The following is a 288,358-nucleotide window of genomic DNA, read 5'->3' on the forward strand; positions in this document are numbered from 1 at the left end:
AAAGAGTGACAATGATAAAGATAGAGAAACAGAGATTGGGAGAGACATAAAGAGACAAGATAGAGAAAGTCAGAGGAGGGTATAGAAGATAAGATTAGCTATGGCTAATAGACCACTTTTGGGAGAATGGAGTTTGAAGGGATGCAGTAGAAAATAAGGCTGAAAAGATAGTTTGGAGCCCCATAAATTCTTGGCTAAGAAACTGACATTTTATTGTGTGGCAGGCAGCTCTGAAGGGACCCAAGCGGCTTACCCCTGAAGAGTATGGAAACAGGCAAGATCCATTCATAGGCTCAGGGACAGAAGACAGTTTCTCGGCTTGTCCACCCAACCCCAAAGACTGCAGGAGCCAGCCTAGGACAATAGCAGGTGGGTCTGAAACTAACCTCACTGCCAGGAGAGATACCCTGAATAGAAATCTGACCTACAGTTGTGTGCTGGGAGAGTGTGAGCACCCAACCCACCAGGGGCGTTAGCAGCAGGAGAGGAATGAACAACCCCTAGGAGGATGCAGGTGAACATCGAGGAGATGACACCTCTTCCCAAATTCTCCAAGTTCTATTCATTATGTTTTGGTCCATGAATGTCCTGACATGCTACTGAACTCTGAGAGGAGGGGAGCTCACCAGAAGGATACAGTTTCTATTGCTTTCTCTGTGTTCGTGTCTCTAGTATATCGTTTTTTGTTTGTTTTCCTAGGCTCACTGTTTACAAGGAAGATGGGCTGTTTGAGAGATGACATAATTTCTAACGTCATCCGAGGGTTTATAACCTAATTGGATGCTAAGCCATAGAGATATTGAGAGAACCTCCCAAGACTGATCCTTGAACCATGGGTTATAATAATACAGGTTATTGGGAGCTACTGAAAACCTCTGAATTCTGACAAAGTTTAATCTGGAGAGAAATGAGACATGGCTGACCTTAACTTGAGAAAAGAGAGAGTGCTAACAAGTAAGGGGAGCAGGTAAGGCTTCTCAGATAAGGTAGCATCTGAGCTAAGCCCTGAAATCAAGGTGAGTCAATAATCACTTATTAAGCAATGGCTCTGTACCAGGCCCTCTGTTAAATACCTCCTTGTCTTTTTTAATGAGGTTCAGATAGAAATAATACTAAAATAAGCTGCTACCTTGTTATGATTCTTTTCCAGTCAGTCAAATCAACAGGCGTCTATTAAGCACCTACTGTGTTCTAGGCACTGTGCTAAGCACTGGGGCTTTAAACAAAGGGAAAAACTGTCCCTGCCCTCAAAGAGCTCGTAGTCTAATGGGGAAAACAATATTCAGACAATGAAGTACACATAAGATACATACAGGATATGATGTTAAGTTTATATCCAAATACTCTTATCCAACTTCAGAAAACAATTGTTTTATCCATCTTTGCCACAATCTATATCCTGTCTATATTGTGCTTATACAGAGCTGTTTGCACGTCATCTCCTCTGTTAGACTGTAAGCTCCTCAAGGGCAAGGATTATCTTTTTGCCATTCTTTGGATCTTTAGCACAGTGCCTGGTTAACTGAATGATCGACTGGAACATCATACAGAAAAGAATAATAGCAGGATAGTGACATATTCCAGCATTATTTCTTTTGAACCCCATCATAAAAGGTGAGAAGGCAATAATATTAATACTAAGAACAACAGTAAAAGACCTACAGACAACTAGGTGGCACAGGGTGATGGAGCACAGGACCTGTAGTCAGGAAGACCTCAGTTCAAATCCTGCCTCTGATCCTTACTAGCTGTTGACCCGGCAAAGTCCCTAAGCCTCTCTGTACCTTGGATTCTTTATTAGTAAGATGGGGATAATAATAACACCTACCCCCTTGGGTTTTGGAAGGATCAAAGGAGCTAACATGTCAAGTGTTTTGCAAACCTTGAAGCTATTATTAGGATAATTTTATAACTATCATCATCATCATCATCATCTAGGGATGATGTCCAGGCCATCCATGCTCTCATTCCTCTACAGACCTTCTCAGACATGCTCCCCTGCCCCACCCCCACTTTTCAGTTTCCTTTTATGGATTTATGTCTCCCCCATTAGAATGTAAACTCCTTGAGGGCAGGAGCTATCTATATTTTTTTCTTGTATTGTTTACCACTGCTTAAGGCAGTGCCTGGTACATAGTAAGCTCTTAAAATAAAAAAAAAACAACTTGCTGACTTGATTTGAGGACCATCTCTATCTGAACTCCATTGAACAAGATAAGAATGTTGGGTTTTTTCTAATAAATAATAGTAACTTGTTCCAACCATTCTGGAAGATAATTTGGAATTATGCCCAAAGGGCTATAAAACTGCACACCCTTTGACCCAGCAATACCACTTGTAGGTCCATATCCCAAAGAGATCAAAGAAAAGGGAAGAGGGGTTTTTTTGCACAAAAGTATTTACAGTAGCTCTTTTTGTGGTGGCAAAGAATTGGAAATTGAAGGGATGCCCATCAACTGGGGAAAGGCTGAACAAGTTAGGGCACATGATTGTGATAAAATACTATTGTGCTATAAGAAATGAAGAGCAGGATGGTTTCAGAAAAACCTGGGGAGACTTACATGAGCTATGCAAAGTGAAATGAGCAGAACCAGGAGAACACTATACACAGTAACAGCAATATTATAAGGATGATCAATTGTGAAAGACTTAGCTACTCTAACTAAGATAATGATCCAAGAAAATTCCAAAGGACCCATGATGAAACACGCTATCCACCTCCAGAGAGAAATCTGATGAAATCTGAATGCAGACAGAAGCATTCAGTTTTTACTTTCTTTCTTTTATATTTTTTGCAACATGGCTAACATGGAAACACATTTAGCATGATTTCACGTCTATAATTGATATCATATTGCTTGCCTTCTCAATGGACAGGGGAGAGGCAAAAAGGAAGGAGAGAATTTAGAACTCAAAATTTTTAAAAAGTGAATGTTAAAAACAAATTTTTCTAAGAGAAGAAAAATTACAATAGTAACTGATATTTATAAACTACCTTAATTTTTACCAAGCACTCTACATAAATTATCATGTTTGAGCCTCATAACAACTCTATACGGTAGGTACTGACATATCCATTTGACAGAAGAGATAACTAAGGTCCAAAGAATTAGGGAACTCTATTCCCCTTTGTCATATTCATAAAATGAGGAGTCAAAACTACAAACAGAAAGAGGATCTAAAAACAGCACATAGCTGCCCCCAGAAACTGAGGGAGAGCCTGAGCCTACAGAAGTTGGATCAGTCCTCATCCAGTGCTTAGAATTTTACATCTGTAGTCCATTATCAACACTGAGCCCACTGATGGCCCAGAGGAATCTTTACAATTTAAAGGGAGCCTCACATGGAACCTCTCAGTGCAGGCTCAGCCCCCAGCCTCCAGCCAGAGGAAACCTTTACCAAACGGGGGATTGCAGAGCAGAGGGTGCCAAATCCTTTGAAACATGAGAAGGAAAGTAGTGGCTGGGTTCGGAGAGGAGACAATGGGAAAACATTTCAAAACTAAGGATTCTAAGAGGTAGAAGTGAAGTGTGGATAAGTTTAAAGAATGGAGGACGTATTGTACAAGGACACAGAGACAGGAGAGAGAGTAGTAAGTTTGTAAAAGAGCAAATTTGGCTTGAAGGTAGGAGTATTCAGAGGGCATTATTGGGAAGCTGGTCAGCAGAGGTGGGCTGGGAACAGATTATACTTCTCCCATGATTGAGGACCAGGTACCTGAGGACTGCATGAGGCTGCTCGGAGATTGGGCTATGAAGCAGAGAGGACAAGCATTGCTTTCTCCATTTTACAGATGAGGAAAATTAAGGTCAAAAATGCCCAAGGGCACATGACTAGGTCATAACTGGAACTCAAACCTAGTGCAGAGTTACAAATTCTCAGTTTGGAAGAACCTCAGAGGCCATCTCATCCACCCACTGTATCTGTGGAGGAATGTCTGCTACCATATCCTTTAAAAGCAGTATATACGCTATACTCTCTCACTCGGTGGCTCATCAACTCTCATGGGTCCATTGCCATTCCTTTAGACATGATTCCCAGATCTATCTATGGAGCCTTAGACTCTCTCCTGAGCTCCAAAACCACATCAGTCAGTCAATTTATAATTATCTATTAGTGCGTACTATGTGCCAGGCACTATGCTAAGCATTGTAGATAGAATGCAAATAAAAGCAAATGTAGAATCAGCTAGGTAACACTGGATAGAGCACCAGCCCTGGAGTTAGGAGGACCTGAGTTCAAATCTGGCCTCAGACACTTAATAGCTCTGTGACCCTGCACAAGTCACTTAACGCTGATAGCCTCCAGATAGATAAATAAATAGATGAATGAATAAATGAATAGATAAATGGATAAATACATAAGTGAATAAATAAATGCACGAATAAGTAAGTAGATAGATAGATAGATAGATAGATAGATAGATAGACAGACAGACAGACAGACAGACAGACAGACAGACAGATAGATAGATAGATAGATAGACAGACAGACAGACAGACAGATAGATAGATAGATAGATAGATAGATAGATAGATAGATGGATGCAGTCCTTACCCTCAAGGAGCTTATAATCTAATAGGCTTATATTATAAACTGCCAGGTGGACCTCTGAAAATGGATGTCTCAAAAGCATTTCAAACTCAACATATCCAAAATAAAATTTATTAACTTTCAAAAAAAACAACAAACCACTCCCCTTTTCTGACCTTCCATATTACCTTCAAGGGTACCACCATCCTTTTAAAATATTCATGTCTGAAACATCAGTTTCATGTTTAACTCCTCTCTCTGGACTCACCTCTAACATCTAATCATATACCCAATCTTATAATTTATTCCTTACCTCTCTTATGCATGTCTCATTTCCATCACACAGCAAACACCACACATCACTCATCACTTTTGTCCTGGAATGTTGCATTAGCCTTCTAATTGGTCCCCTACCTCAAGCCTCTCCCCGTTCTAATCCATCTTCACTGTGGCCAAAGTGATTTTCCATATCACCATGATATTCAGTAAGTTCTAGTGATTCCCCATTACTTCCAGGATCAGATATAAGGTCCTGTGTTTAGCATTTAAAGTTTTTACAACCAGATTCCTTCCTACCTTTCCAGACCTCTTACATTCTATCTCTTACACACATCCAGCCATACTGGTCTACTTGCTGTTCCTCATATGTGACTCTCTATCTCCCATATATTTGCCTTTGCACACTGCCTGTCCTTCGTGTCTGGAATTCTCTTCTTCCAAATATCTGATGATTAGAATCCTGGGCTTCCTTTGAGACTCAGCTCAAACAACACCTCCTCCAGGAGGAGCCAACTAAGTGGCACAGTGGACAGAGCTCTGGGCTTGAAATCAGGAAGATTGAGTTCAAATGCAGCTTCAGGCACTTACTAACTATGCCACCCTGAGCTAGTCACTTCACCTTTGCCTTGGTTTGCTCAACTGTAAAATGAGAATTATAATAGCATCTACCTCCCAGGATTGGTATGAGAATCAAATAAAGCACTTAGCACATAGTAGGTGCTTAATAAAAATTTATTTCCTTCTTCCAGGAAATCTTCCCTGCCTCCCCCCTCCCCTGCCCCATCCAGCTGCTAGCTCCATCCCCTCTAAGGTGACCTTCCATCTATTCTATCATATCTGCTCTGATTTATACATGCTATTCCTCCCACTAGAACGGAAGCTCTTTGAGGGCAAACATTGATTTTGTCTTTCTTCATATCCCCAATATTTAACACAATACCCAGCACATACTAAGGCCTTAATAAATGTTTGTTGATTGGTTGAAGACCTCCAATGAAGAAGAGCCCACAACCACCAAAAATAGCCTAGTCCACTTTCAAACAACCCTAATAGTGAGGAAGTTATTGAGCATATATCCAGCTCTCTAATTTCTACCTATTACCCTGCCCTCACGGACCAAGCAGAAAAAATCTAATCCCCTTACCCCATGGTTGACCCAGTTTGCTTCTCTTTGCAAGATACCACACTGCCTCTACCCATAATGCACACTGCAAAGCATCTTTAAGAAAAATAACGACAATGCGTGACTTTTACATGGTGCCTTAGAGTTTGCAGAACATTTCCTATACATTATCTCCTTTGACGCAGGTAGGCATTTTGTTTCCATTTTACTTGTGAGCAAACTGAAGCTCAGGAAAAAGGAAGTGAGGAAAAGCAAGCTTCAGAACCAAGGCTCCAACTGGAGCTGCCTGATTTTAAACTCAATGCAGTCCCCCACAAGCTTGAGCCCAGCCACAAACTCAGAAGCATATTCCCTAGTGACTTGTGTAGGAAGCAACAAATTCTGAAGAGTCGGTAAGTTAATTCGAATGCAAACTCAGTCCATGTTTTAAATAAAAGGAATTGTTTAAGTCAAAAAAGAAATTCTGATTCACAGCATAGCTGATTATATTGGCCTGCTGAATCTATACAAAATCCCATTTTCCTAAATCGCTTTGGATGACTTTCAAGCAAGAAAACACCACCAATCTCAGAGTTGTTTTGGTGTTGTTTTGCCCTGGGTTGTTTTCAGGAAATGAAACTACCTCCTACCAGACAGAGTTAGACCCCTACTAGAAAACTGCTATTTCCGGAGAGGAAAAAAAATCCTTCAGGGTGCATTACTAGCAAAGGTGATGGAGTTTGATAGGACTAGAAATGTCCAAACTATTAAATTTGATATGTGCGGAGGCCATCAGACAACAAGAGTTACTTCAGGCCAGGAGTTTTTAGAACAAAGTAGTGTATTGAAAGCTAGCATGGATTTGGAATCACAGGACTTGCATCGAAACAGTGGCTGGGTTAACTGAAGGCTGTGCGACTTCAGACAGGGCATTTAACCTTTCGAGGGCTTGGTTTCCTTGCCTATAAAATGCAGGGGTTCATACAGGATGCTCTCTAAGGCTTTTAGAACTTTAAATTCTATGTCACTCTACTAAACTATGGCCCTATTACTCAAATAGGAATAGTTGATCGTTAAGAGCGCATTAGGGTTTTTTATGCTGAGAATGCACAGAAAAATTTTGCAGAAAGGTAGGGGTAGAAGGGACGTAAGGGCCACTGTGGGGCGATGGATAGCACAGCAGACTTAAGAGGATCAGAAGACCTCGATGCAATTTGGACAAAGTGAAGGTGGGGGCAAAAATTTAGGCAAATATTTTACTCCTCTGTGCTTCATTTTCCTCATGAGTGAAATGGGGCTATTTATATTGCCTAACTCACAGGGCTCTTATGAGGAAGGTGCTTTCCAAGCCTTCAGGTGCTATAGAATAGAGACACAATACAATCTACTATCCTGTAATGTACTTCCCTGCTGTCTTTACCTCTTGCTATCCTACCCATTCTTTTTTATCTAATTCCCAATGATACCTCCTCCACAAAGACTTCCTTGATTCCCCCTAGTTAGAAGTGACCTCTCCATTCCTAAATATCTCATCGCACTGTATATGTGCTTCTCCTATACACCTTTGTTATTGTTCAGTCACTTTTTTTCAGTTGCATCTGACTCTTCGTGACCCCAGTTTGGGGTTTTCTTGGCAAAGATACTGGAGTGGTTTGCCATTTCCTTCTCCAGCTCACTACACTGATGAGGAAAGGGAGGCAAATGGGTTTAAGTGAATGCTCAGGGGTCACATAGTTAGCAAGTGTCTGAGGCTGGATTTGAACTCAGGAAGATGAGTCTTTCTGACTCCAGGCCCAGCGCTCCATCCACTGCACCACCTCCTGCCCTACCATCTTTTATGTTGTACCATAGGCCCTCATGTAGCTATCTTCTGGCCATACTTAACTAGACTGCAAGTTCCATGAGGACAAGGATTGCCTTTAATGACCTCATACCTCCCTCTCGACGCTGAACAAGGAGCTTTGGACAAAATAGACGATTAATCAATACTTATTGCATTAAATTCAATTGTCCAGGAATGTACAACAGGTATTGGAATTCAGTCCTCCTGCTGCCATGTCCTGCATGTTCTTTCCACCATAGAAGTTAAGCACATTGTCAGGGGAAAACAAAATAAAAAACAGAAAATCAGAACAGTGGCCTAGCAGCCCTCCTGCAATGCAGGCCAAGGCAAGGAAAGCACTCTAAATATTATTTATGTAGCTATCAGAGAGGGTAAGGGAAGTCAGGGGAGGGGGACAAGATGCTAACATCGGATGGCACACTATGAATAGTAACTGGGTCTTGGCTCCACTGTACTTAACTTCAGGGATTATCTATTTTGAGACAGGGAAAGCTAACAGAAGCAGCTTCTCCCTAATCCACATTCCTGCAAGGCCTGCAAGCATTAAAATAATCACACCAGTGGTGCCCGGGCCAATTTATACTTTCACATAGACTACTGGAGGGAAGCTTGTTACAAATGTCTCAATAAACGGATGATATAATACATTTCTAGAGGTTTCATTTTAAAATTCCCATTAAAAACATACACACACCAAAACACACACACACACACACACATACACACATACAACCATATCATGGGCCCAATAAGTAACTGGTAATGAGAAGAAATCACAGTGGTCATAGATCCAAGGAAGCTTAGAATATATGACATTAGAACACAGAATGAAGACTATTCAAGCATAGAACACTGGAACTATTTCAGCCATCGTTATTTAGGGTCCATTCCTACTGAGCATACAGAGAGCACTCAGATGATACAATCAGAGCATGCATAGGCATCCCATAACTGGTTCTGGGGCTGTTAACTACAGGTTGGAGAAGAGCCTCATTTTTGTTTTATATTGCCTAACTTAGTACCTGGCACACAACAGGCACTTGAAAAATATTTGGTGATTGGTGGATTGTAGGGTAATAAGACAGGTACACAAATGTTCAGAATAAAAATTAGAATATAATTCATAGGAAAAATACAAAGCACCATTTGTTTCCTTACTCCAACTAATGGAATGGGCAAAGGGAAAATATCCATAATGGGTGTATTTCCGTTGGATTAGTTAAGATTGATTTCAGCATGGAGCCAAAGGATCAGGGCTCATATGGGACAGGACAGTCTACAGTAGGAGTGCATTAAGGGCCAAAATCAAAAGTGGTTCATATAAGTAATAATTTGAGGAGAATGACAGAGGTGGCCACAAGACTAGGAAAGGACAAATGTTACAATTTTTGAAATAGAAAGAAGACAGGGTCTTCAAACTACTGGTCAGTGGGCTTGACATTGATTGCTGAAAAAATTCTTGAACATACTATTAAGATGATGGTTTATGAAAAATTAGAAAGAAGAGTGGTCATTACTAAAAACTAGCACAGATTCATCAAGAAAAGGTCATGCTGGACTAACCTCATTTTCAGACAGGTTCACTCAACTAAATGGAATGCTGTAGACTCAGTAGCTTTGGATTTCAGTAAAACATTTGACAAGAGTTCTCATGTTATTCTTTTGAACAAGATGGAGAGATGCATGTTAGACAAAGTGAGTAAAATCACAAAAGGCTGAATGACCAAGCCCAAAGAGATTAATCACTAAGGGTTTGGTGCCAAGCTGGAGAGACTCTCTAGTAGAATGTTCCGGTGATCTATAAACTCCTATTGTTCTTGTTGTTCAGTCATTTTCCAACTGTGTCAAGCTCTTCATGACCCCATTTGAGGTTTTCTTGGCAAAGATACTGGAGGGGTTTGTCATTTCCTTCTCCAGCTCATGTTACAGTTGAGGAAACTAAGACAAACAGGCTTGAGTGACTTTCCCAGGATCACACAGCTAGTAAGTATCTGAGGACAGATTTGAACTCAGGAAGAGGGGTCTTCCTGACTTCAGGCCCAGCACTCTCTCCTCTGCACCACCTAGCTGCCCCTACATATTATGTTTTAAAAATCAACTCCACCAACATAGAATGGAGAGAGAAGTCATGGCTAGAAAATAATGTCTCCAAAAAGTATCTGGGGCTCTTAGTAGACTCTAAAGTCAACATGAGTCAACTCAACATGGTGGCAAAATAAAGTTAATTTGAACATAAAGGCTGGATTAATAGCGGTATGGTGTACAAAATCAGGAAGGTGATAATCCCACTATGCTGTCCTAGGCAAGCTATGTTTAGACTATTATGTTCATTTCTCAACACTATATTTGTTGAAGGACATGAAGGAAATGGAGCATGACAAAGTGGAATGACCAAAATGGTGAGAGGGTTGAATATCATGCTTGCTATATGAATATTGGCTGAAGGAATTGGGAAGATTTAGACCGGAAAATAGGACACTTGGTAGGAAGTAGATGGAGAGAACACAATAGTCATCTCTAAATATTTAAAGGTCTATCATGGAGAAGAACGACTAGGCTTCTTCTGTTTGGCCCAGCTCCATAAAGAGAAACCAGAACAAATGAGTGGAAGGTCATAAGATCATGGAATTCAGAGCCAGAAGGGACTTCAGAGGATTTCTTTTCCTACCCGCCTTATTTCACAGATGAAAAAACCAAGGTCCAGAGAGTTTGCGACTTTTCCAAGATCACGAAGCATCAGAGGACAGGATTCAAATCCAAAGTCCTCTGCCACTAGAGCCAGTGCTTTTTGTGCTGTCGCCTTTAATTGCAGGCATAGATTTGGGTTCTATATAACAAATATGTAGAATTGTCAAATTGCAAATTGCAAATCCTAGCTCTACTCTTAGTGCTGTGTGACCTTAGATAAATCATTTAACCTCTCTGGCTCTCTGGGGGGGGAGAGGGGGGAGAGGCAGAGAGACAGAGAGAGAGAGAGAGTTTGGACTATGTAACCTCTTAAAGTCCCTCCTAGCTCTAAATTTTTCAATCCTGTAAGATAAATGAACATTTTGCAATGATGAGAGATTCAGGGGTGAAAGAATTCACTTTTTTCTGAAAAGATCAATGAAAGCTTCTTTGATGAGGCAGTATTTTAATGGCAGCATTTGATGAGGCAGTATTTGAATGAGACCTTGAAGAAGGAGTAGGATTCACAGATGAAGATTAGGGTCTAGGGGAGGCATGGTGGTTACTAGGTATGATATAGAATTTGAGAAAAGGTATGAAGTCAGGAAAACACCAGACTTATTAAGGAACAGGAAGTAGCGAAGTTTGACTGAAGCATAAAATGCATGATGTGAGAAACAGTGGGAAATGAACCTGGAGGAATAAGTTGGAGTTTTTATCAAGCCTCCTAGGAGTTCCTCTTGTTCCTTTTCTAATGACTAGCACTTTCCAAACTTTAAAAAAATAGCACAGTGCTCCCCCCATAAATTGTACAAATCGAAGGATTCACAGCCCTGAGTCCATTGCAAGAACGATCATAAAACTGACCAAGCTCTCAGTGGCATGCAGCTGCCAGGTATTTTAAAGATGTCACATAAAGAAGCCTGCCTGTCCATCAGTACAATGATGGCATTGGGAGATGTTCCCAGGCTAAACAAGTGGATTGTGACCCAGAGACTTAGTCCAAAAAGAGTACACATGCTCAGAAATGCAGAAAATAACATGGAACTGAAGAGTCTGGATGTGGATTTTCTTATCGTTGGGCATATCCAGTTCAACAAAGCTCTCCAAGTAAGTGGGCATTGCCAGAGGGGTCATGGCCAAATTAGCCCATGTCTAAGTTCCCTTTGTCATATTCAAATGATACTTCCTGAAAAGGAACAAAATGTTATGAAGCCAGAAAAGGAGGCATTGAAAAGAAAAGGCTATCTAAAAAGAAATCAAAGTTGCAAGAACTTATGGTAGAGTAGACCTTTCCTTAAAAGGCAAATAAAAGTGAATTATTTATAAAGAAGGAAAGAAAAAAGTGAAAGGAAGGAAGGGTGCAAGGAAGGAAGGATGGAAGGAAGGAATGATGAAAAGAAGGGAGGGAGGGAGGAAGAGATGGAAGGAAGAAAAACAAAGAAAGAAAAAAGGAAAGAAAGAAAAAAGAAAGAAGCAAGGAAGAAAGGAAGGAAGGAAGGAAGGAAAGGAAGGAAGAAGAAAGAAAGAAAGAAAGAAAGAAAGAAAGAAAGAAAGAAAGAAAGAAAGAAAGGAAGAGAAAAGGAGGGAGGGAGGGAGGAAGGAAGGAAGGAAGGAAAGAATAAAGAATTTGAGGTCAGATTGAGGCAGCCCTTGGAATCCCCTCTAGAATCTTTTTCATTTCCCAGTGAAAGAGGCCCTACTCTGAATCAAGAGTTTCAATGTTATTCAATAGGCACCAGGGAGAATCCAGACCCCTTGACTCCAGGCCCGTTTTTTCACCTCTGAGAAATTCTTTTCAATAAAAGCAGTCCTACCTCTTTCCCCTCCTGTTCGCCAAGCCCTCTGATATAACCTTGTGGTAAAAAGCAACGGCAGCCGGAGTCGTTGGCTGTTGGGACAGCCATTGTTGCTTGTTTCTGGTCTTCCCCAGGGGACCACGTGGAAATTCTTCCCCTAATAAAATCAAGATGTGTAGAAACACAAACAGAGCCACCATGAGCCTTTTTGATTCCTTTCAAAATAACCATGACAAGAAAAGGAAAGAAAAAAACAACAGAGAAAGGAAAAATGATGCTGTCATCTACTATAGCTAAAGTCTGAACTACTGTTAATTAATGGAGAATCTCCCATATAAAAGGACAATAGGATTATAGACTTAAAGGTGGAAGGGGCCTGAGAGGAGATCTATTTTGGCCCTTTCATTTTACAGATGAGACTCTGAGGTTAAGTGAGTTGCTCACTAGCATACTGTTAGCAAATAGAAGTCATTTGACCCCAGGTCCTTTGAGTCCAAACCAGCACCTCCTCCTCTACCATGCTACCTCTCAAATGGCTTTCCCTGACCTGAAAGTGAACTCTGGTCATAGTGGTAAGACCCCACTAGACCACTGGGAAAGGGGTCAATAGAAACCTTAACCTGGGTTGGAGGTTTCGGGGCAATTTCATTATTGTCTCCTGGCAGGCAAACTTTCTACTACCTGGCCATATGTGACAATTTGTGTGACAATTTAGAGTCTCAGAGAGTTGCCTGGGGCACTGAGATGTTAAGTGATTGAGCCCGTGGTCATGCAGCCAGGATGTTCTAAAATAAGACCTGTACCATACTGTTTATTTAAGTGAGTTTAACTTAACCACCTAAATCAGAGTTCCCAACTAAATTTTTTAAATCCAAGTTTAGAAAGGTTGTCATTTATTATTTCCCAGTGACATAATACCTGCCTGGCTTCCTTCAAGGTCTACCCTTAGACCCACTGCCTTAGACCCAGACTATTCCACTTACTAGTTATTATTAATCTACTGCACCAGAAATTACTCCATAGGTACTTTGTACCTATTTATCAATGTGTGTATAAATTTCCTCTAATAGACTGTTTAGCTTTTTGTCATAGCACAGAACCTGGAATCAAGGCATTTAATAAATGCTTATGAGAAGAAAGAAAGGAAGAAAGGAAGAAAGAAAGAAAAAAGAAAGAAAGAAGGAAGGAAGGAAAGAAAGAAAGGAAGGAAGGAAGGAAGGAAGGAAGGAAGGAAGGAAGGAAGGAAGGAAGGAAGGAAGGAAGGAAGGAAGGAAAGAAAGGAAGGAGGGAAGAAGGAAGGAAGAAAGGAAAAAAGGAAGGAAGAAAGATGGGAAGAAAGAAGAAAAGAATGGATGAATGAAATAAGGCACTGTAGGGGTCCTAAGAGTGGTATGGGATGTCCTCTCTACTTTCAAAGAGCTTGCAATCTAATTGAAGAAATGAGGTACACTCATATGAAAATTCAACAATAATACAAAATCGATGATTAAGGGCCAAACTGAGTGGTCCAGAACTCCACTGGCATTGAGAAAAGGGAGACAGACGTGTGGGGAAGTAATTCCAAGAAGGCTTCATGATAGAGGTGAGATTTCAGCTAGGTCTTTTGTACAAGGAGCCATCCATCCAACTATTTTCAGAGGGAATCAGCCAAGTTTGACTGTCAACAAGTCTCTCCCCACTCTCCATTATCCTCCACTCAGCTAACAAAGAGATCCTCCTAAAGTACTGGTCTGACTGTTACTCCCCTGCTCAATAAACTCCGGTGGCTCCTGATTACTTCCTCAATCAAATGTAAAAATCTTTTATTTGGCTTTTAATGCTCTTCACAACATGACACCTTCCTAGACTTCCAGTCTTCTTCCAACAGCCTCCTTGCTGTTCCTCACACAAGACATTCCATCCATCTCCCAACTCGGTGCCTTCTCACTGGCTGTCCTCCATGACTTGAATGTTCTTCCTTCTCATCTATGTTTCCTGGCTTCCCTGACTGCTTTCAAGGCTCAGCTCAGATCCTACGTTCTTCAATGATCCTTTCCTTGTTTTCCTCACTGCTAATACCTTACCTCTGAGATAGGTCCCATTCACACTGCATCTATCTTGCATGTACATAACCATTTGCATGTTGCCTTCTCCCATTCAAACGTGAACCCCTTGAAGACAACGATTGTATTTGCCTTTCTTTGAATCCCCACAGAACATGGCACATAATAGGTGCTTAATAGATATTTTTTTTTGCTTTCTTTTTATGTTTATTTAATATTTTAGTTTTCACCAATTACATGTAAAAAAGTTTTTAACATTCTTTTTTAATTTTTTTTATTTTAGACTTGAATACTGAAATTTAAATACATAATAAGAAAAAGAAACATTATAAATTTAAATATTAAAACAAATATAAAATAAGAAAAGAAAAGATATGCCATGTTCACAGCAGAATGTAAGAGAGGATTCAAAATACATAGCAATAAATTTCCATTTCAAGAAAGCCTGTATATTAAATGCTACACATTGTTTTGAAAGCTGTCCATCTTTTCTGTGCTTCCTCGTAGGTTTTCTTTTATTCTCTACTGTACATTTTTACTTTGTTCTTTTTCCCCTTTCCTCCCCCCTCTCCCCTAGGCTACAATTAAGCATGGATATATTTATATATAGACATCAATATATACATACATATGTACACATACATGCATACACACACACATATATATATATATAAACATATACTTTCCCTAAGAGATGCTACTCCTCATCTTTGTTTTTACATTTGTGTATATCTCTTATTTCCTATCCCTCCTGACTCCTCTACTTTACTTCTACCTGATGCCTTGCCTTCCTATTACTTAACCTACCCCCTCTCCAATGATCCCTTCCTTATCTTCCCATTCCCATTAATCTAAACACCCTCCTATATTCCCCTTTAACCTATTCCCTCACCCTCTTCTCTAAAGATCCCTCCTTTATCATCTCCCCCCTCCCTACTACTTTAACATTTTCTTTCTAAATTTAGAAGACTTTTGTGCTCTTCTAGATGTATATGCGTTTTTCCCTCTTGAACCCATTCCCAACGAAAGTAGGCTCCAGAGCCCTCCTCTCCCATCTAATTCCTCTGTATTGGTTCTTCCTCTTGCACCTCATTTGAATAAGATAATTACTCTTTTTGGTTGTTACTGAATGGTTTTACTTTTTGAAGTCATATCATTCTCAGGTCTACCCCACTCTTTCTTTTGAGCTACCCAATTACTGGTAACAATTTTAAACATATGTTTTACATTTTACATACCTAAAAGGTAAACGATCTGTCCTCATTGAATCCCTTGTAATTAATTGATCCTTGGTATGTACTTTACATTTCTCTTGGCTCTTGTATGTTAAACCTTCTATTGAGTTCAGGTTTTGTTTTGTTTTATCTTTTAAACAAAGTCCTGAAAGTCTGACAATTGATTAAATATACATTTTTTTCCATTCAGGATTATGTTTAGTTTTCCTGGGTATGATATTTTCAGTAGTATTCCAAGACCTGCGGTCTTTTAGTGTTGCCACTGCTAGGTCTTAAGTGATTCTAACTGTGGCATCGCCATATGTAAATTTTTTTTTCTTGTTGCTCCTAATATTTTATCTTTGAGCTGGGGGTTTCAGAATTTGACTTTAATATTCCTGTGGGTGTTCCTTGTGGGATCTTTTTCAGGTGGTAATCAGTGGATTTTTTCAAGTTCTAATGCTTCAGGACAATTTTCTTTAATTATTTCCTGTTTTATTGTATCAAGATTATTTTTTTTATCATAGCTTTAGGTAATGTGATTATGCTTATGTTTTCTTTTCTTGATCTTTTCTCCAAATCAGTTATTTTTCTTATGAGATGTTTCACGTTCTTTTCTATTTTTCATTCTTTATATTTTGTTTTATTATTTCTTGTTCTCTAATAACTTTGCTGGCTTTTCCTTGGCCAATTCTGATTTTCAAGGAGTTATTTTCTTCCTTAAGATTCTGGATCTCCTTTTCTAATTAGCTGACTTTCTTTTCCTAATATTGTTTTTCTTGAATTGTTCTTATTTTTTAAGTTTTTCCTCAATCTCTCTCATTAGATTTTTAAAGTCTTCTTAAAGTTCTTCTATGAATTCGTTTTGGGCAGGTGACCATTTGACATTACTCTTTGGGGTAGAAGAGGATTTCTTTGCTTCACTATCCTCCTCTGAAGACAAACCCCAGTCTTCTCTATTCCCATAGTAACTCTCTATGGTTAGATTCTTTCTCCTTTGCCTGTGCATTTTTTTTATAATTGCTTAATTTTTATAATCTCCTCTAGTCCTAGGGTATGGGGGGTGGTGCCTCTGGCCTCAGATGCTCCTTCAGTTCTCCTCTCTGACCCTGAACCCAAACCAAGACCTCTAGCCTCCTGTAACTGCCCACAGGCAGCAGTATCCCCACCCCACTGCTTCTGTACTCACTGGGCATGTGCTGGTTCCTTTCACCCCAGCTGCATTTCTGCAGCACAGCTGGGTCTGGGGTTACTTGTCAGCAGAGGTTCCCTCAATTTTCCCAGGTTCAGATGCCCAACTCCCCTCCCTGTCCTGGGGGTAAAAGTTACTGCAGCTAGGGCTGGGGCAGCCTCCCAACACTGCTAACCCCAGGGTTTGAGGTTTGCTGTTTAAGCAGTCCCTAGCCTGGAAATGTTTACTCTTCACAGGAACCAAACCCCTTCCAGGGATTTTTCTTCAGACCTTCTCTGGTTGTCCCAAGAGGTTCCCCATTCTGCCTCTTCTCTTTATTTTTACCACTCTATGTTTGCCCTGAGGTGCTGCTTTATCTCTTTTGTGGAAAAACATCTTGAGGGCTTGGGATTTTCTGACCTACTCTACCATCTTCCCCTTCATAGATGTTTATTGATAGATGGAACAGAAGATATGGATGCAGAACACCTGCTCTGATGGGGTCACTTTTAGTGACCAAAGTAACCTTATAAGTATGACTGTGATGGTATACACTGAGTATAGTGCTTCTTTCCTTAATGGTGGGAGAAAAAAAAAGTTTGTTATGAAAATCTCTGCAGAGTTTTTTTTTTCCCATTTTCTCCTACTTGTTGACCTTCTAATCTTCAATCTCCAGTGCATGGAGTATGACTTTGTTGAGTTGGGTCTCTTGCCAAACTCTCTTTAAATTGGTGCCACAAGAAACCCAGTCCCAGGAGCACATACAACAGGCTCTGTCTACTGCTAACCTGTTTAGAGGCTTGGTGAGCCTGTTTCTGAGATGACATGTTCAGAGAACAAGCAAGTAATCTGTAACTGTTTCTTATATACTTTACCACATGATGAAAAGGGGAAAAAAGCCTTCTGACTGAAACTGAGTGTGACTACACAAAAATTACTAAACAGCTATATCAAGCTGTCTCTTTGTTAGTGATAGCTAAGGGGAGACATACTGTAAACTTCCAAGCCGTGTCCATATCTCCCCATATGAACCACTACATGGCCCCTAATCGTGTAATAACTATCTTCATTGTGCTTATTTTTTCTGCTCTTAAGGGAATTCATGTTGGAGATGATTACATCTCCAGGTTATGATCTTATGAACTTTGAAAAGTCCAAAGAGACCTCGAGTCCAGTAACTGCAACCCATACTAGTCAGTGGGTACCCAAACTCAGGAATCAGAGCAACCCTGAGGACTGACCTGAAGAATCCAGACCAGCAGTGGATTGTGGCTTCTGCAAAGATGTCATGCCCTGCAAGCAAGGGGAAAACTTGTCAAATGGCTATGTCCTATCCAGAAGTGAAATCAGTAGGGGAAACGTTGGTAGCAACCACTTTAAGTATGAGTTCACTCTCCACAGGGACTGAGGGAGCAGAAGAGATAGGGTGCTCTGGTTTAGGGATGTAGTTCACTTTGTAAGCACTAATTAATTTATGTTGTTTATCAATGATATCAAGGATTTAATGGTACTGAGATATGAATTAATGAATTAAATGGTACTGAGATAGTTACCATTGAGCTTAGCACCGTGCCTAGTACCTAATAGGTGCTTAATAAATATTGATTGATTGGTTGATGGATATTGGAGTGAACACATGGAATAAAAGCTTAATCAGAGAGAATGAGAAGAACTTTAATCTTTCTTGATTTCTGGAGCAGGGTCTTAGCATGTGTGTTCATTTATATGAATATGTTTTTATGTGTGTGTATAATACACATATGTGTGTGTATACATTTACATATATACATGTATGTATATGTGTATATACACATATACACACATATACCGTGGGGTTGGCATAAAAAATTAAATGAGCATTTTAGGGGGAGTTTTGCAGAAGCCACAGACAACACATAAAGGCCAGCAAATGGTACAAAAAAGTTTAGAAACTCAAAAATTCATAAAAATATATATATGGTGTTGTATAATGTTAACATATTTTCTTTTAATACCATAATAATTCAGGCTTCTTTGTTGGTACAAAGAGAAACTAAAAAATATTTACATGGATTTTCTAGATTGTGGGGGTACCACATCCCTAACCCCTGTGATGTGGATAGGTTAACTGTACATATATGCATATATATACATAGATACCTATGCTTATACATATTCAAGCAACATTGGCTCATTTTTATAGGGCAAATTTATAAAATATGATCTAAATTAATATTCATTTGCCACTTGGAAGCACAGTTCTAAAGTGACTCATGTTTATGCCTCCTGTTAGAGAGCAAAACTTTCTAATAATGGGCTGGTCAGCCCAAAACTAGGAAATGTCTCTCTCTTTTGTATGTCTCCTATTGACCATCATGCCTCAAACAAAGGGAGCCCAGACAACTTATAGGATCAATCACAGGTGTTTATGACAAATAATACTAAATCTAGTCAATGCATTCCTTAAGAGAATTTTTTAAATGAACAATTAAGCACAAATGAAACTGGAGTGGGGTAGGAATGGCCCATCCTTCTTGGCTGGTTTCTTTCACTCAGTGATCCTACTACAAGCCTGTGATAAAACAGTCACAGGCCTCCCAGTCTGCCCATTTAGAAGTCATCTCTCACGGTTTTGAAGAAGGGAACTGTAAGTGTGGCAGATGCCAACTGCAGCCATGGTCACGCTGCTCTCTGTAGCAACAACCACACTCGCACACCCATGATGTCAGCTAGTACAGGTTATTTTATCTACTCTACTAGGAAAGACTGCTCAAAAAGGTGCCAATCTTCTTTTAATTACATTCACTAGCTCAGGGGATGGGTCAGCACCTTGAACATCAGAGAAAATACAGAGAACAGAAATTAGCATAAAGACCAACAGAAAGGGCTCTTAACTGCCTGAACCAAAGCAATATTGCTATATATTTTACATACACCACTGGATAGAGAGAGCCTTTACCTCTAAGCAGTCAGGGAGCTCTGAACATGTGGCTACTCCAAGACCAGGGAATCACAAGGTCCTTCTCATAAGCAAGCCCCCAAAGCAAAAGCTCACCTCTCAGAATATATGCTCTATTGGCTAATAGGCTCAGAGCCAGAAGGCATCACAGGCCCTGTGACTCAGTGCCTAATTAGCTTAGTACCAAAAGGTGTAGAAGCCTTCCTACAAGCAAACTTCACCTAAGAAAGCTTCCCTTAATGGGCTCCACATGAAGCCTATTAATGGGCAGGGAAGATCTTATGCCCCATTAACCTTATACTGTCATGAGCTGATTTCCACCTCACCCTTCTCTCCTGATTCTTCTCCAGAGTCCTATAAAACTTCTTCTGCTTGAGCATGAAAATTTCAACCCCCACCCCTCACCTGAGGACTGATCTCTCATCTCAAACTCAGAAGAACCACAAATCCCTTGCCAGAGGTTGTTAAACATACATACATACATAAATATGTACATACATATACATATGCATATACAGTGGTCGATTAATCCGCTAAGTCACTAATAAACATATTAATCCCTCTAAATGCTAATGCCCCACATCTTTGTGTATGAGAGACAGTATGTATTATGGATGGTGAGCCAGTCTTGAAGCTAAGAAAACCTGGATTCAAATCCTATCTCTGACACAAGCCTTTTCCAACCCTGCTTAATGAAGGCTGAGAAAAGTTCATTGAATTTGGCAGGTAAGAGTTTTCTGGTAACTTCGAGAGAGCAATTTCAGCCTAATGGTGGAGTGATAAGTCTAGTTTGTAAAGCTTTAAGAAATAAATAGAGAATAGGACTCTGGGGGAAGAAGTTTGTGACCAGTGATACAGATGCAAGAAAAAAACAAAGAAAACTAAAAGAAATAAAGAGCTTTGATATAACGTTAACACTAGAGAGAGCAGAAAAAAAAATTAGAATGGGATACAAACACACAGGGCAGTTTGTTACTATAGTGCTAAATTTATATGTATATAATATACTTTGAAAATAGAAATTCACATTTTCTTATAAAAATCTTTTAGTTTGGGTATATGTAGAAGGGTTCATTTTGTTGCTATTTCTTAAATTCAGATTAAAAACATCAAAAATAAGAAATGAGTGGGAAGTGAGGAATTGGAAGGCAATGACAGATTTTTCTAGAAATTTGGCAGTAAAATGATGCTTAAAGAGATGGCAGGGTCAAGTGAGGGATTTTTAAGGATGGGAGAGATCTGGACAAGTTTAAGGAGTCAATAGAAGGGAAGGAGTCAATAGAAAAGGAGAAATAGAAGATAAGGAGGAGAGGAAATGATACCCTGGGAAGTTCCTGGGGGAAATGGAAGCTGGTGGGATTAAGGATTGACCTCAACAAGGACCAGGACAACCTCTACTTTAAAGGCTGGAACAAAGAAAGGGAAGACAGAGTTGTTGAAGTCTTTTCAGGTACAGAATCCAGGAAATGAGAGAGTAAGAGTGACCTTGATTTTTGCAATAAAGTGGGAGGGGAAGTCATCTCCTAAAGGAGAAGAAGGTAGAGACGGCATGGGGTTTAGCAGAAAAGAAGGAGACTAGAAACAGCAAATGTGGAGAGGTTAATAAGAGAGATAATCAAAGAAGGATAAAAGGCTTTTGGCTTTAAGGGCCCAGTTGGGATTGGATATACTTGTAGTGGACCAGTCAACAGGGCTGAATGATTGGAAGTCATCTAGTCCAGAGGCAAAATCTTAGGCAGCAAAATTTCCCAATGGGGCCAAATCAGATTAAAATATAATTGGGAAATGTTTAACAAAACAAAACAAAAAACACAATGCAATATAGATGATGTTTTCTAAATCAATATGTGGCCCACAAGGAGACATTCCTGTCCGAATTTGACAATTCTGATCTAGTACAATATAATGATTTCAGGAATGCAGAATCTTAGACCTAGGAAGGAAATATAGTACAGCTATTAGAAGGGACAGGATTAGAAACCAGGTCTCCTGACTCCCAATCCAATCCAGTGTCCTTTCTACTACCTTATCATATGGATTCTGCCATTAGCTCAGTGACTTTGAAAATGTCACTTAAATCCTCATCTCAGCTTCTTCATTTATCAATCAACAATTAAGTGTTTTGTCTATCTTATCTATGTCTCTATTACCTCTATCATCTCTCTGTTTACCTCTATTTTACCATCATCACTATCATCTATCTATCTTTCTATCATCACTATCATTCATCTATCATCTATAAATCTATCTGTTACTACCTCAGGTACAGAGGCCACAAAGACAGTAACTGCCTTCAAAAGGTTACATTCTATAGGGAGAGACAGTGAATTTTTGTATAAAAGAGGGTGTGTGTGTGTGTGTGTGTGTGTGTGTGTGTGTGGTGTGTGTGTGTGTTTTACTGGATCTGGGATTTTGTTAATGTAGGGAATTCTAGATGAAGAATGTCCTCTACCAACATAAACTGGCAAATTCTCTGCAATTTATAGTCTTAGAAAATTATCTGGGGCACTAAGAAACTAAGTGAAATGTTAATTAATCATGAAAAGACATTGAACTAGAAGTTAGAATCCTAAAATCCCCTAAATTTGTTATAGCCTCTGTCTTAAGTCCTGGAGTAACCTTCTTCCTCCCAAGGTCTACTGCAACTGCTTCTTTTGGGGGGCGTCGGGGTGGGGAGTTACAGAGATTGCCAAAGAAGGAAACTGACCAATCATGCTAAAAGCAAACTTTTATTACTGACACATTTTACTTCACACTAGGGAAAGCATTTAACATTTTGTGTGTGTAGGAGATAAAAAATAAGGAGGAATAAGGGGATAAATGATTCAGTCAGCCAGGTACTAGTAGAGACAGGATAAAAGTAGATGTTCAGTAAGGACAGGATACATAAGTCCCAGTCTTAGGTGCAAAAATCTTTAAGCACTGAAGGAGGAGGAAAGGGATTTACGATTCAGGTGATGGGTAATAATAGCTAGCATTTACATGGCACCTACTATATGTCAGGCACTGTGCTAAGTGCTAGGCACCCAATCCCTTCCCCGATACTTTGGTGAGCGATACCTGGGTCACACACCTGGCCCAAGCAGTGATCTAGAAGAGCACCAAGCGTTTTAATGGGAAGTGGAAAGTATCATCTAATCAGTTTAGAAAGAGACTTGACCATCAGCAAGATTGTATGGAAACTGGAAGTTTCCTTGCAGGAAGGTATCAGGCAAGTTTGAAGCAAGAGTGCCAGGTATCACTGGGCAGAGACAGCCTACTAGATGAAAAGCTAGGCTTAAGAAGCTACAAGTTTTTTATTTGTTTGTTTTTCTGAGCCTTCAGGATAACCATCTCTTAAAAGGTCATAGATTTGGCCACTGACATGGAAAACAATACTCAGAACTCTCTGACTGAAAGGATATCTCTAAACCATGGAGAATGTCTTGTGCATAAAAACAAACCTATATTCATCAACCAACTGGCAAGTTAAGATGAATCTGTCAAGGTCCACACTCTGGTTACTTATAATCTGAGCCCCACCTGAGTTCACCCGCAGGACCTGTTCTTGATTTCTAGTCTCAATCTTACTTTCTCATTGTAACATTGCCTTGTGCATATGGGCCTCTGAGCTATGGAACTCTCTGCAAAGACCCTTGCTTATTCACACTATGATTCTGACTACCCTTGGCACATCCAAGGTTCATGTTCTTGCCCCAGGCCCCCAAAATGGGGAAGATTCAAGCAATGTCATTGGATGTATCCATTTGCATCCCTTTTTACTAACTAGCATGGTTAATGAGAAATCTTGAACAATTGTCCTAGTTCAAGATGACAGGAAAGCATCATAATATTCAAAGAAAATAGACTATAACCTGTCAGCCAAACAATGAATTTTTTATTGTATATATTTATTAAAAGACTAGGTCACTCTATTTTATCCAAGTAGCAAGAATAGGGGCTATTCATAGATCATTTCCCACTGTGATCAGTGTGGAAACCCTGACCTATTCCACCTCTGACCCTGATCAGTCTGTTCCTCCCTACCAATCTGGTTCTAACTCACACCCACCTCCATTCCTTGCTCCCAAAAGCTGGCCATATTAATGATCAATTATCAGTGGATGCCCAATCAGCATAGCTCACTGTAGCTTAGAACTCCCAAGGTCAAGAAATTCACCAACCACCAGCCATCAGCCTTAAGTTCCCTGTTAGCTGAGACCACAGGCATGTACCACCACATCCATCTCAACAAGCCTTCATTAAGAGTCAACTATGTACCAAGCATTGTTCTAAATGCTAGTAATGGCAGAGAAAGGCACAGTCTCTGCCTTTAAAGAGTTCATATTCTAAGGTGGAGAGTACATGTAGAAAATTGTACATATATAATATATGGAGCAAAAGTAGAAGGTCATCTCAGAGGAAGGTGCCTGAGCTTCAGAGAACAATAGAGGAAGAACATAATTGTCCTGTAAAATCTAGAATGGAAAAGAGGATCCCCATTGGGAAGTCTTTACCATCTCCTTTTATCTATCTCCCAGCACTAGCTACAACTGTCTGTATTTCACCTTAGGAGAGAAGAAGGGAGAGAGAAGTAGGAAGAGAGAACTGCCCAGGTCAACTCTTGCCATTTCTATTTATTTCCTTGGAAGGGGTGTTCAATTTGTTTTTTGCATTTTTAATATAGGCATAGCTTACCTAACATTATTAATTGACTTTATGAAAATTCAACTCTAAATGAAATAAACATTAAAAGGGCAAACTTGCCTCAGTTTCTTATGGTTAAAATGCAATAAACTAGATGAATTAAGGTCCTCCTAGCTCTAAATCTATGAACTAGGATGAAAAGGAAGACACAGGGTGTCAGAAGTTACTGAAAAGATGCACAGTTTAATCTCTCCTTCCTTGTTCTTACAATAGTCTTTTCTCTAATGCTTCCTCAGGAGCCCGCAGACTTCCTGCACTGCCACATTTTCCATCTCTCTTCCCCTAAAGAATAATCTCATGTATTGGCCAAGCTGTCTCTTAGGGTTTGCTTCTTATTTACATAGTATTCAAAGTGCTCATGTAGAAGCATGAAAGTCAAGATTACATTCAGATGACGGGGCAATTTCTTATAGCATAATAACACAGTAATATTTACAAGTATTTTTGTAAAGTTACCTCTTTTCCTTCCATATTTGGACTTTCAAACTTCCATTATTTTTGGTTTATGAAACAAGCCTAGTTTTATTTTGCCTTTGAAATTGCTAAGGCAGATAAGACTGAGCTGTGTCTTTAGGCAATTTGTGGGAACATTTCTTAATCCCTCCAGGGACTCTATAATAGGGTCAGACATTTTAAGATAGAGGGTAGAAGTAGAAAGACAGAAAGAGAAAAAAAAGAAAGACAGAAAGAGGTGATTGATGGATAGATGATTAGGTTTGCCAATTAAAATCACTGATAACTTTGGAGAGAGTATGATAGATTGATGATAGATAGACAGATAGATAGATAGATAGATAGATAGATAGATAGATAGATAGATAGGTCATTAAGGGTTTACTATATGCCAGGTACTGACTTAAAGGTAGGGCTACAAGAAAAAGAAAAAAAAGACAATCTTTAATCTCGTGGAGTTCCCATTCTAATGGAGGAGTATACATTCTAATAATCTTTATGATTCCATAAATTCTCATGGGAATTAAATCTTCTATTTATCCTCAAATAACTTGAGGACACTTGATACTGACCTTTTACATCCTCATCTCTCACAGTCTCAGGACACCATGAAATTACAGTAGGCTAAATCTCAAAAAAGTTGTAGAACATAAAATGTCATAGCCAGAAGGATCCTTAGAACACAGGCTGCTAGAGTGTAGACTGTGGTAACACAGAACATTGAGGACTTTGGAATAGAAAATGTTAGAGCTGTAGGAGGCTTATCTAATCCTGCCCTCTCAGTTTATACACCAGAGTACCCAGAGAGTGACTTGTGCAAGTTCATGCAGTGAATCACAGTCCAAAACAAAAACTAGACCTCATATATTTAGTAATCTTTTCACTATATCTCCTTGCCATCTACATCAAAGTCTATCCTATTTTCTCCTGCAGATTGACCTCTCTAGAATCTCCATTTTCTCACTAATCTTTACTCTTTCCCTGTTTACTGACTGAAACCGTACTATCTACAAAAATGCCCATGTCTCTTTTATCCTTCAAAAAGCACTTGATCAGTACATCCACACTAACTATCACCCTGTATCTCTCTTCCCTTTCATGGCTGAACTCCTTGAGAAGGTCATCTATAACCAACACCTCCACTTCCTCTCCTCTCACTTTCCTTTTAACCCTCTTTATTCTGGCTTCCAGTCTCATCATTCAACTGAAACTGCTCTCTCCAAAACTACGAGTGATTTTAATTGTCAAATCTAACAGCCTTTTCTCAATATTGATCCTTCTGGAGCTCTTGGCAAGCTTTCACAGTGCTGTTCACCTTCCTTTCCTTGATCATCTTCATTTTCTCAGGACATTTCTTTGTCCTGATTCTCCTACTTGCCAGACAACTCCTTCTTTGTCTCCTTTGTAGGATCTTCATCCAGGTCATACCTATTAACCATGGACAATATACCAAATACACTAATGTTTACATAAACATAATTTCACAACATTCTTTAAAGGAGGGAAAGGAGAGAGGAAGGAACATAAGGAAAGAGGGAGTGAGAGAGAAAAAGAGAGAGGAAGGAAGGAAGGAAGGAGGGAGGGAGGAAGGGAGAAAGAGAAAGGGAAAGAGAGAGAGAGGGAGAGAAAGAGAAACAAAGAAAGTTGCAGAAGTACCCATTGTTCATGACTAGATCATGCTAATATAATAAATAATTATGACCTTATCTAAATTCATTTATAAACTTAATATTATGCCATGTCCTCCCACATTCTCTAATTCCTAGGTGTTACGTTATAAAGTTAAGCAAAATAATGAAAAATTCTTTTAGAGCAGGAGTTGCTAACTTGGAGCCCACTTAAGGGTTCATGGATATATTTCAAGTGAAGTGAACTATGATTTTTTGTAATGTAATGTAATGTAATGTAAATGTAATCCTATTTATTTTATTTTATGCATTTAAAAACTCTGAGAAAGAGTCCATTGGCTTTATCAGACTGCCAAAATGGGTCCCTCCCCCAACACACACATACACACGCGCACGCGTGGGCTGTACACAAACATGCTAAGAATCCCTGCTTTAGAGGAACAAAAAGTCTAGAATCTTATAGGAAATAACAGAAAGGAGGAATACAGGGGGAATCACACTTCCAGACTTCAAATGTTATTATAACATGGTAGTTGTCAATCAATCAGAAGAGCATTTATTAAGCATCTATTATTTGGTATTTGTTTAAGAAATGGAAAGTATATCAATGGACCAGAATAGATAAGCAAGAATTAGAAACAGCTGAACACAATAGCTTAGTATTTGATAAAGCCAAGGACATAACTACTTGGAGAAGGGCTCCCTATTTGACAAGAGAACTAGAAAAAACTGAAAAGTGACTTGGAAAAAAATCAATCAGCATCTTCAATTACCATGTACATTAACGAGTTCCAAAAGAACAAGGACTTAAATATATAAAGTAACAACATCCATTTTCAATGGATAAACATAGACAGAGATATCTTTCACAGTTATCAGTTGTGAGTGGGAAGAATCTTTACCAAACAACGACAATAACTAGAATTTATACAGCACTTTGAAGTTTGTAAAGTGGGTTAATTTGTCTTGCCCAGGGTCCCACGGCTAGTAAGTATCTGAGACCATATTTGAACTCAGAAAAATGAGTCTTCCTGACTCCAGATTTGATATTCTAACCACTGCACCACCTAGCTGCCCCCACAAGGTCTTTACTGATCCCAGTATTAGGACCTTTTTCCTTCCTCCAATTCCGATCTTCACCCCCCATCCCCAGCAAAATTACTTTGTAGTTACTTCATACGTATTTTGCATTTTCTTACTTGTGTCCATGTTATTTACCCGAACCCCAGACGGTCTCTCCATAGAGCTAAAGATCAGAGAATTTTTTCATTATTGTCTGTGTAAGGGCAACCTATAGGAAGACTAGTCTCCTTGAGCTCAAATTTAGCCTCAGACGTTTACTACGTGTGGGACCCTGGGCAAGTCACTTAACCCTGTTTGCCCCTGTTTCCTCATCCATAAAATGAGCTGGAGAAGGAAATGGCAAGCCACCCCAGTATCTCTGCCAACAAAACCCTAAATAGGGTCACAGAGAGTGGGACATGACTGAACAACAACAAACCACCTAGCACCTGGAACACAGCAGATGCTTAGTAGAGCGTTGTCCAAATGAATTGAATTGAACTGAAATGAATTGATTCTAAACTGAGTTAAGTCGAATTCAGTGACAAACAAATCCCTCCTTGTCCTAAACAGAAGTGAATTTTCTGGCATTATTTTTTAAAATCAAACTTAAAAGTGTTCCTCTTGTGCCCCACTGCATGGAGCACCCCAAGAGATTGACTCTCTTACCAACCTGTAGTCCAGAGGCAGAACCTGAAGCCCTTGTCAGCTAACTGTCCAGAGGGGCTAAGACAATAACTAGCCCAGAGCAAGGATCATGCCTTTGGCGAGGGTGCTGAGAGCAATGCCAATAAAGGCAGGACAAAAATTGCTACTTGGAGAGAAAAAACATCACTGACCTCACAAAGGGGTCAAGGGTAGACCATGGGGAATGGAGCTGGAAAGTCTGGGGGGATCCTAGGCTCTACGAATTGGAAAGGACTTGAGAAAACATCTACTGTAGTCCTGAATGTAAACTATCATGACAAATGAGGAAATGGACCCAGAAAGATGGAAATGACTCACCTAAGGTTATATAAGTAGTCATGGAACTAGTGCTAATCACTTAATAATGGGAAATCATAGAGTTTTAAGATTTACAAAGTGATTTCCTTATAATACTCCTATAAAGTAAATAGTGTACAAGTGTTATTTTTCGGATTTTATGAATGAGGAACTTGAGGTTCAGGTATTTTAAATGGTTTGACCAGAGTCTAATGGTTAGTATTAGAACAAATATCAGAGTTCAGGTTTTCCCTGTGTTCAGTTTCCATGTTCTATGTAGTCTGCCACTATATTTCCCCCATTCATCCTGGGTCTTTCTGGTATGTATTCATGTTGATCTGTTATTCCTTATCCCTTGGATAAAAATCCCTCAAATACTTGGTTAGCTTGCCTTAGAATCGCCCATGTTTGTTCCTCTCTCTTCCTCTTAAGGCCTATACAGCGCTGTCTCTCAAATCTCACTTAGAGCTATGGGTGTTAGGGGTTCAGGGGAGGGGGTAGATTGCCGTGTATTATGATAATTAATTCTTATTTTACAATTTTACAAATTTACAATTTATAGTAATTTACAATTATTTCTCATTTTACAAATTTTACCAATCAACAAATAACTTACAAAAGAAAAAAAATTCTCTTGGCTAAAAATCAGATATATAGCATGCGATCTGGAGTGACGTATTTATTATTTGAGATATAGAAGGGAGTCACAGTCGTTTCCATGATCAAGGAAATGTGTAACATACAACAGCAGACTCCATAAATGTTTTGTTGTCATCATTCAATCATTTCAGTCATGTCTGACCCTTTATAACCTCATTTGGGGTTTTCTTGGCAGATGCTAGAGTGATTTGCCATTTGCTTCTCCAGCTCATTTTACAGATGAGAAAACTGAGGCAAACAGGGTTAAGCGACTTACCCAGAGTCCCACAGCTAGTGTCTGAGGCCAGATTTGAACTCAGGAAGATGAGCCTTTCCGACTTCAGGCCAATCACTCTATCTACTAGCTACCCAGCTAAAAGTAGGAGGAGATCTCAGTCAACACTATATGCCACCCCCAGGAAGAATTAGAAGAAATTCATGGGAAGGACAACTAGGTGAGGGGCTGCCATCTGCTCAATTAAAGTCATGAATCTAGAGCTGTAAGGGACATCAGAAGAAAACCTCCCTCATTTCACAGGTGAGGTTAAGTAGCATGTTCAAGGTCACTTAGGTAAATGTCATAGGCAGGTTTTTGATACAGTTCTGCTAGCTCAGGAGCTGGTTTTCTTCTCCCTATGTCATCTTCCATGAAAGGGCTGTCCACACAGATAAGCTATACCCAGGTGGTTTAATATGTGTATTTTGTGAAACTATCTTGTTTTCTTTTACTCATATATTTAGGGTAATTTGTTTTCAGTGACCTTGGAGCCATATATACCATTACCTTCATCCATGCAATGAGAAAAAAAAGTGGGGGACTCTTTTTCTCCATGTCCCTCCCCTGTTTCTAACAGATAGGATAGATGTCTATGACCTTCAGGTCTCTACCTTATCTATAGAAGCACCAATTTCTTTTGGCCAATTGTCCACTTCCATTTCAGGGGAATTAGCCGTCCCTGACTAAATGATTTCTAAGGTCTCTCACAGTTTTAACATTTTATGATTCTATTAATTATCCTTAGGGCATGATAATGCCCTGTACCACTCAGAGAATTTTAATATGAAAAACCCTCCCCACTCTCAAGACAAAGCATAGAATATTTGAGTAGGAAAAGAACTTAGAGATCATTGAATCCAAGGCCCTCATTTCAGAGAGGAAGACACTGAGGCCTAAAGTGAAATGTCTTGTTCTAAGTCATCAGATGCCCCAAATCCTGCCATCAATAATCCTTCACATTTCTACAAAGCTTCATTGTCTACAAAGCCTATTCAGATTCCTTGCATCCATTAATCCTCACATGCCTTATTTCAATTACTCCTTAATAGCTGCCCTCTGTGGTTGTCATGGCAGATATGGATATCTCAGTCCCCAGGTAATAAAGCTGTTAGTGTGGGCATTTTACTCAAAATAACACTGAGATTCCCACTTTATAGATGAAGAATAGGAGACTAGGAGAGTTGACTGGCCCCAAGGTCACACTACAAGTAGGTGGCACAATGGAGACTTGAATCTGGGTCTCCAAGGCCACCAGGCTAGTGTTCTTTCAACTGGGACATGCTGCCATCGAGGTACCCATCCATATCTGTATTGTAGTAGCAGTCAATGGAACATATGTCTCTCAATTAAATATCAAACTCAAAGTAGTTATGAACAAAGAAGGATTAGTGCCAGGTAGAGCCTTTTCTAGCTGTGATCAGAGATGAAAGGCTCTCCAAAAAAAGGCTTTTAAAAAAGGAAGTTGGTTCCTGGGACTTCACTTCGTGATTCTAAACTGATTGGGATTCCCAATGAAACTGGCAATCTCAAGATTTTTTTTTTACTTCTGTTCAGTGTCCATAGCATGAAGTGTATCATTTAATCTCTCCTCTTTTCATTTTTTTTTCTGAGAGAAAGCTTATATTTTCCCGGATCTTTGGAATCATCTGGTCTAACAAAGAATATAGAATGTTAGCTGGGGGGAGCCTCAGAACATAGAATGTTAAAGCTGGAAGGAACATTGAAAGGAAGGAAGGAAGGAAGGAAGAAAGGAGGGAAGGAGGGAGGAGGGAGGGAGGAAGGAAAGAAGATTTGATTTATTAAACCTGAGTGAAGTGGCTGAAAGTACTTCACTGCTACCTATTTCTTTCCTTTTACTACAATTTTTTATCAAGGAATGGTGGTTGTGGAGAAAGGGGGCAAGGGACCCCATGATGGAGAAAACCAGTTTGGTGATATATCTATCTACCCAGGAAGCTTTGGAGTTTCAGTGATGAAATTCCAGCACTCAGCATGATTCCTGACACAGAGTAGACACAGTAAAAGCTGGTTGATTGATTGACTAGGATCTGATCTACTGACTGGGGACCCCTGCCTTTGCCCAAAGAAGTGTGTTGCCATGTCCCAGAGGCAGCTACCTCAAGATTCCAGAATGAGTACTCACTGTGAACTGAGAAGATCATGGTCCTAGTCCATCCTCCACAGCTTTCAGAACTTAATCATGTGACCTTGGGAAATCACTCTTCTGAACATCAGTGTGTTCCTATCTAAAATGAGGGTGATAACATGTGCCCCACCCTCTTTCACTATGTTAGTATGAATATGTATGAAGTATGGAAAAGTACTCATTAAGCTATTATAATATCCCCCTCTAGAATCAGTGGCCCCACTCACATAGGCAATTGGGGTCCCCAGAGCTATGGCTGCTACTTCTTTCACACTTAGGGGTAACCCTAAGGGAAATAATTTTCCTCATGCTAACTCAATAGTCCCTGGAGTGTGCTTTTCCTTTAACAATGGGCAAACAGATTCATTTCTTTGGCAGAGGCATTTACCTAAAAGGTATGACAAGGACAACAGTCACTAAGCATTTCACCCAGTACTAGGGGTGTGCTCTCCCACAAATACATTCAGAGTTTTTGTATGTGTTGGATTGGGGGTGGGGTGGAGTGGGCACAAACTTAAAGTATAAAAAGGTTGGATGATGGAACATATGCAGCCAAGGTAACTTACTAGAGTCAGGGGTGGAGAACCTGCAACCTTGAGGTCACATGTAGCCTTCTAGGTCCTTGGGTGCAGCCTCTTGATTGAGTCCAAGTTTTACAGAACAAATCCTTTTATTAAGAGTATTTGTTCTGTTAAGTTAGGATTCAGTCAAAGGTCTGCACCTGAGGACCTGGAGGGCCACATGTGGCCTCAAGGCTACAGGTTCCCCACCCCTGGACTAGATGTCCCCCCCCCCCGCCTCCCTCTCTCTCTCTCTCTCTCTCCCTCTCTCTCTCTCTCTCTCTCTCTCTCTCTCTCTCTCTCTCTCCATTCATTGAAACATGTGGCATCAGCTGGAATGGCTCCTCCAAGGATATGCTGTAGACCAGCTGGATGGGATGGGCTAATTTATCGCTGGGATGAATCAAACAGGTCACTCAGTGTACTGGCTCCCTGTCAGGGTGGACTACTGCTGGACTGGGACAGATGAACTGCTTTGCCACCATGAAAAACCCCCTGATCTTCAGACAAGAAGTCATAAAACCTGTTGGGTCCTCAATAAAGGGGTGGAATTAAATGATCTCTAAGATGATAGATAGTTATCCCATATTTACGCGGTTGGCTGTCGACCTTTGATCTGTTGGCTTTCACTGTTTGAAAATAGCCAGTGTTGGCAAGGCAAGAGAATCAATGCTGGAGATAAAGGTGCAAAGTCAGCTTCTCTATTCCAAATCATGTTTGGCCTCAGAGACCAAGTAGTCCAAATCCTTCCTTCTACATGTGAGGAAACTGAGGTTCAGGGGGGGTTGTTAATAGCCTAAGGGCAGACATGAAATCGAAGTGGAATTTGGACCTAAGATCTTCAAGACCAAAGTCAGTGTGCTTTCCAGTGTACCGAGATGGAACAGGATGAATAGATCTTATTCTCTTACAAGCAGGATTTGGAGTAAAACAATAAACTTAGTATCTTTGTGTCCAATATCTATACTCTGCAATACTATCTATCTACATCATATATATATATATATGTATATACACTTATGTGTGAATATATGTATATATGCATGTGTACATATGTGTGTGTGTATAGTATGAAGAACCAGTATTGTAAGAGTCCAGAGAAGTATATTGTGGTTAGATAAGATTTCATGGAGGAGGTGAGTATTGAATGGGATCTTCAGAGATTCATTGATTATAGCTTGCAATTATATACCATTTGAGAGGATACAACACACAACAGTTTCCCTGTTTAATAGAATCAGATCTACTCAGCCACTTCTATCTGCATAGAGAGGATAGAACACTGGCTCTGAAACCAAAGAAGGTAGGTTCAAATCCCATCTCTGATACATGCTATTAGTGTGACCTTGAGTAAGTTACTTAACTGCCACGGGCTTTTGCTTCTTCATCTTTAAAAGGAATGAATTGGACTACATAGCCTCTGAGGTTCCTTCCAATCCTAAATCTGTTCATGGAAAACATGATTTGAAATAGAGAAGCAGACTTTGGACCTTTATCTCCAGTACTGGACCCTGAGAGCCATTCTAGCTTATGAACTGAGTGATCTTATGACATGTGACATGTGACAGCCGAGGTCAGGGACAACCAACTTCAGATGATGGCTGTGGGGGCCAGGACAGGTGGAGAGAGGATGATCTTTATTCCAGAATAGACCGCATGAGTTGCAGCAGTTTTTAGGCCCACAGAAACATCTAATCTGCTTATTCTGAATAATAGAAAGGCTGCTGTTAATTATTCCCAATTTATTCTGTATATAGAGCTTGTTTGTACACAGTTGTTTACATGCTGCTTCCTCTTTTGGACTGTGAGCTAACTGAGAGCTGGCACTGTCTTTTACTTTCTTTTTTATCCCCAGGCACTTAGTACAATGCCTGGCACATTTTTGTTGTTGTCCAGTTGTTTCAGTTGTATCTGACTCTCCATGGCCCCATTTGGGGTTTTCTTGGCAAAGATACAAGAGCAGTTTGCCATTTCCTTCTCCAGCTCATTTTACAGATGGGGAAACTGAGGCTAATGGATTAAGTGACTTGACCAGCATCACGGAACTAGTAAGTGTCTGAGGCCAGATTTGAACCCAGGAAGATGAGTCATTGGGGCTCCATTTCTGGCACTCTATCCACCTAGCTGCCATATGCCTAGCATATAATAGACACTCAATATTCATTGACTGACCTCTCCACCTCATGTCACCATAGAATGTCTTCACATTTCCTCCTTTCTTACAGGCTGCAACCTTTAGCTTACAAGCTAAAAATTATATCCTTTCCTTTCTTCCATTATCCAGACTCCCTCCCACCATGTTCCCAATAACTCTACAGCCTTGGCAGCTCTCCAGGTTATGACCTAGTCTAAGGCAGATGTAGCATGAAACCTGGAAAGGGTAGACCAAGCACCCCTTAAACAGCCCTACCCAACCCTATTGGCTCTTTCCCAGAGACCAACTGAAAAGCCAACGTAGCCAACTACCTACTCCTAGTTCAAATAATATGTTTGCTTTGGTAAGTTCCAAGGACTCTACAACTCCCTGAGAACAAATAATAACAAACAAGACCCATTTACCTAACCCATCTAAGTTAGGTGAGAATACCTTTCTTTGGAACACAATTATAGCTCCCATTTATATAACATCTTCTAGTTTACCAAGTTCTTTCCTCCCAACCCTCAGAGGAGACAACAAGGCACATACCACTGACTCCATTTTACAAATAAGGAAATAGAGACTTATATAGGTTAACTTCTTGCTCACGCTCACACAGAAAGGAAATGGTGCCCTGCAAAGTTGAACCCAGGTCTTCTGACTATGTGTTTCCACAGTCTAATGATCTTTCCTCTATGCCTTGTTGCCTTTCCTATAATCATAGCTATTTCAGGTTTAGAAAGCAATTTCATACGTTATCTCATTTGATCCTCACTATAACCCTATGAGTTAAGTACCAAAAGTATAATTGTTCCCACTTTACATATAAAGAAGCTGATTCCCAGAAAATTTAAATGATCTCCAGTTCAAAAGTTCATAGGATTTAGAGCTGGACAGGACCTTGGAGATTATCTAGTCCAACTCCATCATCATCTCCACCATCATCATCATCATCATCATCATCATTATTGTTATTATAAAGATTCTGAATGAACTCCAGAGAGGGGCAGTGACGTATCTAACATCAGACAACTAGAAAGATGCAGAAAGAAGGACTGAACCTAAATCTTCTGGCTCCCTAGTCCAGTGTTCATTAGTGAAGAAGACGATGATAATGATAACTAGTATTTATATAGGTCTTTAAGGTTTGCAAAGCATCTTACACATGTCGGCTCATTAGATACACATGACAATCCTGTCAAGTAAGTGCTATTGCTATCCTCATTTTGAAAATGAAGAAACTGAGACAGACAGTGGCGAGGTAACTTGCCCAGGGTCACACAGCTATCGAGTGTCCAAATTATCTGTTCAGCCTACTGAAAGCGAAAGTAAATTGCTCCCAGGACTCTGGTGTATGTGTGGAAAAGGCAAAAGGCAATGGAGGGAAATTAAGAAGAGTTTAAACAAGGAATCTCTAGGTGAATATCTCTGCTTTCTCTCCTGACAGAAGCTTATCCTATCTAAGCAGCAATCACAAAGCAGGGGAGTCCATGTTTTATTTATTTGGCCTGGGAGGGGGAAAAAGGTGAGAGAATATATTCTGAATCATTCTTTTGAAGATTTGACCCTTTAGCCACAACATTGGGTCTGAAAAGATCTCCAATCAGAGACAACAGTCATGTTTCTCAAAATAAGCAGTATAAGTATCCAGAGAAAAGGGCCAGGAGAATGATTGATCTGGTCAGATGCAACAATTGAGGAATAGAAAGTTTTAATGACGATCACATGACCAGCTCATATGAATGAACAACCAGTTCTGCATCAGTGGGTCATGATGTTCAATGACTTAACTTGAGACGGCAGAGATCTAATTATAACAGTCAAAATATTTACTCAGTGCCTACTATGTGCCAGGGGCATGTGGGGTATTTAGGAGGGACTAGCACCTCTGGCAGGAAGGCCCTTTTCAGGGCTGCTCATCTGCTTTTAGTGTCCACCTAACACCCAACTCTCATATGTGACTTTAAGAAGGTGTAGCATGCACAGAGGCCACACCCTGGCAAAACTATCTTGGTAGCAGGGCTAACACACATTGAGGGTAACTGACAGGCCTCAAACCCATTGGTGAGTTAGAGAGATATCTACCCCAAGCACATGAAGACTTCTGGTAGAATGAGCAGATGAGAACAATTTCTTCCAATGTCCATGAAAGTGGCTGAATCAGGTTCTATGGAGGCCTTAGAGCTTGGTCAGACTTTGAAGAACCAAAAGCCATCCACTGCATTCTGGGCCATGAACAGTCATTCTGACTTTTGTCCCGCCGCTGGACTCAGATGACTCTGGAAGAGAGAGTGAGGCTGATAACTTTGCACAACTCTGCTTCACTTAAATCCAGTTCATAAGCAAGTTAAGACCTCACCCATCATGCACTCTTTTATCTCAAAATTGTGATGTCACTGCTCCTCTTTGAAAATGAAGAATGAACAACAATATGTGTCAAGCACTATAGGGAGGAATCAAATTATCTTAGACTTTTGATAGACATGAGGTGTCAAGAGATGGGATGTAAGGGACAGAGAGTAGGAGATGATGCATTCTTATCAAGTCACTGGTGAACAGAGAAAGCATAAAAATTGAGAAAACAGCATAAAAGCAATAGACGGAAGGGACTAGAATGAGGGAGAGGAACAAAGGGGGTGAGGTGTCTTAACTCAGGATAGGAAAGAGCTATTAAAGAAAATTCCCATGGCAGAGGAGATATATGTTTGCAGAAAGACACAAGGATCTTATAATGGATTGTTTAATGGGGGGAGGGGAAGGAAAGAGGATGTATATTTTAGGAGTCTATCTTCTCTGAGGACATCAAGGAAGGAGGGAGGAAAGGAAGGAAGGAAGGGAAGGAGGGAGAGAGGAAGGAAGGGAAGGAGGAAAAAATACTAATAATTTACATAAATTCAAAGAATTTAGGATTGGGCAAACAAGAGGGATTAGGAGGGGGGGAAGTCTATGGGAGTAGACTAGCAACAAAATAGAATAAACAAAATAATTAACAAGGACAAAGTACTGACTGAAAACAAGAAAAATATAAAAATAAATAAAAAATAAATAAATAGAAATACAACCCTGACACACAAATTAAATGGGAATGGCTTAAACAATCCAATGCAAGTGATCATAAAGATATGGAAACAAAACCCAACTATTCATTACATACAAGAAATATATCTTAAAAATTATGAAGTATGAATTTTTTAATGTTGAATGTATCAGGGCTTAGAGCATTCCATTAGAGGCAACCTTTAGTCAAGATCACTGACTGTCAGATAAATAATTTTAAATTCTAAAGAGTAGAGAATGGGAGTAGAGGGAAATTGGATCCCAGACCACCACTCCACCAAATCTCAAATAACCAGTATCTTCAACTATGTTTCTTTATTCCCTTTCTACCACTCCATTTCTTCTTCCTTTTGGCAGTAAAATGAAATTCCAATTCAAGAAACTTGATTTTAAGCCATATAATCCTATTCAGCTTGGACCATGATTTCTTCCAATAACCTCTTTCTTCCTGGGCATCAAGCCAAGAAGGTACAGGGTGAGGGATTGATGTTAGCCATTAATACAAGTGCACTTAAAATAAAAATGTGACTACTTCTGCATACTTCCAATAAGCAATCTTCAGTGGACCTCGTAACTCACTGCTGAAGCTGAAAGTATGCGACTGATTGGATTAGCCACATCAAGGAGGGCTGGCCTCGGGTAAAATTATGAGTTATTAAAATTGGTCTTTGATATTCTGTTCTACCTTCTTTCTATATCTTTTGTCTACCCTTTTAGTCTGGCCTAGACTATTTTCCCATATTCTTAGTGATCTCTTTTAGCCCCAAGCTCTCAGAATTGCAAAACATCAGTTAAGAAAGGACTTTGTAGACCAGCTAGTCCAGTACTCCAACTCTAGCTCCTAAAATTCTCCCTTCCCCTATTTCACAAATGCAGAAATGAACTTCAGAAGGATGGGCTCATACAAGGCATTCTGAGCCAGTGTCTCAATGCCTCTTGTGATGGGACTGAGGTGGGGTGGGGGTGAGGGTGTGGAGAGAGATATAGTTAATTGAATTGTCTTTGGTCCTATAGACCAAAACTAAATAATCCAACAGCGAATTCCTGATTGTTCATTATCCTTGGTCTGACAGGAAAGTCTATTTAATCTTCATAAAATAAAAACAAAACAGCCTTAATTGCTCCTGAATGGTACCCAAAGAATAGCTTAATTCAGTGGAGGGTAGAGTCAGGGAACAACTTAGCTGGGAATTTAGCATCTTATAGAACCCCTAAAGTAATATTAATACTCTCCCCTCCAAAAAGAACCAAGAATATATATATATATATATATATATATATATATATATATATATATATATAATTTCCAAATTTGACAGGGAAATAAAGAGAAAGCATTGTTTACAAATGTGTCGACTTGAATTGCTGACTTTCCCTCTCTGGGCCTCAAAGGAAGAATATAAAATGAAGGAGTTGAGTTCAATTGTTTCTAAGGGTCTATCCAGACCTAATAATTTGTGTTCCTTGAAATAGTTCCAATGCCCTAGGCTCCCTTTGTCTCTGTACCAAGGTAACTCCAGGCTGTTAAAATTTTTTTACCCAACCAGTTTCCTATTTATCATTCAGGGTAGGGGATAACCAGTACTGGAGAGTATATTTCCACAGATATCTACTTAAAGATAGCAGCTTTTAAAATGGTGGGGCTAGAAAGAACTTTAGAGACCATATGTTCTAAACCTTTCCTTTTCCAAAGAAGGAATCTGAAGACCAGAGAGAAGATTCACTTGCCTGCCTTTGGGAGAATACAAGGAGTTGGACTGTTTATTTAAGAATTGCATATGTCTTTGTCTTGGTAAGTTAACTCCTAGATATTTAATGCACTGGGATATGTTATCTTAAATGGAATTTCTCTTCCCATCTCTTCTCTTGAGTTTTGTTGGGAAAAGAAAGAAAGGCTGATAGTCTTCATGTATTTATGTTGTATCATGCTAGTTTACTAAAACTATTAATTGTTGCCATTAATTTTTTAATTGAGTCTCTGGGCTCCTCTAAGTAAACCATTATATTACTTGCAAATGGAAATAATCTTGCCTCTTCTCTACTTAGCTAATTCCTCAATTTTTTTTCTTGTCTCACTAGTATAGCTAGAATTTTTAATATTATTAAATAATTGTGAAGACAGTATATGTCTTTACCTTGAAACTAATGTTATTGGGAGAATTTCTAGCATTTCTCAATTGCAAATAATAGTAGGTTTTGCTTTTAAATAGATATTTTTAAACGTGTTTTTATTAAAGATATTATGGAACTTCTTTAGAACTAACTAAACACACCTAGGACCTATCTAGATTAAAATTAGTTTATTTCAGTATATAAATACTGATATAAATATAAATATATATAAATATATAAAGTAGTCAAGATTTTTTTCATCATTCCCTCTAATCCAAGGTTTTTAAGTTGAGGTCCTTGGACTTGTCTGTTTGAGGTGTTGTTATCTTTTTAACTATTTTGAAAACTGTATTTCAATGTAATTAGTTTCTTTCGTAATCCTATGTATTTTATGTTATGTATTCTGAACAATGTTCTGGGAAAGGGTCAAAGGGCCCCATTAAACCCCATTAAACTGCCAATGAGTCTGTGAAACAAAAAAGATTAGAAACCCTTGCTCTAAGTCCTTATAAAAGTTTTAAACAGACACATTTGCTCAAATTTAAGAAGCATCCTTTTTTAACGTATTTAATATAAATAAGTGCTGTATTTTATCAAGTGCTTTTAATATGTGTATTAATATAATCGTGGGATTTAAATTTATTTTATGACTAATGAATTCATGAAGTTCTACTCCAATGTCTCAACATGGTGTGAAGGTAACCATAGGTTCCCAGAGGGCATGCCAGAAGATTTTGGAAAGGCTTAGCGCATGGACCCAACCCAGATGCAGACTATAGTTTTCCAAGACCCAGCTTCACTAACGACAGAAAAGCTGGTCTCTTGACCAGAAGGCTGGTCACTTGGTGATGGATTTTTTTGACCATGGCAACCAATGTAACAGAGAAAAATACAGTCCTGAGCAGCCCATTTCTGCTTCTGATGGTGACAGTGATAAGAAGAGAATGGTGGGGACAGAAGGCTCTAAGAATCACACAGTTTTTAGACCATCTACAGATATTCATTTAACTATTGATAATATAAATGTGAGTTCCCAGTTCAGTGCCCAAGAAGTACACATACTAGCAGAGAAAATAAATCATATGAATCATGACATTCTCACTATAAATTAAACCAGAAGACAAAATTAATTTCCTTCTAAATGGAAGGATATCTCACAGGTTCTTGGAGATGCAAATGAAGGAGATGATAGAGTTGGTTTCATCATGAGTCCAAAGGCAACAAGAAATACTGTTTCATTAGACACTTGGCCATCTTGTCTTACAGTGCCCATGAAGAGCCCACAAATAGAAATGGAGTGACATAGTGTAGGAACGAATGGGCTGAAATACATTACCAACAAAAAAATGGCATAGTAGTGCTTGTAGCATCAAAGACATCATCAGAGAAGAAATGGCATGGTGGATAAGAGTGTGGGCCTGAAGTCAGAAAGATTCATCTTCCTAAGTTCGTTCTGGCTTCAGACACTTACTAGCTATGTGACCCTGAACAGTTCATTTAATCCTATTTGCCTCCTTTCTTCATCTGTAAAATGAACTGGAGAAGGAAATAACAAAACACTCTAACATCTTTGCCAAGAAAACTCCAAATGAGGTCACAAAGAGTCAGACACAACTGAACAACAACAAAATTAAATTTAGAATAGACAAGAAACTTCAAATTTAAGCATAAAAAAGAACCGCAGAATTGGAAGTAGAGGTCATCTTTTCTAAGTGATATCTGAATAAGATTTCCTTCTCAAACATCCCCCATCAATGCTCATCTAGTCTCCATTTGAAGACTTTCAGTGAAAGGAAACTCGTTGAAATCTATTATGGAGTCAGAGAGAAGGGCCTCTAATTGTTGGGAAGTTTTTCCTTACTTTGACTCTAAATCTGACTCCCCAACTTCTACCCACTTCTTCCCATGTCCAGTCAGAACAAGCCCAATCTATGTTCACCACCACAATCCTTCGCTTAGGGACAGTTATCATGTGTCTCTGTTCTGCCCCCATCCCTTCTCTTTTCTAGACTAATAATTCCCAGTTCCTTCATCCAATACTTATATGGCATGAGTGCCAATTCCCTCAGCTTTCTGGTCGTCCTTTTCAGGACATACTCCGCCTTGTCCTTTCTAAACAGCGATACCCATTACTGAGCATAATTCTCCAGATGTGTCACATTTGTCTGACCTATCTCATAGAGATTCTGTGGAGATCAAATGAAATAAGGCATTGGAAAGTGTTTTGAAATCTATAAAGACCTACAAAAATGTAGAGTATCGATTACTATTTGAACCTGATTTTAACATGATTCATGTTTGAGCATAAGAAAAGAGAAAGTTTGGTCTGTCCTATGTTTTCCCGTATTAGGTGATCACCCAGGACATTAATGCCTGAGGCAAAGAGTGTCTCACATCCTTTATTAATGGTGAGTTTCCCTGCTTACTTCAAGTCCCAGTTAAAATTCCACTTTCCACAAGAAGCTTTTCCCAATCACCCCCCCCCAATGCTGGTGCCTTCCTTATGTTAATTATTTCCAATTCATCATGTTTCTATCTTGTTTGTACATAGTTGCTTGCATGTGGTCTCTCCTATTAATAATAATAATAATAACAATACCTGGCATTTATATAGCACTTACCATGTGCCGAGTGCTTTACAGATTATCTCATTTGACCTCCACTTTGCATCTCCTTTCCTGCCTGGTTTCAAATCAATGGACCAAGATGTCCTTCCTAGAATAAGCTGATCAGTTCTAAACTCACCACCTGCAGCTAATTCAAGCCTTGATTGGCACCACCTCCCTCAGCCTCCTCTCCCCTCCAATTGGAGGGCTGAAGGGCAGAATACCAAATTTCTCCCATTGCCTTCCTTTATAGAGGACACAAACCAGACTCCAGATCACTCCACTTTTCATCTGCTGCCTTGTGTGCTTTCAACTCCACAGAACAAGATGCCCATGGCAGGTACCCCTGGTGTCCTGGCCCACCCCCAGATTTCAGGCCTCCTTTTGTGTATTGTCCACCTTTTTAGAATATAAGCTCCTTGAGGACAGGGACTGTCTTTCTATGAGTTGCATATCCAGGGCTTAGCACAATGCAGACACTTAATAAGTGTTCATTGGATTGGTCCTCACAACAACGCTGGGAAGTGGGGGCTATTATTGTCTCCATTTTACATATGAGGAAGCTGAGGCAAATGGAACTTAAATGACTTTCCCAGGGTCGCGTAACTAGTACATTTCTAAGGCAGCATTTCTGACTCCAGGCTGGATCCTCTATCCACTCATTCAGTCAACTGCCAGTATTAAACTGTAAGCTCATTTAAAACAGGAACTGATTTTTTGTTCTGTTTTTTGTTTTGTTTTTGTTTTGCTTATTTGTTTGTTTTCCATTTTTGTACCCCCACAGCTTAGCACAGTGCCGGGCACATAACGGTCACTTAATAAATGGCTTGCACATTTGACTTGACCTAAGCATATTATTCATGCTGCTGATGATGATGATAGGAGGGAAAAGGGAAGAGTTGCTTCAAGTCTCTCTCTACTCCAGTTCATCCTCCACTCAGATGTCAAACTGATCATCCTAAATCACAGGTCTGAACATTCCACACTCCTATTTTTAAAACGGCAATGGATCCCTATTACCTCTAGGATCAAACATAAAATTCTCTCTTTGGCTTTTAAAGTCCTTCATTACCTGACCTCTTCATACCTTTCTAATCTTCCATTTTATGCCCCTCCATGTCATACTCAGTGATCCAGTGACATTGGATTCCTTGCTGCTCCTCAAATATAGCACCCCATTTCCCAGCTTCAGGCATTTTCACTGGCTATCCTCCTTTTCCGGAATTCTCTCTCTCCCTTGATCTCCACTTCCTGGCTTCTCTGGATGTTTTCAAGTAAGTTCTAACTAAAATCTCACTGTCTACAGGAAGACTTTCCCAACCCCCTTAAGCCTTCTCTCTGTGATTATCTCCAATTGACTCTGTCTATATCTTGTTTGTGCAGAGTCTTTTGAATGTTTTCTCTCCTGTTAGACTGTGAGCTCCTTGAGAGCAGAAACTGTTTTGTTTGTTTGTTTGCTTGTTTGCTTTTCATTTCCAGCACTTATCACAGGGTCTGGCTCAGAGTAGGTGCTAAATAAATGCTTGATTTACTGAGTTGACTTACCCATTATCTGCTCATTGACTTTGCTAATGATAATGATAACTATATTCATTGACAACTAAAGCGTGTTCCTCCACTGATGGGACAATTTCTCATATAATGCCTTTGAACTTGGTCAGGATAGAGCTCATGTCCAGAGTTCCTATTTTCCTGAACAACTGACATCAGTTCAAACATGACTCCCATACTAAAGGGATGTCAAGACACTTCCTTTCATGTCAATTTTAAACGTTCATTTTAAACATTCAGTTAGATAACTCTCATGGAATGGTGATAAAACCACTGTAAGATGCCCATGAGAAAACGGAATGCACTTAATGTTTGTAAATGTCACCCATTTGCTTGGCTAATGAGATGGTTTTTTGACTTCTAACTCTGAAAATTACATAGCCCAAGTGGCTGGGTTTACAAAAGCCTGGAAGGGAGGGAAAGGACATGGGGGAACCTACAAGCTTAATGCGAGTCAATACTGTGATATAGCAGTCAAAAGAGCTAAGAATCTCTGGCAGTATTAAGAAAAACAGAATCTGGTATGGAGACATTTGTAGTCCTGGTTGTTCTCTGGACTGATCAGAACACATCCGGAGTATCATGTTAATTTGGGGTTGTTATGTAGCAAACATTTCAATTCAACAAACATTTATTAAAGATCTATCATGACCAGGAGAAGGCAGTGGCAAACCACTCTAGCATTTTTGCCAAGAAAACTCCAAATGGGGCCAGGAAGAGTCAGACACAACTAAAATGACTAAACAACAAAGGTTAGAATAGATGATCTTTGAGCCAGATTCTGTGATGTGAACAAATGATAAAGTGTTTTTTTAAAAGTATATTTAATTAAGATGTAGGGTTTTTTTTAATTGCTGAACTTAGAAGTATTCAGATCTATACTCGAGCCCCAATTTTAGTACCAACTATTTGTGTGACCTACGGACCTCGCTCCCTGTGAAAAGTGAGAAGAATATGCAAATAGCATCACAAACCTTAAAGTGCTATTCAAATTCAGCATGAGAACTATAATGAGGAATTTTGGTGCTTTGAGTCATCAGCAAACATGTATTTAAATCAACTTTGTAATTTATATTGTGAAAATAACACAAAAAATAAATAAGAAAAATTCACCTGAGCAGGAAGGGGAACCCATAATTGTATTGGCCTGCTGCACATTTTTGTGCTCTTGAGGTTTTAGTGCCCTGGGACAAAACCCCAGTCACTAAGTCCTAATTACAGCACTCACCTGAATTGCTTACAGTGTTCTCAGAAAAATATTCTGTGAACTCCAATGTTCCATTCAACTGTGATCTATTTTGATGGTTAATGCAAAACTCTACAGATTTCTTCTCTCTCTAAGATTAGCAACTCTTTCAGCTAAGATTTAAATCTGCTCAAGTGTGTCTGAACAAATGCATTGTAATTAAATGATCCTGAAGTTGTTAGTTTATAAAGAAATCTGTTCTGAAAAACTCCTAGGGAAGCTCCAAAATAAATCTTCAACACAGAAAAAAAAAACCAACCCTGAATCATCTCTCCAAATACACTACCCAACAGAGTCTCCCCACTCCAAGCCCTAACCATAATAAACCAAAAATCTACAAATATTTACTGAGGACTGGCTTTGTTCAGGACATTAATTTTGAAGACTGACACTTCACATTATTTACAGGAAGTTTTGAGGTTTCCATTTATAAAGGGAGGAGGGGTGCAATAAAGAGTACTTGTTATTTTCCCAGCCAAAAGAGGAAGTGTAGCTTCAGTAACATCCCTTTAAAATAGACAATAGAATGTTGGAACGTGGAATGTCATAACTGAAAAAGACTTTCAGAATACCATAGTTCACATTGATATGCCACCGGACAATTTACAAAATAGTTTCCTCACAATACCTCTATGAGGTAGATACTGTAAATACCATTGCTTCCATTTTACAGATGAGGATAACAGACATCCAGGGAAGTTAAATGATTTTCTGAAGTGACACAGACAATCAGTAGCAGGGCCAAGATTTTACCTCAGGCCTTTTTAATTCAAATGTAGCACTTTTTAAAAATTTTGCCATGCTAGGACCAGACTGACACCTATCAAACTCTCTTCCAGATGTAAAATTCTTACATTCAGTGCTTGAAAAATGTTTGTTTAAGGCATCTCTTTTAATTGAATTTGTATACATTCTGAAATTGATAATTAATTTGTTTTTGGTTTTCAAAATTCACTTCCACAAGATTTTGAGTTCCAAATTTTCTCCCAATCTCTCCCCTCCCAACACCCCAAGATGTAAACATTCTGATTGCCCCTTCCCCCAATCTGCCTTTGCTTGTATCATCACCCCCTCTTCTTCTATTTTCTGGTAGAACAAGATAGATTTCTATACCCTATTACCTGTGTATCTCATTTTCCAGTTGCATGTAAAAACAATTTTTAACATTTGTTTTTAAAACTTTGAGTTCCAAATTCTCTCCCTTCCTCACTCCCCACCCACCCTCATTGAGGAGGCAAGCATTTCAATATAGGTTATACATATGTAATAATACAAAACACTTCCATAATAGTCATGTTGTGAAAGACTAAATATTTTTCCCTCTATTCTATCCCACTCCCCATTTATTATATTCTCTCCTTTGACCCTGACCCTGCTCAGTAGTGTTTGCTACTGATTACCCTTCCCCCTAACTGCCCTCCCTTCCTTCATTCCCCCTTCTGACCCCCCATTTTCCTATAAGGTAAGATAGATTTCCACACCTAATTGAAGGTGTATGTTATTCCCTCCTTAAGCCAATCTGATGAGAGCAAGGTTCACTCATTCCCTCTCACTGCCCCCCTCTTCCCCTCCACTGTAAAAGCTTTATCTTGCATCTTTTATGTGAGATAATTTACCCCATTCTACCTCTCCCTTTCTCCTTCTCCCAATACGTTTCCTCTCACCCCTTAATTTTTTTATATCATCCCTTCATATTCAATTCACCCTGTGCCTTCTGTCTATATATTCCCTCCAACTACTCTAATAATGAGAAAGGTCTCATGGGTTACAAATATCATCTTTCCATGTAGCAATGTAAACAGTTTAACTCTAATAAGTCCCTTATGATTTCTCTTTCCTGTTTACCTTTTCATGATTCTCTTGATTCTTGTATTTGAAAGTCAAATTTTCTATTCAGCTCTGGTCTTTTCTTCAAGAATGCTTGAAAGTCCTCTATTTCATTGAATATCCATTTTCCCCTGAAGGATTACATTCAGTTTTTCTGGGCAGGTGATTCTTCAATCCTAACTCCTTTGACCTCTGGAATATCATATTCCAAGTCCTCTGATCCCCTAACGTAGAAACTGCTAAGTATGGTGTTATCCTAATTGTTTCCACAATACTTGAATTATTTCTTTCTAGCTGCTTGCAATATTTTCTTCTTGACCAGGGAACTCTGGAATTTGGCTACAATATTCCTTGGGAGTTTGCTTTTGGGAATCTCTTTCAGGAGGTAATCAGTGAATTCTTTCAATTTCAATTTTACTCTCTGGTTCTAGACTATCAGGGCAGTTTTCCTTGATAATTTCTTGAAAGATGATGTCTAGGCTCTTTTTCTAATTATGGCTTTCAGGTAGTCCAATAATTTTAAAGTTATCTCTCCTGGATCTAGTTTCCAGGCTAGTTTTTTTCCAATAAGATATTTCACATTGTCTTCTATTTTTTTTTCATTCTTTTGGTTTTATTTTATAATTTTTTGACTTCTCATAGAATCATCCCTTTGTTCCATTCTAATTTTTAAGAAATTATTTTCTTCAATGAGCTTTTGGACCTCCTTTTCCATTTGGCCAATTCTGCTTTTTATGGCATTCTTCTCCTCATTGGTTTTTTGGATATCTTTTGCCATTTGGGTTAGCCTATTTTTTTCAGTGTATTTATCATGTATTAGGATATATGTTTCTCCCCTACCCCTGAGATAAAATATCATGATATAATGTTCACTGCATGGTCCTCCATGATGCCTTTGCAGCTGAGCTGGTGCCTTCAAGTCAGTCCCCTAAAAACAATCTCTCAGCATCTGTATATCCATCTTCCCATGTCCATTTCACAAATATGGTTCATCCTTTGACAATTCCCACTTTTTCATGGGGGGTCCTGGTATCGCTGGCTTTTTCCCAGATGTTGTCATAGTCTCAACTGAGCTCTTACCAAGAAGACTAGTCTCCAAAACTTTCACAGTGGTCATTACGATTGAAGGAGGAGAAGCTTGCCGACGTCCATCATGAGTACAATAGTAATTGTTTGAAAACTTATGGCTAGGGCCCACTGGCAGCTTAGGAGGTGGCTGAGTTCTTTTAGGGATCTCCTGGTAATGTAACTGCAACTTAGCTTGGAGATTACGCCCGGAGGCTGAATTCCGGAGCCACTGGATGAAGCCGGTGGCCGACGCCATCTTGAGTCCGGGCTGAAGGACAACTGCAGACGCCTGGGTTAGTCTATTTTTAAGGTGTTATTTTCTTCATTATTTTGGGGGCTCTCTTTCAGCAAGCTGTTGACTCACTTTTCATGATTTTCTTGCATCATTCCCATTTCTTTTTCCAATTTTTCCTCTACTTCTCTTACTTGATTTTCCAAATCCTTTTTGAGCTCTTCCATGGCCTGTGACCAATTTGTATTTTTCTTGGAGGCTTTGGATGTAGGAGCTTTGACTTTGTTGTCTTCTGATTGTATCTTTTGATACAAAGCAAGATTCTATAGTCTGAGTTTTTCCCCTCTGTTTGCTCATTTGCCCAGCCAATTACTTGACTTTTTAACTCTTTGTTAAGGTAGGGCTCTGCTTCTACTTTGGAGAGCATACTGTCCTAAGTTTCAGGGATTTTGTGCAGCTGTTTACAGAGACACTTCCAGGAACCTGTAAATTTTCAGTTCTTCCAAGGTGGTATGATCACCCTATGCAGGCTTCTACACAATCAGCATAACACCAGATTTAGCAGCATCTACATTATATCCTATGCCAAAGGTCCTTTAACATGGCCTGTGCTCTGGTCTGTGAGTGATCATAAGCACTCTTTTCTGCCTTAGAACTGTGAGGAGGATTGTCTCTCCACTGTAGTCACAAGCTCTGCCATGCCAGTGCTCCTCTTCACCCCAGGACCACAAACCAGGATTGCCACCCAGATTCAATCATGGGCAAAGCAAGAGAATCCTGCCTCAGTGCCAGCAAAGAGATCTCTGCAATCTCTCTCTAATCAGCCACTTGATTCTCCCACCATCTGTGGGGCTGAGAGCTCAGGAAGCAGCCATTGCCTCTGGCCACAACCCTGGGGCTGGGCACACATCATGCTCCTCTCTTACTCAGGTCTGACAGACCTTTCCCACTGACCTTCTAAGTTGCTTTTTGACTTTTGTGTGTTGAGAGGTCTGGAAACAACCACAGCTGCCAGCCATTCAGTCCCCTGAGGCCTGTTCCAGGTTTGCTGGGGCCCCATCAGTGCTGGCACATTTTGCACTGGACTGCACTCCTCTCTCAAATTGGTGGAACAGACCTTTCCTGTTAACCTTCTGGGTTGTCTTAGATTGGAAATTTTTTTCACTCTGCCATTTCATGGGTTCTGCTACTCTAGAATTTGTTTAGAGCTATTTTTAGAGGTATTTGGAGGCATTTGGGGGAGAGCTCAAGCAAGTCCCTGCTTTTACTCTGCCATCTTAACTCTGCCCCCCATTCTGAAATTAAACACCAAATAAAAGGGGCACTTCCACAAAATAGAACAAAAAAGAAGATTGCAGAGGAAATTGAATTTTTATGCTGTACAGCTTGCTGTTTTTAAAAGTATATAATAAATTCAACATGGAACTTTCAAAACTGTCCCGCTTATTAATGATTCCATGTGTGCATTAAAAATATTTTTTCAGTGGGCAGAGCCAAGATGGTGGCTGGAAAGCAGGGACTCGCTTAAGCTCTCCCCCAAATCCCTCCAAACATCTGTAAAAACTGGCTCTGAACAAATTCTAAAGCTATAGAACCCACAAAATAACAGAGGGAAGCAGCTCCAGTGTCAGCTGCTTCCAGAGTCCCTGGTCCACATGGTGGGAGGAATCAAGCAGCGGATCAGAGCAGAGTACAGGGAGTGCTTGGCTGGTGCAGAAGCAGGGTTCTCTCTCTTGCTTTGCCCTGCTTGGATCTGGGACATGATCTTGATTGGCGGTTCTTGGGGGAGGAAGAGCACTGGCGTGACAGAGATTGCAGTGATGGTGGAGTAGAAGTAGCTCTGAAAACAAGAGCATTGCCCCTAATGCTTGGGGCAAAGTACTCTCTGCTCTACAAGCAGTCATACCCTGATGAAAAACTCAAGGGTCAAGTAGTTGGCTGGGAACATGAACAGGCAGCGAAAAAGGACTCAGACTCAGACCGTAGAATCTTTTTTTGATAACAAAGAAGATCAAAACATACAGTCAGAAGAAGTCAACAAAGTCATAAAGCCTACATCAAAAGCCTCCAAGAAAAATACTAATTGGTCTCAGGATATGGAAGATCTCAAAAAGGATTTGGAAAAGCAAGTAAGAGAAGTAGAGGAAAAATTGGAAAGAGAAATGAGAGTGATGCGAGAAAAGCATGAAAAACAAGTCAACAATTTGCAAAATAACACCTTAAAAATAGACTAACACAAATGGAAAAAGAGCTCCAAAAAGGCAATGAGGAAAAGAATGCCTTGAAAGGTAGAATTAGCCAAATGGAAATGGAGGTCCAAAAGACCACTGAAGAAAATACCACCTTAAAAATTAGACTGGAGCAAGTGGAGGCTAGTGACTTTATGAGAAATCCAGAAATCATAAAATGGAACCAAAGGAATGAAAAAATGGAAGACAATGTGAAATATCTCATTGGAAAAGCCACTGTCCTGGATAATAGATACAGGAGAGATAATCTAAAAATTATTGGACTACCTAAAAGCCATGATCAAAAAAAGAACCTACATCTTTCAAGATATTATCAAAGAAAACTGCTCTGATATTCTAGAACCAGTGTATAAGATAGAAATTGAAAGAATCCACTGATCACATCTTGAAAAAGATCCCAAAAAGAAAACTCCTAGGAATATTGTTGCCAAATTCCAGAGTTCCCAGGTCAAGGAGAAAATACTGCAAGGAGCCAGAAAGAAACAATTTGAGTATTGTGGAAACACAATCAGAATAACACAAGATCTAGCAGCTTCTACATTAATGGATCAAAGGGCTTGGAATATGATATTCCAGAGGTCAAAGGAGCTAGCATTAAAACCAAGAATCACCTACCCAGCAAAACTGAGTATCATGCTCCAATGCAAAATAATGACTTTCAATAAAATAGAGGACTTTTAAGCTTTCTCAATGAAAAGACCAGAGCTTAATAGAAAATTTGACTTTCAAACACAAGAATCAAGAGAAGCATGAAAAGGTAAACAAGAAAGAGAAATCATAAGGGACTTGCTAAAGTGGAACTGTTTTGTTTACATGGAAAGATGATATTTGTAATTCATGAGACCTTTCTCAGTAGTAGGGTAGTTGAAGGGAATATACATACATACATACATACATACATACATACATACATACATATATACATATATATAATATATCCATATATATATATATACACACATATATATATAGAAAGAGAGAGAGAGAGAGAGAGAGAGAGAGGGCAAAGGGTGATTTGAATATGAAGGCATGATATCTAAAAAATAAAATCAAATTAAGGGATGAGAGAGGAATATATTGAGAGAGGGAGAAAGGGAGAGATCGAATGGGGTAAATTATCTCACATAAAAAGGGCAAGAGAAAGCTGTTCTGTTGGGAGGGAAGGGGGGGCAGGTGAGGGGGGAATGAGTGAATCTTGCTCTCATCGGATTTGACTTGAGGAGGGAATAACATACACACTCAATTGGGTATCTTACCCCACAGGAAAGTAGGGGGAAGGGATAAGAAAAGGGGGATAATAGAAAGAAGGGCAGATAGGGGGAGGAGGTAATCAAAAGCAAACACTTTTGAAAAGGGACAGGGTGAAGGGAGAAAATTGAATAAAGGGGCACGGGATAGGGTGGAGGGAAATATAGTTAGTCTTTTACAACATGATCATTGTGGAAATGTTTTATACATTGATACATGTGTGGCCTATGTTGAATTGCTTGTCTTCTTAGGGAGGGTGGGTGGGGAGGGAAGAGAGGAGAGAATTTGGAACTCAAAGTTGTAAAAGCAGATGCTCAAAAAAAGGTTGTTTTGCATGCAACTGGGAAATAAGACATACAGGTAATGGGGTATAGAAATCTCTCTTGCCCTACAAGAAAGTAAGGGGAAAGGGGATGGGAGGGGAGTGGGGTAACAGAAGGGATGGCTGACTGGAGAATGGGGCAACAAGAATATACACCATCTTGGAGTGGGTGGGAGGGTAGAAATGGGGAGAAAATTCATAATTCAAACTCTTGTGAAGATCAATGCTGAAAACTAAATATATTAAATAATAAGATATGAAAAAAAGAAAAATATTTTTTTTCAAAGTCCCTACTTTCTTTTCTGGAGGGTGAAATGGGTGGGAGTGAGGGGTCAATCTTATCCCTTAACCCCTTCTCCCTCCCACTCCACTCCCACTGAAAGAAGGAAAAACAAAACTCTTGTAACATACATATGTAGACAAGCAAAACAATTGGCTACTGTTTAAAAGTCCATGTCTTATTCTGCATCTTGAATCTTTCACTCCTCTGTAAAGGAATGGCTAGCATGCTTCATAGTCAATCTTCTGAAATTTTGGTTAGTCCTTGCATTAATCAAGATTTTTGGTGACATCCTAATATCAAATTATTCTTTTCTGATGTGTTGTGTTTCTCACACAAAAAGAAGACAAAAGATTTCCTACATGTATTTCCAGTTTGTTATCATAAACAGGGTCAGAAAAAGCCATGTTAAAGGACCTTTGGCATGGGACATTGTACTAGAATCAGAGATTCCCAAAGTGGGTGATACTGCCCTTTGGGGGGCACTAGAATTGCCCATGGAGATCGTAGTAGCCTCGGGTGCAACTGGGGGTCATTGAACAAAAATAATGGGGCAGCGGAAGCATAAGGAAAGAAGAGAAGAAAAGAATTTTAAAAAACCATTCATACATGTTTCATCTGTCGTGTAACAGAGTTAAAGTCATAGTGATTACATTATTTTCCAAATAAACATACAAAATACAAGTTATAACTGATCAATAGTCAAGTCCACTGACAGGTCTTAACAAGTAAGTGTTGGCAGGCAAGCATGTTGCGTATTGTCAGAAAGTCCAGCATGCATTGGCAGGAAGGAATATATGCACGGTCTGACTTGTTTACAATACTACACTATACAGTTATGTGACACAATATTGTGTCATCAAAATTTCATTGTAGGAAAAAACCCACAAATTTACAATGAATTATTAAATTTAAGAGGTATTTTTAATAAAAACATTTCATATTCTTTTGAAATGATATAAATTTCAAAAAAAAAGTTAAAGAAAATAGATTTCCAATGTGGCACTGAGTAATTTTTTTTTAAAGGGTGCAGTAGGAAAAATAAGTTTGGGAACCTCTGTACTAGATAAAAACAATAAGTTATAAGTTATGATATTAAAATATATGATATATATTTGTATATTTATGATATAAAAACAATAAGTTATAAGTTATGGTATAAAGCACATAGAGCTAAGAGTCAAGAACCCTAACTAGCAATATGATGTCAGATAAGTCATCTCAGCTCAGTCCTAAAAGTAGGGGATTTTACTCAATGATTTTTAAGGAATCTTCCAGCTCTGATACTCTAAGGTCCTATGATTCCATAAGGATGCTTTCTTTCCAGGATTCGTTGAAAAAAATGAATTTGTGTTTCTATGATTTTTGTGCCCTGCTAATAAACCCAGGGATTTGAGTCTTGTCTTTGGCCAGTATTAGTCCATGGAATAGACTCCTGCCTGCTTGAAAATGCTTGTTTTGTTCCATAAATTTAAAAACAATAATATTTTTTAAAAAAGAAGAACATAGAAGAACTTGAATTCTAGTCAAGACCTTGGAGATCACCTAGTCTACCTCCCTCTCTTTACAAGTGATAAAAAACTAAGACTAAAACAGAATGATTAATCATTTAAGGTCATAGAATGAGTGAGTAGTAGAGTCATACCTTTCTGGTCCTATGCTTTTTCCGTTGTGCTACATTTGTTGGATGGTTTAAATAAAAAACAGTGCCTCCATATCTTAGAATTATACTCCATTAAAGATGGAAAAGATGATAGAGATACTCCTTAATCATATCTTAATTTGTTTTCTTATTTATTATTTTATTATTCATCAATAATCAATTAATTAACCAATGTTATTTTATTAACCAATCAATAACTTAATTGTTAACAATTAAGTTAATAAATTAAGCACCCACAATGTGCCAGGCACTGCCTGAGCACCCCAAATCCTGTTCTTCACCATCACTGTGACCTCCAGGCCCTCCACTTCTCCATTCTTTCCCAGGCTGTCATGCTCGCACTGCCTTTCCTATCTCAACCCTTTGGTGAACCAGTTCAACTCTAGACTATCCTCTACACCTGAGTCCCTTGCTCCCTTATTTCTGATCATACCTTAATAAACCCAAACTTTGGATTTCTCCCACCATCCTGTTTTCACTCGTATCCACGTTCTACTAAATAGAGCTGGAGAAGGTAGCAGAACCATATTGACTGATGCACTACAAGTTTATGTTGTATAATCTAAAACGGGTCTTCTCTCTTTTTCTACCTCCCTGATTCACTATTCCACTTTATACAGTAGCTTTTCCAAACCTTTTCATTTGCCCTCAAACCTCCCATGGTTCTCCCTACTCCTACACTGTCATATAAGAATCTTGCCTCATACTTCACTGAAAAAAAAAATGAGGCCAATCACTGAGAGCTTCTACTTTTCCTCTCCTCCTCCTCTAACATTATTTAGATGTCCATCTCCTCATTCACCCCTGTTTCACATGAAGCAGTGGCCCTTCTCCATGTCAACCCCTCCACATAGGCAATGCTGTCTTCTCCAGCAGATTGCCCCCTCCATTACAAATTCAGGATTACATCCCATAATAATGAATCATCATCATGAAACTTAATAACCTTGACAAAGAATTTCATCACAGCAACCTTGTGACATAGGTAGTGGAGGCGTTATTGTCTTCACTTTTAAAGAAGACAACTGAGGGATATTGTAGGAAAGTGGGTGACTACTTACGTTGTAGCTCAGTGTTCTATATAAGGACATGTAACGTGCTTTGAAAGAAAAATCCGATGAGTTAGAATTTTCTCGTTGGTGATTTCTTCTGAATCAAATGTTAATTCTGGTATTTGTTTGAATGCTAGGTATATATTTCCACATGTTTACTACAATTCTGTCCATAAATTCCTGGTGGTTACATGCTTTTTCTTTTTTTAAAATAATACATTATTTGTAGGTTGAGAGCAAAAGCCATTTATATTTTATTGAAGAAATAATTGTATAAAATGAACAAGTCAGAAACCATATTGTCAAAAGTGATTTCTCTTATTGCTTTCATATAAAAATAGTTTCAAACACAGTACCTCCACCCCACCCAAGTTTGTTTGGGAGAGGGCATGTGAGTTAGGTGAGCTGGCAGACATCTAGAAGTTAGTACAGAGTTAATTCATTCACAACTGTATCTTCCTAGACTTGCCTGGGCATCAGTTTACCAAAACGTGTATCTTCCATCAGCCAAATCTAACATAATGTTCTTAATGTTCTTCATTTTATTTGGACATGGAAACACTATCTCCAGACAATGGCATATACATACATATATACAACCTGTTTTATCCTGATGCCCCAGTCTCCATAGGCCACGGCATCTTTCAATTTGGATGTTCTTTTAAATGAACTGGTTAATAATAAGATTCCTATTTGTTCAAGGTTTTAGTAGAAAACTGGAGAGAGAGAGAGAGCAAGAGGGAGAGAGAGCAAGAGAAAGAGAGAGAGACTGAGAGAGAAATGCTTGTGGGAAATATATAACTTGTCTTCTTGAACTGGAATGATTAGGGGCAGGGGAGATTTTCTGCTAAATTGAATTTTCTGGTTTGGTTTCAGTCCTTGTTGAAAAGGTTTTTTTTTAAATGTGTGTTTGGAGAGAGTCCATTGTTCTGCCTCAGTAAATAGAGTGTAGTGAACTCAAATGAATCTTTCATTGATGATTTAGAATCTTGAAGCGCCTCAGCGTCATCATTGTGAACAGGAACTCTCCTTGTCCAGGAGAGAAAATGGAGTCATAAGACCTGTAGAAGAGTGGGCTGAGGACAGGACATCCGGAGGAGTTTCTTCTTTTGAGCAAATAACTGCCCTAAGCTTATTCTGATTGTTTTTATCTCTTGCTCCTAAAAGTGGAAAGTAGCCCTTTACATTTCAATTTTTGGAGAACTTTGGTCTGTATGTGTGAGGTGGGGTGTAGAGAAAATAAACTAGTCAGTGAATCATTTCAACTGGATAAATAAGGTCAGAAGTTTCATCCACCAGCTGAGGTCATCTAGATAACTGTCACCCTCCCTACATCCCCCAAAACACATACACACACACACACACACACACACACATACACACACTTACCCACACTTACACACCCTGTATGGAGGGTAGAGAGGACAGGGGCAAAACAGTGCCTCTTTTCAAACATTATATATCTATACGGGTCTGAGGCTATCTTTATACAATATACACAAGTGTAGAAAGCATGACTATAAAGCAATTCTGCTCACTTTTTACCAAACATATTGAAACCTGTATATCCAAATGAGATTTGTTTTCATCATTCTCCCCTTGAAAGGCTAAACATTCATTCCAGTGAAGCAGCCTTTCCACAGAACATTTTGAGAAATCCTCTTTGGGAACCTCCATCAGAGCCTATAGCATATTCTTTAGAATGTCCGCACTACTGACATAGCTTACTTTGTGAGTGGAGTTGATTTTTTTTAAAACAATCAAGAATCATTTAGGCAACCTGAGAGTTACTGACAGACAGTGTAGTAGGGAAACCCCTCAATATGAGTCGACCAATGTGACCTTGAATCCAGGCTCTGAACCTTACAAACTCTATGACCTTGGGGCAATCACCACATTGCTACAAGACTCCGTTTTCTGTGTTACATCACTGTGCAAATGGGGATGATAATTCTCAAGTTGTCTATTCAGAGGGTTATTGTAACAAAAAAATGCTTTTCAAACTTTGAAAATTTATGTAAATGTGAATTATAGCAGTGGAATCAGGCTCAAATAGAAATGTGGTAACTAATCCATACAAAAGGATTCTTGTGGACTACATAAGGACTTAGTTTTAAAATGGGATGTTAAGTATGTTTTATTGTATTTTTATTTATTTTGTTAAATATTTTCTGGTTTCATTTTAATCTGGTTCAGGCAGCACTAGTAAATACTGCAGGCCACAGCCCACTGGTGGCATCTTTGAAATGTCTGAACTATGGCATAACAGACCATGAAATGCAGTTGAATGGACAATTTATTGAGCTCATCCATCAGTATATATATATATAGACACACACACACATATAAACATATATAGACACACCCACCTATGTATATGTGCATAGATACATACACACATATATATACGCACATATATAATGAGCTATAGATAGACAGACAGACAGATAGAGAAAGAGAAAGGGAGAGAGAGAGAGGAAGAGAGAGAGAGAAGAAGAGAGAGAGAGAAAGAGAGAGAGAGAGAGAGAGAGAGAGAGAGAGAGAGAGAGAGAGAGAGAGAGAGAAATAGATAATTGGATGTAGGGCATGGGTATCCACATGTTTGTCAAAATACAGCTCACAAGATTTTGACAGATATCTCAGGAATCTAGCCCATCCCTTCCAAAGAAGACTGATTTCTGCCTCAATGGTAACTGGGGATTAGGACCACAAGGCTGGATATTTTGTTCTCCCCAAAAAAGCAGTACTAGACTAAAATATCTGTATTATATCTATGTTATTGTTGTTGTTCAGTTGTGTCCAACTCTCTGTAACCCCATTTGGGATTTTCTTGCCAAAGATATTGGAGTGGTTTATTATTTCCTTCTTCAGCTCATTTTACAAGCAAGGAACTGAGGCAAACAGGGTTAAGTGATTTGTCCAGGGTCACACAGCCAGTAAGTGTCTGAGGACAGATTTGAACTCAGGAAGATGAGTTTTCCTGACTCCAGGTCTGACACTCTATTCACTGCTCCACCTAGCTGCCCCTATATTATATTTGCATGTATATATCCACATATATGTGTTAGCGTATGTGCACACACTGACTTTGGAAAGCAGACAAATAAGGAATATTTTCACATATTAGACAAACACTTCAAATAAACAATGAGTTGTACCAACAATTGAATAGGAGGAGGAGAGCAGGCTAGATTATATTTTTTGTTTTGTTTTGTTTTGTGGAGGCAATCAGGACTAAGTGACTTTCCTAGGGTCACACAGCTAGTAAGTGTCTGAGGCTGGATTTGAACTGAGGTTCTCTTGACTCCAGGGCTGTAGATTATCTTTTGTAAACTGCAATTTTAATGACTTCAAATTTCTCCCTGAAACAAAGTTCTTTCTTCTTAATATTCCTAGTCTTCTGATGCCATTGTATATTTTGGAGTCATGGAATATTATGGTCTCTGAGGAATTCAAACTAAAGGTCACCTAGAAGGCAACCTGAAGCCATGAAGAGGCTTACAAACAAGGACTTATGAAGGAAGAACTGTATAAAGGATGTCATCAAAGGCACATATGAGTGAAAAAGAAGATAAGCAGATCACATGGGAAGAGCCAAGGACAACCGATGGATGACCCATGCACTCCATTATGTACTCTCACAATGTCATGAGAACTGGACCTGTAGTCAACATATGGTATGACATAGAGGAGTCAAACAGGAAAGGCAGATGTGGATGAATTAGGTTGACAGATAATGCATTAGGCACATACTATATATTCGGCACTGAGAATACAAATAGAAGAGAAAAAAAAGAAAAAAATCCTTGCCCTGAAGGAGCTTACATTCTAATGGAGGAACATAACATAAAATAACACTAGGGAGAAAAAAGGGAGGACAGGGAAGGTACATGCACAGAAGTAAGGTGAAAAAGTATGAAGAGTGATGAATGGAGTCAGGATAGGAGTGGGGATGGCTAGCATGGGCACCTCTTCAAATGAAGATTCCAAATAGGAACTCACCAGCTGCAGGAGAGGGCTGAAGGGTGGAGGCATATTCCAAGGTGAGAGAGAAGCCAATTGCAGTAGAGCTGGGGACCATAGATATGGAGGCATGTTTCAGGGTGAGAAGGCAACTGGGGTTGAAGCAGAGAAGTTGGGAGAGTCAGGAAAAGAGGCAGAAGAGGAATTACTCATTGTGAGCAGGAATTTTCTTCATTCCATGTATTTATATTCCCAAGTACTTAGAAGAGTTCCTGGCAGGCACTTAATCAATATTTGTTGATTATTGGTCAGATCTAAAGAGGGAATACCCACATTGATGACATCATTGATGGATAGCAGATCCATCAGAAGATTAGAGAATAACATTGAGCTCAATTCTTTCATGTTCATCCCTTCACTCAATCCTCTATCTCCGTCAGTATTGGTCTCTTAAAGGTGGTGATCTTTAAATGTCAGAAAACCAAGGTTCAGAGCTTATGAATCCTGAAGAGCCCCCGGTGCAATTTCTTTTCAAGAATGGAAGTACTAACCTTGGTGACTTGGCTGGAGTCCAACTCACGTAATTGAATTCTGCCCACCCTACCTTTACTCAGAAGTGACAGGTCCCTTTCCGTTCCTACCCTAAACATGAGTCTAAAACACAGCTGGGCGCTTATCAATGAGTGACAACCTGCTCCCCCTTAGAGGAAGCTGACTGACTCTCCTGGGTTTGCTTCTTTTTCTGGAAAGGTTTTTTTTTTTTTTCCCTGCAATTTCAGGAGATTAAAGAAATTACCCTAGGAAGGAAGGAAGCGTCCACACTTAGACAAGGTCAGCCCGAGGAGAGCAAAGCATTATCAGATGGGAGGATTTGGGAACTGGAAGGAAGATGAGAGGTCATCCAGTGCAATCATTGTTTAAGTTGGGGGTAAACTGAGACTTGGGGAAGAATGAGACTCACCTATCACAAAGTAGTTAGTGGCAAGTGGCAGCACCAGAATTAGAACTCAATTCTATAGATTCTGTAGAAGGTTCATATCATTGTGCCACAGTGGTCAAGGGCTAGTGACAGCCACAGAAAGAGAGGGAATGGGACTCTAGGGTCTTTGTCACAAGGCCCTTTAGAGAGAAAAGGACAAAGAATACTAGGAGTGTGGATGAGACCGAGGACTTCCCTAGCTTGTGACTGTGCCTCCTTCCTACCTGAGATTGTGTCCTTACATAAACAAAAAGATATTTTACCTTATTTGCATCATATGTATTTGGTTCAGTCAAATCTTTATGTACACCCTAGTTATTGGGGGTGGATTTTATGGATGAAACTGAAATGTTTTCTTTCTCCCAAATCTCCCCAATCACTCTGTTTTCAATGTTCAATATATCCATAAAAATCCATGAAAAATATCCATGAAAATCCATGAATCCATGAAAAAAAATCCATAAAGGATTTTCCTTCCTTTGGGTTGGGATCACAGGCATTTGTAAAAATTTTGTAAAAATACATTCTTAATTCAATTCCTAGATGGTTTGATATGATGGTAAGAACACCAAATTTGGAGACAGGGGTTTGAATCTTAGTTCAGTTCCTTTCCAACTACATCACCATAGGAAATTTCCTTCATCCCCCAGGACCTTAGTTTCCTCATTTGTAAAAAGAGGGGAAAGTTGATCTATGAACCCTTGGATATATTTTTTACACTGGACTTTACATCGGACACACAGCTTTAAAACATGATTGCTTCTTTAAAAAATCGCATAATATCAGCTAGACAAGACCACAGAGATCACCACATCTAATTTCCTTGATTTACAGGTTGGGAAACTGAGATTCATAGAGGGGAAGTAGCTCGAAGTTTCAGGTTCAGGAATTAATAAAAAAAAAACCAGAGCAACAACACACACCTGCTACATGCAGGGTACTTAAGTGTGTAATCATGAAATAGAAAAGTTAGATAAAACCTGGTCCCAGTTCTCCTGTAATTTTACAGTCTGGTGGAGAGACACCCAAGTAAACAAATAACTATAATATTAAGTAAATATAAAAAACACAGTAGGGGGTTACAAACAAAGTTCTTTGTAAGGGAAGGGTCATTTATTACTTTATCAACTAGAGGAAATCAGGGAAGGCTTCATTGAAGAGATGGTATTTCATTAGGACTTTAAGGTATGGGGAGGATGCATCAATTTCCTCAACTATAAAATGAGCTGGAGAAGGAAATGACAACCCACTCCACTATCTTTGCTAAGAAAACCCCAAATGGGGTCACTAAGAGTCAGACATAACTGAACAACAACAACAAACACTACGAAGCTAATAAAAGTAAAAGTCAAGGTTCTGGATGAGTAGTTATGGGACAGGGCAAGTAAGGAGCTCTCTTTTCCATCAACTTCATTTATTGGATAAATGCTCTCTCTCACTATTAAGGCAATCAACACATTTTAAAATTAGGTGATGCTGGTTGTTCAGCTCAGCTACCCTTGGACAAGAGTTTTAGGTCTAAAGAATTCTTCCTTCCTCTCCAAATAGTGGTTCCAATGCAAAAAAAAAAAAGTCCTATGCAACAGAGAGTGGATACAAAGTCACTCTAGAAACACTGTTAAAGTAGTGGACCAGTCATTTCCATTCAAGAGGCAGTTTGGAAGACTGGATGAAGTGTTGGAGTCTATCAAGATGATAAGTCAGGAAGATCTGGGTTCAAATCCTACCTCAGACACTTACTAGCTCTATGACTTTGGGCAAATCACTTGACCTCTCCCTGTGCCTCAATTACCTCATCTTTAAAATAAGAGGTTTGACCTGAAAGCTTCTTTCCAGCTCGAACCCAAATCTTTCACCCTGTCCCCTCCTTCCCAGGACCCATGAGGGTAAAACAACTTTTAAATTTGGTTCAACTCCTCCACCCCCAAATATAAAAGGAAAGGAATACATCTTTTTGTCCACTGGATCCAGATTTCCCTTCCTCACAACTCAGTTTATTTTGTTGGGTCTTCTTTACCCACCTCAAACTCTGAAGCCATTTGGTAAAATCTCATGTGCCACCTGAGCCTAAGCAAAGAAATAAATAAAAGAATGAATGAATGAATGAGTGAATAAATGCACAGCTGAACAAAAGCAAAAAAAATTTGATGGCCATTAGATAATCTCTGGGATCATCTATGATCCCATGAATAAACATTTATGATGTGTATTCTTTCACACATTATGCATTCACTCTGTGTATATGATAGATGGTAGTGATAAAAAAAATCAAACTAAATATTGTCCAGGATGTCAGGTGGCTTACAATCTAGTCGACTATGACATCTTCTGACTGTTGTTCCATGTTTCTCTATTAACTAGTAGAAGAGAATGTTCAATAGAGACCCTGGGTGTACCCAACTGCCACAATGTGGCTATGATTTTCATTAGATCATTGTATCATCTACAATCCATTCTTTTTTTTGTAGTTTAGTTTTTATTTCATAATCAGAAACTTAACTCTGTTGTGTAGCCAGACTTGTGGAAGGAAAAAGGAAATGAAATCCAAAGAGAATTACAGCAAGTGAGAACACAAGGATTACAGGGTACAAGAGCAGATGGAGGTTTGAGAGTGCTCTCTAGTTACAGAGGAATGGTTTGATGGTTAAGACAAAAAACAAAACAAAAAAATCTTACAAGAGTTGTCCATAGTCAGGGACAGTGATCTTCTTGCTGGTCTTGCCATGCTGAGAACCAAAAGGCTCCGTGGCTTCCACAATGTTCTTTCCTTCTTTCACTTGGCCAAAGACCACATGTTTGCAATCCAACCAATCAATCTTAGCAGTACAGATGAAAAACTGAGAGTTATTTGTGTTGGGTCCAGCATTTGCCATGGACAGATGCCAGGACCAGTATGCTTCAAGATGAAGTTCTCTTCAGCAAACTTTCCCCCATAGATGGACTTACCACCAGTGCCATTATGGCGTGTGAAGTCACCACCCTGGCACATGAACCCAGGAATGATTCTGTGGAAGCAGGATCCCTTGTAACCAAATCCCTTCTCTCCAGTACTCAGAGCACAGAAGTTTTCTGCTGTCTTTGGAACCTTGTCTGCAAGGAGCTCAAAAGTAATCCAGCCCAGAGGTTCATTATTGACTGCAATGTCGAAATCCACGCTGGGGTTGGCCATAGCCACAAATGCCTGGGCTCAATGGCAGAAGAAGAGGCTGCAGGGATCGGTATCCAGCGGAGGGAACCAAGGACTCCCAGTGGCAGCGTCTGCAAAGCCTACAATCCATTCTTAAATGTCTACCCTATATTGCGTAGACATAAACGGTCAAAGAGAGGTGGTGTGTCAGCTGGCTTTGGCTCACATAGTCTGTTTTCCTTTTCTTTTAAAAACGTTTTATAAACGAGGGCTCCATGAGTAAGAGAGGGGAATATATGCAAATGAATGTTGTATAAAAGCATGCCATCAATAAAAATAAAAATAAATGTAACAGTCAATTCAATTGTATTAAAGACTTACTGGGGGAGTTCTACACTAAGGCATGTCCATGGTTTCACAGTCTCCCCTGGTGCAGTTTGCATTATGTTCATGCTTTCTTATCCCTCCATGGTTCTTGTTTATAGGTCTTTAAATTCTTCACAGAGATTTCGCCCAACATATTGGTGACCTTACTATGGTTTATTTACTGTTTTGGCTATATGAGTACTGCACTTTATCAACTGTCCTTCACTACTACTCCATGATTGGCTCAGTTACTCCCTGAAATCTTTTCTACCTCTTTTCAAAAACAAACCATTATAGATAATATGAAGGAGATCAGGACAGGTAGAGGACTTGTAATTTCTGTTATAATTTCTCTCAGTTCTAAGATGAAAGAGAACTCCTAGGTGGGTGAGGAATTCACTTCACCAACTCACTCACCCTTTCTCTTCAATTTCTTGTTTTAAGACAGTTGCCTAGAGCAGTAGTGTCAAACAAGACCACTAAACTATATGTAGGATGGGCCATATATTGACTTAGAGAAGCACATATTAACATTATCTATGTTCCATTGTAGTTTTATTTTGTTAAATATTTCCCAATTATATCTTAATCTCATTGGGGAAGCACTTAGGCCAAGTGTTTGACACCTCTGGCCTAAAGGACAGGGAGATTTTATGACTAGTCTGCCTTACACAACATGTAGGGATCAGAAGCAGTATTAGAACTTAGACCTTCCTGGAGATGCAAGAACTAAAAAACTGAACCTTATCTCATTAGGCTTGCCATTTATGATAGGGATCCAATTTATTTACAAAGGACTATGATTACTTTGAAGGCTTGGCAATTTCATTCTTGTGGGCACAATACAACCCCTCACAATCCCAATGATCTTTTCACCTTGTGTAATTTTTGTACATGTATTTGCCTAATTCATGCATACAGGACTTTCTGAGTACATGGGAGGCCTTCTTCTGGTTATTTTAATATCTTAGGGAAGTAACTATAATGCAAAATCCAATGCAAATCCATTTGGAAGGGGTAACCTTAAACTTCAATCAGCTACTGATTAGCCTGGATTCCAAGCAAACTTCTGAAAGGATAATGGGAGTTGAAATCCTAAGTTACAGTGTATTTCTTTTCAGAGTTGGCAAGGAAAAGATACTAAGGTGGTTAATCCTGGTCATCCAGAGAGAAAGCTTGAGGTTACAAGTGATCATGAGAAAAAGAGCTTCAGCAAAAGGGGTAAGAAATGGAGAAGATGGTTGCCATGGTTGAAGTGCTGAACGTGGATTCAGGAAGATATGGGCCTGAATCTTGCCTGACATTTGCCTGGGTAGCCACGTTACCCATGGCTGAATCATCACTGAATCCTGTTTGGTGTTCAAAGTCCTTCCCACCCTTCCAGTCTTCTCACACCTTACCCACCCCCTCACCCCTACACAGGTATTCTTTGATCCAGTGACACTGGACTCCTGGTTGTTCCATGAACAAAACACTCCATCTCTTGGCTAGGGGTATTTTCTCTGACTATCCTCCATGCCTGAAATGTACTCCCTTCTCATCTTCACCTCCTGGTTTCCCTGGATTCCTTCAAGTCTCAGCTAAACTCCCACCTTCTACAGGAAGCTTTCTCAATTTCTCTTAATTCTAGTGCCTTCCCTCTATGGATTATGTTCCAATTCATTCCATATTTAACTTGATGTATATAGTCATTTGCAGGTTGTCTCTCTCTCTCTCTCTCTCTCTCTCTCTCTCTCTCTCTCTCTCTCTCCCTCTCTCTCTCTTTCTCTCTCACACACACACACATTCCCCCCCACCCTCCATCGTGAGCTTCTCCAGGGCAGAGACTGTCTTCCCCTTTGTATCCCTCCTCAGTGTAGAGAACAGTGTCTGGTATATGGGAGGCTCTTTTTTTATTTCCTGTAGCTTGTGGTATTTTTTTCATTTATTTATTTTATTTTTAATTTATGGAATAAAACAAGCATTTCCATAACATAATATAATAAAAGTAAGATTATACCTGAAACTGCATGTGTATTATGTACAATTTGCTCTTCTTTTTAAATATATAATAAAATTATCATGTAAATTTCTTACCTCCTTCTCCACCAGAGATAGCTACCATTAGACACCAGTAGGTAAATATATAATATACATATGTGTGTATGTGTGTGTGTGTGTGTGTGTATAAAATCATTCTGTACAAACTTCTATTTATCAGGTCTCCGTATGCAGATGGTGCCTTTCTTCTTATGTCCCTTATGGTTAATTTGGGTATTTGTAATAGTCAAAATGACTTATTTGCTCATTGTTGTTCTTAAAACAGTATTGCTATTACTATGTACAATGTTCTCTTGGTTCTGCTCATTTTGGTCTTCCTTATTATGTGCAAATCTTCATGTATTTTTTGAAGATCATTGAGCTCACAGGAAGCTCTTAATAAATGCTTATTGACTGATTGAATCTCTCTGAGCTTTGTGCTTCTTCATCTGCAAAATCAGGGTGATAATAGCTGTGGCACCTACCTCACGGGGTTGTGGTGAGGTTTACCTGAAATAATTTACATGAAGTGGTTTTGCACACTCTAAAAAGTGATGCGAATGTCAGCTATTGTTCTTAAGAAGTTCAAAATCAAGGATCCTGACTCATGTCCATTAGGGACAGGGATCAGAGACACCAAAGACACATTCAGTTACAATGTTCTTAGTTGTGATGCCTAAGAAACCAATGTTCTCCCTTGCCTTTCTGCTCTATCAAAAATATGGGATTACAGCCCATTAGGACCTTTCCATTTTTTTAAGTGCCAAGAACTGGGAGCAGGGAGAGGAAAAGGGTGGTATTTGTGATAGGAATGAATTAATTTTTTAAAACTGTTATTACTGAGAGCTTTTCTTATTTCTCTGAACATGTGGGAAAAGTGAATACTTAATCAGTTACAGGACCTTAACAGAACTCTGTGTACAGACACTCCCAGTAATAAGTATTACCAGTTGTTCCCTGGAAGTGTACATTCTGAGGTATGTCCAGAAAGAACTCTATAGTTAGAACCAAACCTATATATAATATATAACATTTTATACATATATCTAATAAACTTGCTGCCTGGAAATGATCCATGTTCTCATTGCATCAGAACTCTTCCTTTCCTGGAATATTACAGACCAATCAGTAAGAAAGAAAAAGGATCACCCGGCAATAGAACGAAAATACCATTTTTATTAGAAATGTACGGGGATAAATATTGGTTATACTAACATACAAAGGAAGTTATATAAATTTAAAGGGAAACACTGCATAAAACTTTAACCACATGCTTAGAAGGTAATGCCAAGGTCAGAAATGTATCACATCCAGGCGCCTGGGATTTAGAGTCCATAGTCCTGGATTCTAATGCTGCCTCTCATACTTTATTACTTCTGTTACCTTGGTAAAGTCATTTAACTTTTTTGGGGTCTCAGTTTCCCTACCCATAAAATAAAAGGTTTGGATTAGATGATCTTTAAGGTTCTATATAGTATTAAGTCCTATGATCCCTAAGACCAGGAGTAAGATCTGGGTTCAAATGCCAGCTCAGCAACCTAACTTCTCGTGATTTACAAGCAAGTCATTTAAAGCTCTTTGATGCTCAGTTTCCTCCACTGAAAGAAGGAGCTATTATCCCCGAAATAGCTGCAATACTCCTACTCCATTGATTTGTTGTGAGAATCAATGAGACAATGGATGTAAAGTGCTATACATACACCTTACTATTTTAGACAAAGCAAATGTTTCCATGTCCTTAATAATAACAGCTAATATGTATATAGCACTTAGTATGTGCTGGGCACACTTTATAAATATTATCTCTCATGTGAACCTCACAACCCTAGGAGGTAGGTGCAATTATTACCCCCATTTTACAGATAGGGAAACTGGGGTAAACAGGAGTTCAGCGATTTGCTCATGGTCACAGAGCTAGTAAGAGTCTGAGGGCTGGATTTTGAACTCACATCTTCCTGAGTTTTGGTCAAGCACTCTATCCACTGCACCAGTCATTTGACGGGACTTCCCCTAAGCCTAAAAAACATCAAATCTTTGACCCCTCTGGAAAGTGAAGTCGCTGAAGGGTAAGCCTAGGAAGTGCAATACAGTCCTTGTTCCTACCAGTCAATCTCCTTAACTCATCACCCACCTACCCCATCCCCCTCTCCAAACACAGGAAGTTCTGGGAAGGGTGAAGTTAGCTTAGTCACAGGAATAAAACCTCTGGTAACTACCCAGGAAGTTTGGAAGGCTGAAAGAGGGGGCTTGACTTTTTATCTAGCCCCGGGCAAAGTAATTTCCTTGTCTCTAGGAGAAAGAATGAATATTCAGGGCGTCTCCAAGGGAGGACCCCTAAAAGCTAAAAAAAATAATAAAAATAAAAAATACTACCACTACCACAACAAAAATTCTCGGAGCTCCGAGGGGAGCTTAGTCATCGCAGTGCCCAGACTATTCCAGGTCTTGGCTGTTCACGGAAAATGCGGTCTTCCTGATTTCGGTTCTCCCCTTGGATCCATGGTTTTCTCTCTCTCTTTTCTCTGTTTCTGATCGTCAGTCCTTCTTATCCTTCTCTATTCCTGCTTGCTGCCCCCCAACCCATAACTGTCTTTACGTCTCTCCACCTTGGTCACCCTCTCGTTTCTCACTTTCTCTCTCTCTCTCTCTCTCTCTCTCTCTCTCTCTCTCTCTCTCTCTCTCTCTCTCTCTTTCTCTCTCTCCCCCCACCACAGAAAGTTTTCTTAATTGATTTACAGAAGCAATTACACTTAGAAGAATTTATTACTAACCCTGCCCTTCCTCCCTCCATGACATTACTCATGCAAGAAGTGAGTGTGATTTGGGAAAATGCGGTAGCCAGCGGATATGAGCTGTACAGTACAGGATTTTTTCTCCCTCTAAATTGTTCATTTTTAATTCACAAAAGGCTCCATAATATCTTGTAAATGAATCCTATTCTTCCCCCGTCCCCCAATACCCACCCCACCAGTCACTTTTAGGGGCATCTCTAGAGCACCCAGGGGTGACCGTGGAAAAGACCTCAGCGACTCAGGGCTGAGACTTGAGCGGCGGCTAGGGCTGGGGGATGGATGCTCCGGCTCGAGACAGCCTTTTAACCTCATCTCTTGGTCCCTCTCTCCCCGCGCTGTGCTCACCCTCAGCCTCTGCGCCTCCTTCTCTGTCTGTCTCACGTAGTGCCGGCCTTACTGCAGGTCTGCTCCCTGTACTTCCAGGAACAACTGTTTGCCTTTCCCGATGTCTCCGTTTTCTTGTCTGTGTTTACGGTCATTCCCTTCCAGATTTGCCTCTTTTTTTTTTTTTTTTTCTCTTTCCTGCTCTGTCTCCTCCGGCGCTCCCTTTTCCCCTTTTCTCTCTGAACTCCTCTCCCTCCACCAGCACCCCACTCGTTCCCCAGCTGGATGTCCCTGATCTGTCTCTTGTCTCCTCTCTCTGTCTCCTCCCGCGGAGGATACTCCTATCGCCACCCACCCTGGGGTGTCCGCACCTCTCCGCTCAGCTCCTGGTTCTCCGGACGCTTCTCGCCGCCTAGTCTTATCACATCAGGCAAACCCCAGACCCAGGACTTCACCTCTCTATCTCTGCAGGGGCCCTTCAGAGGGTGCGTGTGCGCGCGCGCGTGTGTGTATATGTGTGTGTGTGTGCGCGCGCGCGCTCGTCCAGACTCCGGTCCAGATGCGGGTGTCCGCCTGGCCCCTACACCTTGGCTCCTCCCGTGGTGTTGTGTGCGTGTCTGTGTGTGTGTGCACGCGTGTGTGCTTGTGTGTCTGTGAGTGTGTGCCTGCGTCTGCGGCTGAGGAGCCAGATCCGAGGTGTTCAGCTCGCTCCCTCCCATCCACGTGGCTCTGGGAGTGCTATATTAGGTTCGCAGGAAGCCAGCCCAGAGAGAAAGCCGAGCCGGGGTGCGGGAGGGCGGGGGAGAGAAGCCCGGCGGACGCCGAGGCGGGCGGAGGGGAAGAAGGAGGAAGAGGAGGTCTCAGCGTGTCTGCTACACACGAGTGGCGCGCTCTCACTCAGTCTCCCTCAGTCACTCCTCTCCCTCGTAGGGCTCACCACTAGCCGGACCAAGCCGACTCCTCCCCTCCCGGCTCCTCCCTCCCACTACCACCCCCCACCCCCCCCCCGCCCCAAACCACGAAAACCTCCTCCCCTCTCCCACATATAGCCCAGGGAAGGTGTTCCGGAGACCGCTCCCACCCCCTGCCCCAGCCCCGCCCTTGCCTCCGCCCCTAGGCTCCCCAGGCTCCTGCTCGCTCCTACTCCCCCACTATGCCTGACAGTTTCGACACTTGGCAAAGACAAAGAGCGAGAGACCACGGGGAGGAGAAAGAGGAGGGAGCGATGGAAAGGGTTATGTGAAATCCGAGTGCCCAGGACCTCACTCCCCTCTCTCCAGCTCAGAGCTTCCTCAACCCCTGCCCCCCACACCCACACACCCGTTTACCCACCCACCGGACCAGTCCACGAAACTCTCCATGCCTCCGACCACGGTGAGTGTCGGCGCTGGGTTAGCGCTGTCTGCGTCTAGGAGAGGGGCGAACAGGGTTCCACCGCGTAGCTGAGCTGGGGCCGGGGGGGTGCGGCTGCGGGGACTCGAGAGAGAGGGACTGAAGAGAGGAGTCAAGGGACTCCCTCCGCGTGTGCACTTGGAAGCTCCTGATGACCCCCAGTTTTTCCTTCTCTGGGACAAGCTGCTGCTCGCCCCCAAAGCTGGGACACCGGGACGCTGGGGATTCGAGGAAAAGCCAGGGGAAATAGATGGCATGGGTACCGAAGGGCGCAGAGAGGCATGAGGAAGTGGGGGACGGGTCTAGTTAGGACACGCGGCACCGGCTGTGGGAGAAGGGAGAAAGAACCACACTGGATGGGAACTCGCAGCAAACAGAACTGGGGGAGCTGGACAGTGGAGGGGGGACAAGGAAGCTGGGAGTGGGCTGGGGCAGGATCACAGAGAGTGAGCGAACTACCAGATACCACTGTCTTTACTAACACTCTGCCCTCTTCTTGAAATCGATCCTTGAGAGAGCAGAGAAGCAGCGCCTCCTTCTTCCTGGGGTACATGAATGGTAGAGTGAAGGCGGGGGATGGAAAGCCCTCTGTCACCCAGGGCATTGGGATTCTAGATCCCGGGATCTCTGGGACAGGATGCGGTGGCACGGATAGGGGTGTGTGTGACTGGAGGGAGGAAGGCAAAGAAAGCAGGGAAGCCTAGGTTAATTCTACAAAAAAACAGAAACAGAAACAAAAACCTCTTCGAGGAAGCAGAGTGAAAGCTCCCGGCTCCACTTCCATTCCACTTGGGGCAGAAGTGACACAAGTTCGGCGCTGCTGGAGGTGGGGGAGTGGGGCGAACTGGCCAGGGAGGAAGGGGGAAAACGTTCCTGGGACTGCAAGCGGTCGGGTGGCGGAGCGTGGGGTCTGTGTGTGTCCTGACCTTGGAAGGGGAAGGAGGACAGGGAAGATAAGACAGGGGCTTCGCCTAGAGCACAAATTAAGCCTCTCCGGTTCTGCTTAACTCAAAACTCAGCATCGCCTACTCCATCACCGTTAGGTGAAGCGGCTGCTCAGAAAAGCCAGGAAAGCTTAGTAACTTAGCAACTTTCTCCGTCCTTTCTTTTTATCTCTCTTTCCCTTCCTCGCAACCACCTCCTTTTTTACTTTTGCCTCGGAGTTTGATTTCCTCGGGGGCGGGGGGCGCGGGAGTAGGGTTCGCTTACTTCTGTTTGGCTGCCAGTGGAAGCCAGTAGGTGTGACCTAGCAAAAGCTGGGGTTGGGAGCGCCCAAGAGTGGTGCAACTTTTAGAGCCTGACTTCTTTAGTCTGGCAATTTTTTTTTCCCTCCTGTTAGAGATTTGAGGGTTTGAATCTACTCATTCCTTGCTCAGCACAGGTAACGGCCCTGCGGTCTCTCTTTGCCGAACTCCTCCATCTCGATCCCTGAGGAAAGAGTATGTGACTCCTAAACTCTCATTTCATCCTTGCTCTTCCCTGGCACTTTCTTCAAGCAACTAACCAAGGGGACCTCTTTCCCAGCCCTATAAAAAGAAAAAAAGGAAAGAAAGAAAGAAAGAGAGAGAGAGAGAAAGAAAGAGAGAAAGAGAGAGACAGAGAGAAAGAGAGAAAGGGAGAAAGAAAGAAAGAAAGAAAGAAAGAAAGAAAGAAAGAAAAAGAAAGAAAAAGAAAGAAAAAGAAAGAAAAAGAAAGAAAAAGAAAGAAAAAGAAAGAGAGAAAGAGAAAGAAAGCTAATGTCTGTGTTAGGAGAGGGAGCTAACTGGGTGTAGACATCTCCTCTCCCAGCTGTGTTAGCTCCTTGTCTGGTTAGTCTTTTTTAGGAAAACAGAGGGGAATCTCTTAGGGAAAATATATATTAATATTGTGGATGTAGGTTTAAATCAAGTTTATTTGGTCTAGTTCTAGGTTCAAGTCCCAGCTGAGATGACCTTGATCAATCTCTTCTCTCTCAATCTTAGTTTTCTCATCAGTAAAAGAATAGGGTGAGACTGTATGACCTTTGAACTGCCTTCGGGCTCTAAGTCTTTAATCCTTCTGGGCTGCATGACTATGGGCTTAATCTCTCTCTTCCACAGTTTTCTCTTCTGTGAAGTCCTTAGAATGCTATCTAATGCTATTTATCTCCAGGTTTGTTTTGAGGAAAGTGTTTGTTAACATAGTGATTTGCAAATGTGAATTACTCTTATTGGACTTTGGTAGAAATGGAACTTCTTCCATCCTCTCTGTTTCCTGAGAAATGTTTGGTCTCCAGGGCAAAAAGAATTTGGGGCATGGGTTTTGAAAAACAAAGAAACGCTGCCAGAGTTTCTCCAAAGAGGCCAGTAGTAGTCCCAGATGAGAACCCCTCCTTTTGACAGGTGAGAAAAGTGAACCCCAGGAAAGTTACATTTGCATTTATTAGCCTCCTCTAATTTAGGTAATTAAGCTGTGTTGAACAGTTTTCCTAGTGGCTCTTTACTTCTCTGGACTCCAGCTCCCAGATGCCCCTTGCTTCCCTGTCCTAGTCTGATAACCCAAGCCTATTAGCACACTTAAGCTCACTGAGGTCTGGGCTGTTCAAAGGGTGCGTTCATAGGTGTCTTGTTTAATCCAAGGCAGTTCTAGCCTTTAGATTCTGTGGAATTCTCTCCTTTTTCAGATCTATGGGAATATAGGAAAAAGAATACATGATCCTCAAGGTATTCCTGGACTGAGGTGGGGAGAAAAGATGGAAAGTTGAGGAAATGTAGAGATGTCTGGATAGAGGAGAGTGGGAGGGATTTTGTTCTGCACCTGAACCTTGACTAAAGGAATAACTAGAATTATGTATCCTTTGAATCGTACCTCCATCACCAGTACACACGTGCTCAACTTGGACCCTTGGACTCAGTTGGCATCCCCTGAAGTATTGCTCTTGTACCAGGCTAGGGAAGGGAAAAGAGAATGATCTTAGTTTCTCTAAAACCGACTGACCCTCTGGGGTTCTTCTGGGTATTGCCTTCTTTGGAATCTTCCTATGTGTATCGGCTTGAGATAGGGGTGGCATCCCCAAGGTTACAAAGAGCTGGAGCTGGAGTGGCATGAAGCAGGGCAGGCATTCTGGAGTGATTTTGGAGAGAAGCCTGGGACAGTTTCCTAATCTCCTAATCTCTAGGGGTGGTAACTGAAATTATCTAGTTCAATCTCTCTACTAGGTGGGACCACAGCTAACAGATTAGGAGGCATAATGTATTCTGACCTAGCAATTCTGGGGTGGGGGTGGGGGGTGGGGGTACTTTGGCTGGTGTACAACTTTTCTGGAAAAAAACTCAAGCCCAAATCATAGCAAACCCAAAGCATATCTCTTCTCGTATTTACTCTTTTGGTGAATTTCAGACCCTGATCTCCCTTTTTCCTTTGGTCAAGCTGATGACCTTAACCCTCCCTCCTGCAGTTGAGATAAACAGGAAACAACTAAAAGGTAGAGAAAGGAGTTTCTTCAAAGGGGTGCTGTAAATCGGGAGAATACAATATGATCTGTTCTTTGCTGTAGGTCCTCCCCCTCACTTTGGTCTACCAATAGAAATGAAGCTTTTGTTGATAACTGTAGAATTAACAGTGTTAAAACTTGAGACTGGTGCTACTGCTCTTTACTATGAAAGCAAATTGTTCATCCCTCACTCATCTCTTCCTTTAGCCCAGAAGAGTTTCAAAGACTTTACCCAAGATAGTAGCAGTAGTCTGCCCCCTTTTGGGTGTGAAGAGATCTAACAGATTCTTTAGGTCTTGAGAGTTTTAGCCACTATCTGTGGTAAGCTCCAGGTGTTTGGGTCTCCCAATTTTCTGGGTATATATTGTTTCAATCTCACATACACACACACACACACACACACACACACACACACACACACACACACACACCTAAGTCTTCAGGTTAGCCAGGGTTGTTAAACTAAACTAGGTAAATTCCTAGATCCTGTGGAAAAGGCTCTGGATTTAGAATCAGAATACCTGAATTCAGATCCCAATTCTGCTATTTGCCTACATATGGCATCTCAGGCAAACTATTTCAAATCTCTGGGAATCCTTTCTTCAGTAAAATAAAGGGTTTGGAGTATATAAATTCTAAGGTGCTGTCAAGCTCTGGATCTGTGACCCCCTTTTTTTTCTTTTCTCTTTCTTTCTTTCTTTTTCTTTCTTTTTTTACAAAATGCTATAGAGAAACTCACTGAACTGGGACTCCTCCTAGGTCGCCACTGACTAGCCATGAAATGATGAGTTGGGCTAGAATTCAAAGGCTCTTGACCTGGAGTCCATGAACTTTTAAAAATATCTTGATAACTATATTTCAATATAATTGATTTCCTTTTAAATCTTTTGTATTTCATTTGATGTGTTTAAAAACACGATTCTGAGAATGGGGTCCACAGGCTTCACTGGACTTCCCAAGGGGTTCGAGATACAAGAAAGGTTAAGAACCTCTGGGGGAGATGATCTAAGAGTTCTTTCCAGCTGTAACAATCTGTTGATCTACAACAGATTCAACAAGGAATCCAACAAGACAGCTATCAATCTCTCCTTCTGTCCTTGTGTCCAAAATGGGCAAATGCAGACTGTAGGATAATGCACAGCTCTGCTTGACTACAACTAAATTCCAAGAGTTAGGATTAGTAATTGGAGGTGTCTAGTGGAGTGTCCCTATGCTTTATCCTGGCCTCTGTGCTTTTCAACATTTTTTAAAAATCAAGAATATATACATGGAGTCCACTTACTAGCTGTGAAACATTAAGTCTCATTTCAGACACATGTTGGCTGTTCAAGCATGGATAGGTCACTTAACCTCTCAGGGCCTCAGGCAAATTTCTAAGACCATATGTCTAGCTCTAAATGGTTCTGTTCTTCTAGATAACCTCTAAGATCTTCCCCAGTGCTAAAAGTCTGTGATTTTACTTAATAGTTGCCTTTCCTCAAGGGATTTGAGCCTTACCCCACCACTATACCACAAAATTAGTCACCAGGATTATAAAATAATAGAATTAGTCAGGCCCTCAAAACCGTTACATAAGTAATCTTTCCTACCGCATGACTCTCATAGCACATTGTATCTCTCTAATGTGCTTAGGGTGTTTCATTTTATCTTGTGGTTATTTGTTGTACCTTGCTTTGACCCAGTAAGATTCTAATTTCCTTGAGCATATATGGCCCGAGTTATTGATGTTTTATCGCTCTTATTGCACACACGATGGTCCCTTACATAAAGCAGTACTGTTTTTTTCCCTAAGACAATAATTCTATTTTTTTCAAAATTCCATACTTGACAAAGATGAAGAAATAGGAACATTTCCATAACCAAAAAGAAAAATAAGAATAAAGAGGATTACATATGAAACCATGAATCTCTGTTATGTATTGTCTTTTTTTAAGCATATAACAAATTCAACATGTTAGCTCCGAAGCAGTTCTGTTTGTCTTTTTCTTCCTCTGGACTTCATTATGTTCTATTTTATGCATTAAAAAAATGTGTCATTGGTATCCTAATTTCTTTACCCTTTTTTTTGAATCACAGATACTAGCTATCCCTTTTTTCATACCCCCAAACAAAAAGTCCTTCTTTTTAACAAATAAGCATGGTCAAACAAAACAAGTCAACACCTTGGTCATGTCTCTAAATGAATGTCTCAGTCTGTACTCCTCTGTCAAAGAGGTAGAAAGTATGATTCATTCAGCATCAGTCTTCTGAAATTGTGATTGGCCCTTGCTTTGATGAGAGTTCTTAAGCCTTTCAAAGCTGCTTTCCTTTACAATGTCATAGTCACCATATAAATTGTCTGTTGGTTCTGCTCACTTCACTCTGTTTCAGTTCATGTGAGTCTTCCTAGGTTTCTCTGAATTTGGCATTTCCTATGGTAAAACACTACTCCATTACATTCATAAGCCATAGTTCAATGATTTTCTAATTATTGTTCTACTCTCTTAGTTTCTATTTCTTTATTACAACAAAAAGTGCTCCTTAAATGTTTTTGAATACACGGGACCTTTCCATCTTTCTATGCTCTGTTTGGGGATATATGCACAGTAGTGGTAGTATCATCAGGTCAAAGTATATATATACAGTTTAGTGACTTTGGGGGCATAGTTCCAAATTGCTTTCCAGAATGGCTGGATCACTTCCACTAACAATATGTTAATGTGCTGTGACTGTTGTCCCATATCCCCTCCAACAATTGTCATTTTCCCTTTTTGTCATCTTTGCCAATCTGATGGATACAAGGTAGGTCAGTAATAGGTTCTTAATAATGGTGTGTTGAAAGCTGTTGAATCAATAATAGATTTTCCTACTGCCAGTTTGGACCATACCTTCCTTTGTGGGGGCTAGAAATCTTCCCAGTTCCGGGATGAAGATTACAATCTTGTTAAGTTTAGGGAAAGGTCTATACATCCAGTAATCATAGTATTAATCTCATACCCTGGGTGTTCTCTTTTAGAGTTAAGACCCTAGGAAGTCTTTTCAGTCATGTCCTCACTTGGGGTTTTCTTGGCACAGATATTGGAGTGGCTGAAGCTCATTTTACAGATGAAAAACTGAGGCAAACAGGATTAAGTGACTTGCCCAGGGTCACACAGCTAGTAAGTGTGTGAGGCCAGATTTGAACTCAGGAAGATAAAGTCTTCCTCATATCAAGCCAATACTTTATCCACTGTACCACCTAGAGAAGCAGCTAGTAGAATAAAAAGATTGCTGAACCTGAAGCCAAAAGATCTGGGTTCAAATCCAGGGCAAATCACATGACCTTCAATTCCTCATCTGTAAAATGAGATTAATAATCCTTGCACCACTTATATCACAGAACAATTGTAAAGAAAATGATTTTTATATATTCAAGCATTTTTTTGTCCAGTCATTTTTCAGTTATGTCCAACTCTTTGTGACCCCATTTGGGGTTTTCTTGGCAAAGATACTGCAGCGGTTTGCCATTTCCTTCTCCAGTTTACAGATGAGGAACTGAGGCAAACAGAATTAAGTGACTTGTCCAGAGTCACACAGCTAGTGTCTGAGGCTGGATTTGAACTCAAGTCTTCTTGACTACAGGCCCAACACTCTGCTTATATAACACTTACTATGTGCCAGGTACTGTGCTAAGATTTACAAATTTTATCTCATTTAATCCTCACAACCCCAGGAGGTAAGTGCTATTACTATTTCCATTTTATTTTATTTTATTTTTCCTTGTCACTGGAAATTTTCTTTTTTTTTTCTTTTTTTTTTCTTTTTTAAATTTATTTATTTAACATATTTAGTTTTCAGCATTGATTTTCACAAGAGTTTGAATTACAAATTTTCTCCCCATTTCTACCCTCCCCCCGACTCCAAGATGACGTATATTCTGGTTGCCCTGTACTATTTCCATTTTACAGTTGAGAAACTGAGGCAGACAAAAGTTAAGTGACTTGTTTAGGGTCACACAGCTAGTAAGTATCTGAGGCAGGATTTTAACTCAGATCTTCCCGCCTAGAGGCCCAGGGCTCTATCCTCTGTACCACCTGGCCATCCCACCCCAAATGGCCCCTGCCATACAAAGAGTTTACATTCTATCAACGGCTAGAAAATATTAAAAAAAAAATGAAAACATTTAGAAAGTAATGCAAAGTCATTTCAAGAAGGAGAGTCTCAGAAAGAGCCGGGGAGACAGCACCTGAGTTGTACATTGAAGAAAGCAAGGAATTCGAGAGCTTGGAAAGGTATACATTCCAGGCACAGGTAGGAAGGTTGATAGAATATCACCTAGGGAGAACAGTTTGCAATCCAGTTTGACTGGCACCTCAAGGCATGTTGGGAAATAAGACTGGAGAAGTAGGTTCCCTTACTCCATGTCAGCGCTCTTGCTACTATACCAAGATTTCTTGAAATCACCAATATCCACTGGAAAACAAAACTCTTAAAGCATATAATTATTTGTTGTCCAGATTCTGAGAGGTCAGGCAGAAGCCTCAAACCTGGAGGTGCAAAGTTATGCCTATACCAGGGAAATTAACATGGAGACTCTAACTAAATCATGTTAGGAGTCTATTCCCTTTGGGGTGCTCCAACTTGTGTAGAATAAGAACTAAGATTTAAAACTAGAGGGGTTAGAGAAAATCTAGTCAGGACAACGCCCTCATTCTTCAGATGGAGAAACTGAGGTCCAGTGAAGGGGAAGTATGATTAAGAGGGCTTCCGAGTCAGAGGTCCTGGATTTGAATCGCAGCTCTCTCACTCACTACCTGTGTGGTCACATGATCCTACTGGACTTCTGTGTCCTTTGTAAAATAAGGGTGTTAGACATCATTATCAATAATGAAAGTAACATTTGTATAGAGGCTGCTATGTGCCAGGCACTGTGCTAAGCGCTTTACAAATATTACCAGGATCACAACAAACCTGGGAGGTAGGTACTATTTTCATCCGCATTAAGATTCCTTCCAGTTTTAAATCTGTGATTCTGTGATCCTATGAAGTGACCTACTTCCTTGAACTAGATAGCTCACAACTGAGCCTCAAGATTGGAACTCAAATCCTCTTCCTCCAAATATCATCATTTCTCCCTTGTACATCATTGTATAAACCCACTGTTTTTGTTTTTGTTTTTTAATTAAAATCAGAGTGGATGACTTGAATGCTTCCACTGATGAAAATCTCACTACCTCATGAGGATACTTATCAGATTTTCAGACAGCTCGCTCTTATGGTTCTGAACGTGAAATCACACAGCGGCATGACAATGACATTTTATTAAAGCCATTTGTTAAGTCTTTTAGCAAGATGGCACATGGCCTAAGTGCCAGGTCCCATTTGGATTTAATCTAACTCTGTTCTAATCAGTGGAAATATTCAACTTTGCATTTTTCTACAGGGTATTATGGTAGTTTTGCTCAGTGCATAGAGATCTGGCTCCTGAATTAGGAAGGACCTAGCTTCAAATTTCATCTCTGATACATGCTGGCTAGACTTGAGCCAATGCAACCAAAATTAGAAGGAAAGAAGAAAAGGGGGGGTGGTAGATTTTTACAGCAAACTTCTCTGATAAAGGCCTTATTTCTTAACTATATAGGGAAATGAGTCAAATTTATAAGATACTATTCCCCAATTGATATGTGCTCAAAGGATACAAACAGGCAGTTTTCAAAAGAAGAAATCATAGCTATCTATAGTCACATGAAAAAAAGTTTTATGTCACTATTGATTAGAGAAGTGCAAATTAATGCAACTTTAGGTAACACCTCACACCTATCAGAAATGACAAATAGTGGATAGGATGTGGGATATAGGTATATTAATAAACCATTGGTGGAATTGCGAACTGATCCAACCATTCTGAAGATCAACCTGGAACAGTGCCCAAAGGGCTATGAAACTGTACAATACCCTTTGACCCGGCAATACAACAACCAGGTCTGTATCCCAGAGACATCAAAGAAAAAGAAAGATGACCTCTATGCACAAAAATATTTGTAGCAAATATGGTAGCAAAGAATTGGAAATTGAAGGGATGCCCACCAACTAGGGAATGACTGAACAAGTTGCAGTATATGATTGTGATGGAAAACTATTGTGCTATAAGAAATGATAAGGGGAAGGGGGTTGGTTTCAGAAAACCCTGGGAAAATCTTTGTGAATTGATGCAGAGTGAAATGAGCAGAACCAGGAGATCATTGCACACAATAACAGCAATTGTTGCAACAATGATCAACTGTGAAAGACTTAGGTACTCTGATCGATACAATGATCCAAGACAATTCTTACGGACTTGTAGTGAAAAGCTGCTATCAATCTACCTTCAGAGAGAGAACTTGATGAACTCTGAGTGAGGATAAAGAATACTTTTTTCACTTTATTTTTCTTGCTATTTTTGCAATATTGCTAATATAGAAATCTGTTTTGTGTGATGTCCCATGTATAATTGATACATTGCTTGCCTTCTCAATGGGTAGGGAAGAGGCTGGAGGGAGGGAAAGAATTTGGAAATCAAAAAAAAATTTTAATGTTAAAAATAAACAATCAATTTTTAAAAAATCTTTCAGTGCACCAGGCCCCTTTCTAATTCTATCAATTGAAGAAAACAAGAGGTAGAGGGAGTTACTCAATGGGAGCCCCCTAGACAGATGGAATCATCGGTCTGGTCAAATCTATCTATCTGTCTATCACTCCATCTATCTATAAGTATATATGTATAAAGATATATAAACAGATATATAGACTATACATTATTTATGTTTCTCTATTAAATATCTATCTTCTCAGAGTCTCATTAAAAAGGACAGGGTAACGCTTGGGAAAGAGCAATAGTCTCTGAGTCAGAAGACCTGGGTCTCAGTCCTTGTTGTACAAGACTTTGAGCAAATTATTTCCCTACTCTGGACCTCCATTTTCTCATTTGTAAAATGAGGGAGTTAGAGAAGATAATCTCTAAGGTTTCTTCCGACCCAGATCTGCAGTCTATGATTTAAATTCTCAGGAAGGAAGAAAAAGTGGAGATGAACCCCAAGACACCAATTGGGAATTTACTATTTACTACTAGGCTCAATGCTGTTTAAATATAGTCAATTTGAATACGTATTCAACAATAAGACCACAGTTGCCCAAAGTTACTTGCATACTTATTTACTTAGAAGAAAGTCATTCAGTAGGACAAAGAATTCTGACTGCTGATGTACCAGATACAATGGAACGGTGCCAAAGAATCTTTTCTATCTGGAGTGCATGAAACAGCTCTACATTAAAGACCAAGTCTGTCTAATTAGACATTTACCTTCTGGGAAATTCAAACATATTTAAAAACAACAACAAAACAGGTTTCTCTTTATTCAGGAGACTGGACCAAGGGAAAAAAGCCTGCTTTTGAATGTACAACAATAAAGGCATCTCTTCTCTAGATTGTTAATAAATCTGAGCCAGAAGAGACATCCAATATAACTCGGTACAACTAATTTGTTGGATTAATTAACTAATTGGTTCATTCATTCGTTCTTTGAGCATTTATGTGCTAGGGGCTGGCTTTCGAATCACCTCTATGACATCTTCAACAAATGGTTATCTGGCCTCTGTTTGAAGACCTCCAGTGATAGATACTTACCAGCTTTTGAGGCAGCATGTGTGTACATGATTCTCCAATCACTTTGTCTAGCCTTAACTTCTCTGCTGACCCCCAGTCTCACACCTCCAAATGCATACTGGACATCTTGAACTGGATGTTTCATAGGCATCTTAAATTGAATGTATAAAAAACTGAACTTCCTGGAAGACTCATGCTCCTTATATTGGCCTCCTGACTTCCCTGACTTAATTCCTGTTTCAACTAATATACACACATACACACACACACATATATATGTGTGTGTGTGTACATAAACATATGTATGTATGTATGTATATTTTTTTTCCTGCAAGAAGCCTTCGTTAATTGTGGCACCTTCCCTCTGAGACTACCCTCAGTTTACCCTTTCTATGTCTTATTTGTACATAGTTGTTCGCATGTTGTCTTCCCCCTGAGACCATGAGCTCCTTGAGAGCAAGGACTATTTTTCACCTTTCTCAGGGTCCCACTTAGCACAGTGCTTGGCAAAGTACTTGGTAACTTGCTCATTGACCTTCGGTTTCACTTTTAGATGGTTCTACTTCCTAGAGATTTAATAATAAATTTCACAGATGAGAAAACTGAGGCTCAGAGAGTAGGGTTACCTAACCAATGAGTCTTAGAGCCTGGATTCCAATCCATCTTTCTGCTGAATTCAAGTTCACCATACTCTTTATAAGTTCAACTGAGTTACAGGTTTTCGTTGAGTTGATTTGAATTTTGACTCTCAGGGAGGAAGATTTCAGTTCAATGTCAGGACAAAATCACAAAGGGACAAGTTACAGGCTTCCTAAGGAAAGGTTAGCCCTACCTCATACACACACACACACACACACACACACATACACACACACACACACCCCACGATTCTTCTAAAACATCAGCTGACAGGAGCTACTTCCTCCTCCTTCATCTCTTCCCTGAATTAGTCAGTGTCCAGAGACCACAGTAATCTCTACATTCTGATGATGGTTTTAGATCATGGAGACACAAGTGAAGTCAAGGTGGTGTAGTACATTGGTGTGAAACTCAGGATGAGAACAATTTTGTTCCAAAGGCCATGGATGAGGCTGAAGCAGGTGCTGTGGAGGACTTAGAGCTTCATCGGACATAGAAGATGCCAAGGTCATCCACTGCATCCTGGGTTCTCACCAGTCATCCTGATTTTTGTCTTGCCACTGGACTTGGATGACTGGAATAGAGAGTGAGGCTGAGTCTAACTCTGACTCACATCCAATTCAGGAGCAAGTAAAAACATTACCTTCATGATATCATTGTCCTCTTGAAAAATGAACAATTTAGAGGGCTGCATGTTGACATTGAAAACCACAAATTAACATTATCTCTGTTGTATTGCATTTTCATTTATTTTAATCTGGTGGGACTGAGAATTTGACACCTCTGATGAAGTCCGGCGTTCACTGGACTGGACATAAGAGAAGACAGGCTCTAAACTGAACTCTGTTGAAGACAGGAGAAAGACTAGGGAAATCATTTCCCTTCAATGGGCCTTCCTCAGTTTCCTCATTTGTACAATGGAAGTTGTTGGGTTATAACCTACTAAACTAACTTAAATTACTACTAATGTCCAAGTTCTAAAATTACTACCATTCTAATATAATAGCAGTAGCAATAGCAAGCATTTGTATAGCATTTTAAGGTTTGCAAAGTACTTTACAAATATTATCTCATGCGATCCTCACAACTACCCTCAGAGTACTTGCTATCATTATTTGTTTGGTTTTTTTTTTGTTTGTTTTGGTTTTTTTGTTTTTTGGGCAGGGCAATTGGGGTTAAGTGACTTGCCCAAGGTCACACAGCTAGTACATGTATGTGTCAAGTGTCTGAGGTCGCATTTGAACTCAGGTCCTCCTGACTCCAGGGCCGGTGCTCTACTCACTGCGCCACTTAGCTGCCCCTAGTTGCTATCATTATATTCCCATTTTACAAATTAGGACACCAAGGCAAACAAAGGATAAGTGACTTGCCCAGCCAGGGTCACACAACTATTAAGTGTCTCAGGCTATATTTGAACTCAGGTCTTCCTGATTTCAGTTCTGGCTCTCTACTGTGCCACTGAAGATGGTGAATCAACATTTTTATTAAGAGTTCACTGTGTGCACAGAGTAGCAGTCTTGGTCCTGGAAGAGACAAAGCGTAAACAAAAATTGGTCTTTGCTGCTCCATGATTTCTTTTAAAATGCTGTTAATCCTACCACCTGGTGGAGAATTGGATGAATGGGAGCTATTGCTTGAGAAACATTTCAGCAGCAACAATAAGAATAACTTGTCTTTATGGAAAATATTTTTGGTTATTCCTAAAGCATAATTTGATGTTTCAGAATCCAGCCCTTAAGGGAGAAGAAATCTCCATGTGCCAGAAACTCTATATATTTTAATATACTTTTGCTTGCTTTAATTAGACCTCATGTAAGTTACCGTGCAAATTAAACCGAACATATGTGACCTTTGCCAGCGAGAAACTTAGCGTGCTATACATCTGGATGTCAATTAGAAAATTCATCAGGGCCAGCAGGCATGCAGCCTGAAGATTTAGTTGCCTGTGAATGGGAACATTGGGCCTGTTGGCTACAGTTTTCCCCTTCCTCTGGATAATTGCTATTGCATGCTCACAGGCAGTGTCAGAGCCCAGGGGTATCGACTTCATGCAGTGTTCACTCTAATTGGCTGATTGAGGAAAAAGGCATGGCGATATCATCTTTAGAGAGGGTAGGACCAGGAGGAATTGTAGAATCTCAGTCAGAAGGGACCCCTGGAGGAGTCCTAAGAGGCAGAATGGTTCCAAGAAATTATTCTTTAGAGATCCTAATATGTATTAAAATGCTCCACTCTCACCCCCTCCTTCCTTTCCCCTTCCCTACTTCCCCTTCTTCCATTTTCTGCTATTCTCACTTTCCACTTCCTCATCAAAAGATCAGATAATTTGGCCTAGGACATTCAAAATGTTTTTATAAAGAAATGCAGAAACAGAGAAGACTATTCTACTACCAAAGTGCTTTTCAAAAGTATCCTGGTAGTGAAATTTCTCAAGGTTATTGACAAATATCTACTTTTTAAAAAGTTCTACAGTGAATAAGGATACATCTGTGTTAATCCAAATCCCAAATTCCACTGTCTGGGTCTATACTCTCTGCCTCTGTTAAGAGCAGGGAAAATAAAAGAGTACAGAATGATCTCTAAAACCTATTCCCATTCTATCATTCTAGGCTTCGGTGGTTCAAAATGCTAGATTGTACAATAAGCTATGCCATTTTTTCTATTCTAAAAGAAGTGACTGATTTAAAAAAAAAACCACTTCTGCATTGCTAAGAGTCCAATGATACTTAGTAGAGAAAATGATGAGCAAGAGGCAGTAAGATGTTCACAAGTGCCTTCTGAATCATCAAAGAGCTAAAATATATCTAGATTATTTCCAGGATGAGCACATTTTATTGTATTCCAATACAGTAACCTTCTGACAGTAATTTGAATATGGAATAAATGGTAACTTTCTCATGATTAGGATATATGACTAACTGAAATGTGCTGTTTCCCCTGATAATACTCCGTAATAGATAAGTTACTATATCAAGTCAACAAGTGTTTATTAAGCACCTACTGTATTCCAGCATTGTGCTAGGTGCTGGAGATACCAACAAAGGTAAAACAGTCCCTGTTCTGAAGGAACTGTCAGTCCAACGGGTGAGACAACATCCAGACAACTATATACAAACAAGCCATATGCCCTACAGCTCCACCAACCTTGTGGGCCCATGTGTGCACACGTACACACGGACACACTGCAGTCCAGTGACATGAGTCTCATTGCTGTCTCTTGAACAAGACACTGTTTCTCCAGACTCCAGGCATTTCCACTGCCTTCTTCTATTGATTATTTCCAATTTATCCTCTTTATAGCTTGTTTGTACAAAGTTTTCATGTCATCTCCCACATTAGACTGTGGGCTCCTTGGGAGTAAGGCTTGTCTTTTACTTTTCTTCATATACTCAACATTTAGTACAGTGCTTGGCATATAGTAGGAGTTTAATGAATATTTATTGACTGACTCACTGACCAAACTGGAGATAACTTTGGGGCGAAGACACAACATTAAGGGGAATCAGAGGAGGCTTCTTTTAGAAGATGAGGTTTAACTGAAACTTGAAGGAAGCCAGGGATTCCTAGAGGCAGAGAGGAGGAGAAACAAAGTTACAGGAATAAGAAACAGTTGGTGAAAATTCCTATGATTGGGAGATGAAGTGTCTTGTGTGAGGAGCTGTAGGAAGGGCACTGTCACCGGATCAGTATGTGGAGAGGGGTTAATGAAGGTATAAGAAGACTGGAAAGGTAGGAGGGGACCAAGTTGTGGAGGGCTTTCAAAGCCAAACTATCTCTGGATTTATTTAGTGAGAGTTTGTTTTCTAAATCTTGTAAGCTTACGTCAGGCAAACTCAGATTCACCGGATCATAGAACATTAGACATGGAAAGGACTTGAAAACAGAATGTTAGGGCTGGAAGTGACTTACAGATGGGAAACTGAAGCCCAGAAAAGTGAAGTGACTTATAGTCAGAGGCAGAGCCTAGATAAATATCCTGTCTCCTCTAATGCCCTTTCTCATGTACTTTACACCCCACCTCCACCCTACTGCTTTAGAGGGAAGATATGAATAAGGATTGCAAAGTAGAAAAGAACATTAAAATAGAACTTGGGGGATCTAGGTTCTAGTTTTGATTTTCTCTGTGAATTTAGACAAGTGACTTCACCCTTCAAGGTCACAACTCATCTTCTCCCTCTGCAGATTTTGGAGGTTTGGACTATGGTCCAAAGGTTCTTAACCTGGGGTCTGTGAACTTGTTTTTAAAAATATTTTGGTAACTATTTCAATAGAATTGGTTTCCTTCGTAAGCTTATGTATTTTCTACATTTAAAAACATGATTCTGAGCAGTGTTCCCTAGGTTTCACCAGACTTCCAAAAGTGTCCAAAAGACATTAAAAAGGGGAGGGGGTCGTTAAGAATCTCTTAGCTAAAGGCTCCAAAGTTCCACTTGCCTCTAGCAATTTGTGTTCTAATGGTCTAAATTCTAAGGTCCCTACCAGATCCAACATTCTGTGATTAATCAGGACAGGCCTAGCTAATACTGACCTTATCGCAGAAATTCCTTCCCTCCCTGACGTGACCATTCTCTGTTTCATTCCAGTACCAGGCTAAGGCTGATACAGCTGATAAATACATATCTTCTTAGAAAGATCTATGGTTTAGTAGAGGACTCTGGCTCTGAAGTCAGAAGACCTTCATTTCTCAGTTCTGATATTTGCTATCTGTGTGATGCTGGACATCACTTAATGTTCTTCAGCCTCAGTTTCCTCATCTGTAAAATAAAGAAATTTATACTAGATGATGGTCTCTGAGGTCCCTTATGATCCTGTGATCATGACGACCCAATAGAGTAGATCTGTAAGTGATGGGATTTCAGATACATTAACAGCTTAGTGGAGGAAATCTCCTTCTGTCAAGTCCCTTGCTCTTTACCCCTCACTTATACCTGATTCTACTTACATCAAGGATGGAGATGCCCAAAGGCCACAGAAGACTATGCATGATATATCAGCAGAGAATATGCATTTTAGGGAGGCAGATTTTGGATAGGACAAGCTAAAAATTATAGCTATTTGAAATATTATATGTTACAATTGGACTTAGATGTCTAACCAACAAGGTCATATAGTTCAACACCTTCATCTTACAGATGAGACAACTGAGTAATAGATGATCACCCAACTAGTACATAGCAGAGCCTAGATTTGAACTTGGGTCTTCTTATTGCAAATCTGGTCTCTCCATTATATCATGCTAATGGCATTAAGCAATGGCAAGCCACCTGACTTCCTTTCATAAAATGAGTAAATTTTAGAACAAGTGGTCATCTTGGCCATCATGATTCAATATGCATCACATTAACTGTATAATTGCCAAATTCCCACTTTATTTTGCTTTCTAGAGACAGAGGCAGGAAGACTGATGGGAACAAAATGAGATTCTGCCTTCAAAATGCTATAAATAAGGGTGAATATTGGCATTCAGGGTCAAATTCTGGGGAATACACAGTTTTATGATTGCTATTACAGTTTATAGTTCTGCCTTCCTACATCCTGGCTCATGATCTGTGTGCATATCAGAAAGGACACTTTTTTTCTTTTTCCCTTCTCATCCATGTTATCTTTATTTATATATGTATAAATATGTGTGTATGGTGTACATACATGTACATGTATGTAATATTTATATATGCATGTGTGCATGCACATGTATATATTTTGCAATTATTGTTCAGTAGTTTTCAGTCATGGAGTGATTTGCTATTTCCTTCTCCAGGAAGGAGTATGTGTACATACACACATATGTACACAGATACATGTATGCACACATACATATACGCACATTTGTATTATACATATGCATATGTGAGTATACACACACAGATTAATCCAATGCTTGGGCTTTGCTAAAAGGGAAATCTGAGTCCTATTCCAAGCAAAAAATCAGCCAAGTGAACCTAATTGTGAGAAGGTTCTGCAGGAAACAGAAAGGAGCTGAGGACAATTTACATCTGAGATGGAAAGGAGATCTGAATATGGAATGTCTTTCTGTGACATTAAGCTCAGCTTTAAAGGCTGAGGAATTCAAACTTTGAAATATAGTAAATTCTCAGATATCCAATGTATATTGGAAAACAGATCATATGGTCTATTAGTTTGAAAAATACTTAAAATTCAACCCCTTCATTTTACAGTGAAAGAAATTGAGAAGTGAAGAAACAGAAGAGAAGCTACTCTCTCGAGAACACTCAGGTACACATGGAGGGAAGTGGAAATAAGCCTGTCCTTTGTGCCAAGGCACTGTGCTAAATATTTTTTAACTTTTTGTTTGTTTAAAAAAAATTACTTTCTTTGGTCCTCACAACAACCTTATGAGGTCTATAGATGTTGTTACCTTTATTTTACAATTGAGGAAAATGAGGCTGAGAGAAGTGGATTAACATCCCAAGGATCACACAGCTAGGAAGTATCTGAATCCAGATTTGAACTCAGGTCTTCCTGACTGTAGGTCCAGCACTTTATCTATTATATCACCTAGCTGCCTCAGCAGAACCAGAATTCAGATCCAAATCCAACACTTTGCCCAGTATAACTTGCTGCCTTGCTAAGTACAGTAGCATTTTTGTTATGCCAAGCTTTATGTTTTAATTTTTTAATAGATAAGTTATCAGTTTTAGCTTTGAGGGAAAAGGCTATGATTTTCAAAAATTATTTATTTCATTAAATATTTCTCAATTACATGAAAAAAATTTAACAATCTCTTTTTTAAAAATCCTGTGTTCCAAATTCTCTCCCTTTGCTGTTCCTTGTCCTTCTTTGAGAAGGCAAACAATTTTATATTGATTATATATGTGAAGTCATGCAAAACATATTTCCATATTAACCATGTTACAAAAGAAAACACAAGCAAAATAAAATAGTAAAAATAAAGTAAGTTGGTTTTTTTTTAAAGCGTGTTCCAATCAGCGATCAGAGTTCATCAGTTCTCTCTCTGGAGGTGGATAGTATTTTTCATCATGGATCATTTAGAATTGTCTTAGATCATTGTCTTGATCAGAATATCTAAGTCTTTCATAGTTGATAGTTCTTACAATATTGCTATCGCTGTGTACAATGTTCTCCTGGTTCTGATCACATCACCTTGCATCAGTTTATTTAAGTCTTCCCGGGTTTATCTGAAAGCATCCTGCTCATTATTTCTTATAGCACAATACTATTCCATCACAATTATAGATCACAACTTGTTCTGCCACCTCCCAATTGATGGGAATTCTCTCAATTTCCAATTCTTTGCCACCACAAAAAGAGCTACTGCAAATACTTTTTGTACAAATAGATCCGAAAGGTTATGATTCATTGAAGAGCTTATGGAAGCGGAGGCAGAGTTTTGCTTCCTAATTTTTCCCCAAGAGAAAAGCAAATTGAGAGGACACATTCCCTTATTAGACTCATTGTATAACATCACAGAAAGGTGATTCAGATACCATGAGGTAGCAAGACAGATGCATTAATAGCTAAAAAGACCTAGAACGTGATTTATGGAGCTGGAACTCTGAAAATATATAATAAACCAAGATCTGTTCTACTGTAGTTAAAAACACAACAACAATACCTTCTGTGTCTTGAATAATGTTATTGGAAAATGCTTATGCTTACAAGGCTTAAGATAATAAAATTTTAGAGCCAGAAGAGTTCTCAAAGATCATTTGCTGGAGCAGTCTCATTTTCCAGATGATGCAGTTGAGGTGAAGGTGGTTTGCCCATGGTCACGGAGGGGGTGGAAGAGCGAGGATGGCAGTGGAGTGGGGGTGGGCAGTGCTTCTAATACTAAATCTAGTGTTCATTCCACTGAATACTCCATGGTGCTTTTCCCCACCATGTATTAGTAACCAGTATTGTTTTGGTCCTAGATTTCTGTATCTTAATAGTGATGGTAAATCCCTTTGCAGAAGGCTTAGAATCATTGAATGGCAGAGCTCAAAGGACCTTACATGGCATCTAATCCAACTCTGTTATTCAATAAAGGAGGAAGCAGAGGCTTAGTCAGAGATGGGAAGTAATCATCCTGAAGTCACGCACTGAGTTAGAAGTCAAACCTGGACTACTGGATCAAGTTGAGGGGTTAAACAGGGGTGGGTCAGAAAAGGGCAACTGGAACATTTGTGGGACATTGACTTCTTTTTCTTCTCCTCCTTTTTTTTAGATCTATCTCCAGAGGCTAAATTGGATGCTATATTCAAGGGCTTTTTAAAAAAAAAGTCATGGGAAATAGGAGTAGCTAATTAGTCTGTTCCCTGGGATCAGTGATGTAAAGACAGCAATATAATTACTGTTCTGCATACTTAGCTCTCTAGTGCATCGGCAAAGAAACTGAGGCTGTTGTATATAAATAACATTTAAGCTATTCTTTCTCCCAAACCATGGTTACATTTGGGAGACACTCTTTGTGCGAACGTGCTGGAGTGCGATTGCGTGGTTCTCCATAAAACACAATTACCAATTATATCTTCTTAAAAGCCAATTCAAAGCTATTTAACCCAATAATTGAAGTTTGTTCAAAGTTGTAATTTGCTTCTATGATAATAATAATGATGATGATAGCTAACATTTATATAGTGCTTACTATGTGCCAGGCACTGTGCTAAGTGCTTTATAATTATCATCTCATTTGATTCTCACAATAACCCTGGAAAGGAGTTATGAGCATCTTGTTCCTTAACCTAATAGCATTGATTACCTTGTAATTAGAAGTAATAAGAATAATGGCTAGCATTTACATAGCACATTAGGGTTTGCAAAGCACTTTACAGATATCTCATTTGATTCTCACAAAAACCTGGGGAGGTAAGAGCTATTATTAGCCCCACTTTATAGATAAGGAAACTGAGGCAGACAAAGGCAGTGACTTGTCCAGGGTCCTTCAGCTAGTAAGTGTCTGGAGCCAGATTTAAACTTGGGTCTTCCTGCCTTCGGACCCAGCACTCTATCCACTGTGTACCACTTAGTTGTCTCTACTGAAGAAACTTACAATTACTCATTAGTAAGTAGAAGTAAGGCTTTTATTTAAATTAAACTCTGACTCCTTGGTGCCTGGACAGTGGCATTGCTGCATCAAACAGTTTTACTAGGTCAGTGACCAAAAACACTCACCAAAGTCTTCCTTCTTCTGAATCTTCATAGAGGAATGGAGGTGACCCCCAGTTTCCTCGAGACTGTGTTGGATTGAACACAGGCTTTGGCAAATCTGACCAGGCTAGAAAGGCTTTGAAAATGGGCACAGTGACGTATTGGCTTGATGCTTCTCTTCTAAGGTTCAACCTAGGTAAAGCTTAGAGATGCTCATCACCAGGTTGGGTCCAGAGAGATGGATGTGGGAAGCCACAGGAACTCTCAAAGATTATCTAATAAGTCCCAGAGGGAGTCACCACCACGTGAAGCCACGTGCTGGAAGCATGGAAGTGCTGATGTCATAATTAACAATACTCATAGCCAGCATTTATATACCACTTTAAGGTTTCTTAAGTGCTTTACAGGTGTCATCTCATTTGAGCCCCACAAAGACCATGGGAGGGAGGTTCTATTATCATCCCCATTTTATCCCCATTTTATGGGTGAGGAAGCTGAGGCAAACAGAGGTTAAGTGACTTGCCCAGGATCACATGACACCATGGTCCAGCACTCTATGCAATGTACCACTTAGTTGCCTCTAATATATTGACTGGAGAATATAGACAGGAGAGGAGAAAGAGAATGTAATGGGACAAACACTGGGGAGGAAATCAGAAGATCTGGGTTCAAGTTCAGTTTCTTCCCCTAACTTACTATGTGAACTTGGGCAAATCACAAAACAGGGGAACAGTTCCAAGAGTCTCACCCTCAGGTCATGAACCCCACCTTTTCCCCCTTTCCTCCCACCTCCTAGAACAACCCTTGCCTTGGCCAAATATGCAAAACAAAATGCATTGATTAAATGTTTACTGTGTTGCCAGGCACTGACTAAGTGCCTGCCCTCAGAAAGTTTACAGTCTAAGTCCTGAGCAGCCCCCTTCTGCTTCCTAAGTTGAGTTGGTAGAGTGGTCAAAAAAGGTAGCACAGGAGGAAACTCCCCCACCCCACCACCATACACACACACATACACACTATTTTTAGACCATTTACAAATATTAATTTAACAGGTCACATGCATATATTAATATAGGCAATAATTATAAAAGGAATTCATCATCCACGGCAGTGTAACACAACAGGCAGTGAATTTGCAGTCAAATGGACCTGAGTTTGAATACCAGCTTAATAGCTAAATGACTTTAGCCCAACCAGTCTCCCTCTCTGAGACTCAGTTTCCTCATATGTAAAATGAAGTATACTAGATGGTCTCTAGGAAAGACCCTTCCAATTCTAAGTCCTAAGATCCTCTCTTCCCTACCTTCCACCCCCATAATCAATGCTTTTGCAAGAAACCAGCTAGGATATCATCCTTCCAATTAACATTTATTAAGCGCCAACTATCTAACTACTGGGGTTAAATAGTTCCTATCATTAAGGAGCTTACAATCTATTAGGGAAAACAGCATATACAAAAAAAAAATAAAGAAATAAGGATACGTAGTATGACAAACAGAGTTGACTAAGAATGCCCTGTTCTCTGTTCCCAGGCCTAATCAATTGTCTGGGCTATCAAGACTCTGTCACTTCCAACCTCTAATTATTTTGTAGATGTCCCAAACTCTCTCCCCAAAGATTCCCAAACTTTCTTTATGGACTTGTTATGTAAAACAGCTTACCTGGTGAAACTGCGAGATGCCTAACCGCTCCCACCTGCAGCTCGGCCATTCCCCCTGCCTTGGTACCCTAAGAACCCTGTTCCCAGCCCCCTCCTGGGGTACTCCAGCACTTGCTGTGTGGCACCCTGAGCTGCAACTCACTTGCCCTGATTAAAGACCTCCATTTTGTTGCATTGACCATTTTCATTTAAACTTCACATAGATGAGTACATGCACAAAATAAGTAGTTACTTTTGGGGGGAGTCCCCTAGCAGCTTGAAGAACTAGGAAAGGTTTCATGTAGAAGGTGGTGTCTCTTGTAATTTGAAGTAAATAAAAAAGGTAGCTAGAAGGTGGGAGTGCATCCCAGGCCTGGGGGATTTTAGTTGTTCAGTGGTTTCAGTCACATCTTACTCTTCGTGACCCTATTTGGAATTTTCTTGGCAAAAATATTGGAGTGGTTTGCCATGTCCTTCTCCAGCTCATTTTACAGATAAGGATACTGAAGCAGAGTGAAATGACTTGCCCAGGGTCATATAGCTACCAAGTATCTGAGGTCAAATTTGAACTCAGGAAGATGATTGTTCCTGACTCCAAGCCAGGTGGTCTATGCACTATGGCACCCAGTAAACAATGCAAATTCAGGGATACTGGAGATAGATAGCGCTTCGTATATGAAGAACAGCAAAAAAGCCAATTTGTCTGGACCATGACAGAGTAATTTACCATAAAGTTGGAAAGATAGATTGGAAACAGGCTGTGAAAGCCAACTTAGGTATCTTATATTTGAGCCCAGAGGCAATAGGGAGCCAATGAAGTTATTTGAATGATGGCATGATATGAACAGACATATTTTAGGAAAATCACTGTGGCACCTGTATATAGGATGGATCATAGTGGGAAGAGACTCGAGGCAGGAAGGCTAGTTAGGAGCATAATACAATAACCCAGATAAGAGGTTATAAGGGCTGAAATGAGAATTGTGACTGTTTGAGTAGAGAAGGGAGGGGTGGGGGGATGCCAAACTTAGGAGCATAGATTTAAAGCTGAAAGGAATTTCAAAATTTGTCAAATCCCAGTGCCCTAATTTTACAGATGATGAAACTGAAACTCCTAACCAAAACCTCCTAAGCACAAAAGGCTTGGGATGAATCTTTCTCCACTAAAAAGGGTAGGGGGTCTTTTGCCCAGGCTCCCTCTGTCCCCTCAGAAGAGCCTAATTTGGTGCCTTATATCAGGGACAGAAGAAAAGGAACTCACAACCTTGAACAAATATATTGAGATGCTGACTTCATTTTCCTGACATCAGAAACATAGAATTTTCGAGTTGGAGGAACATCTAGTCCAAATCTTAATTAGACAAAGGAGGAAGCTTAAGAACAAAGAGAGATTAAGTGACCTGGAACAGAGTGGGCACTTGATTTCAGATACGCTTCCTTCCTCCTAAACCAGGGGTGGGGAACCTGCTGCCTTGAGGCTACATGTGCCCCCCTAGGTCCTTTGAAAGGGCCGAACTTGAGGACCTAGGGGGCCACATGTGGCCTCAAGGCTGAGATTCCCGACCCCTGTCTTAAACCATGCTGCAAGTTCATGATTCTTACCATTCCAATTACATTTTGCAAGAGCCTGGTGTAAAAGTCCTCGTCTGTTGAGGGATGTAACCCCAGACAGCAACAAGAGAGACAACTCTACCAGGTCAATTCCCAGGCCTTTTGTCAGTATTGCCTATATTAATGTATGTGCGTGTTCTGTTAAATTAATGTTTGTAAATGGTCAAAAATAGTGGGATGTCTCTCTTTACCGGGGAATCACGGGGTAGTAAGATCTCAGATCCCTACACTCTAGAGGTGCTCTGTGCTGGTTTCCAGGAGAGATCTAGGGTTTAGTTGAGACACTGTTCCTGCCCTCGTGGAGCTTATAGTCTAGCAGGAAAGCTTCATTTCTCTCTCTCTTTCTGATTGATGTCTGAGTGTGTGCTTATATGGGCCTCTTCCACCCATTTCATAGTTTGGGAGTGATGTTATGACTTCAAGAGTCATATATCCTAAGTAATTAGCAGCTCCTTTTGGAACTTAAGCATTTCAAGTATTCAAAAACAAAACACAACGCAATTAACTTTAGAACTCAGAATAATAGGGGAGGAAAGCTGGGGAGGTAAGTGATATTAGAATGGTATTTCCTTCTGGCATGATTTCACATAGAAAAAGCAGTCTCTTATCTAGTGAGAACAGTCACCATACACTGGGCAGGGCAGGGCTGGGGAGCCTGCCTAATTAGGGCCAAAGCTGACTCCCCACAAGTTAAAAAAAAAAGATAAAATGTGACCGTTGTTCTTGGTGCCCTGCTGAACTCCCCCCTCCTCCCCATTTCCCCTTCCTTGCACAACCCTGGGAAACCTTCTGTAGGAAGAAAGGTCCTCTCACTCAGAAGATGATAGGAATCATTGCTCTAGCAATCTCAAAGACTTTCAGAAACTAGGCCACAGACCCCCATGAAGAGATTTGGTTCTCACTTTTCCTGTGCCTAAAGTGAGAAGGTGGAATTAGAAAGTTTTTCCCAATTTTTTTTTTTTTTTAGTATAAGAGGACTCTTTTTAAAATCAAAGAATTTAGCCAAAATGCACACATTGATACTTGTACCTATTAGTGGCCATTGATTTAGAAAACATATCAAGAAAAAAGCGTACCATAAATTCAGCAACACTTTTAAAGAATTCTTTAAAAATATCATTGACCATAGCAGCATATTTATGTTAACATGTATATGTGTCATCAAGAGGCTTGTTTCCTTATTTATTATATTGAATCTCGCTTAATCTCTCGTTGGAGCTAAAATGAAGATTAAAAACTGCAATGTTTGGTGTGCTTATGGATTGTTATATGCTTTAAAACCTACAGGAGGCACTGGCCTATAGGTGGAGAATCACCAGATTAGGTAGTAGCTAAGATCGCTTCCAGTTGCAACAGTCTCTATTTTCCAGCTCTGATTCCTATATTCTACTCTTTATAAATCCCCTCATAACTCTAACTTTTTTTTAATATTGTGAGGCTCTACCTGGCTCTAATGTTCTACATTCAAAAATTCTGTCTCTTAAGAGCCTTTCCAGTTCTTAACTTATATGTCCTATATTCTTTAATTCTATATTCCAAGGTGCTATAAAGATCTAACATTCTATATTCTATGTCCTACCAGCCTTATGTTCTAAGGCCCCTTCCTGTCTTAATATTATTTGGTTCTATGATAACTAAAGAAGGATCCCTCCATTACTGAGAGACATTCAAAAGTGCTTTTAAGACATTTGGCTGGTTTGGGGGCAAGGTTTTTGTTGTGTCATCTTCATTTCCCCAGTATGTCCATTCTCCCACCCCCTTCCCACCCCCATCACTCACTCAACAAGCATTTAAGGGCCATCCCTTATAACATTATCTGTAGAAAAATGAAAAAAATCACATTAGCCAATCTAACCAATGGATTAACCAAGTCTGAAATTGATCTGGCATTCCCCACTGGTAATACCTACCTCTCTACCCTCCCCACCCAAAAACATAATAATAAGAGAGGGAGGTACATTTTCATCTCTTCTTTGGGACCAAGTTAGGTCATTATAATAGCAGCCAAGTTTTAATTTTCCAATAAAATAAGTGTTTTTAAGAAAGTCATTGTGTTATATAGCAAGTCTCTCACTGTAGACATTTACCTCTTTAGGATAGTTGAGATGGCTAGAAGCAGGACCATGGAATAAATGCTTCCTTAAGGTCCCTGCTCCTATCCATATGGGATTTAGGAAGAAAACTGAAAAAAAAAAGCTGGGAAAAAAAGAAAAAAATAGAAAACTGGCCCTGGAATCGGGAGACATGAGTTCAGAAGTGAGGTCTGATATTTACCTAGATAGGTGATACCTAGTATTATGATAATGGGATCTGGTGGTATCTAATGGTATCTATTACTGATATTATCCAATAGTAATGCTAAGTCATTTAAGTTGTCTGAGTCATCTATAAAATAATAATTGCATGGTATATCTACCTCACGTGATGTAAAGAAAGTGCTTTTTAAACATTAAAGCTCTATAGAAATATGTTTATAATGGTATCTGACATCATATAGCACTTCACAGATATATTCTCCCAGTAGAATGAGCACTGGGTCTGGAGTTCCAAGACCTTGGTTCGAATCACGCCTCTGTCACTTGCATGAGCAAATCACTTACCCTCTGTCTGCCTCAGTTTCTTCATCTGTAAAATGGGAATCATAATAGCACCTGCCTCCCAGGGTTTCCAAGAGGATCAAAATGAGAATATCATGCTATGACACTTTGTAGGCACTTAATTAATGCTTGTCCCCTTTCTTATGAGTACTGTATCTAGAGTGACTGGCAATCATTAGATAACTGATAAATGACTGCTGAATGAATTGAAAAAATCAAATATTAAGCACCTACCGTGAACAGAACGCTGTGCTAGGCCACTGGGGTAATAAAGGTTTAGATAAGATAGCTGTAGAATAATGCAGTATAAAGAGCCCTGGACCTGGTATCTCAGTTTATTTGATGATGATCCTGGGCAACTCACCTGCCCTCTCCTTGATACACAGCTTCCCCGTCTGTAAAATGGGAATAATAACACAGTGTGAAGCAGTGGGTAGAGAATTGATCTTGAAGCCAGGAAGACCTGGGCTCAAGTCTCACCTCTGACATATGCTGACCCTCGCGTCAGGAGATGTGTACTGGGCAAGAGACTCTGGACAAGTCACTTAAACTTTCAATGCTCTCGGAAATTTCTAAGACTTTAAGTTAGAGAGAAGTTGCTGACCTGCATTGGTAGAGGGACTTTCCTTGCTTGGGGGTTTTCCATATCACCAGTGAATTCACAGATCTCTATCTCTATCCCTAATGCTCTTCCTATCCACCTCACAGGCTTATTGTGAAGAAAGTGCTTTGTCAACCTTAAAATATTGAGTGAATTGTTGTTGTTGTTAGAAAACATAGTCCCTGCTCTCATGAAGCTTATAGTCTAGTAAAGGAATACGTTATTTGCTGGAAATCCAGGGACAGGGAATGATTGAAAAAAACAGGGAAGTGTCAGTGTGTGAAGGAATGGATGGGCAAACAGCCTAGTTTGACAGAAATGGAAAACATCTGAATTGGGGAGTAGATTGATACAAGGCTGGAAAGGTAGGGGACCAGGAGGACTAGTTTATAGGAGACCTTGAAGACCGGGCTAAGGTATTTGATATCATTTGGTAAGAAATAGGGAATTTCTGAAGAGTTTTGGACAAAGTCCCTCTGATTCTGTGTTCCCTTTGCCGAGCATAAGTGAGGGGGCCTGTTGCTGTCCTCATTCCCAGATGTCAAATGTCTCCATTCAGCCTTCTTTTTTGTTCAGTCATTTCTGACTCTTCATGACCCCGTTTGGGGTTTCTTGACAAAGATACTGGAGTGGTTTGCCATTTCTTTCTCCAGCTCATTTTATAGATGAGGAAACTGAGGCAAACAGGGTTAAGTGACTAGCCCAGGGTCACATAGCCAATAAGTGTCCAAAGCCAGATTTGAACTCAGAAAAATGAGTCTTCCTGACTGCAGGCCCAGCACTCTATCCAATGTGCCACCTAGTGCTGCTGAGCTTTTTTGTGCCATGCCTATCTCCTTCCCTGGTCTTCTGTCTTTCTCAGAACCCTGCTATGTGACTGAAGATAATTCAATAAACTAATTCCTAATAAATGTCAGTGGATAATAATCTACCATCAACCAGCAGCATAGTGTGGTGGAAGGAGGACAGACTGGGAGGCAGGAAACCTGGGTTCCAGAGGCAATGTGTTTCAGTATGAAATGTTACTGGAGTCAATGTCAGGACACTTGGGTTAGGGTCCCTGCTCTGTGAGTAAGTTGCTATGTTTCTAAGACAAAATGATTTGCCCTTTCTGCACCTCAATTTGCATAATAATAATGATGATGATGGCATTTATTAGCTTTTTGGAAATTGAAGGGGTGCCCATCAACTGGGAAATGGCTGAACAAATTGTGCTTTTAAGTTTGCAAAACAGCCTAGGTCCATTATATCATTTGAACCTGACAAGAACTTTGTGAGGTATGGACTTCAGGTATCACTCTCTCCATTAGGTTAAGTGATTCCTAAGGCTCCCATCTCATTCTTCCCTCCTGTTTCTTTGGATCTGTAATTCTCTCTTAATGCACCACTCCTTAATGCAGCCTCTCCTAAATGTATCTAAGACTTTTTTGAACAGCTTGTTCCTGTCCTTTCTCCCTCCTCTTTCTCTTCCTTTTCTCTTGAGAAAACACTTTGTAAACTGTGAAACACTTTTAGAAATGCAAGGCTTAATTCGGAGTATTTGGTCTTGAATTTTATTAGGATGCAAATTGGAGGGTGTCCTTTGGGATTCTACAGCTTCCAGGAAGGTTGTATCTTGTAGGCAAAGATGGATGTCTTTGGCCAAAGTCCCGATGCTTCACCCCTTAACTCCGTTCTCAGGAATTGATTGATATGGTTTTTTTCCTACCTCTCCGCATAGAGAGTTATTCAATCTCAGTGAAAGTTGGTTAGACCTAATTATTATCAAAAAGAAGTTTGAATACTCAAAATTATCCTGTAAATGGATGACTTGCCTTGACTCTTATGATGCTAAATTGATTTGTGTAATACAAGAGATAGGCCATGGTGGACCTAATATAAAATTAACATCTTCCCCACAGCTGTCTCATTTTCTGGGCAATCCCTAGAGCTGTCTTTAGAAACCCCTTGGAAGTCTGGAGTTTCATATCACCTTGGAATTCCATAAAACTCTAGTATTGCATAGAAGCCTTGAGGGTACCACAGTGTTCCAAGAACTGTAATTTGGAAACTACTTGCTTGGGCAAGGCATTCACCTCTTTGGGTCTGTTTCTTTTTCTATAAAATTAGGAGATTGGATGAAATTATCTTTAAGGTCCTTTCCAGCTCTAAAATCCCATGATTTTAAGTGATATTCCACAGCACCTTTCAGCCTGAGGATTTCATGATTTGGGGTCTTTCCCTGCCTCCCCCAACAATGTGCCCAAATTTTGCACATGGGCCCAAGATGATAAAATGCTGAGACTGCTCCATTCACCAACCCATCCAACCATAGCTGCCAGAGGAAACATTGTTTTCGTAATCAAACACACCTCCTCTGCACCCCCAGACACACACACACACGCAATCCAATTATTCCTTACAGCACACTTCTGCATAGACTTCAAGGATGCCACTCAGCAACCTTAACTGTCACTGTCGTCCAGCACCCTGAGTCTAAAATATTTACTGATCGCATATAATGGTTTTTTTCTCCTTTTAAACAGTATTTTATTTTTTCCGATTACATGTAAAGACAAGTTGTAACATTTTTTAAAATAAAATTTTGAGTTTCAAATTTTCTCCCTTGCTTTCCTCCCTCCTGTCCTGAGACAGTAAGCAATTTGATATAGGTTATACGTATGCAATCATGTCAAACATATTTCCAACATATAACTTTCTAGCCCCTCTATCTTTCCATATACTATCCATATAAGGATATTCCATACACTTTCCTATACTGTCACCTCTAGCAACATTTTTTTTCACCTTCTCACTTAAGTTTTATCATTTCCCTTGAAAGAGGGAAGAAAGACCGAAAGAAGGGAGAGAAAATACAGAACACGAGACAGAGAGAGAGAAGGATCCAGTAGTCTAGACAGACTATCAGCAGATTGCATTTCCTGTAATGCAGAAAAGATAGTGTTAGAAAGAAAGCAATGTGAAAGAGTTAAGGAAAAAGGTAAAATAAAACCAAATCGTGTACAGAGGCATAGACTGGCATACCGACAGTCTGGGATATCTGCAATGACTTTATGACCCTGTCCAGAGGCTCCTCTGCCCCAATGCCTCATCGGTACTTGAGCTGTCCCTGGCTCATCCCCTCCCTCCATTCTGGGTCCCCTGGCCTTTCAAAAGGAATGTTCTGTGGTGTAAGTGCCAATGGGTAATGCCTGGGTCAAGAAAGACATCTATGTCCTTTTTGAGGGATATATGAAAATGGCAGCCAGCATGGCAGACAGACCTTTGAGGTCTACCTTCCTGGAGTTGAAAAGAGAAAAATAAATAGGAACAAAGCATTTTCTTTTCAGAAACCTACAGTAAGAAGTAAAAAAGAGCACTGGCTTGGGAATAAGGGGACCTGGGTGTCTGTCCCTTACTTGATCACTCTCTTATCTCCCTGTGTGTCTTAACCACTAGCATGACATAGTGGTTAAAAGTGATAGACTTGGTTTCAGTGGAGAACTGTGTTTAAATCTCACCTTTAACATTCACTAGCTCGATGTGGTTTCTCTGAGCCTCAGTGGCATCATCTGTAAATTGTGTGTCATCATACCTGGGTACTTACCTCCTAGGGCAGCTAGGTGGTGCAGTGGATAGAGTGTCAGGCCTGGAGTCAGAAAGATTCATCTTTCTTAGTTCAAATCTGGCCTCAGACATTTAATAGTTGTGTGACCCTGGTGGAGTCACTTCACCCTGTTTGCCTCAGTTTCCTCATCTGTAAAAGGAGCTGGAGAAGGAAATGGCAAGCCACTTTTGCATCTTTGCTAAGAAAACCCCAAATGGGATTAAGAAGAATCGGACACAACTGAAAAATGACTCAGAAACAACCCTTACAGATTGTATCAAGCAAGATAATATGTTAGAACATACTACATAGAACGTTAGAGTTAGAAAGGACCTTAGACTTAGACACAAGACAGAATGTTAGAGCTAAAAAAGAATCTTGGGCCACAGAATGCTAGAATTGTAGAAAGTAAGCACTAGAAAGGAACTTAGAACATAGTATTAAAGCTGGTAGAAATCCTAGAATGTAGAATATTGGAACATAGATTTTATATCACCTTGTTAGGGTCCTTGGCAGATGTTTTGGCAAATATACTAACCACAGAAGTGCGTAGAAAAATGATCAGGGCATGCTATCAGACTCTGATGCTCACCTCTTTCCCAACCAAATCCCTCATCAAACAATAGCAGGCTGAGTTTTGTTTTACTGAATAAAGTTCACTCTCCCGGGGCCTGACCACAGACGCTGGTGGTAGGAGTTGGAAGCCAGGGGGTAAAGTGTATGATTATTTTTGGAGGGGGTTGAGATTTGGGGTAGAAACTGAGAATGAGAAAATATAAGCCACTGGCTGATCCAGGCATGTAAAATAAACAGTAGCATAGCTGATAGGCCAATTTATTCAGCATTTAATAATTCAAGTTATTGTTAAGTCATTTTTTAGCTATCTGACTCTTTGTGACCCTATTTGGGGTTTTCTTGGCAGAGATCCTGGAGTGGTTTGCCATTTCGTTCTCTAGCTCTTTTTACAGATGAGAAAACTGAGGCAAACAGGATGAAGTGATTTGCCCAGGGTCACACAGCTAGTAAGCACCTAAGGCCAGATTTGAACTCGGCAAGATGAGTCTTCCTGATTCCAGGCCCAACACTGTATCCACTGTGCCACCTATGCCCAATTCAAGAGGACACCTTTATTAAGTGCCACTTGTGTATAGAACACTCATTTGGCATGGAGGGGATACATAATTTCGATAAGACACCGTCCTCATTTTCATGGTTCTAGTAATTCTGGTTATCTGAGTGGAATGGTGGAGGCAACCACATTTCATGCCTGGCCATTGCATTTGATATTGACTAGAAAGATGGCCAAAATGACCGGATCCCCTTGATATTCTTCAGTTCAGTTCAACAAACATTTTTTAGGCATCGGCTGTTCAAAGACCATTATGCCAGGTGCTAGGGATAGCAAAGATAACAAAACAACAGGTGCACACCCAGCTCTGGGGCCATTTACAGCATTGCTGTTCAGTTTTGTCCAACTCTCCGTGGCCTCATTTGGGGTTTTCTTGGCAAAGATACTGGTGGGGTTTGCCATTGCCTTCTCCAGCTCTTTTTACAGATGAGAAAACTGAGGCAAACAGAGGGAAGTGACTTGCCCAGGGTCACACAGCTAGTAAGTATCTGAGGCCAGATTTGAACTTAGGAAGATGAGTCTTCCTGACTCCAGGCAAACACTCTATCACTGTGCCACCTAGCAGTCCCATGTAGCCAGGGATTAGAAAAGTACATAAATCCTAACTCCAATAGAAAGAAAAACATGATATATGATAGAAAAAGCTATCTACATCCAAAGAAAGAACTGTGGAGTCTGAATGCAGATTTAGGCAAACTATTTGCTCTCTCTTTTTTTTTTCTCTTCTTTTTTGATTTTGTTTCTTCTCTCTCATGATTCATTCCATTGGTCATAATTCTTCTTTACAACTTGACTACTGTGTAAATAAGTTTAATGCGAAGGTTTATATAGAATCTATATCAAACTACATGCTGTCTTGGTGGGGAGGCAGAAGGGGAGGGAAGGGTAGAAAATTTGAAACTCAAGAACATGTAGAATTGAGTGTTGTAAACTAAAAATAAAAAAGAAAAAAAAAGAAAAGCATGATATGGTTTTTAACTACTCTGGCTCTGGAGATCTGGGTTCCAGTCCTAGTTTTGACTCTTCCTATCTGTGTCACCATGAGGAAGCTGCTTCATCTCCCTACGCCTCAGGTTCCTCATCTGCAACAATTTAATTAATAATTCTTGCATTACCCACCTTGCAAGGTTGTTTTGAGGACAACTCTTTACAGACTTTAAAGCTCCATGTGAATAAGTGGTTTTTATTGCTGGGGATATCATCTCTAAGTCTGTGCAGCCAAATCACGCATCTTCTGAAGGGTCAGCCTATTGTGGTGGAAAACCTAATGGAGTAGAAGTCAAGGCTTCTAGTCTAAGTCATCGTGTGACTTTGGGAAAGAAAGTTATTTTACCTGCCAGGGCATCTGTTTCCTCATCGGTGAAATCTGGTTGAACCAGAAAGAGCTCTCAAGTCCCTTCGACCTTGAACACCCTGTCTTCTTACGTTCTCTATTTGAAGGCCCCTAGGACATTCTGTGTTGTGTATGCAAACATTCAATACTGGAAGGCCCTTTCTGGCTGTAATGTTCTATGAATCTTTCTAACTCTAACATTCTCAGTTCCAGTCCTAACATTCAATCTTCCAAGGTCTCTTGCAGCTTCAGTATTCCATGACCTCTGTGCCTCCTACTGGACTTTTTGCCAGGGCCCATCTGCCAGGTTCTACCTGGTATGGGGCAGAAAATCAGCCTTGTTTATTCTCAAGTTTGTTTCTCTTCCTTGAACCAGGCCAATGATTGCCAGTGATGTGGAAATACTCAAATGCCCCCCGGCTAGATGGACCATCATTAAAATTAACCTTTTGAAAACAATTTAATCTGTGGGATTAAATTTGGGGAAGTCAAAAGGAAGCTGCCACGTAAAAAGTTGGCACCTCTTTCTGATACTAATCTTGGGGCACTCCAAACGTGGCAATAAATAAAACCAGAGTATATGGCTTCCTTCACTCTAGGAAAAGGTGATACCAACTGAAGGCAATCACTGTTTGCCTGTGCCAGGTGTTGGGGGGAGAGGGGGCAGGGGATGTAGGTGGAAGGGAGGTAGAAAAGATTCTTGTATAATAGGGAGTTTTGGAAATGCTACAAACCTGTCACCTTGAGAGCTTCAGTTCCCTCATCTGATAAATGAAGTTTTGAACTATGTAATTTCTCAACTTTCTTACTCTAAGATTCTATGAACCTGTTTTGGTTCTTCCTTTTGGCAGAATCTCAGCATTTGCTCCCTTACTTTTCTTAAAGGGGATGAACAGAAAGGTAGTAACTGCTCCAAAGCCCCGAGAAGGCTTGGGCTTTCGTTATGACTCCACTGCTTATTTGCTTTGTGACCTTGGGAAATCATGGACCTTTGAGAACCTCAGTTCAGAAAGTCTATCTCAGCTTTCTTTCCTCCTTGTCTAAGACAGTCATCCAGCTATTGATCAAATAAAATAAGTGAAGACACTTGATGAATCTGAATCTCTGCTCATGGGCTCAGCTATTAGCACTATCATGGGACATGTATCTAGTTTAAAAGAAAGGATGTATATACCAAAAACAAAACAAAAACCCTAGCACCACAAAGTTATCCCTTCTACATCATGGGAGTTAGGGGCATGGTGCCCCCACAATCTGGAAAATCCATGTAATATTTTTGGCCCTCTCTTTGTATCAGAGAAGGTTTGAATTTTTTTATTTTTCTTTTATGGGGTATTTACAGTACCTTATTGTAAAATTTGGATTAATTACTTGGTCATAGGCTCTGTGTCATCTGTTGACCTTTGCATGTCATCTGTTGTTTCAGCAAACCTCTCCCCAAATTCCCATTTAATTTCTTATGCCAACTGATGATATATCACGATGTGTAAGGGAAAGCATCACTAAATAGTAAGTTGGTAACAGAGGGTATTTTCAGGAGCATCCATAAATACCACTGGATTGGTACTGTGTCCAGCATCTTGAACTAGACATTGCCTGGATGAAGCATGTCCATAGGAGGGAATCCAGAGTGGGCAGAGAACTAGAAACCACGTCATTTGAGGCTTGATGGAAATGGGAATGATTATCTTAAAAGAGAGGGGAAAGCTGGGAGGTGGGGGGAGGTTGGTCTAGGGAGGGACTTAATAGTTATTTTCAAGTATTTGAAAAGCAGTTGTGTGGAAAGGGGATTATTAAACTTGTTCTGCTTGGCCCTGGAGGGAAAAATTAGGAACATTTCTGAAAGCTGCACCAAAGCAGACCGCAGCTCAATGTAACAAAAAACATCTGGACAGGCGTTGCCATATGAAAGAGGAGTGGGCTACCCCAGGAGGTAATGAGCATTCCCATCTTTTGTTGGTGATAGTGGTTGTGGTGGTATTGGCACTGGTGTTGTCGGTATCGTTGATGCTGGTGTTGTTCAGTTGTTTCCGCCTCGTTGTAACACCGTTTGGGGTTTTCTTTCCAAAGACTATTCTTCAAGTATTAAGCTGTAGGACTGTATCTTAAAGTTTTTGATTGCAGAGAAAAGTCAATTTCTGGTTCATTTCAGACTAGTGTATCCTGGCACACGCAGAAAAAGAAATAGGGAAACATTTGCATAGGTTGAATATGAAATAAAGGGAATTTTGGAGTCAATGTTCATAGTTAATAAACATTTATTAAGCACCTACTGTGTGCCAGGCACTGTGCTAAGCACTAGGTATACAAATAGAGGCAAGGAAATATAGACAAATAAGCTATATAAAGGATAACAAGGAATAATAAAAGCGAGAGGGCACTACAATTTAGAGGAGTTGGGAAATACTTCCTGTAGAAGATGGAATTTTCATTGGTAATTGAGGCCAGGGAACCCTATAACTTGTGGTGGGGGGAGGGGTGGGGAGAGAGAGAGAGAGAATATGAATTATTCCTGGCCTGGGAGACAGCCAAATGACCAGAGCCAGAGATGGGTATCTAGTTTGTGGAAGAGATAACAAATTAATTCATTTCATCAGAAACATTCATTTTCCAGGTATCCTGATTCATGGAGATTTCATTGTGTTATTCTTTGAGTGTTTATAATGAGCCAAAGCCTTTAAAAACCAGCTCCACCCAGTGAACAGAACAGGAACACCAAAAGGACAGGCAATTAAGAGAAAGTGGTCCCTGCTGCTGTGATTTGTGCCTTCAAGCAATTAAACAGAAATTAACTTGTTTTTTATACTGGCTTAAAGATCACAAAGGCTTTCACATATATGATCGCTTTGAGTCCTAGTTTCCTCAACTGTCAAATGGGAATAATAACTCAGCCACTATCATTTATTAGGTATATTAGAAATTAAATGCAGTGGTATTTTAGAGTTTAACCTTCATCGACCTATGAGCTCCTTGAGAGCAGAGACTGAGTTTTATTTATCTTAATGAGTCTGCCAAATAATCCCTGCCCTACAAGACTCACACTGTTATTGCTGGGAACAAATGAGTTATTAAATGCAGAAGTGCTTTGAAAATTCCAAGATATTCCAGAATATGAAGGATCTGTGATTTCCTCAGGGTGTGAACACCCTTCATGGGAACTGCTGCCATTTGCAGATTGCTTCCTTTGAATGAGGAGGTAGGTGACACAGTGGATAGGATGCTGGATTTGGAGTTAGACCTAAGTTCAAATTCAGTGACACTAACTAGCTCTATGACCCTGGGCAAGCCAATAAACCTCTGCCTGAATTTCCCCATCTGCAAAATGGGGTCGTTGAGGATCAAATGATAGATTATTTGTTAAATGCTTTGTAAGCATTAAAGTGCATTAAAATGGCTAGCTAGTAGTTGTAATCAGCGTGTACTAGTGAGTTGCTTGAAGTTTAGAAAGGATAGTTGACTTGCCCAGGGTCACACAACTAATGAGCAGGTCCAGGATTTGGACCTACCTAAGTCTTCCTGATGTTAAGTCCAATCTTCTAAATCCTATATCAGTCTCTGCTAAAATGCAAAGTAATATTATTATTAAGGGAAAAGTTGACTTGGGGTTTGAAATTCAAACTCGTCCCACTGCTCAACCTCTTGTTTTCTGCTCCTATAAAATGAAGATAATAATCTATGGCATTCCTCATTTCTCAAGGATACACTTACATGGATAAACGATGTCTTCAGTACTATACACAATGTTCATGGACTCCTTGGGAGAAAATTGCTATGGGAATTTACAAAATGCGAGATATGCCTGGAATGCTCTGAAACTGGAAAAACAAACAAAAAAACCCCAACTTTTACATTATTTTTGAGAGGAAGGTAGAACCAGAGGGAAAAGATTAGGGTTCTCTTTCTCTGCCTGCCACTAACTCACTTGGGCAAGCCCTTTTAACTGTCTTGGCCTCAGTTTCTCTGTCTATAAATTTCAACTCAATAAGCATTTGTTAAGTGCCTATTATATGTTTGTTAGGTTCTGGTTATTAGACTAGATGACCTTTAATTAGGTCCTGCTCAGACCTAGGATTCAATGAGTTTACCATTTTGGTGAATGGCTTTGATAGGTACCCAGATTTACATGTGGTCTGTAATTATGGTTAAAATAAAAAATAGATTTAATAAAAAAATGAATACCCAGATTAATATCAAATTTTTAAATAACAACTTAGAGAAAGAACTAAAGTGGAGGAAGGCAGAATTGCTATCAAAAAATGTTGGTTCTAATCAATGTAAAGTCTTACGCCTGGGCTCAACAATCAACTTTCCACATTCAAAATGGGGAAGGCACAATTCTAAAGCATTTTGTCTGAATGAAATCTGGGGATCTAGGGGGCTGGAGTTCAATATCAACTTAGAAAACAAATCCGCTGATGTGAAATGGGGCTGTATTGATCTAATCCTCCGGCATCTGCCCTGGGCAGTACTCATATGGAGACGAACTGTTCAGTTCTGGGCATCAAATTCATGGAAGCATGGTGATTAGCTGGCTAATGTTCAGAGGGCACAACCAGGGTGGTTGAGTGACTTAAATTCTTGGACTATAAGGATTGGCTGAAGGAACTGCGAATGCTTACTCGAGGCAGGGAAGACTGGAAGAGAGGGGAGAGCTTTGATAGTTTTCTTCATGTATTTAAAAGCTTCTCATATGAAAAAGAGATGAGGCTCTTTCTGTTTGGCCACAGAGGACAAAACCAGGAACAGTGGTTGAAGAAAGTAAAATTTAGGCTTGATGAAGGCAGGAATGACTAACCCAGGATCTACGAACTTTAAAATTTTTTAAACTATTTCAATACAATTGGTTTGTGAGCCTATATATTTTGTTTTATGCATTCAAAAACATTATTTTGAGAAGGAATCTATAGGCTTCATCAGACTGTCCAAGAGGTCCATGACACAAAAAAGAACTGCTGATAAGGAAAAGGTTCCTAAAGATTAGAGCTATCCCAAAATGGAATGGGCTGCCTTGGGAAGTGATGTTCCCCCTTATTAGCAATCTTCAAGCAAAGGCTGGATTGATGACTTCTCAGGCCACTTGTGGTGGTGGGGGGGGTAGGAGGGGTGCAGTATCTTTTTCACAGAGGCATTAGGCTAGATGGTCATTGAGGTCCCTTCCAACTGAAATTCTGTGATTTTGAGTCTATGGAATCCATGTCTATAACCCTACTCCCCCAACTTTCCACGTCTGTATTTGGAAACAGTAACCAAATCAACATTACCATTTCTTTGGCAAAGGGCATGTCAATTGATTTTTCTATGGTACCACCCACTATACCTGTGAATTCTTAGACCAAAACATTCTTCCTCAGCCACCATAGCCCTATATACATTACCTCCTCCTATTAGAATGTAAGCTTCTAGCCCGTAGTAAGCACTTAAATGTTCATTCATTCATTCACCTGAACCCTCAGCCTTCTTCATGTTGAAATAGGAATTTTAACTCAGTAGAGACAGCAGACTTGAACTGTTGTCCAAGCTTTACCATTAACATAGTGTATAACCTTGGACAAGTAGTAGTTTTCTCTATGGGCCTTAATTTCCTCATCAGTAAAAAAACTAGAACGTTGGACTAGGTGAGCTCCATGGTCTTTCTCAGTATAAAAATTCTGTGATTCGGCCTGTTGAGAGTGTTCTTGATCTCTGGAGAGGGAGAATAAGAGTGAGCTGGAGCGTACTAGTGAATTATAAAGAAAATTCAACAGAAACAAGGCTCAGCAGATACATAGGATCACTGATTCATGGAATGTTAGAGGCCTTAGAACATAGAATGTTAGAGCTGGAAGAGACCTTAGAATACAGAATGTGAAGGCTGGAAGGAACGTTAGAATCTAGAATGTTTGAACCTAGAATGTTTTAAGGGACCTTAAAACATAAGACTGTCAGAGCTGGAAGAGGCCTTAATGACCCACTAATTTAATCCTCTCATTTTTATCATCTCATCTTCTATATCACAAAGCAGAATAAGACAGACCAATCGGTATGAGTTGGAGCAAGTAGATTTTATTGAGTGTGTTCAGTTGTGACTTGAGCCAGGCACAGACCTCTTGAGGGTCATAGAATCAAACCTAATAGGCTCTGCTAATGCTCAGTCACTTACCGAATGATATTAACGAGTCCCCAAGTCATGGGCAGGGGACCAAAGCATATCATCCTGCCATCACACTGTGGTAATTCAATACAGCCCAATGGCTTGTGGGTGTCCTGCAATATGCTGTTTTTGTGCAGGGCATTCTCCTGGGAAGAGTTAACAGCTTTCTGATTAGCTAAGCCTCACTGACACTCTCAGAATTACAGAATCACAATATTGCAGAGCTAGACAGGACCTCAAAGGCCATCTAGGCTAACCTGCATCTGGACAGGAATTTCATCTATAAGCAAGTGACTGGCAAGTTGTCATCCATCCTCCGCTGAAGAAAGCAGCCCATTCTTTTGTTGGATGGCCACGATTGTTAAAAGATGCTTCCTCATATCCACCTAAGTCAGTACTGTTGGCAGCCTAATTGGAAAGTCCCTCCTAACTCCCTGGAGATAGATCCCTTTAACATTCTGTGTAAGAAAATAGGTAATAGAGATAGGGTATCACACTTGGCCAAAACAAAGAAACGACTTGAATTCCATCGCTCCTTCTTGAGAAAGAAGTGGGTAGAGAAAGGGATAGACAGACAGACAGACTGATAGAGGAAGATAGACACACAGACATAGAGTATGCCTTTGCTTTCCTGTCCTGTGCATTCAAGAAGGAATGGAATGGTTAGGTGTGGCCGGGATGGGGAAGCACACCCAGAATCCCTGTTATGAGGGGAGGCCGAGGCTGATGTAGCCCTTGAATTTAGGAATTCTGATCTATAGGAGGATTAAAGCTAATTATGTGTGTACTCAGAATCTGGGTGAGGGGATGCCACCAGGTTGCCTAAAGAGAAATGAACTGGAATAAGTTGGAAACGATGCAGGTTAAAACTTAATGCTCATCTATAGGGGGGCAGACCAATGAGTATCCACTGCCCTACCAATCTGGATGAGATAGGAGACCCACTCTCACCAAAAGGGGTGGGGTGGGATGGGGTGGGGTGGGGAACGACAGGCTAGGTCTGGGGTTTTCAAGGTTCAGAATCTCAATTTTTCCAGCAGCTGGAGAGTTTCAGAGAGGTTTCTGTGTTGACCAAAAGCTACTCTATACTTTGTACTTCTCTTTGACATTTAATTGGGTCCCCCAGAACATGCAGCAATTAGTCCCCTGGCCCACTGTGGTTTCCTTTTTTTTTATCCAGACACACGTCTGGAAGGAAAGGAAATAGTGAGCTGAAGCAGCCTATTTGATTAAAGGAGCCAGGAACCTTAATGAGTCCGACCCTTCCCCTCTCCCCCAAGGATTTAGATGTTCCCATTGACTGAGAGAGCCTTAAAATTCTTTATTTGATCAATGCTGCCTCCCTTTGCAGGATTTCTGTAGAGCTGTGTCAGCCAGATCCTTTCACTTCCTATGTAAAATAATACAGATTTGGTTTGGTTTGGTTTTTTAATGAGTCTGACTGCTTGACCAGACTGAAGAGACAGAGAGAGAGACGGAGAGAGAGAGAGAGAGAGAGAGAGAGAGAGAGAGAGAGAGAGAGAGACAGAGACAGAGAGACAGAGTTCCAAGCAGGCAGCATTTCCTCCTACTTACTAAAAATCTCTCTTAAGCCATTTCGACAATTAATAATGTTAAAAAACAAAGACAAAAATCTACATAAAACAAGGGTACACAGTCTAGGTCTGGGTTTATGATTTGCTTAAAGAGGACAATACTAAGTTAAAATGTTAAAATGCACAACCTAAAGAATTGTTTTCTTATCATTCCATCTGATCGAAGGAAGAGAAAAATGTACTGCTCCTAAGTGGATGAATTAAAGGACTTTTCTGCTCTTAATATAGTTATTACTCTAATCAATTTCATGGAATATGAGTTGATCTGGCCTCTCTCTTTCTCTCCTTTATTTTGTTATTTAGTCATTTTTTAATTGTGTGCAACTCTTCATGACCCCATTTGGAATTTTCTTGGCAAAGATACTGGAGTGTTTTGCCATTTCTTTTACCAGTTCTTTTTACAGATGAGGAAACTGAAACAAACAGGGTTAAGTGATTTGCCCAGAGTCACACAGCTAGTAAGTGTCTAAGGCCGGATTTGAATTGAAGTCTTTTTGACTCCAGGCCTGGCACTCTATCTGTTGTGACACTTAGCTGCCCCCTCCCTTTTTAGAAACTAGCAAACATATTTCAAGGGCAGGGGATTGTTTCCTTAGAGTTTAATGAAAACATTGATAAGATTTTTCTATTCAGGTGAGACCAAGGGCTTAAGACCAGTATACTATGCTTTCGTAATACTTTAAAAGAAATAGGATGCCTTAATGGGTATGTTTCCTCACCAGTTTGGCTGGGGTGTAGAGTCTGTGGTTTGGGAGGAATGTGTGATGTCGGGATCGCCTTGAATACCCTGATGAAAAGTTTGCATATTATTTGGTAGGCAACAGGAAAAAAAAGTTTAGACTTTATTTGGCAGGCATCTATGCATAATACATTAATTAGCATGTGTCATAATTCATGCATTTTAAGTAAATATAGGGTATTCCAAAAGTCTTAGTGCAGCTTAAAGCTTCACTAAGAATGTTGAGAAAGTCTGTATTTTAAGTTTAAAACCTCAATAAAACTTTTGGGACACCTTGTATATCTGTGAAAAGTTAAAAACTACCTCACTTATTGACTTCTCATACCTATGCGACCATTTGATGTAGTGGAAAGAATACTAGACAAGGAGATGAGACACTCTGCTAATGATCTGTGCTATTGTATTACTGCCCCAGGCCTCATTTTCCCTCACTGTAAAATTGGGATTGGGGGGAAGGGAGAGGAAGGATGGATGAGACAGGTTCTACCATATCTTCCAGGTCTGATAGCGTATGTTCTAACATTCTTTGTTCTAAGATTTCCTTAGGATCCTTGACATTGTTCTAAGCTCATATCCAGAGGGAACATTGGGAACCATGGTATGTGTGGAATAAATAAAATGTTCTATCCCATTTATGAGACAGTGCAGACTTTGCTAATTGACATGGAAACTTTTAAACTTCATTCAGCCTTTAGAAGAATTTAAGCCAGCAGCTCACCCAGTCTTCAGCCGAACTGTGAATGTGGGAAGGTTGTGTTTTCTCCCAAATTACATTCGTATTCTTTTATTTCCAGTTCTGCCAATTAAGTTTGAAGGCTCAACAACGAATATAAATTTAAACATAGCTTTAAAGCATGTTATCACATAACCAAAAAATGTCAACTTGAATGAACAGCGTTAAGTACTACTCTGTGCTGGGGGAGGAACACAGATTAAACCAGACACAGCCAAGTCCTCAAAACATGCGATAGAATCTGGCATCACACTCTGGCATCACAGACCAGTGCCGGGAAAACCTCAGGGTCATCTCGTCCGGGCTGGACCAAACCAGAGATTCCTTCTGTGCCACGAAGTAACCATTCCATCTCTTCTTCCTTTAGGTTTGCCTTTGCTAAGTCAGTCACTCAGGACCTTCATACGGGCTCCTTGACTGCTCTGAGACCCTCCATGGAAGACTGGGTTCTATTCCCTATCATACCACTAATTAGCTGTGTAACCTTGTTCAAGGCCCTCTAGCTGTCTGAGCCTCAGTTTCCGCATCTGTGAAATGAGGGGACTGAACTAGATGATCTCCAAGGTTCCTATGAGCTATAAAATGGAGTACATGTATTGGGATAAAGAACAGAAAGGAAATTCTGTTCCAAATTCTTCATGATCCTGTATGTGTCATATACATACACACACACACACACACATATATACACATGTATATGTGCATGTATATGTGTGTGTTTGTTTCTGTGTATATACATATATATGTGTGTGTATTTATATGTGTTTATGTGTATATATGTTTGTATTTATATGTATATATAGTATATATTTATGTGTGAATGTATATATATATGTGTGTATGTGTGTGTATATGTATATGTGTGTGTGTGTGTGTGTGTATACATCTCCTTGAGAGCAGGAACTATGTTTTTCCCTCTCTTTGTATCCCCAGTGCTTAGTACAGGGCCTGGCACATAGTAGGCACTTAATATATACTAGTTGACTGCTTTTAAAATGCACTAGTTGTACCTTTAAAGGAAATAATCTGAGATCCTTTCCAGGTCACAGAGCGAGCCCTGAATCGGGATTCGAAAGATAACATAATACATCGAACACTTATTATGCACTTACTGTGTGCAAAAGACAGCATCCTTGGTTCTAACCCCAGTTATACCACCAACTCACTCACTGTATAATCTTTAGCAATTCTTTTCTACTCGTTAAGACTCAATTTCCTTATCTGTAAAATGAATGGGTGGACTAGATGAACTCTGAAGTCACTTCCAGCTCTAACATTCTATGCCCTAAAATTCTCTTACAGTAACACACACACACACACACACACACAGAGTTACTTAAGGTTAAGTGACTTGTCCAAGGTCACACAGGTAGTAAGCAGCGGAACTGGGGTTCCAACTCAGGTCTCATGATCGCAAGTTCAGCCTTCTTTCTGTTGTATCCTGTGGAAAGGGGCTTCAAATTGTTCTGTATGGCTTGGGAGGCCAGAAACATAACTTGGAGAAAAAGAACAGACGTGACAAAGAGGCAAATTTAGGCTTGCTATCTGAGAAAATATCTTAACAAATAGAGCCATCCAAGGGTGGAAATGGGCAGCCTTTCCCCACCATTGGAGGTCTTCCGGCAGAGCCTGGATGGCCACTTGTCGAGTGGGGGGATTCCTATCAATTATAGCCTGGGCTAGATGGCTACTAAGGTCTCTTCCAATTCTAAATTCTGCAATTCTGTCACCCTTCGAGGTAGGTAGTACAGCAATTTTCCCATTTCACAGACAGGAAAACAGTGCCTTTAACGTACAAGGTGCTGAATTGCAGTACAGAGGGCTAAATGCTTAGCCATAGTCACCCAGTGTTTGTACATACCAGAGGATAGGCCTTTTTAACTTAATAGGAAAACCTAGATTTGAACCCTGTTGCAGAAACCAGGTGTGTGGCAAGTTATTTCCTTTCTTTGAGCATGTTCCTTTATCTGCAAAATGTGCATGATAACAGCACCTACCTTGATGGTGGTCCTGAGGACCAAGCACCCTAAGTATTTTACAAACACTAGCATATTCCTTAAATGCGAGCTGTTTTTGTTACTACCACATCACAACCTCTCCTAATCATTGCTCCCGCTGATGGAGAATCTGAAGGTCTAGTGCAGTAGGAGAGGGAGAGAAAATGTTAGAAGGGGCCCAGGGCTGGAGCTGGGGGTCTGCGAGGCAAGGAGTAGGAGAGGCAGCAGGTAGTAATGATTCCTTCCTTTCTGTGGCTTAGGGCTAGAGCTTAATGTTCTCAGCAGCTTCTGCCTCTGGGGGCCAGCCTTGGAAAGTACACGCAGACACTAATGAGTTGAATGCTCCCCAGATCTCAATATTGTGGTCCTACAACAGGCCTGTCAGAGTCAATACCGTGACTAATACACTGCTGGAATCCAATAAATCAAATCCCCCCTGAAGACAGAGAAAGTAGTAGCAGGCCTTCTTTTAGCATCTCTGCATGAATTACCATCAAGTTCCCAGCTCATAGTGCTCTCGATTTTAATTGGGCAAACTTAACTGAACTTTGCTGTCTCCCTGTAAATGAGGTGAGTGTTGACAGATGACTCAGGAAGGGAAGTATCCTCCTTGTCCCTCAGGAACAAAGTGGAGCTCTCTCAAATGGATGGAAGATCTGCCTCCACAGATGTCAAGAGATAACATGGTATTCTGACCTTGGAGTCAGAAGAGGGGTGAAGTCAGAGCCCTTACAGATAGATGTTAGTTTTATGACCCTACTCAAGTACCTTCACTCTTCTGAGACTCAGGTTCTAGTCAGTAAAATGGGAATGATGTTTGTACGGCCTCCGTCACAGATCTATCATTAGCTACCTTAGGTAGCTGTTAAAATGGAAACTGCTGTTACTATTGACTGTCCTTTGCTCAGAAATTGGTTATTTTTGTCTCTCCTTTACTCAGATCCCTCCAGTGTCTTCCCGTTGCCTGCCAAATAAAGTCCCAATTCTTTAACCTGGCATTCAAGGCCACCAGCCTACCTTTTAAGCTGCATTTCACATAACTCCCTAACTTGTACCTTATTCCCGATCAAATAGGGATTATTTGTGGGACATTTCACACTTTGCTACATCTTTGCCTTTGCTAAAGGTTTTCCCTCTACTAGGAATGCCCCAACCCACGCTACCCCCTTTCCTTCTCAATTTCTACCTCTTGAAATGCCTAAGCTTAACACCTGGCTCAAATGTCCCCTCTTCCCTTTCCTGCCTTCTGAACTGGATGTGATCTTTTACTCTTAAGGAAATTACATAGCATTTTGTTTCTCTCTTATGTCATTTTCTGACATATTTCTCTGGGTGCTTAGCTTACCTTTCTTACTAAACTGTAAGCTTATGAGGGAAGGCTCCATATCATTGATTCTTTTTTTTAATTTCATTTTAAATTTATGGAATAAAGCAAGGATTTCTATTACATAGTACTAATTTTAAAAAGACAATTGTACATGAAGCTGCGAATCTCCCGTGCACAACTTACTATTCCTTTCAAATATACAATAAAATTGTCATGTGCATTTTTTTCTTCCCTCCCCTCTCCCCGCCCTAGAGATGGCTACCATTAGACACAAATGTGTGTGTGCGTGTGCATGTGTTTGTGTTGTGTGTGCGTGTAAAACTATTCTATACATACTTGCATATAGCATCTTTCTTCATGTCTTATAGTTAATTTGGGTATTTTATAATAGAAAAATGACTTGTTCAAAGTTGCTCTTAAAACAATATTGCTGTTACTACATACAAGTTCTCTTGGTTCTGCTCATTTTCCTCTTCACTATTTTGTGCAAGTCTTTCCACATTTTTCTAAGATCATTGAGCTCATCATTTCTTATAGCACAGTAGCATTCCATCACAGTCATATACCACAAGCCATTCCCCGATTGATGGGCATCCTTACAATTTCCAGTTTTTTGCCACCACAAAGAGAGCTACTATAAACATTTTAGAACATATAGGTTCTTTTCCTTACATCATTGATTCTTGGACAAACTTAACAACTGTTTATTGAATTGAATAGTTTTTATTTAAATTTTATTCTTTCAGTTAACAAGTATTTTTCTCCTCCTCTCACAATAAAAAGAAACAAAGAAAACAAAACAAAAAATCCCCTCAAATCTACACAGTCAAGTGAAGCAATATTCCCGTATTGATCATATCTGAAAATTTGTGTCTCGTACTATATCTTCATCATTCACCCTCTAGAATCATGGTTGGTCATTGTGTTGATCAGAGTTCTTAAATCTTTAAGAGTTAATCATTTTTACAATGTTAGTATTATACAAATTATTCTCCTGGTTCTACCTGCTTCACTCTGTATTAGTTCCTACAAATCTTCCCCGTGTCTCTCTGAAACCATCTCTTTCATCATTTCTTGCAACACAGTAGTGTTCAGTCACATTCACACACCAATTCATTCAGTCATTCCCCCAAATAATGGACACCAAATATTTTTGTAGCTACCGGTCCTTTTCCTCTTTCTTTGATCTTTTTAGGGGTATAGAACTAGTTCAATTTGAATTGATTAAAATTGAGAGGCCACCGTTACATTCATCTTTAATTACATCTTTCTACAATAATAATTATTATTATCATGACTAATAAAATAGTAACTTGTTTAGACAGTACCTTATAGGAGGCATAGATGTTTCCTATAGCAACCTTGGGACTTAGGTCATATAATAATTATTAATCACCACTTTGCAGATAAGGAAGTTGAAACTCAGGAAAATTAAATGACTGGTGGACAGCCTTACAACTAGTTAAGGGTCAAAGTCAGAATTTCTTGCAGAAAGCTTCAAAATAACTCTGAAAAGCATAATTTTGGACACTAAAAAAAGGAACTGAAAAACCTCGCTTTTTCCTTACTGATCTCCCCTTTACTATCTGTGTGACAACCCTCTGGGTTTCTCCTTCTAGTCTATAACATGGGGCTCTTACTTGACCTGCATTTCTTCCAGAGCTTTGAGACTCAGATAAGAAACCTGATATGAAAGTACTTTGAACATTGAAAGGGGTGGAGGTTGGGGAGGAAGGTCAGAGTGTGAGAGAATTCTGGTTTGTTTGTTTGTTTCGTTTTCTGAAATGGCTATAGGTTGGCCTGATCTGCTTTTTACCAGGGGCAGCAGGTGAAATCCCTGTCACTCCTCTGAACTAACTCATTTTCAAAGGCACTAAAAAGGTTATTTGGACATGTTTCTCTGTTTAAAAAAAAAAGGAAATATAAGTTCGTCCAATGTGTAGCTGTTCTGCAAAGCATGCTGGGAGGAGGGAGACTGTCTTCTCCTACATGAAGTATGTGTGACTGAGAGGGTCAATTAAACATTGACCAGACCATGCATCAGGGATCTGAGCAGCACCTAAAATCCCTCCTCCCCTGAGCATACTGAAATACATATTGGCATGCTCATTCCTGTGTTTGGTCCCGGAAAGACACAAGGTTAAAACAAACAGATGGTTGTTGTCCTTTGTTCTTCAACGAGACCAAAATGACCTTACCATGGTGTAGTCAGAGTGCAGTGTGTCCAACTGTGACTGATCAGAGCAATAGGATCTCTGAAGGCTCTACCACTGCAGGTTGGGTACAAATATCCATAGACAAATATTAGCTGGGAGAAGGAATTAGAGCACATGGGTTTGAGTCCTCTCTCTGTTTCGCTACCTATATGATGATCAAGGAGTAAATTCTTTATCACTCTGTTCCTCCGTTTCGTCATCTATAAAGTGATGAAGTTTGAGGAGGGTTCTCTTCCAGCTCTAAATCTTATGATCCTTTGTAGGACAGGGTACCTATTAACAATTGTCATGCATTAGAAATCATAAGATCATACACCATCAAACACTAGAAGGCTGCTTAGAGAGGTATTCTATTCTCCACGTGTTACATGTGAGAGAATGAGGCAAAGTGAGGAATAATTTTGCCCAGCATTATATTAAGTGTACTGGGATCCTGAGACCTAAACATTTGGGAAACTCTGTGCTAGAGTCTGTTTTGACTTCTTCTGCAGCTCTACTTCCTCCTCATCCCTGTCACCCCCCGCCCAGTTCCTAGTCCCCATTTTCCTATTCTTTCTTCCTTTCTTTTGTATTTATCTCTGGGCCTCAGGAAATGAAATGTGGAAACCTGGGCTCGTGCCATCCACAGTGTCTCTCGTTCAGATGCAGCTAGCAGGAAATTAAAGGGAAAAAAAGGTTCCCCTCCTCAGCACTTTGGACTACTGGGAGGGTTTCTAAATGTGCCCTTCATTACAGGGTTCAGACAATTGCAGGAGGCAGCTGTAAGAGAATGCCGCTTGGCATCACTGCTGGTTTTGGCATTTTAGAGTTAACCATTTTCCCACTGACCAGAAGATCCTAAGCCAAAAAGCAAGTGTTCTTCTCTCAGCCAAGGGGAATGAATATTATTGGATTGTACTGAGACCTTCTGCATTAGGCTGGACGCCATCTGGTGGACATTTTTTCCTTGAACCTTCAAGTAAAATCAGGGCAGGTCAGAGGTGGAAAGGGATCTTTAGAGGTCATCTGGTCCAATGCAAGCAACATTTAGATTGTTCAGCGGATAGAGTGCTGGGCCTGGAGTTAGAAAGACCTGAGTTCAAATGTGGCCTCAGACAATTAACTAGCTGTGTGACCCCAGGCAAATCGCTTCACCCTGTTTGCCTCAATTCTCTCATCTATAAAATGAGCTGGAGAAGGAAATGGCAAACGCCTCCAGTATCTTTGCCAAGAAACATACTTAGTATGTATTTTGAATATACTTATGTATGTACATGCCATTCCCTCCATTATTACACTATAAACTTCTCAAAGGTAGAAGTCACTTCACTTTTGTCATTTTGTCCCCAGGATTTATATGTATTGGAATGCCTACCACCTAGTAGATGCTTAATAAATGCTATTTGATTAAAATAACTATCAGTTATACAGCGCTCCCAAAGTTTGCAGTTTTGTGTATCCATTATCTTATCTAAGTCTCACAACAATCCTGTCAGATAGTCAGCAGAATCAAGATTTGAACTCAGATCTTTTGACCCATGCCAGTGCTGTGTTTACACGACTACAAATTGCTTTTAGTCTCTAGTTGAATGTATTGGGGAGCCATTGACATTACATTAGTATCTGCCTGTCCAGTCTATATTTAAGGTCGCCTTTGTTGGGTGTGTGTTGTCATAAATATATCCAGAACACTTCTCATCACATTTTCATTATTATTGCTAGTAATTTCTTACTCTTATAAAGCCACTGGCTTGCTGTGGGATCTTGGACAAATTACATAACCTCTCTAAAATTTAATTTCCTTATCTGTAAAATAAAAGGGGGAAGACTGGAAAATCTAGAATGTCTCTTCCCTCTTACACATTTTGCGATTCTATCTGGCACTTTATGTTTACAAACCACTTTCATTTACACAATGTCACAGAACTAAACAATCTTTTGGGGCAGGGAGAACAGGTGTTGCTACCCCCATTTTCAACTCAAAGAACTTAAGTGATTGGTCCAAGGACATCGAGTTAATGATTCTGGAAAGCCCTGTGACATGGACTAAGGGGAACTAAAGATGAATAATACAATCCTTGTGGTACAGTCCAGTAGGAAGTTGAGATAATACAGGTGAGCTTTTTGTATCTTATACAAATAACTATAACACAAGGCAAAATGTCCTATGGGAAAAGTAGGAACCAAACATCATGGAAATATAATGGAGTGAAGGACCTCTTATGACTGAAGGGGATGAGGGACGGTTTGATGAGGAGATTGTGTTTGAGTTGGAGGAGTTTGCACAGCCCTCGCTCACTCAAATCAAAATCAACTGCAAGTCGTATCATCACTTCCCTGATGTTGTGGTCCTCTTCAAAAATGAAGGACAAACACAACAACCTGTGTTTGAGCTGGTTCTTGACTGATGAATAAGATTTCCATTAGTGGAAAGGAGGAATTTAGGGGATGAGGGGGGTTCCAGGTATAACCAGCCACATCAGTGGGGTAACCAACCAGCTATAACCGGCCACATCAATTCAGGGGGGGTAACTCAGTTATGAGCTTCACTGCTAGGAACATAGTGTCCAGAACAAGATGTGTGACCATCTGGCTACTTTCTGCCTCACATCATTGCATACAGTTCTAGGTGCCACAATTTAGAAAGGACATTGACAAACTAAGACCCTCATGAAAATCAGTTAAAAGAACTGGGGATATTTAGCCTACAGAAGGGAAGATCTGGTGACCATGACAGCCATCTTCAGAGATTTGAAGGAGTGTCCTATGGAAGATGCATTAGTCTTTTATTTCTTGGCTGCAGAGAATAGAGCAATAGACGGAAGTTATAAGGTCTCAGACTTTGACTTGATATAAAAAATAACTGTCCTGACAAATAAGATTGTGCAAAAATCAAATGGACTGCCTTAGAAATTATAGAGTTCCCTTTCAACATGTGTCACCAAGCAGAGGCTAGACAACTGTTTTGTCAGGAGTGCTTGGGGTGGGGGGGATTACTACACTAGGGGATAGGCTGGAATAGATGACCTCTGAAGTCTCTTCCAGCCAGTGGAGTGCTAAGAAATGTTTAACAACCAGCTCTTTCCAGGGAGCCATACTTTTAAACTTGATCTGCAGTAACATTTTCTTCATTACTTTCTAAAGTCCAGATAATCACCAGAATAATAAATTAGTCCTTGATTTGTAGCATTTGCAGATTTCCAAGTATAAATTCTAAAGTCGAAAATTTAACAATTATCTTGTAGTTGTGGTAAGAGCTGGCTCCAGCACTCTGCTTCTAATTACAAGATTCCATAGGATTCTAAGTCCTCATTAACTTTTATCTTTTTCTCTCCTTTATTTACAGTGGGAAAAGTGCTGAGCTTGGAGTCATGAGATCTGAGTTTGAATCCTGTCTCTATTTGCTACCTTGTGGTCTTAAGTAAGTCATTTTAAATTTCTGAGACACAGTTTTTTTTTCCCCTTGCAAGTGAGGGGACTGGATGAAATGACTTCTGATGCCCTTTTCTAGATTAAAAATCCTAAGTCTCCTTTTTTTAATTTCTTTTGGTTCTCCAAGACTGACAGTTACCTTCATGGACATTCCCCAGATCTGTTTCTCTCTTGTTCAAGTTATTGAATTACTCAAGACAAACCCGACCTCTTCTTATCACTTTCCTTAATGAGGTGCCTGGCAGGGCCTGAGGCAGAACTGATCCATTACCTTTATTAAAGAGGCTTATTTTGAAGGCTGTCATAGCGATAGCCAAGTGGGAGCTACCCTACCATTGGCCAGCCGCATTTCTGGATGGCTGAGCCTGATTCTTCATGGAAAGCAAGCCAAGAGTCACAGTGATCCTCAGCCTCTGCTTCAGTGATAATGTGGTTGTTATTGCTGTTGTAAGATAACCAATCCCAGTGAAAATTTGCTCTTATTATTAGGTGGGACATGTGCAATAAGTGAGTTAAATATCCCCCTTCTGGCATTCAAAATCCCTCTGTAATCTATTCCCTTCCCTTTACCTATCCAATTTTAGCTAGCACAAGGAAATTAAGAAGGGTTGGTTTCAGTAGAAAGGACATTGGACTTGGGAATCTGGACTCTGGAGCAGAAACAAGGGGCAGGGAGTCATAAGACTTTCGAGCCTTAGAAATCATGTACGCCAACCCCTTCATTTTAGAGATGCCGAGTAAAGGAAACAGAACCAACAAGAATAATATATGGAAGCAAAAAGGATCATGCCATGAAACATAACATTGTATATTTAATGACCAGGCTTGGTCCTAGTGAAGAGATGAGCCCCCTTTGTTGGAGAGGTGGGAGAAGAAGGGTGCAAAAATGCTTTGTACTCTTTTAGATATGGTTGATGTGTCTACTGGTTTGTTTGTTTTTTTTTTTTCCTTTGTAAAAAGGAAGGTTTATAGGAGGTTGAGACTGGGCTGGACATGGATAAGGACTTATCTAGAAATGACTATGGTATGAAAGGAAAGAGCATCAATAGAATTCATTAAATGATGAAAATAAAAATTCAGAGTAGGAGAAAGCTTTTATGAGCCCTTACAGAATGAAGAAAGAGGAACCGGGAAAAGGCGGGGAGAATATACAGGATGACTAAAGTACATGAAAACAACACTAAAAGTCAGGTGACTTTAGTTAAATTCAGTGAGCAGTGTTGGCTACTGAGGACAAATGAGGAAGCATACTCCATTTTCTTGGTAGAGGGGTGGGAAACCATAGCTGTGCAATGTCCCATGGGCTGTCATATGTGGCTGCCATTTGGTTGGTTTTACTTAAACTATTTTCCTTTGTGGCAAGAGATCATTTAATGCTTGGAGTGGGGGGGGTGCCTTTAAAAAATCAAGAAGCATTTAAAAATAAATAAAAATACAACAAGGGCCATGGCATTATTTGTTTTCTCTAGTGCCAAAGATCATGAAACCATCATGCTTTAGAATTACAGTTGCTTTTGAGAACTTGCAATCTAATTGAAGGGAGAAAATGTGTAGAAACAGACATGTAATGTGACGAAGAAGATGACAGGTGTATAGGAGCAATGCAGAGAGGGATAAAGAGAGGAAGAGAGGAAGGAAGAAGGAAGGAAGGAAGGAAAGAAGGAAGGAACAGAGGGAGGGAGGAAGAAAGGAAGGAAAAGAGGAGAGAAGAGAGGTAGGAAGAAGGAAGAAAGTAGGGAAGGAAGGAAGAAAGGAAGAAAAAGAGAGAAGAGAAGTAGGAAGAAGGAAGAAAGTAGGGAAGGAAGGAAGAAGAAAAGAAGGAAGAAAGTAGGGAAGGAAAAAAGTAAAAGAAAGAAAATAGTAAGGGAGGAACAGAGGAAAAAGGAAGGAAGGAAAAGAAAGGAGGTAAGGAGGAAGAAATGAAGAAGGAAAGGAAGGAAGGGAGGGAGGGAGGAGGGAAGGGAGGGAGGAAGGAAGGAGGGAAAGAAGGCAGGAAGGAAGGAAAGAAGGAAGGAACAGAGGGAGGGAGGAAGGAAGAAAGGAAGGAAAAGAAGAGAGAAGAGAGGTAGGAAGAAGGAAGAAAGTAGGGAAGGAAGGAAGGAAGAAGAAAAGAAGGAAGAAAGTAGGGAAGGAAAAAAGTAAAAGAAAGAAAAGAGTAAGGGAGGAACAGAGGAAAAAGGAAGGAAGGAAAAGAAAGGAGGTAAGGAGGAAGAAGTGAAGAAGGAAGGAAGGAAGGAAGGAAGGAAGGAAGGAAAGAAAGATGGAGTATTAAGTGCGGGTAAGCCAGGCAAAGTGCTGTATAAATATTACCTCATTTGGTCCTCTTAACAATTCTGGGAGGTAGGTGCTACTATTGCGCACATTTTCACTATTGGGTAACCTTGGTTTACATCGACTTTATAAACAACTGCCTCTAAGCAGATGGTGTCAAACTGAGGCTGAGAGATTAAGTGACTTGGCCAGAGTCGTACAGCTAGTAAATACCCGAGGCCAGATCTGAATTTTGGCCTCCCTGCCTCCAGACCCAGAGCTCACCTGCTGCTCTGCCTCACAGCAGTAGAATAAATCTTAGAAAGTCACAACATCTGAGTCCAAATGCTTCCTCCACTTCTACTTGGTTTAAGTCAGCAAACATTTATTAAATCTATGCCATGCACAAGACACTCTGTTAGGTACTGGAAATGTAAAAACTCAAATGAAAAGATGCATGGCCTTGGATAAGTCATTTATCTTCTCTGTGCCTCAGTTTCATTACCTGTAAGATAGAAACAATATTTGTACCATCTACCCAGAGTAAGTGTGGGGACTATACAAACCTTAAAGTCTATAGAAATGTGAATTGTTATCATGACACGTTGTTGTTTTGCTTAAGCAAAGCTTCGGTTTTCTTAGACTTTGTAAACAACTGCCTCTGAGCAGATGATGCCAGCTAAAATGACTCTAGATTTTTCTATTTACTTCCCTCTCAAAAAAAAAAAACCTACTCTACATCTCAAGGACCCACTTCCTGGCTTCATTTTTTAAAAAACTCTGTTCTTGCTGTTTGGAATGGCTTTCCCCTCTCCAACCCTCATACCCTACCTCTAGGCATTATGTTTCTATCTTTCAAGGTCCAACTCAAATGCCCCCTGCTCCATGAAACCCTTTCTGATTCCCTGGCTGAAAGTGCTCTCTTCCCCTTTTGATTGCTTCATAACTTGGGATTCCTCTTGCCCAGGCATCACGTTCTAATTTATTATGGCTTTGTTTTTACTTTTGTTCCTTCTCTTCTCTGCTGGATTAGAAGCCCCTTGAGGGCACATGCAAAACCTTATTAATTTCTGTATCTCTCCCTAGCACCTTGTAAAAGTGTTCTGCACGCAGTAGGTGTTTTGGGTATATTTTTGTAGAATGTTGAACAAATGAGTGCCTCTAAACCTAAATAACCTTGATACGCTGTGCCCAGGATTTTAAAACGTGTTTGTAGATTTCTGAAAAACCCTTGAGAGAAGTATTTGCTCCCCCAAATCCTGGAATCTATCAAAAGGATTTAATTCAGTTGATGACAATAATATCATAGCTTTGGGGGAAAAAAAGTATTGTTTTCACTTCTTTGCCCTCTATTTTCTGTAGCTGTGAACACTTCTGTTTACTACTTAAAATTCTGTTTGTAAAGGTCACCTATTGTTTACCTGCATCATACAGTTTTAGTCACTTAGGAAAGAAAAAATAAATGAGAAAAGGTCTCTCCTTGCACTCTCATGCCTCTCCCTCTTTCTTACATAAGCAGCCATGATTTCCCTTGGCATTTCTAGTCTGCCTGCAGCTTACATCTGCTATTGAGGACCACAAAAGAAAACCCTGAAGCAGGGAAACCACTGGGTCCAATCCTATTATTCCTTGCCTGTGTAGGATTGGCCTGGGGCAAAAATTGTAAAGTTAGGGAAGCTTGTCTTTAGCACCCTTGGGGGAGTAGAAGGCATGAGGGACCAGGACTTGGGCCTGGCTTCATGGGAGCATAGGTGGAGATCTGGGAGGCACCTTACTGGCTGTCCAGGACAACACTCCCATTTTACAGATGAGGAAACTGAGTCCCAGAGAGAAGAAGTTGTCCAAAGTGACATAGCAAGTAAGTGGCAGAACCAGAACATGAAACTCCAGGCCTAGGGTTCTTCTATTACTCTGTACTGCTACTATCTTGCTGGAAGAACCCTTTTCAGTTCTTACACACACACACACACACACACACACACACACACATGCACGTACCTCTACACACACAGAAAAACATCTCACTTTCTGGGAAAACAAATGTCGATAATGACTCTCATTTCTCACCACACACACTCTGCTATGCCCATTCTCTTACGTATCTTTCTCTGATAAACTGGCCCTTTAGTCCAATAAAAAGGGGAAATTCCAGAGATAATAATGGATAATGATAGTAATAAAAATAATAGCTTAGCTACCCTTCCCAAAGAACACTGTTGCTCTTCTCTTGCTGCAAGAATCCTGTGCAGGTCCCCTCCCCTCACCCCAACATACACATATTACTTGACCTTCTGGAAAACAAATGTTGGTATCTCCCATTCCCACTATACACATTCACACACACACACCGTCCTTTGCATATTCTCTTACACATCTTCCTCTGATAAACTGGAGCTTTAGTCCAGTAAACCAAAGGAAGCAGAGATGTAAGAGACATTAATAATTAATAAGAATAATAATAACTTAATGAGTTACCCTTCCCAAAGAACACTTGAATTTAGTGGGGCCTTCTGATGCTGAAATCCAATGTACCGAGCATTCGGATGATTGAAGGCAGGCTGGAAGGGAAGATTTTGTGTTGGGAGAGGTGGTACTTTAGTAATCCCTCAAACCACACATAATCCACCTCTAAGGAGCTTCTTAGCCTACCTGAGGAAATCTAGCCCCAGATGTGGGAATGAACACAATAGATCATTGGCCTTCAATGTCCTCTACAGAAATGAAGTACAGGGCAGATCTTTCCAGAGACTGAAATCTCAAATCCTGCCTGAGTTCAACCCTAATTACATCCAGCATGCATTTTTTTCCTATGCCTTATTTGATGTGAGATGAAATAGATGGACGATAAAATATTTATTGGTCTTGGATTTGTGTGGCGCCTTCACATTAATGCTGTAAGATACAACACCCAGTCTGAATCCTACACTGAAAAGGCCATTGATGGGGCCTTAATGAGACAGTCTTCAGGATTGGAAAGGCAAAAGTAAGAGTTTAGCCTCCTTTGCCTTTCTCCCTTTCTCCCAAGCCTACCAGCCAGGGCCCCTTGAGAAAATTAACCTTTAAGGGATTGAATAACTGATCTGGAGCACAAGTTTACTTCTTTCTGTGATGTGTTGATGAGATTTTGTGAATTTCAGACTTTTCCTAGCCTATCAATCATATTAATGGCAGGATCATAGAGACATAGGTATTAGATATGGAAAGGACCCTAGAGATCTTACTACCAGAGATTAGGAGTTGGAGGGAAACTTAGAAACTATCTATTAAAACTTCTTCATTTTATAGAGGAGGAACTGAGAGTTAGAGAGGTGAAGGGTCATCCCCAAAGTCACACAGGTAGCATTCAAACCCACCTCCTCTGGCCTCAGAACCAGCACTCTTTCTTCTGCACTAGGATTTCAAATAAAAGGAATGAATTGCTCAAGACCACTTTGTGACTTAGTAGCAGGAACTTGAATTTTGGCCTCCCAATTTCCAAGCTAATATGCTTTTTATGATATTGCAATGCTCAGTTGAAATTGGACCAAAAGAAGTCAGAGATTCACTTTGACCCAGACCATATCCATTCCATTCTGGGTCGTGCTTGGTATAAGAAGCAGGCTAAGTTCAGTGATAGGGTCGGGTCTGAGAGATGTGGCTTCCTGTTTAGTCTAATTTGGCTATGCTACCGTGCAAAATGTCTCCCCTCCCTGTCTGATGGAGAGCCTGAAGTGACTGTCTTTCGAGTCATTCATTTGTAGAGTTATTATGTCTCCAGAAGGTCCCTGCTAAAGATACTTACGTTGGAAAGAGAGAGCAAGTAAGGAAGGGAAAACACTGTCAGTAAAGAAGGCTACCTAAAGTTTTGTCAGATTCTATTTCTTTAGGGCTTGGCCCTGCCCAAAGATACTAAATCCTGCTGTCACCATTCATTGCAGTCTACTCAGTGATATCTCATATGGGCAGGGGGAAGGTCAGACTGACCCCAGAGAAGGAAATGAACCCTTGAAACCTACCTCCTGCTGCAGCTGTGCTTAACGTCACCCCGTGTAATTTGCTACCTTGGGAAAGTTTAGCATCTCTCAGTTATCCAACTGCCGCTTAGGGCTCTCATATTTCCAACATTTTCTTGTGACTAATGGGTACAATCATGGTTTTCAAAAGAATAATTTCCTGGTATAGTGAAAAAGACCTCTGAATACCTATGTTTGGTTGTTAGGGCTGCTTCTTATCGGTGACATGACCCAGGGCAAGTTCATTTATCTATTGATATTATCACATAATATTACATATTAATTTATCTGAGCCTTAGTTTCTTCAGCTGTACATGGAGATAATAGTCTAACTTTTCTTACAGGACTGATGTATATATCTAGTAAAATCATGTTTATAAGGCATCTTTAAAAACCATGAAGCCTATATAGATAGGTATAAGCTATTGTCATTGCTTGAGGCAGGAAAAAAAAGGAAAGAGAATATTCCCTTTCTTCCTCCCCCTCCCCTCATCCCCTTATACAGTGAAGATTAAGGATGTGGAAATTAAAGCAGAGAGGAAACCAAGTCTTCTTCCCTACATGTTAAATTGAATTAAAACTCTCCAAAGTAGAATAACATCACCCCCAGCTCATTCCCTTGCTTTATACTCTCCCATTTCCTGCTCAAAAGGCCAAGTCAACTGAATTCCACTTCATGCCATCTGCCTGCTCAATAATCTTATGTTATTTTGTTAACTTCCACTGCTTTCCAAATAATTCAATTCAACAGACATTTATTAAGTGCCTACTATGTCCAAGGGACTGGGGTTGGCACCAAGAGAGATTTTTTTTTAAAGATGAATAAGCCACTGCCCCTGTTCCCAAAGAGCTGAAAATATAGTAGGGTGGGAGAAATCCCAGCATTTGAGTCCATCCAACTCCTCAATACAGTGCCTTGCACAAAGCAGGCACTTAATAAGTGTTGATTGAACTGAATGTTAACCATTGTTCTACCCTACCATGCTGATAGCGGGAAAACATTCATTGGCATCTCTGCCTTAAATTGTAGAGAGAAATAAAATTCCACAAACATTAATTCAGTAACCAGGCTATACTCAATGATGGAGAAACAGATATGAAAAAAGTCATAATCCCTGCCTTCAAGTAGTTTATAGTCTTCTGTGTATGCGTATAGAGAGGGAGGGTATAAAATATGCAAAGAAACTTGAGTACAAAGGAGAGAGTGATAGAGAGACCAAGATCAAGTTTTCCAGGGAATCTGAGGAGGGAGAGATTAATTTGGGAGAGGGGTGAAGAACGGAAGGACCCAAGAAAGACTATGGTTAAGCTCATCTGAAAGAGTGCTAGGTAACTGCTATTGTCTTTCAAAGTCACCTTGAAAGTTGGCCATTGGCTATTACATAGCCTTACTACTTTGGGGTTGTGGTGGGGGTGAGGAAACAAACATCTGTACAAGAGATTCATGGATTCCCTGAGAATCAAGAACCTAAAATAATAGAACATTGGCATTGCAAGGGAACACAGAGATCATATAGTCCACTCCTCCTCATTTTTAGGTGAAGATGAATTGATTTGGTTGCAACCACACATCCAGACAGTGGCAAGATCTGAATCCATATCTCCTGATCATCAGTCTCATATTGTTTCCTGCTACAGCATGCTAAGAGAGGAGATAGATGTCTGATATCTTACCTTGGCCCAGGGAAGAAGGAAAATGAGCACCAGGCCAAAAGTATGGCTAAGGAATGATTCGATTATGGATTATTTTTCCTCTTAAATTTCTTCTCTTTGCCCACTCATTTTAGTCAAGCACAAGGCGTAAACTGAAGCAGGAATATCTCTTCCAGAATGCATGATGGTGGAGGATCTGAACCCAGCAGCTTGGTTCAGATCTGAGCTCTGATACTGGGCATATCTCTTTTCCTTTCTCTCTGGGCCTCAATTTCTTCATCCATAAAATGAGGGAATTGGACTACCCGATTTGTTCAGTTCTCTTATGGCTCTCAAACTTGTGATTCCTTGTTTTCTGGGCTGTAAATATAATTTATGCTCACCCAAGGCAGAATGTCTATTTATAATTAACAACCCTGGCGGCTGGGTCGTATCAATTATTAATTTTTTAGAAGTGAATACATTCAGGTTGCTCTCCCCCACCCCCAACTCATACAAAGCACAAAGGTGGAAACCCAAAAAGAAAACTCGAAGAAGAGCAGAGAAAGGATCTAAAGGAGGTCTTGACACCATAGCAAAAAAGCTTTCTTTTTTTTTTTCTTCTTAACAGGCCTTTTGGGTGATAAGCCAGAGTATGTCAGGCTGTCCCCCAGGCCCTTTATACTTGGCAGTGGATTCAACAAGCCGATAATCATCTCTCTCTTAGCAACTGAGTCAGTGTTGGTAGCAGCTGTTAGGCACCTCAGTGGTGTGGCTCCAGTTCTCTCAGTCATGCCAAAATGACCGTCTGGGGTTTGGCTTGGCAGGGAGGAAAGCACAAGTAAGAGAGAGCCTCTAGCTGGTTGTGTTTGCCAAGGCATCCTCTGCCCTGGAGTTGAAAGTTTCTGCTGAAGCTGCTTGTAATATCCATGGCTTGTTATGATAATAATAGAATGCAAAACTTCCACTTGCCCCCACATGGCTGGGCAATGATAAGTAAAGGAAGCCTCATTCATTCTTTCATCCTTTAAACAAATATGGCCAGCCCCTACCATGCGCTGGAGGAAGAAACAAGGATAAATAAGAATTCTTCTCCTGTTGGACCAAGTCTGGGAAGAGCCAATCCCTGTCCCCAAAGAGTACAATATGGAAGAGAATATTCTATTTAATCATAGAATTAAGTAGTCATAGACTATCAGGACTGGAAGGGACCATGAAAGCCATCTAGTCCTATCTCTACACAAAGCATGAATCCCTTCTATAGCACCCCCCAACAAGTAGTCAAGCTGATGGAATGGAAGTTACTTGAGGGCAGGGATTGTTTCATTTTCTGTCTTTGTATCCCCAGCAGTTAGAATAGTGCCTGGCACAGAGGAGGTACTTAACCAATGCATGTTTGATGTATGGCATGATCCAATCTCTGCTTGAAATCCTTGAGTGACAGGGAGTTTCACCTAAAGTGGTAAGATAACTGGCTTAATGTTGCAGAGCAAGTTAACAGAAGATTTTACCTAGAATCAGATTTGCCAGTGTTAACTCACTGTTGTCTGTGCTGTACACAAAGAAAGAAGCAAAAACAAAAACATTGGGATTGGAGTCAACAGACCTTATCCTAGGTTGGGGCCCTCTGCAAACAAACTATGTGCTCTTTGGCCAAATACTTTAATTCTTGATGAATTCAATTACATTCAGTAAATAGTTGTTAAAGTACACACTATATGCATGGACAGAGACAGCGTGACACAATAGATAGAAGACTGGCCTTGGAATTAGGAATGCCTGGGCTCAATATCTGTCTTTAATACATATTTGCTTTATGACCACCAATAATTTACTTAATTTATCAGTGCCCTGGGCAACTCTCTAAGACAAACTAGGCACACATGTGCATTATGGAGGGAGTTTCTGCAATGGGAGTTTTCCAATTCTATGAACTTAGAGGTCTGGAACCTCCTAAAAAATATGCAAAGTACTTTGCTTTAGTGGAAACAAGCATATAGACATGAATAATGTGTTAAAGGAGCTTATAATCAAGAGATGTACATAAATACTATAATAAAAGATAATGAAACAGATACAAAGAAAATGCTGTGAGAAATCTGAACAAGAATTGATCGTTTCTGGCTGGGTGGATTAAAGAAGGTTCCAAGGAGGATGTAGCTTTGGAAATGGGCTTGAAGGATATGCAGTTTGTCAATGGGCCAGTACACAGGCTTGAGAGTTCCAGGCATAAACAAACACATGGAGGTGGGCAAAGGGCAGGATGACTTTAAAAAACAGTGGGTGGAGAGGATTCTGGGAAGACGGTGGAGTGGGTCAGAAAATTCCAAGTTCTCCAGATTTCTCCCACAAACAAGACAAAGCAGCATTTCAGGGCAAATGTAGAGTGATAAAAACAAACAAGAATTGGGGCAGAACCATGATCCTGCTGAGACAATCAGAAGAAAAGTCCCGGGTGAAGGTTTGGTCTCTATGGCAGGTAAACATCTCTAGGCTAGTTCCTGCAGAAACAGGAAGCAATGAGCCCTAGATCCGGTTGGGAGGTAACCTGGCCACAGCCACAGGAATTTTCACCTCTCAGACAGTGTGAGGACTTGGGCATCTGGGGGAGGTGGGTGGAAAGATTGAGGGAACCTCTGCTGATAAGGGACACAAGACCCAGCTGAGCTGCCCAGTCATGGCTGTGGGGGAGAAGGAACTAGCACTTGGCCAGTGAGTGCAGAAGCAGTGGGGCAGGGACACCGCTGGCTGTGGGCATTTACAGGAGAGCAGAGTTCTTGGCTTCTGTCCCAGGCCCAAGGGGAAGACAGAAGGAGGATCTGCCAGCAGAGACACCATCCCTTATGCCCCAGGACTAGAGGTGATTGCAATAATAAATTCCTATTTAAAAAAAAATGAGCAGGTAAAGAAGAAAAAAACCCACCGTAGAAAGTTACTAAGACTGGAGTTTTGCTTCGGAGAAGAATAGTCAAGCAAAAAAAGCCTCTCCTACCCCAAAGAGTAACATCAAATGGTCACCTGCCCAAAAGAATGCATAGAAGAACTTTAAAAAAAACCTTTAAAAATCAAATGAGAGAGATTGAGGAAAAACTAAAAATAAAAATAAGAACAATCCAGGAAAAACAAGATTATGAGAAGAAAGTCAACCAATTAGAAAAGGAGATCCAAAATCTTAAGGAAGAAAACAGCTCCTTGAAGATTAGAATTGAGCAAGGGGAAGCCAGCAATGTTATAAAGAGACCAAGAAATAACAAAACAAAATATAAAGAATGAAAAAAATAGAACAGAAAGTGAAACAGCTCATAAGAAAAACAACTGATCTCGAGAGTGGATCAAGAAGAGGAAAAAAGAATAGATGGATGGCCTGAAAGCTACGATCAAAAAAAGAATCTTGATACAATAATACAAGAAATAGTTAAAGAAAATTGTCCTGAAGAGTTAGAACAAGAGGGGAAGGTAGAAAAAGAAAAAATCCATCAATCACTACCTGAAAGAAATCCTTCTAGGAAAACCTATCATAGCTAGATTCCGAAACCAATAGCTCAAGGAGAAAATATTACAAGCAACAACAGCAACAAAAAAAAAAAAATTCAAATATGGCAGAGCCACGGTTCGAATCACACAAGACCTAGTGGTAGCTATACTGAAAGTCTGTGAACATTACACATCAAAAAGCAAAACAACTGAGGTTGTGGCCAAAAATATCATACCCTGCAAAGTTAAGCATGATTGTGAGTGAAAGAAAAAGGAAATTCAATGAATTGTCAGACTTTCAGGATTTTGTTGCAAAAAGACCTGAAATCAATAGAAAATTTGACATACAAGATCTAAGAAAAATATAAAGTAAACATAAAAGACTAATTACAAGGGACTCAATGAGGGATGGACTGTTCACTTTTTATATGAGGAAATGTAAATTGTATGTCTAAGACTGTTGTTAGTAATTGGGTAGTTCGAAAGAAAAATTTGGGTAGAGTTGAATATGATGGGATATTAAAAAGCAAACGGTCTAGGAAAAGATAAAAAGAGTAATCATCTTATACAAATGAGGTGCCAGAGGAAAAAATGACACAGAGCAATTAGATGGGGAAGGAGGGCTGGTAGTTCTGGAACAATACTCTCATCAGGAATGAGTTAAAAAGGGAACAATACATATATATCTAGAAGGGCATAAAAGTCTTCTAAATTCAGAAAGGAATAAAAGGCTAAGGGGGTAGGGAGAGGGGAGAGGATAAGGGAGGGATTTTAGGGTGGGAGGGAGAGGATAAGGAAGGGATCTTTGGTGAGGGGCAGGGAAGTGAAGGGAGGGTAGGTTAAGTAATAGGAGGGCAGGGTAGCCAGTAGAAGAGTTAGGAGGGATAGGAAATAGGAGATACACATGAACACACACAAAAAAGATCAGGAGCAGAAAAAAGAATAGAATAGAAAAAAGCAGTGAGTGGTCAATTAGGGCAATCCCATAGTGAGGAAAAGAGTGGTAAGATAGAGGGCTTGGGTGACTTCTTCAGTCCCTTATGGCGCTAACATGCTGTGATTCAATCTCTAGACCACATTTTTGCATACTCAACCTCAATCTTCAGTGAATCAGAAATCAAGGACACTTTTAACAAAATTATCCTAAACACCCTATATTTATTTGTTGATGAAGAAGTCGCATCAGGCTTTTTCAGGCATCTTTGTCATCTCTTGGAATATCAGCTGTCAGACTCATAAGGATGAGCAAACCCTAATACTTGCTGAGCCACTAACTTTTATCTGAAATTCCTTGGTTTCATGAGAGGCCACTTGGACCTGGCATCAGAAAGAACTGGGTTTCAATCTTAACTATGAAACTCATTAATTGTGTCACCATGAAATCACTCAACCACTTTATGGTCCAGTTTCCTCTTTTATAAAATGGAGATTATATTCTTCCTAGTACTCTTTCCTCACAGAGCTGTTGTGAAATTCAATTGAGATAAGGTATGCTTTACAAGTTTTAAAGCAGTATATAAATGTCAATTGCCTGTCAGTCAACTAGCATTTATTAAGCATTTACCATGTACCAGGCCCCATATTAAGTACTTATTATATTATTGTAATTATATCAATACTTTTTAAAAATGTGATTTCATCAGTGTGGGCTCGCTCTTCACCAACACTGAGCCCACACTCTTAATGCTTGGAGACAGCCTTCCTGAATTATGGGCATACCCCAGATATATAGCAGGCTCAGTTCTAGACCACCACAATAAAACGAATCTCATAATAAAGCATCACACTGGTTTTTTGATTTCCCAGTGCATGTAAAAGTTATGTTTACACTATACTTAATCTATTAAATGTGCAATAGCATTATGTCTAAAACAACGTACAGACCTTAATTTTAAAATGCAAAATTGCTTTTAAAAAATGCTAATGGTCATCTGAGCCTTCAGTGAGTTGTAATCTTTATGCTGGTGGAGGGTCTTTATCGATGTTGATGACTGTTGACTGATCACGTAGTATTACTAAAGGTTGGGGGTGGCTGTGACAATTTCTTAAAATAAGACAGCAATGGTGTTTGCCACAACTATTGACTCTTCCTTTCACTTGAATACCTAGAGGCCACTGTAAGGTTATTAATTACCCTAATTTCAATATTATTGTGTCTCAGGGAATAAGGAAGCCTGAGAAAAGAGAGAGATAGATGGGAACAACTGGTCAGAGCACTCAGAACACACACCATTTTTATCAATTAAGTTTGCCATTTTATGGTTTGTGGCTCCCCAAAACAATCACAACAGCACCATCAATGATCACTGAGCACGGATCACCATAACGACATAATAATAGTGAAAAAGTTTGAAATATTGTGAGAATTACCAAAATGTGACAAAAAGATATAATGTGAGCCCATGTTGCTAGAAAAATGATGCCAATAAGACTTGCTTAACAGAGGGTTACTGTAAACCTTTAATTTACAAAAAATGCCATATCTGTAAAGCACAATAAGTGAAGTGCAATGAAATGAGATATGTCTGTGCATTGGAAAAAACAAAAACAAAAAAACACATCCTTTGGTAAATGTCCCGCTAGTGATGAGCCTCTTCTCCTTCATGGGCAGTCTCTAAATGACAGATGCACACAGTATGTTTCCAGCCCCATACCTGGAGAAGGCTTTATGTTGGTAGGACCTTTCAGAGCTTAGCTTTCCTATTGCAGAAACCTTAAGAATCCAAGGTCACTTCAGGCTACCACAGGGCGTTAGAGGAAGACTTAAGTAGAGGATCTATTTATTCACATTTGATAATAAAAATATATTTGATTTCTACTCATATTTGATAATAATAACAATTTGCCATTGTGTGACTCAATCTCTACAGTGAGAATTTGAAGGAGGAATGTTTAGACTTCCTGAAGAACCCTGTCAGATTTCTCCTCATTTGCTTTCAGTGGCAGTTATAGTGGCTCATTTGCTTAGTTCTGTGAGTAGGAAGACACCAGCAGACTGGGGCAGAAAATTGGGTGAGAGGTGGCATCCAACAGTGAAAGAAACTAATCTCCAATAATATCTACTATGTTCAGGAAAAAAAAAAGTAGACAAGCATTAATGTCTGGCACAGTGAATGAGATCTTTTGTGCTCTCACAAAGCCTACTTGTGGAAAAAAGGTCCACCGCAGGGTGCATGATCCATCCATTTTAGCTTCGTGCACATTGAAGGACAAGTTGCTCAAAGGTCCCAGTCATTTTAAGGTTGCCTTGAAGAGTTAAGAGTGGTAATGATATGAAGATTTTTTTTCACTGTCTCAAAGCTTCTACATCCTACTACAGAGCATCTGACAAAACTTTTTTTCATGCTTCCTGCTACAGCTGTTGAACAGCTGTAAAAATTAGGGCTTTTTTTTTTAAATAGGGAAGAAAATCTATGTACCAGAGATGATTCACGATGACCCAGCTTTCAGCTCTGCTTTCCAGAGCTGGGGAGTCTGGGCAGTAACAGAGAACTCTGCTCATTCTCAATGGTATCCAGTGAAAACAGAAAGCCTCAAACCTCCCTTCTTAGACCTTGTAACCTCTCTTAATTCCAGGACTTCCTTCTGTTAATTATTGCCTGTTTGTCCTCATTTTCCATACATGCAAACTAAGCATGAATCATAGATTTAGAGGTAGGAAGGACTTAAAAGTCATCTAATTTGACCCCCAGTTTTACGGATGAGGAGCCTGAGACCCAAAGGGTTAAAGGGCCTTGAGCATGGTCTCACAGCTAACAAATGCTACAAGTGAAATTTGAACTCAGGTCCTGTGACCTCAAACCCATGCTATGTCCCTAGTACCATGTTACCTCCAATAGAAAAACCTCAGCAGATTGTTGTTGTTCGGCTGTTTTCTGTTGTATCTGACTTTTGGTGAACCCATTTGGGGTTTTTTGGGCTAAGATACTGTGGTAGTGTGCCATTTTCTTCTCCAGCTCATTTTACAGATGAGGAAATTGAGGCAAAAATTAAGTGACTTGCCCAGGGTCACATAGCTAGTAATTGTCTGAGGCCAGATTTGAACTCAAAACGATGAGTCTTTCTGACTTCAGGCCTGGCACTCTATCTGCTGTACCACCTAGCTGCCCAGTGGACTGACTATTGCTTAAGAGTTTTAAGATAACCATGTCCTCAAACCCAACCTTCCCCTCCCCCACCCCAAGCATGGGATTATTTGCTTTCTGGTAAACACCACCAATGGGCTTGTGAAATCCCTAGGAAAGAGCCTTACTTAGAGTGTAGTGAATCAGCCTTCCTCAGGCCCTGCCCTTTGAGCATGTGGCCCCACATTGCTGGTGAATGAGCAGCAATCCAAGGAACCAGCCATCTAGATAAAAGGTGCTGAGTGAAGAAGGTTAACGGGAAGAAGAGATTAGACCTGTTCCTCAAAAATCCCCGAGGAAGAACTAAAACAATGAGGAAGTCACAGGGAGGTAGATTATGGTTCACCATGATAAAGAAATTCCTAACTGTTATAGCTGTTTCAAAAATAGAACGGGTAGAATTACTAAGAGCTAGCACAAAATTTGCTTTACATGTTGTCTTGTTTGATCCTCATAGCAACCCTGGGAGGTATGTTCTCTTATTAGCCCCATTTCAGAGATGAGGAAACTGGATCCCAGACAGGTTTAGTGACTTATCCATGCTTGCACAGCTAGTGAATGTCTGAGTCAGGATTTGAACTGTGGTTTGAATTCCAGTTCTAGCAGTCCATCCGCTAAGGCACACAGCTGCCTTCTGAACTCTGTCACTAGAGATCAACTAACCAACAACAGTCACTAAGCATTTGCTCTACGCCAGGCACTGTTTGTGCAGAAGCTAGGTAGTCCTCCGTTCAGGCTGTTTTAGAAACTACTCCTACAAAGGTGCTGGGTTTAGTCTAGTTGACCTCTCTGTTCCTCCATAACTCAAAGATAACGTTGTTGTTGTTGGCTCATTTCAGTTGTATCCGATTCTTCGTGACCCCATTTGAGGTTTTCTTGGCAAAGATAATGCGGTAGTTTGCCATTTTCTTCCCCAGTTCATTTTACAGATGAGGAAACTGAGGCAAACAGGGTTAAGTGACTTGCCTAGGATCACACAGTAAGTGTCTGAGGCCAGATTTGAACTCAGGAAGATGAATCTTCCTGACTCCAGGTCCAGCACTTTATTCACTGCACTACCTGGCTGCCCCTAAAGATAATATAAACATTAATATTTCTATGTCACTGTGAGGTATTTAAAGTATTTTACCCCCCAATAATATGGAGAGATAGGTAGAGGAGGGATGATTTTTCCCATTTTACAGATGAAGAAACTAAGTTATTAATTAACTTACTGTATGACCTGAGAAAAGTCACTTTTTCGCTCTGAACCTCAATTTTCCTTATTCACAAAATGAGGGAGTAGAATTAATTTCTTTTCTAAGGTCGCTCTCAGCTTTAGCATTCTGTTTTCTCATTCAGCCCCCTTAGTTCTCTTGGAGGGCTAACATTCTGTATCCCCAGGCCCCTTCTACCACAGACATTCCATGTTTTCTGTTCTAATAATCTGTGTTCCCAGATCCATTTATTTCAGCCCCAGCATTTGATGTCCTAAAATGCTTTGTAGGGAAGGCCCGTCCAGCTCTGACGTTCCATGTTCTAAAGCCCCTTCCAGCTCTCATGTTCTCTGCCGGGGTTCTTACATTCTGTGTTCTCAAGTTCATTTCATGTAGGGGGGGCGGGGAGGGGGATTAATTCTCACTCCCCTGAAGAGAGCGTAGGTGGCTTCTGAAAGAAGTGTCACAGCCTTGGCAGTTCCTGGGTTGGATAAGCATCACCCCAACAGGAAAGCCACAGGGATTCATACAATTTAAGAAGTTGTTCTACAGTGGAACCCGAAATAGTTTTGGATTCCTTGCTTTGTATTTATCCCCAGAATGCTTTTCCCCCTTGCTCTCTGTAATTTCTTTTCAGCTTTTTGCCATCAATCTCTTCTACGCAGATGAGGCTGGAAGTCTGATTTCCTACCAGAACAATTAATTTTTTAATGGGGGGGGGTCCATCCCTTGTGATGATCACTGAAGAAGAGTTTTATTGGAAGATATCCTGAACCTAGGAGTCAGCTTTAGCCCTAACTCTGTCATTAACCATTTGTATATGATCTTGGCCAGATGACATTAACTTCATCTATAAAAATGAAAGAGTTGGAATAGAAGCAATCTGATAGGGTAGAGAAATAATATAAACAATCGAGATGAAGGAGACCTGTTTGCTGGTTCCAGCTCTATCATTAATTGGTTGTTTGACCCTTGGGGCAAGGGGAAAAGAACATGCACTTATTAAGTGCCTACTGTGAGGCAGAAACTTTACAAATATTACTTCATTTGATCCTCACACCAACCCTAGGAGGTAAGAGCTATTTTTGTACCCATTTTATAGTTGAGAAAATCGAGGCTGACAGATTAAGTGCCTTGCCTAGGTTGACATAGCTGGTATGTACCAGAAGCTGGATTTGAACACAGGTTGTCTCGATTGTCTTTGTCACCTAGCTGTCTCATTCACCTTGGACATATCCATGGCTCACTATGGAGTTCAGCACGTTATCTGTTATCTATCATCTCTGATTCTCAGTTCTTCCTCTTCCAGATTCCTTTCAGATCCTTGAAATCACAAGTCAGGAGGCCCTTATCTCACACACATACACACACACATGCACACACACACACACACACACTCTGCCTATCTCACGGTGTTGTTATTAGGAAAGTGTCATAGAAATGTAAGCTATTATTACTGCACATAGTGGGTGCTTAATGTGCTTTAAATGAATGGATGGATGATAGACAATGCTTTAGGGAGTAGGAAGATGAGATCATGGCAAGCTGAGGTAATCAAAAGGCTTCATGGAAGCGATGGAACTTGAGTGAGACCTTGAAAGCTTATTATAACCAATTAATCATCAAGAATTTATTAAGCACCAATTACATGCTAGGCACGGAGCAAGGCACCCAGGAATGCAGACAAAAATGAAACATCCCCTACCTTCGAGGCGCTAACATTCTATAGGTGGAGACAACATGTATACACATCATTATATGCCAAATATAAGCAAAATAAACACCAGGTAATTTAGGGAGGTAGGAACTGGTACTTAAAAAGATTGATAGTCTGAGAGAGGGAGGGAGGGAGGGATGGAGGGACGGAGGGAGAGAGACAGAGACAGAGAGAGAGAGAGATACAGAGACAAATGAGAGATGGGTAGATAGATAACAAAGAGATAAAGAGACAGATAATTGATACAGATAGAGACAGACAGATGCATACATACCTCCACACATAGAAACATAGATAGATTATAGGTAGAAACAGATAAATATAGACAGAGACATAGATGATAGAGCATTTATTAAGCATTTACTGTATGCCAGACACTATGTTAAGCACTTGGGATAAAAGTACAAGCAAACAAGACAGTCATTACCCTCAAGGAGCTCATATTCTAATTGAGGAAGACAATTCATAAAGGGGAACTAGAAAACAGCAAGGAGGTTCTGGGGGAAGAAAAGGTGCTCACAGCAAGGCAGGTGAGAAAGAGGAAGAGGACTATGGAGATTCTAGGCATGGGAGTGGAAGCATGGTTGGGGTCTTCCCTAAAACTGTGATCCCAAGAAGAGAGGCACTGGTCAAGAGAGGAAGGCCTCATGAAGAGATTTCTCCAGGGTGCCAATGTGGTTATGAAAAGTTTCATGTAGGAAGTGGCATTTGAACTGAACTTTGGAGGAAACTAAAAATTCTTTGTTTTTAAATAATATTTTGTTCTTTTCCCAAATACATCTAAAGACAATTTTTAACATTCATTTTTTAAAAATTTTGAGTTCCAAGTTCTCTCCCTCTCTCCTCTCCCCCTTCCTGAGACAGTAAGCAATTTGATATAGGTTATACATGTGCAGTCATGCAAAACACATTTCCATATCCATCATGTTGTGAAAGAAGACAACAGACCAAGAAAGAAAAAAAACATGAAAAAAAAATAGAGAAAGTGAAAAATAGTATGCTTTGATCTGCATTCAGACTCAAAACAGTCCTTTCTCTGGATAGGGATAGCATTTTCCATCATGAGTCCTTCGGAATGGCCTTGGATCATTAAAACTAAGGATTCTAAGAGGTAGAAATGAGGAAGGCATATATTCTAGGCATGCAGAGGGGGGCAGGGGACAAAGCTTAAGTAAAAGCACTTCAAGAATTTGGCTGGATTGTAGAATATTTGAAGAAGAGTTCTGTGTAATAATTCTGGAAAAGTAGTTTGGGGCTACATCATAAAGGGCTTTGAAATGCCAACAGAGGATTTCACGTTTGGTCCTAGTGGCAATAGGGAGCCACCAGAGTTTATTGAGTGGGGTACTGCCATGGTCAGACCTGCACTCTAGCACTATCTCTTTGGCAGGTGTGGTGATTAAATCGCAAAGAGGAGAGACCTGAGGCCGGGACACCAAATAAGAAGCTCTCTCAAGATTTCAGTGAGAGGTGACGAGGGCCTGAACTCGAGTGGTGCCTGTGTGAGCAGAGAGAAAGGGATGGATGTAAGAAATATTGTAGAGATAGATCAGCAGGACCGAATGGATACGTAGGGTGAGCAAAAGCAAGGGGTCAAGGGTGTTTCAGGGGTTGGGAACCTGAGTGTCCAAAAAGATGGCGATGCCCTCAACAGACATATTTGTTGCTCAGTAGTTTCAGTCATGTGTCCAACTCTGTGTGACCCCATTTGTGGTTTTCTTGGCAAAGATACTAGAGTAGGCTCTAGTATCTGGCTCATTTCACAGAGGAGGAAACTGAGGCAAACAGGGTTAAGTGACTTGCCCAGGGTCACGCAGCTAAGTAAGCATCTGAGGCCAGATTTGAACTCAGGAAGATGAGTCTTCTTGACTCCAGGCCCAGCACTCTATCCACTGCACCCCCTAGAGGCCCTAACAGAAATAGGAAAGTTCAGAAGTGGGGTTGGTTTAGAGGGAAAGAAAAGAAGTTCTTTTTTTGGGATGTGATGAATTTGAGGTGTCTAGGATGTCCAGAAGTGCCCCATAGACAGTTGGTGTTGGGAGAGGAGAACTTACATGATCAAGTCAGGAACAGAAGTCATAGATGAAGGAACAGCTAGGGATTATTCTTGTTAACAAGATTCTGTTACCCATCCTTTTGGTAGCAATGCTATTCAGCAGTTGCTAAATCTCATACTCCCCGATTTTCAAATCAGATTCAACTACTGAACTTGATTGGTCTAGACTTCTTTGTATAGGCATCATTCCCGGGTGGATAAAAATGACACTCATTTGTTTAAAAACAAGCCAACTGGAACAAGATGTTTTTTAAACATTGCATTGATGAAGGGAAAGAATCTTACAAGTGCAACCAGAACCTTTCATTAAAGACAAACTTCTCCCTCTCGCTGCCCTCCACAGACTCTGCCCTATGAAAAAGAATCTGTGAATTCCCAGGGGGCAAAAACAGAGCCTTCCCAGTGGTTTTATCATCACAGGACTTCTTAGGGGCTGAAACAGAAAACCACATTCTTGCAACAGCTAAGGCAGGGATGTGTAGTGGGAAGCTCCCTAGACTGAAGGCAGAAATCCTCTGTTTTCAATTATACAAGAAGGAAACCAGAAAACAGACAGATATTTGGAGCTCCTGTTTTCTTCCCTCACAAATCACTTTCATCGGTCAAGTTGCACCTGGATCATCAAAGCATTTTAAGGAGTTGGTGATCCATGGCTGTGTGATGGAATGAAAACAACATTAGCCCAGGAGTCAGGAGACTAGGGTCCAAGTCTTAACTCTGCTGTTTATGACTTGTATGACTTTGGGCAAGTACTTCAGTCTCCCTGGACTTCAGTTTCCTCATCTGTAAAATTTAGGTAACAGTATTTTCCACTAGCTGTTCTTACGAGGTGATTATGTACAAAGGGGCGATGCATCATCAACATGACTCTCTCCTGTCTTGTTTTTGCTCTTTTGGGGATAAGTGGAGACAGCTGAAACATTTCCTCCCCCATTCTTAGGTGTATCGTTAACTAGAGCCTTCCTCTGGTTCTCCGCTGTGATGTGAAGAGGAACTTGGGTTCCCAAAGTCTATGACAGCAGAATATAAGTTGGAAAGGCTTCAACTTCAGGTTCAGCAGTCACCTGGGTCTGGCTAGCATTAGCCTAGCTAAGTTGGCCAATGCTTGTCACCATCAAGCTGGGCACCAGGTGACTCCTTTTTTTGTGACCAAGGCAACTCAGAAAAAACATCTAGTAAGGCAAGGAGGGGTTCTGATCAGCACCAAGAGAGACGGCATTTGTTCCCAATGAAATTGCAAACTATTGAAATTATTAAAGCCAGTGGAGCTGTGTGCAGGTGTGCAAAGCCTGTAACCCAGAGCTGGCCTCATATTCTTGGATCCCTTGTGAGTCTGGAGTCAGCGCTCTTCTAAGATGCTTTGATATACTCAAATCCTTTTTGTGGATAGCTTTTCTCCTAGCTCGAAAAAAATGAAAATACGCCAAGCTCTTTCCTGTGTGTTTCTAATATATGCTAATCTTGTTTCTATAAAACACTTATCTGAACTCCCAATTCAAATCCCTGATCTGTGATTCAATGAAATTTTTCTTCTGTGCAATTCCTGCCCTCCCTACCCCCACCTCCCTACTCCTCCTCCTCGTTGCATTCCACTATCACCTTGGCAAACTCATCGGCACTAAGAATTTCCACTCAGCAAGTGCAGTGATATCCCAGCTGTTTCTGCCTCACCCAGATGTGAACAGCCAACCCTTCTCATCTCCAATGCCTCCCACTTTCTCTCTGCCTTTTTCAACTCCTCCCCATCTCTCAAAGCCAATCACACTCCTCCTCCTCCATGAAGCCCTCCAGTAGAAGTTATATATTAACACTGACCACTTGACCACAACATAGTTTGCAGAGTGGGGGAAAGAGGAAGGAAGGTTAATACAGATCCAGTGTAGCATGATGGAAAGAGTATTGACTTTGCAGTCCGAGGACTCAAGTTAAAATCCTCCATCTCTGTGTACTCTTGGGCATTTTTTTTTCTGGGTCTCAGTTTTCTTATCTATAAAATGGTTTTGGACTAGATGGCCTCTGAGGACCCTTTCAGTTCTAGATGTCTGATCCTCGGCTGAAGGTCTTAAGTTTCCTTCCCTCTCTTCTTATCTAGAGTAACCTTAAGAAATAATACAAGATAGGGAATTTCTTCTCTTTCCCAGTTGTCTTCTTTCGATGGTAGAAACAGGGGACGTGCCAGAAAATAGTTGCACACAAGAGATTAGTCTAGCCTGAAGTCTTCCTCATTCAGCAGCCACCACAAACCCCTCCACTGTCACCATCGTAAAGAATCTGACTAAATCAGGATAGCTTTTGTCGTTCAGTCATTTTTTTAGTGTTGTCCAACTCTTTGTGACCCCGTTTAAGGTTTTCTTGGCAAAAATGCTAGAGTAGTTTGCCGTTTCCTTCTCCTATAGATGAGGAAACTGAAGCAAACAAGATTAAGTGACTTGCCCAGGGTCACATGGCTAGTAAGGATCTGAGGCCAGATTTGAACTCACAAAGATGGGTCTTCCCAACTTCAGGCCTGGCACTCTATCCACTGTACCGCCTATCTGCCTCAGGACAGTTTTATAGTTACTTCATACCCTAGACAGAGGAGCAGCTGAGAAAGAATCCCCACCCTCTGCAAGATGAGAGGTCCCTTAAGTACATTGCCCTACAACTTCCCATCCTACAAGGAACTCCTTGGGTGAGCCTGGAAATGCAGCCAATGAGAGCACCAGCAGCAGAGGCATTGGCATGTATATAACTTAAGCGTCAAATGAAAGCCTGGTTCTGTGCATGGTCTCTTTCCCTGGTCTCACTCCCACACCTTCAACTTCTCCTTCATCCTCTGCAACAGCCTGCAGCATTGATAGTAATTACATGGTAGGCAAGACTGTAACTTTTGTTGACCTTCCAGCTAGGTGACTTAGTAGACGGAGCACTGGGCCTGGAGTCACAAAGAACTGGGTTCAAATCCAGCCTCAGGCACATACTAGATATATGACAATGGGCATGTCACATCACCATTGCCTGCCTCAGTTTACGTAACTGCAAAATGAAGATAATAATTGCACCTACCTCCCAGGGCTGTTGTGAGGATGAAATGAGATAATATTTGTAAAGCATTTAAGCACAGTACCTGGTATTTACTAAGTGCTTAATAAATGCTCATTTCCTTCCTTTCTTCCACTGTGTATTGCTGCCCCAAGATACTTTCCTCTTGTAGACAAAAACAAAAGCCTGAAGCTGGAGGAACTAACATCTTCAAAACGCATCTCCCTAATACACCTCAGTGGGTAAATAAATGAGTATCAGGAAAATTACTTCATCCAATAGAATGAGGGTGTTGTACCGGATGATCCCTAAGGTCTCCTTCGCCTCTTGCTCCTGTGATTTTCAAAGTGACTTTATTTCTCTGGGCTTTAGTTTCCTCTTCCATAAAAAGAGGGGACTGAACTAAACAATCTCAATGATCTTTCCTAATTCTAACATCCACGGTGTATTTTCTAACAGTTTCTATTCTATGTCCTAATGTTCTTTATTTGAAGGTCTCTTCTAGTGATAACATTCTAAGTTCTCCAATCTGATACTCTCTTCTGTTTTCCAAACACTTTAGGTTCAAATGTGCTTTCTAGCTCTAATAGCTCTAATAAGATTTCTTCTTTCTAGCTCTAATAGCCTATAAGATTTCTTCAGTGACTAAAAAGAAAAAAATACTTGTTGGATGAATGAATGACTCCAAGTCCCTTGTGCACTCCATCCTGGGTCTCACGCTGCCCAGTCCTTCCTGATCCGCCACCAAAACCAGCCACTGCATTTAAATTGACGTCCCAAGCCCCTTTCTACATTCTCAGGGAATGGCCCTGGCAGAGGTTGGCATTTGAAGGGAGACAGCTTTGCACACGCAGTTTTACAATATGCCTCCTTCTTGTTCTTTTAGCATTTCTGGATCATCATCTCCACCCCCTACTCTCTCCATCCAACTACCAGCACCATCAAACCTCCATCACTCATCTAAAACCACTAGGGATGATTATTAGTAATCACTTGTTTAATTCTGGGCCTTAGTCTTCTAATTCTATCTAAAATATGATAGCAATATAATAATAGTGCATATTTATACACCGGTCTAAGGTTAACAGAGGGCAGCTAGGTGGTACAGTGGGTAAAGTGTGAGGCCTGAAGTCAGGAAGACCTGAGTTTAAATCTGGCATCAGATGCTTACTTAGCTGTGTGACCCTGGGCAAGCCATTAACCCTGTTTGCCTCAGTTTCCTCGTCTGTAAAGTGAGCTGGAGAAAGAAATGGCAAACCACTCCAGTATCTTTGCCAAGAAAACCCCAAATGGGGTCATGAAGAGTCAGAAATGACTAAACAACAACTAAGGTTAAGAAAACTCTCTTTTTAAAAATGTTTTATTGATGCTTTTAGGATGAGGATCAAATGAGATATTTGTAAAGCACTTAGCATAGTGCCTGGTACATCCACATGGTCCTATCTACATGCTAGCTATTATCACTTTTCTTATTATTTGCCTCCACTGTCACCTCCCACTGATTCCCCAAGACTAGAACTTTCTCTTTTAACAAATAAGTCCAATTAAAGCCACCCACATCAGCACATTGCCCATTTCTGAAAATGTAGGCCTCATTCAGAATTTTTACTCCAATCATGCTTCCCTATCAGTCCATCAGAGGTCACCATTAGTCACTGTCCTCACCACAAACAAGTCAGTAATGTGTGTAAGTACCATGATGCTCTTTTTAAAGATGAAGAAGCAGGCCCAGGGCAATTAAGTGATTTACTTATAGCTGCCTGACAGGGGCGGGGGGAAAGGGATTCATTTCAAAAAGACAGAAATGTATACTAGTTGTGTAGCTTTGAGAACTACAAGTAATTTCTCATCTCTAGGCCTTGGTTTCATTCGTTAAATGAGAGGATTAGACCAGTCATCTCTTCCGCTCGGAAATATTCTGAGAATGCCTGATTCTCAGATCCATGTGTAAGTAACATTTGGGTCACTTAGCTAAAATGATACAGATCGGTGTTGGGAAGTCCCTAGTATGGAAACTCCCTCTACTGGTGCAGGTTGGCAAGAATTTCCTGGGGGATTAGGAGATTGTTTGCCATGATCTTGTGGCTACTATGCATCAGAGACAGGATTTGAACCCCACTGCAGTGTTGCTCATTTAGGCAAATGGCAATGGTATTTTACACACCAAGAAGAGATAGAAGGAAGAGGAAGAGGAAGAGGAGGAAGAAGAAAAGGAGGAGGAAGAAGAGAAGAAGAATGAGAAGGAAGAGGAGGAAGAGGAGAAAGATGGAAGAGGAAGAGCAGGGAAAAGAGGAGGAAGAGAAGGAGAATGATTAGAAAGAGGAGGGAAAAGAGGAGGAAGAGGAGGAAAAGGAAGGAGATGAAGAGGAGAAAGAAGGAAGAGGAAGAAAAGAAGAATGAGAAGGAAGAGGAGGGAAAGAGGAGGTAGAGGAGAAAGGAGGAGGAAGAGAAGGAGAATGAGAAGGAAGAGGAGGGAAAAGAGGAGGAAGAGGAGGAAAGGAAGAAGAGGAGGAGGAAGAAGAGAAGAAAGAAGGACGAGAAAGAAAAGGAAGAAGAGAAAGAGGAAAAAGAAGGAGAAGAAAGAGGAGAATGAGAAGGAAGAGGAGGAGGAATAAAAAGATGGGTAAACTTGTACATAAATCAGATGGTAGCCTAATAACCAAAGGTTTCTGTAGACCCAGCCTAAACTGATTCCAGAATTAAAACAGAATTCATGTTGAAATCCACTCTATCCAGGGTTCAGTTTTAGAATCTATGCAAACAACAGCCCTAATGCATTTTGGAACTCAAGTCATTTACAGGCTAATGAGATTCTATTCAAAAATAGTTCATGTTTTCAGAGTGTATAATGATTTTATTCATACCACTCCTCTGAGGCCAACAGTATTATTCTTCCTATTTCACAAATGAGAAAATTAAAGCTCAGAGGGGTACCATTAATTGCCCAAAGTCACATGTGCATCTAATAAGAGTCCAGCTCCTCTACAGGAAGGAAACCAGCATTTACTATGTGCCAAGCTATTTGCAAATATCATCTCATTGAATCTTCAGGTGCTATTATGATCCCCATTTTCCAGATGAAGGAACTGAGGCAAACAGAGGTTAAGTGACTTGCTTAAGGTCTCACAGCTAGAAAATATCCGAGGCTGGATTTTTTTTTAGTTTTCAACATTCACTTCCACAAGATTTTGAGTTCCAAATTTTCTCCCCATCTCTCCCCTCCCCCTCCCCCAAGACATTGTGCACTCTAATTACACCTTTCCCCAGTCTGCCCTCCCTTTATCACCCCACACACACCCTTTCCCCTTACTTTCTTGTACAGCAAGATAAATTTCCATACCACATTGCCTATATAGCTTATTTTGCATGTAAAAACAGCTTTTTAACATTTGTTTTTAAAACTTTTGAGTTCCACATTCTCCCTCTTCCTCCCTCCCCACCCACCCTCCTTGAGAAGGCAAGCAATTCAATATAGGTTATACATGTTTCATTATGCAAAACACCTCCATAATAGTCATGCTGTGAAAGACTGACTATTATTTCCATCCATCCTATCCTGTCCCCCTTTATTCTGTTCTCTCCTTTGACCTTGTCCCTCCTCAAAAGTGTTTGCTTCTCACTACCCCCTACCCCTATTTTCCCTCCCTTCCATCATCCCTTCCTCTCTTATCGCTTTCCTCCCTGCATTCCCGTGGGGTAAGATAGATTTCCATACCCAATTGAGTGTGCATGTTATTCCCTCCTCAAGCCAAATCCAGTGACAGTAAGGTTCACTCATTCCCTCTCACCTCCCCCCTCTTCCCCTCCACTGTAAAAGCTTTTATTTGCCTCTTTTATGTGAGATAATTTACCCCATTCTACCCCTCCCTTTCTCCTTCTCCCAGTACATTCCTCCCTCACCCCTTAATTTTATTTTTTAGATACTATCCCTTCATGAAATTCAAACCACCCTGTGCCCTCTGTTTATATATATTATATATATGTATATATATACATATACGTATGTGTATCTGTATATATGTGTGTGTGTGTGTGTGTGTGTGTATAATATGTATATTCCCTCCAACTACGCTAATACTGAGAAAGGTCTCATGAGTTACAAATATCATCTTTCCATGTAGGAATATAAACAGTTCAACTTTAATAAGTCCCTTATAATTTCTCTTTCCTATTTACCTTTTCATGTTTCTCTTGACATGTATCTGAAAGTCAAATTTTCTATTGAGCTCTGATCTTTTCATCAAGAGTGCTTGAAAGTCCTCCATTTCATTGAATATCCATTTTTCCCCCTGAAGGATTATACTCAGTTTTGCTGAGTAGGCAATTGTTGGTTTTAATCCTAGTTCCTTTGACCTCTGGAATATCATACTCCAAGCTCTCTGGTCCCTTAATGTATAAACTGCTAAATCTTGTATTATCCTGATTGAATTGTTTCTGGCTGCTTACAATATTTTCTCCTTGACCTGGGATCTCTGGAATTTGGTTACAATATTCCTAGGTGGTTTTTTTTTGGGATCTCTTTCAGGATTTTCAATTTGTATTTTACCATCTGGTTCTAGGATATCAGGGCAGTTTTCCTTGATAATTTCTTAAAAGGGGATGTCTAGGTTTTTGTTTGTTTGTTTGTTTGTTTTTACCATGGCTTTTAGGTAGTCCAATAATTTTTAAATTCTCTCTCCTGGATCTATTTTCTAAGTCACTGGTTTTTCCAATGAGGTATATCACATTGTCTTCTATTTTTGCATGCTTTTGGTTTTGTTTCATAATTTCTTGATTTTTCATAGAGTCATTAGCTTCCCTTTGCTCCATTCTAATTTTTTAGGAATTATTTTCGTCAGTGATCTTTTGGACCTCCTTTTCCATTTGGCTCATTCTGCTTTTTAAGGTATTCTTCTCCTCATTGGATTTTTGGAGCTCTTTTGCCATTTAGGTTGGTCTATTTTTTAAGGTGTTATTTTCTTCAGTATTTTTTGGGTCTCCTTTAGCAAGCTGATGACTTGTTTTCATGATTTTCTTTCATCACTCTCATTTCTCTTCTCAATTTTTCCTCTACTTCTCTTACTTGATTTTCAAACACCTTTTTGAGCTCTTCCATGGCCTGTGACCAATTCATATTTTTCTCAGAGGCTTTGGATATAGAAGCTTTGGCTTTGTAGTCTTCTTCTGGCTGTATGTTTTGATCTTCTTTGTCACCAAATCAGATTCTATAGGCTTTTTTTACACCATTTGCTCATTTGCCCAGCCACTTACTTTATTTTTGAGCTTTTTGCCACAGGTAGGACTCTGCTTCCAGAGTGGAGAGTGCTCTGTCCCAAGGGTTTTGTGCAGCTGTTTTCAGAGCTACTTCTGGGCACCTGTAAATCTTCAGTTCTTCTGAGGTGGTATGATGCAGGGAGAGGTGTTTACTCCTCTCCTGGCCTGTGCTCTGGTCTGTGAGTGACCTCAAGCACTCTTTTCTGCCTTGGAATTGTGAGGAGGATTCCCTCTCCACAGCCACCACAAGCTCTGTCATGCCAGCGCTCCTCCTCACCCCAGGACTGTGACCCAGATCCAAGCACGGGCAAAGCAAGAGAATCCTTCCTCAGAGCCAGCAAAGAGATCCCTGCAATCCCCCCTCTGATCAGCCGCTTGATTTCCCCACTGTCTGTGGGCCTGGAGCTCGGGAAGCAGCTGCTACTGCTGCTGTTGTTGCTAGCGCCATCTCTGGGCTGGGGCCAGATCCCACTCTTCTTTCACCCAGGTCCGACAGAGTGTCCCCCTGACTTTCTACTTTGTCTTTGGAGTTTGTGAGTTGAGAAGCCACAGCTGCCAGTGATTCAGTCCCCTGAGGCTTGCTCTGCCTGGTCTGTGCTGGTGTGGCCCATGCTGGACTGCGCTCAGCTCCCAACCCCGCGTAATAGACCCTTCCTCTCCGCCTTCCAGGCCATCTTGGGCTGGAGACTTGCTTCACTCTCTCATTTGGTGGGTTCTGTAGCTCTAGAATTTGTTCAGAGTCATTTTTTACAGGTATTCAGAGGGGTTTGGGGGAGCTCTCAGGTCAGTCCCTGCTTTAGGCACCTCCCTCTTGGCTCAGCCCCCTGAGGCTGGATTTGCTACTGCCCCACCATGTTGCATCTCTTTGATGCATCCCTCCAGAGTGACTCTGTGTTGTGCCCCCTTGGCTAGAGGTGTCCTCAGGACCCTCTCTGGTCTTCTGGGGGAAGGCTGGGATTTGGTCCAGGGTGTGCATATGAGGACAGGGAGGCTTGGCTCTCTGACTGCATCCATCACACCCCAGGTTTGTACCGCCATCACAGGGACAGCTTGAGGAGATGGCGGTCTTGGACCCTACGTTCACAGGCCCCGCCCCCGCCTTGGCCATCCCCCCACGACAGAGACTCTGCCTCTGAGGAGCTCACGTTGCACCGCAGAAGGTGCCCTGCGCAGAGAGGAGCCTGTAGGAGGCGCTGTGGCCTTGAAGCGGCAGGCACCTGAAGCTGCGGCCTTGCCACAATAGAGGGAGCTGGTGCTGAGTCTGGAGGAGAACCAGCGAATCTGGGAGGTGGAGGAGAGAAGAAGGCCATTCCAGGCACGGCGGCAGCTAGGGCAAAGGCTCGGACGCGGGAACTCGAACTCGGGACCAGAGCGTCTCCGTCTCCGGTGTCAGGAACAGCGAGGAGGTCTGTTTGGTCGAGCCCTAGAGAGGGGGGCGGGGAGTAATGGAAGGAGCTTGGGAAAGAAGGCGGGGCCCGGCCGGGAAGGGCTTTGAATTCCAAACAGAAATTGTGCTTGATCCTGGAGGTATTGGGGAGCCAGCGAAGTTTCATGAGCGGGAGAGGAAGTTCCAGGAAAATCCCTGGCGGCGGATGGAAGGTGGACTGGGGTGGGCGGGGACGGGCCAAAGCACCCGCTACTACTGCGCAGGTCCGGGCGTGATGGAAGGGGGAGGGGCGCGCTCGGGAACAACCACCGTGATGACAATTACCATAATTGGGGTGGGGGTCGTAAAAATCGGGGTAAAGATAACGATGGAGGGGTGGAAGTCATAGTAGCGATTGGGACAGAGATAATTGAGCGTGGAGATAATGAAGATCAGGGTGGTGTTAATAATAATAATCGGGGTGGTGATAATCAGGGTGGCGATAATTGTGGTGGAAGTAACAGTAGTCAGGTATAGATAATACGTGCGGTGTCAATAATAATTGGGGTGAAGATAATAAGGATTGGGTTATCAATAATAGTGATTGGGGTGGGAGCGATGATAATAATTGGGGTGAAGATAACAAGGATTGGGTTATCAATAATAATGATTGGGGTGGGAGCGATGATAGTAATTGGGGTGAAGATAACAAGGATTGGGTTATCAATAATAATGATTGGGGTGGGAGCGATGATAGTAATTGGGGTGAAGATAACAAGGATTGGGTTATCAATAATAATGATTGGGGTGGGAGCGATGATAGTAATTGGGGTGAAGATAACAAGGATTGGGTTATCAATAATAATGATTGGGGTGGGAGTGATGATAGTAATTGGGCCGAAGATAGCAAGGATTGGGTTATCAATAATAGTGATTGGGGTGGGAGCGATGATAATAATTGGGGTGAAGATAACAAGGATTGGGTTATCAATAATAGTGATTGGGGTGGGAGCGATGATAATAATTGGGGTGAAGATAACAAGGATTGGGTTATCAATAATAATGATTGGGGTGGGAGCGATGATAGTAATTGGGCCGAAGATAACAAGGATTGGGTTATCAATAATAATGATTGGGGTGGGAGCGATGATAGTAATTGGGGTGAAGATAACAAGGATTGGGTTATCAATAATAATGATTGGGGTGGGAGCGATGATAGTAATTGGGGTGAAGATAATAAGGATTGGGTTATCAATAATAATGATTGGGGTGGGAGCGATGATAGTAATTGGGGTGAAGATAACAAGGATTGGGTTATCAATAATAGTGATTGGGGTGGGAGCGATGATAATAATTGGGGTGAAGATAACAAGGATTGGGTTATCAATAATAATGATTGGGGTGGGAGCGATGATAATAATTGGGGTGAAGATAACAAGGATTGGGTTATCAATAATAATGATTGAGGTGGGAGCGATGATAATAATTGGGGTGAAGATAACAAGGATTGGCTTATCAATAATAATGATTGGAGTGGGAGCGATGATAGTAATTGGGGGGAGGTGATAATAATGGGGTAGACATAGTAATGAAGATTGGGGTGGGAGCAATGATAATAATTGGGGGGAGGTGATAATAATGGGGTAGGAATAGTAATGATGATTGGGTTAGACACAACAATAATGACTGGGGTAGAGACAATATCAGTGATGATGGTGGTAACCACAACCAGCATTTATTGAGCGCTTTAAGGCCTGTAAAAAGGGTTACAAATAGAATCCCCTTCGAATAAACCTGGAGGGAGATGCCATTATGAACTCAGTTTTATGGACGAGGAAACTGAGGTTAAGCGACTTACCTAGGGTCACACAACTAGTTGTGTCTTAGGTTAGATTTGAACCCAGATCTTCCCGATTCTGGGCTGGTCCAGTGCTCCGTCAGTGCCTCTAACATGAGGAGGTTCGAACTTGGCTTTCTCTCTCAGGCCTCTTCCAGCTCCAGGATTCCATTCGTTTAGTTTAAAGGGAAGGATAAGGCGGGTTTGAAATACTCGGGATCCTGCCTTCTCCATTCTTCTGTCCCACGATCTTCTCCCCTTAATTTTTACAAGTAAATCTTTCCGTCCTTCAGGGCTGTTCTATCTAGAATTTATCCTAGTCGTCCTCTTCAGTGTTCTGTTTGAAATCTGGAACCACCGACACGTCCCCCTGACTCAAGTCCCCTTATGATGGGCCCTGGACCCGCAGAGCAGGCCGCTCCATCTCATGATCTCTCTCCTTGCGTGTCGTTCAGCGATCACGGTCCCTGAAATCTTCCTGGACGACTCTGGGTCTGACGCCTGTCTGACGAGGTCCTGGGCCCAGCTCTAGCTGGGGATTTATTTTCCTCATTTAGAAAGTTCAGAGCCTAGGATTTCAGGGAATAAATCACGTCAAACACAGGGCCTGCCCCATTGGAGTAAGTGACTAATAAATTTTGTGGAATATAATTTCATTTTCGTGGTCATGGGAGAGTTGGTGTTTGTTCTTTTAAAAGAAACTTTTCATCTTGCATGTCAGACCACATCCAAAGCGTTCTGCTCCCTTCTGGGCATATTAACCCTAGCGATGGAGGATTCAGAGGAGGGCTTTGAGGATGGTGACGGGCCAGAAGTCAGGTCACGTGAAAATCAGTTAAAAGACTTGGGAAATGGGAGCCTAGGAGAAGAAAAAGGAGCAGGAGAACTTGTCTCGGTGTGGTGCTAGGCATCTCCAGAGCAGAAAGCCTGTGTGTCCTTGGGGGAGTCATTTTACTACAGCTTTCCTCCTCTGTAAAATAAGGGGGAAGGAGGATGTTGGGTTGTGATTTTTAGGTTACTAACAGCTCCAAAGCCTATGATCCTAAGTTAAAAGAGTTAACCCCATGTCAACATCAGGAAAAGCTTCCTGTTAATTAGAGTCCCATATTGAGGTGGATTGATTTCTGAGGGAGTGAACTGTCTGTTATCTGAGGTCCTCTGGCTGAGGCTGAATGACCATTTGTCTGCTGGATCTTAGAGAGTATTGATGCACCAGCCATGAGGTTGGATTAGCTGACCTCCAAAATCCCATCTAACTCTGGGACTCTATGATTAAAAAATAAATGTGCTCACTAAATGTAAAATTAAAATAAATAATAAAATATCTAAGTATATAAATATAAGCAATAAAATAAATATGCTTACTAAATATAAAAATGAAAAATCTTTATTTTAAATATATAAATAATAAAATAAAAATAAATATGCTTACTGTGTGCCAGGTACTGTGCTAATAATGGCTGATAGCTATTATTATAATCAAGGATCTCCAGTTATTTATTGAGTGTTTGACCGAATGCATTGTCTTACTGCAAAGGCAATTCAGAACGAGAAAGCACATGAAGGGAGGGAAGAAACAGGTGAAATGTAAGAAAATATATCAAGATAATCTTTTGATTAATTAGCTGGTGCCAAGACATGGTTTGCTACCAGGCCAGGATTTATCATGAAGGACTGTGGCATTTGGCACAGGCTTCAGGACCTTCTGGGTACTGCAGTTGAAACACAAAGATCACTGGTTTGGGGCCATAGCATGAAACCCTGGCACTAATTCCCCACTTCCTCTGTGACTACACTCTGGTACCCTGTGACCCAGAGAACTGTGCTTTCTGGAGCGCTCAACTTCTGAATATGGGAGGGTGGTTGTACCACCACACCCTTGAAACGGTTTGGCTGCCTAAAAAAAGTTCACCAAAGGGAAGCCCCTGCTTTTCCTCATCTCTTCTTAAAACACTCCCCAGAGCTGGCATCTGTAAGCATCTGTCCGCAGAGAAGCATCTCCACGCTTTCCCTGGGCCCTAAACAATTTAGCAGCCTTGGGCCTCCAGAAAAAGATTAATTGTTTTATTATTTGTTATTTTATAGGGCCAGCCCCAGAGATGGGCTGCCACCAATGTTCTGGGTAGTCTTGGGCAAGTTCACTGGCCCTCTCTTTCTGCAACCATAAAATAAGGGGGTTGGATTATTATTTTTTTTAGTCTCTTCCAGATTTTGGCCAGAGGAAGTCGGGAGGCGAATGGCCTAGTTCAGGGTTGGGGAGCCTGTGGCCTCGAGGTCATATGGCCCACCTGTCACCCTCTAGGTCCTTAAGTGCAGCAATCAAAACATTTGGATTCCATCAAAGGGCCACACTTGAGGACCTAGAGGGCAACATATGGCCCCGAGGCCACAGGTTCCCCGTCCCTGGCCTAGACCTTGGCCATCTGTTTCTGTACTCTTGGTGGCAGATAAGGATGTGAATCTCATCTACATTTATGCACTCTGGAACCTTGGGAGTCAAAAAATCTGGGTTCCAGAGTCAGTTGTACCGCCCCATGATCAAAGGATAGTTACATGGTAGAAGGAAGCCCTCTCTGGCCTTCCATTTACTTACTTTTAAAATGAGGGAGTTAGACTAAATGAATGTCATGGCCCTTACCAGGTCTAACCTTTTTTTGGATTCCTGCTGTTGCCTCTTACTGTCCTCTCTCCCCCAGAACCCCTAGGACAGCAAAGGAGGACTAGGCCCAGCTGGCAAGGGTCAGTCTTATGCTAGCCAAGATTGAATGGATTTAGCCCTCTCTAGTTAATCCTGTGTGACCTCAGGCAAGTCACTTAACCTCTGTTTGCCTCAGTTTCTCCCACTATAAATTGGGGATAACAGCAGTACCTACCTCTCAAGGTTGTTGTGAGGCTAAAAATGAGGTAATATTTGTAAAGAGCTTAGCATAGTACCTGACACATGGTGTTAAGTCATTTTTTAGTTGTGTCTTTATGACCTTATTTGAGGTTTTCATGGCAAAAGATACTAGAATGGTTTGCCATGTCCTTTGCCAGCTCATTTTACAGAAAAGGAAACTGAGGCAAACAGGGTTAAGTGACTTGCCCAGGGTCATACAGCTAGTAAGTGTCTGAAGCCAGATTTAAACTCAAGATGAGTCTGCGTCACCTAGCTGCCCTTCTGGCCTATAATAAAGGCTAGATGTTATCATTATCATTATTATTATCATTTCAGCTCAATTATTAAGCAACTACTGTGTGCCAAGCACTGTGGTAGGTAACACAGATAAAAGGGAAAAAAATATGAAACAGTACCCGTTGTTGACAAGATTGACAAGAGGGAGACAGAGAATAAATAAATATATGATAAATGAATGCTAGGTATGTTCAAAGGAATTTCAAAAGTGAAAAAGTGCTAATAACGGGGGCACGAGTTGTGTAGGAGATGGCACCTGAGTAGTGCTTTCAAAGGGAAGCTCCTCTAAGATGGGCCTGGTCATTAAGCCCTTTAGTTCTTAGTTTCTTTCTCTGCATGTCATCCCTCTGAGCTGGGCTTAAATCAATGGTGAGATTCAGCCAGTTTACACAGGTTCAGTAGAACCTGTACCTAATTTTAGGTTGAGTTTAGCAAACTGGTTGTTAGGGGGCTGGGGCCTGTGCCCACCACATTAGCAGCGGGGATGGTGCCTTGGCTCTGTTCCGTGGAGAACAGGTTGTTAGTTCATTTGAATCCCACCACTTTGTCAAATCCTGCAGATCAATTCGTAACAGAGAGGAACTGACTTGGGACAGATGCTGCCAAGTGAAGAACCCAAGAGCCCACTGGGAAAGCCCTGGACAGTTTTCCAATCCAGCGACTTAACCACAGAATTTACCTAGAAATGTGGGAGGACTGGAGATAGGTAGATAGAGTTTGGGCTGAAAGGTATTTTACATTCTGAGTTTGTTAAATTTAGAGCAGGGCTGGACCTTAGGAATCCTTTGGTCCAGTGGTTTTCAAACTTTTTGGTCTGAGGACCCATTTATGCTCTTAAAAATTATTGAGGACCCCAAAATGCATCTATATAGTTATATATAGTGAGTTATAGCTATTCAAATTTACTGTATTTAAAATTAAAATATCAGTATTATTATGAAAATAATTTTGAATCTGTAGACCCTCTGAAACAGTCTGGGGGGCATACTTTGAGACCCCCTGATCTAGTTCAACCCTCATTTTACAGATGAGGAAACTGAAGCTCAAACAGATTAAATGGCTTGCCCAAAGGCACTTCACTATTTAATGGAAGAACAGAATGGGGCCTTGAATCTCCTTATAGCACAGTAGTTTCAGAGCTACAAGCCCCCTCATCATAGGCACACAGAGCTAACCTATTCCTCAGTCCTCAGCTTGTATACTTTTTTAACACAACTCATCCCTATAGAATATTCTGTTGAGGTACAGACTGGAATTGATGAACCTCTCCCCTCAGCCCATCCCCCGGTACTTTGCGACACAAAGATTCTGTATTTCTATGAATCTAAGCCCTGGATTTAAGTTAATATCCTCAAATGCCAGAATTTCCTTCCTGCCCCATCACCCTGTTAGATTTTAAGTCCACAGCCCCACTACTTCAAAGGTTATTTTCAATTCATAGAGGTTGAGATAAAGTGGTAGGGTGGGTCCTGTGCCAACAGGACGTCACAGAGAATTTGGAGTCTGCCAATGAAGGTTTTGTTCTGGCTCTATCACCAGCCAACCTCCTACGTGACCATGAGTAAATCACATAAGCTGCCCGAGTCTCAGGCGCTTGTCCATCATGTGGAATTTATGAGACCTGTTCTGTCTGCCTTATAGAGGTGTTATGAGGATGCACTAAAAATGACCTGCGTGAAAAGACTTTGCAGAGTGTGAAGCACACCTCAAGGCAAGATGTGTTGGGCCGAGAGCTGGAGAATAGTAACCAACTTTTCTATCGACTCTTACTGCACTCCCCAAAGTTGGCATTTACACAGCATCGTCTATAGAAAGGCATCTCCGATACCAGGCCATTTTCACTAAGCTCTAAACAATTCATCAGCCAGAGACTTTGAGATAAAAAATTAATTGTTGTTGCTGATTTTGCCCATATCCTCAAATCTGGGGTGTTGTTAATCCTTTCCACTGAGGAAATATTTTTGGAGGGATTCATCAGGCTGCCCAGATCAGCTCCATCTGTGGTCCACAGTGCCCAGGCAGACATTCATTTAATGAGGATAGAAACTTCCCATCTAACTTACTCAGCAAATGGCATCTAAACCAGGGGTTCTTAAACTTTTTTTGTGGACTCTTTTGGCAGTCTGGTGAAGCCTGTGGACCCCTTCTCAGAAAAATGTTTTTAAATGCACAAATTAAAATAGGTAGGATTACAAGGAAAACCAATTGTGTTGAAATACAACTGTCAACATGTTGCATTTTGTTTTGTTTTTGTAAACAAGTTCACAGACCCAAGGTTAAAATCTCTGGTCTAGAACCTGAGAATAAGCCAAGTCACCTACTAAAGCAGCTAAAATTTGAGCTATCAAAAAGATGTCTAGTATCCCAGAGCCCAAGACGTACTTCGGTAAAATTAGAGATGCATAGAATAATACTGGAAGGGACACTGAAACAAAGAATGTTGGAGTTGGAAGGAGCTTATAACTTAGAATGTTAGAAAACAAGATATTAGAGGTGGAAGGAACATTAGAACCTAGAATGTTAGAACATAGGGTATTAGAGTTAGAAGGAAATTTAGAACCTAGAATGTGAGAACACTGGATGTTAGAGTTGAAAGGAACTTTAGAATCTAGAATGTTAAACATAAAATGTTAGAGCTGAAAGGAACTTTAGAATTTAAAATGTTAGAACACAGGATGTTAGAGTTGGAAGGAAATTTAGAACCTAGAATGGGAGAACACATGATGTTAGAGCTGAAAGGAAATGTTGGAACATAGTATGTTAGAGTTGGAAGGAACTTGAGAACCTAGAATGTGAGAATACAGGATGTTAGAACTGGAGAGAGGCTTTAGAGAGCATCTTGTCCAACCCTTTCACATAGATGAGCAAACTGGTCTTGTTGCTATCCTTTATTTTTAGAGGAACCAGATCAGAGGGTGGTAGCTTCAAGCTCAAATACTTGGACAATTTTCCTGACTGAAACTTTGTCATGGGATTTCTTCCTTTGTGCTAAATGAGTAGGAGGAGTCTGGCATTATAATCTCCAAACACCCACCCAGTTGTGTATGGAGCAGGTGAAAGGGAAGGGCTATCTGTACCGTGTCTACAGTGATTGATGAGTAGGAAGCTTTCTGTACCATCTGCTCAGCTCTCTTCTCACTCCAGGCACTGAAATCCATTGCAAAGAGGGCTGGCCTGGGGGTGAGGACAGCTATGTTCCATTCCTGCTGCTTCTGCTCAATATTATGCATCCTTAGCCAAGTCACTTAGATTCTCTAGACCTTAGTAGTCCTATCTACCAAATGGAGGTAATAGGAAAGTGAACTGTTGACTTGAAATCAAAAAACTTTGGTTTTAATTCCAACTCTGACTACTAGCTACTAACTAACCTATGTGGCATTCAATAGATCGACCAACAAGCATTCATTAAGCGCCTACTATATACCAGGTACTATGATGGGTACTGCGGGATACACAGACAAGAGTGAAACAGTCTCTTGTCCTTAAAGAACTTATGTTCTACTGGGAAAGTGAAAATGTAGATAGATAGATAGATAGATCGAGTTAGACAAATAGATCATAGAGACAGACAGACGTAGATACATAGATTATAGAGACGTATAATTAAATAGGTATTTATACTTATATATAGATATGTAGATAAATAAAATCTATACCAAATAAATGCAAGTAAGTCACTTCATTTCTTGGGGTGTCTTTAAGAGGAGGGGGTTGGACCAGGTCATCAGCATGGTCTCTTCCAGCTCCAGAAGCCTTTGCTTCAATGATGCCTGTGTCTCCACAATCATATCTCATGGCAGGATTGTAACAGTAATAGCTAGTGTTTATATCACACTTTAAGGTTTACAAAGTGCTCTGCAAATTATCTCACAGCATCTCTGGGAGGTAAGTGCTGTTATTATCCTTATTTTACATATGAGGAAACTGAGGCTGAGTGAAGTTATGTGACTTGGCTAGGGTCACATGACTAGGAAGCTTCTGAGGCAGGATTTGAATTCAGGCCTTCCTGTTTTCGAGTCCACCATTATATCTCATGCACCATGTAGCTCCTTCACCAGGGGCGGGGAACCTGCAGTTTTAAGGCTACATGTGACCTTCTAGGTCCTTAAGTCTGGCCTTTTGATTGAATCCAAATTTTACAAAACAAATCTGCCCTGTGAAATTTGGATTCAGTCAAAAAGCCACACTTAAGGACCTAGAAGGCCACATGTAGCCTTAAGGCTGCAGGTTTCCCGCCCCTGGTCCACGCTGTATTTGTTGTATTGTTTCAACAATCTGGCTAGCAGCTGTTGTGGGGGTGGAAGACCAAGCCAAGCTCAACAACAAGAACGCTACCAGCACGCTGCAAAAGCACAGGTTCTTTTGATCTGCTTAACTAAGGAAAGCAACATGAAGGGGTTGACAAGCTTACTTTTAATTCAGCATACAAATATCATTCACTTAGTTCAGGGGAAAAAACCAGCACCCCGAACTTCAGAACAAATACAAACAAATTACAAACATCAACAGACAGACCTTGTCTGATTTAAATCCCAATACATAGTTACCAGAGTTTAACAAAGTCTCAGCATCCGGGTTACAAGCTGGAGGGCTCCTAGCTACAGCTGCCCGGAGTCTCTGCATCAGCACCACCACAAGTGAGAGCCCTTAAACAGACCCAATACAAGTCATAGTTACCAACATCTAGGTTCAGCCGGGAGCTCAGAACAAGGGCTGGCCCAGAGTCACGCGCACCACCACTGCTGTGGGGAAGAGCTCCAAAGAAGAGAAGGCCAACCCCTGGTTTTATATCTTTTTCAGCATCAGGGGTGAGTCACACATGCGACTCACCCACGTGATACTAAAATCATCACAAAGAGGCGACTTAAACCCACGTGGTCTAAGAGCCTCTGATGTCCCAAACCTATCACTCAAACTCATTTGTAAACTAGGCCCTCCCCTGAGTTAGCCCCACCTTGGGCCCCACCTTAGTTGCCAATCCACACCCACATAGGTTTCACACCTAACAGGGTTTGGGCCTGGGGCTTAGCACCTAGTAAGGCTCAATGAAATACACTGAATTACTCAAAGGAAACAAACCAAACTTTTCAACTAAGTGTTGAACTAAGTGCTAAGAGCCCATTTGGCTTACCGTCACATGTATATGTGCTGCTGTTGTTCCGTCATTTCAGTCATGTCCAACTCTTTATGACCCCATTCAGTGTCTTCTTGGCAAAGACATTGGAGTGGTTTGCTATTTCCTTCTCCAGCCCATTTTACGGATGAGGAAACTGAGGCAAACAGGGTGAAGTGACTTGCCCAGGGTCACACAGCTAGTAAGTGTTTGAGGTCAAATTTGAACTCATGAAGATGAGTCTTCCTGATTCCAAGCCCAGTGCTCTATCCACTGTACCACCTAGCTGTCCATTATATATATCTACAAATGTACATATATGTTGTTTTTTCCATTGGAACTCAAGCTCCTTAAGGACAAGTGTCTGTTGCATATTAAGCCCTTCATAAGTGCTTATGAATTCACTGATTATTGTGAAGAAGAAAGCATTTAGTGTTAGTGCCATGAAAAGAATACAGTGTGCTATGTGAATGTCAGTGTGAATGTTACGTTGTGCATAGGGCCATTCTAGAAGCTGGAGAGGTCTCCACAGAGAGTGGAAAGGTAAATGGCCCTGGGGATCAGACCATCTCAAGATGAGGGACTAGTCTCACCTAGCTCTCTCTCCCATGCTCCCATAGTACTGAGAAGGGGGAGTATTGATAATGCAAATGATCAAAGCCCGAAGCTCAGAGCAAAGTCAAGGATTCAGCAACTCTTTAGGAGTGAGATGAGGAGTAAAGTATCACTGAAGTACACCCCAAACAGTAGGCCCCAGGATGTGCTCACCTATCAGACTACCAGGGACTGGAGGGGCTCAGGGCATGGTTTCTGGTCCAGGCAACAAAACAGCCATCGAGAAGGTGACTGAGTGGTGGTGTTATTTTATATATGAAGTGTTCTTGCCCTCCAGAGTAGGGAAGGGTTGGTCTTCCAGCCAAACCTCCCTGGCAGGTAAGGAATCCCATCCACAGCATCCCCTGACGGTGATATTTTTTTTGAATCCTTGAATGATGGGACACTCCTACCTGACCAAACAACCTATTACTAATTGTTAGCAATTGCTTCCTTGTGTTGACCCAAAGTCTGACTCTCTGTAACTTTCCTCTGATGGCTCCCTCTGGAGCCACAGAGCCTTAGCCTGTTTTGTAGGCAGCTGAATCTCCACTTTTCTGGGGTATATGCCAGAGTAAAGGGGACAACAAGGGAGAAGGACCGAACGGGTCATCCTTCATTCTCAAGGCATACAAACACCAGGGATTGTGGATTGGATGGGTACTCATAGACTCTGAGCCTTGGAGGGGACCCTGAAAACATAAAACACTAGAATGTCAGTGCTAGAAATGTGGAGTTTTAGGACTAGAAGGGTCCTTGGAGGTGATATTGTTCAGCCCTCTGTTTCAAAAGTGGGGAAACAGGCCTAGAGAGAAGAAGTGACTCATTCTCATGGTCATGGGCCTGCTTCTCTATCTTCCATAGTGATCATGTCAAAGAAAGGGCCTGAATGGAATGATCTGTAAAGACCTTCCAACTCAAAGACCTGGTATCTGAGAGGTGTGTAGTAAGTAAGATACATCTAGCCTCTGATTGAGGCAGGAGACTGTGGAGCAGCCACCCTCAGGGGTCATAGAATGTCAGAACTGGAAGGGAAACTAGAGGTGATCTTTGTTTTACAGATGTGGAAACTGAGGCCCAGAGAGGGGAAGTCACTTGTCCCAGGTCATGCAGCTGTCTCATGTCAATAGCCAGAACTTGACCGACATTCTCCTGGCTCCCAGTGCAGGCAGGTTTTGTTTTTTGTTTTTGTTTAATTTCAAATTCAGTTCAACTCTAAGTTAGGAAGCATCTACCAAAGAGGCAGTGAGGTACACTAGATAGATCACTGTCCGGAGTCCTAAGAAGCAGGTTCAAATCCCACCTAAGTATCAGAGGCATACAAACACCAGGGAATGTGGATTGGATGGCTACACCTAGAATCTGAGACGTGGAAAGGGCCTTAAAAACATAAAATCATAGACTGTCAGAGCTAGGTTATGTGAGCTGCCTGTGTGAGCTTGGTCAAATCACTCCATTAACCTTCCACCTCAGCTTCCTTATCTGTGAAATAGAGGAGGGCTGAATGCATTTTGAGATTCCTACCAGCTCTAACAACAATACACCAAACACCGTGCCAGACCCTTGGGATACAGACTTAAAAACAAACAAAAACCTCCCTGTTCTCGGAAAGCTCCCATGCCCCTGGAGGAATTCTCCCTATAAAATGCAGCCTCACCCTTTGGAGGCCTGCACAGTGACAGGGGACTCCAGGAGGTCTGTGCCTGATACTCAGGGGTATCAGGCAGTGGGTGTTTAATACCTGGAAGGCAAGGCCCGGGTCACTTGTTTTCACACTCCCAAGGGTGCCTCGTGCCCTCAGGATGGTTGGTGACTGGGCACCAAGGCATGGGAGAGGTTGTTTGCATGGGTCGGTGGCAGGCCACGCCTCAGAGGCATCCTGTGACTGGCAGGAAGCTCAGATGCTCACCCTCCCTTCCCATGTGGTTTTCTGCAAAAGCCTTTTCCTCTCCTCCCCAGCAGTCAGTGAGTACTGTAGTGAACACTTGTCCAAGAGTCAGTCATGTTTATGAGCCATAATAATGGCACCTTCCTGCTCTGCTACGAATGACCTTGGGCAGGTCCCATCCCCTCTCAGCCTCAGTTCCTTCAATTGTAAAAATGTAGGGGCTAGACCAAGTGCTGTCTGAGGACTCTTCTAGCTCTAAATCCTATAATCGCCTATGAAACCCAGACTTGGATTAAGTGCTTCTGTGCTAATTGAGAAACCAAATCAGAGTACAGTCATACTGCCAGGCTTCAGAAGGAGCTCAGAGAGCTTCCAGCCCAAGTCGCGTGTTGTGCAGATGAGGAAACTGAGGCCTAAAGATGGGAAGTGACTAGCTGACAAAACAGAGAATTAGGGGCAGAGTCCAGAATTGGATCCACCTGTCTCTGACTCCTGCTCCAGGGCTCTGGCCTATACTCTAAACTCTGCTCCCCTTTACACCACAACATACAGCTTTTCAGAGCTGGGGAAGGTGGGAGAGAGAAGGTAAGTTTGGCACTGGGCTTTGAAGGATGGATGGGATTTCAATGGGCAAGGAGAAACATGGAGGGCATTTCAGGAAGAGGGAACAGTTTTAACGGAGTCCCAGAGGAGGGAGTGAGCATTAGAGTGTTCAGGGGACTAAGAGGAGAGCAGTCTGAACAAGGCTGCATAGTGCGGGAAGATGCTGTAATAGGATGAGTAGGGATCCAGTGTTTGTATCATTGAATGGGTTGGTCTGATTGTGTGTATAGCTGTTAGAGAGCTCTTACTGTCAGCCCAAGCTGACAGCCTTTTCTCCTTATGAAGGTTTCTGTGGCAGTGTCAGCTTGTGTTTCTGGTAAATGTGTTTCCGCATGAGTTTTCTGTGTTCTTGCATATTTCATACACACACACACACACACACACACACACACACACGTGTGTGTGTGTGTGTGTGTGTGTATGTATATGTGTATACCCACATATACATCCACACACATATGCATGCACTTCTGTGTGTTTATATTTGTGTGTGTTTCTGGAATTGTTTTCCAGTGTCAATTTTTTAATGTATACTCACTTGTGTTCCTGAGTATGTTTCTAGGCTCCTATGTGTGTTTGTGAATGGGTATACATGCATTGTGGTATGTTTAGTGTATATTTTTGTGTATAATTTTATACAGTTGTATATGAATGAATGTGTGTTCCTGTGTGGTTTTTTAATGCCACTCTGTTCATCAGCATATATCTATGTGTATTTCTCTGTTCTCATGTATATTTGTGAATGTGAGGATGTGTACTACTCTGTGTCTGTGAGTCTGTTTGAATGTCTGTTTCTGTCTTAGATTTTCTGTATATGTTTATACCTCTGCATTTGTGGCTGTGTATTTGGGTGTTCTTATGTGTATGTGAATTATGTCTGTGTTTATTTTTGTGTTACTGTATGTTTTTGAATATGTCAATACGTATTTTCCATATTTATGTACATCTGAATCGGTGTCTGTTCCTTTGTGTGTTTTTCAGTAGGTTTCTGTATATATTTTTGTAGTTGGGTTTCTGTGGGTATGTCCCTGTATATATGTTGCGAGTATGTGCATTTGTGTTTGTGGGAGCATGTGTGTGGGAAGAACATTCTTGGAAGGCACAGAGCCCTGATTCAACAGAATTTGCATCTATGTGGAAGAAGATTGATTTACACTTATTTTATTAACTGAATCAAATGAGTGTCTCAGAATTACTTTGGGTAATTGAGTATCCACAGAAGCAAATGTATTTGCAGTAATTGAAATAGAAAGAAGCCTGCCATTTTCTTCAGATCCTTGAGATCTGACAGCAGGTCTGGTTGACTCAGTGAATGAAATTGGAGGCAGTGTCCCTGCCATGTGCTGTCCTTTGCTCCCACGGGCCAACCACCATTGGGAGTGGGGCCCTGAATCACAGATTTTTTTTGGACTATATCATCACCTGACCCTCCAATTCAAGGTGCCTGTATACATTAAGGTGACACTTGAATGGTCATTCCTTTAGGACACCAAACAGTGTGGCAAACATCCCTTATGGTTTCTTCTCATCAGGAACACCAATAAAAGCTAAATGACCAGAAACATTCATCATGTTCTCAAAAATGGCTTAGCTAGAAAATAGGTTTGTGTGTTCTATTGCAACAGAATGGAGAGTATGCAGAGACGGAGGCCCGAAGTGAAAGGAGATGGAACAAATCGCCTGCCATGACTAGAGGAAGGAGAGCAAAACCTATCCACCTCTTCCTCTGGTTTTTCTTAGAGGATTGTAGGATTTAGAGTTGGTAGAGCCCTTAAAAACCATCTAGTTCAACCTCCATGTTTTATAGATGAGAAAACTGAGGCCCAGAAAAGGATAGACCCTGGCCCAGGTTCACAAAGGTCATCAAGGGGCAAAGCCAGAATTCAAACTCAGGGCCTCTGCATCCAAATCCAGGGGTCTTTCCATTGCACCACACTGTCTATCACCATTGCCACCAGCACCATTACTACTACCAAACATTTGTTGAGTTCTTCATGCAGAAGCACAGAGGCTAGAAAGAGCTACAAAGAGAGGCCTTGTGCTGTCACAGAAGGCACACAAAACTTATATTGGGAAAACCTGGTTAGAGTCCTGGATCTTCTGTTAGTTTACCATACAGATCTGGGCCTTCCAAATCTGTCTCCTGATCTGTAAAATGGTGGCCTTAATTCCTATCTTGCCTACCTCCCAGTGTGGTTTTGAGGTTCTATTGAGATGATAGATGTGAAAGTGTCTTGGAAGAGTAAAAAGGACCCTAGAGATATGTTTCAGGGGTCGTAGTGTTTGGGTATTTAGGTACCCTAAGGGAGAGGGTATGAGTGCTGCGCTCATCAGTGCAGAATATAACCCCTTCACCATCTTCTCATCCTGTGTGTGATGCTTGTAAATGTTTTCTGATCAAGCTTTTGTGGTAGTTCTGTGCTGGTTTGGGCACCAACATGCCACTCTGGCCATCTGTGCATTCTCTCTTATTTACACTACTCGACTTCCCCCTCAGACTCTGTTTCTAATCACATACATCCTCAATAATGACATTTCTGTTAATAATATCATCACCTCTAAAGCTAGTCTCTGGGACTCGGGAGATTTAAAATCTAACTGGGGGACAAAGGGATGAAGGGTATATGAATTTTTAAAAATGAAAAATGACAAAAAAATACAAGATTAGTAAATAGCAACATCAGGTAATGTATTTTCAGTGCAATGTAAGAGATGCGTATAGGCTTTCAGAAGCAAGAAAGAGGGGAAGTAAAAATTACCCCCATATCATATAATAGTGATGATATTAATAATAACCATAATCATTATCTTTCCACTTGTACTCTTGTCACTCTTTTAGTCATTCTACACAGAAAGTATTTTTTTTTCCTTTGCAGGGGGGAAGGCAGGGCAATTGGGGTTGAGTGACTTGCCCAAGATCACATAGCTCGTAAATGTGTCACGTGTCTGAGGCCGGATTTAAATTCAGGTCCTCCTGACTCCAGGGCCGGTGCTCTACTCACTGCGCCACCTAGCTGCCCCAGTGTATTTTCTTTATACAAAAATATATTATTTTCAAACTCCTTCAGTGACTCTCCATTACTTAACAAGTAAAGTTCAAACTTCTTTGCCTAATATTCAAGGCCCTCCAGAACCTGTAGCCATTCCACCTTTTCCACCTTTATCTCATACCCTTCCCATCTACCTACTCTGTTCTCCAGCCAAACTGGACAGTTGGTCATCTCCCATACGAGTTCTGTAGTTTCCTACGTCAATGCTTTTGTCCGTGTTGCTCCCTCTGCCTAGAATCAGCCTTTTCTCCTTTCCCTCATGCGTCATCTCCATTTGTTGGATTCTCATCTACCCTTTTAAAACCTCAATTCAAGTGTTACTTCCTTCATGAAGCCTTTACTGATACCCTGGTAGGTAAACAACACTCCCCTTCCCTTCTTCCCCTCATGTATTATTTTATATTATAATCATCTGTGTGTTTTATCCTTCTAATATACTGCAAGCTCCATGAGGACACAGAATAAATCTTATCTAAATTTTATATCTCTTCTAAACAAGCATTATCATTGCTATATATCAGGCACTCTACTAGGTGCTAGTAATACAGAGACCAACCCCCAAAGACTCCCTATCCCGAGCTCCCTAAGAAGTTTACAGTTTGCTGGCATGGTCTGAGAAATGATGCAAAGAGCCCTCCTATTTCTGGAGGACAGGAAAGACCTGGAAGGAAATTCTGAGGTTCTTCCCTGCTCAGTGTCTAGGAACATTCCGTTTCTCTAGATCAAAAGGGGAAATTGAGGTTTAGGAAAGCTGCCACCCCCTCCCCTTCTTTAATGAAATCTATACTTTTATAGAGGTCACTGATTGAGCTGGAAGGGACCTAATCCCTCTCCCATATCATAGATAAGGGATATGAGCTCCAAGAGAAGTGACTTGAATGATGTCCCACCAAGTGAACCCATCACAGAACTAGGCCTAGACACCAAGACTGTCTGACCAGACCTTGCCTTTGCTGGACTTTGGGGGTGGGAGTTGGGATGGGGGACGGAGAAGGAGAGCAGCCTTATTTTCACAGTCACACTTTTCTCAGGGACATGTCCCATTTCCAAGAGCATCCGTCTTTCCAGGTTCCCATATCTCCATGTCGATCCCCCTGCTCTTCAGATTCAGCAACGCTTTGGGCAGCTTCCTCCTATGTTGATATGAAAGGAACTTCCACGGATCTCTGAAGTCCCTGGGCCAGATCTTTTAGAAACCCTCAGCAAGAATATCTCTGCCCTCACTGCATCCACTGCGGTGCTCAGACTCAACTACTTTCAATCCATGCTTTGTTGTGTTGTTCCTCCTCCCCTGCCCCTTCCCTTTCCTACCCTCGTCCTTCCCTTTTCCCATGCCTTACCTCCCCTTCTTACCCTCATTTTTCATCATCTGTAATTTTGGCTGAACGTTCTTTAGGCCAGTGACAGATAATAGGGGGCCTCACCTGTGGGGGGTGATTGGAATTTAGAAGCACACCCCCAAAAAGATCATTCCTATCTTATTTATAGGGTGCTGTGCTTTAGCACTCATTCCTACACTCATCCCTCACCTCCCAAATACTTCTGTAGCTGCTTCTAGGTTTTATGTAAGAGCTGATTAAAACCAGCCCAGAACCAAACATTTGGGCAGGCTAACCAGGACAAGCACTCAGGCTGGTCATTGACTTATTGACCAAAATGCACAGGATTGGAAATGAAGGGATTAACTCCAGACCGTGTCATCGACTGTTACCATTTGTCCTCCTAATGGACCAGAGCATGACTGTCCGGAGGACAGCCTATGCGCTCCTACCCCTCCCCCTTCCTGTGGCTCTGACGTATTCTGTTGCCAGTCTTTTATTTTATAGAAGGTTCAGGCTAAAAGGGACTGTGGAGATCATTTAGTTCAGTCCCAGACTGTCCACGAAGGATAAACATTCCCACTTATCATTTATGGAAAATATAGTATGCTGGATCATATCCAACTCCTTACTCTCTCATTTGACGATGGCCTGAACATTGACTTAACAAACACTTATTAAGGGTCTGCACAGTTGTGAGGCAATATGGTATAGCTGGAACTGGAGTGAGAAGAAATCCTGATACTACACTGAACAGATACATGACCATGGACAAGTCCCATCGCCTCCCCAAGCCTTGCTTTCCCCATCTGTAAAATGGGGTTGGAGGGTGGGATAGAAATGCTTTAAAATGCTAAAATACCATATAAATGTGATATTATTATTATTAGTCTAGGTGTTAGAGTGAGAAACAAAGATAGAGAGGCCTTCAAGGAACTCCTGGGTGGTGTTAAGAGAGTTACACAGGTGCACAAATAGGTATAGGGAAAATTTAAGTCCAAGTTTGCAAGAGGATATCAGGTGTCATGAGTTCATAATTGGCAAATATTAGATAGCAGGTGACAGAGAGTTTGAGTTCTGTTGTCACAGACGTGCAGGAGGCTGAGACGGAAGCTCTCAGTTGAGGAAGTGGTCTAGATGTTTCTAGATCTTAGTAAGACAAGTAGAGATGGGGAGGGAACAAGAGAGCAAGATGGGACCAGGACCCTTCTCAGCATGAAAACAGAAGACCAGAGCAATGCCTTAAAGTGAACCTTTTAGGAAAACCAACATGATGCCTCAGACCAGGTCTGGCCACATGCAAGTTGCTTCCGGTGGTGTGAGGCCCCAGCTATTACATCACTTTCAACGTTTTCTCCCCTACCCTCCTCCCACTCTCCATTGCGAGGAGGGAGGTTTGCAGCCCCAGATGCAGAGGATGACGGGACTTCCAGGTCTCAAATCACCAATGCTGGGGTTGAATCCAAGTCCAGCTGAGACTAACTAGAATGACCTGGGATGGAGAAAGGAGAGGGGAATTGAATCAATGGACATTTGCAAGGGTTAGCCCAGAAACAATGTCTTTAACCTTTGTTCCTGAAGCAACTTCCCTTTGCAGTCCCTTTCTCCTGCTTTGATAAAGATAGCCAGTTCTTTCTTGCCCCAAACCTATGATTCAATGATTAAATACTACAAGAGAAGAGCAAAACATGTTCTATGGGAGCTTCTGAGGGGAGAGGTCACAGCTGGTGAATGAGTGAGGACCTTAACGGGGCCACAAGTGTGAGTATTAGTTCTCCTTTTCTAGGACTAGAGATGTAAATGAAGGAGATGTATGTGAATGGGTCATAGGCTGGGACGTCCCTTCCCTGGGCATTTCTTTTTTGATAACTTCTTGTTTCCTTGAGCTGTGCCTCAGTCTTCCAAAAAGGGGGTACCCTCCTCCCCAAAAAAAACAAAGAAATGAACAACAACCAGAAAATTTAATTATGCTCTGATCAGTCAGAGAGTCACCATGCCCTGTACTGTACTGCTTTTGGGTGCTGTTTGGTAAAAGATTGAGAGTTTGTCCAGCAGACAATGAATCATAGTTGGTACGTGTCAGGTTGGAAAAGGAGCCAACTTTAAGCTGTTCCTGAAATGTGGGGGGTACATTCTGCCAAAGTAAATGTGGAGCTCCCTTCCCAGAGGCTCTGTATGCTATCCTAACTTCTTTCCCACTCACCATCATTCCATCATGTAGATCAAGGAGAGAGGGGAAGGAGGGCCTTTGTGGATTAGGAAGAAGGACTCATTGTGGCCACCATCTTAGGAAGAGGCCAGGGTGTCATTTAGGTGCTTAAACATGGGGTCAGTTTGGGTCTTGGAAAGACCCATGTGTTCAGTGCTAGAAGATCTGAGTTCTAGTATACCCCCGGCCTTTTTCAGCCTCTGTTTCCTCACCTCTAAAATGGAATGATAATGTGTTCCTCAGGCATGACTGGGTATAATAAGTGCTTCTGATTTCCTTGGAGTCTTTGGTGTAAGAGTCACAGAAGTGAAGATGAAAAACTAGTCTGAGTTAAATGAAGCCTAACCTTCTTGATAGAGCACGAGACAGAGATTCAGTAATACCTCGGTTTGAATCCTGTCTCTGACATTTAGCTGTGTGACCCTGGACAAATAATTTTTAAAACTTTCATCATTATTATTATAATCATCATCATCTTCATCAATAATGATAAAGATGATGATGGCAAAGCACTTTAATGTTACCTCATCAAATCTTTTCAGCAGCCCTGTAGTTAACTACCATCTTTATCCCCATTTTACAGATGAGGAAACTCAAGACTGGGCAATATTAAGTAGCTTGGCCAGTATCATCACACAGCTAATAAGTATCTGACTCAGGATTCCAACGTAGGTCTAAGCAATGCCAAGTGTAATAGAGCTCTATGTCCTCTGTCACCTAGCTGCCTCAGCTTCTCCATGTGTAAAATTGAACTGATAGTAAGCCTCTGCCTCACAGAGTTGTTCCAAGTATCAAATAAGATAATGTAATGTAAAGTGTTTTGCAAACCTTAAAGTCCTCAATAACTGTGAGCTATTATCACTATTAAGATCATTTGGGAGTTTGGGGCAACCCCAGCCAAGAATGTCTAATAAAAACAGTTAATTACTTGGTAACTTGTAATGCAAAATAGAAGACCTAGGGATGACTGCCCCTTTTGCCATTCTGCGGAAGGGGGAGAAGCTAGGGAAAGAGCATTGGCCCTGAAGCCTGGGGACCTACGCTCAAATCCTGGCTTCAAACACACTTAGCCATATGACTGTACATTTAGCTGAAACCATGGCATTTGGGGTCAAAAGATCATAGATCCGGAACTAAAAGGGACCTCAGATGCTGTTCTAGCACAACCCCAACATTTCACAAATGAGGGAACTGAAGGCTATAATTGGCATTCAGTTCCCAGCCTTCCCACTTACTATGCGACCTTAGACAAACAACATCATTTAACTTTTCTCTCCTTTAGTTTCCTCATCTGCAAATGAGTGAGTTCAGCTGAATGGTCTTGGGGGTCCCTTCCAGTTACCAATTTATGTCTACCAGGGCCTTTCCAGCCCATTATCTGTGACCTAATGTGCAAATCTTTTTCTTCCTCTAAACCTCCATTTCATTATTTATAAAATGTAGATAACAATATGGTCCTACCTTTGTAAACCCTGAAGGTTGGGGCCATTGTTCTGTTGACTTTGACTTTGCTTAGAAGCCTCTACTTAACAATTTTAAACTTTTTTTTTAAATCAGAAATTGGGGAGGAGAGAGAGAGAAAGACAGAGAGAAGAAAGCTAGGGATGTGAAAGCAAGTGGGAGATTTTTTCTTCAAGTACTCATCAGTTTCATTCTGTTTTCTTCTTTCGTGCAGATGACAGCTGGGTCCCTGTGATTCAAGCAAGCCCCGGCCCTTTCACCTGCGCCTTTGATTGGCACCCAGGATTCAGTCCCAGGGAGGACAAACTTTTCTGAGGTGTGAGGGAAAGAATCTTTCATCTCACAGCAAGGTCCCTTCATTGATATTCTCCACCTGAAGGCCAGCCAGACTCTGACACAGATATTAATTGCCTCTCAATCTGTTCGAACAGGGAAAGGAAATTACTGTTATTTGTTTTGATTAAAGCCTCAAAGAGAGAAATCAGTCGCTATTTAGGAGGACTGAAGAAACAGAACCAGGATTATTTTATTTTAAACACTAAATGATAAGATAAATGGAACAGAAACTCTCCACATGATACAGTTACAGTCTCCAGAAGATTACAGAAGTTTCAGGAAACAATGGAAGACTTCTCAAAGAGATGAATTTGTTTTTGGCCTTACACCTCCAGTAGAGATAGCCTCTCTCTTCCTCCTCTGACCAGATAAGGCCTCATCTCAATATTTCAGCTGCTGGGAACCTCTTAATCCATTCCTGCCTGCTAAGACTCACCCCAGGGGAAAAAGATGGCAGTGATCAGGAAGAAAGGCCTGAAAGTGTTTACTTTTGTCCTCCTTCTGGTTTTTCTCACATCCTTCTTCTTGAACTATGCTCACACCACAATTACCTACACCTGGTTCCCCAATTTCTCAGAGCATTTCAAAAGATTCATGAAGCACCCTGAAAGACCCTGTAGTTGCTCCCAGTGCATCTCGGAGACTGGGTTTGTGCCCTGGTTCGATGAGAGGTTTAATCATACAATGCAGCCGTTGCTGAATGCCCAGAATGCTTTCTTGGAGAATGACACCTATAGATGGTGGATGGTAAGTAGTTGGGGGCAGAACTTGGGTGTCTGAACCTACAGGGTCCACCAATGAGTCTTAACTGTGTACTGACCATGTGCCCAGTGATGGTGGTTGTATAGTGTAGGAGGGGATGCAGGAGAGAAGGCCAAGATGTGCTGGTCCATCTGACCAATTGTTACATTTTCAGTGCGAGCATTTACACCTAAGCCGTTGGCAGGCTATAGATTAGGAATTGGTGTATAGTTTTGTTGATTGCCTAAGACTTAAGAAAGAACATGTTAATAGTTCATATTAAACTTAAAAGCCTATCCTGGGTAAATTTTTTTTCAGAGAGTCAGTTGCTAAACATTCACTGTCTCTGGAAAAGACATATAGGACACAGTCCCTGCCTTCAAGAAGCTTATATTCCAGGAGACATAGAATAGCTGCAAACAATACAAAGTATATAATGATGTTGTTCAGAGGAGATAGGTAAAGGGCTGTTATGAAAAGATGAACTAGGTCAGGACGTGAGATTGGGGGGTGTTAGTCCTGGCCCTGCCTCTCCTACTTGTGAATTCTACAGATTTTGCACATCATTCGATCTCTCAGTGCTTACCTTTTCTCCTTGATAAAATAGACAATATCAGCACTAGCTGACAATAACAGTAAGAGTTGACAGTTACATATAGCACTTACTATGTGCCAGGCACTGTGCTAAAGCTTTACAAATATTATCTCATTTGATGCTCACAACAACCCTGGGAGATAGGTGCTGTTGTTATCCACATTTTATAGATGGGGAAACCAAGGCAAATAGAGGTTAAGTGACTTGCCCAGGCTCACACAACTAGTAAGCGAATGAGGCTAGATTCGAACTCAGGTCATAGCCTAAACATAGATGACAGACATGTCATCTGAAAACCAGCCTGGCTAAATTTGGAGAGTCTTATCACCAAATTGGCTGGAGGGTGATACATTTTTTAGGTAGAGCAATTTTTGAAAGGCATAAGGGCATAAAGGGGGTAGGGGTGTGTCATCATCTCAGTACCTACACCAACAGTATCCATCATGGATGCTCTGAATTAACAACCTTCATCACAGGTGCCTTATCCAGGGGCACAAAGCTAATAAATAGTGGGACTGAGTATGGAGAGAGGGAGAGATAGACAGAAAGGTGGAGAGATGAATGGACAGATAGAAGGGATAGAAAGATGATAGAATGTATGGATAGGTGATAGCTGGAAAGACGGGTGGATGATAGAATCAATATAGATGATGGAAAGATGGATAGAAAGATGGATAAGTAGATAGACAAATGAATAGAAGGATGGATAGATGGGTGATAGCATGGACGGATGATAGATAGATGTAAAGAATTTATTGAGTACTTTTTATGCTTGAGACATTGTACTAAGTACTGGGAATACAAATAGAAGCACTTGGCTTCATTCTCTCCTGCCATGCTTTCTAACTGCAATGGCCCAACACCACTTTTCTCCCTCCTCTTGGCTTTGCCTCCCTCTCCATTGTCTCTCTCCCACTTGATCCCAGTCCAACCATGAACCTCTGCCCCAAGAGCCCCTGTGGGAGTCTCCTCTTTCTCTAACTCCCCTCACATTGCAAGATAAGCACCTGACACTGCCAGTCCCAGCTGCCTTCCCACACACATGCTCCTTACCAAAAGAAGCAAAGTCTGCAGGTAAGCGGTCCAGGAGTCCCATGTGGGTATTGTGAAAGGGGTAGGGAAGGCTTATGACCCACAGCGCTGAGCTCATTACTTGTTCTCAGAATCACTGAGTACAATGGCAGTTCAAAAGATGGAGGCCTTGCTCAGCTGTTTCTCATCTTTATGTTTTCCAAACTGCTTTCATACCTATTGTCTCATTTGCCCCCGCCCCCCAGATAATCCAAAGGGTTAATCAGGAAAGCAGTTGTTTATTATCCTTAATTACAGATGAAGAAACTGAGACAGAGAGGGTTTGAGCCAGGACTGAGGTCACCAAGATAGCCCAGGTGCGATTAGAGCTTGTGTATCCTTATTCCTACTTCTGTATTTGTTTCTTTGAATTACAGTGAATTATAGTTGTCTGTGTTTGTATCCTGGTCCCCTGCCTCAAGTCTCCCCTACTTCAATGCATCCTCCATTCAGCTGCCAAAGTGATGGAAAGCTTGAGTCTGGCAGTGTTCTCCCCCCTGCTCACTGAGCTCCACTGGCTCCCTATTACAATACTCCAGGATCAAATAGAAAGCCCCTGTTTGGCATTGGAATATCTTGATAACCAGGCCCCTTCCAGCCATTCCAGTCTTCTCCCACTTTGTGACCCAGCTGCCCTGCTGGCTTTCCCTCATTCACATCACTCCAGAACTCCAGTCCCTGCCTTTGTCCTGGCTCTTCCCCATTCCTGGACTGCTCTCCCTCCTCTCTTCTGCCTCCTGCTTTCTCTGACTTGACTTAGCTCAAATCATGTTCTATAATGGAGGCCTTTCCCAGCCACCCCCCCACCCCCCCACACACACACACCTGCTGGCTCCTTCTCTCCTACAGCTACCTTCATCTGAGTACAGTCGTTAAAAAAATAATGTATTTGTTTTTAACATTCATTTTTTTGGAATTTTTAATTTAAAATTCTCTCCTCGTTCCTGTCCCTCCCCCACCCACTGAGAGGACAAATAATATGATATGAATTATAAATGTGAAGTCATGCAAAACATTTCCATATTAGCTATGTTGCAAAAAAAAGTAAACAAAAAATAAAAAGCAAGAAACAAAGAAAGTGGGGAAAATATGCTTCAATCCACATTGTGCATTTTGATTCTACCCAATTGTTTATAATATTGTGTCCTTCATTAGAAAGTCAACTCCCTAAGGGCAGGGACTGTTTCTGCCTTTCTTTGTACTCCTAGATCTTGGCCTGGTGCCCAGCACATTGCAAGCCCTTAATAAATACTTCTTAACTGATTGACTGTCCACCTCCTGGACTAAAAACTCCCTGAGGGCAGAGATCACCTAACTGTACCTCCTCAGAGCCTAACAGAATATTCTGCCAATTTCTTGGTTGTTCAGTCATTTTTCAGTCATTTCCTGATGTTTGTAATCCTGTTTGGGGTTTTCTTGACAAAGATATTAGAGTCATTTGCCATTTCCTTCTTCAGTTCATTTGACAGATGAGCAAACTGAGGCAAACGGGGTGAAGTGATTTGCTCAGGGTCACACAGCCAGTAAATATCTGAGACCAGATTTGAACTCAAGCCTTCCTGACTCTAGGCCCCATGGTCTATCTGCTGTGCCACCTAGCTACCCCGGGCTTAATAAAATCTTAATTATTTTCCCATTATACTATTATACCTGCATATTAATAACAATATCTCAAAGATGATCTAGTCCAACCTGCCAACCCTTATATGAATCCCTTCTGCAATGGCTCCAGTCCAGTGTTCAGCCAGTTCCTGTGTATGGATAAGTGACTCACCATAGCTTGAGAAAATCTGTTGTGTTGTTAGATAATTCCAGTCCTTAGGAAGTTTATCCTTGTATTGAGCCAAGCTTGGCCTTCCTGTGACCTTAACCATCTCTCCTAATTCTGCCCTCTGAAGCCACACAAAATTAACTATAATCCCGCTTCCACATGAAAATGCTTTAGCTATTTCTGTATAATGATTTGCCTCCGTCCTCAGCCAAGTTTATTTTTCTCCAGGTTTAAAAACAAAAGGATCACAGAATTAAAGCTGGAAGAGGCCTTAAAAGCCATTTAGTCCAACTCTCTGATTTTTTGCAAATGAGGAAACTGAAGCCCCAATGAGGCTACATAAATTGCTCCAAATCACTTAGGTAGTTTAGAGCAGTGTGGCGTAGGGCCCTGGACTGGTAATCAGGAAGACGTGAATTCAAATCCTACCTCAGATACTCAATAGCCATGTGACCACAGATACAGCTTCAGTTTGTCCACCTGTATGAATGGTTGGACTTAACTTCTAAGGTCCCTTCCGTCTCTAAATTATACTATGATAGGTGATAGAATTCAGATTTGAATTCAGATTCTCTGGCTCCCACCCAGTGTTCTCTCCTCTGTACATAAGAATCCTGAATTTCTTAAAGTGATCCTTGTATAACGTAGTTTTAAGTTTCTGAGAGAGGGAGACAGAGAGAGGGAGACAGGGAGACAGAGAGAGATCAGATGGATGGATGGATGGATGGATAGATGGATAGATCAGACAGATAGATGGCTAGACAGACAGACAGCTAGATACATAGATACATAGATGGATGGATGTTTAGATAACTTACTAAGCACTTACTATGTGCCAGACATTATGCTAAGTGCTGGGAATACTAATATGGATGAGCAAGACAGTCCCTACCCTCAAGTAGTTTATATTCTAATAGGGGAAGATAGTCCATAAAGAGGAGCTACAAAGCTGAGTGAGGGGGTGATGCACACTGTGAGATGGTCCATAGATGGCTGGAGAGGTGACAGGAAGGTGTGAATGCGTGATTCTGGTCAAGAGAAGGTGGCAGTCTCACCTCTCAGAGGAGCCCCCTGATTGCCCCCCCTCTAGCCAGACTGCCATTTGTCTGTATCCTTCCTACAGTATGGCCCCCAGAATTGAGCAGAATTGAATTTTATCCAGATGTAGTCTGACCAGGGTGGAGTATAGTGAGTCTATCACATCACCCATTCTGACCATCATCTGTCTTCTGATGCTCCCCAAGATTACATCTGCTTTTTTGGTAGCCACAACTAACATCTGCCTTATATTATATTGAGTTTGTAGTCAGCTTATGGTTTCCAAGGTTTTGGAAGAGATCCCGAATCACTAAACCTGGATCAGGGAGGAGGATAACTGTACCCTCCCACCACAGGCAGCACACGTCTAGTCCATGTCTAATGTGGTACCCCTTGTTAGAGAGACTCCTGGACTGGAACAATCCTGGGTGACAGAACAGATCTTCTCAATGTAAGAAAAAAAAAACTGTCCAGAAATGTCACAAGGTGCCTCAAGAAGTAGGGAGTTGCCTGTCACTAGAAATCTTCAGACACGAAGCAGCTGGACGGCCACTTATAAGGGATTTGATAAAGCGGATTCCTAATTGGGGCAAGAGTTGGGCTAAATGCCCTCTGAGCCCCGTTCCAGTTCTCTAAGTCTTTGATTCAGTGATTCTGTGGTGTTTCTGGCGTTCTCATGTTTCTCTTCTGTTCAAGTCTTCAGGGCATGATGCAAGAGCCAACTATATAGTCAGACAGTTAGAAAACTGGCGAGGAAACAAGAGAGATGAGCTCACTTAATGATTTCCTGGTTCAAGCCCAGGGTTCGGTTGAGAGTAGTAGGAATAGCATTAGGTGTAGAGCCAGAACACTGGCTCTGTCCTCTATGGCTATGTGTGCCTGAGAAAATAACCTAATTCCTCGGAGCCTGTTTTGTCATCTTCAAATGAGTCAGATGATACTCCCTCTGCCCACTTCCCAGTGTTGTGGTGGGACTGGATGAGGTCGAAAAGGTGTGAAAGTGTTTTATAACCTACGACGTGCTGTATGAACCTAAAGGGTTAGCATCTCCCACCTTCTTCAAGAGATCTTTCCTATTCTTCCCCCTCTGCCAGCTTCTAGTACCTTCCCTCTGAGATTACCTTCCGTTTACGCGCAATATGTACCAAGTACATCTTGTTTTCCCCGGACAAAGATCATGCTTTTGTCTTTCCTTGTGTCCGCAGCCCTTAGCACGGTACCTGGTACTTTTTTTGTTCAGTTGTTCTTTACTTATGTCCAATTCTTCATGGCCCCATGCAGGGTTTTCTTGGTAAAGATACTGGAATGGTTTGCCATTTCCTTCTCCAGCTCATTTTACAGATGAGGAAACTAAGGCAAACAGGGTTCAGTGACTTTCCTAGTCACACAGCTATTATGTGTCTGAGGCCAGATTTGAACTCAGATCTTTCTGAATCCAGGCCCAATAATCTGTTATTGGGCCTAGCTGCCCACCTGATAGATAGCAGGCATTTAATAAATGCCTGTTGACTCATTTGACGGATTCAAGAGTGATCAGAGGGTTATAGTAGTAAATGGATTTTAAACCTGGCTCTCCCACGTTCTAGCTTGTGTGATCTTTTAGGAATCACTCCTCCTCATCTGTAAAAATGAGGCGTTTGGACTTCATTGATTGCTGAAGTCACTCCCAACACTAACAGACTGACTTCTGTGACCAGTTCCTGTGAATAATCTTATACTGCAGTAGTCTATTACCTGACATGGGGAGAGAAGGGCTGATAATAATAAATAGCTAACATTTAGATTACTTTAGGGTTTTCAAAGTGCTTTACAAATCTTGATTTAATATTTAATTTAATTAATTTAATCATTTAATCCTCACAACAGCCCTGGGAAGTCAGTGCTATTATCCCCAATTGTTGTTCGGTCATTTCAGTCATGTCTGACTCTTTGTGACCCTATTTGGGGTTTTCTTGGCAAAGATCCTAGATTGGTTTGCCATTTCCTTCTCGAGTTCATTTTACAGATGAAGAAACTGAGGAAAAGTTAAGTGACTTGCCTCGCATCGCACAGCCTGTAAGTGTCTGAGACCACATTTGAACTCAGGAAAATGAGTCTTCCTGACTCCAGGCCTGGCACTCTATCCAGTGCACCACCTAGCTATACACCATCCCCAGTTTACACTTAAGTAAACTAAGGCAGACAGAGGTCACACTGCTAGTAAATGTTTGTGTCTAGATTTGAACTCGGGTCTTCCTGACTCCATGGTCCAGAACTCTACCACTGTACCACCTAGTCACTGCTAACAGACTTACAGAGGCTTCTGTAGACAGTCAGTTGGTCAACAAGTATTAAGCAGTCACTATGTGCCAGGCACTGTGTTAGGCACTAGGGATAAGAGTGAAAACTAATGGTCTTAGAAAGGTCTAGTTTTCTAGTGGGAGAAACAACGTGCCAATAACTGTGCGTGTTTACAGGCTAGATAGAAGGTAATTTCAGAGGAAAGCACATGATCAAACTGACTAATAAAGAGCTGCGTCTCCACCCTCACTCACTGGAAGTTTCACCTGGGTGGGGGCCTGTCCTCATAGACTTCTCCACCCCAGCCAGTGACTGTCTTAGAATTGTGGACCGTTGGCTTCCTTGGAAACCCGCGTCAGCCCGGCCAGTAGAAAGCCCAAATTTCAGATGCCTTCTGTCTCTCCTTAGCAATAATTACACAGCCTCCCCCGAGTGACACAACCTTCCAGTATGAAATGAAGGGTAGGAAAGATTGTTTGCTTTTGGGGTTGCTACGGGAGGACTTTATAGTCTCTGGGAAGAAGCCAGGATGGGTTTGTTTTGCATAAAATAGCCTGGTTTTACACAATAACCAACATTCAGGTGGGGGACTGATGAGTCCTGAATCCTCATGGTCACTGGGCTTTAAGTGACTCAACCGACCCCCACCCACCCTCCTCCTCCACCAAAGGAAACATGTTAGAAGACATTTCCCTCCCAACAGGTGCATTCAGTCCTACTGAGAGCAAAAACATCCTCAAAGGAAAATGTTATTGCCGTTACCAAGGAAAACTGGGCTGCTTTGGAGCAAACCCTAACCTGTGAGGAGAACCACACCCTCCCAGAATCATAGGACCATAGAACCTCATAATTGGGAGCATCCCCAGAAGTCATCTAGTCCAGCCTAAACAAGAATCCCTTCTTGAGCATCACTGAAAGTCACCTAAAAGTCTGCAGTGACGGAGGGGGTCCTAAGACAGCCCGCCCCACTTTTGGACAGTCTGCAGTGACAGGGGCGAGGGGGAGGTGGTCCTAAGACAGCCTGCCCCACTTTTGGACAGTCTGCAGTGACAGGGGCAAGGGGGAGGGGGTCCTAAGACAGCCCGCCCCACTTTTGGACAGTCCGCAGTGACAGGGGTGGGGGTGAGGGGGTCCTAAGACAGCCCAGTTCACTTTTGGATAATTCTGCTTGTGGCAAAGTTTTCATTTTGGTTTTTTTTTCCTTAGTTCCACTAGAAAGGCTTCCTCTTTGACTGACATTACACTCTTGTGTATGGCTCTATTGACCTAGAAAGGATGGGAAAAAAGTCCCACGTCTTCTTTTGGATTTTCACATCCAGAGCCTGCCTATGACATGGCTACCACAGTACACCAGTGAGTCAGTAAGCCAGGCACTGTACTAAGCACTGGAGATCCAAAGAGAGGCAAAACCAGTCTCTGTACCCACAAAATTCTTTTTTTTTACGTTCTTATAATATCATTTGTTTTTTAACATTGCCTAAACTTCTCCCTTTTATCCCTCCCCCTTCCCAGAGAGTCATCCCTTAGAACAAAGAAAAATTTTTAAGGGAGAAAAATGGAGAAGGAGAAATAAAATCAGCAAACTGGTCAGTGCTTCCAAAAAAAAAAACCCAAACAGACAAACCTCACACTGTATGAAACATGCCACATCCATTCTCCCCCTGCCACCCCACACCCCTCTGCAGGAGAGGCAAGGGAAGTATCCTCACATATCTCTTTTTTGAGGTCAAGTTTGTTCTTTGTAATTTTGCAGCATCCATTGTCCTTTTAATTTAAATTATCATGACAGTCAAGAATTCATATTCTAATGAAAGATACAAACCTGAAAACACCTATGGGCACATCAGAGATAAATACAGAGTAGATGTAAGGTAATCTTAAAGGGGAAGGCTCTAGCCAGCATCTGAGAGGACTGAAAGGTCTCCTTTTATTTTGATATATTTTATTTTCCCCCAATTACATGTTAAAACATTTTTGTTTTAACATTTTTTTTTAAATTTTGAGTTTTTCCTTTTACTTTAAAATCGATATCTGTGCCCTCCCTTCAGGTCAGCAATGCCGATGGATAGGGGGACCCCAAAGGATACAGTGTCCCACGCATTTGAAAATCATAGAAATATAGTCATCCCATTCAATCTGGAAGAGACCTTAGAGATCATTTAGTCCAGCCTCCTCATTTTACAGATGAGGAAACTGAGGCCATTGTGGGGAATGACTTGCCCATTTTCCCCCAGCAAGTTATTAGCAGGGCCAGGACCAAGAACCCTGGTCTCCTGTTGGTCCAATGGTCATTCCATTACCAGATTAAAGATTTTTAATTTCTCCCACTAAGGCAGCCCTATACCCCTTGAATAGGAACCATGGTGTTGTGTTGTATTTGTTTGTTTGTTTGTTTGTTTGTCTTACTTATGTGGTATCTCTCATAGAACTAGACATTTGGGGAGCCCCATAGGTGCAATAGGGTCTTCCTGATGTGAATTGACTTTTTTAAAGCTATTCTTGCTGACTCAACAACTCTCCAAAACATTCTGCCAAGTGTGGAAGGGGCTGTGATTTTTTCTGTGGAGGGACTACCCACTCCAGTGAAATCACAGAACCTAGGAAGGGTGAAATACTTTTGCTGACTCAGAATTTGCAGCTGAAAATTTCCCCCTAATTATAGCTTACGACCTCCCAAAGCAGATGATTCTATTTCAGGGGTATCTCTAATTGTTAGGTAGAGACTCTTTTTGTCGAGCTGAAATATGCCTCCCTGGTAACTCCCTCTTACCTCTAGGACCAAATATAAACTCCTCTTTTTGGTACAGGAAGCTCTTTACAGCCTGGCCCTTTGTCCTTAAAAACATTACTACTCTGCGCATGCTCTGGCCTCCTCGCTGTTCCTCACACACGATGGTCCAGATTCTGTCCCCATCTTTGTACTTTGTTCTCCAAGCTTGGAATGCTCTCCCTCCTGATCTCTGCCTCAGAATCCCCGGCCTCCTCTAAGCACCAAGTCCTGAAGGAGGCCTCAATCAATAGTGTCTTCTTCTCCCAGGATACTTTCCATCTCTTCTGTTATCTTGTATGTATCAATTTGTGTATATGTGGTCTACCCCATTAGAATATAAGTTCCTTGAGGGCAGGGGCTATTTCTTTTTATTTTTCTTTTCATCCCCAACACTTCACACAGTTCATGGCATTTAATAAGCCCTTCATAAATGTTTGTTGATTGACTGAGTCTCAATCCAATCCAATTCAATAAGCATTTATTAAGCACCTCCTATATACCACTGTGCCAAGTTCTGGGGATGCAACTAATAAAAAAAAATAATCCCTGCCCTCAAGTTGCTTACCATCTAATGGAGAGAGAGAACACACAATAGGAGATAGGAAAGCTGGGAGTGGGGGGGGACCACAGGGGAAGAAGTAAAGACCATATCTGGCCAAGGGCATCTTTTCCATGGAATTGATCCCAGACATGGCAGCAGATGCAAAGTGGAGGGGGCTGAGAGTCCGCATTAGGAGGAGTTTGGTATTCCACTCTCTAGTCAGAGGGGAAAGGAGGCAGAGAGAGATGGTGGCAGGTAAGATTCGAAGTGATGAGCTTATCCTGGGAAGATCATCTTATGCCATGGAGTTGACGCCAGGCAGAGCAACAGACGCAGAGTGGAGTGACTCTCAGGGTCGGAAAGGATATCAGAGGCCATTTAGACTAACCTGTGCCTAAAAAGGTTCTACCTGGCAAGGTGGGATCACTCTTCTCTCCTGGGTCTCCTGTCTGCCTGTCTGGAGCAGTTTTATTCTGTTATTTCTCCCATGATAGTATAGCAGGTGCCTACTGTAGAATTCAGAGGCCAGGCTACAGTTCACAAAGGAGCCATTTAACAAAGAAGCATTTCTGCCTTCTCCCCCAGCCCAGCTTGGTCATTAGGACAGTAGTACCAGGAGCAACCAGCAGTAGATGGGCTTTCTTGCTGAGGATGCCTGTGGCATTTTTGTTGAGTGTGTGTCTCCTCTGGCCCTTTGCTCACAGAAACTCCAGAGGGAGAAGCTGCCCAGAAGACTAAATGACACCTTGAAGGAGCTGTTCCGAATTGTTCCCAGTGACGTCGACCCGTTCCTGGAGAAAGGGCCTCTAATCTGCAGACGCTGCGCTGTCGTGGGCAACTCAGGAAACCTGAAGCAGTCCCAGTATGGGAGAGACATTGACAGCCATGACTTTGTGCTGCGGTGAGTGAAGGGGCCCTCCTGTCCTCAGAGAGTCTCCTGGTTCCCAGGATGCTGCCCACTAGGTGGCATTGCCTTCTCGCCCTCCCTAAGAGAGGCAGCTGCAGGGAGCTATAGAAAGGTCACAGGGATGGAAATCAGGAGGCTCTGGTTCTACTCCGTGTTTGGTCTCTGATGAATTGTATTACCTCAAGGAAATCATTTTAACTATCCACGCTTCAATTTTTTCATCTGCCAACTGGGGATATTAATGCCATTCATATCTACTTCATTGGGAGCGTCAAATGATAATAACATTAATGATGAAAGCAACAACTTATTTATATTGCGCTTTAAGCTTTGCAAACAAATTACATATATTATCTTGTTTGACCCTAACAGCAACTGTGAGGAAGGTGCTATTATCCACATTACACAGATGAAGAAACTGAGGCTGAAAGAAATGAAGTCCTTTGCCCAAGGTCACACTAGTAAATGTCTGGGACTAGATTTGAACTTGGGCCTTTTTGGTGCCAAGTTCAGCAATCTAAGATCTTTGAAAAACTAAAAGGTGCTACCCAAATAATGGTATCAAACATTTATCTGACACCTACAGTATACACTGAGGAAGACACAAAGTTTCAGTAAGAAATATTCTTTCACTGAACCCCAATTGCCCTGCCTTCACCCCTTCGAAAGAAAGGAAGAAAGAAAGAAAGAGAGAGAGAAATATTCTTTAGCCACAGAAACCTTACATTCTATTTGGTAGCTGGGGTTATAGGATACCAAGACAGTTAATTATGTTCATTCATTCATTTACCAGTTATGCACCAGGAGAATGCTCCTTGCCTTCAAGGACCTTAATTCTAATATAGCTTCTATTCTATAATACTATATGGTAAGGACATTAGAAGGTCATATGAAATGTTACATGACTTCCAAAGGAATTCGGAAATAGGAAAAGAATGTTACTAAAATACATTCTTGTAGCCTTGCTATTCTAATACTATTCACTGCATGCTGTGATTTATATCCAAATTTATCTTCCTTTGGGCAGAACACCCCCAGATAAAGGGAGACAAGAGGAGGGGAAAGGAGAGGAGAGGAGAGGAAAAGCTGAGTTACCCAACTGGAACTAGCCAGCTGGCTCCCCATTGAGGCAGTTCAGACTACTCACAAGTTGTGGTTCGTCCTTCATTCTCAAAGAGGACCGTGACATCAGGGAGATGATGACATGACTTGCAATTGACTTTGAGGGAGGGCTGTACAAGGTCACCAGCCTCACTTTCTCCTCTGGAGCCATCTGGGTCCAGTGGCCTGATATTCACTAGGATGACTGGAGACGGCACAGGGTGCAGTGGGAGACCCTGGCCCTTTTAAGCTAAGGTCTTTTCAGGTTCTCACTTTGAGTGAAGTAACGCCCATTCAGTGAATAGGTCTCTTTAAGAAGTGAATCAAGGGATGGCACCTTTAATTAAAAAAAAAAAATCAAACTGGGAGGGGAGGACCCTCCGGGTTGATGGCCAAATGAGAAGCAGTTACTATTGACATTCACTCTGAGCCAGGAGGGCCCAAAAAATAGCCATTAAGTGTTGCTTGGGCAGAGACCTATTGTTGTCCAATCCATGAGACCCCTCCTGGGCCCTCTCCAGTCATCCTGATTGATATCTGGCCACTGGACCCAGATGGCTCAGGAGGAGAAGGTGAGGCTGGTGACCTTGCACAGCCCTCCTTCATTCAAATCAAAATCAATTGCAAATCATGTCATCATCTCCCTGATGTCATGGCCCTCTTTGAGAGTGAAGGACAAACCACAACCACAAATTTATAGAAGGATGATTCACCTTGGATGCCATCCAAGGGGTTTTAGTTACTAAGTTTTGAAAAGGATTTTATTATAATAGCACTCCTACCTATAGAAAGCATATTATAATCGGGAGAAAGGAGGAAAACCCAATATAATGGAAATCAGAAGATTTAAAATGAAATTCCAACTCTTCCTCCTCCTAGCTGTGTGATTCCAAGTAAATCACTTAAACTTTCTATGCCTCAGTTTCCTTATCTGAAAATGGAGACAGTAATAGTTGTGAGAATTAAATCAGATACTCTACTTAAAGTACTTTCTAAACTGTCAAGATATAAAAATGTAAACTGTCATTAGTATGGCCTTTCTCAGTGCTTAATTCTAGTGACTTCCCTGTATTAATTATTTCCAGCTTGTCTTGCTAGAGTGTCTGTACAAGTTGTTTGCACATTGTTGCCCTATTAGGTTATAAGCTCCTTGAGGGCAAGAACTGTTTTTGCCCCCTTTGTGTCCCCAGCATTTAGCACAGTGCCTGGCACATAGTAGGTGCTTAATAAATATGGATCGATTGAGTGATTGATAGCATTATTATCACTTTTAAAACCGAGATGGTCTAGCATCCTCGATGGCGCAGTATATTTAAAATAGACACAATGGGTCAGGTCAGCAAAGAGCTTCAGACAAGACTCCATTCTCCCTTCTCCCCCGGCATCTCTAGTCTCTCTTCAGCCCTATGGTTTTGTACCTTCCGAGCCAACTGTCACTTCAGGTCACCATCCAGAGACTCGTATTCCACTCGCCAGCCTCCTGTGTGCCCTACCAAACTGATGCTGAGACTGAGTTAAAAGGTGTTAAATGAAAAAAATCTCTCCTAGGATCACAGAACATTAAAGCTGGAAGTGCCCTTCAAGGTCATCTAGTCCAGCTCCTTCACTTGACTGACAAAAAACCTGAAGCTGCGAGAAAAGTGACTTACCCAAAGTAACGCAGTGAATGAAGCAGAACTAAATCTGAGAGATAATGCCTACTGACAGTTTGTCTTACCTCCCTACTTGTCCTTCCTGTCTTCAGGATGAACCGGGCCCCCACAGCAGGGTTTGAAGCTGACGTCGGGAGGAAGACCACTCACCACTTGGTGTACCCTGAGAGCTTCCGAGAGCTGGAGGAAAACGTCAGCATGATTCTGATTCCCTTTAAGATCAAGGACTTGCAGTGGGTGATCAGCGCTATGACCAAAGGCACCATCAACTTGTAAGTTAGCTGGAGGCACCAAGGCCTACTCTGTTTACACAAAGCGTGTACTTGTGGGCTTTTAGACCTGAGAGGGTCCTTCGAGTATAGAAGGTGGGAGCAAAGAGTGTAGAATGTTAGATCTGGAAGAGACCTTAGAATATAGGACGACAGGGGTGGAAGGTTCCCTAGAATATTAAATGTAGGAGATGGAAGGACCATCAGAACAGAATGTTAGGGCTGGAAGGGACACATGGAATTGTCAACTCCTAGGAGGCAGGGCCTAACACCAAACGCAGTGCTTGGCATGCGATAGCTACTGAATAAATTTGTGTTGAATAAAGGAACATAGCCTGTAGAATATCACACATGCAGGTCCAGCCCTCTAATTTTATAGATATTGAAGCTGAGCATTGCTAAGTCTTACTGGCTTTCTCTGTCTCCCAGAAAGGAGAACCATTGAATTATATCACAAGGACCTGGGATTTGCAGTGGGAGGCTCCATCAACTTTTAAGTCAGCTTGAGGCACCAAGGTATAATCATCTCAAAAAAAGAGTGCATTGTGGGCCCTTGGAACTGAAATGGTCCTTCAAATACAGAAGCTTGGAGCAAAGAATGTAGATTGTTAGATCCAGAAGAGATGTAGAATGCTGGGGTGGCACCTGGGGTTGGAGAGGATAACTAAGGCAATCAAAAGCTTAGAGGCAAATTCCTAGCACAGGGTTTGGGAGTCTTGAAGTAAAAGAAAGGAAGTCCCCTCATTTGTGTGGCCTGCCATTGTGTGAAAGGGGCTAATTACAGGAATTGGATTACAGCCAAAACCAGAGAGTATTCTTGGTAACCAAGCCATTCATGGAAACCAGGTCTTCCCCTCTGAGAAAATGACCCTCCAAATCCCCAGGATAAGGCCAGGAGGGGAAGTTGAGAAAATGACTCTCCAAATCCCAGGACAAGGTCAGGAGGGGAAGTTGGACTTGGTAGTAAATTAAAGTCTAGCACCAAACAACCTTCCAGAAAGGCTTGAAATGTGTTAGAGGCAATTCACCTTGGAGGACTCACTTGCCTTGACATCCCAGATCACTCTTTGGGTCAAGCTAGGTTAACTGGTCAGACTTGGTCAAAGACAGAAGTTAACTGAATCCCTGAGACCCTGCAGAGTCCCTTGTCCAGAGTCACACAGTCAGATTGTTCTGAAGGACACTTTACTGGGGCTGCACTTCACCAGCTGAGGAAAGTATGTGAAATTTGTCAATAAATCAGCAAGCAATTGTTTGGCACCTACTGTGTACTAGACCTGGAGTCAGGAGATCTAGGTTTGGTTTCGAGTCATAAATTACTAACTGTGTGACCCAGAATAAGTCACTTTACCTCATCTATGCTTTGGCAGCTCTACCCTTCCCCTTTTAACCCTTGCCTCCCTGCTCTGGAGCCTTTCCCCCAAGTTCCCAGCCCTTTCATACTATTCTTGCTGCCCAAAGACAGCTGATAAATTGAGGTAGCCAGGTGGCACAGTGGATAGAGTGCTAGGCCTGGAATCAGGTATATCTGAGTTCAAAACCTGCCTCAGATACTTGCGTGCCATGTGACCCTGGGCAAGTCACTTACCCTTTGCCTCGATTATCTCAATTGTAAAATGAGGATAATATTAGCATCTTCCTCTCAGGGTTGTTGTAAGGATTAAATGAGATATTATTTGTAATGGATTTTGCAAATCTTAAAATGCTACATAAATACCAGCTCTTGTTATTATCCATAAAGTTGAGGTCTTGGACAAATGATCTCCAAAGTTTACATCACTTCAAAATCTGAAACTCCTTAATTACTACCTGTGACCTTGAGCAAGTTCTAACCTCTCTAGGCCTCCATTTTCTCATCTGTAAAATGACAGGGTGAGACAAGGTAGCCTCTGAGGTTCCTCCCAGCCTATGATTTCAAATAGGAATAGGGCTTGGACCTGAGATTTCACTGATAGGGAACTCCCAAGTGAAGAAATGCCCCCGCCAGTGCAGGTCGCCACCATCTCTGCAACTTAATGTCTTAGAGAACTGGACCAGAGTGGCAAACCTATGGCCCCAAAGCCTGCCCCACTCCCCGGAAAGGTCTGACCCAGATTAAAATATAACTGGGAAATATTTAACAAAATAAAAATGTGATAAAACATAGATAATGTTTAATTTTAAAACTGAGTCAGTATACTGCCCACAGGGATCCTTATGAGCAGTCCCCCATTTCTATTTGAATTTCCTGCCACTGGTCTAGACCATCAAGAATCTTAAGAGACCTGACCCAGATCATACAATCAATATGTGTCAAAGGTAGGGCTTCAACCCAGTTCCTCTTGGTTTCAAGGCCAAGCTGCTTCTCTTCATTTCAGACATCAAGTGCAATATAGAAGATATGCTAGGAGAGCTATAAATTAAGTGATCTACAGACCTTTAGACTTCAAAAATCACTTGCAACCCAAGAGCTGAGGATGGCAAAGTGGGGGGAATGAAGTCCATGGAGGAGTTGGCATCTGAGTTTAGTCTAGAGGAAGGAGTATTTGCAATTCTTCTAGCCCATCATGCTCTCCATACCGTGGAGAATTCTACAGTCAGTATTTCTGAGTTTTCTTGCTTTTCCCAACAATGACAAAGGAAACAATAAATGTTCCCCAATATTGAAAACGCCTTCTTGTCTGAAGAACCCATAAAAAGAGTCATAGCCGTACATGAAGCAGAGATTCCGCTTGTCATCAGGTAACATTCGTTGACGTGGTCCTACCCTCCAGAATTAATGCTCACAGTGGCTACCTGGCTTTATCCATAAATTCTTCAATTCAGTAAACATGGGTTAATTAATTACTTGGTGTAGGGCAAGGCTCTCTATACTTACTATCTTACCCTGTACATAGTAGGCATTTAATAAATCATTTTTAGTAAGTGAATGAATAAGGAACTTACAGTCTATTTGCAGGGAGAGAGGGGAAAATAAGGCATAAATACAATAAGTGTAAGTTAAGGTAGTGTATAATAGTGAAGTTATATAAGAAAATTTGAATGGAAGGAGAGCCCTTTTAACTGGGAGGATAAAGGAGGGCCTTATCGAAGATGTAACTCCTGAGTTGGGCCTTGAAGGAAAAAGATTCCAATAGGCAGGTGTATGGTATAGTAGGAAAAAGACTAGGCTTGGACTAAGGAAGAACTGAGTTCAAATCCCATTGTTCAGTAGTTTTTTTAGTTATGTCTGACTCTTCATGACCCCATTTGGGGTTTTCTTGGCAAAGGTACTGGAGTGGTTTGCCATTTTCCTTCTCTAGCTCGTGAGGAACTGAGGCAAACGGTGAATAAAGTGACTTGCCCAGCTAGTAAGGGTCTGAGGCCAGATTGGAACTCAGGAAGATGATTATCTCTGTCTCCAGGCCTGGCACTCTATCCACTGTGCCACCTAGCTGCCTTCATATCCCATTACTGACACTTAATCACTGCCTCTGAGCAAAAGCTGAGCCTCAGTTTCCTCTTCTGAAAATAGGTAATAATAATTATCCCTTTAACAGCCACCTCATAGTAGAAAGTCAGCTGAACTGTGGAACTCAGGAGTCCAGTTTCAGTTGTGCGATTGACCCACATGGTGACTTTGAGTCACCCTAATTCCAAGTCCAAAGACTTCAATGAATCCACTTCCTTCACGTTTTCAAGAGCAGGGCTCTAGCTGTCGTGTCTCAGAATTTGTTGGACACACATCCATGGTCACCTTGCACACCAACGTGGCTCATGTCCCTTCCCTGCCTTTGGTGTCAAGTCAGCAAGCATCTGTAAAGACCTACTGTGTGCCAGGCATTGTGTGAAGCACTGGGGATTCATAGAAAGGCAGAAGATGGTTCCTGAGGTCAGGGGCCCATGGTCTAATGGGGAAGACAACACACAAACAATTCAGTTGTACAATCAAGATACATTCACTAAGCTCAAGATAATCAACAGAAAGAGGGTGTTAAGATTAAGGGGATTGGGAAAGACTTCCAGTAGAAGGCGGGATTTTAGCTGGAACTTGAAGGAAGCCAGTGAACTGAGATGAGGAGAGAGAGCATTCCCAGCATGGCAGATGGCCAGTGAAAATGCCCAGTGAGGAGATGGAGTGTCTTGTTCGAGGGACAGCCAGGAAGCCATGCCACGATGTGGAGGAGAGTAAGGTATAAGACTGGAAAGATAGGGTACAGGGGAGAGGATAGGCTGTAAAGGACTTAGAGGATTTTGTATTTGATCCTGGTATGACCGAAGCCAAGTTGTCCTGAAGAATCTAATGCTGAAGCTAGAGGAACCCTTCAAGGTCATTTATTTCAACCCCCTTATTTGACCAATGAAGAAAGTGTGGTCTAGAGACCTTGTCTAGGACCCTGTCCAAGGTCACCCAGTGTATGAAGCACAAATAAATCAGGGACATAATTCCCAGTGACAATTTTTCCCCCTTCTCTCTCCTTTGCTCCCCTCTCCCTCCATCCCACCATGCAGTTATGATGCCTAATCCTTGGGACCTCCTTGAGCATGGGCCTCACCCTGGCTCCTCCAGGCTTCCGACTGGCATCCCTCCATGGGCTCAGCTGCCACCCAAGCTTTACAAGGCCCTGCCTTTTACCTGATGTTAAATTGTCTCCAGGGTCAACCAGAGGGAGCTGGAGGAAGGAGAAAGAGGCCTGGTGTACATGTAGGATTTAGGGCTAGATGACCAACTTACAACTAACGAGCTGACTCCCTGCAGAACATGGATCATTTTCAGCTCTTTGACTCTCCTTTGAGTGACAGCTGAGTGATTCAGTGGAGGAAAGTAGAGTGAGCAACCAAAGGTGTTTAACAGGGAAAAGCATAGTAACTGTCTTCAAGTGTTTGAAGGGCTGTCTGTATGGGAAAAGGGATTTGATTTGTTTTGCTTGTTCTCAGAGGGCCCAGTCTAGAGAGCCAGCATGCTACAGTGGATAGGGTGCTGGGTCTAGAATCAGGAAGACCTGAATTCAAATAACTGCCTCAGATACCAACCAGCTGTGTGACCCTGGGCAAGTCTCTTAACTTCTCTCTGACTCAGTTTCCTCCTCTATAAAATGAGGATAACAATAACACCTATCACCCGGGGTTGTTACAGAAATGCTAACTAATTTATTATCTGTAAAATGGGGATAATATTTTCCCCATCACCTTCATAGACTTATTGTGAAGAAAAAAAATTGTAAACCTGGCAATACCATATATGTGTATGTGTGTGTGTGTAAAGATAGATATATGTGTGTATGTGTGTGTGTAAAGATATATATGTGTGTGTATGTGTGTGTAAAGATACATGTGTGTAAAGATACATATGTGTATATGTGTGTAAAGATATATATGTGTGTGTATGTGTGTAAAGATATATATGTGTATGTGTGTGTATATATGTGTGTGTGTGTGTATATATCTATATATATAGATATATATAGATATATATGAAAAGATAGAGGGAATCTCCCAAAATTCCAGAGTTTAGAGGGAGTTTGTGATCACCTAGTCTGACGTCTTATTGCAAAGCAATGGTACTTTGAACAGAGCCCTGACTTGGGAGTCAAAGGACCTGGGTTCAAATTTCACCCCGTGTGGGACCATAAACAAGTCTTTTAAACTCCCTTAGCTTCCATTTCTTTATCTGTAAAACGAGAGGCTTTGACGAGATGATCTCTGAGGTCCCTTCCAGTTCTACAACTACCATCCAATTAAATGGAGGCCTAGAGACAGGAATGATAGACACAGTGAGTGAGCAGCAACTTGGGCTTAAAAGCCAGAGCTCCGGATGGTTCTTTCCCTCATGTGACCCTGCCTCCCACATAGGTGTCCACCAAGTTGAGGCTGCCCTCATAACAAGGTTCTCTGGGGGACAAATACTGTGCTGTCTTGATGGTGAAGGAAGCCAAAAGGCACCGTGATCCTCTGCTGAGTTCTATTTTACAGCTTCCAGAAAGGCCTGAGATGTGCTAGAGGCAATTCACCTTTCAGGGCCCACTTACCTTTTGATGTCAATATGCTCAATATTTGTGAAAGGAAGTCGAAAAACTGCTTTGTGCAGTTAAAGTTCCAAGACACAATTAAGTTAACTTCAGAAGAGCTCTGTGGTTGGTAGTTTGTCTCTGGGGCTCCCACATCCCCTTCTGCACCCCACCCTTCCTCTCAGCAGTGGTCTGTTGCTCACAGTCTCATGCTTTTCTAGATAGCAGGAAGCTTTGCAAAGTTAGGGTAAGACAGCACAGAGAGGGAATCTGTGTGATATGCTTGTAAGAGTGCAGAGCTGAGGCCAAGGTTCTCATCCCTGTTTTTTTACCATTGCCCCCCAAGTCTTCAGCTTCCTCATCTGTGCTTAAAGGCTTGTATTACAAGGTTATCATCATTATTATTATTTACCACAACAGTAATAATTTTAATTAATTTTATTTAACTAGTTTTAATTTAATTTTAATTCATTTTAAATTTAATTCATTTCATTTTAATTTAATTATTTTTGCACAAGATTTAATTTCTTAAAAAAAAAAGACTTAGGAATGATCAGTTTCAACAGTTCTGTTGTAGTACTTTCCCCAATATTCTAGAATAGGTGGTTCTAAGCTTCATTAGTAGCAGTACAAAACACCATCATTTTTGCTCCCCAATTCGCCTATGCCCTACAAAATCCATTGTCAGAGTTGAGATCAAGGATGGCAGAATCAGGGTTAGAGAATACCTCTCCTCTCAACGCCACCTCTAACCTTTCTCCATGAGGTCAGTGCTGTAAGTCTGTGCAGAAGCAGAATTATTATTAATAATATTACTACTACGACTACTACCACCTCCAAGTTATGAAGGCCTTTAAAATTTACAGAGCTTCTTCTTCGCAGTGACCCTGTGAAGTAAGACAAAGATTATCATTTCTATTTTACAGAAAAGTCTCAGAGACTTGCCTAGGGCCGCACATTGCTAATAAGAAATGACGCTGGCCGTGAAGCACAGGGTCATCGGCCTCCAGTTCCTTCATTTATCCCACTAACACAAGCTACTTCTCCATGGCCACTAGAGTCTCTTTAAACTCTGACATTTGATGATTGCAGGGATGAGAAGCCTCCCTGCTCCATGTGGGCAGTGAGCTAATTCTGGTCATCTTTTTATCTGTTGGAGTTGTAGTATGGTTTTCCAAATGTATGAGGCCAAGGGGAAGAACATCTCTCTAGCTGTAAAATGAAAGGATCAGAGAACATCTTCTAGCCATGGTGTTCTTAGCTATATTTTGGTGGAGGGGAAAGAGCATAGGATTTCAAATCAGAAGCCCTGGGTTCAAATCCTGTTTCCGTGCATGTATAACATTTTCCCACTCTGGGTCTCAGTTTCCTCACCTGCAAAGTGAGATTGGACTAAATGAGCCCCAGAGTACCCTCCCTGCTCTAAATCTAACCTGGGTTGAAGTTTTGGCCCATTTACAGCCTGTGTGACCTTGGGCAAATAGCTTAGTTTTTCAGGGTCTCAGTTACCTCATCTGTAAAATGCCATATTTACTGACTAATTAGGGCAGCCAGGTGGCACAGTGAGTAAAGCACCAGGCCTGAAGTCAGGAAGACTCTTCTTTCTGAGTTCAGATCTGGCCTCAGACACTTACTAACCATGTGGCCATGGGCAAGTCCCTTCACCCTGTTTGCCTCTGTTCCTCTTCTGTAAAATGAGCTGGAGAAGGGAATGCAAACCACTGCAGTGTCTCTGCCAAGAAAACCCCAAATGGGTCATGAAAAGTCTGCTGTGTCTGAAATGACTAAACAAAAACAACCCTGGCGATTACTTCCACCTCTGCCTCTGTTCTCCTGTTTGCAGAAAGGTCATTGCTGTAAATCTGCGCAGAAACATGACTATTGTTATTATTATTAACAGTAACATCATACCTCTTATTTCTGCAGTCCTGTCAGTTTTACAGAGCTCCTTCCTCACAATAGCCCTGGGAAGTACAATGAGTATTATTATACCCGTTTTTCAGATGGCGGTACTGTGTCTCGGAGACTTGCCTTAAAGTGAGGTAGCTACTGAATGATTCTAACTCTAAATCTAGGCTCCTATTCAAAAAAATAAAAATTAAAAAACAAATTTTTAAAGGTTACCCAAAAACTAGTCCCCATCGCCCCCTGGTGGCCATAACATGGCAAGGGTTACAGATGTCAGGACCGTAGATCTCTGTGGATAGGACTTAGAGGTCATCTGATCTATGCTCCCACCTTATTTTGCAGATGAGGAAACTGAGAGGCAGGAAGACCAAGCCACTTACCAAAGGCCCTACAAGTAGTACCATCAAAAGCAGGATTAGAGGCCAAGCCCAAGTCTGCATTCTTTCCTCTCTCCTGATGCTGTTGGGTCCGGATTATTTCTTCTGTTATTTGCCTCTAGGAAGTGCTTCCCCAGAGCAGTGTAACCACTTATTCAGAAATACTTGGGCAGAGCTGCCTTGTGTTTTTGGTGAGGCATGCAGGTGGCTCAGTGAGTGGAGTACCGGGGCTGGGATCAGTGAGACATTTAGTAGCCGTGTATTCCTGAGCAATATAGAGATGACGATAGGACCTGCCTCACAGCGTTCTAGTGAGGATCAAATGTGTATGTGAGATGTCTGGCAAGCTTTAAGGTGCTCCGTGTGTGCTACTGTTATTTATAACTCCACTCTTTTCTTTCTCTTTCCTTCCCAGCACATATGTCCCTGTTCCCCGAAAAATACATGTGAAGAGAGAAAAGGTGAGTCAGAGAAATGGCGATCTTCCTAAAAACAGCGCTTTCCAGGCACAAGGAACCTTTGCGTCCGGTGCCTTCTTTCATCCACATGACAATCCCATAAGTAGCTAAGCCAAACATCATCATAGCCATTTTTACAGGTGGGGAATCTCGGAGAGGACGCAGGCCTCACCCAAGGTTGCATATGCTGTGAGTGGTGTGGCTTGGGCTCAGGCCCAGGGCTTCTGATAGCAAGCCTGCCACTGGCATCAGACTCCCTTCTCATCACACCAAGAATGTCGCCATACCTTTTCTCCCCTCCCCCAGCTCGCCAGCATAGAACTAGATTGTTCTAGGTGACTCGGAGTCAGGAAGACCTGGGCTTGAATTCAGCCTCTGATACCTTCTGGCTGTGTGACCCTGGCGAGTTATTGAACCTGACTGTGCCTCCCTTTCCTCATGTATAAAATGAAGAGGTTTGGACTCAATGGCCCTCTGCAGTCCATTCCAGCCCTAAATCTGTGCTCCTTCGGGCTGTGGGATGCTAGGGACAGTTCTTGTTTTCCAAGTTTGACACCTGTAAATTCTAATTTACTTTTATGCTGAGAGACAGGAGATGAGTGCAAGGATTGGCGCCCATAACCCCACAAAGAGCAACAGGTTATCTGGAACTTAGGCCTTATTCAGCCTTCCACTTCAGCTATTTGTAATCTGGGCCAACAAATGCCAAACTTTAGTTTGCAAATCCCTCGAGGCCAAGGAACACCTCTCCTATTCTTTTGTGTATCTCCCTTCCCACCTCAGTAGCTAAGTTCAGTATTTAACCGCTCCCCATGAGGCCTTCAGTACCAACTGACTTTCTAGTAGGTAGAGGGCAAGGTTGGACATAAGGAGACCTGTATTCAGGCTTACCCCAGGACCCATAATATTCACAGAATAAGAGTCATAGTCCTGGTGCCCTTCCAGGGTCCCCCACCCCCAGTCTGGGCCTTCCTTGTAGTGTAGAGTCACTTGTCTCTCCGGGAGTGATACAGGACACAGAAATCTCACCAATTAACCTCCGAGTCCCCTGAGAAGAGAGTCCTGTGGGTTTTCTAAGCACTTTTCTGTCACTATAATTACAAACTCAGTAGGAGATCTCAAGGCAGTGAGGGAATCTGAAATCCCCCAATTAGTCAGGATTTCTAAAGAGAAATGGGGGAGGGGCAGAGAAATCCCATCTGTAATCTCTGTGTTTCCTTCAGCCTGTCATCCAGAGAGGTCTGGAGGGATCAGAGCAGTGCTACTGTCGGTCCAGCCAAGGGATTCTCAAGTCCGACTGAGCTCCCAGAGCGGGGTGTGTGTGTGTGTGTGCGTGTGTCTGAAAGGACCTCAGTGTGTCAGAGCCAATCATAATAACTGACACGCATCAAGTATGTGGAGTGGCTCATCTGCTCCATGAAAGTGCCTCATCAGGGAGGTATTGCAGGGCTGTTGTCCTTCCCACCTTACAGATGAAGAAACTGAAGCCTGGAGATTAGGGCAGCCGCCTGTCATCACACGACACATTTATGAACTCAGCCAAGCGCAGTGATGACAGGGTCTTGCTGCTACAAAAGACTTGTTTAGACAATCCTTTTTGTACATGGGCCAAAAAAAAGCCCAAACAAACAAAATGCTAGAAGTGTATTTATGACTAATCGTATAACAGTTTATATTAGTGTCTGTTCTGTGGAATGTGTGAGGCATCCAAGAAGGAATTTGAATGTAGTGACTGTCAGGAGCAAGAATTTGAAACCAAGTCTCTCTCAACTGCACACCCATCATTCTTTCCACTGCACCAAAGGTTCTCACAGGGCAACTAGGTGGTTCAGTGCATAGAGCACCAGGCCTGGAGTCAGGAAGACTCATCTTCCTGAGTTCAGATCTGGCTTCAGACACTTACTGGCTGAGTGACCCTGGGCAAGTCATTTAACCCTGTTTGCCTCAGTTTCTTCATCTATAAAATGAACTGGAGAAGGAAATAGCAAACCACTGCAGTATCTCTGCCAAGAAAACCCCAGATGGGTCACAAAGCATCAGACATGACTGAAAAACAGCTGAACAACAAAGAGGTTATTAAACATGGGGCTCCATATGGCCCACAAAATTGCAAGTGTGGTCCAAACCAGATTAAAATGTAATTGGGAAATATTAACAAAGTAAATAAAAATACAATAAAACATAGATAACACAACATTTTAAAACTAATATGTGGCCCACAGGGCTCTTTATGTTTGTATCGGTGGCCCCTGTTTCTAGTTGCATTTGATGCCATTGTTCTAAATCATGCTGCTTCTCTCCTTAGACCTTAGAACACAGAGTCTCAAAGCTGGTCAAGCTCAAATGTGGCATATAAGAGCAAATCATCCTCAAGAGAGACAACTGACGAATTCTGTATGCAGACTGAAGCCGAATTTTTTCACTTTTCTCTTCTTGCTTTTTTTTTTGGCAACATGGCTATTATGGAAATATATCTTGCATGATTTCACATGTATAATTGATATCACATTGCTTATGGGCAAAGGAGGGGTGGGAGGGAGGGAGAAAGAGAGAATTTAGAACTCAAAAAATTTTTAGTGAATTTTTAAAATAAATAATTCTTTTCTTAAAAAAAATTAATATTAGCACTAAAAGTGAGCTTAGAATACAGTAGATTAGCAATAGAAAGGGACTCAGAGAGAACATCCAGCCCTATTCTCTCTTTCTAGAGACACACAAACCGAGGCCCAGAGCAGATGATCCCACTGCTTGGTAGCCAGCCTATGGGACTAGGGCTAGAACCCAGGCCTCCCAACTCCTTCCAGTCCCCATCTAAGACTTTCTTCCCACATTGCCCTGTTGTTTTGCTGACCAATGTGCTATTCTTCTGTCACCCAGATTCTGATCTACCACCCAGCATTCATGAAATATGTCTTTGACAATTGGCTCCAGAACCACGGAAGGTACCCATCCACTGGAATTCTCTCTGTGATTCTTTCCCTACACTTATGTGACGAGGTAAAACATTTTACTTCTCAATCTGCAAAAACGTTCACTCTTCCTTTTTTTCAATTAAAAAAAATATTAAGTGTCTACTATATGTCTGGCATGCTGCTAAGTGTTGGGGATATAAACAAAGGCCAAAAAAAATGCTTCCTAATCTCAAGTAGTCTGCAGTCAAATGGAAGAGACAAGTTGGAAATAACTGTGTACAAACACGATCCACACAGGTCAAATTGGCGATCTTCCCAGAGGGAAGGCACCAAAATGGAGGAGGACTGGGGAATGCTTCTTGCAGAAGGTTGGCTTTAGTTGACTTGAAGCCAGGAGGCAGTGATGAGAAGGGAGAGAGGTCCAGGTAGGGAGGAGGGTCATGGAAAATGTCAGGAGCTAGAGGGTTGTTGACTTGTTGACTTAATGACTTAGAAAGGATAGGAATTTCATTATTCTTCTTGAGTGTTGCTTTAAATATCAATTTTTAAAAAGCAGATCTTTAGGAATGGTGAGAGTCCTGGTTTAACTTTCAGGAGCTGGGATAGGCAGCTTTGAGGGGAGTTTCTTAACCAGAAGAACTAGCGAGAAAGAAAAAAAGGAGGTGGGGAGATACTCTTTATTCTGAATGAATCTGCCAGCTGGATTTACGGAACACTAAGCAGATGCTGATCTCACCCCCTCTGCCCCAAAGTCCCCAAAGCCAACCATAGCTCCCGCTGTGTTCTCCTCTCTATTTTCCATCCAGCCCTTACCAAGCCCCTACCCCCATCCCCATCCTGTACTTCTCCATCTACTGCCAGCCACATCTCTGGGCCCCGTACTGTTAACTCACCCACTTTCTGGCCCTTTAGCAAAGTGTCTGAAAACATGGAGGACCACAGAATCGCTGAATCTGAATCAGAAGGGAACTTGGGGGTTGTTTAGTTCCGCCATTCAGGAATGCCCTCTATACTTGCCCCAACAAGCGGTCATCTCACTTCTGCCTGACATTTTCAGGGACTGCTGCCTTGGAGTAGCTCTGCTTACCATATGGTTCTTCCTGACATTGAGTTTCAGTGTTCTTCTCTTCCAATTCCTAATTCATACGATGATAAGTCAAGGAGTGAAAAGGGACCTTAAAGGCTACTGAGTCCAGTGCCTTAAGTTTTTAGATGAGGACAGTGAGACACAGAGAGGTTACTTCCCCAAGGTCACACAACCAGCAAGTCTGATACTGGCCATGCTGTATGCCCTCCTCTGGATGCACTCCAGCTTGTTACTATGCTTCCTCAAATGTGACCCCCATAATGGAATCCAGCGTTCATCCATGGGGTCAGAGGGCATTTGCACCTTTACCTCCTTTGTTCTGAATATGGCATCCTCTCTTAATGCCCCCTCAGAACTAATTCTCCTATTGGCTGCAGGGCCACAGTGATGACTCAAGATCATCCTTATAGGTCATAACTCGACCCACCCCCACCCAGGAACCTTTTCTAGGAAGAGTCAAAGAACAGTGCCCTTAGAAGAGGGGAGAAGTTGTTCAGAGAGAACAGGTGGGATGGGTAATCTGGACTTTCTCTCCTGAAATTGCTTCGTATTTATGTATAAACTTTCTACTTACTTATGTTTGTACATGTTTCTTCCCCTGCCCCCTCACCCCCTCCCCCCTAGAATATAACCTCCATAGGACAAGGGCTGATTTGTTTTTGTCTTGGTATTCCCCCATCTTCTCTCACAGTGCCTAACAGAGAGGAGAAGCTTAATGAATGCATGTTCCCTTAAATCCTATCTTTCCTTGTATTCTACCAGGTGGATCTCTACGGTTTTGGAGCTGACAGTAAAGGCAACTGGCATCACTATTGGGAGAATAACCCTTCCGCTGGAGCTTTCCGAAAAACAGGTGTTCATGACGGTGACTTTGAATCCAACGTGACCACCACCCTAGCATCCCTTAACAAAATACGAATCTTCAAGGGGAGATGACCCCAGGACAGGCTAGAACCTGCAACGGATCACTCTCTGCAATTTCAGCCCCTGGCTCCTTCCTGCCTCCTTCTTCAGGGTCTGTGAGCCAGAAGAATGTGACGGGCATCTGGGGCCATGAATGGCAGCTAGACCAATAGGCTGTACCTGTTTCACACTTTCTTTGATTTCCTTTGGGACTACAAGACAATCCTTGAGAATCGGTAATGGATGGAAAATCTCAGTGCTTGGGATGGGGTGTGTGGAAAGTGGGGAGAAATGGGCAGATTCCAGGCAGGAGTAAAATGGGTGCACACGATGGCAATACCTGCTTCTGGGAGGAAACACAGACCTTGTTTAGAGATGTAACCAGAGGCAGTACATTCCTGCTTTCCTGAAACAGAGCAAGGATTTTCCAGTGAAGGAGGGAAGAGACTTTGTAGGAAGATTCCAGATGGACCAGGATTGAGGAAAAAATGCAACCATAATTATTATCATAATTTCTTAAAATTTTAATGATTACCTCATTGGTCTGCTTCAGTATTCATGGGAAAAGACTGGTTTCTTTTAAGTATCTCACCGGCAGGCCCGGTGTCTGGCTTCTTGCTCTTTAAGATCAAAAGGTCTTCACTGTGCACTCATACACTGGCCCTCGAAGGGAAAAAAGGACCTCTGGTCGCAAAGCTTTTGTCAAAATCATTATCAGATACTTCTTTAAATCAGCATAGGAAAGAATGGGAGGATATAAAAGTCTTTGGTGTAGACCTGGTTTCTCTTCCACCATGTCTTTTCCATTTTTTTTAAACAAATATTATTTGGAAAGTTGGTGTTAAAGCAAATGTTGTTTTGGAAAAATAGGTGTTGGTTGAAATCCTTCTCAACTTGGAGCAGACTGGACATTTAATTATTCCATGTGCCTTTCTATTTTGGAAAGCAACCCATATTACTTTGCTAAAATGAGGCAAGAGCCCCATATATTGAACTCTTTGGGTCAAGAGAGGACTCAGACCATGGAAATGTGAACCTCACCATGTCAGTGTTTGCCCTGTATCCTCAAAAGTAAATCACTTATACTCTGCTGGGGGAAGAAGAGGGTGGTGAGGACAACAATCAAGTTCTACCCCTACTGGGCCCAGGGCTACTCTGAATATCTTTTGTGTCTCAAAAGCCAGTTCCCAAATTAGAGAGAGGAAAATAAGTTTTATTACTGCAAGATGTGTTGACCATTTAAAGTATATTTTTAAAAAAAACTATCTGGCATGGGGTACACATGCCTTTTGAGGGAGTGTATGGTACTTCAGGGCAGTCTAAGTGTTTGGGATACAACCACAGGATCCAATTGTTTGAATGGGGACGTGACACCTGGTTCCAACCATGGTTTGTGCCACCTGAGGAGATGTGACTGATGGGAAGTGATTGACAGTGTGGGAGAAGTCATGCTTATCCTTTATCTCTGCTTCCTGCTTCTTCCTTCCTTCCCCATTTGTGTTCTTTCTCAATTATTTATTGATTCTTAGAAAATGAACTGATGCTGTATATCTCGATGTTCCATCTTGGGCTTTAATTATCCCCACTGCAGCTTCGCCAGGATGCTCGGGCTTCTAGCAACTTCCAGAATTGCTTGTTTGATTTGCAGACACAGTGCTTTGGGGCATTTGTGGTTTTTCAAGGATTCATCCAGAGAAATCACCTACTGAGTCATTCAGTGCTCTCAGATTGGTTTGGGCAAAGCTCTGTAGTCTGCGTGGCAGCATTCCTCTTGGTTGACTAGGGCTTTGTTTCAGATTGGGCATATGAATACATGTTCCATTGGGACATGACACCCTAGAGTTAGACCTTACCCTGTAAGATTCCATTCCTAAGATTCCTACCGTGAAACTTCACGTCTCTACATCAATTGAGTGTGATTCTAATTCAGTCAATCCAACAAGTGTGTTAGCATTCACAGTGCACAGCCCCCTTCCTTGAAGAAGCTCATATTCTACTGAAGGACTCCATTTAGAGAAAAATATTAGGTAACAGGAATATTGTGAGGGTATTACAGGGGAAGGGAGTATTGGATGAGTTTTATCTTCTAGTTAATTGAGAGTCAATAAACATTTGCTGAGTTCCTTCTGTGTGCAGAGACAACATTGTTTGAAGTGTTAGAAGAAATCAAGCTTAGTCCCTGCCTTCATGAAGTTTTGGTTTAGTAGGGGGAGTGGGTACCAAGGCAGATGGCTATAATACACAGCATTATATAAGTGCATTAGAAAGTTGCAAAACAAAGATCACTGGTGCTTCAGCCTTTATGGAGAATCCCAGAATCTTGAAGCCAGAAGTCTTCAGAATCCTGGGACCTCAGAGTCCAGCCTATGCCTGAAACATGAATCCCCTCTAGGACATTTCTGGCCAGGGATCATCCAAGCCCTGTTTGAACACATCCGGTAACCAGTTCCTTCTGCAGTGGATGAGTTCACTTTCTGGATAGTCTTGAGACAGGCAAAAATAGAGTGTGTTCCCTTGGAGGGGTGTGGGAGCAGTGAGCTGCCTGGCACTGGAGGTCTAATTTATATAGTCTACAAGTGAAATGCATGGAAACTTCTCTCCAAATTAAAGATCATACCTGTGGGTCATCCCTGTGGTGACCCTCCTCTTACACCCAAAACCATAGGTAGAGATTCTTCTTAGAACACCCTCAACACAGTGCCCTGCACGCTGATGGTGCTCAATATTTCTTCATTGATCTAGGTAGGAAATTGTGCTAAATAGGTCCCAATGCAAGGAGGATACACTTAAAAAAAAAGACTAAACTGAACATTGGAAATCAGCTTGGAGGGGATCCTGGAACAAAGCATATTAAAGCCAAAAGGAATCAACCTTCCCCCCCCCCCCCCGCCTTTTTTAATAAGGAAACTGAAACCTCCAAGAGGTGAATTAATTCATTCAAGGTCGCACAGCTATTAAGTGTCACAGAGAAGGTTAGAACCTAGGATTCTGTTAATTCTTGATTGATTGTGTTTCATACTCCTTGAATTTGCTTGTTTTTCCTAAATTCTGAGTGCATCCCATCCACTCACCTCCCAAAATACAACCCCAATATATTCACTGAGTCTTCTGGTCACCGGCATTCTAATTAAGAAGGTTTTCTTACATTTGAAAATCTAGCTGGCACAAAGAGGGCTCAAACCCCTTCCTATAGATAGAGATGAGACTCCCTGGCACTTTTCTGTCGATCAGGGAGACCATTTCAACTCTGGCCCTGCTAGATGGGGACCCCTCCTAACAAGCTGGTCCAAACAAGCCAGAGGTTCCATTAGGTAGGGATTAGGTAACCCAGGTTGCCAATAACATCTCAAGTAAGTGGACTTTTATTCCAATTAATGGTATTTGGAGTTTAAAAAGAACAGATTCAAGTGTTAGGGACTTAGGGTTCCAGTGATAAGCCAGGGTCAGGGTTACTCCCAGTACCACCCCATCCAGCATTACCCCTTCAGTGCCATGTTATGTCCAGAGAGAGATCTTAGAGGAGACAGGTCATCGTCTCTGTCCTCTGAGAGGCTATTCAGAAGATGGGAAAAGTTAGAAACTGACTGTGACCTGCTGTTGTATAATTTAACACCATTTGTTGGCTTTTAAAGGGGAGAGGAGGGAATTCTGACATTCAGGAAGGGTTGAAGGGAACACCGGATTTGGAGTCAGAGGACCTGTGTTCAAATCCAGTGTGACCTTAATTGAGTTACATCATCTCTGGCCTTCAGCTTCCTTCCCAATAAAATAAGGTCCCCTCCATCTCTATGACTGATGACCTCATTTATCCCATTGTATCACGTTTAGTCACGAATGGAGTGACTTCGAGAAATGAATGGAAAATGTTTAATGCATCGGAGGTTGTAATTTTTCTACCCTTAACAAAAGTTGGATACCTTTCCCTTTCCAGAAGCCAACCCCAGGGGCTTGGACCTTCTGGTCAGTGATAGAAAAAAGGAAACTTGCCCCATCCAGCCAGCATTTATGAAGTGCCTACTGTATACTAGGCACTGTGCTAAATGCTGAAGGTGCAAAGAAAGGCAAAAACCAGCCCCTATTGATTAACTGAAACCCACCCCTACTGCTCAAGCTGGAGGCTGAGTGTTGTAGCATTTGAGCCAAGACTGATGGGTGTGGATGGTACTGGGCGAGTGGCCGGCAGGCCAGAAACTCACTCTTACTTCTCAGCCCAGCCCAGGAAGCACCTGGACCAGCATGGAACGAACTGCACTGCTCTCCCCTCACACAGTTGCTTAAGCACTTCTGGACCAGATTCACTCTCAAAGCCAAAGTTTCTTAAGCACTTTTTAAAAAATTTTTTAAAAAAAAAGTATTTGCTGCACCTCTGGTTTTGTTTCAACTTTGTCTTGATCTTTATTTGCTTTGTCGCTATGCATTAGCTATTGATAAACATTTTGAATGAAGAGAGAGGAGTCTGAACAGCTCAGATCTCAGCAATATTTTATTTATTGTTAAACATTTTCAATGATTCAATCAGAATAAATAATAAAGAGCTATTTTACTGCCTTTTAATTGTACTTTTGGTTTTGTCTGGAATGACCAAGTTTCATTTTATTTATTTTCTTTTCTTTCAATTAACAAAAATCTATTTTCTCCCTTCTGCTTCCTCCAGGAAAATAAAAAAAGAAAGAAAAGAAAAACCCTTGGAAAAAAATACACAGTCAAGCAAAACAAATTCTCACATTTGGCTGTGACCAAAATGTCTGTCTCGATCTGCATCTTGAGTCTAAAGTTTCTATCTTCTCTTACTCCCACGCCCCACCATCCATCCCTTTCTTTGGAAATGTTTGTATTCACCAGTTGGGTCAAAAGGAAAGTTGGGTTTCTCTTCCAGAGAAACTGGAAGAAAGGAGGGTCCCTCAAGCCTTCTGAGGTCAACTTCAGCAACATAATACTCTACAGCCTGTCTCTTGGTACCTCTGTCAGAGATAGACTTCTGAGCTTTGAGTGCTGTGGGCTCAGTAGAAAGAGTCCTGGATGGAGAGTGTGACTGTCACCAAGTCACTTCCTTCATGGGCCTCAGTCTCCCCATCCCTCAAAGAGGTCCCTTCTAGCTCTGAACCTATGATCCTATACAAGAAGCCATAGGAGACCAACAAGCCAAGTGCTGTGGAAGGTTCAAAGGGAGAGATCACAACTGCTTGGTGAATAAGAACCTTGAAGGCTATCAGTGAATTCCTGTTCTCCTTGTCTGAGACTGGAGACAGAGGCAAGGAAGATGTAGGAGATGGGGGCTGAATTGGTGCTAAACCCAAAATATCCCTTCAGACAGCTAAGGTCTCTTCCAGCTCTAAACTATACATTTAAGATTTCATTTATAAAAATAATGTTAACTCATTTGGCCCTCACAACCACTCTGGGAGTTAGGGACTATTATTATCCCCATTTTATAGGTAAAGAAGCTGAGGCTGAGAGGTTAAGTGAGTTGCCCAGGGTCACACAGCTAAGTGTCTGAGGCAGGGTTTGAACTCAGGTCCTAGTACAACACTCCACTTTGCCAACTAGCTGATGAGTTTAATTTAACTTTGCAATTTAATTTAATTCAATTGTCATTTATTAAACACCTAATAATGTATAGTGCCTGCCTGTCTGATTTAATCATTGCACATATTAACTTTTGTTGTTGTGTCCAACTCTTTTTGACCCCATTTGGGGTTTTCTTGACAAAGATACTTGGAGAGGTTTGCCATTTCCTTCTCCAGCTCATTTTACAGATGAGGAAACTGAGGCAAACGGTTCAATGACTTGATCTGGCTCGCATAGCTAATAAATGTCAGAGGTCAGATTTGAATTCAGGTCCTCCAGACTCCAGGGCTGGTACTCTATCCATTGTACCACCTAGCTGCTTGGCATATACTAATTAGTGCAATAGAGAAGTAGTGCAGAAGAAACACTAATTAACTTATACTTCTTAATGCAAGCAAACTTTATTAATTAACGCATGCAAACAATAATTTCTAAAAACAGACCACCACCTTCTTGCCATTTTAAATGGTGTCATAAGTTGATTTCCTAACAGACTAGACCAAGTTCCCTCTCTGCCCATCTGAAAGCCTTGTGCCTTCCTCTGGGGCGGTCTTCTGGCCAGTCTCCAAATGCCCATTACCCAATCAGCACTACCCTTCAGCCATGTCTACTGTGAGTCCCAAGCATAGGAACTAGCCCTACTCTCAATGTAGGAACAGGCTGAGAACCGAAATCTCAAGTGAGTTTTTTTGTACTTTTAGCTAAAGTTGTTTATCATACGATTTAATTGGGGCTTTTACTTCAAAATTACTGATAAAGTTACTTAATTGGCAGTCTGTCTCATCAGAGGATCCGCACATGTTTATCCGTTGTTTTTAAGAACATATACATTCATCAGACCACATAGATGCTTATCTCACTGTTGAAAAACAGCTTAAAAAAAATACAACATACTCAAAACAGCTCAGTCACAACACAGAGGTAAACAAAATGGCATCAGTTATGCTAAGTTCCCACGCTAACTTGAGGTAATAGAATTTATTCCTACCGATATTAGCAGTTACACAAAATTGACACATTCCTACTATCTTATTGAGATACTGCTATTTATTCTCAGGACAAATATGTGCTTGAAACTGTGTTAGGCGCTGCTCTCAGGAGCTTACATTCCGCTGGAGGAAAACAACCTATAAACAGATATGTAAATTTTTTGTGACCCTGGACAAGGACAAGCCACTTAACCCCTGCTGCTGTGTGTGTGTATAAAATATATGAGGAAATGTGGGGAACTTGGGGTTCTGAAGGTAATTCTATACATGTGGCAGACATGTTTCTTAAGCATTGTTAGGGGGATAAGAAGACACTGCATATTTAGAGTGGTTTGCTGTTAAATGTTTAACAAATGCTTCTGCAAAAAAAAAAAAAAATCTGTCCAAGACACACTTCTCTGTTCAATCTGCATTATTACTGTTTTATGCATCACTTTCTTAAGTCTAGACAATCAACAAAGCAATAAATCAAGGCCTGAGGTATAAATACTCATAATTGAAAATTTAACAATTGGCTCTCATAAATTGGTACCAGCTGGCTCCATCACATGCCTGCCTGAGGATACAGGGGAAAGAGACATTGAGGGCAGAAAAGGGTCCAAGCAATTAATCAACAAGCATTTATTGGGCACCTGCTAAGGGCTAAACACCAGAAACAGTGGTCCCTGCCCTGGGAGTGGTAGGGAGTTCAGGACGTCAGCTTATCAATAAATAGGTTCATACCAAATGGGAAGAGATCTCAGTAAAAGGAAGGTAACCTTAGAGGGAAAGGGTGAAATGACTAGGGGAACGAGTCACCACGAAGGCCTGCCTTGTATATATGCATATAAGTGGGGAGGGACCCAAAGGCCAACTTTGGCCTCCTTCACTGTTATGTCCGAGATGGTACCTGACACCATGTGGGGACAAAAAAGTTTAGGTCTGTAAAAAAAGCTATTTTGAGCCTGCCTGAGAACAAAAGGGGACGTTCAGAGGAAGAAAGAACTTCAGAGGCCTCTACCTGAACCAGGCATCCCTCAACAACCTCCCTAGGAGAGTTCACCCAGCCTCTGCTTCCAGACTTCTGCTGACGGGCAATTAACTCCCTACTTCCTGGGCAAAGTAAAGACACCACAATATGATGTCATTGAACCTCTTTGAAAATGAAGGACAAACAGCGACTCAGTAGAGAACATATCAGTTCACTTTTGTGCCATTTGTTAGGAAATCCTTCCTGCCATGGACCCAGTGTTTGCCTAGAAGAGGCTAGGTAACTGGTTAGAGCCCCGGACCTGGAGTTAAGAAGAGTTCAAATTTGACCTCGGTCACTTACTACCTGGGCAAGTCACTCCAACGCTGGCCATCTCCATGTCCTCAATTGTAAAACAGGTATGATAATAACCCCCACCTCCCAGAGTTGTTGTGAGGATCAAAAGACATAAAATTTGTAAAGCACTTTATAATTACTTGTTTCATTCCTTCCTCTTAATTGCCATCCAGTTTTCTGCAGCTTCCACCCAAGCTTGGAAGGACAGGTATTATGAGTCGCGGTCAGGCAGGGAGGGACACAGTAAGCAGGAACGTGTTGGGTTTCTAGACGCACAGGGACTGACACTGTAGGTTATCCTTAATTTAAAGTCTCTCTGATTGAGCTGTAAATACGACTCGCCGGCAACTGCCCTGTTTCCTGATTTGGTTCCTTTCATAATGATCTCCTTTATTTATCCCCCGCTCAGTCTCAGGGGAGCAGTTAAGACTTCCTTTCTGGGCCTGTTTTTGGTGCCTGGTGGATTTATAACTCTCTTAAACAACTCGGTGGGCTTGGAGAAGCTCAGCCTCTGTCTCTGGGGCAGGCTCCATCCCCAGCTCTGGCTTCCTAAGAGCATCATTAGAGACATTTTGCTGCTTACAGGAGCTGCTTGGATCCCAGCTCTGTCCCGCCGGCATTAATTAAGGTTCAACTTATCCAGGCTGTTCCTCTTCCCCAAGGCTTTGGGACTGAGCATTTTCATCAACCATAATGGCCATTCTATGGGATAAATCCAAGAGCAGCTGCTCATGTCAAGCCTGAGACCCAGAGGGGAGCCTGACAAGGCCTTTCCCATAATGCAGTAGAACCAGGGAGGCTTCAGCAGTACAGGAGACAGACGAGCCCGGTATTCCTGGGCATAATATTTTTTTAGAACTAAGGCTTTGAGAAAAAAAAATTAAATAAAAATAGCTAACATTTATAGAGTTTAGATAGTGTTTTAAGATTTGCAAAACACTTTACAAATATTTCATTTTATGCTTACAACAACCCTGGGAGGTAAGGTGCTATTTGCTAGTCCCATTTAACAGATAAGGTAACTGAGGCAGAGTGACATCCAGGATTCTCCCAATTAGCAAGTTTCTGGAGCCACAGTTGGATTCGGTCTTCCTGATGCCAAGCCCCTACCACTCTATCCACTGAGCCACCTATCTACCTCAATCTGACAGGGTCGCACCAGTCAAATTCCTCCTGTCTCCAAAGTGTTTTCAGGCTTAAAAACCATTGTCCTCATCTCAATGATGTGCAAGGGCTATAAATTCCTTTTTTTCCAAATGAATAAATAAATAAACGATAAAATAAATAAATTCCTTTTCCCAAATGAATAAATAAATCAAAAATAGTCATACAGGGTGCAACTAGATAGTGCAGTGAGTAAAGCACTGGCCCTGGAGTCAGGAGGATCTAAGTTCAAATCCAGCCTCAGCCACTTGACATATTAACCATGTGACCTTGGGTAAGTCACTTAACCCCAATTGCCCTGCCTTCCCCATCTAAAAAAAAATAGTCATACAGCTGGAAAGTGGGTAGGGGCTGGCAAAGGCATCTTAAACATTTCCTTATGACCTGACTGGTCACTTCCACTCTCTGATCCTGTTTTCTCTTCTGTAAAATGGGTAGGACTTGAACTAGGTGGCTTCCAGCTCTGCCTTGTTTCTGTAATGTCTTGGTAGGGGATGGGAGAGAAGAGTTCGCACATTCATTTCTTAACACCAACTCTCCTTTAAAACGCCTTAAAGTTCCTAACTGATCAGCGTGTTTGGATTTCCACAGGTATGCTCAAACCGCACAGTCAGTGGTTTTCCCAACGCAGACCAGCTCCAGTCAGCATTTTCACATATGAAGACACCTGTAATCAAGGCATAAGTTCTTCTGCTAACAAATGCTTTATCTCCACAGCAGAATTAAGAGAGAGCGCACTTAGGAATGAACGAATTTTTAAAAGCCCCACATTTATTAGGCACTTACTATGTACCAAGCACTATGCTAGATGCTGGGGTACATGTAGAAAAAGAGAGACTATATCTGCTCTCAAGGAACTCATGTTTTATTTAGGAAGACGATAAATAACAGGCCAGCTACAGGGCCGACGGCAAGGCCTAGAGGTGCTTCGGTAACATCGGTGGTTCAGATGACAGTGCCAGGGGTCTTCAGAGTGGTAGAGGCAGAGAAACTGGTAAGTCCTGGTGGGCTTCCACCTCACTGGAAGAAGCAGAGTTGGTGTCTCCAAGCCACGTGAGCAACTAAGCAGCTACTACGGGTTCTGGGTAGCTGGGGGCACGGGGCCTTCCCACTGCCTCGCCAGCAATATGGGTTCTGAGACATCCAAGGGCAGCCGGTGGTGAGGAGGGAATGCCATGCCCACTGTAGTACTGATTCCTCTCCACTTGGGACATGTTAGCCTCATGAGTATTTACACAGAAAAATCCAATTAATTTGAACCTAACTGTAGGTATTTTTAACTCTCTAACAGGTTGCGTTCCAAATATGTCTTTATAAGATGGTCTTTTGAAATTCAAAGCCTCGTTTTCTCATAGAAACGAAGTTATCTCCATTTGTTATGTTTCTCAGCCAACCCACAGCATTCTGTTCAATTTAAACAATGGATCTGAAATATACTCCTCAGAGTACCAGCCTGAGTCCTGGGTCCCGGGTGCTGAGTGCTAGTTGGGAAGGGTGATGAGGGAAAGCTGTATTCCTTCCTTTCTTTGTGAGTACAGGGCTGAACCCAAGGAAAGTTTCAAAATAAAAGAATGGCCACGCTCCACACTGTTATTCTATCCTTGCAAGGCCCATGGTGTGAATTCACCAGCCTTTGTGAGAAGGAAGGCAGGAAGACAGGACGGCGGGAAGGAGAGGAGAGGGAAGGAGAGGAGGAGGAGGAGAGGGAGGGAAGGGGGGGGAAGAGAGAGGAGGGGAGGGGAGGAGAGGGGAGAAAGGAAGAAGGGAGGGGAGGAGAGGGGAGAAAGGAAGAAGGGAAAGAAAGAAAGCAGAAAGGAAAAAAGGAAGGAGAGAGGAAAAGAAAGCAGAAAAGAAGGAAGGAAGGAAGGAAGGAAGGAAGGAAGGAAGGAAGGAAGGAAGGAAGGAAGGAAGGAAGGAAGGAAGGAAAGAAGGAAAAAGGAAGGAAGGAAGGAAGAAAGGAAGGAAGGAAAAAGGAAGGAAGGAAGGATGGGAAAAGGAAGGAAGGAAGGAGGAAACAAGAATTTATTAAACTCCTACAATATGCCAGGTACTGGTGCTGAGCACTTTACAAATATTATGCCATTTGATCCCCATAACAATCCTAGAAGATAGGTACTATTTACTCTTCCCATTTTACAGAAGAGGAAACTAAAGCAGACACAGCTTAAGTGACTTGCCACTTCCCAGCTGCGTCTACTATCTCTTGGACCACTAAAGTTTACTCTCAAATCTCTAAGATGTTCTCAGGAAGGGAGACAAAAAATCATAAGGTGGCCAGGAACTTGAGGGGCAAGAACTCCCCTTTTAGGCTACCTGAAATCCCTTCCCAACTCCCACCCTAAGCCCCACTATACTATGGAAGAAAGGGATGCTGGGTGGTTTCTGCAAGTTTATTCCATTTTTCTTGTATGTAGTCCTTCCAGTTTCTCCTTGAAGGACCCTGGAGTAACTGCTGAACTGGATATCATGACAAACTTTCTTTAAACTAGTTTCACCTTCTACTGTTTCTCTCTGCTTTATGAGAAAATGTTTCTCATAATCCTTCTTCATGATATTATAAGTTTATATAATAACATATCTTATATTATAAAGTTTATATTATAAGCCTTTGGGAGCCATCTTCTCTCTTTGGCAAATAAGTCCCATGCTTGCTGACTTTTTCTAGGCTCTCTTGGTCTCCATGATCTGACAATTAATTTACATTAATTAAACTTCTGAATAAAAATTTTATTGTTGGCTTCTGTTATTTCTCTTTTTTTAATAACTTGTTGAAGTAGTTGGGGGTTAAGTTTTTTTAATTATATATCACATCTTTTTTCTCATTGTTATGCTTTCTTGTTGTGTTTTACTATTTCTGATCCGAGCTCTGATGAATCTGATCGAACACACGCAATCAATTAAGTAGTGATCAAGGATAGCAGCCACATCAAAAAAAAAAAAAAGTCTATTTCTTAAAATATAACCAATATCATTCTTTGTCTTTTGGTACTTACCAGATCCAGTATCTACCAGTTCTTCTTCCATAAAAAGTGTTTGTGATGTAGAAGTGAGAGGCTTCTATAAAATCTACAAGTCTTTGGCTTCTTTCATTCCTTCTCATGCTTTCCCATGTGTCTTCCTACCTTCTTCCTACCTTTTAACAGAATTCATGAAGTATCAGATTGTGATACTTCATTTACTGAATTTAATACTGATACTGATTTAATTGGGAAGGTCCTAAATCTTTCTGCCACCTTAACCTCAGCAACCAACGCTGCTACACAAGCTGCCATTATTTTTATCATAATCTTTTTTTGCAAATATTGGTCACTAGCACTGCAATATGCAGATGACCAAATATCCCACGATATGTTTATTGTTGCCTTTGTTGTTTAGTTGTTTCCATTATGTCCAACTCTTCATGACCCCATTTGGGGTTTTCTTGGGAAGGATACTGGAGTGGTTTGCCATTTCCCTCTCCAGTTCATTTTGCAGTTGAGGAAACTGAGGGAGGCTGGATTTGAACTCTCCCAGAACCAGTGCATTATCTACTACACCACCTAGCTGCCCTTTGTTGCCTTTGGGCATATGATAAATACTCCTCCTCCAACTCTTTTCTTTCCTTTCCAAGGAATAGCTATGACTTATCCTTCCATTTAGCTACAACTTCTTTCTTCCTCCCAGTTTTATTTATGGCAAGACTGGAAAAATTAATATGATTCAGTTCCTTCAGGAATGTGTCCATTCATTGATCGCTGGAAAAGGATCCCCCACTTAGAGTATCAATAGTTAAAGTTTTTAATGGTCCAAAAATTGTACGATTCTCAGCATTCTGTGCTTCCTTTACCACCATCACTATAGGGGATACCCAGGACCTAGTGACGTGTTGTGTGTTTCTGTGGGCTATGGTCCACAACCTCATCACCAGATAGCCTGCTTTCTGGTGAGTACCTCTCTCATTTATCTTATTTAGCCCTCAGAAAACACACTTGATATACTTCTGGGGTCATGCTTAAAGCCTTTTCATCATGGCATCACACCTCCTGGGCTGCCTTCATTCCTCTGGTTGTGGGGAGGTGGACTCCAGGAGCTCCTCTCTGATCCTCCAGCATTATAGCATCCAAGGAATTATCCTGATTGATATACTTACTGCTCCGCTGCTTTCCTGGACTTCACCCTCTCCAGAAACTCATCATTCTGCAAGATGACTGAGACTCACAGATCATTTCCCACCCCCATCCCCCACACATGACTTCCTCATCCCTGATCCCCTTGCAGGGTAACTTCCCTTCCAACCTCCACCCCTGCTTTTCGGCTTCTTTTTCTGTGCTGTCTCTCTTATTGGATTATGAGCTCCTTGAGGGCAGGGATGGTCCTTATGCCTTCCTTTGTATTCTTAGCATAGCACCTGGCACATAGTAGGGGCTTAATAAATGCTTATTAACTCTGACTCCAGTAGAACCTGGCAGAATTCAAGCCTCATTGGTGTAATCTTTTAGAACCCAGGGTCATCTCTACATATAATAAGCTTTGGAGCATGGCTTTGTGGAGGATGGCTCATACTCTTCTCTCCAATCTCCCAGCCACTAGCCTAATTCAGGCCTTCCTTACCTCTTGGTCTGGACAATAGGCAACATCATAGGCCTATCATTAGGCAATAGCCTCCTGATAGTCTCCTTGCAGCAAGTCTCCTCTCTCCAATGTATTCTGTAATCAGCCAACCGATTTATTACAACATCCCACCTCTGATCTTGTCATTCTCTTGCTCAAGAAGCTCTAGTATTTCCCTTTGATGTCTCAGATAAAATATGGGTTCCTCCATTTAACATCTAAATCCCTTCACAAACCAGTTCTAGCTTTTTGTGTATTACTGTGCTCCTCTTACCTTCCACACCTAAATCGATGACCAAGTCTTGGTCATTGATCCCTCATATGTCTCCCTTTCCACCCCTGACATCGCCACCACTCAGCTGTCAAACTGATCTTCCTAAAGCATATGTCTGACCCTGTGATCCTCCCTCCCACCCAATTCAATATATTCTAATGGCTCTCTATTACTTCTGGGATCAAATAGAAAATCTTCAGTCTTTATTATTGTCCTTTACTGGTTCACTTGCTATGCCCCATACAGAACATTCCACCTCCATTTTGTATAGGCTTTCCAGTATATCTGCAATGCACTCCTTCCTTACCTCCCGTCTCGTAGAATCCCCAAGTGCCTCAAATCTCACCTCAGCACCAGCTCTTACAGAAAGCCTGTCCTGATACTCCCCTGCTCGGGCTAAAGCCCCTGCCTTTGGAAATTATTTCACATCTACCTTCCAAATATTTTGTATTTACCCCCTCTGGCCTCAAGGACAAAAACATTTTAATTTTTAGTCTTGTACCTCAATGCCTTAGAGAGTGCCTGGCATACAGTAGGCACTTAGTCAATGCCCATTGAATGCTCATGAGAATGTTGGTTTTGAGTATGAGGTTGGTCACTGTCCTCTTTCTGCCACAAGAGGGCAAACAATACCCACATGTGGAGTTTTGAAACCTTAGCCTCTCAGTATGTCAGAACGAGAAGGGACTTGGGAGAGCACCTGCTGACGAGCAGACCAGAGTGCAGGACGGGCAGTGATTTGTTCAAAGTCACACAGCTAGTTAGTGGCAAAGTGAGGTTGTGAGCTCAGGTCTCCTGACCCCAAAGCCACTGTTCTTCCAGCTGGACAGCTCATCACTCTAACCCCTGGAATATTTAGGAAAAATCCGTAAATAGCAGAATAACAAACAAGCAGATGCTGGAGTGAGAAGAGGAGGGAATTTGGGGTTTGGGAGAGGGACACTTCAAATAACATCACTATATGACTTCCTGCTCATAGGAGTAACTACTTTGCTTGACCCAGGAACCTCTCTGAGAACTCCTTGATGAATTGTTCAAGTTATATCAAGTCAACCAACATTTGTTAAGTACCTACCAAGTACTGGGGGTACAAAGAAAGGCAAAAAAGTAGTCCTTCCTCTCATGGAGCTCACAGTTTACTGGAGATAATACATAAAGAGCTAAGTATAAACAAGATATGGACAGAATAAATTAGAGATAATAGGAAGGTATTAGCATGAAAGGGGATTGGGAAAGGTTTCTTTGCAGAAGTTAGGATTTTAGATGGCACCTGAAAAAAGTCAAGGAAGCCAGGAGATGAAGATGAGGAAGGAAAAAAGCCAGGACCACCCAATCAAAGAATAAAGGGGGAGGAGGAGGTAAGGTTTAAAAAGATCGAAAAGGTAGAAGGGGGCCAGGTTATAAAAGAAAGGCTTTAAAAGCCAAACTGAGGATTTTCTATTTGATCCCAGAAGTAATAGGGAGCTACTAGAATATATTGAATTGGGTGGGAGGGAGGATGACATGGTGAGACATATACTTTGGGAAGATCAGTTTGACAGCTGAGTGGTGGCAATGTCAGGGGTGAAAAGGGAAGGTAAGAGGTAATGAGGAGTCACAGATGACACGGTCATCTTTGTCGTAAACACTGGGCATTTTGAACACCAAATGACAAAGAACAAGATGTTCCAGTCTGGTTGATTGTTACGATGGTGGTACCCTTAACAGTAATAGAGAAGTCAAAAGGAAGGTAGGTTTTAGGGGGAAAGATAATGAGATAAAAAATAATCTTTCTATCCCCAGCACCTAATATAGTGCCCTGCATGCAGTAAGTGTTTAATAAATGCTTATTAATTAAATCGCATTATTGAACCTTTTGCAGGATTTTGCTGGGGAAAATGGTCAGGTTTACTGGTCTATGGAATCTCAGAATTTCAGAGCTAGTCCGATAACCCAATAACAACCTTACCAGTGAGTCATCCAGTGTTATCTCAAGCTAATGTCTTTTCCAGTTCTTAAAAATCCATTACTCCACTCCCTGAGATGCTCCATTTATGTCATCATTATCATCGTCATCATGGTAGCTAGCAATTATATCAGGCTTTAAAGTTTGCAAAGTACCTTACATATATTATCTCACTTGATCTCGTAATAACTCTGATTTTACAGATGAGGAAACTGAGGTAAGGAGAGGTTAAGTGACTTGCCAGGTTCATACAGCTAGTTAAGTATCTGATGGTTCAGCAATCTATACAGTGTACCACCTGCCTGAAGTCACTTGTCTCTATCTCTCTGTCTCTCTGTTTTTCTCTGTCATAGTCTCTCTATTACTTCTTCCTCTCTCGTCTCCTCTTTTCCTCCTTCACCCTCTCCCTCTTTCTCTTCCATCCTCATCTTCTCTTCCTCTCTTTGTGCATCTTGAGGCAAATTGATTCCCTTCCTTCTCTAGTTCCTAATTCCACCTATGCAAACTGAAGGTCCTCTTATTCCTTCCTTCCCTTCCTCTCTCTGCCTCTCAAAACCCTGGATCTTATCTTTGGACACTTGGCATTATGAATTCTTCCTTCTCTATGTCATCTACATCATGTGGCTCCACCCTCCTCTCTCCCGTACCCCATTCTATCCCTCTGCTCTTTCCAAATGAAATTATCAGTCCTGAGGTCCTGAATTGAGCCCAGTTGACAATACAACCAACGTAGATGATGTTAATTTGTGGTTTTCTAAGTCAATATGCTGCCACAAGGATCTGTTTCTATGTAAGTTTGACAAAACTGGATTAGATGATCTCCAAGGCCCTCCTCAAGTACCCATCAGTTGGGATATGGCTAAAAATGTTACAGTATATGAATGTAGGTGGTACCAGATAGCACTCGAGGCCTGGAGTCAGGAAGATCTAAGTTCAAATTTGGCCTTACACATTTCCTAGCTGTGTGAACCTGGACAAGTCACTTCACCCTGTTTACCTCAGTTTCCTCATCTATAAAATGATCTGGAGAAAGAAATAGCAAACCACTCCAGTATCTTTTCTAAGAAAACCACAAATGGGGTCATGAAGAGTCAGACGTGACTGAGACAACTGACCAACAAAAAATGTCAATATAATGGAGTACTATTGTGACAATAATAACTATAATGATAATAAATAATAAAGAGAAAATTTCAATGAAACCTGGGAAGACTTATATGAATTGATGCAGAATGAAGTAAGCAGAACCAAGTGAACAATTTATACTATAACAAATAAATTATAAAAACAATTGGACTTTTTCGACTTTTTGACTTATATGAATTGATGCAGAATGAAGTAAGCAGAGACAAGTGAACAATTTATACTATACCAAATAAATTGTAAAAACAATTAAGCTTGAAAGACTTAAGAACTCTGATCAAAGAAATGAGCAAGCATGATTTGAAAGGAACAGTGAGGCATGCAACCTGCTTCCTGACAGAAAGGAGATGACTTTGGTTGCTAAATGAAATCTATGGTTTTATAGACAAGGCATATGTGAGAATTTCTTTGATTTGACTAACATGTATTTCTTATGAGGGTTTTCTTTTTTTTTCATTTGGGAGAGTAGAAAGAAGAAAAAAAATGTATTTCTGTTCATTGAAAAAAAAATTTGATTTAAAAAAAAAGGCCCACCCAGCTCTAAAATTCTAAGCTCTATTTCCTAGCAGTCTATATTCCCAAGGTCCCTTTCAGCTCTTTCATTCTGTGTTCTGTGTTATAACAGTATCTGAGTTTTAAGGTTCCTTTCCAGTTCTGACATTCTATAACCCATGTTCTAAATTCTATGTACTAAGGTCCCTTCCAGCTCTGACATTCTATATGATTCTACCAACTGAATGGAATGGAAATGAGGCTTAATCCATCTTATGCTAAGGTTACAGCCTGGGAGGTGACATGTGGTGACCATTGGCTCAGCCAATGCCAATATTTCTCCTGCCAGTGTCTCTGCAGTAACACACAAATGACTCTTCCTCCAGTTGACCTTTCCATCCAGCTTTATTTACCATCTCTGCTTATATACACAAGGACACTCTGGGTCTGTTTGGGGAGCTCTATCCTGCACCTGTATTGGGTTTTGTTTGGTTTATTTACATCCCACTGAAGGAAAGAAAAAAATATAGAATGATGATTTGAGTAGGTAGTTAAGCCGTTGATTTCTGGGGGGTATGTAAACAAAGAAACCATAAAAGCTTACTAGAACTTTCACATCTATAATTATTTCTTATGATCCTCTCAACAACCCTGTGAGGGAGCTAGTGCCAAGGATTACTTTTCCCATTTTACAGATGAGGAAATTGATCCTCAGAGAGGTGAAGTGCCCTGCTTTGTGCCATGTCACCTATGCAGCTTCTAGGGGCATTACCACTTTTGATAAGAGGAGGAGATATGGCATAGTGGGAAAACATTTGACCTAGAGTCAAAAGACTTAGGTCCTAGACCTATCTCTGCACCTCAAGTCACTTCTGTGAACGTCATTTTCCTCATCTGTAAAGTAGGTGCAATTATACTTGTGCTACTGACCTCCCAGGGTTATTACAAGGATGAAGGGAGAGAAAATAGAGTTATTAACAAATCATGTTTCCATCACTCTCTTTAGCCACAAAGACAGCCATTATCAGAGCTCTCAAAAGCATTATGTGAATGTCAGCTATGACTATTCAAAATGATAGGTGAAGGACAGGAAAATGAGACATGATTTTTGAAGATTCCCCTCCAACTGGGCCTGAAGGCAGCTAAGTGGCACATGGACAGAGCACTGGGCCTGGAGTGAGGAAGACTCATCTTTCTGAGTTCAAATCTGACCTTAGATACTTCCTAGCTGTGTGACCCTGGGCAAGTCACCTAACCCTATTTGCCTCAGTTTCCTCATCTGTAAAATGAGCTGGAGAAGGAAATGTCAAACCACTCCAGTATCTTTGCCAAGAAAACCCCAATGGGGTCACCAAGATTAGGACATGACTGAAAATGACTGAAATCCAACTGGACTATGGGATACTACCTTAAAAGTTTCCCCCATCCCCATAATCACACTTCGGTTATGCTCTCTTGTCTAGGGTCAGTCTTATGCAAAGGAATAATAGATGGTAACTGTCATATTTTAATTGGTTGAAAGCCTTTTGTTTAAAACTGTCTCCCCCACAGGCCTGTCATCAATGTCTAAAATTCCACCATTAACATTTCATTACTTTGAGTTCAAGATTCCCCTTTTCCTTGGACCCAACAATGTGGTGGTAAATGTTTAATAGCCTCTCTCTGGAAAAAAAATTATACATAGCATGTTTTTATGTTTAATCTGAATTATTGACATCTTCCCCATTATTTTCTTAAGTCTATACAATCATCAAAACAATAAATCAACCCCTTATTTGTAATGTTTGCTAATCTCCACAGTGTAAATGCTCACACTGAAAATTTAGCAGTCATCTCTTGAGAGGTGCTTTGAGCTGCCCCTGGCACACCTCTGCTGGGGCCCCACTTTAAAATATGAACACCCTTCAGAGGAGTTACATGGTAAGCAACTCGCACTTTAGTATAAATGAGTAAGAACCATGCTTCTGAGAAAGGATCTCAATGTACTAGGTACCTGACAGAAAGTGGGGAGAGGGCAGGAAGGACAACTGACCAACTTTACAATCAGTGCTTTCATTAGACAAAGGAGTAAGCCAAGGTTAAGAGGTTAAATGTTTTTGCACCAAGTCCTGTACTAATTTAGGGAAAGAGTAAACCAGAACCCAGTCCTCATTTCTGAGGCCATTTTTTTTAAAGCATGGTACACAAACACTTCGGTCATGCTGAAAGAGTTCTTTAGTGCCTAGCCTTTGGGGATAGAGTGTTGGGTACTAAAGTCAAGAAGACTCATCTCCCTGTATTCAAATCTGGCCTCAGACTTGTACTAGCCATGTGACCCTGGGCAAGTCACTTAATCCTGTTTGCCTCAGTTTCTTCATCTGTAAAATGTAAGAAGGAAATGGCAAACCACTCTAGTATCTTTGCCAAGAAAACCTCAAGGTCATGAAGAGTCAGATGCAACTAAAAAATGACTGAACGTGCCCAGCCTCTGGCAAGTCAGTCATCTGAAGAGTACAATAATTTGAGGGTAAGGGACAAAGATCACAGAACAACTTGATCAGAACAACCCAAGATGCATGAAGAGGCCCCAGGAAATGCTTGCTGTCCTCCTCTTGAAACAGAAGTGAGACAGATGATTCACTCCAATCCAAACCCTCAGAAAGTCACCACGTGGCTCAGGGAGTGACCTGGACTCAGCCCATCAGTCATCCGTGAGAGGGGTCAGTGGATTGTCATGGCAGAGGGAAGACACTGATGGGCCTAGAGTTGGGATGCTCAGGTCTGATCCCTAACCTAGAAATTTGCCTTGGTTATGTGATCCTTGGGCAAATCACCTAGCTTCCCTGAAACTCAGCATCCTCATCTGTAAGACGGGGTTGATAAAAATACCTCTATTACCTCCCTCAGCTTTGTAAACCTGAAAACCCTGTAGAAATGTGCCATTCTTATTGTTAATGATAATAATAGCTAGTGAAATATTTCACCTAGTAAAATACTTTACAAGTGCTATCTCGCAGCAACCCTAGAAGGTAAATGCTAAAATTATCCATATTTTACAGATGAGGAAACTGAGGTAAGAAAGATTAAGTGACTTATGTAGTGTTACAGAGCTAGCAAGTACCCAAGGCAGAATTTGAATTCAGGTCTTTCTGACTCTGGGTCCAATACTCTACCCACTGAATCACTTAATTACATCTCAAGTCATTCAGTTAAATTGCTATTCATAGAGGGAGGGAAGGAGAAAAGTTTGGAACTCAAAATCTTGTAAAAATGAATGCTAAATTTTTTTCTTGATATGTAATTGGGAAAAAATAAAATACTATTTAAATAAAAATAATAAAAATAATTTGTTATTCATAGAATCACAGAACCTTAGCATTAGAAGGAATTTCAGGACCACCTATATGAAGACATACCTATAAAAGGACCCTCTCCATCATGCCCCTGACCAATAACAATCTATGGGCAATGAGAGGTAACCCACTGCCTCCAGAGTCAGACCATCCATTTTCAGATAGCTCTTATTTTTAGAAAGCTTTTTCTGACATTAAATTTAAAAAAATGCAACTTCCATCTGTTTCTTCTTGTTCTGCCTTCTGGAGACATAAGGGGAAAAAATCTAATCTCTCTTCTGAATGACAATCTTGCAGATGCTTCAAGACAGCTATCAATTATTAAGCACCTATTAGGTAGGAGACAAACAATCATTAATCACCTACTACATGTCAGGCACTATGCTAAACACTTGTGATTCTCTCAACAACCCTGAGAGGTAAGCACCTTTTTACAGATGAGGAAACTGAGGCAGACAGGTAAAGTGACTTGCCCAGGGCCACAGAGCTAATAAGTGTTTGGGCTAATAGTGACCTCAAGTCTTCCTGACACCAGACCCAGCACTCTACTACATCACCTAGCTCCCTCAGTGCAACCCCTCTGGGTACTGGGGAATAAAAATGGTTGCTATCCTCAAGGAAATCAGCTCTCACTTTCATTTCTGCACTGAAGGAACAGCAGAGTATATTAACAATAACAGCCAAAACACATTTAGAGTGCACCATTAAAAGAGCACTAGCCTGGGAGTCAGTGGTCTGGGCTTGGTTCCTGGCTCTGAATTCATAATAAGAGGGGCCTACCTTCTTATTGGCTACCAGATTTGCTCTGGTAAATGTTTAACAAGCAGCTCTCAAAAAAAAAAGAATTTTAAAAAAAGAAAGAAAAGTGAATCCATGACACACTTTTACATCTAGTATGGTGCAGCCTGTCAAAGGATTTCCTCTACATTTTTCGAGGGCCACCCAAAATCCTTTGGCAGGCTGCAGATGGTGTAGGCCTGGTATACATCATTAACACTTTCTCAATCACTTTTTTAGGTCTAAACGATCAACAACAAAACAATAAACCAGCCTCCAATGTATTGTGTTTGATGATTTCCAAGGTGTAAATGCATGCCCTGAAAATTTAACAACTGGCTCGTCACAGCCAACTCTAACACATCCCTGACTGGTCTGACATTCTGTGACTCTAATCTGATGCTTTACTGCCTCTGTGACCTTGGGAAAGTCAAGTCATATCTAAGTTTCCTCATCTGTAATATGGAAATGATAATAATAATAAATCCATTACTGGGTTGTTGTGCAGATTAAATGTGATGATAGTGGTTATAAACCTGCATGCAATTGTAAAATGCTACATGGATGCCTCATGCCCCAGCTGTTCCCAAGAACAGAAATAATGTTCCTGGTCATCCACGAAAGTCATATCATTTTTCATCACAAAGTGTGGGAGGAGGAGAACATGGAGCTGCATATTGGCCGTACCCTGACCTCAATGGAAGTTTAAAATTATGAGAATTGGAACCCCAAGAATCTTTGGATATAGTGGGCTAGAATCCAGGCAGAGGACTCATAGGGCAGGGAAGAAGGGGAAAACAAAAGAATTGGATTCTACTGCCATTGCCCACCTGAATGCTTATCCTACTACACTGGTGAGGATCCCCTGAGATAATGGGCATTGTGGGAATTGGGTATTAGGTATCTGGGTGCCGTGATGATAAAGTGCCGTATGAATGTCAGTACTATTATCGGTACCCCCTAACCCCCTTAACAAGCCACTTTCTAGGAAGAATTCAGTGTCTTGTTGATAGGAGTGCCTCCCCTCTCTGATTTGAAGACTGGAGCCCAGAGCCATGAACTCCTCCCAAGACCACCCTTTAGACAGGGTTCAGAATTTTCTAGCTAAATCTTCATTTTTCCATCAGCTGCTCTGCTTGGTTTTGATTTCAAGAATATCATGCCCCACCATGAGACATCCTCTAGGGGACATCCAGAGCCTCCCTTTTGGGTACTGTTGGTCCCCATTAGTTTGAAAACACCCAGAGGGTAGGGGCTGTCTTTCTATTTGTATCTCTAGCACTTAGCATAATGCCTGGCACATAGTAGGCACTTAACAAATGTTTATTGGCTGACTATTAACTAGAGAGACAACGTAGGGGAGTGAGCATGAGCGGTGTGCTAGACCTGGAGTCAGAAAGAGCTTTGTTCAGATCTTGCCCTAACTAGCTGCATGACCTTGAAAAGTCACAATTTCTAGGAACCTTGTTTCCTTAACTATAAAACAGGAATAGTAATGGTACCTAATTCAAAGTACTATTTTGAGAATAAAAAAAGACTACAAATAAAGGACTTGAAAATCTTAGTCTATATCTTATCTCTTCTACCATATTCAGAAATTCCATGAGGTTAAGGAACGAGGCCTCCTGTCTTAATGACCTTTGTCACTTCTATTTCTCCTCAGTAAGATGAACTGAAAATAAAGGCGAGGTGGGAAGGTTGGATTTAAAATCTATAAGGTACTTGCCCTCCCTCATTATAGCCAAACTGTACAGCCAAGGTTAAGGCACATGAAGCCATTAGCTAGCAGCAAGACACAGCAAGTCACAAACCTTTTAGCTCTTAATAGGGCTTTACTGTCTTCCAAGCAGTTTACATAGATCATCTCACTTGAGGAAGGAGTACTGGACTTGGAATAAAGAAAGATCTGGGAATCCCAGGCATTAACAGACCATAAACATGCCCTGTGTTCTCTCTGAACCTCAGCCTCTTCATCTATAAAACAGTTGTTGTAGTAATACCTAGAGTTGTTAACTCGCAGCCTTGTAGTACAGATCAAACAAGATTGTGTGTGTAAATCATTGTGCAAACCTCAAAGTGTGATATAAATGTCAATTATTATTGATATAACCATCCTTATAATGCCCTATGACTTTGTGTTTCCACCCCTTAGCCCTTATGTACCTGGCACATACAAGACATTTAATAAATTCCTACAGATTTGAATTTTTTCCAATAAACAAAATTCTATTTTCTCTCCCTTCTACCTCCCTATCCTGCAAAAATTGGAGGAAAAAAAGTGAAATCCTTGTAACAAATATGCATAGCCAAGCAAAACAAATCCCCCAGTGACCAAATCTCAAAAACATATGCCTCATTCTACATTCTGAGTCCATCACCTTTCTGTCAGGACTTAAGTAACACACTTCATCACTGACTACCTGTAATCAGCAATGTGGGGCAGTGGATAGAACCATGGGCCTGGTGCCAAGAAGACCTATGTTCAAATCTGGCCTGAGAGGCTTACTAGCTGTGTGACCCTGGGCAAGCCACTTAACCCTGTTTGCCTCAGTTTCCCCATCTGTAAAATATGTTGGAGAAGGAAATGGCAAACCGTTCCAGTATCTTTACCAAGAAAAGTCCAAATGGGGTCACAAAAGAATCAGACGTGACTGAAAAATAATTAAATAGAAACAGCAATCAAAGTTGGTCATCAGGATTCTTAAGTCTTCCAGAGTTGTTTGTCTTTACCCTGGTTTTGTCATTGCACAAATCATTCTCCTGGCTGTTTACTTCTTTCTGAATCAGTCTATAAAACTCTTCTCAGGTTTCTCTGAAACCATCTCTTCTGTCATTTCTTACTGAACAATAGTCCATTACACCTACAGACCACAATCTGTTTAGGCATTCCTCAATCGATGGGCACCCTCCTTTCACTTCCAGTTATTTGCCCCACCCCCCCCCAAAAAAGAGCTGCTATAGATATTTTTGCGTATTAGGGTGAATTGAATTGAATTAATCTGGATTGAAATTACTTGGTCCAAGATCCTACAGCTACTAAGGGGTAGAATGGAGGTTTGGAATGAGGCCTCCTGGTTCTGAGTCCAATGATCTTTCTTTCCCCTAACCCTTGATACAATCACAATGAGATCATATGCAGAAAGTTCTTTGCAAACTTTAATGCCTAATATAAAAGTCCCTTGTTATTCCTATCTTTTAAGGAAATCCAACTGCAAAGTTTCTTTGTAGCTGGCCCTGTCAGCCAGGAGACAGGAAGAGAAGCACATCTCAAGAACTTTCCTGGCAGGGAGCATGAGGCAGCCATCCAAATGTCTTCCCTGCAGCCCTGGTTACTCTTCCTACAATCCTGAGGTGGAGAGGCTGCAGGGCAGGTTTGGTGGGGAGAGCCCTGGGAAGGAGGAGAGGAGGAGCAAGAGCTGGCTGAGATGCAGTCCCCTCTCTTCTTTGTGTGTGGGAGGAGGGCAGAAACTATTGTCTTCCCCGTGCTACTCTGGTTTCATACAGGTTCTGAGGAAACTGGAGCCTGCTGAATTGTTCCCAAAATAAAGGGTGTTGAACGTAAGAGATGGATTTGCACATCCTGGAAATGGGGTTTCCCATCAAGCAAAAGCTTCTTCCCTTCAAAAGCTGAACTTTGCCAAGCAAGAGTTGGGCCAAATCCCACTGAAGGATGATTACAGGCTGATTCATTCTTTTGTCTCCAGCCACATGTAGACATTACTCCCAAGGGCTGGGAGTGTAGGATGCCAGAAGAGCCACCAAAGGCAAGCTGGCTTAGGGAAACAGGAATTCCTGAATACTTTCTCCACTGGCTTGACACGGAAACAGAGTAGGTGGTCCCCGGGGTGGTATTAATTATAACTCTGGCTCGCTTAAACCCAATTCATGCATAAGTCAAGACATCACACTCTGAGGTCATTGGTCCTCTTTAAAAACAAAGGATGAACAACAACATTAATTAATTAATTAATTAAACATTAAGGTTCCATGATTCTGTCAGTGTGGGTGCTTGAGATCAACATGGGTACTCGAGGCAGAACAGGACAATAGAGGGCTGCACCTGGAGTCAGAGGATCTAGGTTGGATTCCCACTTGTACTGCTGGACAAGTCCCAATGTGGCCTAAAGTCCTCCCATGCATCATCAATGATGTGGAGGTATTCCCGGGTCTTTAACAGTGATGCTAGATGACAGTAAATTTTGGCAGGTCCTAGCAAAGACCTCAAGGATGGGCCCAGTGGCAGATTGTATGTCATTCTATTTCACATGACCAGCTCAGTTAAGTTTTTCATATCAGAATATTAGTCCCTTCTCCATCCCCGCCTCAAGAGGTCAGAGGATCTGTATTCAGATCCTGCCTCTGAGATTTGCTACATTTGGAACTCGTGGCAGTTCACTCAAGGTTTCAGTTTTTTCATCTGTAGAATAGTAGGATTGGACTAGATGTTCTTGAAGGTCTCTTTCACCTCTAAAACTATGCTCTTTCCAGCAGTGCAGGTCTCACCTCCTTCACACCTAGATGGCTTCATGAATTCATTGCATCACTGGACCATAGACCTAAGCTAAAGCAGCAAAGGCCCTCCGAAGCCATTAAGTTCTTCCAACTCTTATTTTAGAGATAATGACATTGAGGTTCAGAGAAATAAAACGAATGATATCCGAGGTCACATAGGGAATATGTTTCAGGGGCAAAATTTGAACTGATCACCTTTGACTCCAGTTGCTAGGGAAGGAAAAAAAAACCTCATCACGTGGTGACCATACCCTTGGTAGCGACTGTCTTCAAACTTCTCTAGGCCGGTCATCAGATATAGGTGCAACACACAGTCTGTCACTGGGTCCTTCACAGAGCAGCCTTTCCAGTCTGGCAGGACCTATCGGAACTTACTTTCTGTTAGCACAGCCTTCAAGGACCCAGGATTACTTTCATGTCACCCATGAGGAGGAGGACATTAATGGAAACACGATAACACATTTCTCTAGAGCTTTGAGATTTACGCAATGTTTGTTACCTTTCTGAGTTCCAATTTCCTTAGGTAAGGGGTGTGTGTGTGTGTGTGATTCAATCAATTAATTACCCCACTCCCTTAAATTAACTAGCAACACGCTCTGTATCCCGATAACTTTAAAGGGAGAACACCTCAACTGAATCAATTGATCAAAGGATTAGATTGGGGGAAGGGGAATTTCCAATGTTATTGTCCCACCACAGCTGCAGGGGGGGACGTGTGGACATTATCATTGCCATCTTAGACACTCAGTGACTGAGATTCAGAGAAGTTGTCACTTGTCTAGATGTTAACTGAGAACCAAATTGAGGTCCTCTGAGGCCAAAACCAGGAGGCTTTTCCCTACTACATTACATTATGATGCCCCATTCCATCCTCCAAATGTCTTCCTGCTTGGCTTTCCCTTGCGTGTGAAATGCCACCATTTCTCCTGTTATTAAGATATTTAAATTCTCTACTACACAATTTCCTTGCTAGGCATGAATAGCCAAAGATGGCTTAATGTATTACAATTCAATAAATACACATCGAATTCAACTGTAATAAATCAGTCAAGATCATATAGTAGAAAGAGAACACAGTCCAGAGCTCAACAGACTTGGGTTCTGGTCTCAGCCCTGACTAGTCCTTGTGATCTTGAACAAGCTATTTAGTTATTTACAGTAGGTGGTCTCTGTGGTACTTCAACTCCAGAGTCCTCTAACCCCAGTCCCATCTCTGGCATAATTAAATATGTCACCAAGGTCAAGTCACTTAATCTTTCTGAGTCTTTGCAATCAGAGGGATGGAGACAGAGTAGGGAATAGAGAGGCAGAGAGGGGGTCTAAAAAGTAAAGTTAAGGTGTTGATGCCAGGTCACCAGATATTGAGGAACCTAGGGCAAGAGAGGAAGACTGGAACAGGAAGCCAGAATTCTCCAAAGAGACTCTGCAGTCAGCCCTTTAAGAATGTCTTTCTTAGTTTGCAACAAAATCAAGTGGCCCTTTACCAATCACTAATTGAGAAGATTCCTGCTGAGTCCAGCCAAGAAAACAAACCCAAGGTTTGGTCTTTGGCCTCCTTGGCTGAGACAACTGTTTTGGTCTCTTCTATAACTGCCTTCCCCACTGGTGTTTAGTTAATCAGTAAGTCAGGTGTTTGTCACATGGTCTCTTAGTAATGTAACCTCCAATGGCCTATTTATGACTGTTTGCGTTGTCAGCATTTAATGAATGTAATAAGTAATCACATGAAGCAAACACACACACACACACACACACACACACCTTTCTGTGCCTTTCTGAGCACACAGCATCCATAGTCTCAGTGCTGTTGGGATTGGGGGAGGGACATGGCAGAGTCATATTCAACTTGACTAAGAACTTCGAATCTACTATAAACTACTTGGGTCTTGGAGTGGGGGTGGGGATGGGGAGTTGAGGCTGGTTTTTCCATTGGCAGCAGTACAGAACCTCATGATTCCATAGGAAATTACTCATGGGCCTCCTTTAATGGAAAGATGGTAATGGTATGCATGTGCCAGTGGTGTTCCCTATGCAGTGTTTGGGGGTATCCATGAGGCCAGTCTCTCTCTCTCTCTCTCTCTCTCTCTCTCTTTCTCTCTTTCTCTCTCTCTCTCAGAGAGGAAGTGATAAATAGCAGAAAAGAACCCTGAAATGGGCCTCAGGGCACCTGGGTTTGATCTAGTTCTGCCCTAAATCAGCCACATGGTTCCTGACAAGTGAAATTCCCAGTAATAACTGACATTTCTATAACACTCTAAGGTTTGCCATGTGCTTTACATCTATTATCTCATTTGAGCCTCCAAACAGCCCAGGAAGACAGGTACTATAGATATTATGATTATCACTTTATAGGTGAGAAAACTGAGGCCCACACAGGGATGTCAATTTAGATGTCCTCTACACCAAGCCTCTCACTTTACAGAGAATGGAAGTGATAAAATAAAAGGTCAACGGTTTCACCAAAGGTCATGTAAAAAGTTAGTGGAAGAGACAGGATCTGAATACAGTTCCTCTAACTGAAAAACATCTGTCATTCTTTTCACTGTACAACCCTCAGAGACGTTAGATGGTTTGCTCAGAGGCACACAGAAAAGCTTCACTGGGGGCTGTATTGGCAACCAAAAATGGGCTCCTTAGCACTTAGTCAACAAGTGCCCTTGACTAGTTTGGCTTTTTCCCCTGAACTGAATGCTGTTTGTATCTTGGACTGGAGTAAGCTTGTCGGCCCCTTCACCTTGCTTCCCTTGCTTAAGCTGATGGAAAGAACCTGTGCTTTCCCGGTCAACCCCTTCACCTTGCTTAAGCAGATTGAAAGAACCTGTGCTTTCCCCGGCGTACCTTACACCCCCGCAGAAGCTGGATGGTTAAAAGCAGCTCCCGTTGGAGCCAGAGGCTGCTATAGCTATAGCCACAGCCGAAGCAGGAGCTGCCAGTAGCAGAGCTGACCTACGGGAGGAAGCTGAACAAAGACTTCAGGCCAGTGGGTAATCTTTTTACCATAGAGGGGGAAGCATGATTTTGCTTTACGCAATCATGCTTCTCTGTAGCCTCCTGGTTACTCTTTCAAGGCGTACTTATTGGGCCTGGAAGCTTTTGATCAATATATCAAAATGGGGTTGCTGGTTCATGGGTTGGTTACTGTGGAGCCTAAATATATGTTTTGATTCTTCTGCCTTCTACTTTGAGAGTTTCTTATATCCGGCGGTTCCGAACCTTTCAGACATGTATATGATCCTCTTTGAGATTATAAACTCTGCCCTCCTACTACAGGGGCGTTGATCCTAGTCCTCTCCCTACTGAAAGTCCAAAAATCTATCTATCTCACTCAGAACAGACCAAAAGTGGCATGTGTTGGCTCGCCTCAGTAGTACGGCTTCTGATTTCATCACTCTCCAAAGTTACCAATAATTCCTTAATTGCCAAATCTGACAGTGTCTTCTCAGTCCTCATTCTTCTTGACCTTCTCTGTTGCATTCGGCACTACTGGCCATTCTGTCCTTCTGGACTCTCGCTCCTCTTTGGGCTTTCATCACACCACTTCCTCTTGATTCATCCACCTGTTGGGTGTTCCTCAGTCTCCTTTGCTGGATCTTCACCATTGTTCCTTTCACTAACTGTGGATGCTGGCCACCTCCATCCAGTCATCTTGACTTTTGTCCTGCTGCTGGTTTCTGATGACTCTGGAAAAGGGAGTGAGGTGATGACTTTGTGGGGCCCTGTCCCACTCGTATCTAATTCACATGCAAGTCAAGACACCACCCTCAAGACATTATTGGTCGTCTTCAAGAATGAAGGAAGAACAAGCTAACTGTGGGTGTGCTTCTAAGGCTCTGCCCTGGTCTCTTATTTCTTTTTCCTCTACTCTTTTGTCTTTATAATCCCGCTGTTTGGAAGACAATAGACATGTGATAAATAATTGTTTATTATTGATGCACGTGCTGAGAAATTAGCTCCCCATCACTGAAGATCTTCAGATGAGAGTTGAAAGGTGGAATGCTTTAAAGAGAAGTCATGATCTAGGTAGCAGTTAGACTAAATGACCTCTGAAGCCCTCGTATAGAAAGAGAAACAAAAATAGTCAGTCTGTGATTCTACAAGACAGACACCTGTATCCAGCCACACACAGGATCAAAGACGTAGAGCCAGCAGGGACCCTAGAGGTCACCTAGACCTGTGCTTTATAGTTGAGGAAATGGAGATGTAGAGAAGTGAAACAAAGTCACAAAGGTGTTCGGTGAGAGAGCTGGGAGCTGAACCAGGACCTCTGACCAGGGCTCTTACCTCTGTGTCATCATGGTTCTTTCTAAGAGCTCTATCTGTTGAAATCCTTACCCTTTCTTCATGGTCCATCCAATTCACGTGGTATTTCTCTATGAAGTTTTGCTGATCTCCCCAAATAAAAGAGATTCATCCTTTCTATCCAGTCTCATGTCTCTGTTTTATACCTCCTACTATGTTCTAACTTACGTCATACTTAATTCATATATACCTTATCACTCCATCAGCTTATGAGCTCCTGGAGGGAGGACAGAGATTGTATAGATTTTCTTATTTGTGGCACCCATTGTGCCTAGGACAGTGTTTTGCATATTGTTCAATACTTTATTGGATCTTTGACCCTATTCATGTGGGTACTTGGGGCAGCTAGATGGCGAAGTGGGTAAAGTGTAGAGCCTGGAGTCAGGAAGACCTGAGTTCAAATCTGATTTCTTACCTTGACACCCTTCACTTGAATGTAAGTTTCTTTAGGGAGCCAATGAGGTATGGTGTACAAAACACTAGATTTAGGGACTGGGTTCCAATCCCAACCCTGACACCAATTAATTGTGCCACCTTAAGTGATTCAGTCTCTCTAAGCCTCAGTTTCCTGATCTGTGACAAATAAATAGATGAATGAAAAAATATTTATTAAACACTACTTTGTGCCAAGTACTAGAGGAAAAATAATGGAAACAGCCCCTGTCCTCAAGGGGTTCACATTCTAGGAGGAGATAACACTTCCTACAAAGGGTTGTTGTGAGGCTGCAATGCTAATATGTGTAAACCACTATGGAATTCATTTGATGATGAAATACTGTGTCATCTTCTCTTATATTTCAGCAAATAGCCCACATTCAATCAATATTTCCATGTCCTGAACTGAATCTATCTATCCTGTCTTTAATGCTCAGTTTTCAATGCTACTCCTTGATCAAGGGTTGGAGGATCTCCCCTGTGGGCCATTAATTAATAAATAAATCAACAAGAATTTATCAAGCATCTTTTATAACAGTCAAAACAGTGATGATAGGTGTTATGAATATAAAGAGAAAAATGAAACAGTACCTGCCCTCGATGAATTTATAATCTAAGGGGCAGGATCTCAAGTCAATAGACCTCTCCTTAGCTCCTCAAAGCAAGTCAACATGACAGTCCAAACAGCTTAGTCCAGTGATCTAGACTGTACTTTACAAAAGGGAGTGAGAAGCAGGTAGGTGGCACAGTGGATAGAGTGCCAGGCCTGGAGTCAAGAAGCCTCAGTTTCCTGAGTTCAAATCTACCCTCAGACACTTACTAGCTGTGTGAACTTGGGCAAGTCATTTAACACTGCTTGCCTCATTTGTAAAATGAGTTGGAGAAGGAAATGGCAAATCATTCTAGTATCTTTGCTAAGAAAACTCCAGATGGGGGCATGAAGAGTCAGAAGTGACTCAACAACAACAAGACAGGGAGTGAGGACAGTGGGGAAACATATGATCTCTAGGTAGGGAATACATTTCTATAGGGGAGCTAAAAATAGTTTGGAGACAAGATTATCAAGTGAGCTCTTGATCTGTTTATCTTCATTGTAACAGAATAGTTCAGACACAGAGTGGTATGATGAATAGAAAACTGGCCTCAGAATCAGAAAGACCTGAGGTAGTCATACCTCTGTTCCCCCAAGGAGCTTCTACCATAATGGAGGAAGACAACACACAAAAGGGAGTTGAAAAGGAGGTGAAGGTAGGAGAAGGTATCCAGACCAGAGGACCAGTAGAGAAAATCTTGTGGAGATGAGTCAGCAGGGCAGCTTGGAGAAGAATGAAGACACTGGCCTGGGCCTCTTCTTTGAATTGGATGTTTTGGGAGGAACCAGCCAATCAGAAGGTGAAATCTCAGGGGCAAAAGGGCACTTCCAAAAGTAGTCCAGGGGTGGAGTGAGCTTCCAAGGTGAGGAGGTTTTTATGGTATGATAGAGAAGGTCCTGGTTGTTTTCGTTTGTCCTTTGTTCTGGAAGAGGACCATGACATCAAGAAGGTGATGCCATGACTTGCAAGGGAATTGGGTTTAAGTGAGGGAGGGCTGTCCAAAGTGACCAGACTCACTCTCTCTTCTGGAGCCATCTGGGTTCAGTGGCCACATATAGATCAGGATCACTGGAGATGGCCCTGGATGCAGTGGGAGACCTTGGCCTTTTGAAGCTAAGGTCTTTCCCTGGTATCAGTTTGACTGAGGTAACTCCCATTCAGTGATTAAGGCTAGGTAAGAAATGGAGCAAAGAATGGCCTCTTTTACCTAGTTAAAAACAAGTCAATCTGGGAGGGAAAGACCCTGGCCAAAACAGAAACAATTGCTATTTACACATACTCTGAGCCATCAGGGCCCAAACAAAGACATCACTGAGGCTTGGGCTAGGACATAATGTTGGCCAATCAATGAGAGCCTGTGTGATTTGGGTTTAAGGCACGGTCCTTAAGAAAGAAATCTAGCCCATAAATCCCAAGACATCTTGTGAGATTTTAGTGATCAAAATTTATATTTCTTTGGGCAGAGCACCCACAGGTAACGGTATGATACCCTATATGGACAGAGAGAGAGGGAAGGAGAGGGGAAAGAGAAAAGAAGGGAAGGAAGGAGGGAGAGAAGGAAGGAAGGAAGGAAGGAAGAAGCAGCATTGCCCAACTGGAACTGGCCAATTGGGTTCCCAATGGGGCAGCTACTACTACCCACAGGTTGTTGTTTGTCTTTCATTCTTGAATACCATGGCATCTGGAAGGTGATGCCATGACTTGCAAGTGAATCAGATTTAAGTTAGAGAGTGGTATGCAAAGTCACCAGCCTCACTCTCTCCTCTGGACCCATCTGGGTCCAGTGGCAAGACATAGATCAGCATGACTGGAAATGGCTGTGACAGAGAAAGTCCTGGTACAGAGGAGTCAGCAGTACAGCCTGGAGAGGGATATTCCTTTACCCAAACCTTGTATGGCCACAGACCACTTATCAGTGTTACTGTAGAAGAGATTTCTGTTTAGGCAGAGGTTGGACTCTATAACCTGTCAAAATCCACCTCTACTGCTATAAAAACAAGTCAAAGTACATAACCTAGTAACTAGGCATGGGGGAAGGGGGATAGGGAACAAAGATTATGGAGGCTTCATCCTGGGGTACAAAGTATTTCATCAACTGCACAAGACTCTGGCTCCTGAATTCTCCATTTCTATTTCCCAGTGGTGCTTGAAGTTTTTATTTGTTTGTTTGTTTGTTTTACAGTATCTGTTCATCATATATAGCCTTATGAGGTGCTCCTTATCTGTACCCACCTTAATTTGCAACCTATTAGGCCTAAGGAGGTACATGAGGGTTGTCATGAGGCATGGGAACTTTGGATTAGACTCAAGACCCACAAAGGGGTCAAGACCCACATGTTGAAAAATACACCATTTCTGTTTTCAGCACTTTATTCCTTAGCCAGGCAAGTTCCACTCTATGGACGGAAGAATGTCAATCCATAATCTTCAAAATTTTCTCCCCTTTTTTAAAAAATAGTATCTTAGTGCTACACTTGGTGTCAAGAAGATAAGGGATTTGAATTCTACCTCAGACACTTAGTAGTTGTGTGTTTATGGACAAATCATTTAACCTCACCGAAGCTCAGTTTCTTCATCTGTAAAATGGGGATAAGAGTACCTATTTCATATGGTTTTTCAGAGGCTTCCATGAAATAACAGATGTAAAGTGCCTTGCATATGTTAAAGCACTGCATAAATGTTCATTGTTATTTTTAATTACTTATTAGTTTTTATTTTATTTTTATTTATAATGTTATTATACAGGGTGTTCCTAAAGTCTGGACACATAGGCAAAAATGCATATTTTCAAGAAATGAAATGAATAAAATTTTCAACAACATTTTATTTAATTGGAATATTAACAAATAACATCTTCAATATGATTTCCATCATTTGTGATGCAAAGGTCGATGTGCTTCGCAAAATTCACATGAACTCAGTGCAATAACTCCACATTGCCGTCAACTTTAGCACATTCACTCTTTATGTGTTCAATCAAGCGTGTTGCCTCTGTGATTTTCATTGAGTACACCTTCTCCTTTAGCATACCCCAGAAAAAGAAGTCACTGAACAACACAGAGTCTTCGGTGAAATGGTTGATGAGATGTTAATGAGATTTCCTATGTGTCCAGACTGTAGGGACACCCTGTATATTATAATTTAATCTTATAAATTCATAATTAAATTTATTATTACTATCACTTTATTATTGTAGAAATACTATTGCTATTACATTATTATTATAGAAAAATTATTCTTCTCTTCTTTTTTGACAGAGTTCAGATAGAAGTGGTCCTGAGACAATAGCTAATAGCTAACATTTATACAGAGCTTACCATGTGCCACGCACTGTGCTAAGCACTTTACAATTATATCTCACAAAAATTCTGAAATGTGGGTGCTATTATTACAAATTATTACAAATGAAGAAGCTGAGGCAAAGATTAAATGACTTGCTTAAGGTCACACAGCTAGTAAATGTGTGAGGCTGAATTCGAACTCAAGTCATCCTGGCTCCAACGCAGTGCTCTATTCACTGTGCCACCTAAAGCTGCCACTGTCACTATCTTGCTATTATTCTTTTGTGTTTAATGTTTGTCGGTGGCACCGTAGATTTTCATGTCTCTACGTGTGCCACATGATTAATGAGATGTGTTTGAGCTCAATTCCTTCATTTATTTTGAAAACATACTTAGTTCTCCTTGGGAGAGGTAATAAAGGGAAAAAAGGGAAAAAAAATAATAGATTTAAGTCTGGACAGAACCAAAATTCATTTCAACTGGCTCCCTGAAAAACTTCAGCTTTTATATCAACGGTCTTGATATTAGGCAGCATGCTTTAAATAGAAAACAGTTTTCCATGTGGACATCCATCCATCCATCTTATGTATTTGAAGTTTGTAAACTATTAATTAGTGCAGAACAGAATCCGTAGAGTCAGTATAAACATTATGGAGCAACTTGTTTAGTTATCAAATTATTAATAATTTGCTAATTACATCTCCATGACTCTTTTGGTTCCTTAGCCAACATGTTGGGTTTCTTTTCTCCCTTTTAAGTGTTTACAGGTGTGTGTGTGTGTGTGTGTGTGTGTGTGTGTGTGTGTGCAATAAAAGCTGTGACTGCTTTGTATACAGTACATGTAATTCACTTATATTTGGATGAGTCATTGGTAATCTCACCTTTTGGTGGTAGATATATGATGCCTTCACTTAAGAAAGATGGGAACCCAGCTTATGTCTGAAAGAAAGCTGAGCAAGTGCTTTGCTAAGAATTCATGCTTTAACTAGGAAGCCCTCTTGAGCCAATAGTCATCTGGCCCTGATGAATTGCAGTTTACAAAGAAGATAGATTTTCCTTCACCTTCTGTGACAAAGCTATTCCATCATGCATTATATTAACAGTGTGCAAACTTTTTGATTCTCATTTGATCCATTTTGCATTTTTGTAGCGTTATGTATTTCTTGTATACTTCTTCATCCCCTCCAGTTCTCTCCTCAAATCTCTTTGCTTCTCAAGCCTCTATGGTCAAGTTTGTTTTTATTAATTGATGTTAACTTGCTTGTTTTCTTCTTTTTGTTACCTTGACTCCTTGTATGACTTTATCCTACTGACTTTTACTTCCAATAGTTGATTAAGGAAACTTAGAATTTCTGATAGATTTTTGTTTTCTGGGTTCCAGGTCCCATGTTTCGTTTTTGTTGCCTTTATTGGGACCACATAGGGTTCAAATTTTCTACTGCAAGAATCACCTAAATGTCAATAGAATCATCTGTTGCATTTCCAAAAGTCTTCGATGGCTGTCTCAAGTCAATTCTGCCATGGTGGTGTTTGATGTCCCTAGGATAGTTCTACCTTTCCATCAATGGTTTTTACTACGTCTGTTTCGTGGCCACCACACATACTATTGTGTTGGTACTGAATTCCATTTACCCTCTATATCAAATACTGTGGGAGACTGTATGTACTCATGATAACTATAGCAAATTTGAGTTTTTTGAAAATTACTCTTTTGGTATAGTTGATATGTTAGCTGGATTCATGACATTGAACTGTAAATAGGACTTTTTGAAATTCCAGTCTAAGTATTTCTTTTTAAATTAATTTGAAACTTTTTTGCTTTTTATTTTTAGGTAAAATTTCTGCAGCTTGCTTTGAATGAAGATTCTCACTGAACTCAGGGTCTCCTACTTGCTGTATTTCCTTGAGTTTCTGAAAGGACCTTGCTCTGTTATAGACATATGTCTATATGTCCCTTTCCCATATGTCTAATGTGTTTCGGGGGTGTATGGGTGTTCCAAGAGGACTAATATCTCTGGTGTGAGAGCCTGCTGAGCCCTTTTCAGGACTGCTCATCCATCCACCTTTGGTGTCTGCTTCTCATTCATCTCTCACCTGTGGCTCCAAGAAGCTACAGTATGCACGGTGTCCACACCCCAATAAACTGCCTAGTGTAGCAGATGGGCTACACTAGGTTGTGGGTAACTAATAAGCCTGAAACCTATCAGGGAGTTAGGGGAGTGTCTACCCCAAGCCTGTGCAGACTTCCCCTGGCAGAATGGGCAGGTGAGAACAATTCATTCCAATGGCCATGAAGGCGGCTGAGGCAGGTGCTGTGGAGTCTCTAGAGTTTGGCCAGACATCAAAGACACCAAGGTTATCAATTGCATCCTGGGCCATCACCAGTCATCTTGACTTGTGTCCTGCCGTTGGACTTGATGGAGGAAGAAAGAGTGAGACTGACAACTCTGTGTAACTCTGCCTCACTTAAATCCATTTCACACAGGAGTCAAGACATCACCGTGACGTCATTCGTCTTCTTTGACAAGCAAGGACAGAACGACAACAACAACATCTTTCAGCAGTGCTTGGAAAGAATCCTATTTGGTAAGTGTCATAACGAGGGCTGAGTCTGCTATGAGAGGCCTTCCAGAGACAGCTTGAGTTGTCCTGCCATTGGCTCCCTAATTGCCTCCAAGATTGAATAAAAAAAATCCTGTAGGGCATTCAAAGCTCTAGATAACCTAGCCCCCTTCTACCTTTCCAGTTCTTATGCCTTAATCCTTGACACATACTGTTTGATCCAATGACACTGGCCTCCCGGTTATTCCATAAACAAGATACTCTATTCGTCAGCTCCAGGGATTTTCTCCAGCTGTCTCCCATGGCCAGAATATGCTCCCTCCTCTGGTAAGACTACTAATCTCCCTGGCTTACTTTAAGTGCCAACTAAAATTCTACCTTTCACAGGAAGCCTTTCTCAACCCCTCCTAATTCTAATGCCTTCCCTCTGTTAATTGTTTCCTATGTACCTTTTATACAGTTTGCTTTGTGTATATTTGTTTGCATGTTATTTCCTCTATTAAATTATGAACTTCTTTAGGGCAGAGACTGTCTTTTGCCTCTTTTTGTATCCCCAGTGCTTTGCATAGTACCCAGCACATAGTAGCATAAGTAAGTAGTCATTTATTAAATGTTCATTGATTGATCTTTCTGTTATGACAGTTCTGAGACTCCATCACATAGCAATCCATAGCCAAGTTTGACACTATGTTATCTGTAGAAACTACATTCCCTACAAATCTATGCATAGTTCTTCAGCATAACGTCATCTTTATAAACTATAAGATTTTCACAAACAGAGTATAGCAAAAAGCAAAGATTCTTGGGATGTTGCCAGAATATGGAGGAGATGTGACCTGATAGTAGTTTCTGGCAGTAGAAAGGAAAGGTGTCCAGAGGCTGGAAGCTGAGTAATACATGTAGAGATGTCTTCATCTCCCACAACTGGGAACAGTCACATATTGCATCCATAATGCAGCTGTAAGGATTCATGAAGTTTTCTATGACAGCCCAAGGCTTCCAAGAACCACTAACCTTCTTCTGGGAGTGACTGATATATCTCACCTCTTACTATATAGAGGAATCAGAAAGGTTATTTGGGAGGTGATAAAACTGCCTGCATCTTCCTCCAGTTATGTTGAAGATGGTAAGTGAAAGGTGGGGAGGAAGTTCAGAGTACAAAGACTCAGCTGCCAATCCTGAAAGTTTGGAAGGTGGTAGCTTTGGGAAACGAGCTCATGATTGGTGGTTTTGAAGACAGCCAGGAACCTAAATGTGTCAGTAGAGTACAACCATAGCAACCTCTCCCTTCCCTCATCTGCCTTCTCCTATAATGGAAAGGTATAATGAAACTGGGCCTGCTCCAGCTGTTTCTCATTATGCTACTCAGGATGTTTTTGAGCATGACTCAGTAACCTGATTTTTCCACCTCAAAGGATCCCAAATCTTTCACAACACAGCCAGGAAACCAAGATAACGTTATGTAACATCATGAATCTAAGACAATAATTTCTTCAGGATAGTAAAAGAGGTTTCCTCCTATTGACTTACCTCAACCAGGATATCAGACATTTTCTCTTGTTGTCCTCCATGCCTGGAATGCTTTCCCTTCCCAACTCCTCCTATTTTTCCCTTGGATCTCCTGCTGGATGCAACATATTCCCTGAGGAAAGCCTTCAAGGGATGGGGACAGTTATCTTCCATCTGTCCCAAAGAAACCACTTTTATCTGTGCCAGCATAAAAAACTTCAACCTCCTGTTCCCAGTCCAATATCCCAACAGGGATATGGAGAACTTCAGTATAAAGAAAAGTAACACTCCCTTCAACTTCAGGCCTCCTATCTCCTGCTGCACCTGTTCTTTGAAGGCACCCTCCACTCAATGAATATTTTCATACCTGGTTATACGCTTAACATTCCAGTAACTCTAAACTACACACACACATACACACACACACACACACACGCGCACACACACACACGTCTGTGTGTATGTGTCTGTATGTATCCAAACCCCATTCCCTAACCCTTACCCGATTTCTCATTTCCATCCCCCTTAACCTTCCCACCCCAAAATTTCATCCCAACTCCACACAGCCCTTCCAATATGCCCTATGGAATACCTGTTCCAAAGACAACAAACTTCCCTTCATCTTAAATTTATTCCACTCCTGCTCCACCCATCTACTAGCTCTTACTGAAACCTGGCTCCCCATGATGACAGCTTTCCTGGCTACCCTTTCCAATACTGGCTGTACCTTTACTCATTCTTGGCTCACTGGTTGTAGTGGTGGAGTGAGAATACCCCTTGCTCTCCATTGATGCTTTCAGCTTCTCTCCTTCCTCCATCATTCAGTTTCCTTTCTTCCTTCAAGGTTCATGTTTTTCATAATGACCACCCAATCAAAATCCTGTCAGCTGTTGTTTATAGACCCCAAAGTCACTCCCCTTTCTTCTTCAATGAGTTTAATACCTGGCTCACCTTCCCAACTCCTGACCTCATAGTAGGGGACTTTAATATGCATATTGGCTTTCCCTTAAATACCTTAACCACTCAATTCTTACTCACTTCCTATGAACTATTCCTTTACCCTACTTCAGCCAAACACAAAGACGGTCATACCCTTGATCTTGCCATCACCCACAAATGTACCTCTGTGTTCAAGAATTCTGAGATCCCCTTATCTGATCATAATCTATTGGATTTTCACTTCTCCCTCTGCCTTCCCTCACAAAACCTTATTCTTTATCTGAACCACGACCTCCAATCCCTTGACCTCTCAATTCTTTACTAGGTCATCTCCCTTATACTAGTTATTCTCTCTTCTTCTCCCCACCTTGGCCTTGGCATGAACCATTTCAACTCTACACTGCCCTCCTCCTTTGAATCCCAAATTTCCCATGGTTCTCCATCCCCTTACTCCCTTAGATGAGAACTTTGCCTCATATTATATAGAAAAAAAAAATTGAAGCCATTCACTATGAACTCCCTCTTCTCCTCTTCCTCATCTCTCAGATGCCCTCTGCTACTTGTTCTTTCTTCACCCCTGTCTCACATGATGAACTGGCCTTACTCCTTACCAGGGTTAACCCCTTTACTTGTTCAAGTGATCCCATTCCATCCCATCTCCTTCAACAGATTGTCCACATTGTCACATCCATTTTTTTCATTTATTTTCAATCTCTCCCTTTCTAGTGGCTCATTTCCCACTACCTACAAACATGAACATGTATCCCTTACCCTAAAAAACATCCTCCTTTGATCCTTCCATCCCTGCTAACCATCATCCTATATCTTTTCTGCCCTTTGTAGCTAAACCCCTTCAAAAGACTATCTACAATAGATGCCTTCACTTTCCCTCTTCTTACTCTTTTTTTAACCCCTTACAATCTAACTTCTGACTTTGTTGTTCCACTGAAGCTACTACCTCTAAAGTTACTAAAAATCTCTTAGTTGCCAAATCCACTTTCAATGCTCATTCTCCCTAGCCTCTTTACAACCTCTGACACTGTTGATCACTCTCTCCTCTTTGATACTCTCTTCTCTGGGTTTTCAGGACACCACTCTCTAATGGTTCTTATCTATCTGACCTCTCCTTCTCTGTCTCCTTTGCTAAATCCTCTTTCACACCATGACCTCTAAGTATAGGTGTCCCTCAGGGCTCTTTCCTGGGCCTTCTTTTCTTCTCTCTATACTACTTCACTTAGTGATCTCATCAGCTGCCATGGATTTAATTCTCATTTCTATACTTATGATTCTCAAATCTACCTATCCTGGTCCAAACATTCTGTTGACTTCTAATCTCTCATCTCCAACTGCCTTTCAGGTATCTCCAACTGAATGTCCAGTAGAATTTTTAATCTCAATATTTCCAAAACATATCTCATTAGCTTTCCCCTTAAACCCTCCCCCACTCCTACCTTTCCAATTACTGCAGAGGACAAGACCATTCTCCTAATCCCTCAGACTCAGTACCTAGGGGTCCTCCTGGATTCCTCACTATCTCTCACTCCACCTTCACCCCATATACAACTCATGGCCAAGGTCTGTCAACTTCACATTTGCAACATCTCTCAAATATGCTCCCTTTTCTCCTCCAATGTCGCTAGCCCTCTGGGAAGGCCCTCCTCACCTTGTCTTGATTTTTGTAATAGCCTACTGGTGGGCTTCAAGTCTCCCTCTCCAATCCATCCTCCGTTCAGCCACAAAAGTGATTTCCCAAAGTATAAGCCTGATCATATCATCTGCCCTTCAAGAACTACCAACTAATAGAGGAGCTAAGGCATATAGGGGCTGCAAGGACCCATTTCTATTTGAATTTAACACCTACCCTATACCACACAGCACATCAAAACCATGCTCTACTAAAATATTCACAGACTTTACCACTGATGCAGGCCCATAGACAGTGTTGCTTAGTGGAAAGAATACTGGATGAGGATTCAGAAGACCTGATTCAGAAGTCGTGATTCTATTGCTCATTATCTCCATGACCTAGAACAAGTCACTTGCCCTCTATGGGCCTCATTTCTTCCTCTGTAAAACCCTTTGTTCTCATTGTCTACTCAAGAAAAATATATTGAATTGAATTTTTGTGGAGCGCTTGTTACACAGTGGCTTAGACTTGTTAAACCAATTTGACTAGAGGAGATGCTTCACATCCCATCAAGCAATCTACTACAGCTGTCATCTTGCTCTCTGACCTACTACACCACCTTTCCCTGATCTCCAGAAACCATTCTCTGGAGGATTTAATATACTCATGGGAATTCTGGAACTTCCTCCCTGGGGCCAAGCTGTACAGCCCTCTTTATCTAACAGGCCCCAAGCCAACCAATCCATGCTTCACATTCCATCCTGCCATCCACTCTGATCTTCCTTTTGCTATCAACCAAGCCACCCATACCTATAGCCCATGTCCATTCCATCTCTTGTTCTAGGAATTGTAACCAAATCAATTCTGCTATCACTTCTGGAAAAGGTGTATCAATTGATACCGTTATGGCTCCACTTAGCATCCCTGTAATTTCCCAGGCCAAAATATCCTTTCCTGCCTATGACTACTCCATATTGTCTGCCTCTAATATAATGTATGTTCAATGAGGGAAAAGACTACCCTAATTTACATTTTCATCCCCATCCTTTAGCACAGTGCTTGGCATATAGTAAATGCTTAAGAAATGCTTTTCATTCATTCATTAGACAATTCAGTTGTGTCTCTGGTGACATAATCCTAAGAGACCATGACCTACAAGGGAACCAGAGATCACTTATCTACCTTGATCACTTCACAGATGAAGAAACTGAACCCCAGTTGGAAGAAGCAAATTTGTGTCATAAAAATCATAGATGTAGAGTTAGAAGGGAACTTAGAGGTCAGTTAATCTCCTTTTTCTGCAGAGAAGATAAGTGACTTACCCAATGTTACACAGGTCATAAAAGACAGAACTTGAATTCAAACCTTGGTCCTCTGTCACTAAATCCAATTGTCTTTCCATTGTATTATACTGACTCTTGTGCAAGAGTCAAATTAAATTTCAGAAGCATAACACAAGCTTCCTGACACCTCACCCCACAGTCTTTCCAGCTACACTATCTCATACTTGCTAAAACCAAGTGCACAATTACCTACTTGGTGTTGCTCAGGGCTTCTGGGAAATCCACACTAATTTCAAAGACCCTTATCACTTAGGATGCAGAAGTAAGCATGTCACTGTCCGTGGTACTGACACAGCCAAGTCAGAATTACAGATTACTGGCAGGGCAAGGTATTTCCCATATAAAAAAATTAAAAGGTCTCAAAGTCAGAAAGGATTTCTGTGGCTTTTTAGACCAATCCATGTCCTCCAAAGAATCTACAGTTCAATATAACAGTCTTTGCTTGATGACTTCAAGTACTGAGGAGCCTATTACCATCCTAGACAGCCCACTATCCAAAGGAAATAACTGTTTCTTAAAAGTTCATTTTTCCTTATCTGTCAATCAATAAATCAATCAAAATGTGTTTATTATGTGCCAGATGCTATGCTCTGGGTACATAAAGCAAAAAAAATACATAGTCCCTTTCTATTAAGGAGGAAACAATCATAAATTTGCCTCTTTTCAATTTCTAACTATTGCCCTTAGTTCTATCCTCTGGGTCCAAACAGAACTTCTTCTCTATCTGGTAATTCTTCAGATAAATGGAGGTCTGTGGCCCCAGATCAAGGTTTGTTTGTTTGTTTTTTCTTAAATTTAAGTATTCCCGGTTCCTTCAATTAATCCTCATAAAGAAGGCCACTAGTCAACCTTGTTGCCTTCTTTTGTTTACTCTCTACCATAGCAATGTCATTCTTAGGATGTGGTGAGTTGAAATGAACACAAAAATTCTATATGTGGTCTGACTGAGGATAGAATATAGGACAACTATCATATCACTTTGCTAGTCCTGGACAACAGGCATCTGTAATTATATTAGCTTTCTTGGCAGTCGGGTGATGTAGCCAATAAAGTGCTGATCTTGGAATTAAGGAATTCCTGAGTTCAAATCCTTCAGATAACTGCTAGCTCTGCAAGTCACAACTTCCCTCAGCCTCAGTTTCCTCAGTTGTAAAATGGGGATGAAAACTTCACCTAATTCACAGGGCTATGATGATCAAATGAAATAATATGTGTAAAGAGCTTTGCAAAGCTTAAAGTGCCATGTAAGTATAAGCTATAATAATAGCAATTAATACTATTGACCACTACACTAAAATATTGACTCATATTGGGGCTGTAATAGACCAAAACCACAAAAGCTTTTTCAGATGCACTGTGATCTGGCCATGTCTTTCCCATCTAGATTTGTAAATGATTTTTCCAGCTTCGGTATAAGGCTTTACATCTCCCTAAATTAATATTATTAGACTTGACCTAATGTATTATTCCATCTTATCAACACCTCTTTGGATTTTGAATCTGTCATCCAGGGTGTTAGTTATCTTTCTCAGCTTTATGTCTCATGTAAATTTGATAAGAATGTCATCTGTGGGATTTTTTCTCCTACAGTTATTGATTTTTTAAAAACACAGGATGAAGCACAGATCCCTAGGACCCAACACTGCACATCTCCTTCCAAGTTCACATTGAATCATTAATAGCTATCTTGAGAATCTCAACTACTTCCAAGCCAATCATATTTTACTACTTTTTAGTACACATTCCTCCATATTTTTTCCCAATTCTTTAGAATGTAGTTCAGTTGGACTAGGTAAATTGAACTCATTAAAACCAGCTAAATGGCTATACTTATGTTGCCTATCAATTCTTTTTAACAATGTTTTTTCTTTTGGTTCCACTTTAGCAAAAAAAAAAATACAAGCAAAAGAAGAGCTAAGTAGCTCTTCTCTCTTTCAGTTATTGGTTATTATTCCATCTCCCCAGATCAGAGGTCCTATCCCTTCTTCGAAACTAGGGGGGTTTTTGTACTGTATGTTTTTCCCCATTGGTGAATTCAGAGGTACACATGTTGCAAGAGGTGAATACAGCTTCAAAAACTACCATTTTTGTTGTCCTTAGCCTCCTTCACCAGCCAAGTCTTATTTTTAGTTTTAGCACTCATGATACTATTATTTATAGTACTGTCACCCCTTTGTATTGATCTCCCATCATCTACCTTTATCTTCAGTAGATACTTCTTCCCCCTCACTTTTAGTTGGTTAGTGAGTTCCCGTTATATCTAGTTCAGCTTCTTTAGATACCTCCCTCCCTTTTCATGCTCATTGGAGTTATTTTTGTGTATTTTGGGTTTCATTCTTGAGAGTTCCTGATCTATTCTGGCTTACTCCACAGGAATTTAGCCCACAGGATACTAACTATACCTTCTCTGATCTCTGTGAAATCCGCTCTCCCCAAATCTAGGTTTTCTGTCAGACTATGTCTGGCTTTCTTTTCTTTCATTCTAAGATGTAGTGGTTACATTCTTCTAGTACAGCAATCATCTTTACCCTAGCAACCAGTTCCTTCTTGTTGATGAAAATCAGATCTGGAGGGGAATTTCCTCTTCTTGGGGCCTCCCCCTTTTAAGGATTAAACTATCATTACATAAGATCAAGAAATTATCAGTTATTCTGGCTTTGGCAGACAATGAGCTCCAGTAGATATCTAGATCATTGAAGTCCCTCATCCCTACTATCCCATGCCTCTGTACTGGACTTGTGATCTGCTTCTTGAACCCCTTATCTATTTCCTTTCTCTTTCTAAATGGTCCATAGCATACCCCAATGGTAATATCCCTTCTGATTTTGTCTCTTCAATGATCTTTACCAAAAAGCTTTCGACACTGCTTCATATTTTTATTCCTACATTTCCTCACGTGAATATCACTTTTTTGTCAGTAAATAAACATTTATTAAGCATCCACTATGTGCTAGGAACTGTACTAAGCTCAGGGGATACAAAGGCAAAGGTATTTCTTACTTTCAAAGAACTCTAATGGAAGAGATAACATGCAAACAGATATTTACAAACAAGCTAGAAACTGGATAAATTGGAGATAATCAATTGAGAAAGGCTTCTTACAAAAGGTGGAATTTTAGCTGAAGTTTAAAGGAAGCCAAAGAAGCCAGGATTCAGAGATGAGAGGGAGAACATTCCAGATATGGGGGATAGCCAGAGAGAATGCTCAGAGTCAAGAGATAGAGTGTCATTTGTAAGAAACAGCAAGGAGGCCATTGTAACTGTATTGCAGAGTATATGAGGTTAAATGGGGAAATGACGCATAAGAAGACTAGAAGGATAGTAGAGTTTGAATACCAAAAAGAATATTAGATATTTGATCCTGGAAGTCATAGGGAATCACCAGAGTTTACTGAGTAGGAAGGTGACATGGTCAGACCCACACTTTAGGAAGATTGCTTTGACAGCTAAGCATGGGATGGCAGACAGGCCAACTATCAGGCTTTTGTAATAGCCTAGGCGTAAGGTGATAAGGTCCTGCACCAGGGTGGTGCAAGTGTCAGAGCAGAGAAGGGGGAATGTATGAAAGATGTTATGAAGGTAAAACTATAGGCCTTGGCAATAGATTGGATGTGGGGATACAGTGAGAGAGAATGAAGAATTGAGGGTGACACCTGGATTTTGAGCCTGGGTGACTGGGAGGATCATGGTGCCATCGATAGTCAAAGGGAATTTAGGAAAAGGGGAGGGTATTGGGGAAAACGATAATGAGTTCAGTTTTGGACATGTTGAGTTTCAGATATCTTTGGGACATCCAGGTCAATATATTCAATAGGTTTCTAAAGATGAAAGACTGAAGGTCAGTCAAGGTTAGGGCTGGATAAGAAGATTTGAAAATGCTAAGCATTGAGATAATAGTTGGATCCATGGGAGCTAATCAAATCACCAAGTGAAATAATATAGAGAAAGAAGAGAAGAGGGCCCAAGAAAGAGCCCTATGGGACACACATGTTTAGCAGGTGCAACCTGAATGAAGATTCAGTGAAGGAGACTGAGAAGTAGAAGTAATCAGAGAGGTAGGAGGAAAACCTAGAGATAAGAGAGTATCAAAGAAAAGAGGTTGATTGGCAATGTCAAAGGATGCAGGGAGGTCAAGAAGGATAAGGATTGAGAAAAGACCACTACATTTGACAATTAAGAGATCATTAGTAACTTTGGAGGGAGAAGTTTAGGTTAAATGATTATTTCTGAAGCCAGACTATAGAGAATGAAGAATCCAGTGAGAGGAAAGGAAATGGAGGCATCTATTGAAGATGACCTTCTCAAGGAGAACTTCTTAATTTACATTATAGTAAAGACATTCTTATCGAGAGATCACTGCTTGATTAGATAAAGTGTGCCATCTCCACCTAATCATAGAAATTAATTTTTATTTGTAAGATTTTGAGCATCATTCATTTATTTATTCAGTAAGAATTCATTTACAGAATCATAGAATTACTGAATTTGTGAGTTGGAAGGGTCTTCAGCAGTCACCAAATCCGGCCCATACACAAAAGGAATCTTCAGATCAGTGGAACAAGGTAGACACTCAATTTACAGCAGCAAATGAATGTGGTATATTTGCATTTGACAAGTGTAAAGACATAGGTTTTGGGGACAAGAATTCATTATTTGGTAAAAATTGAGGGGAAAACTGGAAAGCACAGTGGCAGATATTGAGCATAGATCAATATCTTACACATTTATCAAGAAAAGGTCAAAAAGGATACATGATCTGGATATAAAGAGATATTACAAGAAAATGTAAAGAACATGGAATATGTTACCTATCAGACTTATGGATAGGTGAACAATTTATGAATAAACAAAAAGATAGACAGCAGAATGAGCTGTAAAATGTATAACTTCTATTACAATACAGTAAAAAGATTTTGTACAAATAAAACAAATGTAGCCAAGATCAGAAGGAAAGCTGACAACCGGAAGGGAAATTTTATAGACAGCTTCTCAGACAAAGGTCTCATATCTCAAATATATAAAGTGCTTTGTCAAATCTCTAAGAATATGAGTCATTCCTCAATTGACAAATCGTCAATGGATATGAACAGACAGTTTTCTGATGAAGAAATCACAACAATTTACAGTTATATGAAAAATTGTCCAACCTCTTCTTGAAGACCTTCAATGAAGGGGAAACCCCTCCTCTTCTAAAGGCAGCCCCATTCTACATTGAAACAGCTCTAATATTTGAGAAGTTTTTCCTAATATTGAACCTAAATTTTCCTTTTGTGCTTTTTACTCCCTGCTCCTGGTTTAGCCCTCTAAATTCAAGCAGAACATGTCAAATCCCTTTCCCCCATCACAGTCCTTCAAATATTTGAAGCCAGCTATCATACCATACCTCCCCACCCCCTGATGCTGACTCATCTCTTTTCTTTTTCTTCAATTAAGCCCGAAAATGTGCATCACAGAATTTTAGGCACCATGAGAGACAAAGAAAGCAAAGACACTCTCCCTGCCCACAAGGAGTTTACTATCTAGTGCAGAAGGTAAGATACTGATAACTGTAAGTATACTGATAACTGTAATTGTTTTTCTGATCAACAAGATAAAGGAATAGACCTTTTCTCTAATACCCACAACCTCTCAAACATCTCCAAAAGGAGTCATGCACCAAAGATAAAGTAGTTTCAGCTGTCTCCATACTCTAGGACATTCAGAATCCAAAATAAAGTTTAAAAAAAAGACCATAAACTTACGCTTATCAACCCTGAACTCACTCAGCACCTTTCTTCACCTCCCATACTCCCAGCAGTGAGGCTGCACTAGCAAACCCAAGAACACAACACAGGCTTACAACAAAACTCATCCCTACACCCTTGTTAAGACTCCAACTCCAGACTACAAAAATTTTCCCAGGCTTCAATAATCAGCTGGGCTGCTACAGCCCCTCAGGAGCAAAAGCCTGCTAGGGACCACAACCTTTTAGTATCAGTGCTGTAAAGCTCTGAACTCCTGGTACCAGGGCAAATAACTTTGTAGCTCCAGCAGAGCTTGGAGCCAGGGCAGACAATCCTGTAGCACCAGCTCTAAAAAGTTCCAAACTGCTAGTGTCAGGGCAAAGAACTAAGGAATAGGAAGAGCAAGACAGAACACTGGCAGGACAGTCCAGAGGCTGTCGAGCACTCGACTGAGCCTAAAGAAAAGATCACAGAATCCAACTGAGACAGTTGGTCAGCTAGTTGTGACCACCAAAAGTCAGTTGGGACTGAGATACAGCCTAGGGAATTGTGAATTTCTAAGTGTGGGGGAAAAGCTAAGATCCAGCAGTTAAATTTAACAATTCAATTCAGAAACAATGAGTTCTGCAAGTGATTAGAAGAAAGACCTTCAAATATGAAGGAAAGGACATACAAACGATACAAGATTATTCTCTATGCACTAGAAAACATAGGAAGTCACAAACAAAGCTAAAGCAGTCAAAATGTGGGTGTATATATATATATATATATATATATATATACACATATATATATACATACATATATATGTAAATATATATACACACATTTATATACATACATATATACACACATATATACATACATATACACACACATATATACAGATACATATATCTGTATCTATATATACACATACATACATACACACACATATAAATGGGTATTGTATTTGTTGCTTTCTGAATGGGTGGGCAAAGAAGTAGAGGGAGGAAGAGAATTTAGGACTCAAAATAAAAATAATTTTTAAAAAACACTAAAATAAATCAAAAAAGAAAGAAAATGTAGGAGGGAATGGAATAATGTGTTCCAAAGAGCAATGGAGCTCAGGATGCAGCCCAGTGTTTACTATCCTGAAAATATGAGATTAAACCATACATGCAAAAAGATGGTTGTTCAATAATAAAGAAGAGTTTGAAATATTTTTAGAAAGAAAACTAGAACCAAAGGGATTATTTGCTTCTTGAACACCCCAAACAACAGAAATGTAGGAGTGAAGAAATGAAGCAGACAAGGACAGCAATGGCAACAGAATGACAACAGAGAGACCAATAAGAGACCTCTTTCTAATATACAAAGGAGATGGGGTGAGACAGAAATCTGGTAGATGCAACAGTGAAGAGATGGACAAGGAGTATTATGGACAGAACCTGGTGACACCTTGCCTATAAAGGTATCAATGTTTTGTGTGTGTGTGGGGGGGGGACTACATTACAATATGGAAGGGTATATGAAAGGAGGGAGGAGAGTAGGGAGGGATAGAGAGAGATGCATGATGTGCCAGGGTCAAATCAAGGACTAGCAATGAGGGGAAGGAGACCTCTGGTCTCGAAAAGAAAAGAGCTTACAGAAAAGTAGATGAGGAGGAAAAGGAAAACATTGAAGGGGGTGGGGGGGGGGGTGTGGAAAGGAAGGAATCCTTACTTTAGTAGTGGGAGTGGTTTCCATTGATGAATGCTCCTATGGGTAAAGAAAGATGGTGTCTAAAAGGAGATGAAGACCTTATGCTGAGTATGGCGTGGGGAATTTGGATTACTAGTTCTACATTGTGAAAAGGAGAGTTGGAACCCCTGAGGGCACTGACACCTGACAGAGTGGAAGAGCATAAACACAAGGAGGAGATTTTGAGGCAAATTGGGGGGGGCGGGGAGGGGAGTAATCAGGGGAACGTATAGATCTGTGGTGAGCTGCATAATCAGGGACATGGTCAGGGAAGGACCCTACCATGGGGCATTGTCCTCTCTGACACCTACAATAATTGTTCTGGGAATGAGGAACAATGGAAAAGGCACATGGAACAAAAATCCCACAAGACAGGGACAGAAAGCACCCAGAGGGGAGCTCATGTATACCTTTAAAGCTTTGATTACATGAGAAATACAGGAGTCGTGAATCAGAGAATTAGGGTCTAGTGTACACAGGAAAGAGAAGACTGCTAACGAAGAAACTGAAAGAAATTCTTTTTGGAAAAGGGTGCAAAAACAAAATAAAAAAAACAGTAACAAACAGTACTAGTTGAAAAGAAAAAGAAGAAGAAGGAGGGATGTACTTGACTAATGAAAAGGAAAAAAGAGGGGGAAAAATTATATAACCAGGTAAGAGCAGGAGAGAAAAAGGAACTAATAAGCCAAACCCCAAAGGGAAAGGGACAACAAAAAAAGAAGAGAGGATGAAGAGTGTGGAAAAGAGAGCCAAGGAGAATAGAGTCACCTTAAAAAAAAAAAAAAGATTAAAACTAAAGTAACCGAAAACTTCTGTTTTCAACAGAAAAAGGAAAACAATGACTTGAAAAAAAATCCAACATTAGAGACAGATAGAAAAAAATACAAACCTAACTAACAACTTTAAATATGAATGCATAAAACAATCCAGTAAAATTAGAAAGATTGACAGATTGGATGAAAAACAAAATTCTATAATCTGTTGCTTATAAGAAACATTTAAAAAACAAAGACATACACAAAATAATACTGGGAGGACAGAAGAAAAAAAACCCTACTATTCATCAAGTGAATCCAAATAAGCAGGAATTCCAATCATGCTATCTGACAAAGCAAAAACAAACATTCAAAAATTAAAAAGTGATAAACAAGGAAACTAAACCATGCTGAAAGGAACTACAAACAGCAAATCAATATCAGTAGTAAACTTATATGTTCCAAATGACTTAGCATCCAAATTCATGAAGGAAACATTATCTGTGCTTCAAGAAGACAAAGAAAAGAGAGTAGCACAATAATAGCAGGAGACTTCAATATCCCTTTCTCAGTTTTAGATAAATCTAACAAAAAGATAAAGAAAAGGGAAAATATGGAACTGAACAAATTGCTGGAGAAACTAGAGTTAAAAGACATTGTATCTTCTAAGTAAGACAGCAAAAGAATATAAATATTTTCAGCACCACATGAAACTTTAACAAAAATTGACTATGTTACTAGGGCACAGAGATATTGTAAGCAAATGTAAAAAAAAAAGTAGAAATAGTTAAAATTCTTTACAGATCATAACAAAAGTAAAAGATATACAACCAAATAAAGACTTAACAATGAAATCTTAAATAATGAGTAGGTCAAAGAATAAGTCATAGAAATCATAGAAAGAAAATTATAATGATGAAACAACATAACAAAGTTTCTGGATTGCAAATAAAGCAGTCCTCAGGGGGAAAATCATATTCTTCCAAACAATAATATACAAAATACATAATTTTAAAAACTAATAGCTGTAAGAGTGTATTAGATAATTTCCACAAGATATTAAAAAAAATTACAAAGAGAGATGAGATGATGAAGAGATCTGGCCTGCCTAATCAGGAAAAGTATTATGAAGAAAATAGAGTCTGAGCCTTTATGGATAGAATTTAACAGGCAGAATGCAAGAGAACATTCCAAGTGAGAAACAAGATGAATAATGGCATGTAGGCAAAGAGGAGGGATACTCAAGGAATGATGATGTTTGACTAAGTGGAGGATGTAAGAAAAGAAACTTACAGCATCAGGCCAGAAAAACAGATTAAAACCATTAGAATCTAAGCTGCCCATTAAAATGTAAAGTCTTTGTAAGTAGAGACTATTTAATTTTCGGAACTTTTAACAGCAGGGCCTAGCACAGTACCCAGCACGTAGTATTTGCTCAATACATGCTTATTGATTAATTGTGGGTGGCCTCAAGCACCCGACTAAGGAGTTGGGACTTTATTTGATAGTAAGTGGGGAGCCACAGAAGAATTTTAAGGAGGGAGTGATACTATGGGGAGGGGGTCATTTAAAAAAAAAAACAAGGAAAAAACCAATATTTCTTGATGTATCTGAATAACATTTATAGGCAACTACTGACTCTACACATGGGCACATCTTATTAGCATTATTTAGCATTAGCAATTAAATTAATTTAATTAAATTAGCAAATAAAAACATTAGCAATATTTAGGCTAGACTATCTGGCAAAGAGGGTTGGGAGACCAATGACTTAAATGGCTATAATTGTGGGATAAGGGGTGGCTATTAATTTGGGTCAAGAGATTGAAGTTATTTGGGTAAAAATCAACCAACAAGGTAAAGGAGAAAATTTTTTCCTAAGCACATCTTTATCTGTTAGACCTAACTTTTCAGCACACAAAAGATTTGACATTATGTTCTTGCCTGGGGCACTCCACCATGTTCATCTACAAGGTACATCTTGTTCATAGGACTCAAGTTGCTTAATACCTTTGGGGATGTTTTTAGGAGGAATAATATTGATGGAGAAAAGATAACACTTATTCACCATAGCAAAGGCCTTGATCACCCTAGCATGTATAAACTGCAAAGTATTGAGAATTGCTGCTACCCAGAAAACTAATTCAAATGGTCATTTGGTATCAGTGGGAAAGATTACCATGATGGCCTGGCCCATCCAACAGTGACCACCAGCACAAACTAGCACTGAGCTGTTGTTGATGTCACAGTTGCCCAAGAGTACTTCCATTCATGGGCATATTTTTAGTACTGTTTTACCAAGGCCTACTGAACCCTGTCGAGAAGAAAACAACATGAAGGTTTAGAAACAAAAATATCTTTTTTGACTAAGAAGGTTGTTATCCGTGCAATGAGTGATAGGAGATGAAAGTAAAGAAGAAAAGAAGCATTTATTAGGCAGGCACAGTGATTAGTACTTGACAAATATTATTTAATTTAATACTTAAAACAACCCTGGAAGGTAAGCACTATGATTATTCCAATTTTACAGCTGAGGAAACTGATGCAAAGAGAGGTTAAGTGACTTGCTCACTTATTTTTAAAACCCTTAGCATGGAATTTGGCTGTTTAATAAATGCTTGTTTCTCTCATTCCTCTTAATTGCCATCCAATGCTCCACAACTTCTGCCCAGACTTGAAAGGATACCTATTGTGAACTGAACAAATGGTTTTTTCCTTCCTCCTTTCCTGACAGATCAGAGCTCTATTCAAACTATAGACTCATGAGTTTAACATTAGTTTCCGGAATGTCTTATTAAAGGGATTGCTTTTGAATACTCAGAAAGGGAAGCAGTGATTACAAAAATCCCCTCCCACGTCTTGCAATAGAAGACTGACTTTCCCTCAAAACCCTGGTCTCTCAATTTCTCAGTCTCCTCAAACTCTCTTGCCTGCTCCTTCACTTTACCTGTTACTCATAGGGATAGTTATACCCTTAATCTCTCCACTCCCAAATTCTGAGGTGCATTGCATAGTGCATTGCATAAAGTTTTGGGGCCTAGAGTCAAATGGGCCTGATTTCAAATACATAAAATTGAAAATTGATTTTAATTCTATTTTTGTACTTAATCAAGTTAGATTTAATATTCCCTTTCCTAGTTTCTTCCCAGCCAAACTTCACCCACCACTCACATTCCAGAGTGACTTGCCTAAAGGTCATGCTTTGTCTGGTAATTAATTCCACCTTTGTCACTCCGCCCATCACCCACTTTTCAGAAAAAAAAAAAAACAAACAAACTTGATTAACCTAAAAGGTCAAATCTCATGAATTTAAACTCTTGTAGCAACTTCCATGGCTTGAGAACTAATCCCATCCCTTGAAGACTATTCACCTCACCTAAGAACCTTAGTCTTGTGCCTGGAATCACATCTCTTGACTGTGGGTAAGGAGGTTTCCAAAGAGGAGGTCCAAATGATATAATTTCAATTCTGACTATTTCATTAATAGCCAATCAGAAGAAGACACACCTATGTAGCTCAAGATTTGGCTGTATCATCTTGCTAATTGTTATAAAAGACCCTGCCAGCCCTCACTTAAGGTCTTTGGCCATCAAGAGAAGCCTTTGGTCCCATTTATTGGTAAATGCTAACATTACTAATGGCATCTAGGTAGTATAGTGAATAGAGTGCCAGGCCTAGAGTTGGGAAGACTGATCTTCCCAAGTTCAAATTCAGCCTCAGACACTTACTAGCTGTGTGACCCTACGCAAGTCGCTCAATTCTATTTGCCTCAGTTTCCTCATCTGTAAAATAAGCTAGAGAAGGAAATGGCAAACCACTCTAGTATCTTTGCCAAGAAAACCCCAAATGGAGTCACAAAGAGTCAGATACAACTGAGAAACAACTGAACAACAATAAACCTTCCTAATAAATGAATTGTGCTTAGAATTTTGTACCTCAGTTTGCTTTAATTTTTATCATAAAAAATCCCAGGTCAGGTGCTTACTAGCTGTGTGACTGGGTAAGTCTTTCAATCTCTCCAGTTCTCCTGTATGCAATATAAGAAAGTTGGACTCAATGACCTCTAAAGTCCTTTCTTGCTCTAAATCTATAGTTTTATGATTTTCCTTTATCCGACCCTAAATTCCTAACTTTCCATTTTTCCTGGCTCTGATGAGATCTATTCTTTTTATTTAATTTTTGAAAGATTCTAAGCCTAAAAAACATCAAGTAAGAAGCATTTCCACTTATAAAGTAGAACAGAAAAAGAGTATTACATCAGAAGCTGTGAATTTCTGTAACATATAGTTTGCTTTTTACTGTTTAAGTATGCAGGATATCCTAAAAGTCTTAGTCTTGTCTTTAAGGACTAGAGATACCTGTAAAATAAATTGAATATGTGACTTCAAAGCTGTCCTGCTTGCGTCTACATCCTTCTGGCTTTCCTTTTGTTTTGTTTTGTTTTTTGTTTTTGTTTTTTTCTGTGTGTTTTTTAAAAATTGCTTCAATTACCTTTTTTTTTTCCTTTTCATTTTCCTTTTTTCCTTTTGGCAACCCTATATGTAGGCCCCTAGTTCTTTTTAGTTCCCCACTCCACCCCCAACGCCACCAATCTGAGGAGCAGAAGGGGGAAGGCGGGAATAAAGGAAATTGAAACAAAGATGCATTGTCAAATGAAGCAAATTCCCAAGTTGTTTGTGTCCAAAAAAAGTCAGTCTTGTTCTACACCCAAGTCCTCTACGTCTCTGTCCACAAGTGGATAGTGGGGTTTCATCATGATCCTCTGGAACTGGTATTTTTCAATGTTCTCAAGAACATGGATCCTGACTGGAGCATGTCAGGATCCAAGACCACCCCTCTCTTTTTCCTCCCTTCTTTTTACTATTAGGAGACACCTTATCTTCCAGAGCTAAGGCCCAGTAAGCAACTGTGCTCTGAGCTTGGCGTAACAACAGTCCTTCACCCTCTGGATGAACGCTGCTACAAGTAATCACAGAACTGATGGTCCCTGAACTCATGTAAGCGCCAACAGGCCCAGACATGAAGCCCTAATATGAATGGACTTTTTGTCACTAGACAACTTTGCTCACTACTGTTGCTCCACTACACTATTTGATTTTCATAAATATATAAATCAAGGTTTAGCCCCACTGCCTTGGGCTTCCTACTAGAGGAGGTCCTGACACATGTGTCTTATTTCTCTCCCCCAGTGGAATAAAAAAAGCTTTTTGCTTTTAACCTGTGTGAGATCTTTGGTATTTTGGAGCTAACAGTGGTTGCAAAACCTCTGCGACTCTTCAGTCATTTGTTACCAGAGTTGACAGTCATGATATTGATCAGAGCTGTCTTCCAAAGTTGTTTTATTTTTAAACAACATTATTATTCTACTGGTTTTGCTAACTTTACTCTCAACCAGTTTATGTAAGTCTTCCAAATCTGTCTGAAACTGTCCCCTTCATGTTTTCTTACTGTGAAACAATATAGTCTATTAATAAGATATTTGTTCAATCATTCCCCAATTGTTACATGCACTCTTAGTTTTAAATACTTTGCTGTAATAAAAAGAGCTGCTGCAAATATTTTGTACCTATGAGTCCCTTTACCCTTTCTTTGACCTCTTTGGAACATAAGTCTCTGTCTGTGCCTTTCTTCCTCTCTCCCTTTCCCTTCTCCCTCCCTCCCTCCCTTCTCATTAGCTATGATGAGTTCGTTTATAATCTCTATGAAGAGGACTCCAATATTCTCATATTGGATCAAACATATCCTGCCCTCACCAACTGTCTGTTCAACGTCTCTACCTGGATGTCATATATGGCATTTCTCAAACTCAATACGTCCAAAAAGAAGAACTCATTGATTTCACCTGAAACCCATATCTCTTTCCAACTTCTCTATTTCAATTAAGCATTTGGTCAACAAGGAGTTGTTGCTGTTGTTTCTGTCCAGTCGTTTCCTTCATGTCCAGCTCTTCACGACTCTCATCTTTTCCAAGAAAACCCACAAAGTGTCAGATAAAACTGAAAATACTTAGGTCAAAGCTTTCCCTTAGTTGTAGCGTTTTAGAATCAGGAGGATTCTGGATGAAAATATTTAATATCAGAAGGAGAAAAAAGAAGTCCTACTCTTTTTTTTATGTTGTTGTTTGTTCTTCGTTCTCTAAGAGGACCATGACATCAGGAAGGGGCTGCCATGACTTGCAAGTGACTTGGATCTAAGTGAGGCAGGACTGTGCAAAGTCACCCGCCTCACTCTCTCCCCCAGAGTCATCTGGGTCCAGTGGCAAGATATAGATCAGGATGACTGGAGATGGTCCCCAGTTTTATTTATAGCCTTATAGTAAACTGCAAGCACTGTTAAGTAGTAGGACTACAATTTAGTCATCGTTGTGTCATTCTCAGGGCCAAGTACATCATATGCCAAGCAATAAATATTTATTTAATGTATTATTTTATTAGAACCTCAAAACAACCCTGTGAGGTAAGTAGGTCTGGAATTAATCTCTCCCTTTTGAAGATAAAGGAACTGAGTCTTTAAAAAGTCAAGTGCTTTGGAATCACAGAATCTTAGAGTTGGAAGAGGCCTTTGAAGATAGAAAACTAGAGCCACTGGTAAGAGTTTAAACTGGCCCTCTGAAAAAGCATGATGCACTTTAAAGTTTAATCTGTGTTGTTAACATTTCCCCTATCATTTTCTTAAGTCTAGATATTCAACCAAAGAATAAATAAAATTGTAGCATGTGTTATTTTATGATGCATAAATACACTGAAAATTTAACAATCAGCTCTAGAGATGGCCTCCAGCACACTCTTGGGAGAACATGGAATGTTAGACCTTAGAACACAAAAGATCAGAACACAGAATCCAGACGCTAAAAGGAACTTTAGATCATAGAAAGGACAGTGGAAAGCACACCAACCCCAGAGTCAGTGGACCATTGTTGAAATCCTAGTCTCTGATGTTTACTGTCTGTGTGACCTTGGGCCAGTCACTTATCTTGCCTGGGCCTCACTTTCCTTATCTGCATAAAGAAGGGAAAGAGACAGATGAGATAGCCTCTGAGGTCCCTTCTCACTCTGGGTCTATGATACGATGATAGAAGATTGGAACATAGAAAATCCAAGTTGGTAACGACCTTGAGGTTTCTAGACCAGCACACTCACTTTGCAGATGGACCCCCAAAGAGATGAAGTGACTTGCCCACAGTCACCCAGAAAACAACCACCTGGTTTCCTAAAGTCCAGGGCTCACACCTGCCAGGCAGAGTTCCCAGAGGCAGCCTACTTTCCCCTTGCCTCACATGATCTTTCCCGAGCTACTTTTTCCACATTTCTGATTATGTCACACCAGCAGGGGCTCCTAGTCCTTTTGCTTCAGATTTCTCCACCCTATCACTGCCCAACCCAGCCTCTCATCCAAGAGTTGCTGATTCAGCAGGGGAGCTGTTCTCTAAGGGAACCCTACGGTGAATCCTTTTGTAAAGTGAAGGATGCTTTTGTGATGTGAATCACCACTCCCAGGTGTGCCTGAGTACTCATTCCAGCTTTCCTTAAAGTGGGACACCCTTGAATAGTTCTCTGACCTGCTTCTATGGACTCAAACCTTGGTTTATATCTCAGAAAATTAGCAGACAAATATCTAACAAAATCAAGTCAAGTCAACCGGCATTTATTCAGCACCTGCTATGTGCCAGACATTGTTCTGAGCACTGAAGGTACAAAGAAAGACGGATAAGTAGTTCCTGTTGTCAAGATGCTCAGTCTGATGGGGAAGAAAACATGCAAACCCATGCAAAGAACATATACATTCAGTTAGTGAGTAAGCATTCATTAAGCACTCGTTATGTGCCTGGCTCTGTGCTAAGAGCTGGACTTACTAATGCAAACACAAATCAAGACAGTCGCCCAGTTCCTCAACAACAAAATTATTCAAGCAAGGGCTTGTTGGACATTTGTCAGGGCTGTTGTGGAGGAGAGCTCATTCATTCATTCATTCAATAAGTAATTATTAAGCACCAGATTCAGACTTTATCCAATAATCAACCAATAATTACACTACTGGAAAAATTGAACTTTAAAAACACTAGTATCCTTGCTATAAGTGAAAGAGGAAAAGAAAGTTGTAGTTAAATGAAAGGCTGGCTTACAAACTCTCCATCGAGAGGGACACAAAAGGGTCAACTTCACCTCACACTCACACATATCCAGAGTCAACAAGAGATGTGTTTTCATGGGATGCTGGTTGTCCCATCCTGCAGTGCTCATTACCAATATGAACAATGAATCAATCATGACTATGTAAAGAGGCCATTCTGTGCCTCATGTCTCATTAAGCCTTAGTCACTGAATGACTGCCGCCTCAGTAAAACTGAGACCTGGGAAAGACCTTCGCTTGAAAAGCCCAAGATCCCCTGCTGCATCCTGGGCCATCTCCAATTGTCCTGATCCATATCTGGCCACTGGACCCAGATGGCTCTGGAGGAGAAAGTGAGGCTGGTGACTTTGCACAGCCCTCCCTCACTTACATCCAATGCCTGTTATGACATCACCTTCCTGATGTCATGGTCCTCTTTGGAAACGAAAGACAAACAGTAAACAACATGAGCAAAAAGACCACCATGAAGATAACTTCAGCTTACACAACAAAACCGGTGACTAGGGATGAGTAGGCCTGGTATGGAAATTCTATGAAGAATTCATAAGACCCTCCTAACTAAGTCAACATATATCTTAATACTTAAGGACTTCAGTGAAAAGATAGAGTTAAGGGACTATGCCAAAAAAGAAAAAAAATGGAAAATATGGTTCTAAAGACCTATATACTACTCAGAAGCCTCAAGAATATATATGACTTTTTTCCCAAAAAAAGTGAGTCCAAAAATGCTAGTTATAGGGAGCATTAAATATCACCTTTCCTTCCATCCTCTTTCTGCCCCCCCCACCCCCTAATGCAATTGACTATATGTCTTAAATAGAGAACAAACAGTTACCTATGTGAGAGTGATTTCTTTTTTCTTCTTTTTTTTAGAGTTGAAAGAACGTTTAATTTAGGACTTTTAATTAAAAAACATGGATGAAGTAATTTAAGATCATAGCATTGTAGAGTCAGAGCTACCTAGGTAGAGGTCATCTCCTCATCCTGCAAAGGAATAAACCAGGAACCAGAAAGTTAAGTGACTTGCCCAAGGTGGTATAGGCAATAAGTATCCAGCGGGGATTTTCAACCTAGGTCTTTGACTCCAGAGTATGTGCTCTTTCCTCTGCGCTACTCCTGAGCCTTGGTTTTGTACTCTGTGTAAGGAAGGAGTTGGACTAGAAGGCTCCTAAAGTCTCTTATCACTAAATCTATGATTCTATGTTAACAGTGATTTTTAAATTTAGTATTTTATTTTTTTCTGTGGGAGTTCTTGCTGAACCATGTACCTCTCTACAGTAAAAAAACAGACTTGTTAGTGCAAAAAAAATACCAAATATAGAATATAGGATAAAGATTAAAAAGATCCAACTAGACATATCCAAACTACTGCATTTTTTTAATGAGAAATGGAACAAGGACAAAACATTGATGTGGACTATCATCATTTCCCATAGAAACCTAAATGATATGAAATAACTCAAGTACAGATCCAAGTGAGCCCAGAAGTTCATTTCAACTCAGTTTTACAGTCATTTATTAAGCATCTTACAAGTACAAGACACTGCAGTTGAAACTGGAGATTAAAAGACAAAAATGAAAGTCCTTGACCTGAAGGAGATTATATGCTACTAGAGAAATGTAAGTTTTACACCTGTGATATACACAATATAATTAAGGAAGAAGACAGCATTAACAAATAGAGGGATAAGGAAAGGGTTTCCATAATGGGTACCACCTGAGATGAGTCTTGAAGAAGGTTATGGATTCTGGGAAGCGGTAGTGAGGAGGGAGTTTGTTCATTGCAGGGCATGTGGAATAGGTATCCTTTGTAAAAACCACATAGGAGTAGGAGAGGGACACAGTAAATAAGCTAGTCTAGCCAGAATGCGTAAAGCATGTAAAAGGTTGCAATGTGAAATAAATCTGTAAAAGTAGGCAGGAGCTAGGCTGTGGTGGGCTTTAAAGGACAAGCTGAGAAGCTTGCTTTTTTCCTAGAGGCAGTGGAAAGCTGTGTAGCTTTTAGAGCAAGGAATGACACGGTTAGATCTGTGCTTTAAGAAGGTCATTTTGGCATCTGTGTAGAAGATGGATATTAAAGGAGGACAGGGTGCTGAGTCATTACCCAGAGGCAGGATCTGGAAATGGCAGTGTGGAGCAGAGAGCCCCTATTCCATCCGGCTTGAGGGGTTCTTTGTTGTTCAGTGGTGTCTAGCTCTTCATGACTCCGTAGATCATAGCACATCAGTGCTGTTCATGGAGTTTTCTTGGCAAAGACACTGGAGTGGTTTGCCATTTCCTTTGTCCAGTGGATTAAGGCAAACAGGTTAAGTGTAAGACACAGCTGATAAGTGTCTGAAACCAGATTTGAACTCAAGTCTTCCTGACTCCAGGCCCAGTGCTTTATCCATTGAACCAGCTGCCTCCTAGGCTAATTGAAATTAAGTGACTTGACCAAGATCACACAGCTAGCAACTGTTTGAGGCTGCATTTGAACTCGGGTCTTTCTGACTCCAAGTCCAGTGCTCTATCCAATGTGCCACCTAACTACCACACCTAAATCCCTAATTATATTGCCTCTCCACCCTTCTCCCTCAATTTTTCTGCTGTTAGCCATGGATATCTTGGTAATTGGATGCCTTAATCAAGCATCTTCTCCCTCTTTCCCTTATAACCTCCCCCCCCCTTACTACTACACATACTGTAGACCATAAAAGTATAGTTATTGGGGCTTATTAACTGGAGAAAAAATATAGAAATTCAGAAATTGTTGCCAATATAAGATAGTAGCATGAAGAAAAAAATCCTAGTCTCAGAATGGATGACATTTAGTGTCCAAGTTATTCTATCTAGCAACATTTTTCTGGGCCTGACATTTCCCATGATTCCTTTTAGCCACTAAACATTTGACTCAGAGGCATCAGTTGAAAATGAAAGGTTTTAGCCCTAAAACACAAGCAATTACGCAGTTTAAGATACCCCAGCCTGGTCTGTTGGACTGAATGCATTGGTCCATTCTGTAATCCCAGGCTCAATTCCATCTAATCAGGAAGTTTCCTGATTGCATGTGATCCTCCATCCCATGCCTACCTGTAATGAACCAGTTCTCTCTCCTATTCAACCAAGGGGAAAATAAGGAAATAGAAGCAGTTCTATAGAATGTTCCCAACAAGGAACAAAAACAGATAATACCACTACTTGGGAAGTAGCCAATGACAAGCCCTCCTATCACCATGCCCACCGCTGCTTACCTCATCAGGTTATTGCAATAACCAAATGAAATAATGGATTGGAAGCACATTGTAAGTTGTAAATTAATGTAAGAGATCAGGACCATTATTCTCTGAATTAGGAGGTCCCTTTGTTTAGACACTTTAATGAAGTCCCAGAATCAGATTCCTGTTTCTGTAATGCTTGGCCTCCTCTCCCCTCTGCCAGGCCCAACAAATAACTCAGATCTCATTAGTGTCTTTCTCCTTCCCACCTTGGCAGACAGGAGTAAGCCTAAACAGCGGGTAGGCTGTGTTCAATGGGAGAGTGTTTCAGGTCCAACCCATACATGCTCCCCCTGTACTAATCCGATTTCAGATTCCCATGACATTGGGAAGACCTTTACTTGCTCTGCTTTCTACCCTCTAGAAAAAAAAAATGAGATGGAGGAGGGGGAAAGGTGTAAATGTTCTCTGTTCTGTGTCCTGGTTTCCTCTGCTGCAAATATTAACTGGATTTTGCTAAGATGTTTTAAAAATTTTGACATTCCTTAATCTTACCATTAAAAAAAAAAAGTGATAGATTTGGAATCTATGGATATGGTTTCAAATCCCAGTGATTCCAGCTTATGATATGTGTAACCTTTAGCAAGACATTTCATATCTATGGGCCTCAGTTTCCCCTATCTGTAAAATGAGAGCATTGGACTTGATGACTCCCAAAGTTACTTCCAACTCTATATGTAGGATCCCATGAAGAGAGGCAATGGAGTCAGGGTGGGCCTTGCCTTTATGAAAAGTAATATAAGTTTGTATGTATATATGTGTGTATGATATATGTATACTATATATATATATATGTATATATATACACACACACACACATTTATATATATATATAATTTCTAGGTCATTAGAAAAGTTTTACTGCAGTTTTAAGCTTAACTTTTGGGACACCTGGCATATCATACATACATATATACATATATATGTGTATGTATATATATATATATATTATACATATATCACATATCGTATGTATACATCTGAACTTGGAATTGACAACTTTTGGTATAGTATGTAGAAATTCCCTCCATGAAGAGCTTCTAATCTAGTCTTAAAGAGTTACCCAAGGACCTAAGAGGTTAAGGGTCTCAGTGAGAGACAGTATGGTAGGTACAGTGAAAAGATCACTGGTTCTAGAGTCAGTATTGTTCTTGTCGTTCGGTCATTTCAGTCATGTCTGACTTTTTGTGACCCCATTTGGGGTTTTCCTGGCAGAGATACTGGAATGGTTTGCCATTTCCTTCTCCAGCTCATTTTATAGATGAGGAAATTGAGGGAAACAAAGTTAAGAGAGTTGCCCGGGATCACACAGCTAGCAAGTGTCTGAGGCCGGATTTTGACTCAGATCTCCCTGTCTCCAGTCCCAGTGCTCTGGCCCAGGGGTGAGGAACCTGCAGCCTCAAGGCCACATGTGGCCCTCCAATGTAGCCCTTTGGCTGAATCTAAACTTCACAGAACAAACCTTTTTATTAAGGAGAATCTAGTGGCTAGAGTCAAACCACTGTGCCACCTAGCTGCCCTGAGTGTCAGAGTATATGGGTTCAATTCCCATCTCTGACAATTAACTACCTGTGAGACATTGGCCCTAAACCCATGATCCTCTAACTTGTCCCTCGTCAAGTACATAGAATGTGGTAGAGGCAGGACCTGAACTCTGGTCTTCCTGAGTCTAAGGCTTGACCTCTATTCACCATGCCATACTCCATCACCATATGATATACTTCCACTATCTCCAGTTTCACTGCTGTGGGTACTTCCTCTGTCAATGTAGACTGAAACTCTGTTGAATTTACTAGTTGTTTTTTGAGATTTGTTATTGAAAGAAAAAAATTTAATCAGCCTCTGACTACCTATTGATCAACTGTGAACTTCACCAGGATGACCCTTGAATAGGCTCACATAGATAGAGTTTGTCACCAGACTCATGATCAATCAGTCATCAGTCAACAAGCATTTATTAAGTACTCACTATGTGCTAAGCAGGTGGGTAGGTGGTGCAATGGATGGAATGCCCAGCCTGATATCAGGAAGACCTGAGTTCAAATTCAGCCTCAAACACTTACTAGCTGTGTGACCCTGGGCTAGTAACTTCACCCTGTTTGTCTCAGTTTCCTCGTTTGTAAAGTGAGCTGGAGAAGAAAAATGGCAAACCATTCCGGTATCTCTGCCAAGGAAACCCCAAATGGGGTCACAGGAAGTCAGACAGGAAATGACTCAACAAAAAATACGTTAAGCACTGGGCATACAAAGAAAGTAAACACCATCCCTGCTTTCAGGAGCTGGCATTCTAATGGAGAATACAACATGCAAACAGCTAGGTACTTACTTGTATCTAAATGATTACTACAGGATAAATGGGAGATAATCCTCAAAGCTTGGGCACTAGCAGTGGGTAGGAGAACTAGGAAAGGCCTTTTGTAGAAGATGGAATTTAAGAATATTGTCTGAGTGTGAAGAAGGCCAGAGAAGCCAGGAGGCAGAGATGAGGAGGGGGAGCATTCTAGGCATCTAGTAGAAAAGACAAGAGAGGAACAACTCCAAAAGATTCATAATGGAAGATGCCATCCACATCTAGAGAAAGAGATACAGATTCTGAATGCAGATCAACGAATACGATTTGCTCTCTTTTTTCTGTTTTATTTTTTTTTCCTTTCTCATGGTTCCTCCCATTCATTCTAATTCTTCTATGCAACATGACTAATGTGAAAATATGTTTAATGGGAATGTATGTGTAGAGCCTATATCAGATTGCATGCCATCTTAGGGAGAGGGGAGGGGAGGGACAGGGAGAAAATTTAAAATTTATGGAAGTGAATGTTGAAAACTAAAAATAAATAATTAAAAAAAAAAAGATGAGAAAAGAGACTGAGAGATGGAATGTCTTTACAAAGACCCCAGGTGTGACAAATAGGTCAGTGTAGTTGACTCACAGAGTATATGTCCAGGAATAAATTACGAAAAGATTGGAAAGATAGGAAAGAACCAGACTATACAGGCTTCTAAAAGCCTAACTGACCATTTTATGTTTGATCCTAGATAACAGGGAGCCCCTGGAGTTTACTGAGTAGAGTGTGATATGAGTGATATGTCTTATGTTTTCGGAGTATCACTTTGGCATCTGAAGGGAGAATGAACTGGAGTGGGGAGAAATTTGAGCCAGGGAGACCACCTGGAAGGCTATTGCAGTAGTTCAGGTGATGAGAACCTGTACCAAGGTGGCCACTGTGTCAGAGGAGAGAAGGGTACTATATGAGAGAGATAACGCCAAGGTAAAACCAATAGGCCTTGACAATAGGTTGGGTATAGCATGGCAGGTGAGTGTGAATAAGGAGCCCAGTATAATGCCTACATTTCCATCCTGATTGACCCCCTTCCCTATTAGTAACAAACAGGAAGAATGGGAAGCAGGGAGGGCTTTCTTTTCTAGTTATAGGAGTTGCCACTGATAAGGCCTTTAAGAATCCAGGATCAGGCTCAAGACAAGACTAACAGAAGCTAATGTTTGAGATATAATATTTACATGAGAAACGTTGTGGTTTAACAGTGGATAGAGAGCTGGCAGAGTTGCAAAGACCTTTTCAAGTTCTGTCTCTGGCATGTCCTGGTTGGTGACCCAGTCAAGTCACTAAATTCTCTCTGCTCTCAATTTCTTCATCTGTAAAATGGGCGCCATAATAGGACTTGCCTCTTAGGGTTTTTAAGAAGCCCTAATCAAATAGGACAACGTATAAAGTGCTCTATAAATATTGGCTATGATGATCATAATTTGAGAGGTGTTGTGTTATAGTAGTGGATAAAAAGCCAGCCTCTGGGTCAGGAAGACTTTGTTTCAAGTTCTGGCTGTGACATTGGGATAAGCTACTTAACTTCTCAAAGCCCCAGGCAACTCACTCCTAAGACAGCAGTCTGCAGAACCTGTTGCAATCTGCTTTGGTAGAGTCATTTTCCTCTCTCTCACACCCATAGGTCCCTAACAGCCATTGAAATCACAGGTCTGTAAGGGCAAGCAAAGTGGGACTTTTTACTGTTTTTTCTTTTGGAGCGCTTCTCAGCACTGGAGCAATCAAGTGCCTTTGACTAAGTCTTGCCTTTGTTTGTAGGAAGGCCCACACCCTTTTGCTAATTAGGTCACCAGAGGTGAGAGGCCCTTGAGAGGTATGAAGCCCTCCCACCCTGAAAAAGGGTATCTATATTCCGAGGTTAGCATTTTGCTTGGGGCTCACTCATTGGAAGAGAATTGGAGTGGAGACTCTAGGTAGTTGTTAAGGAGCTCTCCCCCCCCACCCCCACACCCTCCACAACTTTGAAAACCCAGATGTTGGTGCTTCTCTCTCTGGTAACTGTAGATATTGCCATAGTCAGATGCTTAGAAGCCCTGTCTGTTGATTTGTGTTATTTGCTCTGTTTATATAATTTTTGCTCATAATTTCTGTTTGTGTTTTCTCTGAAGTTCAGGGTGCTGACTTTTTCCCCTGAACTAAGTGAATGATATATGTACGTTTAATTAAAATGAGATTGTAAGCCCTTTAAAGTTGCTTTCCTCAGAAAAGTAGATCAAAGATTCTGTGCTGGCAGCCCTCCTGTATGCTGGTGTTATTGGCCTTACACAGCCACAGTAGCTGCAGGCAACATTGTTGTTATGAGGTCCTAATCTCATTTATATAGCACACTTGATTGTTTACAAAGTTATGAGGTTTCCTCATAAAAGAACCATAATGTTGGAAATGCAAACATCATGATACCCATTTAATATAGATAAGGAAAAAAGTTCAGAGAAATTGATTAGTCAAAAGTCTACCAGTTCATTAATCAGCAGGACTTAAAACACAGCTCTTCAGTCAGCCAGTCAATAAGCATTTATTAAGTACCTACTGTGTGTCAGGCACTGTATTAAGTACTGGGGATACAAAGATAGGCAAAAGATGGTTCCTGCCCTCAATGAGGAAGACAATATCAAACAACCAAGAACAAACAAGCTGTATGCACAGTATGAGGGGAGTGGGGATGGGTCTTCTTAATCCAAGTCTAGTTGTCTTCCCACTGCATGCCGTTTGTCTGCCTAGGGAGTATGATTTGAGGCAACAAGAGTTCTTGGATTCTAAAATATCCCCTACATGAGCTTGCCACAATGTCACAATGAAATTCCCATCCCTAGAATACTAAGGCACTGTTTTCTTTAGAAGGACCCTGTTAACTACATATTAGCAGAGCATCTCGTAGGAATGAATGAGGATAGGAGTTAAGTAAGTTTGGATGGGTAGGAACAAAAGTGAGGATGAGAAAATAAACAGATCCGAGTGAAATTACTATGGTTGGGAGTATCCTAAGCATCTTAAAAGCAACCAGATGATGGGAAGGCATAGATACAACTTAGAATTACTTCTCCCCCACCCTTACAATCATAAAGCCTCACAGAGAAACCAAAGTACAATCAAAAAATATTATAATATGAAGGAAAATGAACCAGTGGTGCCTGGTGAAGGGCAAAATTCTGTGAACTTCCCAGAGATCAGGGAACAAGAAAGATCAGAAATTATTTTTTACTAAAATTCATAAAAGAAGAAATTAAGGAATTTACTTCAGGAAAAAAAATACCTTTAATGTAGAAAACAGAGCATTTACTGAAAAATCAAACCTAAACTCTATTATTTTTTGACTATGACCATGACCAAGTCACTTAACCTTTTAAAAATTCAGTTTTCTAAATTATAAAGCATTACCTACCTCACTGGACTGTTGTGGAGAAAATGCTTTGTAAACATGAAAATGTTATCCAAAAGAGAATTATCATTTAAATACCAGTTCTGCCATAAACTTATTATGTGATATTGGGTAAATGACAACGTTGAACTGAATGATTTTGAACTAAGACGATTTTAAGGTCCTTTTCAGTTCCAATATCCTATAGCTATGAAGTCACAGAATATTTCTGAAAGCCCTTTATAAGTTTGAAAGTCACTTGTATTTGTAAAATACCACTGTTGCTGTTTATTGATACCATTATCATTAATGAATCCTCTACTTCAGCCATCCCAGGTGGCTTCAAAGCATTATTACTCATGAAGGCCTTCAAGACATTCTCTCACAAAGTGTGCTGTATACATCTAGCTTAAGGCTGGTGTCTCTTTAAATGCTCCCTGAAGATCATTTGAGCTTTAAGGTTAACTCAATGATTGCACCAAATTAGGCCTTTATCTTTGTAGGAGAAAAACAGGACTGGTTGTCTTTCGCCCCAATTTCTCTTCTCTCTAATCAAATCAAAATCCCATCCCATCCCATCTCACTTCCTCCCATCCCATCCCATTCCCTCCCATCCCATCCCAGTCCAGCCCAGCAGAGCCCATCCCATTCTCAAAGGCAGGATGATTTAACAACCCTAAAACTAAGCTCAGCTCTATGTAGGAAGACTATATAAGGCATTCTGGACCAGTAACTCTGCTATCATAATCTAATCAGTCTTGCTGATAGGACCACAATTGCCTTGATACCCCAATTACTCAGTAACTAGATTCCTAAGGAATTTTTCTGTGACCAATTTCCTAATTAAGAGCAAATAGATTTTCCTGTCTTTACACTGTTTTTCCATGACAAGATCCTTCCACGTTGCTACAACCCCTTGACCCAGGCAGTCAGCCTGACATGCCAGTCAGCATAGATACCTGGGATATAGGACTTTTTTCTTTGGCCCTTTTGTGATCATTCCCATTGTCTTACCCCTTTTCTAGGATACTCCCAGTATGAAGTGAGCTCCTATCTAATCTGATCCCTTGGCAGTTTTTTATGCTAATTATTATGTTGTATTGTATTACATATCTTGTCTCTTCCTTTAAGACCCCCGAGATCCCTGAGGACTGGCAGGGACTCTCATTTTTTTCATTCTTGTGTCCTCAGACTAGAACAGGGCCTTGTATACAAAGTAGGGGCTCAATAAATGTTTTACGTGGATTTATTTCTCTTCCTCAATAGCTATCCCAAAGTCTAAAACAAGGGCCGAGCAAATTTGGTGACAAAAGGTGTCATTTCTCTATAAATATGAGGGCACGAATAGTGCTTCATTTGTATCTGCCTGTACCCACCATTGGGTGTGTGCTTAGTAGATAATAAAGATTTGTCAAATAAACATGTTGCACTTGGACCCTTTAATATAGTCCTCTATCAATATGTCCGCCTTCTCCCCACTAGGTACACCAACAGGTACACTTCTGAGTCCCTTGCTCTGATAAGAGAGCTTGTGCCTTAACTTTCCAGGGGCCCAAGCCTCCCTGCCATTTCCTTCTCTGTTCCATGCTATGCCTCTATGTGTCCCCTTCTTTCCAGATCCCCTTACGTGAGGCCTTCCTCCTTTAGAACTGACAAAATTTGTCTAAAGATCTATTGATTGGGTACTACTGCTTATTATGCAATGAATGATGCAGAGAGAAGGACTGCAGTGTATTATCCTTACAACAAAGGCTATACTGATCTAATGCAAAAGTGGTCAAAATGAGCCCCGAGCATCAGTTTTAAGTTGCATCATATAGATTCTCGTTACAAAAATAGGGTGTGTAAAATGGAATCTCAAAGAGAAATAAGGGAAGATAATATGTTATAGATCAAAGAATAGATGGCAGAAGGGGAAGATCATATTATCAGGTAAAACAGGAAACTAACAGGTTAACATCAGAGCTTCACTTGATATCTCAAATTTGATTTTGCAGACAGGTAAAGAAAGAACCAGCCAGTTACGTGGCTTGTTTATCTTAAGTAAATGGCAGTAAGAAAATTAAGCCAGAAATTCTCATATTACAAAATGGAAAGTCTTGAGGACAAGGACTATCTTGCTTGCTTTTTTTTTTTTGAATCCCTAATGCTTAGCACAGTGCCTGGTACTTGGTATACACTTAATAAATATACTTAATAAATGTTCCATTAAAATATATTGACCTTAAAGTCAGGATGCACAAAAACAACTTAAGGATTATCGGTCTTCCAGAATACACTACATAAAAACAAAACCAAACAACAACAAAAACACTTGAATTCCATAATGCAAAAAAATAATACAAGAAACCTGCCCAGAACTTTAGTACATAAAAAAACAAAGTGCCAATCAAGAGTCCATAGATTACTTCTAGGAAAAAAAACCAACCCTATTCTGCAAACTCCAAGCCATAGTGACTAAATTTAGTAATTTCATGAATAAACAAATCCTTCAAATGAACAGGAGACAGATCTTTAAGTATAAAGGAAAGGAAATCCAAATAATACAAAACTATTCTGTACTCACCTGAAATTATAGGAGAAAATGGAATCATCCATTCCAAAGAGCAAAGGAGGCAAGGATACTAGCCAAGGTGACCTACCCTGAAAATCTGAGCTTAACCATCAAGTGAAAAAAGACGGATATTCAATTTTCTTTAAAAGTATTCAAAACATTCCTAGAAAGAAAACCAGACCAGGAGAAAATGGTTGCTTCTAAAATACCTCAGGCAACAGGCACACAAGAAAGGTAAACAAATATCAAGAAAAATAGGCAAAAAATCAAAGATGACAACAACAAAATAGCAACAGTAATATGGTTAAGAAATTTATTTCTAAATACATACGAGGAGACAAAGGGTAATAGCAGAAGTCAGATGGGAAAGTGGAGAAACAGACCTAAGACACCACAGACAATACCCCCCAGCAGTCTACTGACAGGTAAATAAATAGTTTTTGTGGGTTTAAATTACAGAATAGGAGACCACATAAAAGAAGAGAAAGCAGGAAAGAAGATAGAGTGGAATACAATGTGCCTTAATCAAGTCAAAGGCTAACAATGAAAGGAAAAGAAAAATAATTCTTGTAGTCTCTCAGGAGCCTGTGGGAGAATGGGCAAGGAGACAGATGGAAGGATTGAAAAGGAGGGAAAGAACTGGGGAATTCTTGTTTCAGTGGTGGGAGGGAGCGCCGCTGATGAACACTCCCGTGGGAGAATAGAGATATTCTGTAAAGTTAGAGAATATGTAAAGAATAGAGATATTCTATAAAGGGAGATTGGGATCTTATAATAGGTACAATCTGCAGAAATTAGATACTTAGAAAGACCATTCAGGAGAAGGTGAATCAGAACTCCTTGGAGCAACTTATTCCTAGAAGAGCAGAAAGGCATGGAACCAGGAAGAAGATTTCAAGGTAGATTGTGAGGGTGGTGGAGGGGATTGACCACAGAGTGGGCAAAGGTTGATAATGAACTGCATAATCAGAAATAGAAGAAAATTCCTACCTGGGGCAATATCCTTTCTATCACCTGCAGGAACTGGTATTTCTAAGAGTGAGACAAAGAGAAAAAGGGGGCCAGGTGGCAAGATCTATAAGGCAATAATTTCAGTCTTGGTTGGAATCATAGGTTTAAAACTGGAAGGGAGTGCAGAGAGTACCTACCAATTCAACTATTTTTATGGTTCTCATTGGCCCAGAGAGATGAAGAGATTTACACAAGGTCACACATGACAGAGGTGGTATTTGAATCCAGGTCCTCTGATTTCAGAGTCAATGTCATTTCCAAGGTGACAGTCTAATAGATCATCCATCGAACCCAGTCGTCACCTGAGCACAAATCCCCAATAAAGATCCCTGACAAATGGTCCCCCAGCCTTTGGTGAAGACCTCCCTTGAGTCACTGCCCTTTCTGCTTTTATATAATTTTAAACAGGAAGGGTTTGATTTGGGTTTGTTTGTTTGTTTTCTCTCACATTGATCAGAAACACTTATGGATTAATTGATCGATTTCCCTCAATTGAGAATGACCTCCAGGTCTGCTGACCCAGAAGGGATCAATGAAGTTCCACATCACCCTTAGCTAAACTGTGTCAGTCACTGATACAGAGTTATTCGCAAGACAGAATTCATTGCATGGCCTCTGGGTCAGGCTCCTGAATTCCTGGACTCAGAATAGACTATTATTAAGTAGCGAATTTCAGTATGATTTAAAGAAAAACTTCCTTACTGTACTGAGTTTCTCATCATTAGGGGTCTTCAAGTAGAGTCTGGATGCCTATTTGTCAGAGATGTTGTAGAAGAGATTTTTGTTCAGGTACAGGCTAGACAACTGGCCCCTTAATGATGACTCTGGAAATTCTGCAAGAAAGATCAATCACTGCCACTGATTTCTGCTGCTGGAAACCCGACATCCCATATGTCAGTACAGAGCAGTTTGAATAATGTTTAAATTACATTGGGAAAAAAATTAAGGGTAACAGGCTGAAAAAGAACATAATTAATCTTCCCAGGTGAAAGATCTGATTCCTGACTCATTCTGGCTGCCCATCCTTCCTATCCAAGCTATGTCTATGGAGAAATTCAGGAGTCACATGCTCCCTTGTCCTCTCTTCCTCCTCCATTTAAATGTCCTCTGAGCGCAATATTCATTTTCAAATCCCCAACCAAAGGGTTCGTAAAGCATCCTGCTGCCACAGAACGCTTCCCTACTCACAATTAAAACCAAAAATAATGCAGTCCCCGGCATCAAGATGATGCTTTCTGGTGAAATAAAGCATCTGTAATGTTCCTGAAGAAAGGAGACTGGCAGAGAAAAATGGAGGTGGGTATGGCCCAAGGGAAGAACAGAGAAAGGAGAAAAAAGAGACAGCTCACCTTTGCAAAGTCCTTTACAGCTTCCAAAACAATTCCCTCACAATGATCTTGCAGGGTAGGTGAGTCAGATAGTTTTACCCCCAAATGATGGAAGAGGAAATCAAGTTTTTCCATGTCTTTGATTATAATGGCCTATACGTGATGAAAAGAATGGAGACAGAATCACAGAGTCTGAGTTGGAAAGGACCTCTGACGCCATCTGGTAGAATCAGTGCTAGATTGAGAATTCTTTTGACAACATTCCCAACAAAGGGTCAACCAACCTTTCGTTTGAAAACCTCTAGTGAGGGGAACCTACCACCTCCTAAAACAGCCCATTGAGATTTTAATAGCTTTAAATGATAATAATAATAATTAGCATTTATGTAGCGCTTTAAGCTTTGCAAAGCACTCTCTGTCTATATTATCTCATTCAGTCCTTACAACAACCCTTTGAGATAGGTGTTGCTACTGTTCCCATTTTACAGATGAGGAAACTGAGGCTGGAAGAGGTTAAGTGACTCGCTCGGGGACATACTCCTAAAGTATTTGAGGCAAAATTCAAACTCAGGTCCTCCTGACTCCAAGTCCATCACTATGTGCCCCAGTTACCTAGCTAATTAGGATGTGGTTGTTTTCTCCCCTTACATTATACTTAAGTTTGCCTCTTTGCAATCTCCACCCATTGTTACTAAAAGTAGAAATTGCAGATTCATATTTTAGCTGGATGGTATGTGTGTCGGGGTGTGAATCTTTGAAATTAGAGTTGTAAGGAACATATTGTTACTAATGAACAGAGAGACAGAGACAGAGAAAGACAGAGAGAAGGAGAGACACAGACAGAGGAGAGACACAGAGAGAGACATAGACAGAGAGACAGAGGACAGAGACAGAGACGGAGAGTGATGTGATGGAGGCAACTGTAATTTGGAGGGCCCTGGACTTTTGTCTCTTCTGAATTCATTGTAGTGAGCATAGAGTGATGCACTGGTGAGGGTTTAGACCAGGGGTGGGTAACCTGCAGCCTCAAAGCCACAGGTGGCCTTCTAGGTCCCCAGATGTGTCCATTTGACTGGGTCCAAGTTTTACAGAACAAATCCACTTATTAAAGGGATTTGTTCTGTGAAGTTTAGACTCAGTCAAAAGGCTGCACCCAAGAACCTAGAGGGTCACATGTGGCCTCAAGGCTGCCAGTTCCCCACTCCTGGACTAGGGTCATGGTCTGTGCTCCTCTATAACCCTGAGATACGCATAGAATGGAAGGAATGAGCAATGGTGGAGCTGAGGTCCAGACTCAGCTTAGAGATGCCTATTTCTAAGTTCATTCATTCTTTCTCCCCTGTGCCCAGACCTGTTACATGGTATTTGGAGAGAAGTTTCTCAGGCACAGGGGATTGGGCGTAGAGAGGAAGGGGGATTGTAAGGACCCTGAATGGAGCCAGGTACCTGTACTGGAAAGGGGACGAATTGACTGCTTGAGCTACCCAGAACATTTCCCTCAGTGTAGCCTCCACCTAGAGCAAAGGAACAAGGCCAAAGTGAGGGGAATTGCAAATATAGCCCCCAAACTAAAACAGAGGGTTTGGTTAAGAAAAGTGTAATTATGTTGTGCCAAGGAGAAGGGTCTGGGATAGATCAAGGATAGGCCAAGGAATCTGTAGCCTGATTAAGTTTGTGATCAGAACCATATACATTGATTTCAAGTAACTTGAAATTCTATATCCATGGGCCCTACTTTGGGTGCCTACAAGTGCCTGGTATTTGTAACAGTTTCATTATTTTATAATTTGTTTTTCTTCTACTTCTGCTTCCTGGTTGGGAAGTATTTCCCTATGGCCAGCATCCATTCAGCAACCATTTATTAAGGACTTATTGTGTGACATAGTAATTTCAGTAAGAGATACAATGGCTCCTCAGTGCTTACCAAATATAGTCTAAACTCATTAGCTTTTTCCAAGGCCATCCACAATAAAGTGCTACATTAAACGTCCAACTTTCTCATGGCTACCCTCCCCACACTTTATCTTTCAGACAAATTGAATACATTGAACTATCCCCTGAATACCTCTCAATTTTTCCTATCCCTGCACCTTTATAAATGACATTCCATAAGGAATTTCCTTCCTTCTAAAACTGTTGATATTCTAACCATTCTTAAGGAAAGGCCCAGCTCAAATAATATCCTGGGGGAAAGTCTTCCAGATGCTTACAGCAGGAATAGCCCACCTGACCCACAAACCTCACTAGGATCTTGGTTGTACTTCTCTTATGGTACTTGCTATGTGTTCCCTTGACTTACAATTCTTTGTGTGTGAACATCATTTCTTCTACCAGAAGCTCTTCTGGGACAGAGAGTCTATTTTATTCTTCTTTGTATCCTCAGTGCAATGATATGTTGTTTGTTGTTTAGGTTTTTCAGTCATTTCCTACTCTTTGTGACCCCTTTGGGGATTTTCTTGGCAAAGATAATGGAGCAGTTTGCCATTTCCTTCTCCAGCTCACTTTACAGATGAGGAAACTGGGGCACTAAGTGACATGCCCAGGGGCGCACAGGGAGTAAGTGTCTGAAGCCAGATTTGAATTCAGGAAGATGAGTCTCCCTGACTCCAGACCCAGCACTCTATGCATCGGGTCACCTACCTGCCCCACAATGACATGTTGTGAGTTTTTAATTAGTGTTGGCTGAATTTTCTTGATGTTGATGATAAGAAAGACATTTCCTGCCTTTAAGAAAGTTATAATCTCTGAGGGCTCCTGGGGTAAAGGAACAGAAATGTAGTTATGTACCCTGGGACCCCTCATTAAGTTTTGAGGGCTCTGGGCTCAAATAGACCCAATGGTTCAATCTTGGAGGGCTTAGTGCCAAAGAAGGTCAAGTTTTTCTCTCTATCTCTGTCCCCATTCTGGAGTCAAACTCCAAGGGAATCCCCAAAAGCCATATTTAAATATGGCTTATGTCTAGGGTCTTCCCAAAAGTAGGCATTAGGGTCCACTTCCACAAAAGTACTCAATGTACAATGTGGGTATTAGGTATGAAACAGCATTTTTATTTCTTTCATCACAGAAACTACATAAGATGGACAATATTCAGTGGCATACATGAACAAATACAGAAGACACAGTACATTCAAATAGCCTTATTTAAACAACTCACAAAGTTTGGTTACTCTAGTCAGGCAAGACATGACTTCCTTTAGTCCTCCAGCTGTGGGACCCTCCTATTGCTGGTCTTCTCCAAGGAGTATGCCATTGAGGAAGTCATCTTCTTCTGGCATCTTCTACTAATCTTTGGAACCCAGGCACTCTCAAATTCAAGATTAGCAGGGAGATAATCTCCAAGGCTGGAAAGATTCATTTCTCAGGATTGTGTTCTCAGGAATCTGTGTTCAGAGAAAGAAAACAAAAAGGCAGATAAAGACACCAGTAACCAAGAAGTCTAAGAACTTCCAGCCTCAGGCTATGGGAAGACATGTCTCCCATAGCTATATGCTTCTGTTCTAAGAAGCCGTTTTCTACTGAGGGCACTTTTTCTTGAAATACAAGGGAGAAAATGTGCTTGAGAAGGATCCGAAATGATTGGGCAGAACCTTTTCTCCTAAAAGCTCTTCTAGGTCGCAGCAGGAACAAACCTCTGAAAAGACTGCATTTTCCTAGGCCTCATACAATCAACCAAGAAGAGATAATTCCACCAAACACACAAGGGATTCCCCTATCTCCCCTGCTACAAAGACAAGAATAAATTTGTGATAAAGGAGAAGTCCAAGAATAGTCTAGCATGCACCATAGACTTGGGGAAAACAGAGGGAGAATAGATAAGATAGACAAGATCCCATGTCCTAAAATACTACAGGGATAGCCAGCTAAAGAGGGATAAGAAATTCACAGTAATGAAATTCTGAGGACATAACATGGAACAATGAAGAGGAAAATGGAAATCTGTCTAAAGAAACCAGAGTGAATGCATAGGGATGCATCAACTAGCCTAGATTTTTTTTTTAAGTCACAGATAAAAGATGGAAGCAAGGATGTATGACAGAAGGTAGATACAAGGGATAACATGGTCCAGTAAGCATAGTGTCAGAAATGCTAAAGGTCAGAATTAGCTAAGATTGGTAATGAATGCTAAGCACAAAAAAAGGGCCATTTTAATTATATTGGGGGAAAATGGAAAATCAAAAGACGAACAAGATTGCTGCTCAGGACAGATGGAAAGACAATGGATGATAGAGGAAAAGCAGAATTCCTTAATTTGTTTTCTTTCTCTTTTCTTTGCTGATCTTTGGAATGGAAAAGAGAACAAAAATGGTTGGTTGTGAATTGACTTGATTGAATTGAGCCTCAAGATAAGAGAAAGACATAATGAGCGCACCTAGCTACCCTCTGTATATTTAAGCTCCTGAGCCTGGGCAAAAATCATGCCCTAGGATACTAAGAGAACCTGTAGGTCTGTTTGCGGAGCCCATTTCCATGATCTCTGAAAAACTGTGGAGAACAGGAGAGGAGCTGCAGGATTTGGAGATGGGTAGATGTGATATGTCATGTTTTTTAAGGAAAGAGCAGAGTTTTCAGACCACGGGCTAAAGAGCTTGACTTTTTTTTTTCCTTACAGAAAATCACAGAACACATGAGTAAAGGGTTGGTTTATGAACAATTAGAAAGGATCACTAGGTCAACATAGCTTCATCAAGAACAGACTAAATGATACCTAAGTTCATGCCAAACTAACTTCAGCTGCTTTTTTACTAGTGTGATTAGGTGGGTAGATTTAGGGAAGGCTATAGTTATAGAATACCCAGATCTCAGCAAAGACGTAAAGTTTGTCATGCCATCCTTGCAGAAAAGGTGGAGAGGTGTAGGTTAGACATTGGATAAATTCAGAACTGGTTGAAAGATTAGATCCCCAAAAAAGTAATTCATGAAGCAATGTAAACTTGGAGGGAAATCTCTGGTGGAAGGTTCAAGGCGTCTGTCTTTGGCCCAGTGCTATTTATTATTTTTACCAGTAACTTCAATGAAAACATAGAGCTCTCTTCCATCTCTGGAAATGTCTTTTTATTTAATTGTATATATTTTGCATTTACTTATTTTCGTTCATGTTATTGTGACCTAGAAATAAGACTTAGGGAAGACATGTCTTTGAGAACACCAAACTATCTTGTGGAAGAAGGTTTAGACTTGTGTTTGACTCCAGGGTGGGAGGTGAGAGTAGAATTAGAAGCAATGGATGCAAGGTGGAAAGTCAGACTTCTTTGACTCACTGTAATTCCTAACCATTGATGTTACCCCCAGGAGGATTCAGATACAGGGTTTCCCTAATGAGATCTGCTAAAGAGAAGGCTAGATCATCATTTTATGGAGGTGAGCCGTAGATGATTCATGAGAAGGCTGGGTGACCATTTTTTGGAGATGTGGAGATGATTCAGATATAGTTGGGATTACTAGAGGTTTTTGAGATCACTTCCATCTCTAAGATTCTGTGATTCAGTAAATGGAAGAGCTCAACTGAGGGTCAAGAATCTGTTTATTTAAAACATAAGGAAGTCATAGTAGATCTTGGAAGTCTCTCCCAGCTCTCACATCATATGTTGTAACATTTTATGCTCAAAAGTCGTTACCAGTGCTAGCATTGTGTGATTATTAATGCATATTTATTTAGCAACTTCCTTCGCAACCATTTACATAAATAATACGTAGGAGCTATCAGGATACAAATGTGATTCAACAAGCATTTTTATGGCATTTGAGTCACAAACCACGTTCTGGCACATGGTGAGTACTTAAATGTTTGTGAAATTGAATTAAAATATAAAGCACTGAACCCTCGTTATTCCATTTGAGCTTCACATGTCCATTTTGCTCTCCCCCACACTATGCCAGCAGTCTGAATATCTGAATATGTAAAATATATTATTTTGTCAGTGAAATAACTCCAGGTGTAGAAATTCCTTCCAAACATATAAATCATTACCACCATTATAATTGTAATAGTAGAAATAGCTAGTATTTATACAGACATATATATATATATATGTATATATATATATATACCACCATTACCATGGTAACAGTAGAAGTAGCTAGTATTTACATAGCACCGTAGTGTGTGTCAAGCACAGTGCTAAGTGATTAAAAATATTATCTCATTTTGATCCTTGCAACAAACCTGGGAGATAAGTGCTATTATCATATTCATCCTACAATTGAGGAAACTGACTTACCCAGGGGTCACACAGCTCTTTGCCCTCTGGGCAGTTCTTGCACACATCCTCCTATAAATTCACCCTAGGGATTCTACGTCATGTGTCAGGGGACCTTTGCATGCCTGGTATCCTGTCTTGCACATTGTGTTGTTGCTGCTGGTTTTCAGTGCTGTCTAACTCTTCGTGACCCCATTTGGGATTTTCTTGGCAAAGATACTGGAGTGGGTTGCCATTTCCTTCTCTAGCTCAATGACAGATGAGGAAACTGTGACAAACAGGGTTATTAAGTGACTTGTCCAGGGTCACACAGCTAGTACATGTCTGAGGCTGGATTTGAACTCAGGTCTTCTTGACTCCAGGCCTGGTGCTGTATTTACTGTGCCACCTAGCTGCCTCCTTGCACATTGTAAACACTATAAACAGTAGAAAGAGTACTGGACTTTGTGTCGAGGGACCTTGGTTTTAAAACTGATTCATGCTTCTGTAGAAGAGGGCAAAGATGAGGGAGGTGAAGCCTTTCTCCGTGCAGCTGTCAGCCTAGTGAAAGGTATCATTTCCTGACTTCCTAAAATCTTTGATACAGACTCCTAGTCACAGAGACAAAGGAACCACTGAGAAGATGATGAATCTAGAATGCCCTTTAGTGAGGGGTCAGAGCCTAAATCCCACCAGAGGAAGCCAGAGCCTAAAGCCCAGCTTGAGGATGAGTCCAGATCAGGTTCCACTTACCAGCAGGGTTACTGCTTTGCAAGTCATTTAACCTCTCTGAACCCGGATCAGCTCATTTGAGAAACAGGGATGATAATAGTTACACGATGCACTTGCAAGAGTTGTTTGGGGAAAGTACTCTGTAACCCTTAAAGTGCTACTGAAATTGTTTGAGTTGTCCAAGGTCATGGCAGTACTAAAAAGCGGTGAGGTGGTGGAGTAGTGAGAGCCGCACTCCCATCCCCCAAGACCTGAGTTTGCAGCTGTCCTCAGGAAGGTTACTAGCTGCGTGACCCTGAGCAAGTCATCTAACCTCAATTTCTTCATTTGTAAAATGTGGATAATAACAACTGAGAACTAAAAGTGCTTAACACAATGAGTCTAGCACCTAGTAAGTGCTATATAAAGGTTAGCTGTAATAAATAGCTGTTTATTATAATATAACACCATAGTATAATAATTGTTGTGTTTGTTATCTAGCTAAACTGAGATTCAGCCCAGGTCTTCTGTTTCCAGGTCCTTCTATTGTGTTTCCCCAAAATGAAGGGGGGATGTATAAGGACATACAAAAAAAATATCTAAAGCTATTTTTCAGGTGGCAGAGAACGGGAATCTGAGGAATTCCCCATATGGCTGAACAAACTATGGTATACGGAAGTATAGAACATCATCATTATTGCCTGGGAGTTCACAATCTAGTTCAAGAGACACGACTGAGAGTTTAAGGGATTTGTCTAGGGTCACACAGACAATATGTGCAACAGGCAGAATTTGAACCCAGGTGTTCTTGGCTTTGAGACCAGCTCTCTTCTCTCTCTCTCTCCTCTCTCTCTCTCTCCCTTCCTCCCTCCCTCTCACTCTCTCTCTCTCTCTCTCTCTCTCTCTCTCTCTCTCTCTCCCTCCCTCCTCCTCTCTCTCTCTCTCCCTTCTCCCTCCCTCTCACTCTCTCTCTCTCTCCTCTCTCTCTTTCCTCTCCTCCTCTCTCTCTCTCTCTCTCTCTCCTCTCTCTCTCCCTCCCTCTCTCTCTCTCTCATTCCCTTCTTCCCTCCCTCTTACTCTCTCTCTCTCTCTCTCTCTCTCTCTCTCTCTCTCTCTCTCTCTCTCTCCCTCCCTCTCTCTCTCTCTCATTCCCTTCTTCCCTCCCTCTTACTCTCTCTCTCTCTCTCCCTCTCTCTCTCTCTCTCTCTCTCCCTCCCTCTCTCTCTCTCTCTTTCCCTTCTTCCCTCCCTCTCACTCTCTCTCTCTCTCTCTCTCTCTCTCTCTCTCTGCCTCTCTCTCTCTCTCTCTCTCTCTCTCTCTCTCTCTCTCTCTCTCTCTCTCCCCCCTCTTCCCCTCAACTCCCAAATGATACAGACATTAAGTATTATGGGAGTACAGTGGAAGGGGAAGATGGAGTTAATTAAGTAGGGGCCCTAGTGAATTAGATTCCATTTAAATGAGATTTGGCTGCATAATCAAGATCCTAAATTACAGAACAATATACCTTGTATATTGTGGGACAAACTGCTAAGAAGAGCAGTGCATGGGTGTTAGACCAGCCTTTTCTTGTCTGTTTTCCATGAAATGTAGGGATGGGTGGGTAGTGAAAGGAATTTGATAAACTTGCTTGGACCTGGAACCTTTCCCAGAGTCCTACGGGCCACACCTCATTCACCAGATCTACTTCATCCAGAATCTTTTCCTTCTCTAGACTTGACTCTTCTCTGGCATTTCCACCCTGAGATGTTATTTTCCAGCAGTCGTCAGTTACCACATACATTTAGCATCCAAACATGGAGGAGTTTGAGGGATTTCAGGAACTACTACAAAAGTTTCCCTGGCTCCCTCCTCTCCCTCTGCTCTTTCTCTGACCCACACCTTTAATATCTCCCAGTCCTGATTTACTGATGTCTGAAATTCCTTAATTAGGGCTTCATTTACAGAATAATTGAAACCTGGAACTGGAAGAATCTTTACAATGTAGGATTTGAGGCCAGAGAACATAGAATACCAGAGTGGAGGAAATCCCTAGAGCAAAAAATGTTAGAACATAAAATGCTAGGGCTGAAATAACCCTAATCCAACCTCTCATCTCACAAAAGGATCCCTCCCACAACACTTTGAACAACTTTTAAAGCAAACACATGTGATACAAACATAGTGCAGTGAGAAGAAAGTTAAAATTGGAATCGAGGGACCACGACTCAACTCCGAGCTCTGACAATTACTACCAAGTAGCCATGGGCAAGACACATTATTTCTCTGGGCCTGTAAAATGACAGGGTTTGATGAGAGGCATTCTACAAATCCCTTCTAGCTCTACTCTTGGTTCCCACCCCCACCCCCACTTCCAAGGAAGCTTAACTAGCTAGGAATCAGACCACCAAGCCACTTCCTTAAGGCTCTCCAGTGCCCTTATGGGTAATCTTTCTCTCCTCCTCCCTCCAGCTATCTTTGCCGGGAGAACATAAACTCTTTGAAGGCAGAGATTGTCTTGTTTGTTTTCATGTTTCCCCAATACAGCACAATCCCTGCAACATGGTAAGCATTATCTATCCATCCATCCATCTATCTATCCATCTATCTATCTATCTATCTATCTATCTATCTATCTACCTGTCTGTCTGTCTATCTGTCTATCCCTACCTATGAACCTAAATTTAATCATTCACATTATTACGTGAATTATTTTAGCAGAATCTTTCCTGAAAGCAAGTTTTGAAGAGGGGAATGACAGCAAGATCCTGAGCATTGAGCACAGAAAGGTGGCAGGAGGGGAAATTAGTGGAAAGAAAGTAAAGATGAAAAGTATTGAAAAAATTTTTCCTAAGAACTAGTGTTGACATGGAAGGAAATAGAGGGAGAGTTCTAATAGAAAAAGTCATGGAACCAGCATGATTGTGTTGTTCTTTTACAGTTAATGTTCTGTGGGCTATTGTACAGGTGGATAAAATAAATTCTTTTCTACAATTGAGTAAAAGTGCTGTGATATAAGCCTGTCTTCTCCATGTACCTGTTCTTCCAGTGAATTTACTTAAGATGCCCTTGTTTGGGGAAAATTAGGGCAAAGTCACAAGAAGCCCTTCTTCTGATTTGATTCGGTTAAATTAAGTCCAACAAAGAACCATATGAAGAACCATGTATTTTCAAGGCTGTACTAGACCCAACACGGATAGAAAGATGTTTTTAAAAGACAAGGTCTCTTCCTTGTGGAGCTAGTTTACAAAGTAGAACAGGGTTGGTTGGTTGTTGTCTTTCATCCTCAAAGAGGACCAAAATGATATCACCCTGTTGGTGTGTTTGACTGTAGCTGATCAGACAAATATGAGCTTGGAATGTGGAAAGCTCTATCACAGGTCGGGCACAAATAGTCCATATGAACACTGAAAGTGGAGATGGCTCTAAATTTGTGCATCTCATGTTTCTTTTGAGCTACTGTAATTCTGATTTGCTCATAGAGCATAGCACCTTCTTAGATGCAGGCACGCCATGCTGGATGGTTCTGTGTCAGCATCTCCCATGTCTCACAATAGATCCCAAAGTTCTTCAGTTCTTCAGAGACCTTGAAAGTGAGAGACCTTCAGACCTGTGAGCCAGCGCCTTATATGAATTCTCTGGTTTTTAGGCAAAAGTACACTCGGCATTTGAACAATGTGGTTGGTCCATCAGAGCTGCACTCTCAGCTGCAGAGTTTCAATAGAATAGGGTATAAGGCAGGCAGACAAACCACAGAATTTCATAGTTGGAAAGGACCTCAAGAATTCATCTAGTCCAAGCGAGGCCTGAATAAGAGTCCCTTCTATAGTATAACCAACAAGTGGTCATCCAGCTTGTGCTCAAAGACCTTCAGAGAGAGGCAGCCTGCTCCCTTTAGAAAATGAGTGTGGTGGTGGATAGAGGCTTAGACCAGGGGACAAGGAGACAGGGTTCAAATCCCACCTTCGACACTGACTAGTTATGGGACCAGGTATAAGTCACTGAACCTTTCTAAACCTCAGATTCCTCATCTGAAAATGGAGACAACAGAGATCGCTTTGCCAGCCCAGTGGAGAAGACCTTTTCTACTTCTCTGGGAGAAGACCTGCTACCTCACCACTGCTCAGAGATGGGATCCAGCTCAGGTAAATCTGCCAGTGCAGTGAGGAGACTCTGAAAGGTTAAGCTACTTGCCTTGTATCACACAGCTAAAAAGTGCCTGCTCTAGGATTTGAACTTCCATCTCCCATCTGATAAGGTAAACATGAGAGAAAGAAAAGTGGCAAAAGATTAAGAAAATCCCTATGATTCAGGAGAGGAGAGGTAACTACTATAAGAGTCCAAGCTGAGGCTAATCCTGGTGGGGAAAACAGGAAGTGGAAGAAGTACAACAGGAAACAAAAAACTTAATCACCACTGAAATCACTATTTTAAAAATTCAATAAAAACGTTTTAATTAAAAAAAAAAGAAAATGAAGACAATAACAATATAATAGGTAACATTTATATAAAACTCACTATGTGCCAGGTACTGGGCACTCTTTACAATATACTTGTATTAATGATAATAATGCTTGGAAAAGCTATCTCATGTGGTTGTTATGAGGTTCAAATGAGATTATATTTTAAAACCATTACATAAATGTCAGAATAGTATATTATTATTTTATTACTACCACCTCTCAATTCAATCCATTCTGATTTTGGCTGGTGCTAATTGTTAAGCTGGTTTTTTTTTCTTATAGTAGGTCTAAATTTCTCCCCCTCACTCCTACATCTATCTTCTGAGACTCAGGAGAACAAGTCAAATCCCTTTTCTACATGACATCCCTTCAGATACCTGAAGACAGCTATTCTGTTCCTATTCGGTCTACTCTTTTCTAGGTTAAACAGCCCCAATTTCTTTACCTTATTCTCACTGACAGAAAGAGAATAAGTTTTGGTTTAGTCAGACAGAATCCAAAGTAATTTTTTTAAACAGTGATAATCAGTAGAGCTTCTGGATTCTCAGAGCCAGAAGGATGATAATGATTTTGATGACAATTCTCATTCTCATCTTATTTAATGGAGTTCCGATAGAAATAGTCTTTGAACCAGTGTGATTCTGTTGTTCTTTTACAGGTAATGTCCTGTGGACTATTGTATAGGTGGATGAAATACATGCTTTTTACAATTGAATAAAAGTGCTGTGATGTAAGTCTGTCTTCTATATGTTCATTTAAAGGATTTTCCAAACAGCTTCAGGACTGGGACAAGGATAACACAGATACCTCAGAGTATTCCTATTTTCTTTTATTTCTTCAGTTAGGTCTCTATTATTTTGAAAGCTTTCCATTCCATGCAGCCTGGAAATTGAATATTTGGTATGGTGGAATTAACCTTACATATTGTTTCTAAATTTTTATGGATCAATTTTATGTCTCAGTGATGCAGATAACTGTTTTGTCTGTGATATTACTCAAGTTCCTGAATATTTTGTAGAATTCTCAATTATATTGTGAGGTCTGTATTGTAAGTATTGGGATTTGCCATGTGTTCATTTATGAAAGATAATAGTCAAAGGATATGAACAGGCAGTTCTCAAAAAAAGAAATGCATGCTATCAACCACCATATGAAAAATATTCCAAATCATTGACAGTTACAAAAAAGCAAATTAAAACAGCTCTGAGGTTTCACCTCATACCCATCAGATTGACCAAGATGGCAACCAAGGAAAATTACAATCTGTAGAGGGGCTTGTTTACTGAGTCACACTAATGAAGACTAATGTACTTTTGGGGAAACTATGAATTGATGCAACCATTTTGGAAAGAAATTTTGAACTATTATCCTTCTTCCTACCCCTCATCCCCTCACTAAACCAAGCTAAAGGAACATACCCCTTTGGATCAGTGATACCAACACCAGTTATAGACCCCAAAGAGATCAAAGAAAGAGGAAAAGGACCAATAAGTACAAAAATATCTACAGAAGTATTTTTTGGAGTGGTGATGAATGGGAAACAAAATGAGCGCCCATCAACTAGAGAATGACTGAATAACTGATAATATGCAAATATAATGGAAAATTATATTGTGAGAATCAATAAATTAATCCACTGTAACAACAATGCTACTTGCCACTACTGTGGCTATGTAAGACCAATAAAACCAGCACACAGGAGGGCTATTAGCACAGGTCCTTTGATCAACTTTTCTAAGGAAAGCAACTTGAAGGGGTTTACAATCTCACTTTAATTAAAGATACATATATCATTCACTTAGTTCAAGGGGAAACTCTAGCACCCTGAACTTCAGAGCAAATACAAACAGAAATTACAGAGAAGATATAAACAGATCAACAGACAGGTTTCTGTCTGACCATAGCAATACATACATAGTTACCAGAGAGAGAAGCACCAACATCTGGATTTTCAAAGCTAGGGGGGCTCCAATGGCTACCCAAAGTCTGCTCTGGCCAAATCACATACACTCTTCCAATGAGTATGTCCCCCCAAAGCAAAATGCTAACCTCAGAGCATATATACCCTGTTTAGGGCCCTGGGGCTTAGTGCCTACTTAGCAAAAGGGTGTGGGAAAGATCTTTAATCACTAGCACCACATCATATATATTATTTCCAATTAATGACTCTTAAATCAAACAAAGGCAAGACTCATCAAAGACACTTAATTGCTTTAGTGCTGAGGAGCACTCCAAAACAAAAGACAACAAAAAGTCCCACCCTGCTTGTCATTACATCCACTAACATTTATTAAGCAAATACTATTTACTATGTGTCAGGCACTGTACTAGGTCCTGAGAGAGGGAACTGGCAATGAATGAAGTATCAGTTTCCTAAAGAGGAGCATATGTAGAGAGGCCAGCCTTGGCAAGGAAAATGGCCACTTCATTGACACAGACAAGGAGAAAGAATGGGTGATGATGTTAAGGAGTTTTAAAATAAAGAGAAAGAAGAGGGAACTCACAAATGGACCTGATTCTCTAAGTAAAGTAAGAGGCTGAGAGAAAGGGGGAAGGGAGAATGTGAAGGGAAGAAAAGTTTTGGAATAACTTCTTCAGGGAGTGAGATAGGGAATCTATCAGGGAGGAACAAAAGGACTACGTTGCTGCAGTGAGAGGCCAGCTGAAGCTGGAGAACACAAATTTATAATACATCCAGTCAGTTTTTCAAGGTATGCTTAGTAGCAAGTGAATAGAAACACAGAGAAAAAGTAATCAAGTGCTGAGGTTGGGCAAGGGTTGAGCAGCTGTACAGCCAGGGAGTGAATTGGCTGATTTTAGAGTCAAGACTAGAAAGGGAAAACTGTACATCGGAGCAGGGGTAAAGACCTGAGAAACTAGTGAGAAGTAGATGGATTGGAGGTCATGATGAAGGTGAAGAATAAATTTAAGAGGAGAGAGGCATGAGGAGGGAGAAATAGAATGATAGGAGGTTATGGTCAGAAAAATATTATACTTCTTGATTGCAAGTAATGGTGAGATCACTCCTACGTGTGACTAAGCTGAAGTGAAGGAATTAGGTAATGGGATTTAAAGAGACTGAAGAATT

General features: G+C 41.0%; 2 protein-coding genes and 1 pseudogene across 4 annotated transcripts; 1 reads left to right on the forward strand and 2 right to left on the reverse strand.

Moving 5' to 3' along the window:
- Positions 1 to 47,470: 47,470 nt before the first annotated feature.
- On the reverse strand, positions 47,471 to 47,883 carry LOC118834820 (NADH dehydrogenase [ubiquinone] 1 alpha subcomplex subunit 7-like). Its single transcript, XM_036742261.1, has one exon. It carries the CDS (start codon positions 47,881 to 47,883, stop codon positions 47,536 to 47,538), a length of 348 nt encoding a protein of 115 aa, XP_036598156.1. The 3' UTR covers positions 47,471 to 47,535.
- A 14,404-nt stretch (positions 47,884 to 62,287) lies between these two features.
- On the reverse strand, positions 62,288 to 62,784 carry LOC118834165 (annotated as a pseudogene).
- A 6,604-nt stretch (positions 62,785 to 69,388) lies between these two features.
- On the forward strand, positions 69,389 to 205,646 carry ST3GAL1 (ST3 beta-galactoside alpha-2,3-sialyltransferase 1). 3 transcript variants are annotated; one of them, XM_036753930.1, is made up of 8 exons: positions 69,389 to 69,617; positions 120,989 to 121,063; positions 172,619 to 173,487; positions 184,252 to 184,448; positions 187,300 to 187,479; positions 196,143 to 196,188; positions 199,063 to 199,182; positions 200,947 to 205,646. In XM_036753930.1, the coding sequence occupies exons 3-8, from the start codon at positions 173,191 to 173,193 to the stop codon at positions 201,118 to 201,120; spliced, it is 1,014 nt and encodes a 337-aa protein (XP_036609825.1). In that variant the 5' UTR covers positions 69,389 to 69,617; positions 120,989 to 121,063; positions 172,619 to 173,190; the 3' UTR covers positions 201,121 to 205,646. The 3 variants fall into 3 exon arrangements, with proteins under 3 accessions (XP_036609825.1, XP_036609839.1, XP_036609833.1); XM_036753944.1 differs by lacking the exons at positions 69,389 to 69,617; positions 120,989 to 121,063 and adding an exon at positions 151,143 to 151,195; XM_036753938.1 differs by lacking the exons at positions 69,389 to 69,617; positions 120,989 to 121,063 and adding an exon at positions 164,316 to 164,347.
- The last annotated feature ends 82,712 nt before the right edge of the window (positions 205,647 to 288,358 follow it).

Source organism: Trichosurus vulpecula, chromosome 1, assembly GCF_011100635.1.
Source record: "Trichosurus vulpecula isolate mTriVul1 chromosome 1, mTriVul1.pri, whole genome shotgun sequence".
Lineage (NCBI taxonomy): Eukaryota > Metazoa > Chordata > Mammalia > Diprotodontia > Phalangeridae > Trichosurus > Trichosurus vulpecula.

Bases quoted from the DNA above. Each gene is read 5' to 3' on its own strand.
- LOC118834820 (XM_036742261.1), bottom strand. From the start codon at position 47,883: ATGGCGTCGGCCACCGGCTTCATCCAGTGGCTCCGGAATTCAGCCTCC.
- ST3GAL1 (XM_036753930.1), top strand. From the start codon at position 173,191: ATGGCAGTGATCAGGAAGAAAGGCCTGAAAGTGTTTACTTTTGTCCTC. The intron at 184,449-187,299 runs GTGAGTGAAGGG...TCCTGTCTTCAG, and splicing joins AGCCATGACTTTGTGCTGCG to GATGAACCGGGCCCCCACAG. The intron at 196,189-199,062 runs GTGAGTCAGAGA...TCTGTCACCCAG, and splicing joins TACATGTGAAGAGAGAAAAG to ATTCTGATCTACCACCCAGC.